Source organism: Dryobates pubescens, chromosome Z (assembly GCF_014839835.1).
Source record: "Dryobates pubescens isolate bDryPub1 chromosome Z, bDryPub1.pri, whole genome shotgun sequence".
NCBI classification, from domain to species: Eukaryota; Metazoa; Chordata; class Aves; order Piciformes; family Picidae; genus Dryobates; species Dryobates pubescens.
Window position 1 is genome coordinate 98,585,262 of NC_071657.1, and position 288,358 is coordinate 98,873,619.

Genomic DNA, 288,358 nt, shown 5'->3' on the forward strand with positions numbered 1-288,358 from the left:
CTGCCCGACGAAAAGACCCTCGCGTGCGGCAGTAAAGCGCGTTTAAATCAGCCGGGGGTGACGTAGCAGTCACAAGCCCCAGCGGCGCGAAGAGCCGATTCCCGCCGACCTCGCGGCGTGTTCAAGGGACGTTCTCAGCTCCGGCGGCCCCAACAGGAGAGAGTCGGACGGTCCCCGGTGGCTGAACTTCATGAGTGATGCAGTTTTATATCAAACTGATAAGACAGAAATATGACAAAATATTAACATGATTTATTAAATATCAACAATTGTTTTTTCCAAGCCAATTTGATTCAGGTTTGTTTGCCCAGTCAGTGATAGGTTCATAGTATCATAGTATCAGTCAGGGTTGGAAGGGACCACAAGGATCATCTAGTTCCAACCCCCCTGCCATAGGCAGGGACACCCCACACTAGATCAGGCTGGCCCAAGCCTCATCCAGCCTGGGCTTAAACACCTCCAGGGATGGGGCCTCAGACACCTCCCTGGACAACCCATTCCAGGGCTTCACCACTCTCATGGGGAAGAACTTCCTCCTCACCTCCAGCCTGAATCTCCCCACCTCCAGCTTCATTCCATTCCCCCTAGTCCACTCCCCAGCCTTCTTGGAGGCCCCCTTCAGATACTGGAAGGCCACAATTAGGTCACCTCAGAGCCTTCTCCAGACTGAACAGCCCCAACTCCTTCAGTCTGTCCTCCTAGGAGAGGTGCTCCAGCCCTCTGCTCATCCTCGTGGCCCTGTATAAAGGTAGAGTAGAACAGTAATAATAGAGTAGAACAGATAATAGAGTAGAACAGTAATAATGGAGTAGAACAGTAGAATAACAGTGTGGAAAAATCAGAACTTGGAATACACGTGAAACAAACAGCACTGCTGCCTTGGGCACCAAGACAGACCGCCTCGAGTTCACAACGGAGCTAACCAACAGGCAAACAAGCTGTGAACCTTAGGCATAACCAGGTCAATTAGCCTAAGTTACTGTGGTGGGTTGAGAGCAGGCCAACTCTCTCCCACAGAGAAAGAAACCACAGCTAAACTCAGTTGGAGTGCCTTCTTGGCCACCTGGGCACACTGCTGACTCATGTTCAGCCAGCTGTCAATCAGCACACCCAGGTCCCTCTCTGTTTGGGAGCCCTCCAGCCACTCTGACCCCAGCCTGTAGCTCTCCATGGGGTTGCCGTGGCCAAAGTGCAGCACCCGCACTTGGACTTGTTAAATGCCATGCCATTAGACTCCGTCCATTTGTCCAGTCAGTCGAGGGCCCTCTGCAGAGCCTTTCTTCCCTCTAACTGACCAACATCTGTTCCCAACTTGGTGTCATCTGCAAACTTGCTGATGACTGACTCAACCCCCTCATCCAGATCATCAATGAAGATGTTAAAGAGGATGGGGCCCAGCACTGATCCCTGGGGGACGCCACTGGTGACTGGCCGCCAGCCAGATGTGGCACCATTCACCACCACTCTCTGGGCTCGGCCCTCCAGCCAGTTCCTAACCCAGCACGAAGTGTTGCTGTCCAAGCCACGAGCTGACAACTTAGCCAGCAGTCTTCTGTGGGAGATGGTATCAAAGGCCTTGCTCAAGTCCAAGTAGACCACATCCACAGGCCTCCCCACGTCCACCAGACGGGTCACCTGATCATAGAAGGAGATCAGGTTGGTCAGGCAGGACCTGCCCTTCCTAAATCCATGTTGGCTGGACCTGAGCCCTTGGCCATCCTTCAGGTGCAGTTATTGCCGCCAGGATAATCTGCTCCATCACTTTCCCTGGCACTGAGGTCAGGCTGACTGGCCTGGAGTTTCCAGGTTCCTCCATCCGACCCTTCTTGTGGATGGGGACCACATTGGCCAGTTTCCAGTCATCTGGGACCTCTCCAGTGAGCCAGGACTGGAGGAAAATGATGGACAGCGGCTTGGCAGCTCATCTGCCAGCTCTCTCAGCACCCTAGGATGGATCCCATCCGGTCCCATGGACTTGTGAGTATCCAAGTGGCTCAGCAGGTCCCGAACTAATTCCTCATGGATTTCCAGGGCATCACACTGCTCCCCGACCCTATTACCCAGCTCAGGAGGCCACTCATCCTGGACTCCTACCTTGCTGTTAGACATTGAGGCAAAGAAGGCGTTCAGGACCTCAGCCTTTTCCTCATCTTCGGTCACCGTGTTCCCCTCCAGGTCCAGTAAGGAGTGCAGGTTCTTCTTGCCCTTCTTTTTAGTGTTGATATATTTGTAACAATGCTTTTTATTGTCTCTCACAGAGGTGTTCAGCTTCAGTTCCAACTGGGCCTTTGCCTCTCTGATTTTATTCCTACATAATCTCACAGCTTCCTTGAACGTACCTGGAGAAGCCTTCCCCTCCTTCCAAAGGTGATACAGCCTCTTTTTTCCCCTTCAATCCTCCAGGAGCTGCTTGCTCCTCCAGGCCCAGAGCCCTCCCCTGGGCTCATCTTTTGGCACATGGGGACCGCCAGTTCCTGTGCCTTCAAGAGCTCCTGTGTGAAGCAGCTCCAACCCTCCTGGACCCCTCGGTTCATGAGGGTTGGTACCCAGGGAACTTTGCCAATAAGTTTCTTAAAGAGGCTGAAGTTTGCCCTCCTGCAGTCCAAGGTGAAGGTTCTGTTGGTGCTCCTCCCTATCTCCCTGCACATTGAAAACTTCTCTATCTCGTGGTCACTGCACCCTAGGCCTCCCACAGCCTCCCACGGTCACATCCCCCACCAGCCCTTCCCTATTGGAGAGCAGCAAGTCAAGCAGAGCCTGTCCCCTGGTAGGCTCACTTAACAGCTGTGTCAGGAAGCAGTCCTCCATTCGCTCCAGGAATCTTCTGGACTGCCTCCTCTCTGCTGAATTAAGTTCCCAGCAGATATCTGGCAGGTTGAAGTCCCCCACAAGGACAAGATCTGATGATCTTGAGACGGCCTCCAGTTGTTTGTAGAATAATTCATCAGCCTCCTCATCCTGGTTGGGTGGTCTGTAACAGACTCCAACCAGGATGTCAGATTTGTTGGGCTGCCCTCTGATTTTAACCCACAGGCTCTCAACTCCCTCATTTTCCACCTCAAGTTCTGTGGCAGAGAGTGACTCCCTAATATACAGAGCCACCCCTCCACCTCTCCTCCCTCGCCTATCCCTCCTAAAGATCCTGTAACCCCCCAGTGCAGCACTCCCATTGTGCGTGTTGTCCCACCATGTTTCTGAGATGGCAACTATATCATAGTCACCCTGGTGGATCAGGACCTCCAGCTCCTCTTGCTTATTGCCCAGGCTGCCTGCATTGGTGTACATGCACTGCAGCTGGGCTCCCGACTTCTCGATTGATCCTAATTTGTGCCCTACTCTTTCCACTGCAGCACTCACCCCCTTCAGACCCAGTTTAAAGCCCTCCTAATGAACCCTGCCAACTCTAGTGTTAGGACTCTCTTACCCTTTCTAGATAACTGCACCCCATCAGGACCCAGCAGGTCAGGTGCAGTAAAAGTTGCCCCATGATCAAAGAAGCCAAAGTTCCTCCGCTGGCACCATGCCCTGAGCCACTTGTTGATGGTGTGGGTTCTCCCGTTCCTCTCAGTGCACACCCCTGCCACTGAGGGAACTGAGCACAACACCACTTGAGCTCCTGCCCCATCAATCAATTGTCCAAGGGCCTTGAATTCTTTTTTAATTGCCCTGGTGCCTTTCTTGTCAATTTCATCACTCCCAGCCTGTATCACCAGCAGAGGGTAGTCAGTGGGCTGGATTAATTTAGGGAGTCTCCTTGCGATGTCCCTAACCCGCGCCCCGGGTAGGGAGCAGACCTCCCTGTGGGATGGGTTGGGATGACATATGGGTCCCTCAGTACCCCCCAGGAGAGAGTCCCCAACAACTGTAACCCTTCTCCTTTTCTGTGTGGAGCTGGTCGTTAGAGCTGGCGGTGGCCACTTGGCCTTAGGCTCCTGTCTGGATGGCTGCTCCTCAGCCCTCTCATCCCCACTGCCTTCGGCCTGCAGGGCCTCATACTTATTATGCAAGGGCAGTGGAGGAGGAGGAGAGGGCCGGGGTGGATTTCTCTTGCCACCCCTGGCAGGGACCTGTGTCCATCCCTCTCCATTTCCAGGGACCCTTCCCTCAGCAGGGGAGATCTGCAGAGCCTTCTCCCACAAATCCAACTCCCTTTCGCTTTCCCTTATTGACCTCAGCCTAGACACCTCCTCCTTCAGCTCGGCCACTTCATCCTTCAGCTCTGCCACCAGGCTGAGGAGAAAGTTCACCTGGTCACACCTGACACAGGTGTTCTCTCCTTCCCCCTCTATTCCAAGTGCCAGGCTGAAGCACTCTCTGCAGCTGGCAGCCTGTACTCCAGCATGCAGATGAAACAACTCTGTCTGGGTATATGCTGTTTTTCTACCCTTTGTCCGAGTGACTACCATAGTTCAAAGTTTGGTTGGGTGGGTTTTTGTGGTTTTTGGTTTGGTTTGGTTTGGTTTTGGGTTTTTTGGGTTTTTTCCTCCCACAACCAGCAGAAAGGCTCCTGAACCAAAATGGCTCCTCGCACACAGCCTGGGCGGGATTTAAACCTCCCGCGGCTGATGTCAGGCTCCCGTTCCTGCGCAGGCTCGCGAGAGCACGATCCTGCCGCACCCCCCCTACCAGGAGTCCTCCCGAGCCACGAAACCCCGAAAGGAAGGCAAAAAGCCGGGCAGAAAACTCACAATTCAAGCGGAGCAGCCCTGAGCACTGGGTCCGATCGGCTCGAGCCAAAATAACTGTTAAATTGGAGACTGAAGCTAGAATTGGCCTAGGGTATATCATAGTAGTACCAAGTGCAAGACGTAACTTACTAGGGAGAGATAGTTCAATTGGACATAAGGGTAGTTCTGGAAGAGGGGCAGATGACAGTCAGAATATTACAGTTAAACATTACGGATGATTAACCCAGAAGTCTGGGCTAGTGAAGATAATAGAGGTGGGTTAGGTGTAGATAACCTGTTGATCTCGGGAGAAGGGGCAATTGGGGTTGGAAGGAGGGGGTATTGTGTCTCTTCAAGTCCCAAGGCAAGGATTGTTGGGATTGTGGATAGTCAGTTGTTGTTTTTCTGAAGAATTGGTGGGTGTGAGGTTTGTGAGTAATAATTCATGTCAGTCAGGCGATGCATAGGATCCAGGCCGTTCGGTGAGTTTTGCCTGGGTAGGGGTCCTGGCTACAGGGTCCCGGAATTTCACTGTGGGTGTGGATTCCAGGATTCTGGGTGGTAGTCAGGTGGTCTTCACAGCGCTGGAATTCGGGCTGTGAGGGGCAGCGTTGTTTCTGCGGTCTAGGGGCTGTGGAGACTGCTCGTCCGTAGGGATCGGGCGACCAGCGCTGCGTCCCAGTGTCCGGTGTCCCGGTGCTGAGGGAGCCGGTTCGGGGGTTTTTGGTATCCTGTGGTCCGGTTTCTAGAGGGGCCTGGGCCGTGGGGGCCCGCGTCGCGGTGGTGGTCGCGGGTTTGACGTCCCGGTTTCCGATGTCCCGGCGGCGGGGGGCCCGGTTCGGGAGTTTTTTGTATCCTGCGGTCGGTTCCTGGGGGAGCTTGAACTGTGGGGGCCCGTGGCGCGGTTAGGCTTGTGGGGTTGACATCCCGGTTTCTAGGGGGGACCTCGGTTTGAGGGACCTGGTTGGGGAGGTTTTGCTGCCGTGGTTTCAGGCTCCCGCAGGAGGGCCGGGACCTGGGCTGCGGCGGGTGAGGGGTTTTTGCGGTTTGACTTTGCAAGGCATCGGCACAGTGAGGGGGGTCGGTCGTTCGCAGGGAGCGGAACCGGCGCTGCGAAAGAACGTAGCGTTTGTATTGTGGTAGCCAGGAGACCCTGGTGGTTTGGTGTCTAGTGGCTCGGAGCCGGCGCTTCCAACTGCCGCCGCTCGGTTTTGATCCCCGGCCAGAGATTAGTGATCAGGAGAATGGGACAGAAGAAAAGCAAGTCATCAGAACTCCCTCCCATTCCCATCCCAGAGAGTGCCTTAGGGATCATATTACAGTACTGGGATGCTGACGAGTTGAGGAAAGGAAAATCGAAGAAAAAAATGGTTTCTCTTTCGATGATTGGATTTGCCAAGCTTTGAACCATCATGTGAATTCTAATAAGTGTTTTAGTAGGGAAGAAGCTGTTGGGATTAGGGCTTCACGCCCTGCCCCTGTTCCCATATTTACATTAACAACTGAGAATAAGGACAAAGACAAGGAAAAGACAGAGAGGCTGGCATGAGAATATGGGAGAGGTAAAATCGGGGGGGCAGCAGGAAATCAGAAGTGGCCTAGTCAAGATCCTCAGTGGGACCATCAACAGCTTCAAGGGAGACAGAACATGGGAGGTAATAGAAGGAATTACAGAAGCTGTGCCCAGAAATTTTGATAAAGCCTCTAGTGAGCATCAGAGGAAGCCTCCTACGGAGTGGATGGTAAGATTAAAGAGAAGCTTGCAGATGTATTCTGGAATAGATCCCAATTCTGCAGCTGGGGTGATACTTCTCAGGATGCTGTTTGTGACAAATCATGGGCAGATATTAGAAAGAAATTGGAAAAGATCGAGGATTGGCAAGACAGAGGTTTAGAGGAATTACTATGTGAAGGTCAGAGGGTGTTTATAAGGAGGGATGAAGAGAAACAAGGCAAAAGCTAGAATGTTGGTAACTGCTGTAAGGGAAGGTCAGAAGTCAGGCAGCTGCTCGGATTTCTGGGGTACTGTTGATTATGGATAGAGGTAAAACAAAAAAAGGGCAAAATTCTTACATGAGAAATTAGCCCTCAATAGTAATATTAAATGGAGTCCAGAAGAGGATGAGTGATTGGATAAATAAAAAGAATGTTGATTGATGCCCTGTTTTAAATTTGCCTGACATGGCAAATCATTTATCTTTTTAACCAAACAGCATATGGGGTGTTGACCCAGGACTGGACTGGAAGTATCACAGTATCACAGTATAACCAAGGTTGGAAGAGACCCCAAGGATCATCAAGTCCAACCTGTCCCAACAGACAGTATAACCAAAGTAAAAGACAGTATAACCAAAGTAAAAATCCTGTAGGGCACTGTTCCAAGTTATTAGACTCTGTAAGTAGGTGAGGGCCGATTTGCTTATCAGCAGCCCTTAGTAGTAGAGGGGGCCCAGAAAGCAACTTTGTATTTTGTTCTGGTCTCAGATCCCACCTTTGGCATTCCTGATATATATAAAAGTAAAGCTGGGGGTAAAGTGTTAATAAAAACTTGGAAAGGAGAGTCACTAACTCCCCCCTGGGAAGGATCTTTTCTTGTTTTTGTTAACAACAGATCCAGCTGTCCATACTGCAGAACAAGGGTGGACTCGTGTTTCGTGAGCAAAAGGACCGCTTCAGGAATGTGCCTCTGAACACCTCAGTCTGAAGGCTCTGGAGCTAGCGCGACAAACCCACCTCTTGAAACACCTGACATTGTGTGACACTGAATCTGCACTGCAAGAAAACATCAAGGAAAGCCCCCGTTTCATTCTGTGTATAAAACATCCTGGGACTTGATGGCATTGGGGGTGGGTAAAGTGTAAATGTTGTAAGAAATGGTATTTGTTATAATCGAGGAGTATTTTATCCTGACTGAACTGGAAGAAGTCCAATCAAAAATCTAAGACCACGTCCCCAGGTGTGGATAAATTCTCCTCCAACATTAGTAATGGCAAACAGGTTGAATTAGTAATTAGGCCTACTAAAACTTAGAAAAGTGGAGGTAAATTTTTCTGCTGCACTATAATGATGTGCTGAGAGTGTGTGTGGTTATAAATGTATGCTGTTGTAGTTATGTAACTCGGTTTCCTGTGGGTTCAAAAACTTTAACTTCTTGATTATCAAATGTAAACTGGCTTGTTGGAACAATTGTAACATTGATCTATGTGGTTATAATTTGAAGTGATTAGGGCAAAGGAATCCAATTACGATCTATTTGGGAACTCCCTTTTGTAGTTTTCTCTCCAGGTTGTTTTATTTATTTATTCATCTATGTTAAAGCACCAAAAACTCTGTTCAGCTAGTGGGACCACAGAGACTGCAATACAGAAACAGAGTTAAAGGACTGGTGGATCCATCCACTGAATGGACTGTGGTACCCCAAATGGAGGACATAAAGATGGTCATGAGATGAGTTCCAGTATCAGAATAGGAGTGGTAATGGTCCTTGCCTGAAAACATCACAAACTAGAAACAGTTGGGGTTCGAAATTGGTACAACCTCCCTGGGCAAGGGAAGGAGACGTGGTCCGAGCAGAGCATTGTTGGGGATTGAAGGAGGCAAGGCCAGGCAGACCTCTGTAATTGCCACGAAGATCTAGAACCATGCCTGTGGGCAGCAACCCCATAGGCCATGTGAGTGGAGTTGCAAGTCAAACCGGACTCCTAATTCCCAGGATTAACCACTCGGAGGGAGAAAGTTGTCACCCAGACGTCGGTGTATATCCCATACCCACTCCCTGTGTATGGTACCTGTTAAAGAGGAAATATTTTCAGGCAAGGAACATCGGTTGTTATTCCATTCCTTTTACCAGGAAGTTGAAATTGGAATCCTTTTGCTTGTCGTAGAATTGTTGCCAAGTTAGGTTATTATGGCTCAAGCCAAATGTAGTAGAAAGAAGGGGAGGGATTGTGAGAAATTGTTTTTAATATTTGGCTTTGGCAAGGGGAATTACTGGGGACCGCGGGGTTCGATCATTGGGCTGATTGGTTGGTGATGGTGTGGGGTATTGGGAGAGAAAGGTGAGATGCCAACAGGTCTGAAGACTAGCCAGGTCAAAAGCGCAGGTTTTGTTTGCCCTGATGGAGGGGTGGGAGCGTGCTGGGGAATATGTATGTTTGAGTATGAATATGTTTGCCGTCTATACAAGTTCAGCTCGTGTTGTTAGGGTGCGCCTCTAGCAAATTCGCTCTGCGCCCAGTGCTGCGTTGCCTTTATTTTGTAATAAACTGGTTACAAATTTCAGCAGTGAGTTCGTTCCTCACCCTTACATGGCTTGGAGAAAATGCTGAGAATGTTTCGACATGGGAGCACGGAGAGATGGCTTTGTTCGGGGAGGCAACAGAAGTAAACAAATTGCTAAGTCTTCCCTTACCACATGGAGACTAATTAAAGATTCCTTAGATCAATTAGCAGAGCATTGTAAAACCGCTACAGCTGTAATCAACACTTCACCAGAACACAGCTCTTCCTCAACATCCACACCCTCCTCCCTCTTCACCACTGTGGCTGCTAAGCCCTCCTGCACCCCTGGAGCTGCAGACACTACCTGTCCAACAGCAACAGCAGCCCGCTACCCCCCCAACATAACTCGTAGAAGTTCTCCAACATATTTTGATTGTGGACAGAAGGAACATTCTAAGTTAAAAGATCAGAACTGAACTTTGGGACTGTGCTAAGAAGGAAAGTAAGTTCGAGGTGCAGTGGTGAGAAGGCAGTGGCTTTTGCTCTACCTTAACAGTCACAGAAGAAAAACAAAAGGCGCCACAGCAGGAGTCTCAAACCGACAATTAAGCTCAAAATCGCTGCTATCACCACCCACTGAAATCTCCCTGCCTTCGAGGACAGCTGCACTTTGGCTGAAAGCTGTTTAAAACAAAAAGGCAGCTGCTGTGAATTCACCGGCGCGCCCCCGTCCCCCTTTCCCTTCCCCTCTTCCTCTCCCCCTTCCGTAGCTACGGTGACTTCGCTGCGTCTGTCAGCTACCCACCCCTTCCGCTCCCCCCCACCCCCCTTACGGTGGCCTTGCTAAGACAGTCAGCTCCTCCCCTCCGCTTCCTCCCCCCCTTCTCTTTCTGGTAAGACTCTAGTCTACAAAAGTCGCGTTCTGATTTAAAGCAACAGTGGTTTTGGTAGTTAAGTTTTACCCCTAAGCATAATGACTAGTAAGTATTTAGTATTTATAAGTATTTAGTATTTAGTGATTATAGTGAGGTACAAGTATTTAGTAATAATAGGCATTTGGTTATTATTATTGTTATTTTATATTTATTATATATTATTAATATTACTATATATTGTTATTATATAATAACTATAATAAATTATACTATTCTAATTAGTATTTATAACAGGCATGATAATAATAAGATATACTTGATAATAATATATAAGTTTAAGTAGAACAAGCTGTTCTACAAGTTCAAATTTTAAGTTTTTCTTTTGGTTTGAACCTTATTTTTGGTGGTTTTGTGTGTGTGTTTTATAGCATTTCAAAGGAGCTTCATGTAATATAGTTAAGAGTTGTAGTAAATAGGTTTTCATTTTTAAAAAGTATTCTTTAGTGAATGAAACTTTTTTTTTTTGCTTCTTTTTAGACATTGATTTGATAATTTAATTTTAACAGTCCAGTCACTGTTTTATATAGGCAGAATACATACATAGAATAAACCAGGTTGGAAGAGACCTTCAAGATCATCGCGTCCAACCCATCAACCAATCCAACAATCATGATTGCTTAACTGTTGTGTGATTAGGGAATATGTTCACATGGATTTATATGTTAACTCACCAGTTTGTTATAATTTTCAATAGTTAAAGGGAAAGTCACATTTAATTGTAGCACAGAAAAAACCGTTTTCATTTTGGGTTATTAAAAAAACCCACCCAAAAAATGGGAGATTCAGGTATAATGTCACAAAAAAGAATGCTTAAAGCACATTATGTTCTCAAATTTTCATTTTATATGGGGTTTCAAATGTGATTTGACAAAATTTATGGAGGATATAAGAATTCTGGAAGTTTTAGTTAGGAGACATTCGAAAGAACAAAGAACATTAGGCCAAAATTGGTATCAATAGGTCTCAGTACCTTTCCTTAGCAAAAACATAGCATCAATAGATTAGTATTATTAGGATGAGTAAGAGTCCATTATAGTGTTATGTTTGATTTTACATTGAGCAGAACCATGAATATTCAGGATATCATCTCTGACCCAGCGAAGGAGCCTTTTCACTCTTGCCGTTTACCTGTAAGTATCTTCTTTATCTGTGGAGCTAGAGCCTGGCCAGATCTGACCTTACAGATCAAGGAGACTCTTGCTGACATTAAACAATTCTATGATTCTTGACTATCTTAGAAAAGAAAAGCAAAGAAGTAACATCCCTTTAAAGCAGATTGTAAAGAAGAGTGCTGAAGATTGGGTTTTCTGTATTTGTAGATCTTTGTATCTTAATCCTTTTGTATAATGTGTTCAGGCTAGAATTGGTATGCTTGATCAAGTCTTCTTTATTAACAAGAAGAGGGAAATGTGAAAATTTGAACTAGTAAGATCTGGGTTCTCCTTTGACAGATCAGGCTGGTAACAAAGACGTAAGTTCTTTGAAGTGAGTGAGTGAGATGAAACTTTCTGTCTGAAAGAAACAACTGTTCTGTTTGTGTTCCGACCTTGTAAGGTAAGTGGACAGGAATGTGTGCTTGTTGCTGAAATGAGCTGGAGGTTTTATCTTTAGCCATATATTATGCCAGTTCTGTTAGAATGTTCTAATTAGCTCAACCTGAGCATTGTGTCTTTTATGGGTTACATCAGTCTGTTAGACACGCTGCATGACACAACTGCTTTTTACTATATAGTTAGTTTTAACTTGCTTGCTTCTAACTATGTAAAGAATTTTAGAAAGGTCAATCAAAAGTGTTGTTGTATTAGAAAACAGAAAGGGGGAGATGTGGGAAGAGGTTGTTTTCAGATGGCTTTGGAAGGCTATAGGGAAGATTTGCCTTGCTCAAATTAGAGAAAGCTATGTTTTGTCTTTGACTCTGAGGAGAGTGTGAACACCTTGTAACTGAAGGAGAGAAACCAGGCAGAATTTGGTTGGATGTGCTAAAATACTGTTTTGTTATTTTGACCTGTTGTATGCCTTAATTACACTCATGCCAGTAGAAAATGCCCAATTAAGATGTGACACATGTGCTTTCTGATAGACTATATAACTTTGCTGTATAACATTAATAAATGTCTTTGCCTGCTTACATCTTGTCCTGGAAGAATTGCTTGAGGTCAATCGATCATCAATATAAAATCTATATTATATCAGATTTAGACTGGAGATTAGGAAAAAATGCTTTACAGTGAGGCTTTTCAGAACCTGGAACAGATTGCCCAAGGAGTCTGTGGTGCCCTCACCCTGGAGATGTTTGAGACCTCGAGCAACCTGGGCCTAGTGGAAGGTGTCCCTGCAGATGGTAGCAGGAGGTTGAGCTAGAGGATGTTGAAGGTCCCTTCCAATCCAAACCACTCCAAGAATCCATCAATCTGTGTAATTCCTGTGTAATCTGGTGTAGGTGATCGTGCTCTGGCAGGAGGGTTGTACTGGATGCTATTTCGAGGTCCCTTCCAGTCCCTGGAATTCTATGATTCTGTAATTCTGTGATCTCAGAACCATGCTTCTCAATAAGCTGTTTTCTATCTTGCATACGTTAGAAGTTTTTGTAACTTTTTCTTACTTCCATTTTGTTGTATACATTGATCACTGCAGCTTTTGCAGGCAAAATTATGTTCTATATTTATGTAAGTATTTAAAGGTTGAGAGGCACTACATTTGATTTATTGAAGATACATTTTTGCTGACAGCTAAAATAAAGAGTTGAAGTAGGATAGCAAAGTCAGTGTATAAAAACCAACCAAAGAAACAAAATGCCCCAAACCAAAAAACAAGCACCCCCTTCCCAAAATCATGCACAAAAATAAAAATAATCAAGGAAATAGAGACAAATAAAATCCATTCTGCTGGCCTCTTTAAGAACAGAAATGAGAGCAGGTGGTGGTTAAGACAGGATAGATTAAAGATGAACCAAAATCATGTCCTAAATAGCTAAAGTATGAAAGTGCAAATCTCCACTAGATTTCTTCCAGCAACTTGCTTTGATGTTTTCTTTCTAGCATCCGTTTTTGATTGAAGCTATTATTAGCATCAGCCACCCTGGGAAGATATGTAGGCCAGTGTGGTACTTTACTCTTCTTGAGCTTAGCTGCACTGCCCATCAGTGGCCAAAGATGTTGAGCCCTTACTGGACGTTGGAGTTTTTTAGCTATGGAAGTCAGTGCCTTGAATAAAGCTCCTCATCACTGCAAAGGAAAATAGCCAGGGGAAAGTATTTGATGAGTAAAAATTAAGCCAGAACTATGACTGAAATCCTGCTGGTAAAACTACCAAATTCACTAGCCAGAAGGGTACTGAACACAGAAAATCTATTTCAATGCAATCAGTAATCCCACAGACTGGACACATGCTAGGGAATTAAACATAAAAAAAAAAAATCTATATGCCCCCCAGTACCATAGTTGATGCTTTTTGCACACCTGCATTATGAGAAAGTTAGGTGTACCAAAGGAGAAGACGAAAACTCAATTCTACAGCCACAAACTGACCCAGCATTTTGACCAGCACAGGAGACATTGTGGAAATTAGCGGGACATTGTAGTACATAGTTCTGTTTAACCTTTAGCTCTACTTCAGATTGATATTTTAAGCAGGTTTGGATTGTGGACTTTTAGTCAGCCTTTAATGTTATATATTCATTAAAATGTGGCAGTTGTTTTTCAAGTTTTGAGAGCAATTACTATTGCCTCAGTTCAAATGTACCAAGTTTATTGTGTAACTAGCACATCTCAGTTTTGTGCTAAAAGTGCATAGTCATAGCTCACATCCAATGCAAAATAGTGCAGAAAGGTAACTCTCAATTGAACTTCCAGCAAGGTAAAAACACCAACACAAGTCTGTGGCTCTGTGATGTCAAGAGAAGCTGTGGTACCTAGCAAAGAGCAATCCTTCAGAAAGGAAGTAAAATAATGCAAATCAAGTTTACTGATAGCTCATCCCACAACATGGATTATTGGACTTTTGAGATGGGGCTGACCTAATTTTAGCTCCTGTTTCAAATTAAGCAGGGCACTTCTTCCAGTAAAAGAGTAGCAGTGACCTTCACAGCAAATGGTGAGGTTCCTCCTTCTGAAATATGCATTTAGCTTTAAAAGCTCCTGTTTCTATTTTGACTTCCAGGAGGGCTGGCATGCTGAAAGACCCATCTCTGCTTTCAGATAGCATCAACCTGAGTAAATAAAAAATATTATCTATTCCTTGTCTGCTTTGAATCTCTAGATTCTCATGGCATGCTGATTTTTTTCTTAAGTAGCTCATTACTGTTAGCCTTAAATGACAAATTTGAGAATTGTGGAATCAGCAGACTTCTGACTGTAAGAGACATAACGGTTTTCAATCATGTGTCAAGTGGTGGCAGGAATGGTTAGGGTTCCAAATAATACCCAATTGTTAAGAAACATATATGAAGGGAAGTCTCCAATACTCACTTAGAATATACATAGAATACATAGAATAAACCAGGTTGGAAGAGACCTTCAAGATCATCGCGTCCAACCCATCAACCAATCCAACACCACCCAAACAACTAACCCACGGCACCAAGCACCCCATCAAGTCTTCTCCTAAAAACCTCCAGTGATGGCGACTCCACCACCTCCCCAGGCAGCCCATTCCAATGTGCAATCACTCTCTCTGTATAGAACTTTTTTCTAACATCCAGCCTGAACCTCCCCTGGCGCAGCCTGAGACTGTGTCCTCTTGTTCTGGTACTGCTTGCCTGGGAGAAGAGACCAACATCCGTCTGTCTACAATCCCCCTTCAGGTAGTTGTAGAGAGCAATAAGGTCACCCCTGAGTCTCCTCTTCTCCAGGCTAAGCAACCCCAGCTCCCTCAGCCTCTCCTCGTAGGGCTTATGTTCCAAACCCTTCACCAACTTTGTTGCTCTTCTCTGGACTCGTTCCAGCAAGTCAACCTCCTTCCTAAACTGAGGGGCCCAGAACTGGACACAGGACTCGAGGTGCGGCCTAACCAGTGCAGTGTACAGGGGCAGAATGACCTCCCTGCTCCTGCTGGCCACACTGTTCCTGATGCAGGCCAGGATGCCATTGGCCCTCCTGGCTGCCTGGGCACACTGCAGGCTCATGTTTAGGCAGGTGTCAACCAGCACCCCCAGGTCCCTCTCAGCCTGACTGCTCTCCAGCCACTCTGACCCCAGCCTGTAGCTCTGCATGGGGTTGCTGTGGCCAATGTGCAGAACCCGGCACTTGGATGTGTTCAATCTCATGCCGTTGGACTCTGCCCATCTGCCCAGCCTGCACTTGCACAATACATACCTACTTTTGACATCGGGAACTTCATTTTCCTGTCCTTTGACTTCTTGGTGGTAGCGTTGCTGGTTAGATAAACAGTGCTTAAGGAAACACTGCTTCTAGAAGAATAGTACTGATGGAGAAGGGCAGAAAGGAGGTGAACTGAGCTTTCAGAAGCCCAGTGATGAGAAACTCTGGTTCCTGCCCTTTCGGTAGTTTGTCAAGCTGTTCACACTTGTATGTGCTTTGCAACAAACAGGAAATGGTCACCTAATTGGAAAACAATGTGGTGAGTACTATTTTGCAACTACCTTTGAAAGAGGTACTGAGATATTAAATATACATGACCATTTGTGGTTGGAACAAGTGTTTCCAAACACACTCCAGTGCTACAGAGAGCACCGCATTACAAAACACACCTAGATCTATCCCAAGATCATTTAAATTGGTCCCCAAAATGTCTTTGTGCAGAAAGAAACAAAGCAGCCAAACTGCTGAACAACACCTCTGAACAATAAGTGCAGATGTCCATGTCTATATATATAAATGACTACAGATTTCGTTAGACCCAGGCTTGCCATGTTTTTCTCACTTGTCAACTCAGTGTATAGGAAATATTTGTCACGTGTCTGCCAGCAGATGGTTTTTTCTCCTACAGAGACCTTCCCATGCCTGATAATGTTTACTAGATACTGAAAGATTTACTTCAGCTTTACAAGCACAGGTCTACTAATTCAGACTCAGAAACTCTTATTTTCTTATATCACTGTTTCTCATTATCACAAGATAGGGAGGGAGGGAGGAAGGAGGGAAGGAAAGGAAGGAAGGAAAGAAATCTGGAATTTACATTGGGCTGATAAACTTTCATTCCTGAGAAGAAGATGAATCAGTCTTTCTGGCAGCTATCAGATCCCCTCAGGCTGAACCCTTTCCAGAATTTATCTGGACTCTTTTCACTTGCATTGACTTTACTTGTTAAATTTACTTCAGGACAACATTTGAGAAGATTCATTTTCAAATGGAGAGAAAGACATTGAGCAGCAGCCTTAGGAAAAAAGCTGAAAACCAACTTTTTGAAACATCAGGAAACAGAATATGTGGAAGGTTACCAAAAAAAAAAGTTTATGGTGAGAGAAAGGGAAAGTAACCAGGTTGTATAACTAACAGAAAGAATAAAACAATGCATTAAATCAAGTCAAGAGACTGTATTAGAAGTTGTTGCTTTGTAAGAAGTTGATGCCAAACACTAAGCTAGATGCACATTATGATTAAAAAACCTGGGATCGCATTGATGTAAGTTGTCTTTTCTGATTATCTCCCTCACTACTCTCTGAGAAGCAACGTATTCAACAGTCCTCCCAAGATACTGTACAAGCAGCATATACCAAATTACAAGTGCTTTTAAAAAGAGTGCTTGCTCCGTGGGCATCATGCCACAGCAATTGCATCCAGGGAACAAAGCAGTGCCTGTGAGGGAGTTGAGGTACTCTTCAAAAAAAACAATTATGAAGATACTCACCCACTGCATATTCTCTCAACAGATTTGAGCCATAGAATAGAAGCATGAGCCATAGAATAAACCAGGTTGGAAGAGACCTTCAAGATCATCGCATCCAACCCCTCAACCAATCCAACACCACCTAAACAACTAAGCCACGGCACCAAGCACCCCATCAAGTCTCCTCCTGAACACCTCCAGTGATGGCGACTCCACCACCTCCCCAGGCAGCCCATTGCAATGTGCAATCACTCTCTCTGGATAGAACTTTTTCCTAACATCCAACCTAAACCTCCCCTGGCGCAGCCTGAGACTGTGTCCTCTTGTTCTGGTACTGGCTGCCTGGGAGAAGAGACCAACATCCGTCTGTCTACAACCTCCCTTCAGGTAGTTGTAGAGAGCAATAAGGTCACCCCTGAGTCTCCTCTTCTCCAGGCTAAGCAACCCCAGCTCCCTCAGCCTCTCCTCGTAGGGCTTGTGTTCCAAACCCCTCACCAACTTTGTTGCCCTTCTCTGGACTCGTTCCAGCAAGTCAACCTCCTTCCTAAACTGAGGGGCCCAGAACTGGACACAGTACTCGAGGTGCAGCCTAACCAGTGCAGTGTACAGGAACCATTTGGTTCATTAATGTTCAAATTAGGTGCAGGGGAGAGAAGATAATAAAATGTATCACCTGCTTTGTGCTCTTACTGAAATTTTTGAGCAGCTCCTTTCTCAGGGATTGCCACAGAACTGTCTTGCAAATTACATTACAAATAGATGTCAAACATGCTTCTGCCAGCCCACCCTCCCCTTGTGCAGCTTATCAGGAAGTGCAGGCACTTCCAGTGTAAAAACATCACAAATTTCTCAATGTTTCCCTTTGAACAAGAAAGGCAGAGTCCATTCTCACTCTCTGGTGCCTGGAAATAGCAAATTAAAGTAAGCAGCTTAAGCAAAGATTATTTTTAACTGCCTGTTTCTGAATTATGGCCCAATGAATCTCCTTGCTGTGAAGGACAGACAAGTGAACAAATTGTCAGTCCAGAACTGGAACAAGGCTTTCTGGCTTCCTCAGAAGGCAAAAGTCTTACTATGGCAGCAGCAGTCCATCAGACTTCAGGTGTAGGGTTAGGGATATTTGAAAAGACTGAACTCAGCACTGTCAGTCTTTAATGTTCTGCTTTGAAAAATCTTTCTGTGGCATGTATCTTCAACCTTCTGAACTCAAACTCATTTCAAGGCATGAATAAATGCCTTGAGTCTGACATTTTCTAACCTCTGCCTCCCAGCATTGCAGTGGAACCTTGCACTAAGCAGAAGAACCCAGTGTGCTCTTCCAACAAGTACATACATCCAGGACGTACTGGTAGGTCTGGGGAGTGAACATACACTTCTATCATTAACAAGTGGGTTGTGCTTATACAATCACAATGCCCACAGGTCAGATACTTCTTTAATTTTAATGCCTCCAATAAACAGAAGTTAATAGGAGTGGTAAGCCCCAGTCCTATTTTGAATATCTGTCTGAGCACATCCAGTGCTCAAATAAATCTCAAACAGCTTAGGCTATACTAGGAAAAGAAATTAAAATGTGATTTAGGTGACCTGACACAACATTTAAATTAAGAACATAGGCATCAAGAAGACACTGCAGAGTTGAAGCACAAAAGGGGAAGAGAAGACACAACAGGAGACTAAAAACAGTGGCAGCTACCTATTTCCAGGTTCCACCTTTCACAGATACTATTAATTACATTTTATAATAGATAAATTACTTTTCTTAAGAGGCTTGGTTCATGAAAGAAATACTTAAAAAGGTAACAAAGAAATGTTCCCATAACTTTGACTAGCAAGATATGCTACAAGCAAAGTAATTTGCAATTCAATTTCAAACTGTGTATCTGCAAGCTATCACTTCCACCTGCTTGTGGAAAAACTCACTGATACTTAGACATATTTCAAGAAGACAGTGCTTAGCAAGAATGGCCCCAGCCAAAGGATTCAACCCACCTCAAGAATCACTAGAGTTTTCTCTGCAAATACCACTCAAGATCCAAGTATGCCCATCTAAAGAGACCACTGGTTGTATAATTTTGAATGATGTATTTGATTCAAAAATATAAAGATAGTGAATGCATTTATTAACCATTAGTCCCAAGTTGTATACATTCTTTTTCCTGTTTTCCCTTTTTAATATTTCTAAATCACAACTAGACTGTTCAAGTATCCTTAAGATGTGCCATTTTTTACAAGTAACAAGTTCCTAGTGTAATGGTTTAGTGCAATGGCTAATCTGCCTGCTCCCCCAACACAAAAGTGAGGGGTAAACACACACAACTCAGGGCTGAGATCAACAGATAAGAGTTTAATATAATGTGAGATAATATATCATGAGATATCATAAGCACAATGTGTAATTGCCTTAGCTAATAATCTAATTAATCTAACAATCTAATAATACAATGCATGATTACCTTAGTTTAGCCTATTTGCAGATGAAGTAGAGTGAGAAACAGGAAAACCCCAGCATAAAACATAAAGCCCAAACCAGCAGCTCTACCCAACTCCCACACACCTCACTGCCATCCCTGCAGAAAAAGAGACCCCACCCAAGAAGGCAGGACCTAGAAGCAGCCACAGGAATAGGAACCCACCCGTGTTGCCATCTGAACTTCAAGCTCCAGTTAGCAATTTCATTTTTGAAGGTGGCATCCCTCCAGCATGCTATGAATAAGAGCAGCAGGTTCAATTCAATCCATGACACCTAGAAAACAAAGCCAGAGATACTTTTGTCTTTCACTGGCATAGAAAGGCAGCCTATCTGCTGGTATCACACTCCTCCAATATACTGACCACAATTTAAAGCAGAACATTAAAAAATGACAGTGTCAAGTTCAGTGTTTTCAAACATCCTTATATCCCTGAAGTCTGCTGGATTGTTGTGACAGAAGTAATTCTAGAAATGCTCAGTAGAACTAAACCAATTACAGTCCCCAAGACAGGCCAAAGTCTACCTGGTGGAAGTCCCAAGTGGCAGTTCTGACCTCCCTCTTTACTTCTCCAACACCTGAGAACTCTACCATTTCATGATTGATGTGCCCAAGACAGCCCCAAGTTTTTACATTACACACAGGTCCCTTTTTGTTCACAAGCAGCAGGTCCAGCAGTGCAACTTCCCTAGCTGGCTGCCTCACCAGCTGCGTCAGGAAGTTACCACCTACACACTCTAGGAACAAAGGCCAGCCATCACAAGAGCTGTGGCAGATGTCTAAAAAATATTTTATCTGTCTCTTCATTCTGGTTGGGTGGTCTACAACAGATTCCTACCAAGACATCGGCCTTGTTGCCCTTCCCCCATATTCCTACCCATGAACACTTAATTCTATCATCACCACCATTAATCTCCATAGAACCAAAACATTCCCTCACCTACAGGGGCATCACACCACCTCTCCTTCCTTGCCTGTCACATCTGACAAGTTTGTAGCCATTGATTGTGGCTGTCAGTCCTATGAGACATCTCACCACATTTCTGTGATAGCCACTACATCATAGTTTTTCTGGTGCACAATGGCTTCTACCTTCTGCTGTTTCCCATGCTGTGTGCATTATTGTGGATGTGCTTCAGCTGGTCTAAAGGTCTTGCCACCAGATTCACAGATTGTATTGGGCTGGAAGGGACCTTCAAAGATCATCCTGTCCAACCCCCCTGCAGTGAGCAGAGACACCTCCAGCTAGATCAGACTGCCCGGGGCCACATCAAGTCTGACCTTGAGTGTCTCCAGGGACAGGGCCTCAATCACATCCCTGGGCAACCTGTTCCAGTATTTTGCCACTCTCATTGTAAAGAACATCCTCCTTATGTCCAGCCTAAATCTACCCTGCTCCAGTTTAAAACCATTGCCCCTTGTCCTATCTCTACAAGCACTTCTAAACAGTTCCTTTCAGATATCAAAATGTAACAACAAGGTCTCCCCACAGCCTTCTTTTCTTCAGGCTGAACAACCCTAATTCTTTCAGCCTGTGTTTATAGGAAAGGTGGCCCAGCCCTCTGATTATCTTTGTGATCATCCTCTGGACCCACTCCAGCATGTCTATGTCTCTTTTTATGAGGGCCCCAGAGCTGGAGAAAATACTCCTGTTTATTGAGTAATTAAACAGTATTCCTGTTTATTGCAGTGGATTATAAATGAGAAAGACATCTGAAGCATAAACATTTGGGTTTGCATACCCAGTTTGGGTGAGATATTGAATCCCATATTTTTCCTTATACAAGCATTACTCAAAGTTGCAATACCCTGATCTCTGTGTGTGTGTTGGTCAAAAAGTGGTGTCATTTTAAAAGACTTCTGCTGATCTCAGCCTGACAGACCCAATTGGAATCCTCTTTTCTCTAGGAGGCTGAGCAGAACAGCCCCTACCTGCCAGGACTTTCTGGAAAGTGCCGCCCCCTTCTTTACCTCCCTATGCACCTGGTGCAGCCAGCATCAGCAGCACAAAGCCAGTCCAGATAGATCACCTCTGTGTGTCAGCGTTGGTGGCAGAAAAGGAAGATAGAAAGAAGAAAAAACATCCTTTGTGTTATTATAAAGCTAAGGCAGAAGTGGTACTATTTTTAGCAGGCAATAATTTGGACACTGACAGGAGACCCTGTTGTTGCAAGAGAAGCAGTAATATGAATAGTACAGTTTGTTCCTTATCAGGCTTCACATTGTTTAATATCTGCATTTAAAAATAACATCTCCCAGCTTGTTTACTCAACTCTTTCCTTCCCAACTTTGTCTATTTTAAATGATAACTCGAAGCAATAAATGCCCAATAGCACAAAGAGTACTTTGGGGCAGCCAGACACCCTTCTGTTAATAGTGTTCACCCTGTATTGCATGGCTGTTGATGATATTCATCAGCCTGCTTTTCTGCACAAATGAAAAATAAAATAGGCTAGGGCAGGCTAATATTTTTTCACTAAAGACTACAGCTTGCCTTATTAAGAATGGAAGAGAAATTTCTTTCTGATGTAATTTGCAGCAAGGAAAGTCACTTTAGAACAAGTTACAGAATTACAGTATATGCAACACAGCTAATCTATATTCTCTGTACAGTGGTCAACTCAAGGAACTTTCTATTCAAACATTAAAGACTTCGAATGCCTGATCAGTTGCCCCAGAACACTGCCTTTAGGAAGCTGCTTGGGCAGATGTCCCTGGACTCACCAGGTTTGCCTGTGTTTCTCTGCTGACTGACTGTTAAAACATGCAAACTTGTCTTTTGAAACTAGAACCTTGACTTTTAATAAAATAATTTTATTCATTTAGGGATAAATACTTCTGTTTAACTACAGAGCAAATAAAAAGTCTGGTAGTGACATATTGTGGTGAAGGCACATTATGCCCAAATATTGAATCTTGTTCCAGCATGTGGGCAAGTTCCCCCTCCTTCAGGAGGAAGACAAAAGCCAAGACATTAGCCAGGCCAGCACGTACTCAGCGCATGCAGTGCTCATGCAAATACCAAGTATGGCATAATTCTAGCTTCACACTTTCTATAGGCTGAAGCCAGTTGTTTATGAGAGTGCCCATTGGTCAAACTCAGCCTTGAGGAATCTATAAGTATTGCCCCAGTTGGTAAACAAGTTGCCCCCTCTCACTTTGTCTCTGTACTTGCTCGAGAGAACAACTCTTGAGCCTTTGCCTTTGAGCTCATTGTTGTTAGCTTCTGTCATACATGCATGCATACGGAAAGCCTCTGCATTGTGAGAAGCAATTGTGAGGATCATCTCCAGAGGGAGGACCTTCACTGAGCCCGAGAAGCCCAGCATCACCACAGCCAGTCGTACTGACCGGGAGAGCCCACCGGGCCACCAGAGGACTGAACCAGCCCGCAGGGGTAAGATCTGCCCAGTTGCTGGGGAGAAAGGACTTGATTGAGACCGAGTCCACATATGCCTAGCCCTGATGTAGCAGGAGAGGAGCCGCCATGTGTGCCGCTCTGAGCCCTGTAAACCTCAGGGAAGACTAAAGCACTGTTCGTGCCTATACTGCTCCAAACCCAGGACCACTCTGAACATCCCACTATTCCTTTAAGGCCAGTAAACGAGAAGCCACCGCTCGACACAGCTGCATTCTCTTCCCGAGGCTGTTTACATCAGCCCCAAGATTCGCCGTAGCTGGGCCAACCCTATAGCCTTTGTCTGCTGTCGTTGTCCGATCAGAAATGTCCGAGCCCGCCTACCAGCAACTGTCGCCCTGCCCTACCATGTGAGCCAACTCCAAGGGCTGATCCCTGTTGTCTGGAGGGAATCGACCGAGTCCTGAAGGGAACCTGCTTCCACACTAAGCCCAGGTTCCATTATTCCCTCTCCACTGCTGCGGAGAGAGGAGACAGTAACCCAATGCTGCCATCCAACTTGACTAGCAACCAGTCCAGTGACAGCAGTCTGCCGGACCTCCACCTTGCTACAAACAACAGCTATGGAGTATCTTCCATGTGCTTTCCATCTGCTAGCATTTAGTTCAAAGTATCCGCGTCTAGCAGAGCAATCGCTGACACATAGAAAGGTTATGATATTGCTGTATATAGATAGAAGCCACCTGCATCGTCATCTAGTGGCCAAGCAGTGGAACCACACCCTTCGTTATACAAATATAGAAATAGTTTGTAGATAGTTCAATTAAGTTCTAATCATAACACTAAGCCACGTATGGAATGTATTTCACAAACATGCACTAGAACGTGTGTATAAGTTAGTGATTTGTCGGTTATTAATCATTTGATAATAAAAATAATATTTTTGTAATTAATATTTCATATTAATAAATTTAATAACCTCTTCATCACACATATCCATCAGAGTGTCTGGTATAACAACTCAATATATGGACTATTAAGAGTAATTTATGCTTGTCAGCACAACTAGTGTTTTTCAGTAAGCACCTTAATAATATCCATGAAAACCAGAGCTGTTGAGCAAGAGGTTCGGTGGTGGTTGTGTTTTCCTCAAGGAAGGGTCATGGGGAGGGTCAAATAACAAAAGAGCTATATTTTTGACTCCTTTAGCAGCATGCTGGTGTGTAGACTCATGTAGCATGAGTTACATATAAGATGGAAACTTTGAAGAAGGAAGGGTGGATTATATTATTTTCATTAGGCAAGTGAAGCTTGGAGAAAAGAAAAAAACAAACATAAAACAATCAAACAAAACAAAACAAAATCAATCAACAAACAAAACCTTCTAGGTAGATAAGATGTAATTACCCAAATGCTAGCCTAAAAATCTCTGAGGTGTTCTATTACTCATAATATCTGTGGCTATTAACTCCTCAGAATTTTTTTGCCTTTTGAAAGTGGAGTTTCTGATAGCCTCAAGGAACAGATGATGTTTGTGTTCACAGTGTTTATGTGTACTGGGCATGAGAATAAACAAAGTAAAGCAAGCCTTCTACTCTTCTGAATACACCAGACATAATGAAGAACACACAAAGATTCATACTGTATTATTCACTGTTTCAGAATAGCTTGGTTGTTTTGACTGTTAAGGCCTAAGTATAATAACGAAGTCATATGGGTTGATTGTTTTAAGGATAACAGTAAGAAAAATCAAAGATATGATGAGATTGTACTAAACACATTTCACAGGGACAGGTATAAGACTTTCCAGCATCTAAGCAAGACTATGAAGATAAGAAAGCAGACTTTTTTTTTTCACAGGAAAGTTTTATGTTTCAAAACTAGATTATGTGCTGCCTTCTTCAAAAGGCTATCAGGAGCCAGAAACTTAGCTAGTAGCCTGAGGAGCAGGATGATACTTGCAGCAACCAGCACTTCACTCCCAAGGATGAACTTAAAGGCTTGAAACGATTTAATCTTATTGCAAGGTGAATGCAAATACGGTTTTGAGTTTACAGTACTGGTCTTATTCTGTCATCAATATTGTCATGTTGGAAATGTTATTGAGAAACTTTCCACAGCATTGCTGAGAGCAACAGAGATAGCATCACTCTTGCATTGGATGATGATGATGCCTAATTTAAGGACAACTTTTTTAATAGTATCTTGTGTTTGGGTAAAGGTGGGTATAGAATCATAAAGACCTTTAAAAGTTATTTAGTCTAACTTTGCTGAAATAATCAGGGAGATCTTCAGCTAGATCAGGTTGCTCAGAGCGCCCCATAAAGCCTGATCTTGAATGACTCCAGGGATGGGACCTCCACCACTTCCTTGGGCAACCCATTCCAGTGTTCCACTTCTTCCTAATGTCCAATCTAAATTTGTGCTTCTCTAGTTTAAAACCGTTGCCCTTGTCTTAGTGCTACATCTCTTGCCATGTTTTAGCCTGCAGATGCTATTATGTCCTGAGCAACCCATGCCTTTTAGTGTATTTAATCTTTTTTAAAAAGAAAGTCAACCAAAACCAACCAGCCAACCAACCAAAACCAAAACAACCAAACAAAACAACAGAACAGCTGAAACAAGCAACCAACACCAAAGACAATGACATTCCATTCATTCTTTCCTCTTTTTGTTTGAAAAGGCAATGCTGAATGTGAGTTGCTTAATCGTGGGAAGAAAGTGTGTAACAAAACTGTAGCATGATTTTTTTATCTCCTAAATGTCAGGATAGTGCTTTGTCTTCATAGTTCTCTTCCTGTGCATTAGACAACTTATATTGTGAATCATTAGTTTCATTCCATTCATTCTATTAATTTATATTGCAGTTGAAGGTAGACAAGAAAGAGATGTGGACATACTAAAAATCTTTCCCTGACATTCCCGATACAAAGACTCTTTCAGGAATTGTCTCTTACTGTAAGTAGACTTACTAAAACCAGTGTCCAAATCAAGCTCTTTCTCCTTCCAATAAATGTATCACAGTATCACAGTATCACAGTATAACTAAGGTTGGAAGAGACCCCAAGGATCATCAAGTCCAACCTGTTTCGATAGACCTCATGACTAGACCATGGCACCAAGTGCTACGTCCAATCTCCCCTTGAACACCTCCAGGGACAGTGACTCCACCACCTCCCTGGGCAGCACATCCCAATGACGAACGACTCGCTCGGTGAAGAACTTTTTCCTCACTTCGAGTCTAAACCCTGGCACAGCTTGAGACTGTGTCCCCTTGTTCTGGTGCTGGTTGCCTGGGAGAAGAGACCAACCCCTTCCTGTCTACAACCACCCTTCAGGTAGTTGTAGAGGGCAATGAGGTCACCCCTGAGCCTTCTCTTCTCCAGGCTAAACAATCCCAGCTCCCTCAGCCTCTCCTCACAGGGCTGTGCTCAAGGCCTCTCCCCAGCCTTGTTGCCCTTCTCTGGACACGTTCAAGTGTCTTGATGTCCTTCTTAAACTGAGGGGCCCAGAACTGGACACAGTACTCACGGTGTGGCCTAACCAATGCAGAGGACAGGGGCACAATGACCTCCCTGCTCCTGCTGGCCACACTATTCCTAATGCAGGCCAGGATGCCATTGGCCCTCTTGGCCACCTGATGTCATATACTGCATAATATTTCAGGCATAACAAAAACATTGTTTCATTGCTGGTTTGTAATCTTAAATCATGATGCTTATGGTGTCTTTGTGAGATAAAAAAGCAGTAGTTAACCTGCAGCTAAATTTTTTTTTTTTTCTGCAAGCCTTAAACAATTAAACAGGGAAGGGCTGGTGGGTGATGTGGTGGTCGGAGGCTGTTTAGGAGCCAGCGACCATGAGATAATTGAATTTTCAGTATTTGGTCAAGTTAAGAGGGGCAGCAAGAAGACCTCCACTCTGGACTTCCGGAGGGCGGACTTCAGGTTGCTCAAGGAACTAACTCAGAAGGTTCCTTGGGAAACAGCCCTTAGAAACAAAGGGGTCCAGGAGAGCTGGGACTGCTTCAAGGAGGAACTCTTGAAGGCACAGGATCAGGCTGTGCCAATGCGCCGGAAGAGGAGCCGCCGGGGCAGACGGCCAGCCTGGATGGGTGATGAGCTTCTAAAAGAACTAAGGGAAAAAAAGAGGGTGTATCATCTTTGGAAGAAAGGGGAGGCAACCCATGAAAGGTTTAAGGATGTTGCTAGGTCTTGTAGGAAGAAAATTAGGGAGGCAAAAGCACATTTGGAGCTTAGACTGGCCTCTGCTGTGAAGGACAACAAAAAGTCCTTCTATAAATACATTAATAGCAAGAGGAAGGGCAGGGACAACCTCCACTCCTTGGTGGACACGGAGGGGAATGTTGTAACAAAGGATGAGGAGAAGGCAGAGTTACTTAATAACTTCTTTGCCTCAATTTTTTCTAGCAGGACAGAATGTCTTCCAGACAGCTGGTCTGCAGAGCTGGCAGAAGGAGTAAGGGAGCAGCACAGTCTTCCTCTGTTCCAGAATGGGGTAGTTGGTGATCTGCTTAGCCACTTGGATCCCCACAGGTCCATGGGACCAGATGGGATCCATCCTAGGGTGCTGAGAGAGCTGGCAGATGAGCTGGCCAAGCCGCTCTCCATCATTTTTCATCAGTCCTGGCTCACTGGAGACATCCCAGACGACTGGAAGCTGGCCAACGTGGTGCCCATCCACAAGAAGGGCTGGTTGGATGAGCCAGGGAATTATAGACCTGTCAGCCTGACCTCAGTGCCAGGAAAGATTATGGAACAGGGCATCTTGAGTGCAGTCACACAGAACTTGGAGGATGGCCAAGGGATCAGGCCCAGCCAGCATGGGTTTAGGAAGGGCAGGTCCTGCCTGACCAACCTGATCTCCTTCTATGCCCAGGTGACTGCCTGGTGGATGTGGGGCAGGCTGTGGATGTAGTCTACCTGGACCTCAGCAAGGCCTTTGACACCGTCCCCCACAGCAAACTCCTGGCCAAGCTGTTAGCCCATGGCTTGGATGGGAGCACACTGCGATGGGTTAGGAACTGGCTGGAGGGCCGAGCCCAGAGAGTGGTGGTGAATGGTGCCACATCCAGCTGGCAGCCAGTCACCAGTGGTGTGCCCCAGGGATCAGTGCTGGGCCCCATGCTCTTTAACATCTTTATTGATGATCTGGATGAGGGCATCGAGTCCATCATCAGTAAATTTGCTGATGTGGTGGGTTTAGAGGCAGACCCCCCCCCACAACAACCATCCTCTGCTACCAAGAATGTGCTGGGTTGAGGCAGCCCCCTCTCTCCCCACCACGGGCAGGAATAAAACACTCAGACAAACGGATTGCAAAAGTGATGAAAGTTTAAATAGAAAGCAGTGAATGTTTACAGAGATGTCTCCTGGCTTTGGGCCTGGCTAGGCCCAAGGCCACGGGGGGATGGGCAGTCTCAGGCCTGGCCAGCTGAGACTAGCCCAGCAGGCGGAGGAGGAAGAAAAGAGAGCGTGCTAGACTCCACACTGGATCTTATAGTGGTGCAAAGAATTATGGTAGGAAATACACAATTTCCTGCGTCCATCCCTCTGGGCTGGACTTCTGGACACAGGAAGTGAACACACCAGGGGGGCACCCAGCTCAAACTGCAACATGCCACCCCTGTATTTCATACCATAATCTCTGCACCTAAACAGATCATCAAATCAGAATCTCCTGATGACATGTCTGGCGAAGTCCACATCTTCATCTGGGCATCCACTCAACCAGTCTCTCATTTTGGCTCAAGTGTCAGTCCATTCCAGTCCTTCTCCTCTCATTTAATGGAGCCTCCCGCGATGCAGAGTTCACTCTTCTGCAGTGCAAGCTCTTCATGGATCCGTTGGACATCCTGGTCACCTGGAAAGAACCTCACAACTTCTCAACCAAACCTTTATTCCCATCTCTATCTACTCAGCGGCATATTTCCACCCCTGGGGCAAGCCAGTCAGAACAATCAGGCTCTGCTGCTTTTCCACCCCTCCAGGAAACAGCACGCTGAGCCTCTCTCAACAGTGCACGGACCTATCCCAAGCCCAGTGCTGACCGCTTCCAGCCGCGGCCCGAGGCTCCACAGACGCATGCCACAGGTACACCGCCCCTCCACTGGGCGTTCGCGTACCGCAGATGTGGCAGCTCCAAGTACACAGCCCCACCCCGGGAGGGGAGGGGCTGCTCCACAACCTGCTGAGAAGGAGGGAGGTGGAGCCAGGTGCTAGGCGCCATTTTCGGAACTCGTCCGAAAACGTCGGGGAAGAGAACAGGGCTGGCCCCGCCGCCGCTCCGAGTGCACGGCCCGAGCCACCGCCGCCGCTCCGAGCGCACGGCTCGGCCCTCAGCCGCCGCAACCCGAGCATACAGCAGGGCTCCAGCCACCTCTATCGCCGCGGTACAGAATCAAAATCGCCTCCACCCCTCGGGCATTCAAACGGCTCCTCCAGCGAAAACCATAAACGCGTCCCCAGGGCCCTTGAGAACAGCTTTCGAACTGAGTTCCCGTTCACCCTTCCTGGGTATCGGGAGCCGGGCTCGCCCGCTCCGCCGCGGCTGGCCCTACCCCGCAGCGAGAACGGACCTGACTTTGATCTGCTCGCCGCTGCCCCCTCCGCCACTTCACCCCCCGCCGCTTCTGCCGCTCCGCAGAGAGTAAAGGTGGAGGAGGGGCAGGTCCCGCATTCTTAAGCGATGCCCCAGTTCCGATGGTTAAGAGCCACCCCTGCTTGAAATAGCAGGAGGGGCTCCGTGCCACCGGCCACGCACCAAGTGTCCCCCGGCAATCCACGAGAACTCGCACAATCGCCCCAACAACAACAACACTTGAGCCCCAACTGCCAGAGAACCAGAACGACGCCCAGAACTAAATTTAAACTCTCTTATCTTTTGCAATCCGATCTGCAGAATGCACAATAACAAACTCCTTCTCCTGCCTGGCTCGCCAAGAATGTGGTGGGTTTAGAGGCAGACCCCCTCCCCACAACAACCATCCTCTGCTACCAAGAATGTGCTGGGTTGAGGCAGCCCCCTCTCTCCCCACCACGGGCAGGAATAAAACACTCAGACAAACGGATTGCAAAAGTGATGAAAGTTTAAATAGAAAGCAGTGAAATGTTACAGAGAACCCAAAGCACAGTGACAAAGAAAGATCCCAAAGCAAACCCAGAGGCATCCCATTCCCACCTGAGGGTACACCCGAGACCCTCAGGGCTCCTTCTTCCCCCTCCCTCTGCTGGGCTAGTCTCAGCTGGCCAGGCCTGAGACTGCCCATCCCCCTGTGGCCTTGGGCCTAGCCAGGCCCAAAGCCAGGAGACATCTCCCCCAGTTACCGGCTGGCGGAGGAGGAAGAAAAGAGAGCGTGCTAGACTCCGCACTGGATCTTATAGTGGTGCAAAGAATTATGGTAGGAAATACACAATTTCCTGCGTCCATCCCTCTGGGCTGGACTTCTGGACACAGGAAGTGAACACACCAGGGGGGCACCCAGCTCAAACTGCAACAGCTGACGACACCAAGCTGGGGGCAGGAGTTGATCTGCTGGAGGGTTGAGAGGCTCTGCAGAGGGACCTCGACAGGCTGGGCAGATGGGCAGAGTCCAACAGCATGAGATTTAACACATCCAAGTGCCGGGTTCTGCACATTGGCCACAGCAACCCCATGCAGAGCTACAGGCTGGGGTCAGAGTGGCTGGAGAGCAGTCAGGCTGAGAGGGACCTGGGGGTGCTGGTTGATGGTAGGCTGAACATGAGCCTGCAGTGCGCCCAGGCAGTCAGGAGGGCCAGTGGCATCCTGGCCTGCATCAGGAACAGTGTGGCCAGCAGGAGCAGGGAGGTCATTCTGCCCCTGTACACTGCACTGGTTAGGCTGCACCTTGAGTCCTGTGTCCAGTTCTGGGCCCCTCAGTTTAGGAAGGAGGTTGACTTGCTGGAGCGTGTCCAGAAAAGGGCAACAAGGTTGGTGAGGGGCTTGGAGCACAAGCCCTATGAGGAGAGATTGAGGGAGCTGGGGTTGCTTAGTCTGGAGAAGAGGAGACTCAGGGGTGACCTTATTGCTCTCTACAACTACCTGAAGGGGGGTTGTAGACAGGCAGAGGTTGGTCTCTTCTCCCAGGCAACCAGTACCAGAACAAGAGGACACAGTCTCAGGCTGCGTCAGGGGAGGTTTAGGCTGGAGGTTAGGAGGAAGTTTTACACAGAGAGAGTGATTGCCCACTGGAATGGGCTGCCTGAGGAGGTGGTGGGGTCGCCGACGCTGGGGGTGTTCAGGGCGAGGCTTGACAGGATGCTTGGTTGCATGGTTTAGTTGATTAGGTGGTGTCGGATGATAGGTTGGACATGATGATCTCGAAGGTCTCTTCCAACCTGGTTAATTCTATTCTATTCTATTCTAATTTAACATTTTGATCACAAACTGGGAGAGGACCCATCACATGCAGCCTTCAAATATTTTCATTAGTGGGAAATCTTGTGCAGAATTGCTCCAAACTATTTTCTTTGCAGAGGTAAGCAGCCACAGGATAGAAAAATAAAACTGTTATTCAGGTAGGGTATGATGCCAGGTCTGTATTCTGAAGTTAGTGAAGTACTATGCCAGACTTCTACAGTAAATAATAATATAGATCTCAGAGCAAGAGATGGCAAAGTATTTTGTCTATAATGCCCTCCCCTTATGGAATAGAAAGTCTTCCAAAACAAAAAACTTTGCTTGGAAAAAGCCAGTCTACTTGAACAGTCTTTACTGGTTATTAATGAAGGCTTCAACATTATAGAATCACAGAACAGTTTGGGTTGGAAGGGACCTAAGAATCCATCTGCTTCCAACTCCCCCTCTCTCCCGCTGGCCAGGTCTGTTAGGACAGGTTGACATGGCACATATTAGAATGTGTTAACAGCATATGATTGGGAAATTGTTCATGTTGGCTCACAGATAGTTTTGAACGCATAGGCGGAACATGCTATGCCTCAGAGCAAGCCCCCTATCTCGTTTTGCTTTGAAATAAGGAACTGACAGGAGGTAGTCTTGGAGGCAAGGCTGATTAGGAAAGCATGCAAGGCTATTTGGGAAACAACAGCTGGGGCTTTGGCAATGACCCCCACCAGTGCCTGCACCCCCCCAGTCATAGGAGATGAATATGCAGGAACCTTCATTCTTATGTAAGTGGAGGTGGTGTTTGACACCTCTCCCCACACTTGCTGGCCACCTGTGTCAGGGGCTGGACCACAGTACAATGAAAGGGGAGACTTCTCCCCAGGGGTTTGGGCAGCTGTGGTACTAAGGGCCATGTTGCCTCCACAGGGATGCCTGTGAAGCATCACTCCTATCAACTCTCCAACCAGTGCAGCTACAATAGGCAAAAGCAGTAACACCTGGATCTTTGCTTCTATGACTGCATTTGGGTCAGTATGTAATTACTGGGAACTAACAAAGGGACCCACTGTATGCTTTCCTTATTAGAGTGTGTGTGTGAGTGCTTTTGTCCATGGGTCTGGTCAGATAGACCCACTTTGGAATCTAACTAGAACACGAGGCCTTGAACACTTCCAGGGACAGGATGTACACAACTGCTCTAGGCAACCTGTTCCAGAGATGCACCACTCTCACAGTGACTGAACACAATTATCTGCTCAAGATACAAGATGCAATGTACTCTAGTCTGTCCCGAAGCGACAAAAAGCCTCAAAAATGCTCTGAACCAGACAATGAGGCAGGAGCTAGTAGGTCTGGTTTTTCAGGCTTGCCTGAACATCACATTATCACAGTATCACAGTATCAACAAGGTTGGAAGAGACCTCAAAGATCATCAAGTCCAACCTGTCACCACAGACCTCATGATTAAACCATGGCACCAAGTGCCATATCCAATCCCCTCTTGAACACCTCCAGGGATGGTGACTCCACCACCTCCCTGGGCAGCACATTCCAATGACAAATGACTCTCTTGGTGAAGAACTTTCTCCTCACCTCGAGCCTAAACTTCCCCTGGTGTAGCTTGAGACTGCGTCCCCTTGTGCTGGTGCTGGTTGCTAGAGAGAAGAGACCAACCCCATCCTGGCTATAACCACCTTTCAGGCACTCCTCTTCTCCAGGCTAAACAATCCCAGCTCCCTCAGCCTCTCCTCATAGTGCTTGTAACATGTTTTGGAGCCCGAGTGAGCCAGGTGGGTGTGCTTTTGGCCACGTTTGGAAAGAAGCCTTTCTATAGGTCACAATATCAGGGTTTTATCCCTTGATCTGTGGTGTCACTGGCCATTATTGTCTTGGGGAATCTATAAGTACCAGCCCAAAGAGCCAGAGCCTTGCCTTGCAATTGTCCATGCTCTGGAAGGAACCACAAGCTTTGCTTGGAAGCCTAACTATGTTTCAGTTTACCCAGACAGGACAGCAAAGACCTCTCACTGTTTTAGCGTTGTAAAGCCTAGGAGCAGACAGACGTGTCCTGCCGAGCTGAGAGGTGAAACCCCAGAGGAGCTGAGTCCCCGGGGCAGTTTCATGTCATTGGAGCAAGGAGTGAGCACTGCTGCAAATGGATTGCAACAGAGGAACCTCTTTTCTACAAAGCTTTCAGCTACAAAGCCTTTGGGAGTAAATCCTGTCTCAGCAATAAGCTATAGACACCAACAGAAAGTGAAACTGTGCTCCTAATGCTTCCATGTGCTTGATGCCATTTTGGTTTTGTTTAAATCCTAATGTACATAGAATATACATAGAATAAACCAGGTTGGAAGAGACCTTCAAGATCATCACGTCCAACCCATCAACCAATCCAACACCACCTAAACAACTAACCCACGGCACCAAGCACCCCATCAGGTATTCTCCTGAACACCTCCAGTGATGGCGACTCCACCACCTCCCCAGGCAGCCCATTCCAATGTGCAATCACTCTTTCTGTATAGAACTTTTTCCTAACATCCAACCTAAACCTCCCCTGGCACAGCCTGAGACTGTGTCCTCTTGTTCTGGTACTGGCTGCCTGGGAGAAGAGACCAACATCCATCTGTCTACAACCTCCCTTCAGGTAGTTGTAGAGAGTAATAAGGTCACCCCTGAGTCTCCTCTTCTCCAGGCTAAGCAACCCCAGCTCCCTCAGCCTCTCCTCGTAGGGCTTGTGTTCCAAACCCCTCACCAACGTTGTTGCTCTTCTCTGTGTGCCACAAGATATCAGGATCAGTGAGTAATTACAACATCTGATTTTTATAAGCATCTATTGAAGGTCTGATGCTCTAGGGAATTCTGGAGTTCCACCCCCCCACTCCCCCCCTGTGGGCAATCACCAGCTTCATTGCTGATGTTCCTTTTTCTTTACAGTTTAAAGTGCTGTTTGTTGTTTCTGAATTTTGTGCACATTGTTCAAATTGTTACTTGTTGCTGCTGGGGAGGTATCTGCTCCACAACCAAACATCTCAAACCTGTAAGTAAGTTTTATTTAATATTTTTTGTGGTATTTTTATTATTAATAAAATAATTAATATTTTTATTGCTCCACTTATTGAATATTAAATATCTTTTTACCGACTATAACATGGTCATGCATTACATTTCATCTAGCAAAATTAGTAAGTTCCTTACTTAAACCTGTACTGCGCACTATAAGCACTATGCAAAAAGATAAGTCATCAGAAAAAGGTTGAGTAGAAGGTTGTGAATCCTGATCTATTTCAAAATACACACTTTCTACTAAAAGAGTCTAAATGGAAAAGTTAACAATAGCCAGTTAACAATTGCATAGTGTTACTGTAGCCATTTCAGATACTGCAGTTCTCCCCAGTGGCCCCCCCACACACTTTTTTTTTTTGACTTGAGACCCTTGAGGCTTCTCCTAAAGCTCTTCAATGGCAGTTAGAGCTTTGTAACCTTTCCTGTGCCTTGGCCAAATACCAGCCTTTTATTGGTATTTTCATGGTGCCAATCCACTTATAAAGGAAAGCTAATCTTTTGCAGTGCCTGGCCATTCATTTACCTCCCCAAAATACCCAGGTGCAATCATCACCAGAAGGACATTGAGACACTTGAAGGTGTCCAGAGAAGGGCAACAAGGCTGGGGAGAGGCCTTGAGCACAAGCCCTATGAGGAGAGGCTGAGGGAGCTGGGATTGTTTAACCTGGAGAAGAGAAGGATCAGGGGTGACCTCATTGCCCTCTACAACTACCTGAAAGGTGGTTGTAGACAGGAGGGGGTTGGTCTCCTCTCCCAGGCAACCAGCACCAGAACAAGGGGACACAGTCTCAAGCTGTGCCAGGGGAGGTTTAGACTCGAAGTGAGGAAAAAGTTCTTCACCGAGCGAGTCGTTCGTCATTGGAATGGGCTGCCCAGGGAGGTGGTGGAGTCACCGTCCCTGGAGGTGTTCAAGGGGAGATTGGACGTGGCACTTGGTGCCACGGTCTAGTAGTGAGATCTGTTGGGACAGGTTGGACTTGATGATCCTTGGCGTGTCTTCCAACCTTAGTTATACTGTGAGACTGTGATACTGTGATCAGCGCTGTCTCTGCTGTTAGTCCCTTTCTAAAGGTGGGAATACATAGAATACATAGAATACATAGAATAAACCAGGTTGGAAGAGACCTTCAAGATCATCGCGTCCAACCCATCAACCAATCCAACACCGCCCAAGCAACTAACCCACGGCACCAAAACTGGCTGGCTTATCTGTCTCTGGCCTTTCTGCTAAAACATGCACAGTGCAAAACCCAGGCCTTCTTTCTAACATTATATCCTCAGGATATACAGGTAGCAGGCTGACCTCCAGTTCTCATGAAGAAAGATTTTTTGGGTTTTGTGTGTTTGTTTTGTTTTGTTCTGTTTTGCTTGTTGGTTGGTTTGTGCTTGTTTTGATTTTTTGCTCCTTAAACAACTTTGCTAATTGTTGTAAATATATATATATATATATATATATATATATATATATGAGCTTTATTTGTAAGGACAAGCTCCCTACAGGGGAAAATCTGATCCCTGAAACATTGGTGGCTTTGCTAATGCAAGATGCCTGGAGAAGAGGAGACTCAGGGGAGACCTTATTGCTCTCTACAACTACCTGAAGGGAGGTTGTAGACTAGAAGGATGTTGGGCTCTTCTCCCAGGCAGCCAGTACCAGAACAAGAGGACACATATCAGGCTGGCCAGGGGAGGTTAGGTTGGATGTGAGGAAAAAGTTCTATACAGAAAGAGTGATTGCCCATTGGAATGGGCTGCCTGGGGAGGTGGTGGAGTCGCCATCATTGGAGGTTTTCAGGAGGAGACTTGATGGGGTGCTTGGTGCCATGGGTTAGTTGTTTAGGTGGTGTTGGATTGGTTGATGGGTTGGACGTGATGATCTTGAAGGTCTCTTCCAACCTGGTTTATTCTGTGTATTCTATGTATTCTATGATGGACTCCTGATGCAGAGCTCAGTGGCTTGCAATAGCTCCGTTGTTTGATCAGAAACAGCTTCCAAGTCTCTAAATAGTTTGAAGTCAGTGGCAGCCGTAATGAAACACAATTAGAGAATGGGAAATATTCAGGTTTTTTACTTTATTTGGTATTGCTTCTGTTACCTGGGAGCTGCAAGAATGATTGCAGTTGCCTGATGCAGATCATGAGCCCTTCACCCTGATCCCGGATTTCTAAGTAAGTTCTAACACCTTGCAGAAGTACTTTTGCAAATAGTAGGCAGGATAAGTTACATTCTTTGGTTTTGCTTGGTAAAATGAGCTTCCATTAATTCATCATGAGCTGAATTTACGTATTTCTCAAGCTTTCCTGCATCTGCCTGTACAGATGGTATGTGTTTGCCACTCTGCTGAAAGATATAAATAGCATTTTTATATCCTCATCTTTATGGAAATGTACAAAGAAATATTGAACAAAAGGTTGTTATTTGCCTTTTTTTTTTTAATATATATATATATATTCTGGACAGAGATTTCAACAGAGTATTTGAACACTGCTCTGATGGTTTTGGCTTTTCTAGCATTTTAAGAAGGTAACAACGTGGCTCTGATTTAAAGTGATGACAAGGACAGATCTGCTTATATTATATATCAAATTGTGATATATAATTTGACCTCCCTTCATCTTGGAGCATGTACTTCATCTATCTGGACTCAACTGTTCTGTTGTGTGGGGGGAAACAAAGTGAGTTTCTTCAAGCTGCAGCAACCTTGACAGTGATAAAGACTCATTTTATTAAGCAGAGCTTTCCAAACTTAAAGATCTGTTCAGTCTGGAGAAGAGAAGGCTCCAAGGTGACCTAATTGTGGCCTTCCAGGATCTGAAGGGGGCCTACAAGAAGGCTGGGGAGGGACTTCTCAGGATATCAGGTAGTGATAGGACTAGGGGGAATGGAATGAAGCTGGAGGTGGGGAGATTCAGGCTGGATTGAGGAGGAAGTTCTTCACCATGGGAGTGGTGAAGCCCTGGAATGGGTTGTCCAGGAAGGGGGTTGAGGCTCCATCCCTGGAGGTGTTTAAGACCAGGCTGGATGAGGTTCTGGCCAGCCTGATCTAGTGTGGGGTGTCCCTGCCCATGGCAGTGGGGTTAGAACTAGATGATCCTTGTGGGTGGAAGGAGGCAAATAGTGCCATTTTTAGTGTGTATGCACTCATGACACCATCTCTAGGGCCCATTTGAAGCTTGTGCATTGTGGCAGAACTGCAGTTGGTAACATTGAAATGAAATCAATTGTAGTGAGAAAATGAATCAATATGACCAAAACTATTCTTTTCAGGTTCCTGTCCATTCTGTTCACAGATATTGCTAATGCTTAGCTACTAGCCTTTCTATTTAGAGTTTTACTCATGGTCAAAAGTTTGCTGCAGGATAAGCCCATCTGGTGAATATAGAGAGGAGTTCTTTACTTACCTCCTATAATTTCAGATATTTGAAGAATATTGTACTCTAGCCTTTTCTTGGTTAAATAAACCAATTTTTTAGTTTTATTTTCAGTCTTTCCTTGCACAGCTTCTAGATCTCTGCCTGTGTTTGCTGCTTGGACTCCTCTGGATACTTTCCAGTTTGCTCAGAAACAGGATCATTGTGTCAGGACTGCAAACAAAGCTTTTCAAGTGTTGTTTGGGAGGCCTATGTGGTACGTCTTCCCAACAGTGCTCTGGATTTCATGGGTATTTTGGTTGGGTTTTTTTGTGTGGTGAGTGTTAATTATTTGATGCTCTTTAAGTTCTGGATATTCTTTCACAGAACTGCATTACAGTTTTCCATTTCACAAGCATATGTTCTTGATTACTATTTTCCATGTGTGGAAATTATTGCTTTCTCTTCATTCATTCCATCATATTATCTTTTAAGTTGATTCAGTCCAGTTTGGTGCTTTTTCTGTCTAGGAGGTGAAACAGAGGGAGGGAAACATCTTGCACAGTTTTCATAGATGATATTTTCAATAGTTTAATTGAAAAAATAAAATCCTCTTTTATAATTTTTCTTCTCACTTTTTGGCAATAAGTGGCAAATTCAGTAGAGAATTCACCACTTGTAGTCCTGAGCAGTATTGAGGACAAGGACAAGGTGCACATACAATTGTCTATGTCTATGGTGGTGTTCCACAGGAAAATACAGAGATCACATCTGTGGTTTAGAAAGGATATTTATACTGCAAAATCTCACCATCACCAGTGAAACATCATGGCCCTCTCTATATGACCTTTTGTGAAGAGACCTGTTCTGTGTCCTTGCTGGAGCTGTGCCTGGGAACAGCCTTGTATGTTCAGGCTCACTGTGTTGGGGAACACACTAATACATGCACTTTTGGGGTGGCTAAATCCTACTCCCGTGCTCAAACCTATGCCCTAACCTAGACAGTTAGGTCTATCACAAAGATGTAGCTGCAGATCCCTCTGATTTCTAGCTTGTTTGCTGATGCACTACTGACTGTTCAACCTCCCTGATAATCATGACTAAGTTGCTGAACAGCTGTAACCCGAATTCTGATTTTGGAAGGATAATGTTCATCTACAGCACAACTTCTTGAAGGTAAAAATGTATTTTATACTGACATATAAAGTCAGTTTGCTACCCTCTGTTAGCTAGGACTGGCAGGGACCTACAACATGATGGCACCAAGTAGCTCTCTGTTTTCATCTCAACTCAATTTAAAGTTTCAATATCATTTGCCTTGAAAGTGGACTATTACAGGACACGCTATTCCTTGCATTTGCAGGTGACAAAATTAGCCCAGAGTGACTTGCTGTAACAGCACATTTAGCAGTCTTCAGCCATTTAAATCCCAGAAACAGTAGAGGGTTATTATATTCCCATCCCTTACAAATAGCTGTCACTCCCACTAAAATTCATGATACTAATTTAATTTCCATAGAAGAGACTTAATTCAGCAGACATGCAGAGAAAACTACCAAAAGTCTCAGCTGAAATGATGAAAGTATCAGCACAAACAGGGCTTTCAGACTGGAAAAACAGCATGTATTAAAATATGTATATACATATGTATCCTTCATGTTTGTACTCTGAACACAGACAGGACAGTGAGTCCTAAATGTATGGACTTACTCATTTAGTCTTATCAAGCACAGTTTGGAACATTTTGCTTGTGATTTTTGTGAAGGAATTGTGAATAAGAGAATTGTACTCAACCCTTCAGGATTTCACATCTTGGCTGCCATAATACCTTATTCATTTGTGCAGCTTATGCTGGTTTGATTAACAATTACTGTATTCAACAAGATTCTTTCTCTTTTTAAAAAGCACAGGCCTGAACCAGCTTGATCTAAAGATTTGACAGAAAAAGGAAGTATTGGTTAAATTTAGCTTGACCTTTTAGCTAAGAATGTTTTGCAACTGGAGGAAAATTTCAAAGAAGGTTAGCCTGAAAGAGCCTGGTGGCTCTGAAGTGGTTATGTTTTTCTTCTTGGTATCAGGGTTTTTTGCACAATTTTTTGGGTGCCTTGACCAACTGCTACCCATGGCATTTGCCAATTAATACCATAATGTGTGAAAGTCTGCATTTGTCTCCCATCATGTCAACAATAATGGCTAGAGATGAGCTCTAATTCTGCCCTTTAATCTACAAGACAGTTACATCAGATACACTCACTTTTGTGTCTTGAGATGATGAATTCTATGGGCTGCCCCAAAGAGAAGAGAATACCATCATCTCTTTATATAACATTGTCTACCCTCCAGTAATGACAGTTCACTTGCCAAAGCCTTTCTTACATAAATACATCTATGGTTTAACAGCTTGTTTTAATTTTAATGTTTCCTAGTACTTTGTGTTCCCTGTTTCCAAGTTTTCCTATTTTCTTCCTACCACTGATCTCATATTTCAGATAAAAGTGGACACTTGAATAATTTGTAGCACAGAAAATGTCATTTAGTCTCTCCTATCTGAAAGACATAAACCAGACAATTTTGCCTAGAATAGAATACATAGAATACATAGAATAAACCAGGTTGGAAGAGACCTTCAAGATCATCACGTCCAACCCATCAACCAATCCAACACCACCTAAACAACTAACCCACGGCACCAAGCACCCCATCAAGTCTCCTCCTGAAAACCTCCAGTGATGGCGACTCCACCACCTCCCCAGGCAGCCCATTCCAATGGGCAATCACTCTTTCTGTATAGAACTTTTTCCTAACATCCAGCCTGAACCTCCCCTGGCGCAGCCTGAGACTGTGTCCTCTTGTTCTGGTACTGCTTGCCTGGGGGAAGAGACCAACATCCGTCTGTCTACAACCTCCCTTCAGGTAGTTGTAGAGAGTAATAAGGTCACCCCTCAGTCTCCTCTTCTCCAGGCTAAGCAATCCCAGCTCTCTCAGTCTCTCGTCGTAGGGCTTATGTTCCAAACCCCTCACCAACTTCATTGCTCTTCTCTGGACTCGTTCCAGCAAGTCAACCTCCTTCCTAAACTGAGGGGCCCAGAACTGGACACAGTACTCGAGGTGCGGCCTAACCAGTGCAGTGTACAGGGGCAGAATGACCTCCCTGCTCCTGCTGGCCACACTGTTCCTGATGCAGGCCAGGATGCCATTGGCCCTCTTAGCTGCCTGGGCACACTGCAGGCTCATGTTCAGTCTACCGTCGACCAGCACCCCCAGGTCCCTCTCAGCCTGACTGCTCTCCAGCCACTCTGACCCCAGCTTGTAGCTCTGCATGGGGTTGTTTCATTCAGTGCTAATCAGCTTTTGCTTGAACTGCTAGGTCTAATTCAATTTAGAAAGTCAACCAGTGTTGATGCTTGTTTTCCACCACTTGAAATTTTTATATCTTGTTTTCTCCTTAAATATGGAAACATTATATTACCTTTAATTAATTTAATTTTGTTATTGTTATATTTTCTTTAACTGTTCAATTGTTCTTTCTGTTAATTTTGCATTATTTCCAGTTTAAGCATTGCTTCAAACTTCTTACATCTGGCTTTTCTCTGCTGTACTGAACTTATGTGCTACCATCAGTTGTCTGTCAGCCACATCTACAGAGTGTAATAATCTCTTACCCTCTCTTATAAGTTAAATCAATTAGGCAACTGTTAGATGTTTGAAAAGAGGAGATTGGATGTGGCACTTGGTGCCGTGGTCTAGTTGTGAGGTCTACCGAGACAGGTTGGACTTGATGATCCTTGGGGTCTCTTCCAACCTTAGTTATACTGTGGTACTGTGAAAAACAGAACAAAACAAACACACCAGAGGGGAAATAATTAAACCAAACTGTTCTGATTGAGATTAAATTAATGGGGTGGGAATTATAAAACTATAATTATCTTTATTTTCCCCAAAACCCCACCCCAAAATTATGTACAAAACTGATTACATTTATTTACAGGTTCTATTAAGTCATGAATTCTACCAGGATGCTTATGGGCAACCTTAGTACAATTCAGAGAATTCAGAAAATGGAAAAAGCTAAGCCATAAAATAGCTTTACCCCACTTATAAAACAGAGGCAAGCCAGGACCCTAGGGAAAGCTGAGAATGCCAGTTTCACCCATGTGGATGGAGCAGGAAGTTGGAGATAGTCCCTTGGACTCTCTTCGATGGCAGGCTCCAGAACTGCAAGTTTATAATCCAATTTGTGGATAACTCAGCACAAATCCAATGGAAATAGGACCCACCAAAATTAAAATGTCCTTAGACACAGCTGCCATGAGGCAAAACTCATGTAGCAGCGCTGTCCGAACAGCACAACGGAGGCTGCCCTGCCAGCCTGTGCCAGCCAACTGCCACAGTTTTTATGGCAGGCAGGCAGAGAGCAGGACCCCAGAGCAGGCAGGTCCAGGGAGAAGCCAGGTCCGAGTGATGATGTTTCCAATTGTGCTGCGAATCCAGAGCGAGAGCAGAGTGAGTCCAAAATGAGCACCAAAACTGATCCAAAATGAGAGCCAAAATGAGAGCCTCAACCAGTTTCTGGTCACTCTTTTTAACATTCTCCTAGACAATGTGTCCAGTACTGGGTGCGAAGAACCCAGAAAATCACAATTAGAATAGAATAGAATAGAATAAACCAGGTTGGAAGAGACCTTCAAGATCATCAAGTCCAACCTATCATCCAACACCACCTAATCAACTAAACCATGCAACCAAGCATCCTGTCAAGCCTTGCCCTGAAGGCAAGGCTTCCCATGGCGACCCCCAGCGACGGCGACCCCACCATCTCCTCAGGCAGCCCATTCCAGTGGGCAATCACTCTCTCTGTGTAAAACTTCCTCCTAACATCCAGCCTAAACCTCCCCTGACGCAGCCTGAGACTGCCCACTTGTTCTGGTACTGGTTGCCTGGGAGAAGAGACCAACCTCTGCCTCATAGAATACATAGAATACATAGAATAAACCAGGTTGGAAGAGACCTTCAAGATCATCACGTCCAACCCATCAACCAATCCAACACCACCTAAACAACTAACCCATGGCACCAAGCACCCCATCAAGTCTCCTCCTGAACACCTCCAGTGACAGCAACTCCACCACCTCCCCAGGCAGCCCATTCCAATGTGCAATCACTCTCTCTGTGTAGAACTTTTTCCTAACATCCAGCCTGAACCTCCCCTGGCACAGCCTGAGACTGTGTCTTCTTGTTCTGGTACTGGCTGCCTGGGAGAAGAGACCAACATCCGTCTGTCTATAACCTCCCTTCAGGTAGTTGTAGAGAGTGATAAGGTCACCCCTGAGTCTCCTCTTCTCCAGGCTAAGCAACCCCAGCTCCCTCAGCCTCTCCTCGTAGGGTTTATGCTCCAAACCCCTCACCAACTTTGTTGCCCTTCTCTGGACACACTCCAGCAAGTCAACCTCCTTCCTAAACTGAGGGGCCCAGAACTGGACACAGTACTCAAGGTGTGGCCTAACCAGTGCAGTGTACAGGGGCAGAATGACCTCCCTGCTCCTGCTGGCCACACTGTTCCTGATGCAGGCCAGGATGCCATTGGCCCTCCTGGCTGCCTGGGCACACTGCAGGCTCATGTTCAGCCTACTATCAACCAGCACCCCCAGGTCCCTTTCCACCTGACTGCTCTCCAGCCACTCTGACCCCAGCCTGTAGTTCTGCATGGGGTTGTTGTGGCCAATGTGCAGAACCCGGCACTTGGATGTGTTCAATCTCATGCCGTTGGACTCTGCCCATCTGCCCAGCCTGTCGAGGTCCCTCTGCAGAGCCTCTACCCTCCAGCAGATCAACTCCTGCCCCCAGCTTGGTGTCGTCAGCAAATTTACTGATGATGGAATCTATGTCCTCATCCAGATCATCAATAAAGATGTTAAGGAGCATGGGGCCCAGTACTGATCCTTGGGGCACACCACTGGTGACTGGCTGCCAGCTGGATGTGGCCCCAAATTCCAAATTCCAAATTCCAGTGCGGGCTTCTGCCATGAGTGAATACATGTGAGGGACATCAGATCCCAGTGGGAAGAATGGGTGCCTTTTTACCTGTGCCCCAGCAGTGGGGGAGCAATTTTGGGCCTTGGAAGGCAATTTTGCACCTCTGTTTACCCCATTCAAACCTCTGCTGCTGGAGGTGGAGGAAGATGTGTCTGGAACACCCCGGAACTCAAACCAAAGCAAAACCCCCCACCAAACAAACAAAAACCCAACAACATTTTTTTTGACATTTCTGAAAATACTTCTAACTCCAATGCAGATAAGGGATATTAGGCACTCAGGAAGACCATGTAAGGGAGACCCATGCATATGAAGTTCTTTGCTGGCCTGAAATGATGTGACAGTCTCTGACCTTCCATATCAGACAGTCACATGTGGGATAGTATCAGCATCCTAAACTGTAATATCCTCCCAGCAAAGGTTTATTTGAACATTAAGACAGTATAAAAGACTATAGGCAAACTGTCACACTAAATTACTGATGTTTACACTTTGAAAGCCTGAGTTTAAAGCTTTTTAAAATATGAGACCAGCAGCCCAACAGCCACTAGAGGTCCTTCCTGTCTAGTGGGATGGCTCAGCCAAGACTCCATATCCATCTGGTTTAATTTAGTGCACCCAGCAGGGAAATATTAAAATGATAAAACACGTAACTGAGAAGCAGCATTCAGAGTGTCTCTGTAGGGTACCTCTGATGGGATTTGATCTCTTCTCAGATGTAGTGTAATTTAAAAAAACACCCTCAGTATTACATTGTTTTGACTTAGGCACATCTTTTCAATCTCTCCTCTTTGCCTCACTTTCTTCAGTCACTTAAACTGAAGCATGGATGCTGATCTTTTATACTGTTCTTATGTTACTGCTCAATGCACATTATCTATAACGCAGAAGGGGACCCTGGGACCCAGGTGGAACAAGCAGCGTAAGGGCAAATAGACAGCATTCCTGTCTGTCCCTTTGTAGTTCAAACAAATTAAACCAGGTTGGATCTGTCAAAAAATGAGGACTCAGACCTGCAAATATTGATTATGAGTGCTTAGGTGGAAGCGTTTTTCAACAGTCCTGGCTCACTGCAGAGGTCCCAGATGACTGAAAATGGACAATATGATGCCCATCCACAAGAAGGGCTGGAAGGAGGAGCCAGGGAACTCCAGGCCTGTCAGCCTGGCCTCAGTGCCAGGCAAGATTATGGAACAGGGCATCTTGAGTGCAATCACACAGCACTTACAGGATGGCCAAGGGATCAGGCCCAGCCAGCATGGGTTTAGGAAGGGCAGGTCCTGCCTGACCAACCTGATCTCCTTCTATGATCAGCTGGATGTGCGGCAGGCTGTGGATGTAGTCTATCTGGACCTCAGCAAGGCCTTTGACACCGCCCCCCACAGCAAACTCCTGGCCAAGCTGTCAGCCTGTGGCTTGGACAGCAGCACTCTGTGCTGGGTTAGGAACTGGTTGGAGGTCTGAGCCCAGAGAGTGGTGGTGAATGGTGCCACATCCAGCTGGCAGCCAGTCACTAGTGGTGTCCCCAGGGATCAGTGCTGGGCCCCATCCTATTCTATATCTTTATTGATGATCTGGATGAGGGGATTGAGTCCATCATCAGTAAGTTTGCAGATGACACCAAGCTGGGGGCAGGTGTTGATCTGTTAGAGGGTAGGAGAGCTCTGCAGAGGGACTTTGACAGGCTGGACAGATGGGCAGAGTCCAAGGGCATGAGATTTAACACATCTAAGTGCCAGGTTCTACACATTGGCCACAACAACCCCATGCAGAGCTACAGGCTGTGGCGGGGATGATGATCCATGTGGCAATAAAGACACAAGAATTGAATGGCTTGTAACTACTGCAGCATCTGAGAACTGTCTGGATGGTTGTCCTTCCAATAAGCTGGCAGGATAATTAGCTCAGCTGAAATGCATCTATACCAATACATACAGATGGGCAACAAGCTGGAGGAACTGAAGATCACTAGGTAATTAGAGGACTAGATACAGCTGCCATCACAGAAATGTGGTAGGATGACTGACATGACTGGAGTGCTACAATTCATGACCAAATTTGCAGAAGAGACAGGTGAGGAAGGCAAGGCAGTGGGCTGACAGTTTATGTGCAGGATGGGTATGAATGTCTACAACTTCATGATGGAGATGAGAGGGATGAATGCTTATGGGTAAAAATCACGAGGAAGGCCAACAAGGCAGGTAATTGTGGTGTGAGCTTGCTACATATCACCCATTTAGGATGGTGAGACTCTATATGTATTGGGAGATGTATTGCAAACATTAGCTCTTGTTCTCCTGGGGGACTTCAACTTTCCATATGTGTGCTGGAGATATAATTCAGCTGAAAGGGCACAATCCCAGAGGTTCTTGGATTGTGTGGAAGGTAGTTTCCTGATGCAGCTGGTGAAGGAGCCAACTAGACAGGTTCCACTCCTTGACCTGCTGCTTATTGATGGACAAGGACTTGTAGGAGATGTAACAATCAAAGGCCATTTTGGGCTCAGTGATCATGAAATAACAGTTTTTGGTACTTGGAGAAGTAAGGAGGGGTGTTAGCAGAGCTCCCATCTTCTGTAGGGGAAGCTTTGGCTTGTTCAGGAGAATAACTGACAGTATCTTTTGGGAGGTCATCCTGAAGGACATAGAAGCTAAGGCTAGGTACTCTTCAAGAAGGAAATCTGAAAAAGTACAGGAAAAGGCCATCACCATGTTGCAAAAGATGGGCCATCAGGGAAAAAGGACAGAATGGCTGGATGGAGAGCTTCAGCCAGAACTCAGGGACAGAAGGAGAGTTTATGGCCTTTGGGAAAGGGGATGGGCCACTCTGGAGTACTACAAAGATGCAGGGAAGCTATTCAGGGAGAAAAGTGGAAGGGCCAAAGCTCATCTAGAACTCAGTCTAGCTATTACTGTAAAAGATAACAAAAATGCTTCTATAAGCATATCTACATTAAGAACAAAAGGAAAACTAGGGAGAATCTTCACCCTTTATTGGATTCAGGGGGAAACACAGGGACTAAGGATGAGGAAAAGGCTGAGGTGATTAATGCCTTCTTTCATAGGATCATAGATCATAGGATCATAGAATGTTAGAGGTTGGAAGGGACCTTCAAAGATCATCAAGTCCAACCGCCCTGCCAGAGCAGGACCATAGAATCCAGCACAGGTCACACAGGAACACATCCAAATGTGTCTTAAAATTCTCCAGAGAAGGAGACTCCACAACCTATGCTCCAGTTGCTCTGTGACCCTCACAGTGAAGAAGTTCCTCCTCATGTTGAGGAACTCATGTACTGGAGTTGATATCGATTGCCCCTTGTCCTATCCCAGGGTGCAACTGAGCAGAGCCTCTCCCCCATCCCTCAGATATTTATAAACATTTATTAAATCCCCTCTCAGTCTTCTCCTCTCCAAACTAAAAAGGGTGCTCAGGACCTCCTCATAGAGCAGTGCTCCAGCCCCTCAATCACCCTGGTGTTGTCTGCTGGTATCCAGGGGAAAAATTCACTGTTGCAGAACTTTTTTGTTTTGTTAAACCTTGTTCTCTTGATCTGCAAAGCACAGGTTTTCCCACCAGGAAAAATGATAATGATGGAAAGATGTCATTGTACTAGCCACCACGGTGCTTCTGTATTCTGATGGGTTTGTTCTTTTTGCATGGAGGCAAAGCAAACCATGAACTGCAGTTGTGCATTATGAAAGATTCATGGAAAATAAACTTATTTTAAACCCCTATCCTTTCACCACCACCTCCCCTTTCTCACCATATCTACCACTTTGCCCCCCCACCTGCCCCATTTCCCCCCTTTTTTCCCTCAAACCCAGAGCACCTGGGCTCTGTTTGAGTCTCCTCCCATCCCAGGTGTGGCCACTTTGCCCTCCCCACCCACTCCCCTTCTTAATCCCCCCCAGGAAAGGCAGAAGCCTCAAGCTGAGCCCATCTGGGCTGAGGATCCTCCTCTCATCACTGGTGAGTGCCCATGGTGCACACTGGGTGATGGTGGTGGTGACAACAAAGGCTGGGGGGCCTGGTGGCCCCCTGGTTGTTAGGGCAATCATTGATGACTACTCCATGACAATATCATCCACGGGTGCTGGCTGGTCCTCCTTACTGGGGTTGAGCTTCTCTGGGTGGTATCTTGGCTGGTTGAGGGTCTTGCCCTTAGCTCTGGGATGGATGGTGGAGCAGGATCTGTTTAGGCAGGGTGGAGGATGGTGTAGAGGGAACAGGAGCTGCTTTGGGAAGGTGAAGCGGGGTGGTGGTGGGGTACAAAGGCCTGGTGGCTCCACAATTAGGTAGAAAGGCTAAAAGAATAGAATAGAACAGAACAGAACAAACCAGGTTGGAAGAGACCTTCAAGATCATCGTGTCCAACCTATCATCCAACACCACCTAATCAACTAAACCATGCAACCAAGCATCCTGTCAAGCCTCGCCCTGAACACCCCCAGCAACGGCGACCCCACCACCTCCTCGGGCAGCCCATTCCAGTGGGCAATCACTCTCTCTGTGTAAAACTTCCTCCTAACATCCAGCCTAAACCTCCCCTGACACAGCCTTAGACTGTGTCCTCTTGTTCTGGTACTGGTTGCCTGGGAGAAGAGACCAACCTCTGCCTGACTACAACCTCCCTTTAGGTAGTTGTAGAGAGCAATAAGGTCACCCCTGAGTCTCCTCTTCTCCAGGCTAAGCAACCCCAGCTCCCTCAGCCTCTCCTCATAGGGCTGTGCTCCAAGCCCCTCACCAACTTTGTTGCCCTTCTCTGGACACGCTCCAGCAAGTCAACCTCCTTCCTAAACTGAGGGGCCCAGAACTGGACACAGTACTCGAGGTGCGGCCTAACCAGTGCAGAGTACAGGGGCAGAATGACCTTCCTGCTCCTGCTGGCCACACTGTTCCTGATGCAGGCCAGGATGCCATTGGCCCTCCTGGCTGCCTGGGCACACTGCTGGCTCATGTTTAGGCAGGTGTCAATCAGCACCCCCAGGTCCCTCTCTGTTTGGGAGCTCTCCAGCCACTCTGACCCCAGCCTGTAGCTCTTCATGGGGTTGCCGTGGCCAATGTGCAGAACCCGGCACTTGGACTTGTTAAATGCCATGCCATTGGACTCTGCCCATCTGTCCAGTCGGTCAAGGTCCCTCTGCAGAGCCTTTCTACCCTCTAACTGACTAACATCTGTTCCCAACTTGGTGTCATCTGCAAATTTGCTGATGACTGACTCAACCCCCTCATCCAGATCATCAATGAAGATGTTAAAGAGGATGGGGCCCAGCACTGATCCCTGGCGGATGCCACTGGTGACTGGCTGCCAGCTGGATGTGGCACCATTCACCACCACTCTCTGGGCTCGGCCCTCCAGCCAGTTCCTAACCCAGCACAGAGTGCTGCCATCCAAGCCACGAGCTGACAGCTTAGACAGTAGTTCACTGTGGGGGACGGTGTCAAAGGCCTTGCTGAAGTCCAGGCAGACCACACCTGATATAGATGAAATGGCATCAAGTTGCACCAGAGGAGGTTTAGGTTAGACATCACAAAAAAATCTATATTGAAAGGATTATCCAAGACTGGAAAAGTCTGCCCAGGGAAATGGTTGGATTACCATCACTGGATGTATTTTAAAGCCATCTAGATGTGGTGCTCAAGGTTATGGTCTAGTATTTGCGCTGGTAGAACTAGAAATGGTTGGAGTTGATGATCTTAAATGTCCTTTCCAACCATGGCATTTGTGTGATTTGTAAATTCTGGTGCAGCTCTCAACTTCAGAGGCCAGGGCTTGGAGTGTACTGAGAAAAGTGGTTGCAAGAAGAAAAATGGTCCTTTTCCATGTAAAAAAAGACTAGTATATTTTCCAAATGTAGTTGCTGAATGTCTGAAACAATGCCTAGCCACCTGTGCCATCTCTTTCACAGCACACAGAAATGATGATGAGCAAAACACAAACTTCTCAGGTGTCACCTGTTTTCTTGAATATTTTTTTTACTGTATATTGTCTCTATGGCATTTAATTATGACTGTTGCAATCTTTAGAGTGGTTATGATATTCATACAGAAACTAAAATAAGATCCCATTTGGAGGCTGAATGACTTTTCAGGATTGTAGTGAAGTGAGAGGAGTTTGGAATTATTATTTCTTTAATTACTCACACCTTGATCAGGACCAAAATTACCCTTTGGAATGGCCCAGCAAAACATTGAAAGGCTGGTAATATCAAAAGATTCTTTGAACTACTCAGGAAACTACTCAGGAAGCAGAAGAGCTATGTGTTTTGGGGAACGTTGAATCATAAGTGGGGTGAAGCCATTCATCACTTGGCTGACACCACCACAAAAGAAAGTAGCTCTGTGTGATGGAAGGACACTAAGTTTCAGCAAGGTGAGAATTACATTACTCAGTAACACTGGAAAGTTGTACTGAGTCAACAATCCAGTTTGAGGTGGACAGACTGTAAGCTGTGAACAGCATGATTAATATGAAGGGCTGATTACCATCTTTAGAGCTCTACAACAACAGAATCAAACTGTTCCATGATGGATGTGTTTTTCTTTAGTCCATATTCCTTCTTTATGCTCGTCAAAAGAGCGTATTTTAATAAGACCTTTTTCTTGTATCTGGCTATTAATGTTACACCAATTAGCAAGGAAGAATGTTTTCTAGAATATTTTCTACTTTTGCAGAACAGAGTGGTAAGAAGAAAATAGAAGCAGTAGAATGGAGTATGACTTGCCCAGAGATACACACTGAGCAGAAAGCAGATTACAAGCGACAAAGCATAACTGGAGGGGGGGGAAGCTGAAAAGAAGTTTGTTCTATTTTAAACTTCCTAGAGGTATATAAAGTTTAAAAAGTGCATGGCAAAAGGGTACCTATGAGCTCTGATTTCACTACAAAATACATTTATGCAGTGTGATTTGCTCATTAACAAAGTGGGAATTATAAAAATACAGTTACCTTTATTTTTCCCTAAAACCTTGCCCCCAAATTATGTATAAAACTTTGTTAAATTATTTGCATGTTCTGTGCAGTTGTGAATTCTACCAGGATGCTTATGGGCAACTTTAGGGCAATTTAGAGGATTCAGAAAATGGAAAAGACTAAGTCACAAAATAGCTTTACCTTGTTTATAATCAGAGGCAAGCCAGGAACCTTGGGAAAGCCAATGAGAATGCCAAGTTGTACTCATGAGGACAGAGCAGGAATTTGGCATTGGTGCCTTTGTCTTTCCCCTCCACTGATGGAGATGGGGGAAGGGGGGATTGGAGCACACGTAACACAGTGTAAGCCTCCCCTAATCTTTCTTTTCCCTTTTCTTTATCCTTCTTTGTTTTACATGCAAGGAGTTGTGAAGGAAGAAGGAAGACACTTGTAAAAATGTTTGAGCTGCTCTCCAAGTTTTCTCTCAGATGAGCATACCTGAAGAAAGGACATGAAAGACTTGAAGGACTTACTAGCATGTCTGCCTCAGCCTTGCCAGATGACATACAGGCCATGGGCAGTGCAGGCACTGTTGCATATCAGTTTTAACAATTAGATATGGTATGACCTCTGTATGAAACATGTTGCAAGCTGAGAAATGTTGGTGCCATGACAGAAGCCAGTGGATTCCCAGGTAGGTCCTGGAATTTGTACTGCAATGAAGACAAGGGCAGCCATGGCCTTCATTCTTCATTTTATCTAGCTGTGACTTTCTGAGGGATATTTTTCTGGAAAAATCAAGTTAATGTGGCCTGATGAAAATTCAAGCCCCCACAGAGGGGACTATTTAATTTTTCCTGTGTCATGATAAAACCTGTCTCTCACTTGTGTTTTTCAGGATCTTCCACTACAGACAGACACCATGCCATGAAAGGATGTAGTTTTCTTCAACCCTTTCCATTAGGTCCTTGCAGCCCTGCATTGAGTGCATCTGTATAAGTCCAGCCTAGGAAGAACAATCACAACTTAAAAGTGTTTGAGGTCTTGACCAAACCTCTTTTTTCCTTTTGGACTCTGCTTTTTCAGCACAAGTGGAGCTATGGACAGAAGTAGGTCAGGGAGACCACACTGAAAAATAGCACCAGGTTTTTCACAAACACCACCGAAGAGACACATCAGTGCTGGGCAGAAGAACTGGGGAACTGGGAAAACTACAGGTCTTGCTCTGACAAGACCTCCTTAGCACAGAAAGCTGACCAATACCTTATGTAAACACTTGAGCAAATAATAGTTACATGACCATCATTATGGACAACAATAACAAAATCTTTACAACATCAAACCAAATGGGAATTGGTACCAGAAAATATTATTACTATGTTGAGTACCCTAAAATGACAAAATTAAGGCTGTCTGTGCAATATAATTCAATCTCCTCATGTGGCTGCATTTATGATAATCTCAATTTCAGATTATGTGTGGGTTTTCCACTGTATCTGCATAGGATAGGCATAGGCAGCACTCCACTAGTGAACATACATTTAATATTCATTGTCCACAAGTCAGAGTCTTCTCTGAAGACAATGCTTTTAATTTTCTCCTACAAATGTAAGATAAAATTAACAGTTCTCATTATGTTACATCTATCTGAGAAACTTTATTAACACATACACACACACACACACAAAAAGACAGAAAACTGTATGTACAGTTTATTGTTCCAGTTGTGTATTGTGTGAAATGGGATATCTCTCAGCTGTAGCTTAAAGAAAAAGAGCAATATTCCATATGCTCAGACTCCTGCTCTAGTGACACCAGACAGTTTCCTCTAGATTCAATGCTGCTGCTGCTAAGCAAGTCCTTTATATTCATGAACATAATGGATTAGATTACATTCAGCTTTAACAAAATCAAGGTGTCACTAGTGGAAAGTTGATATTTAATTACATTTTCAACAGAAAGATGTAACATTGTTTTGAGATACTTTATGCCCATATAAATGGAAAATTTCAGCACAATTTCACAAATACTAGAAGCTGCTGACAACAGTCTTTAAAATGGAGGATGTCCGACCACACTGGGGTCAGCTGTCAGTCCTATTTACTGCAAGCGCAGGACTGGCTGTGAAGCAGAATAAGGATAGCTTCTTCACTTATATCTTTGTTTGGGTGGTTGGTGTTTTTTGTTTGCTTGTTTGTGGTTTTGGGGCTTTCCCCACCTTTATAAAAGACAAAAGAAGAAAAAAGGAAAACAATTTTCAAGTTTCTGATTATAACAAATTGATTACTTTTTTATTAGAATTTTGTCAGAACCTCTCTGGGTAACTTCTGCTTTAGACTTCATGCCTTCTGTGAAATCCATGGCTTTTAGGGAAGATAGGAAATGAAAAGGGAAAGGCTTTTACTTACATTTTCCCAATCTTTATCTCCTGAATGCACTACCTGTGGTAACCATCTTTTAACATATTTATTTTATAGTAAATTTTCATTACTTTGATGTACTTTCCTCCAGTGCTTAAATGTATACAAACCAATTATGCTGTAATATAGATGCTTTATTCTTCCTTGAGCACAGCTTTGAGGACAAGATGTAAGCAGGCAAAGATGTTTATTATGTTATACAGCAAAGTTATAAAGTCTATCAGAAGGCACATGTGTCACATCTTAATTGGGCATTTTCTACTGGCATGCGTGTAATTAAGGCATACAACAGGTCAAAATAACAAAACAGTATTTTAACACATCCAACCAAATTCTGCCTAGTTTTTCTCCTTCAGTTACAAGGTGTTTACATTCCTTTCAGAGTCAAAGCCTAAACATAGCCTTCTCTAATTCGAGCAAAGGAAAATCTCCATAGCCTTCCAAAGCCATCTGAAAACAACCCTTCTCCCACACAATTACTGAGAAAGGCTTGATACACAACTGTATTCCTGCATTCAGTAACAATAACATGATGCCTAATCTTTGCTGTTAAAACTATCATTTTAATCAAACAGTTATGAAACATATCTAATGAACAGTAAAAAAAACCACAGTAGGGCAAAGTCCCTAATGATCAACAAAACCTATCAAGCAAATGAAGTTGTGTTTGCTGTTGCCAGGAAGCAAGCTGTGGGGGGAAAAAAAAAGAGCTTTGAAAAATGCAAAGGAAAAAAGCTGGTTCTAAACTATTTTAGCTCAAATTAACATAGAATCTTTTCAGTATATATTTTAACTGTCTGAGTCTTTTGGCTTGCTGAAATTCATGGTTTTCTTTAGTAAGCAAATTCCCTGTCCTAAGTGAAAAATTCTTGATCTGCGTAAGGAAATAAAAATAAAATAGGAAAAAAAGAGAGAGATTATGTCTAGGAAAGAGAGCTGATCACTTTTACATTTCAAACTTTGTGTGTTTGCTGTTATCACTGCTTAGTGGGAGGACATAATTGCCTTTGAGGGAGTTTAAGCCTGCTGTTATTCAGGCTTTTTAAAAGACTCTCGTTTCCAAATGAAGTAGTAGAGATATCCTTCAGGTTGAAAATCACTGACTAATTGTGTGTTATTGATAAATTGCATTCTAGCTTGAAATTCAGTTATGTCCTGTCATCTAATAGTTGCACTGAACTACTTTTGCTGAGTATTTCTGAGAAAAAGAGGCCCAAGAGGGCCAAAGGCATCCTGGCCTGTATTAGGAATAGTGTGGCCAGCAGGAGCAGGGAGGTCATTGTGCCCCTGTACTCTGCACTGGTTAGGCCACACCGTGAGTACTGTGTCCAGTTCTGGGCCCCTCAGTTTAGGAAGGACATTGAGACACTTGAACGTGTCCAGAGAAGGGCAACAAGGCTGGGGAGAGGCCTTGAGCACAGCCCTGTGAGGAGAAGCTGAGGGAGCTGGGATTGTTTAGCCTGGAGAAGAGAAGGCTCAGGGGTGACCTCATTGCCCTCTACAGCTACCTGAAAGGTGGTTGTAGACAGGAAGGGGTTGGTCTCTTCTCCCGGGCAACCAGCACCAGAACAAGGGGACACAGTCTCAAGCTGTGCCAGGGGAGGTTTAGACTCGAGGTGCGGAAAAAGTTCTTCACTGAGCGAGTCGTTCGTCATTGGAATGGGCTGCCCAGGGAGGTGGTGGAGTCACCGTCCCTGGAGGTGTTCAAGGGGAGATTGGACATGGCACTTGGTGCCATGGTCTAGTCTGTTGGGACAGGTTGGACTTGATGATCCTTGGGGTCTCTTCCAACCTTAGTTATACTGTGAGACTGTGAAAATGACACACATGCAATTTACTGCACAAGCTTGTTGCAAGGAAGATCCACTAGAGAAACTAAGAGCAGGATCTGGGATAACAGTGAGCTGAATTGGATTTGCTGTTCCTTTGAAACCCAGGTGGTTAGCTGCACTTGGGCAACCACCTGTAGTGGGCTAGAATTACAAGTACTGGTGTAAATGAGCACATTTACTGGTGTAAATGAGTGTATGGACACTTTCAAGAAGGACTTTTAGGACTTCTGCTGGTAGAGATACTATGCAAAACCTGAATACTGCAGAACTGGCTGGCTGTTGTAGTGCACAAGAAGAATTTTTCAGTCTTCAGACTTCTTGCTTATGTAATTTAGAGGGCTGGGAAACTGAGGATCGTATCAGGACTTTAAACCAGGCAGCTCTGTCTAGACAGCCACTACTCCCAAACATTGTAAGCACAGATTTGAAAGTCAAGTGCAGTCCTTGAATCTAAAGGAATTATTAGATTCTACTAATTCTGTTACTAATTTTACTATTAGATTATTATATTCTACTAATTCTATCATGAATTCTACTGTTCTATTACCTAAGCAGGAAAGTCCACTTTAGAAAGCGCTAATTGCAAATGGTATCAAATAATTAACTGGCAGATTAGAAAGAATAGCCTGTCCAAGTTGTATGATAGAATAGAATAAACCAGGTTGGAAGAGACCTTCGAGATCATCGTGTCCAACCTATCATCCAACACCACCTAATCAACTAAGCCATGCAACCAAGCATCCTGACAAGCCTCGCCCTGAACACCCCCAGTGACGGCGACCCCACCACCTCCTCAGGCAGCCCATTCCAGTGGGCAATCACTCTCTGTGTGTAAAACTTCCTCCTAACCTCCAGCCTAAACCTCCCCTGATGCAGCCTGAGACTGTGTGCTCTTGTTCTGGTACTGGTTGCCTGGGAGAAGAGACCAACCTCTGCCTCACTACAACCCCCCTTCAGGTAGTTGTAGAGAGCAATAAGGTCACCCCTGAGTCTCCTCCTCTCCAGGCTAAGAATCCTGTTCTTCAGAACATGCAATATCTAATAGTCCCGTGGAACATGCTAGGCATCTACTATATCCACATCTGTATGGTACTGTGGTTGACAGAGCAATTTGCACAAATGAATCTGTCAATTTTGCCTATCCCTCTGAAATGGATTTTCTTGATTTTCTTGCTGTTAGAAATTATTCAGAAGTTTTCCTGCATTTCACACCATTGGACAATGTGGTTAATTCAGTCGCAACTCTGGAGCCTGGGAGGGTTGCAAAGGGCAGAGGGTGGGGCAGAATTAAAGGCTCAAGTCTAAAGCTCAACCCGGAAGGAACTGAATTTGTGTCAGGTCTGTGGCCAGAGGTCTGTTACACTTAACAGCACTAAAAATAATAAATTGCATCAGCATAATAAGAGAAGACGCTGGATGAATGTAGTCAACCCTGAGAAACAGAAGGAGTGATTGCAGTCAATGAAATCTGGACTTTAATAGTTATATGATTCAGTGCCTTACAAAAACTTATCAGAAACCTTGATTAAAAAATACCTCAGAAAAGAGCAGTGTTAAATGAAAAAAAACTGGTCACATGTCTGCAAACAAATCATGGTGATGGGAGGGAGAACTGCCTGGATGAGAGCATGTATGCATACACCAGGGTGTGAAAAGCACTCTCCTCCAAAAGCCTGCTATGCCAAGCTGAACTTTATTAGGTTTATTAGCAATTGATCCAAAAGATCAGTTAATATGTGCAGAAAGGAATAAACTCAGAAAATATTTGCTCATAGAGTAAGGAAAAATCCATCTCCTGACTAAGGATTCAATAGAATAGTAATTACACAAAAAGGAGAAACGAGACACCAGAGTGCCTGCAAGAGGAGAAACAGCATAAAGTTACTTAGGTATCAGGTTGCTGCAAAGCTAGAAACTTAAAGCACATAAAGAAAAGTGGAACCCCAGCCAATGTAGCCTTGGCTAGTATGTAAAAATATTTGCTTAGTTTGGGGTTTCTTATGGTTTAGCACGCAGAACTCAGGGCTGAGATAAAGAGTGGAGTGGAGTGGAATAGAGTGGAGTGGAATAGAGTAGAGTGGAGTGGAGTGGATTGGAGTGGAATGGAATGGAATGGAATGGAATGGAATAGAATAGAATAGAATAGAATAGAATAGAATAGAATAGAATAGAATAGAATAGAATAGAATAGAATTAACCAGGTTGGAAGAGACCTTTGAGATCACCGAGTCCAACCTATCATCCAACACTATCTAATCAACTAAACCATGGCACCAAGCACCCCATCCAGTCTCTTCCTAAACACCTCTAATGATGGTGACTCCACCATCTCCCTGAGCAGCCCATTCCAATGGACAATCACTATTTCTATGAAGAACTTATTCCTAACATCCAGCCTAAACATCCCCTGGTGCAGACAGCAAGAAGGTCTCTGCTGAGCCTCCTCTTCTCCAGGCTAAGCAACCCCAGCTCCCTCAGCCTCTCCTCACAGGGCTGTGCTCCAAACCCCTCACCAGCTTTTTGCCATTCTTTGGACACGCTCCAGCAAGTCAACATCTTTCCAAAACTGAGGGGCCCAGAACTGGACACAGGACTCAAGGTGTGGCCTAACCAGTGCTGAGCACAGGGCACAATGACTTCCCTGCTCCTGCTGGCCACACTGTTCCTGATACAGGCCAGGATGCCATTGACCTTCTTGGCCATCTGGGCACACTGCTGGCCCATGTTCAGCCTACTATCAACCAGTACCCCGGGTCACTTACCGCCTGGCTGTTCTTCAACCACTCTGACCCCAGCCTGTAGCACTGCATGGGCTTGTTGTGGCCAATGTGTAGAACCTAGCACTTAGATGTGTTCAATCTCATGATGTTGGACTCTGCCCATCTGTCCAGCCTGTCGAGGTCCCTCTGCAGAGCTCTCCAACCCTCTAACAGATCAAATCCTGCCCCCAGCTTGGTGTCATCTGCAAATTTACTAATGATGGACCCAATCCCCTCATCCAGATCATCAATAAAGATATAGAATAGGATGGGGCACAGCACTGATCCCTGGGGCACACCACTAGTGCCTGGCTGCCAGCTGGATGTGGCACCATTCACCACCACTCTCTGGGCTCGGCCCTCCAGCCAGTTCCTAACCCAGCACAGAGTGTTGCTGTCCAAGCCACAGGCTGACAGCTTGGCCAGCAGTTTGCTGTGAGGGACAGTGTCAGAGGCCTTGCTGAAGTCCAGGTAGACTACATCCACAGCCTTCCCCACATCCACCAGGCAGTCACCTGATCATAGAAGGAGATCAGGTTGGTCAGGCAGGATCTGCCCTTCCTAAATCCATGCTGGCTGGGCCTGATCCCTTGGCCATCCTGTAAGTGCTGTGTGACTGCACTCAAGATGACCTGTTCCATAATCTTGCCTGGCACTGAGGCCAGGCTGATAGGCCTGGAGTTCCCTGGCTCCTTCTTCCAGCCCTTCTTGTGGATGGCCATCACACTGGCCAGTTTCCAGTCATCTGGGACCTCTGCAGTGAGCCAGGAGTGTTGAAAAATGATGGAGAGTGGCTTGGCCAGCACATCTGCCAGCTCTCTCAGCACCCTAGGATGGATTCCATCCAGTGCCATGGACTTGTGGGGATCCAAGTGGCTAAGCAGGTCTCTAACTAGTTCCTCCTGGATCATAGAGGAACTATACTGCTCCCTGACTCCACCTGCCAGCTCAGGAGGCCACTTTTCTGGAAGACAACCTATCCTGCTATTAAAAATTGAGGCAAAGAAGGTGTTAAGTAGCTCTGCCTTTTCCTCATCTTTTGTTAATATGTTCCCCTCCATGTCCACCAAGGAGTGGAGGTTGTAACATAAGAGGTGATAAGCACAATGCATTATTACCTTAGCTAATATTCTAATTAACCAAATAATACAATACACTATTACCTTAGCTTAGCCTCTTTGCAGAAGCACAGTGAAATACACGAGGGGGAAAATAGCGTAAAACAAAAAACCAGAGACCACACCCAAGAAAACCAGAATCTAGAAGCAGCAACTGGAACATGAAGCTTCCCCTCTGGCAATCTGAACTTCAAGCCACATAATACTTTGCTCCAGTTAGCACTTTAACTTTTAAAGCTGACATGGCAGTATGAATACTGGCAGCAGGCTCAACTCAATCCATAACAGGGTTTAATGTGGTTGTTTTCCCAAACACATGAAATTTCTGTACTGAGATAACTTTCTTGGTCCCTTTAGGCTGCTGTAACATAGCTATGGGAAAGAATAGCTGAAAAGCAGTGATTTGGTCAGAGCACATGGAAATGCACACAAAGCTAAGAACTCTTTAACTCTTAAAATTGCATGGGATCTGAAAGTTGAATTTAATGATCTGGTGGAAACTTATGATGAAGTGAAACATCTACAAATTATAATATCAGGTGAAATGTTAACATGCCAAAGAGGTCAGAAGATGCAAGTGGCACAGATGTCCACCCTTCTCGTCTCTACCTGGTTGTATATCATGAGATAGACGGGGAAGATTTTGCTTAGAGGATAACTGTTGCAAGAAGGAAGCTTAAAAAGTTGCCTGGATATGTATTTAAAATGTGATGTGGTGCCATGATCTTTTGTGGGCTGTGATGTGGGATAATGATCTTTTCACTATCCTGCAAGGAAGAACTCCGAATAACAATAATGAGAAATATTCTGAAATAAATACTGAGGAATATTCTGAAGAAGAAAGTGTCATGAGTACTTGAAAATAAGACAGAGCAACAGGAAGGTGCAAATGGTACAAAGCTACTGCTCTTATTATTTGTCATCAGACTCAAGTACTATGAAGAACATACACTGAGTAGCACCTCTCTGGGCAACCTGTTCTCATATTTCAGCACTACGGAGCTCAGGCAACACAGATTAGTCTTTCTAAACCAGGCATTTCTTCAGTTTGTACAGTCAGAATTCTTTGGGTAGAAAGGTGCAAACAAAGTACAATGCCAAATTCAGATTTGAAAATCAGTTACACAGCACTTAAACACTTGAGTTCAGGATCCTAGAGGAGGAACTACAAATAGGTCACTTACATGTTTATCACCGCGCAATGACTTGAATTTCACCCCAAATGAACACTCCTTTCCTTAAACATCTATAATTATAGTCTTAGACAAAATAATTGCAAAGCATATTAAATACACACTTTATTTGTGTACCCAGTAATTAAACACTGGCTTGCCTTAAATTGAAGTAAACGTAAATTATACATAATTAATGATATTGTCTTTGTTTAATTTATAAAAAAAATCCTGCCAATAAATAAGTAATATCCTATGACCCTTACACACTTATTTGTAAAGATATTGCTGACTTGATGCTTATCATAATTGACACTTTACTCAACTGGTATAAGCATTAATTACCTTGAAACACAGACTTCTTCCATGCTTGATTTCTGTGTGTGCCAGAGATTTTTTTACACTCTTAATAGTTCGATCTTTTTGTCTTCAAGCAGTTGAGATTGTAATGGATATACAAGATACCGATAATACTATCATACAGGAAAATGAACAGCTGTGAACACTTAAATGTTATGAACTCCATTTTTGACTTCCCATTTTGGAATGGATGCTACAATCTACTGCAGAATAAGTACCGCACAGCTATCAGTACGGTATAGTAGCTATCCAGTACTACCTTTTTTTTTAGGAAGGATGTTGAGCCACTGGAGCGTGTCCAGAGAAGGACAATGAAGCTGGTGAGGGGTTTGGAACACAAGCCCTATGAGGAGAGGACACAGTCTCAGGCTGTGCCAGGGGAGGTTTAGGCTGGAGGTTAGGAAGAAGTTCTACACAGAGAGAGTGATTGCCCATTGGAATGGGCTGCCCAGGGAGGTGGTGGATTCGACGTCATTGGAGGTGTTCAGGAGGAGACTTGATAGGGTGCTTGGTTGCATGGTTTAGTTGATTAGGTGCATCAGTGGACTTCACTGACTTGCAGAAGCAACTCTGATAGTCTACTTGAAACCCTTCCCTATGACATCCCTTTCTCTTTTGGTAAATATTCTTGCTGTAAATTAAAGGACTATGCAGCCATTTTCTACTGAAGAATAGGAGCAGGTACCATCTCTGCAACAAATCTTGGCTCTGAAGCCAGGGAAGCCAGTCTATTGAATGCCATTTAGCATGGCTGTACATATGTACAGCATATTGATCAATACATCTGTGTTTCCTCTGTACAGCTGAAGATCTTGCTGGCTTTTGTTTTCAATTCCTGATGTGTTGCTTTTAGGAAGCCACACTGTATTTAGTGTCTGTGTAAAACCAATTGTTCATGCAGTGAAACTATTCCTATTTGTAAGGGACATGCTGCAAAACTCGGTAAGCATCCATGATAGGATACACATATATGCAGGTCTCAAGGGAAATGAATAGGTTCAGTCTTCTCATTATTTGAAGAAGAAATTAAAGGTTTAGATACACGTAAAACAACTAATCTGCTTAGTTACACTACAGCTTTGTCATAGAGTTCCTTACAGTTGACTTCTTAACTCAGTTTGAAGATACTCTTTGTCCTGGCTTCCTGCAAGCTATTAAGTCCAGAAGTGTGATGCCAAAAGATCCATGCATGAAAGATACAGTATATGTTTCTCAGATTAAAGCATTTTTATATCTCTTTACTGATGGCTGACACTCTGGCCACCCTAAAAATATGTATTTGAACAGCAGAGCTCTTGATGTGATGCTTCGCCTACATGTCCTTAAGCAGAGTGTTCATTGCCATTGACTGAACTTGTCATATATTTCAGTAGCTGTCATAGAGCTGTAATGAACTGGGACACTGGGTGAATACAAAGGGGTTGACATCACCACAGTACATATATTTCTACTTTAAAAGTCTGATGGGTGAGTAATTATAAAGGCAATCCTAGTGACAAATGAGATTAACAACCACAAATCTACAATTCATATTCTTGAAACTAGAGCCATATGACCTTGCTTTGTTTCTAAATAGATGAAAATAATAATGAGGAAAAACTGAGGAAGCAGATAAGCTTAAAACACATCCTTTCTTATGAATATACCTATTCCATGAACATAAAGAATGATTCATAAACTAGACGACATTTTAAACACAAACCACCAGACCCTGATAAAAACTAACTGGAATATATCAGTGGATAATTTTGGAACTGTGTATACCAGAGAGACTTTTGTTCTCCTTCTGCTATTCAAAGATAGTACCAAGACTTTGAGAAATATATTTTTAAAGAAGAAAAAAGGGAAAAAAAAAAAAAAAGGGAGTTCTGTTATTATTTTGGTGATGTCATTATTTTCGCAATGAGCAAAAGCAGGAGAAGAAAACACACATTCAGACATGCTCACATGAGACCAAACTCTCCAAATGCTTTTTCCAAACAGATTATGCAACAGTTGGAGATAACAGAAATAGGATGTGATGATTTCTCAGAAACAGTTAAAAAGCTCTACTTTAATGGAAAACGATGGTGACCTAGTGCTGGGGGCTACTGCCAGCTCTCTAGCATGTTAATGTACTGCATGTATAAAAATGAAGATATGTGGAAGCATTTAACTTGGAAATAAGGAGTAAAATGTAGGCAGAAAATATGTCATTAATCATGTATGAAATCTGCCAACCACTCAATGTTTCTGCTCTGTTGAAAAAAAATCAGTGACTCTAAATAATACTTACGAAATCATTTAAGGCCAGATTAAGGTTCCTTCCTTGGTTTTGAATTTCATCCTAAGATCTTAGACTGGAGAGAAAGTGGGTACCTCTAACTCAAAGCTAATGAGATCTACAGGGGATCAGTATCTCACAGAATTATATCCTCACACTTGAGCTCCAGAGACTTATTCTTCATTTTCCTGGTGAAAAAGGACTGATGTCTGAGTAGACCTGGTGACTGGTGTTATAAGTACCTATGCAGAATAGAAAATCAAGTAATGATTCTTTTTCTTCCTGAGTCATGCATAGATAAGGGACCCAAAAATAGATACTAGGTTGTTTCCTGCCACAACAGCCTCTTCTAACACAGCTGCAGAGTCTGCATGGGAAGTACTTGATAAAATCACCATGATATCATTAGCAGCAATTGTGTTTCTATCTTGATATACTTATTAGATGAGAAAAAGCAAGTAAAACTAAATTATATTAGAGCTAAATGTGAATATATTTATTTCCTCATTAATTTTTTACATTTTTGGATGAAAAATATGCATCTGACAACATACTGTTCTTTTAACTTTATGTTTCCACTTTTTGCCTTTCTTTTTTTTTTTTTTTAAATTAAAGTCTATAGTTCCTGCAACATAATCTTTCAAAAGGAAATCTAATGATCAGTGGCAGCATTTGTCACTGCCATTTCCATTAATTTTTGGAAGCTTTATGCTAACAACATCCTGAGATAAGATGGACAAGTCAGATGCAAAATGAATGAACACAAGACCCCTATGTGTCATTGACTGTGTGTATATCAGATAAAATCAGAAAGATTATTTATTTAACCAACTGGCCTTTCACCCAGAGTTGGAAAAAAAAAAAGTAATGAAAAATCCAAAACAACAAAACAGCCTGCTTGGTCTGAGACCCTGAACCCTATTTACGGCTCCTGCTTCTGTTGGCTGCCCTGCAGAACTTAATACAGCTGAATTCATTAATGATATTTGCAGCTATGCTGTTTTAACTATTTTGCAAGTTCACAAGTTATTTAGCAGGGGGAACTGTGTGAAAATTCCTACCAGAAGAGTAGCCCCAGAACCTCTCTCTCTAGGTCACTCAGTTGATCTGAGCTGTTGTCAAGTGCTAAGCCATTAATGTCGTGAAATGACCATCCAGAACTGTGACGTGGTATGCCATAGATCCAACAAAACTCTGTTTTGTTTGTGATGTTTAAAGAATTTCTGTGCTTGATGTATATTAATTCATGCTCTCTTCTACCATGAGAGCTTCCTCTTGTCTAGCATGGATCTTGTGAGTAATGATATAGAAATGTATGGACAGTAAGAGAACCATTTTTCTGATGCACACCACAAACGGAAAGCTTGTTGCAAAATCATTACATGAGCAATACATTTAATCTGAAATTTAAGTAACCTTTTTAGTTTGATAAGGCACAAGCTGCTACTAAACATCTCTACGGATACATATATGCATAATTCCAAGCATGAGTTTTAGTTTCATAATTTCTGTATTTATAACTTAGACATAATGATGAATATACACTGCATTGGTCTTCCTCCTGGAATGATATGTAAAGCTCTTGTTCAGGAAACAGCTGAGGAAGTTTTTTAAAGTCACATTCTGTATCAAAAACTGTCAGAGGACTTGAAAGTACTGCCACATTCAGCTTCAGGTGGCAGTTTGTCCCTTTCCTGCAGAATTCATTGGACATGCAGATGAATAATGGTGTGAGTGCTCAGATAAGGTTGTGACTGAGGTCAAGAGTAAAAGGCTTTTTATATCAGCCCCAGGAAACATAGCAAAGGGAGATGGTTGCAGAGGGAGATGAATGTTTGATCTCCATAGACTTGAGTAAGTATTCTACAGATACAACAGTGTGCTTTGGAACAGAAAATTAAAAATACAGTGCAAGTTTTCCCTTTTTTATATACCAATGAAACCACTGCATGTAGAATATGAGTATGCAGTAAATGTGATGGTGTATCCAGTGCTGTGACCCAGTAGCCATGGCAACAACCGTGCAAAGACAGATTACCCCAGTGTTCATTCCATCAATGGCAGAACTACCTAGTGATTTACACTAGTCATTCACAAAATTAAAACCTGCATTTCATTTCTGTGTTACAGTTCTAGTGGTTGCAAAATTTAACAGGGAAGAGACCAACAGTATCTTCTATTCTGAGAACTAGAAAAAGGGGGGAAAAAAAATCAAGACAGGAACTAGTCACTTGTCTTTCATTATAATGTCGACCTGTCAATTCTCATGTGACGAGTGCCAGACTTGCTCTTTTAGCCACTGCCTTCTCATTCCCCACTGTGGCATCTCTATCTTGTGCATCACCAGTGTACTGTCATGTGGCCTGATGTGTGGGTCTCGTCTCTTAAGTCTCTTAAGGACTTGCAGAATCTGGCAAAGTCACAAAACTGAGAAACTACACAGGGGTAAAGCACCTTCAACTGTTGTCCGTGGTTTACCCCATGAAAATATTCTATGCAGTTTATCTGTCCTCTCATCTGATAAGAAGTCCCCACAGATCTTTTTTTTTAATGTGGGTTGTATGTGAAATCCATGCTTGAAACAGATTTTGTCTTTTTTTTCAGTGCCACATCTGCTATCAACAGAATTTCTAGTTTCATTTTGGACCTGTATTTTATTAGTTTGCATTTGCCTTCTTTAATCATCATTTTTTTATTCTCTACTCTTCCTGTTTACCTAGTCAAATACAGAGATTAAATACCCTATGATTTTTTTCAATTAAAAAGGGACATCTAAAGAAGGCATACCTCAATATTCACAATTTACAAGCATAAACGAGACTTGCAAACATGACAGACTGAGTCAGGGTGAATGACCTTTAATGCTTAGTGAAAGACCCATGACTCTGCTTTCTTTCTTTTCTCTACTTTCAAAGTCCAATCCCAGGATAAATAAAATGGCATGCAGGAATAAAAGAAACACTGTGTTCTAAAAGGTCAGGAGAAAAAAGAAATCTATTCGACATTAAGGAAGAGAAAACAAGATAAAGCATTGTCAAGATGTACAGACATTTTTAAACAGCTGGCATTTTGTACCAGCAAGAACTTTATTTTTTATTTTTTTTTATACCTAGCAAGAACCTTTATTTTCTTAAACCAAAACCTGAAAAGTCTTGTATTTCAATCAATTACAAGACAGCAACAACAATGGTTAATAAGCTTTTTGCCTTATGCATCTCCCTCTTAACTCAGGCTTATTCTACTTCTGAATCTTATTTACTTGTTAATTTCATAGCATAGCCTAAACTTTGAAAGTTTTGAAAGCACAGAAAATATTTGCTCCAAATACATGCATGGAAACAGAGAAATAAGTTCTACTTATATTTATATTCTTTTTACTTGGCAGTCCTCTACTGTGAAATTGATACATAGCTTTGTTTGTGGGTACATCATTCCAGACACCATGCAAAACAGCTCATTTGAATACAAACCAGCTGTCTTCTGATGCCTTTGTTAAATATAGTTTTCTTATATTTAGTACACAGCCCTGAAAGTTATTGTTTACAGGCTATGTACTGTAAAATAGTGTTTTGGGCAAAATCCAGCATAACCATGATGGAAAATGACTTAAATCACACTGTTCTACATCTGCATAAACCAGATTGACTGTACTGGCCATCTCATGGGCAGCGTGCTCATTCTAGGTTACCTTTTCTGACACTGTATGTTGTTTGAATGACTACTTGCCATCACCTAAAGAAAACAAAAATTTATTCTATTTTCTTTAGGCTAAATTACCATACAACTTATGTGTTCTGTACATTCCATGATCTCGTGCTTGTTACACAAAACCCAAAACTGACAATAACAACCAACCAAACAAAAACCCACTCCTATGAGTGTTAGCAAATACAAAGGAGGTAGTATAATCAATATAACTTAAAATCTGAACTGATGTTCATTATTATTTCTGCAGTGTTTCTACTATTCTTGTTTAAAAGAATTAGGTATTTTACTAAGTCAGGTCACAGTAAATATCTACGAAGGAGAGCTTAAGTACGCCATGTTCTGAACATGTTAACATATTGTTATGTAGTGATTAGTACGTAAGAGAAAGTCTTGTCTAATCAAAACTGTAGTCCAGAGACAACAGTATGCAGGAGTATTGTCACAGTATGCTACTTGACTAAAGTGTTTGAGATGCAAAACCTTGGTTATGTCTAGCATTAGACTGTTTCATTCTGGTCCACTTCTTTCCATACCACTTTCAAAAGCCTTTGAAGGAGACAGAAAGTTACTGATGAATAATAAAAAAAGTATCATCTCTGCAACCAACACACAAAGTGTTGTAGTTTGCAAAACCTCAGTGTTACTCCTTGCATTTACTTTCCTTTCAAAAATTGAACAAAAAAGAGAGAAATATATTGTATGATCCCATACTGTAAAGAAGGCCATATAACAATATTAAAAGTAATCCTGCTTAATCCTGCTTTATGCTTTATTGATAGTTGCCTGTATGGAGTTTTTAGGTTAGAGATTTCTTAGAGCTGTCATTGCTGAGATGAATGCCAATATAATAAAATGATATGGAAGAACTTTGTCTTGGTTTAAGCGTGGGAACCTGGCATAATTTAATTCTTCTAATTTCTAATACAGCACCTTCTATCGGCAAATCTACTTTAAAAGTTTAATGGAATAATAAATCCAGAGTATCTTTTTTCTATACTCTACAATCCAAAGCTTCTCTGAGCACTTTAATTCAGTTTCAAATATCTACTCAGCTAAGATTTAAAATGGCATTCCAACTGTGAACTGTTTTATTTAAAGCTACAGATTAACAAATCCATGACTGCCTAATATATAATTTATAATGATTTCTTAAACCCAAAACTTCATAAAACAATACTTTAGTAGGCAGATTTATCTCTCTCATTTTCCCTCATTGGAGTTGTTAAACCAGTATAATGTTCCCTGTTTTCAGAGGGAAATGACTTGTTACTCAGGACTTCTTGGTAGCATTCACCTAAAATCAATAGCAAAAATAAATCACATGCATAAAAAAAAATCCCTCAGCCAAACTCTTAGCATTCTCATGCATGCATACACACATACAGATTGCCTAAAATGCTGAGGGCATTTTGAATGACTATGTGCCCTCACTGGCAGAAACATGAACATCCAGAGTTTCACGCAGGAAAGAATAATCACCGGCAAAAACACATGATGGCATGCATCATAGAATCATAGAATCAATAAGGTTGGAAAAGACCCCAAAGGTCATCCAGTCCAACCTGTCACCCAACACCTCATGACTACTAGACCATGGCACCAAGTGCCACGTCCAATCCCTTCTTGAACACCTCCAGGGATGGTGACTCCATCACCTCCCTGGGCAGCCAATTCCAATGGCTTACAACTCTGTGAAGATCTCCGCACCTCAAGTCTAAACTTCCCCTGATGCAGCTTGAGACTGTGTCCTCTTGTTCTGGTTGCCTGGGAGAAGAGACCAACCCCCTCCTGGCTACAACCTCCCTTCAGGAAGTCGCAGACAGCAATAAGGTCTCCCCTGAGCCTCCTCTTCTCCAGGCTAAACAATCCCAGCTCCTTCAGCCTCTCCTTGTAGGGCTTGTGCTCAAGGCCTCTCACCAGCCTTGTTGCCCTTCTCTGGACACGTATCATGTATTTGATAATGTCCATTCTGATTTTCATGTCATAATGAGTTAGTTTTACATAGCTGTAAATGACATTAAAAACCTGCAGAGCTAGAATGAAATTACTTCTGACATGTTTTAATCCATATTTGTGTCTCAGTTACACAATTTTCCTGTTCTAGCTCCTTTAGGAGATTGACACAATACATAACAAGAGAGTATAGTTCACAGGGAAGGCTGTTTTCATCCTGCCTCAACCATCACCCTCAACCACCCCTCAACCTGCCCTTCCCTCTCTGCCTGGACTATGTACAGCTCTCAAACATTTGGCAGACATCCCCAGAGTGAGTCACCTCTGCTACTTACACCCATTTTCCATCTTCACCCTTTCAGTAGAGAACACAGGAAATGTTATATTTGAATACAATACTGTTTATACTTTGGTGAGTTCTCTACACTTTATTTGGGCCTGAGATAAGTATAGACTATGCAATAAAGGATGAGGTTTGGGGAAAAGTACTGAGACAGACTTTTAAAGCATCTTCTTGTATTATAAAAAACAGCATTGAGAACACACGCATAAGGTGTGGTGCGTTCCTGGTGTTTTACTGTCATTCCCTCATGATGACTTTGACATTGTCATCAAAAGCAAGCATCACTACCCAGAAGCATCAATGCCATGTCCACGCAGGGCCACTGCCACCATACAGCAGCACAGCCCTGCACGTGCCTGATGATGTTTGCCTAAAGCCACAGAAAATCCAAGTGACAAAGGGACATGATGAAGAGGAGGAGAAGCCATGGTGCAAGTAGGGACTGTGACTACACAACACTAAGGGCATTAACCTGCAGTCGCCATGCTGAAGGGTGCTCAACCTTGCCCAGCTCCAGGGCCAGCTGTGAGGAACGCGGCGGGAGGCAGGCATGTGCTCACCATATGGTGGGCTCAGCGAGCACTCCGTGAGTGCGGGACCACACGAGCCACACACTCACCCCTCGGGGGTCCAGCGGCTGCCGGGGGCTCCGCAGCAGACCTCCCAGGGAGCCCAGGCCAGTGCTTCATGGGGGCGGGACCCGTAGTACCGGCTCCCCCTGCCGGCGAGGCCGAGCGAGACCATCCCGGCTGCGGGCACAGGGGTAAAGGGACGCGAAATTGCAGCACTGAGCCGCGCCAGGGTCTGGGAGTGCTGTCTGCCTGCCATACTACGCCGAAAGACTCCCCGCAGCCCACACGAGATCCGCCGCCTTCCGTGCCAGTCACTAATTTCGCCCTTTCGTCCTGGGGCTGCTCCTTCGTGACTGCCGGCACTCAGCTCGGGCCCCTGGTGCCAAGATCCGCTAGCTCCCTCCCTGCACCGCCTCCGTCCGCGCTGCCTAGGCGGCGGCGGGCCGCAATACACAAAGCTTCCCGGGAGTGGTAGTCCTTTCTCCCCGCCCTGGCGGCCATGAGCGCTGGGGAGAGGGACAGGAAGGACTACAACTCCCGGGGGTGCGCTGGAGGGAGGGGTGGTGCCGGGGGAGGAGCGGGGACAGCTCCGGTGCTGATCCCGACGCGGGTTTGTCGGCAGAGCCCGGGGCAGGCGGCGGCGGCGGCTAGTGGTGTGCGCGGGCGAGCGGCAGCGAAGAGACCGGCGGGCCGCGCCCGCCATGAGGCACGAAGCCCCCATGCAGGTCGGTCCCCTGGCCGGAGCTGAGCGAGGGATGAGGGAGGCGGCCGGCGCAGTGTGGCCGAGAGCCCGCGGGACGGGGCGGGAGCCCTCCGCCCTGCAGCGGCATGGCGGGGCTGCCGGGCCGGGCTTTGCCGCTAGTGGCCGGGTGTGTGAGGAGGAAGGGTGTGAGGACGCCCCTTGTGTACGGGGGGCCCGTGGTGCGTGTGGCAGGGCAGTCTCCCTGTGAACAGGGTCCCCGGCGGGCGGTCTCGGCGAGCGGGGGGGCGTCTGCAGCCATACCTTTCGCAGCTCGGCTACCCGGGCCGGGGTCGGCCGGAGCAGGAGGCTGGCAGCACGGCCCTTCGGTGGCTGCCACCCCGCCGCCGTGGCTGCGGTGGGTTTCGGGTCGCCTTCGGACGACCTGAACGGTCTTTTGCGGATAATGCCCTTTGAGTGCTGGTCACTGATCCCCAAGAAGGGAATGGATGTTAAGTTGTTGGGCGATGAGATGTTTAGGAGGTCGGCTTGATATCTCCACCTGTTTGTTCAAGGAGCAGTTACCCATCTGCGACAGTGTGAGATGGCATAGAGCTGGGGGTAGCAAAGAGGCAGACCCTTTTCATGAGTTTTTGTATATGAGAAAATATAACACCCCTTAGCACAGGAGAAACAGATGTTATACAGATATAAGTGGCATTATGCAGAGTTTGTATCAGTTTCTAGGTTGTTGGTTCAAATCAGTTTATGGTGGTGGACAGTACTTAGTTATTAATTATTGCCTATTTTCTAACCTAATGCAGGAGCTTTGGGGGCTGCAGGCTAATCCTAAATTACACTGATACGGAGTTGAATTTGCTTGACTTTGGACAAAGACTGATAATCTCATAAATCGTTTGCAAAGCAATTTCTCAGATGTCATGTGCTGAAACCTTTCGACCAAAGAGGTGCTCTAGAAATAGGCCATTCTTCAGTAAGAATATATTTGTGTTTTCTGATGGAGGAATAGGAATAATTAGAATGTTGTTTAAAATGCCTAGCCCTGCATGCGACGCGCTTGTGTTGGAAATGTTTCTATGGACTTTAACATTTATTTATACATACTTGTAGAGATACTGAAGTCATTTGGCATGTATTTGCTTTGGAGAGCATTTTCATTAGGAGCAAATTTCACTAGTGAAGAATTTCAGCTACAGATGGGTCATTATTGCATTTGTCATTTTTGACAGGTGTTGAATTCACTGACATTAAATTGTTGTGGAAACGAAATAGTGCTATACTTTTAAAATAAAATCTAAAGAAAGGAGAGTCCAGATACATTTAAAAATATGTGCTTGATGTGTATCAGAAAACAGCTTCTTGTTTTTTTCATATGATGGTCAGAACAAATGGCATTCTTGTTAAGTATAATTGAATAAAAGTCATCAGATATCACAGTGCTAGTACAGAAAGACACCAGACACTTTTCCAAGGCTGGTGAGGTGGTCATATAGTGTCTGTTTTAAGTGTATCTCATGCAAAATTATAACTGCATCTGGATTTTTCTAAGATATAAAACTGCAGTCTAGCAGATGAGGTTTGACTCTTGCTTGCAGTTTCTCTATGTTTTGGGTTTTGTGTGTGGTTTTTAAAATTTATTTTATTTTATGTTCTTTCTTTTGCTTACACTATTTCCAGCACACGCTCAGCTTCCACTAAAACTGGATTCTTTTTCCTAAGAGTTCTTTTGTTTTCCAACTTCAGGCTCGTATTGTTGGTCTCCATTCAAATGTGGTTTAGACTGGCTGAACTAATTGCTTGATTTATGTCTTGTAGCTATCTGGTTTGTTACTGCATGAAACAAATGTAGTTACTTCCTTGTGCAAAAGAGATCTATGGTACGCCCTATTACAGAGGTACCATCTCTGAATTTTAGAGCAATAGCAAGAGTGATTTGAGTGTATGTCTTTTGATCATGACAAAACCAACTCAGACAAGAAGGGTCACCAGTTTCTAGAAAGGCATCCTAAACTCTCCTTCCAGAGAAGGAGCTGTCTAGTGTAAAAGTGTACTGTTGTCATCTATTGGATGTAATTGAATCTGAGTCAGAATCTGTGACTACTTTTCATTTTCCAATCCATGTTTTCAAAGAGTGGATAAATCTTATTAATGATTATGGCCATTGAAAGAGCTTTGGTTTAGAGGTCAAAAGCAGTGGAGTCTCTGTTCTGTGGAACATGGAGGACTCTATGAGTTCTGAATTTTTTTTTAAAGAATTGATCTGAATTAGCTGAAATGTCTCTCAAAAGTGAATATTCAGTGAGAATCATCAGTGATTCATACACTGGTGTGATGTCTTTATCTGATTGTAGTATGCAAATTTTTGTCATACCTGCACTTTGCAAAAATGAGAAAGTTGAAATGTAATTTGGACAACTTGGTCTTAGAATTTATCCGAGTGTATGGGTATTAACGGTGGTATGTTCATGGCAATGGCAGTAGTGTGTAGAAAATGCTGTGTCTCTAGAGACCCTCTTTTTCACTTGCCAGGGCATCAGATCATTTCAAAGGTGGCTGAAGCTAGAGAGAATAGAATAGAGTAGACTAGAATAGAATAGACCAGGTTGGAAGAGACCTTCAAGACCATCGCGTCCAACCTATTATCCAACCCACCTAATTAACTCAACCATGGCACCAAGCACCCTATCACGTCTCCTCCTGAACACCTCCAATGATGGTGACTCCACCACCTCCCCGGGCAACCCATTCCAATAGGCAATCACTCACTCTGTGTAGAATTTCTTCATAACCTCCAGCCTAAAGCTCCCCTGGCACAGCTTGAGACTGTGTCCTCTTGTTCTGGTGCTGGTTGCCTGGGAGAAGAGACCAACCTCCACCTGTCCACAACCTCCTTTCAGGTAGTTGTAGAGAGCAATAAGGTCACCCCTGAGTCTCCTCTTCTGCAGGCTAAGCAACCCCAGCTCCCTCAGTCTCTCCTCATAGGGCTTGTGTTCCAAGCCCCTCACCAATTTTGTTGCCCTTCTCTGGACACGCTCCAGGAAGTCAGCTTCCTTCCTAAACTGAGGGGCCCAGAACTGGACACAGGACTCAAGGTGTGGCCTAACCAGTGCAGCAAACAGGGGCAGAATGACCTCCCTGCTCTTGATGGCCACACTGTTCTTGATACACCATCTGTCCAACCTGTCAAGGTCCCTCTGCAGAGCCTCTCTACCCTCCAGCAGATCAACTCCTGCCCCCAGCTTGGTGTCGTCCACAGATTTACTAATGATGGACTCAATGCCCTCATCCAGATCATCAATAAAGATGTTAAAGAGCATGGGGCCCAGCACTGATCCCTGGGGCACACCACTGGTGACTGGCTGCCAGCTAGTTATGGCACCATTCACCACCACTCTCTGGGCTCGGCCCTCCAGCCAGTTCCTAACCCAATGCAGTGTGCTCCCATCCAAGCCATGGGCTGATAGCTTGGCCATGAGTTTGCTGTGGGGGACAGTGTCAAAGGCCTTGCTGAAGTCCAGGTAGACTACATCCACAGCCTGCCCCACATCCACCAGGCAGTCACCTGATCATAGAAGGAGATCAGGTTGGTCAGGCAGGACCTGCCCTTCCTAAATCCATGCTGGCTGGGCCTGATCCCTTGGCCATCCTGTAAGTGCTGTGTGATTGCACTCAGGATGACCTGTTCCATAATCTTGCCTGGCACTGAGGCCAGGCTGACAGGCCTGGAATTCCCTGGCTCCTCCTTCCAGCCCTTCTTGTGGATGGGCATCACACTGGCCATTTTCCAGTCATCTGGGACCTCTGCAGTGAGCCAGGACTGTTGAAAAATGATGGAGAGCGGCTTGGCCAGCTCATCTGCCAGCTCTCTCAGCACTTTGGGATGGATCCCGTCTAGTCCCATGGACTTGTGGGGATCCAAGCGGCTGAGGAGATCTCCAGCTACCTCCTCCTGGAACACAGGGGAACTATACTGCTCCCTGGCTCCATCTGCCAGCTCTGCAGGCCAGCTGTCTGGAAGACATTCTGTCCTGCTATTAAAATTTGAGGTGAAGAAGGTGACAGAATACTAGGAAGTGGGAAATTGTTTGTCAATAATCTACTTTGGCAAGGAGAACATTCTCTCCTTAGCTTTTGAAATCCAGTTGTCACTGGCAATGGTTATGCCCAGACAAAGTAAGTTTTTAACACACACATCCTAACACCATGAAGAAGGGCCAGAGGAAGCAAAAGAGCTGACATTCATGATAAAATTATGATGAACAAACCCCCACCATAATCAAAGCTATTATCACACTAGTTAGCGTGGCAGTTTGTCTCCTATCACTCAGCAGAATTACTCGAAATATCAGTCTTAGTTCAGAATGGAAGCAGTGGCGTAGAAGAGCCTTCCAAGCCACTGGATCCACAGAGCAATCTATATACACCTTTTCTTACTGATGAAGCTGCATCTGAAGTCAGTAGTCCTCTTTCTGTCACTACCTCTTTTGGGAAGTGTACTGTGGAAACTTGCTCCCTTGCTGATTAGATGCTTTCCAATCTCTACCTCAGAGACACTCAGAGCTAGTTTCTGCTCACGTCATGTCATGTGTGCTACATGGGTCTGCTGCATCAGTCTAAAGAGTTCTGATTCCCTAATGCTCACTCCAGATTGCCATCTAGAAACACAAGCTCACTTTTTGCGGCGATTTGTGGTTTGGGATAATTTTATTTTTTTTATTATTTTTAGTGTGGTAAAGGATTTCTCGTATAAGATAAACTTTTCATTCTTTTGATCTCTCTGTTAATATTGTTCTGTACTTTGTGGTTTGAACTCAGTGTTCATAAATGTGCTTGAATAGGATTGTTACTAATAGCATCTTACTGGTGCCTGAGAAGGTGGCATTAGTATTTCACTTTGTCTCTTGGCCTGATGCAGCTGCTCTGGCAATTGAGAAGTTGCAAAGTCTTTGCTAGTCTCATGACCCTGAGTGCTGTACTAAATAAGGCAAATGGCAGAGCTCTGTACACACTGGTACATCCAAATTTATTTCTGCTGCATGACACAGCTTGTATTTTTCCTTCTTCAGAGCTGGTGGTGTTTTGGTGGCTTCTTGACATACTGCATTAGACTAACCCGCTCAGGACTTCCGGTTTTGCCACTGTTTGAAGAAGGGGATTTCGCTGTACTACCTGCAGTGGCAATTGAGAACATATTTCTTAAGCTGCCCACTTTGTGGAGAAGGTGAACTTACGTTAATGAAAGACAAATAAGGGATAATGAACTAGCTCACCACAACTATTGCTAGGGAGTTGCCAGAATATTCTTTGTTGTACCTTGCATTCTGCTATCCTGGGCAGCTGCCAGCACTGTGGCAATGTTCATGCAACTGCTGATATGAAGCAAGTAAAGCTTCTTGTAGACGCCCACCTTTCTGGATCATCCTGATATTCCTCAAATTACCTTTCAATATTCTTCTTATAACAAAAAGTATGCATTTTTTAACTACACCCTTCACACTGGATTAGGGTGTGTTTACACATACTAATGAATCTAACCTGATAATATCTTGAAGAAGATAAGTTGCTTCTGATACTGCCAAATATATTTGTTCACAAGCTGTGCTCTGCAGACGGCTGGCAATCCACAAACTCCAAAAAAATGGCTGGGGTATTGTCCATTGAACTCTGTTAAGTCTTATTAGGTGGCCAGTTCAAAATTAGATGATAAGGATTTGTGGGAATTGGCTGTGGTCAGCATCTGTGAATGTTGCTGTATTCATTGAGAATACACCAAAAGTAAGAGAGGGTTCTCTTGCCTTCTGCATCATATTTTCCAAGGGTATTCATACTGCATCAGACATACAGAGTGGAGTGCATGTGTAAGTGCAAACTGAAGTGGTATGCAGGCTAGGGAGGTCATGTCATACTTCTCTGCGTAAGTGAGAAAGATTTTAAAATTACTTCTGTCAAAGGGTGAGGTCCTTTGAGGCCATAAAGTGTATTGTAGCCAAGTGTTTTGTTATAATCCTGAAGGTGTCAGGTAAACGCATACATTTTAATACATTTGTCCTTAACTCTGCCCTTTGGGATCAAGGGAAAATATGAGTATTGGGCACTTGAGAAACGCCTGGGTCTGATATAATAAATTCTGCGTGAGGATTAAACTTGCCTATCTCCACAATACATAGAATACATAGAATACATAGAATAAACCAGGTTGGAAGAGACCTTCAAGATCATCATGTCCAACCCATCAACCAATCCAACACCGCCCAAGCAACTAACCCATGGCACCAAGCACCCCATCAAGTCTTCTCCTAAAAACCTCCAGTGATGGCGACTCCACCACCTCCCCAGGCAGCCCATTCCAATGTGCAATCACTCTTTCTGTATAGAACTTTTTTCTAACATCCAGCCTGAACCTCCCCTGATGCAGCCTGAGACTGTGTCCTCTTGTTCTGGTACTGGCTGCCTGGGAGAAGAGACCAACATCCGTCTGTCTACAACCTCCCTTCAGGTAGTTGTAGAGAGTAATAAGGTCACCCCTGAGTCTCCTCCTCTCCAGGCTAAGCAACCCCAGCTCCCTCAGCCTCTCCTCGTAGGGCTTATGTTCCAAACCCCTCACCAACTTTGTTGCTCTTCTCTGGACTCGTTCCAGCAAGTCAACCTCCTTCCTAAACTGAGGGGCCCAGAACTGGACACAGTACTCGAGGTGTGGCCTAACCAGTGCAATAAGGAGTTTAAAGATGTGCTGTAAGCAGGGAAGCATGGAAAGCCATCCCTTTTTGGTTTTGGACCACATTCAAGCTGGAGACATACCTTCTCCCAGTTTTGATGAGGAGCCAGCATGTGAAACCTCCTGACTGTAGGTCTTCTCTTTGTCCTAAGCCTAGATTTGTTGGTGAACCCTCAAGTCCATCCTGAGTCCCGTAGGAGGTGGCCTGCAACTACCTTTGATGTTAACATCCTGATGAGAATAGGGATTCTGCAGAAAAAAGAAAGTATTCTGTTTTACTAAATAAAGACAAAATGTTACTGAAAAGGAAACTCAATGTTTTTCACTGAAAGAGGTGCTTGTTTACTGTATTCACATCATTTAAGAAGAGAACTTTGTCAAAATAAAGGTAAAAGGTTTGCTTTCTTGGAAACAGAATGTCGTAACATTAGCCTCTTTTGCAGCTGCAACTGTTACCACAGGTACAAGAATCATAAAAAAGAATTAAACCCCTGTGAGCTTCCTGTTGAGCTAATTTGTATTTGGTATCAAAAACTCCAATAAAATCTAAATGCTTCCTGGTTTTTATGATACAAGAGACAATAAACTTTTTTTCTTTTTTTCTTTCTTTCTTTCTTTCATTACAGATGGCATCTGCTCAAGATTCCAGATATGGCCAGAAAGATACATCTGACCAGAACTTTGATTACATGTTCAAACTGCTGATTATCGGCAACAGCAGTGTGGGGAAAACCTCATTTTTGTTCCGTTATGCTGATGATTCCTTTACATCTGCCTTCGTAAGCACAGTTGGGATTGATTTCAAAGTAAAAACAGTTTTCAAAAATGAAAAAAGAATTAAGCTACAGATTTGGGTAAGCCAAAAATAATAACTCCATGCACTAAGGAAGCTGTAGCAATTTGATATATAGCATTTAAGCTATTTTAGGATTGCACTGAATGTCATAACCTTTATATATATATGGCACAGTAATGAAAAAACACTTTATTTTTTCCTGTCTTGAGTGCAGACAGTATTTTTAAGGTATTGAAGTACAGCAAAGCATTTATTCTGAATTAAATTCTATTAAGATATAATAGAGGTTAACATGTATTGCTATCTGTGCAGTGAAGTATAAACAGCTGTGCAGGCTAATGAAAGTGGTATGTGTAATTAAAAGGTACCTTGAAATATCAGTTAAGATCCAGTTTCTTCTTAATGTTGGAGTATGGTAATGGATGCAAAACAGAAGGTGTAATTTTTTGCTCTGTTAGTCATGGTTGTCTTCTTCATCACCTGTAATATCTTCCTTTTTCTGCTGAGAAAGGGAACCATGGAAATTAAGAGTGTAACAGCTCTGCTGCTCAAGTGTACAAAACCTCTCATCCCTCACTTAAAGCTTAGATGTGGTAGGAATATGCCAACTAGAGAAAACTGTTATGCTCAGGAATAGGTGTTCCTTTCTACAAACTTTACTTAGAAAGAAAGAATAGTGGAAATTTACTTCTGCAGGAGCTGTAGATGCTCACATGTCCTAATTCTTGGATGATAATAATACTTAAAGAAGAGGGAGGATAGCAGAACATTTAACAGTGTGGGACCTGGAGTTACATCTTCAGATCTTTGCCATCTTGACTGAGTCTTTGAAGATTTTGAGCAATGTTTCCTTTTTGAGATATTTGTAATCAAGATTTCATCTTTTGTCACAACAGACTGGAAATTAGGAAATGTGGTGCCAGGGAAGGTCACAGAACAAACAATCTTGAGTGCCCTAACACACTATTTACAGGACAATCAAGCAGTCAGGCCCAGTCAGCACAGGTTCATGAAGGCTAGGTCCTGCTTAATGAATGTCGTCTCTTTCTGTTACAAGATGACCCCATTGGTGGGTGCAGGAAAGGCTGTGCGTGTTGCCTACTTTGGCTTCAATAAACCCTTTGATACTGTTCCCCCCAGCATCCTCATAAAAATACTGGCTGCCCTAGACCTGCACAGACATACACTCTGCTAGATCAAACAGTGGCTGGACAGGTGGGCCCAGAGAGTGGTGGCAAATAGAGTTAAATCCAGCTGGATCAGTGCTGGGGCTGCTCCCATTTAATATCTTTATCAATGGTCTGGATGAGAAGCTTGACCCTCAGTGAGTTTGCAGATGACAAAGTTAGGTGGGAGTGTTGATCTGCTGGAGTGTAGGAAGGCTCAACAGAAAGACCTGGACAGGCTGGATCACTGGGCTGAGGCCAATCGTATGGCTTGGCCAAACATAAGGCCCAGTGCCAGGTCCTGCATGTGGGCCACAACACCACCATGCAGTGCTACAGGCTTGAGCCTGAGCATCTGGAAAAAATGATAAGCAGAAAGGGACCTGGGGGGTGTTGATCAACAGCTGAGTGAATGTTAGCCATCAGTGTGCCTGGGTGGCCAAGAGCATCAGCAACATCCTGACTGGTGTCAGGAATAGTGTGGCCAGCAGGATGAAAGAGGTGATAGTCCCCTTGTAATTAGCACTGGTGAGAACATACTTTGAGTGCTGTGTTCAGTTTCAGATGTTACAGTATAAGAGAGACATCAAGGTGCTGGACAGTGTCCATAAAAGGGCAGTAAATAAGGGTCTTGAATAAGTCTTATGAGGAACAGCTGAGAGAGCTGGTATTATTCAGCCTGAAGAAAAGGAAGCTGAGGGGAGACCTTCTCACTCTCTGCAACTACCTGAAAAGAGGTTGAAAAAAGGTGGGTGTTGATCTCTTCTCGCAAGTTACAGCTTGATAGGACAAGAGGAAATGACATCAAGTTATGCCAGGGGAAGTTTAGGGTAGACATTAGTAAAAACTTCCATATAAAAAGGTAATTGAAGACTGGAATAGGCAGCCCAGGGAGGTGGTTGAATCACCATCCATTGATGTATTTAAAAGCCATCTAGATATGGTGCTCAAGGATGTGGTGTAGTAGTGGCCCAGGAAGAGTTAGATAATGGTTGGACTTGATGATCTTAGAAGTCTTTTCCAACCATAGTGATTTTTTGCATACAAGTAATTAAAAAAATTATTTAATGGTTGGCAACCATTGAATCTCAGGAAACCTTGAACCAAATATTACTAGTTCATCTAATTTGTTTGAACTGTAGATAAATTGAACAGCTTTTTAATATGGCACAAAGGTGAATTTCCCAGTGTTTCCTAGGTTGTGTCTCATTAATGTCTTTTTAGGTACACTTCAGCCCTTAATATTCCAAAACATTTGTTGTTGTGTGCCCTCTAGAAACTGGAACACAGACTCTTTGTCTCTCAACTTCTCTACCTTTTTAAGCTTTGATTCTTGCTATTATGAGTATAACATTGCTGCACGGTAGGTGACTGTATGTCATGGGCATGCTTTCAGTGATTTGCTAGTTCTGTTGTACTTTAATGTTGAAGATCACATGGTAGTTCACACTGACATAACCTTACTTTTTTTTTCTTTTTATAAGGGAGCAGTAATTAAAAATTTAAAATAATTAAAATGAAAATAATTAGAAATTATAGTCTTGTCACAGTTCCTTTGATCACCAAGGATCCTCTGCAATAGATTTTATTGTTCATATCTCTCCTAGCAAAAGCAGCAATATTAGTTTACAGTGTGGTATTAATGTGATTAGTTTGACATCGATATGTTTCTCATCCTGCCTCTCCATGGCAGACTACAAATATGTGCTTGGCTCAAAGCAGTCCACTAATCTAAACGTGTTCTGCGCGATGCATGGCACAGAGAGGATGTAGCAACTGCATTCTTCTTGTCTGGAACAAAATTCCATTTCTAGCAAAATACACATTTTAGTTTTCATTGCATGGCAGTAATATGCAGAGTCTAAATGGACTCATGACAGTCCTTGATGAAAAAACATACGATTGCAATGTGTGAAACAAACACAAGGGCTCAATGTCCTTTAGGGAAAAGGGGAATAGAGACTAGGAGCATGGAAGAGACCCCCTTAAAGTGACCTATCAAGACATAGAGTCAGACACTGCAGAATTAACTGTCCATGCTGTAAAGTTTTTTTACCCTTGTCATCACTGCATCTTAGTTTGTTGTTTGGTAGTGTTGCTTGTTGGTTGTTTTTGTTTGTTTGTTTTTTGTTTTGTTTTTTCTTTATTAAAGTTTGAATGACAATTCTTACAAGTCATTACTGCAGCAGTTTGCTATTGCTGCTTCCACTTTTCAGATGAAGTATTCTGCATTGGAGCCTTGTGTTACAGTTAAGCTTTCTAGTTGACAGTTGCATCTCTGGGACCTAAATAAAGTCAGATTAAGTATCTCAGAAAGATGTTCTAGTGCACAAAGTCTGAAATAGAGCACTATGACCCATCTTGTAAGCTATGTCAACAGCCATATTGTTCTGAATATGCAGTATCTGCATATGTGTCATCTGTCAATATTACATATTATACTTTGTTACTTTTCTTTGATTATGCAAATATTTTTACAAAATTAATAGTACTTCTGCAATATCCATTTCTATTTCAAACTTCATTTATGAAAGACTGATTATATTAGATTAAAATCATGGAGAGGCTAATTTGATGTTAATCCTGAGTGGAAACATCCATGAGGATATAAGACTTCATTAAAAATCACTGACAAAGGAGAAGGTGACATCATGTGACAAATTATGTGCAGCATATGTAATGAAAAATCAAAAAACTCACAGGTTTGAACAGTCAGAAGAAACAGAAACTGCAACTTCAAAATGTATGCTGAATGACGAGGTGAGAACTGAATCCCATGCTACCTACTGCAGTAAAGATGTACTTGGAATGCCACTGCTCTGCTGTCCCTGCCTGGCAATAAGTTGCATAAATGTGTGAATTGTAATGCTGTTAAGTTACAAAAAAATTCCTAGATAGAGATGCAATTAATCCAGTATGTATCCTCTTACAAATTTGTGCCTGTTCTGCTTGGGTAAGCATTTAAACTTCCAGTGTACTTTGTATTCAACTTGTTGGGAACACTAATTTCCTCAGAAAAAGATTCCCATATGCTTACCAGTGAAGGATACAGGTTTGTTTGAAATTCAGCATGTGGGCACTTGAGGAAGCACAGAGAAGGGCAACAAAGTTGGTGAGGGGTTTGGAACACAAGCCCTACGAGGAGAGGCTGAGGGAGCTGGGGTTGCTTAGCCTGGAGGAGACTCAGGGGTGACCTTATTGCTGTCTACAACTACCTGAAGGGAGGTTGTAGACAGACGGATGTTGGTCTCTTCTCCCAGGCAGCCAGTACCAGGACAAGAGGACACAGTCTCAGGCTGCACCAGGGGAGTTTCAGGCTAGATGTTAGGAAAAAGTTCTACACAGAGAGAGTGATTGCCCATTGGAATGGGCTGCCTGGGGAGCTGGTGGAGTCGCCATCACTGGAGGTGCTCAGGAGGAGACTTGATGGGGTGCTTGGTGCCATGGGTTATTTGTTTAGGTGGTGTTGGATTGGTTGATGGGTTGGACGCGGTGATCTTGAAGGTCTCTTCCAACCTGGTTTATTCTATGTATTCTATGTATTCTATGTATTACTTGTAAAATTCACTGTGTGCTTTATCACAGGTGAACTAGCAAAGGTTAACAGGTTAAAGTAGGTGCTGTCTTACATATTGGGATGCACTGCAGGTCTTTTGTTTGTTTGAGGTTTCTTGTTGCTTTGAGGCAATGTCTTATTGGTGGATTCAGAGGACCCAAATTGAATTGTCTTCTCTTGTTGTTCAAGACAGGGATGATGAGGCATTCTCTAGTACTTACTGTTGTATCTTTTTCCTATGGCCAGAAAGAGCCTGCTGGGAACACTGTAACATTTGCCTTTTTTTCTCTCTCTCTTTCTGAGCCTACCACCTTTACATGGTGTTTCATACTGGAATTATCAGAGGTTCAGAGTTTAAGTGCTATATTCATTTATTACAGCATATTACCTTGTCATAAGACCACCAGGTGGCCCTGAAATTTTGTTTCACAGCAAATTACAGATATGACAGCCCAGGTATGGGTATTATGAAAACAGCATATTAGCAGTTGGGTTTTTTTTTAACCTTTTAAAGGAGAGAAATTCATTAAGAAAAAAAAAAAAAAAAAAAAGATGGCATTTTACCAAAACAGGGTATTGATTTCTTCAAAAAAAAATGTAAGAAGTGTTGCAAATGTGTTTTGTCTATGCAGCACATACGTGTAGAGAATAAAAGCCCATCAGAGGGCCTTAAGATGCTTTACAGTGGCAGATGTAAAACAGTAGTACATTTTTTTTTCTCCATTTGGTTTGAGCCATTAGTATTAAAAGGGATGGGACTGCAAAGCGGTAAGATTCTTTCATTTTCAAACTGCTGGAGTTCAAATTATGCTGAATTAAAAAAAATAAAAAAAATAAAAAAATAGAGGCTTGCCAATACTAATTCTGACAAAATTACACACCAAAAATTATGAAAAGCTCAGAGGTGCAAATAAGAAGATAATATTTGAGTTTTACCGTATAAATCTATTGCTGCATTCGCCTTACAGATCACTGCGTTCAGTATACCCTGTAGCTGTGGCGCCGTGTTTACATTACTTTCATAAAAGTCAAAATAAATCATTAGAGGGGGAAATAAAATAAAAAAATAAATTTCAGATATTGATTCCTAGAAAACAAATTGCTACAAAGACAGGCCAACATGTTTATTTAACTGTCAGTTTATTCATACTACATCTCTAGCTTATGTTTAAAATTTGCTTTGTTAGAGTTCTCAGTGATTTATAACTGATTAAAGTACAAATTTTTTGAGGAGTAAACCATTATTTGTTCCTTTTTAGATCTGTTTATTAGACAGAAATGTTCTATGTGCATTCTAACAGCAATATTTCTGATTGCAGCATTTTAGTGCAAATATCAAATAAGAATGCTGCACTTCCTTTTTGCTCTTCAGACAGCTTTTCTGTGGGACTAGGTGTCGTCTTAATGGGGTAGGGACAATGATCATACACAAATAATTAAGATGTTCTCCTAAAGAAGACAGTAAGAGGTGCTTGTGTCAGCATATACCTGCTAGAACTGTGTGTGATAATGTCGTTTGATAAGCAAAACATTTGTTGTCTTTACACCAACTGTTGTCTGCACTTTATCAGGGCTTAGGGTCTAAGTAAGGACTAGGTTTTGTAAACTGAATGAGGAAATCCAGTGTCATAATTCAATAATTAAAACTTATATTAGATATTAAAAAAGAAAGAAAAAAGTTACACACCTGTGTTTTTTGCCATACATGCTTTTTAACATTGCTTCAGTAGTAAAAAGGGTTCATTTAAATTGAGTGTCAGTTTCGGGGTTCTGTTTTGTGTGTGTGTTACAGGGGTCTGTGAAAGTACTAGTATGCTCAAAAATTGCCTTGATATTGGAGTCTTTAAGGGGTATCCTACAGTAACTTGCCATATTACAGAAATATCCTCTAACAGTAACTAAGGCTATAGCATAAGAGCAAGAAGCATTAAATACACTGTTTCAGATGAAAGGCAGTGAAATTTAAAGTAATAAAGGGGAAGATAAAAGTAGCATGTAGAGACAGAGGAGAGCAAATGGACCAAATGTTTCACCACAGGAATTTCAGGGCCTGATTTTGTCACATATGACTCATCTGAGTGTTTTTAGCTTATATGATAGCCACATCAGGGTTTATTTCATGATTGCTTTTGCAGGTGCTGGTTACAAAGTGTATCTGCTGCTTTGAATACACAGCCTTTTTAGATGAGAAGAGTAAATCTAGTACTGATTTTAAGACAGCAGTGTAGAATGCTGAAAACTGCAGGAATCTAGGATTTCTCTGGATTCATCTCTACTAGTAACTTAAACATACCAGGAGAGACAGTCCTTTGGCCCTGAGTTCTGCTGGCACAGAATGGCTTTTATCTATAAGCAGTGTGCCCAGGTGGCTAAGAAGGCCAATGGCAGCCTGGCCTGTATCAGGAACAGTGTGGCCAGCAGGAGCAGGGAGGTCATTCTGCCCCTGTACACTGCACTGGTTAGGCCACACCTCGAGTACTGTGTCCAGTTCTGGGCCCCTCAATTTAAGAAGGATCTTGAGACACTTGAATGTGTCCAGAGAAGGCCAACAAAGCTGGGGAGGGGTTTGGAGCACAAGCCCTATGAGGAGAGGCTGAGGGAGCTGGGGTTGCTTAGCCTGGAGAAGAGGAGGCTCAGAGGAGACCTTATTGCTCTCTACAGCTACCTGAAGGGAGGTTGTAGCTAGGTGGGGATACAGTCTCAAGCTGTGCCAGGGGAGGTTTAGACTGGATGGTAGGAAGAACTTCTTCACAGAAAGAGTTATTTGCCATTGGAATGGGCTGCCCAGGGATGTGGTGGAGTCACCATTACTGGAAGTGTTGAGGAAGAGACTTGATGGGGTGCTTGGTGCCATGGTTTAGTTGATCAGGTAGTGTTGGATGATAGGTTGGACTCAATGATCTCAAACGTCTTTTCCAACCTGGTTAATTCTATTCTATTCTATAACTTTAAACTCTGAAAGAGGATGGACACGTTGAGGTTTTGTATTGGGAAAGGTCTGTATTCTGTGCTAGGCTTGCCCAGGAACTGTTTGGCAGAGTACTACTGGGCCTGGGTTAAAACCATGACAGAAAGCATTCTGCCAGTTTCATTCTACAGACAAATTCCATACACTTGAAATGCTTTCTGGCTCAACTTGATTTGGTTTTAAAGGTGTGACATGAAAGGTCAGCAGTTCCAGCCAGCTGTGGGTTAGGTGAATCTGTCTGTGGTGGTAAGCAATGCAATATGTTCACAAATGTCCTGACAGATGGCTCTAAAAGTACCACTCACGGGAAAAGATGTTTAATAAAAAATGTAGTTGTGATGGCCAGAATACAAATTCCTTCGGTACTTGGACTTAATGTGAAATTCTGGGACCCTTTTGTTTTAGTTTAAGCTTTTCTCCAGTAGGTGTGTGTTGTCCTAATTGTGCTTGAATATTACCAGCATAAAATATTCCTTTTTTAACTAACCTTGTTTATTTCAAAACAATGCATATCTTTGAAGACCCATGAACAGTATTTACCTCAAAGGTTTGGAGTGGGATCCTATTTTCATATTGCTGTGTTATTTTATGCAGCACTTCCTAGATCTATTGAGAGTTCTTCCACTTATGTGCAAGTCATATTTGGTAAAATGTATTTCTTGGAAATATTGTCGTTCTTTATCTTTCATAATTGTTTCCCTCTGCCCCCCATTTTTTTAGCACCTGGAGTTTTTAACAACAAATATTAGAGATTTGCACAACGAAGGGAAAGCCCCGTACAGACTATGCTGCTGTGTTCAGATAAGAGAACTGCTGAAAGTTTTTAGTCTTTGTATTGCTTGGGGATCTTAGTTACTTCCAGAAATTGTATATTTTCCTTAATTCAGGAACTCTTAGTTCTCTCTTTGCCTTACCCTGTTTATTGTGTATTCTGTTTCTTGTACCTGCTCTGTTTATATTAAAGTTTTGGCCTTGGGTCCAATTAATCTCAGGTTTCCATTGTTTTAGGTAAACAGCCAAGAAAAAAATGGTTGAATAGTTCACTTTTAGCCAGTCCAGTGGGAATGAGTAGATGGGAAGGGGAGATAGTTAATGTAGATATTTGGCAGGGAAAAGAAAATTGCCTACCTTAAAAGTAGACAAGACAGCTTGCCTTTTCTCTAAATGTTAGCAGGTGCTAGTACTTTGCACTTAAAAGTTTAAAGGCATCAGAGCAGATGGAAATCTAAGCAGAGACTGAGAAGATGATGTGTGTGCTGCCATTTGAAGTTTTACTACAATTGCCCATACAATGAGGCATTATGTGAGAGAGAGTACCAAAGTCTGAATGGGAATGGGACCAAGAGTTTATGAGACAGGGCATCATAAATGGTGTAAAAACTCATAAATAGGTACAGATACTATGTATGATGCTTTGTATTATTTCCTTGTGCATGCTGTACAATTTGTGATATTGGCCATAGTGGCCAGTGATGGCACTTCTAGAAATTGTAGGCTTTCATGTAGTAGCACTTACTGTTCAAATTGTGATTATGATTGTGATTACAATGTTATTTCTATAAAAAGCACATCTTGAGGGTTTCAAATGCTGATTCTAAACCCAGTTCAGAAAAAGGATGATGCCTATTGCTTCAGCACCCTAGCAGGAGAGACCTGTGGCCTGACCCCATGTGCTTGCTCTTACACTCATATACAGCAAAGTAGTTGAAAATTTGTGGCTTCTGATAGTTAGAGAGGAAACTTGAGGCAAATGTGAGTGCTGAAACTGCAACTAACATTCAAGTCCACTGTTTTTCCCTGTATTCCAATGGATTTCTGAAAGCCTTCTGTAATATTAAATCATGTATTTTGTACATTTATAAATTCTCTGCTTTACAAACTCCTCCATTATCTGCTTCAACATTTTTCTGTATCTCTGTGACAAGCTTAGCACTATATATATACACACACATATGTAATAGCTGGACTTCAAATATTCTCTTGATAAAGAACTCCTGTTGTCAGTAAAATGATTAACCTGTGTTTGAAGGCAAAGTTTAAAAGAGGGAAAAAAGGTAGAATTTGGCATAATTGAAATTATTTTTTTGTTAAACTTTATCTTGCTGTGGAAGTGGAAATATCTGCAGAAATTCTTTAAGAGAAACTAGGATAGTTTAAGAAATTTTCTAGGACACTTTTCTGTAGAGTGTGTCTTAGGCAGATTTCTTCAATGAACTCCAGGGAAAAGACATTATGTTATTGTTTAGGCCAACAAACCGTCATCCTGCAAGACCCAAAGTAATTGCACCGCAAGTGCAAGTATCTTATAGATGCTACCATAGGCTCCTTGGTGATAAGAGAAGGAAAGGAAGATAGGGAAGTCTTTCACACGTGTGCCTGAATACCACGATCTTTGTATTTGCTCAAAGTGAGGAAAAAGGAAATGGAATGACTTTGTTTTGATGCGGGGTCTGAAGCAAGAACAATAACCTTGGGCTAATGTTGGAAAACAACTAATCTATTTTAATTGTTTTGGCTCAATAAAATCCAGAGAAATCTGACAGTATAAAGTGTGAGATGCAACTTAATAAGCTGTCATTTTAAAAATCAAGAATATTTGTTTTTAAAGTGACATTGTTGGCAGCATTCCTTAAAGTGAGATGAACTGTTCTGCCATGTCCTGTGAAACATTTTAGTGGTACATTTGAGACATCTGTGCAGCTGCAGTGAATCTAAAAAGGTAAAAAGCCTCCAACATAGGCTCTTCTCTGCATTTTAATAAGATTCATGTCATAGATTAGAGCAAAACATTGCACTCTTGCTGTGCAGTTGTTGCTTTGAAATCAGAGTACCAGATCCTTGGACGGGAGCCATAATGTAAATTCCATGAAACGGGGAGTGTGGAAACAGTATTTAAAGCTCATTTCTGCCTTTTGCTGCTCACTGGAAGCTGTTTCCCTGTATTGTGTTAGAACAGCTTGAAGTCATTCTGAAACTATGCTGGGTTGACAGGGGCACAAGTGACTGAGGAAGGTTAGAGGTCATACAAAAGCAACTCATTTTTATTTAACACTACCCAATTTGCAATATACACTGGAAGTGATCATAAGTACATTTTGTAAGAAAGAAGAGCCATAAGGGGCTCTGTGTCATGGCAGGATAATGTTGGTAGTAGCTAACACATTATGGGCAATGTACCTAACTTCTGCATGTGAGATGATGACATCAAGCAAAACAGCATCCCTGGAGGATTTACATTGGTTTTTTTGGTCAGATAAGAAAAATCAGTTAGAGTATTGGTTGCATATTTTCCCTTATAGAAAAGCTTGGTTTTTCTACTTTTTCTTTTAGGGTAGTTGAAGGCTAATCTCCTTCAGTCTCCCCTGAATAAATACATTGTTCTTCTGTAATCACCTAGGTATTTTCTGGTTTAACCCTGATTTATTTTTTTTAATTGCTCATTGCTCATAAACAAATTATTTCCAGAGTTTTTATATTTTGAGAAATACAGGAAATTCTTCCTCAATTAATTCAGTCAGCAACTCAGGTGAAAGTTTTCAATGGTTTAATTTATCCAACTTGTTTACTCTAAAATTAGAGTGGTGCAGAGAGTTCTTGATTTTCTGACCATCAGGTTATTATTTAGATGTTTTTTATGAAATGAAAAAATCATTCAGGTCTTTCTTGGAAAATCAATTGTTCTGTTCTCACACTGAGAATTATACTTTGATGGACATTTTTGGGACATAGAGGACACAGTCTCAGGCTGCGCCAGGGGAGGTTCAGGTTGGATGTTAGGAAGAAGTTCTATCCAGAGAGAGTGATTGCCCATTGGAATGGGCTGCCTGGGGAGGTGGTGGAGTCTCTGTCATTGGAGGTTTTCAGGAGAAGACTTGATGGGGTGCTTGGTGCCGTGGGTTAGTTGTTTAGGTGGTGTTGGATTGGTTGATGGGTTGGACGTGATGATCTTGAAGGTCTCTTCCAACCTGGTTTATTCTATTCTATTCTACTCTATATAGAGGGTATACTGTTGACTTTGCCTTATTTGGAAATAAAGCCAGCCCTGCAGAAATAAATAGGAGATAACCCATTGTAGGAGTTTCTGGTTTTCTTTTCTAGATGGTTTCATCTGTCACACTGACTAGCAAGGCATGTATTTGTTTAGCCTAATGAGTCAATCTAGAATGGTCTGAGAGCAAAAAAAATCCTGACAGTGTAATATTTTACAATTCTGTATTCACCTACAATTAACTTGTATTTTCTGCTGTGCCCTGAAATTTTCTGGGACTGCTTATTTCTGACCTCATCTGCAAAAGATGTTCAAATTTTTGTCATCATGCAAGACTTCTGAACAGCAGTAAGTCTACTAAGTTTACTTCAACTGTAATTTCTTTGGATAAGTTTCTTCCATAATTAAGGTTTTTAGATTTTAGTGGATATAATCACACATGAGATGGTTTCTCCTATGCTAAGTGTGACTAAAACACAGGAGTGAAGTATGGAAGCATCCCAGTTGGCTGCATATGAATCATACTTTAATTCTATAAATAAAAAGAATCAAGGACATTTCCTGGAGAAGGTAGAGTTTAGTAATGAGAAGAAGGGCAGGTAAGGGACTATTGTCAATCTGCCTTGAAAGAGCTGACATCAGACATAGAATGAATGCATTATGGAAAGGTTTTAGGAATCAAGTAGTAAACTCAGTAGGTATGTGCTAATGGGAAGTTGTGAAGTGTTACCAGGCTACAAAGGATCAGTGTAGCATACAACAAAACCAAACCAAACCAAACCAATCCAAAATAACAAGTGACTTCCAAGTGTCAAACAGTAAAAATTTAATATGATGGTATCAAAATGGGCACTTTGAGAACAGCAATAACACAGTATTTTATAAACTGAAAGTTACTCAGTTCACAGCCACTAAAGAAAGGTGCAGCCTGAATATACAGGGAAGAGCCTTACCAACTATTCTATTAAAAATTACTAATGTGCTTCTTTCACATGTGCTTGTGAAGTATTTCCAGAGGAAATGTGACTGTTCCATTATCTACTGCACAGGAGATACTTCATGTGGAGAGAGGAACTCAGACAGAAAACAGATGCAGAAAAACCTCACTGTAATCAGTAAAGAAACAAAAAGGAAATAGAAGGAAACAAAAAGGGTAGCTTTTTCACTCTAGAAAACAAGAGTAAGACTAGTGCTTTGGTTGTTTTTGTTGGTGAAGGCTGTTACTTATTTATTTAGTCCCCTCAATAGGTACACTTAATTTTGTGCAAAATCATAGAATCATAGAATCAGTAAGATTGGAAAATACCACAGAGATCATCAAGTCCAACCTATCACCCAGCACCTCATGACTAACTAAACCATGGCTTCAGGTGCTACGTCAAATCCCCTCCCCTGGAGTTACCTCCAGGGATGGTGACTCCACCACCTCCCCGGGCAGCACATTCCAATGGCCAGTAACTCCTTCTGTGAAGAACTTTCTCCTCACCTCAAGCCTAAACTTCCCCTGGTGCAGCTTGAGACTGTGTCCTCTTGTTCTGGTGCTGGTTGCCTGGGAAAACAGACCAACTGCCACCTGGCTACAACCTCCCTTCAGGTAGTTGTAGACAGCAAGAAGGTCTCCCCTCAGCCTCCTCCTGGCTAAGCAGCCCCAGCTCCCTCAGCCTCTCATAGGGCTCATGCTCCAAACCCCTCTCCAGCTTTTTTGGCCTTCTCTGGACACATTCAAGTGTCTCAAGATCCTTCTTAAACTGAGGGGCCCAGAACTGGACACAGTACTCAAGGTGTGGCCTAACCAGTGCTGAGTACAGGGGCACAATGACTTCCCTGCTCCTGCTGGCCTTCTTGGCTGCTTGGGCACACTGCTGGCTCATGTTCCCCCAGCTGCCAACCAGTACCCCCAGGTCCCTTTCTACCACTCAAACCCCAGCCTGTAGCACTGCATGGGGTTGTTGTGACCAAAGTGCAGCACCCGGCACTTGGACTTGTTGAATGCCATCAATGCCATGTTGGACTCTGCCCATCAAAACACACAGTTTTCCTCTCCAAACATACACTGGAAATTAATGCTTGTATGGTATTTTGAATATGGCAGTGGTCTAACTTCCAGTACCTGAAGGACTGAAGTATTTGCACTGCTTCGTGTTTGTGAGTCACCATCCTTCTCCCTCTTCTTATTTAGGCTAAATTGCTTCTGGAAAGTCCATCCATGCAGGTCCTAAGAATGTGTTTTGGGTTTTTTTGTTTGTTTGTTTTTTTGTTTTCACAGCACTCTCCTTCAGACAGGTTATTGAAATGAGCAGGGTTTGAACAGTGTTCTTAGCCAGGTGCATCACATAAGAAAGGGCTGGTGGCAGGTAGGAAGAATCCTAGCAGAAACATTATTCAAGGGTGATCAGTAGGAAATCAATCAGGTCATTGTATATGATGAGCCTGATAGACAAAGTCACTAAACAGCATCCGAGTGTTAACATGTCTGTTTCTGTGTGGCAGAGAACATAAAAACTATCAAGGCAGAAAGGCATTTGAAAGATTGCAGTCCCTCTCCAGTCTTTCTGTAGGTACCCTTGAGATACTGAAATGTAGTTATAAGGTCTCCTCAGAGCCTTCTCCTCTCCAGGCCCCAATTCTTTCATCCTGTCCTCATAGGAAAGGTGCTCCAGGTCTCTGATCATATTTGTGGGTGTCCTCTGGATCTACTGTAGCAGGTTCATGTCTCTAGGGTTTTTTGAGTGTCCCAGAGCTGGACACATTGCTTATTGATGGTAATTGAGTTTACTGAGTAATTAAACAGTAATCCTGTTTATTGCAGTGGATTATTGATGTGATTTGCCTCCTGGGCTGCAAGTGCACATTGTTGACTCATGTCCTGCTTCTTATCCATCAATACCCCCAAGTCCTTTCCTGCAGGGCTGCTTTCAATTTCATCAACCCCTAGCCTTTACAGATACCAAGGATTGCCCTGACCTAGGCACAGGACCTTGCACTCTGTGTTGTTGAACCACGTGAGATTCTCCTCAGCCCATCTCAGTTAAAAAGAACCATCGTGTATATCCACCATACTGTTACAGTTTTCTTTAAGCATTAAATCATCAACACTGTTCCAAAGGATACTCGCGAGACACATTTTTAATCTGACCTGGCAGATGTTTATTTGCCTTCTAACAGGAAAAGTTTGCCTGCTTTTTATGAAACTATATTAGCTAGCTGGAAAAGTGCAAGAAAATTCAGTCAGCCAGTTTAATGCTCAGGCCTGTGTCGTATTTGAATGATCCTGCATACTCAGAAAAAGCCAGGACCTGGGGAAACAGATATTTTTTATTTTTTTTTTTACAGAATCATGGAATCAATGAGGTCTTTTCCAACCTTATTGATTCTATGATTTTACCTTCCTATCCCTTACAACAAGGCTTTCTGAGAGCTGTTGTGTACAGCAGTAATTACAGAAGAGGTTGGAAGTGAGGCATGGCAGGACTGAAATCATCTTTTTTTGTCAGGGTGAAGGATGCAGGGTCAAGAACTGGGTGGGTATCAGGAAGTCTTGTGGCACTACTTGTGCTTTGGATCTCTTTGTTTGAAAGATTGCTAAGAGGCCAAATTTGGTATAATTATCCTGCAGTTTTGACCCACTTATTATCTTTCTTTTGCTAAATTATGTTTTGGGGTTTTTTTCTTGTTTTTACTCCTCAGTATCACAGTCTATTTCCTTCTGAATTCCCCCGCCACAGTAATTCTTAGCTATTTATATCTGGAGCCATGGTGGCTTGTAGGACAGCTAGACATGATCTATGAAATGACTGCAGGTTAAAAAACAGCCAAAAACATTGATACACATGTATCAAAGGAACAAAATGAGGGAAAATTAGTAGTTTACATTATTAGTCCAACCTATATTTGGCTAGAAATAAAAACTCTTATGAGGCATCTGTGAAAAAGAAGTTGAGTAACCTTGAATTAGAAGGCCCTATTTTCTCCTCTAAAAACACAGGAATATAACTGTCTCCCACCTGATTTGCAAAAATAATTTTCTCTCGAGTCTCAGTTGCTTTTTCCTTCTTTTTCTTCCTTTATATAAACTATGGAGTGCACTCTGATCACAGCACAGCCCTGGGAACTTGGGTATTTTCCATTTTGTGTTGCCAGCTAGGAAGTGAAATAGAATTGTGTGACTGCTCTTGGTGTATAAAAGAATAAGTAACTATGTACCTTTCCTTTTTAGGCATGGGAGAAGATTTCAGGGAACAGTGGCTTAGGTTTGCATAAGGAATTTTCTGTATTTGAAACATGTTTTGAAGACATGTTAGAGGCTGTCTTTGTTAGCAATAATGGACACACATATAGAATAGAAATTAGAATAGAATAGAATAGAATAGAATAGAATAGAATAGAATAGAATAGAATAGAATAGAATAGAATAAACCAGGTTGGAAGAGACCTTCAAGATCATCGCGTCCAACCCATCAACCAATCCAACACCACCTAAACAACTAACCCATGGCACTAAGCACCCCATCAGGTCTCCTCCTGAACACCTTCAATGATGGTGACTCCACCACCTCCCCAGGCAGCCCATTCCAATGGGCAATCACTCTCTCTGGATAGAACTTCTTCCTAACACCCAGCCTAAACCTCCCCTGGCGCAGCCTGAGACTGTCCTCTTGTTCTGGTACTGCTTGCCTGGGAGAAGAGACCAACATCCTTCTGTCTACAACCTCCCTTCAGGTAGTTGTAGAGAGCAATAAGGTCACCCCTGAGTCTCCTCTCCAGGCTAAGCAAACCCAGCTCCCTCAGCCTCTCCTCGTAGGGCTTGTGTTCCAATCCCCTCACCAACCTTGTTGCCCTTCTCTGGACACATTCCAGCAAGTCAACATCCTTCCTGAACTGAGGGGCCCAGAACTGGACACAGGACTCGAGGTGCGGCCTAACCAGTGCAGTGTACAGGGGCAGAATGACCTCCCTGCTCCTGCTGGCCACACTGTTCCTGATGCAGGCCAGGATGCCATTGGCTTTCTTGGCCACCTGGGCACACTGCTGGCTCATGTTTAGACAGCTGTCAGTCAGCTTGGACTTGATGATCTTTGAGGTCTCTTCCACCCTTGGTGATACTGTGATACTGTGATCTATTGTCTTAGTGCAATCATTGTCCAAAGCAAATTTTCCAACTCCATTTGTGCTACCATACAAAGGGTCTCAAACAGAAATTTGTAAATGGTAATTGAAAAATCTGCTCATAAGAGTTGTCTTATTTCTCCAAAATCTTCTACAAATGGGGATGTTTTCATGTTTGGAATAGGATCTCAGAGACTTATCCAATGGGATGTGGGACAGGCAGCCAAAGGATTTGTAGGACTATAAAACCAAGGTCAATGAAGAACTTTAAAATGACCTGTCAAGAAATTCTTTATTTTGTCATGCTGTCTGTGGAGTGAGCAGGAACCTGTACTTCATAACCATAGCTTAGGAAAAAGATCACAGTATCACAGGACTGTGTCCTCTTGCTCTGGTGCTGGTTGCTAGAGAGAAGAGACCAACCCCTTCCTGGCTACAACCAGGGAGTTGTAGAGAGCAATGAGGTCTCCCCTGAGCCTCATCCTCTCCAGGCTAAACAATCCCAGCTCCCTCAGCCTTCCCTCATAGGGCTGTGCTCAAGGCCTCTCACCAGCCTCGTTGCCCTTCTCTGGACATGTTCAAGAGTCTCAATATCCTTCTTAAATTGAGGGGCCCAGAACTGGACACAGGACTCAAGGCGTGGCATAACCAGTGCTGTGTACAGGGGCACAATGACCTCCCAGCTCCTGCCGGCCACACTATTCCTGATGCAGGCCCCCTAATTAATTCTCTCAGTGGTGAGCTCTGCTAACCAATCTGTTTTCTTATTTGTTTATATTTGACAGATAACACCATGTAATGCCTGCTGCTATTCTTACTGTTAATTATCTGTACCATAATTTAATTGCCCCTTACATTGTTCTGCATCAGAAATCTAAAATAATTTTTTTGCTCAAAAGCCAGGCATTTCCCTTGAGTGCAAGCCAAGATTTTGCAGTGTATGTCCAAAGTAAATGAGCTACATGTGATACTAGTAAGTCCATGTTTCTCTTTTTCAATCTGTAATGGGCTTTGGCACAAATCTGCACATTCCTATGTCTTTTCAAAATCATTTCTGGGACTTTTCAAAGGGGAGAGTTATAAATAATTTCTATGATTTGGCCTTCATGCCAGTAATCTTCATACTTGCATGAAAATAACATGACTGCCTTTGCCATCCGTGACTACATGTTCAAGACAGGCTGTGTTATTTGTGTCTGAACTCCCTCCTGCTGTCAGGAGCTTCCAGAACTGACATCACTTGCAAGAGGAATACGTAACTGTCAGTCATAGCTCTCAGTTGTGCAGCCTCTTTGTGAGCAATTCTGAGTCATATGATATAGGGTACTGCAAATAAAGAAGTTACTCAGGCAAGTAAATACTAAAAGACCAGGTCCATATTAACTATTCCTCAGAGGGCTGCATTTGCAGTCATTCAGCTTCAAATTTTACTTATCTCATTTGAGTCATGGCTAAACATATTTGTACCTAGTAATGATTAATTCCTGGTTGCAGCTGCCTGTTCTCAAATCATATTATGTACTCACGTGTCTGTAACACATGTAGTTAATTATGACAGAGGATCTTGAAATGTTACTAGAGTCCAACCACTTTCAGACTCTCATTAATTGCATACAGGGCTATCTGTGCTTGGTTACATTGACCACTTAGTATGGCAAATGCAAACATTAATAAAAATATTAGCAACTTTTTATTACTATGAAAAATTGCCCAAAATGTATTAAGTAGGTTTGATGTACAGTTAGAATATATATTTACAATGGGAATTGTAAATATATATATTATATATACATACACATTAAAAATATATATATACATAGAATACATACATAGAATAAACCAGGTTGGAAGAGACCTTCAAGATCATCGTGTCCAACCCATCAACCAATCCAACACCACCTAAACAACTAACCCATGGCACCCAGCACCCCATCAAGTCTTCTCCTGAAAACCTCCAGTGATGGCCACTCCACCACCTCCCCAGGCAGCCCATTCCAATGGGCAATCACTCTCTCTGGATAGAACTTCTTCCTAACATCTAGCCTGAACCTCCCCTGGTGCAGCCTGAGACTGTGTCCTCTTGTTCTGGTACTGGCTGCCTGGGAGAAGAGACCAACCTCTGCCTGTCTACAACCTCCCTTCAGGTAGTTGTAGAGAGTAATAAGGTCACCCCTGAGTCTCCTCTTCTCCAGGCTATATATATACATATATATATAATTATGTATAAATATGTGTGTATATATATATACACACACATATATATAATTGTATATAATATATATATACTATATATATATACATATATACATATACATATATACACACTATATATATATACACAATTATATATATATAATTGTATATAATATATATAGTTGTACTTAGGCAACTATAAAAAATTTAACAATTTTATGCAAACTGGTAGGAATATCAGAAAATGAGAATCCCTGGAATTGAAATGGCTCTTGACCACACGGGGGGAGGCTCAGCAAGAACCATTATACCAATGAGGCAATGAATTAATTTCGCACAGGTGATTCCATCCATGTGGGGAGCGCTGCTGCTGTTCATTAGCTGCTGAAGCTTTGGGGTGCTGTCATGCTCCAGGCACGGCAGGTTGCCAGCAGGAAGGCCACATTGTCTTGGGGCTGGTCTGGCTTCAGTGGATGGCAGGCTGGTTACAATGCTTATCGTGATGGGCTCTTGCTTTGTCCTGGGGAAACTGAGGCATGGCAAAATTCTAGTTCCAAGAGGAAGCAAGACTTGTCTCTGGCTCCAAGGCTTGTGGCTTCTCTAGCTTGCAGTCTATAGGGTCGTGACTTTATCCCAGGCTCTGGACCAGGCAACTCAAGGTGATGCAACTCAAAGCAGCTTCAGGCCAGACAGGTTCAAGTAGGTTCAAACATGGCAAGGCTTAAGCAAGGCAAGGCAACTAGAAATTGGCCTGTATATATATCTTGCCCGAGATCCAACTGGGCCAACAGGGCAACTGAAGCCAGCACAGAGTTACCCAATGAAAAGAGGTTCTGCCAGGCTGTGGCCGTAAAAGGCAGAAACATAGGCCTGGTCAGGCAGGAGCAGTGGCCAGTACATGTGCTCTTACCCCAGAAGCAAGGCTGTTTACCAGACATGCCTGGTCCTGTCCCTTTTTTTCCTTTTCCTGCATTACCCCGAGGTAAGGAGGGGACACAGGGGGCCATGTCTGGACATATCTGGGTCTGTCTGGGTTTGCACTGGGGCTGTTTGACCCTACCATGACAGTCTGCACAGAGAAAAGTCATAACTACTGATGTGGAGAAAGAAAGCATCTACTTTCTATTCTCTGAAGAAGAATAATGCCTACTGATCTTTGGGTTCCAGACTGAGTTCTGGAGAAAGGAAAGAAAATGAATGGTACTAGCTGAGGGGTTCAATTACAGACACAAGAAATCTTTTCACAGCAAACTGTGACATCTTTAGGACATGTCAGTCTTCTAACATAGAGAAGGCCTAGAGTGGGACTTTTTTTTTTCTCCTTTCTTTCTTTCTTCTTTTTTTTTTTTTTTTTGGTATGGAAAGCCAGAATAGCAACTAGGTATGGTAAAATAAGAGACAATGAAAGACAATAAGGAGCAGAAATATTAATGAACCTTTGGAATATCTTTCTATTTGCTGAGAACCAGCTTTTGGCAGAAGGTGAATAGGGGCTCTTTTGTCACAACTTTGGCAAAGGAACTGAGCCACAGAACGTTGTCACAGCTTGCCCAGGATTACAGAGCAACGTTGTCATTCCTCTGCTTTCCTCTTGCTCTTTGATGCTGTTTCCACCCATTGCCATTAATTTCTCAGAACATTTTTGAAGCAAGCAGCCTGTGATCTTTCTGTGTGATTGTTAGTGATCTTATTAAAGGCTACAGCACACATTACCTGCAAGGTCTGTGACTTAATAACTTTGCAGTGTTATACTCTAGTGTTTGGAAGTAGAGAATTCAGGATCTGGGAGTACTTAGGTTGTCAGAGGAGTTTGATAACTTTTACTTAAAGCACCATTTTTCCCCAGGCCTTGGCCATTGAGAACATGTTAGATGACAATCACAGTATCACAGTATAACCAAGGTTGGAAGACACCCCAAGGATCATCAAGTCCAACCTGTCAAAAAAGAAACTGCAGGAACAAGGGACAGTAAAGCAATGGATCCCATAAAAGTTAGGCGTACCTAAACAGTGTGCATATGGGTCTATTTAAATGTTAGAGAAGAATTTCTGGCTAAATTCCCAAAGATTTCCTGTAGAATAGCAAAAGTCACTGAACTATTTTCATGCTAAAAAACACCACAAACCAAAATAATCAACAGTAATTTAGAAAAAGGGAAGCAAGGAAATTGGAAAATATTGTTCTTACTTCAGAAAATAATACTTCTGCATTCATAAGTTCTGCTTTGTTTTCCTGTGTTTCCTTCCCTGTTGCCTTCAGGATTTCTTAGTGAGTGATTCAGTCTAGTTTGGTGTGTTTGTTGCAAACTAAATGTGATGTTGGTTCCTTTTGTTCTTTCATCTTAAAGGTTGATCTCCCCAATGATAGGAATTAAGTGGAGCTAACAGCACTAATGATTCCTCTTGTATGGATACTGGCAGTAACTGATTTAGTCTGCTCCTTTTTCAGTAATTAGCTCATTAGGTTGCTCCTGTCATTGTTTTGGTCTTCATTGGATGTCTGTGTTTGCAGCAATTAGATTTTAAATAGAGAACCTAGCACAGGTAAAAGGTCACAACTGTTCATTTTAAAATTACCTCAGTTTTTAAGTGCATCTTTCTTTGGTCTTACTATAAAGCCTCTGCATCACTGGGATAAGTAGAGGTGGTTTGTGAGAACTTTGAATTGCTCCGGTACATTTTAGTGTGTGTTTTCTTCAAGGGGTCAGCAGCTGAAACAAGCCTAGTGTGCAGATGCTTCAGTGAAACTGGTGCCTCAGGACACGTTTATGGCACTCCTGAGCCTGTGACTGCAATGTGCAGAGATTAGTGCAAAGCTGCTGACAGCTGGGAAAGATATATTTGTCATCTGATATAAACAAATATCCCTTTTCTATATGATAGGTAAGAGACATACTGAAGTCCCTGTGGCATCATGGATCAGTTACAAACTTTGGGATTGTCAGTGTATCATTGGTATCACTGTTTATTCTTTCAAAGTGATTACCCATTTATTATCCACACAGAGCTACAACTGGTTTGGGATTGCAACCCTGTCTCAGTCCAGAGAGTAAAAGAGACTCAGTTCTTTTGAATATTCCCATGTTATGAAATTAGAGGCACAAACGAGGCCAAAATATCAATAGCTAGGCTATTTATTAACAGAATAAAGTGCATGGATCAGAAGGGGAGAGAGAGAAAACAGAGAGTGAGAGAGAGAAGAGGGAGAGAGAAGAGGAAAGGATATTACTACACCTCTCACCCCCTCAAAAAAGTTTGGATCTGTGGAGGAAGGGTGCTGCAGCTTTGGCATCCTTGTTGGCTGTGCTGTTCTCTGAGCAGCCTCTTCAGCTCCATGAGTTGCAGCAGGCAGAATTTAGGACATGGAGAGAGGGTTTCTCATAGAATAGAATAGAATAGAATAGAATAGAATAGAATAGAATAGAATAGAATAGAATAGAATAGAATAGAATAGAATAGAATAGACCAGGTTGGAAGAGACTTTCAAGATCATCGTGTCCAACCTGTCATCCAACACCACCTAATCAACTAAACCATGCAACCAAGCATCCTGTCAAGCCTTGCCCTGAACACCCCCAGCGACGGCGACCCCACCACCTCCTCAGGCAGCCCATTCCAGTGGGCAATCACTCTCTGTGTGTAAAACTTCCTCCTAACCTCCAGCCTAAACCTCCCCTGACGCAGCCTGAGACTGTGTCCTCTTGTTCTGGTACTGGCTGCCTGGGAGAAGAGACCAACCTCTGCCTGACTACAACCCCTCTTCAGGTAGTTGTAGAGAGCAATAAGGTCACTCCTGAGTCTCCTCTTCTCCAGGCTAAGCAACTCCAGCTCCCTCAGTCGCTCCTCACAGGGCTTGTGTTCCAAGCCCCTCACCAACCTTGTTGCCCTTTTCTGGACACGCTCCAGCAAGTCAACTGCCTTCCTAAACTGAGGGGCCCACAACTGGACACAGTACTCGAGGTTCAGCCTAACTAGTGCAGTGTACAGGGGCAGAATGACCTCCCTGCTCCTGCTGGCCACACTGTTCCTGATGCAGGCCAGGATGCCATTGGCCCTCCTGGCTGCCTAGGCACACTGCAGGCTCATGTTCAGCCTACCATCAACCAGCACCCCCAGCTCCCTCTCCACCTGGCTGCTCTCCAGCCACTCTGACCCCAGCCTGTAGCTCTGCATGGGGTTGCTGTGGCCAATGTGCAGAACCCGGCACTTGGATGTGTCTTTTTCCAGGCTCGTGTTTTCCTTCTCAGTGGCATTGTCCTGGTCTTTGCCTTCTCCCGTGTTTTCCTTCTCCTGTGTTTTCCTTCTACCGAGCCAGTAGCTGCTCAGATGTTTTATACAGTTTTCTAGGTATGTATCCAGAGAATACCACTAGCAGTGCCCTCTGCCCATTATTTCCAGGGCAGCTGCAGTCTGGTGAGCAACCTTTATCTATGCACCTTCCACAGAGTCATTCCAGTGGCATCTGCCCAATACACATCAGCTATTGTTTGGGTGAGCAGCAAAGGTGATTTTATCTTTGTTGAGTCACATCAAGAGAGACAAGATTTAGTCTCTCACAAACCCACGTACTACAAAGTCTGTCCAGCCTTGCTCTTTTTAGTCTTTTTCAAGGCATTTTGGTTACAGCTTCATTATTTTTTTTTTTTCTTGGTGTTTCCAAATTCTTCATCAGTTGTCCAAATGTGAGGTGAACTAGGAATGCTTTTTGATTTTATGCAACATACAGTTTTAATGTAGTTCGTTGAATGAACAGCTGCAATAAATCTGTTTTGCACCTTTGTTCTTTTTGGAACTATCCTGATGTAAATGAGCATAGGGTCTAAGCCAGTAACAATTAACACATCATTTAGTATGCTTGAAAACAATCTTCCTTGTTCTTCATTACCTCTGAGTAATTCCAAAAACTGTGAACATTAAATTTGATGCTTCTGTCTGAAGGAGCAATGTGTTATTTATGCAGGTAGCAGCGTCAGCTCCAGGTAGACTTTCTGAAAGGCCAGTTTATGTTACACATAATTATTAGATTGAAGAAAAAGCCACACAATTCTCATGAGAAGAAGAAATTGCTCACTAGTTCAAATTATCAGAACAAGGACAAGGTAAATTTGTCATATTAATAACATACCAAAATATCCAACTTCTTACATAGATTTAAATCACTCTATTTTGTGGGATGTTTTAGCACTTGTTTCTGTGTGGCTGACAAACCCTGCAGTCTCAGATTCTTTGTGCTGACAGCCTCGAGACCACAATGATGACAGTACTCAACAGAATTACTGGTGTGTTTATTGTGGTGATCAGGTATACATTACCATGGACATCAAGTTGGTTTGCACTGTAACACAGGTCCTACCCCAAGAGTGGGCTAATATTGAAAGGTAAGATTGAGTTTTGTCTCGTCTGTGCACTGACATTGCTCTTAGACCCTGTTTCATTGAAATTTTCTCCTGTTAAACTGTTGTAGGTGGCCTTAAAATACTTCTGTCATTTGCTAGAATCAGAGTGACTTGTTGAAAGTGATGTATTTTCTTTCCATGTTAAATGTGAAACATTCAGACTTTAGTTTTGCCAGTTGCTACAGGGATGGACCTGTGCTGATCAAAGAGAGGTGTACCCAGGTAATAATGGAGAGCAACCATTTCTACTAATTGCATAGTGCTGAGGATTAATGTTGATGGCCAGACTGGAGTAGGTTAAAAAATAAAAAAGGAGATAAGAATGAAAGTCAAACCAATCCACAACTAGAGCACATTAGAGGGTATTTGTGTCACTCTCATATGGAATGCAGAGGGTGAAGAGAGCAAACTCAAGGGATAATGTTGTTAAGTACACTGATGAATGAACCCCCTCTAGTCTGGGTTGTCTTCTAAAGATGCCAGGGAAGTCCTTCAGGGTTCAAGAGAAACTGGGTTGCTCAGTCATCTTGAAGCTGCTATGCCTTTTAACATCTGAAAATAATTGTAACAGTTAACTCAAATATACACAGTTCCCATGTATACACATACATGTTGTGTGTTCTTAAATAATGCACACAAACAGAAATTCACCCTTGGGGCTTCTGGCAAATTTGCAAAATAATTCTGTAACAGTAGGGATTCTGTTAACTGGAGCATACTTCTCGTTATACTGCATCCATAATACTGTATAGAGTTCTCCCCACTTTCCTCACTTTCTCTAACAAGAGTGGTACCAACATACTGGAGCAAGTTCATCAGAGGGTCACCTAGATGCCAAGGAGCTGGAGCTTTTTGCTCTGTGAGGAGAAACTGAGGGCATGCTCAGCTTGGAGAAGAGAAAGTTTCAGAGGGGCTTGGAGCAGCCTTTCTATTTCTATAAGGCAGTATCAGGTTTGATCTAAGGAAAAGTGGGTTTTGCCACAACAACAGTAAAGTGGTGAAACAAGTTGTCCTGAGAGCTTGTCCAGTATCAGTTCTTGAAGTTTTCAGGATCCAGCTGGATGCAGCTCTAAGCATCCTTGTCCAGTCTTACAGCTGACCTGCTGCATGGAACTGGGAGCTGGATTAGATGACCTTCCAAAATCCCTTCCAGTCTGAAATGTTGTATGGCACTACAGTTAACCATGAGAGAGAACTGCATAACTGATCAGTCTGCAGCCATGATTTACTGCAAAATATTTGCTGCAGTGGGATTTAAATTTTTATGGTGCTTAGAATTTTGCAATAAATTTGTGTAAAAGTGTAATTGCAGTTATGCTCTTGTTTTACTCTTGACTACAACTTATAAAACTTTGCTGGTGTGCTTCAGTTGCCTGAGGATGTAACTATTCATCATCATGCTCTTAGCTGACATCAGTGTCCTTGTCTTGGATATAGCTGTGCTGTATGGGGAGTATTCCTTTGGATAAGATAGAGGTTCCGCAGCAGATAAGCCCCTTGGTTTCTTAAGAGCAGTGTCCATGTAAAGGAGTTTGGACATGGTATTTTCCTACTGTGAAGTATTAGTAGTCCTTTGGTGTAGTGGAGAAAAGTGACTAAGGATATATGCTTACTGTGCTAGGTTAAGAGCTAGGATGCATTTGTCAGTTGTAGCACTGGAGAACAATTGTACTTCTGTGTCTATGCTCATACATACGCTCTTTCTTGATGATGGCGCTACAAAAAATTTTGTCTGGGGACAGAAGGTGAATCCCCAGTATTATTCCAGTGCTTCACATACTGATTGCTTCCAAGAACATTAGGAACACAGACCTTATCTTTCAAAAAGTATGCTTTGTATCTGTTTATCTGAGCCAGAAATAGATCCTACACAAGCCCCATTGTCGTGGGTTTAAGTTTCCCATTCACATTAACTAAGCACAACTGACTCAGTTGGAAGCAAATGGAAGCTGTATTTGCAAGCAATAACTACACTCTACAATGGAATGCAATGAACAAGAGGACACAGTCTCAGGCTGCACCAGGGGAGGTTCAGGCTGGATGTTAGGAAAAAGTTCTACACAGAACCTGGGGAGGTGGTGGAGTCGCCATCATTGGAGGTGTTCAGGAGGAGACTTGATGGGGTGCTTGGTGCCATGGGTTAGTTGTTTAGGTGGTGTTGGGTTGGTTGATGGGTTGGATGCGATGATCTTGCAGGTCTCTTCCAACCTGGTTTATTCTATGTATTCTAAAATATACAGTATTTACAATATTATACAGGTATTTGCAATCAGAAAATAGCACAGAACCCCCCTGGTCAAGACGACCAGGGAAGCTGCTTAACTGCCCCCCAAAAAACCTCCCAGACCTCCCTGTACCATGAGAGAGAGAGAAACTGGGAGAGAACCAGTGTTAGTCTTATCTCAAGGTCAGCCAGAAGCATTATCTTCCCAGCAGAATGCCAGACCAGAGAAGAAATGAAGGAATGGGAATGGAAGTGAAGTGTGTAAGATGTTTATAGAACAACTACTTCTATACCAGATATTCTGTCCAATGAAGTTAATTTAGAATAATTGTTTTCCTTTTTACACCCAATAGTGAATTATTTATATTTTTCTAATTTTTTGCAGCTTAATTTTAAAGACATAGCCTAAAACTGCCATACCCATTCTTAAATACATCAAAAGCATTCTGGATAATTAGTGCAATTGATGTTCTTAATTCACTATGAGTGGAAACATGCTGTGGGCTACAGTAAACCTCATTTTTTGATTTATGCTGTCCACTTTATGAACAGTTTAGGTTTATCCTCAGTGACCTTCACTTTCTGTTTGGCAAACATCATCCCATTACGCACCAGTGCTGAAAAATCAACTGCAAAGTGGATTTGAATTCTTAGGTAACTGCTCACCTGGTTCTGGGCTTTGCTCATAGCATCATAGAATCATTTAGGTTAGAAAAGACCCTGACTGTAGATCAAGCACTGCTAAGTCCACCTCTAAATCATGTCCTAAAGTGCCACATCTACACATCTTTTAAATACCGCCAAGGATGGTGACTCCACCACCTCCCTGGGCACCCTGTTCCAGTACTTTACAACTCTTTCAGTGAAGAAACTTTTCCCAGTATCCAATCTAAATCTCCCATGGTGCATCTTGAAGCTGTTTTGTCTTCTCATATCACTTGTTAACTGGGAGAAGAGACTGGCTTCCACTTCATACAAACTCCTTTCAAGTAGCTGTAGAGAACAATAAGGTCTCCCCTCACCTGTCTTTTCTCCAGGCTAAGCAACCCTGGTTCCCTGAGCTAATCCTCATAAGACTTGTGTAGACCCTTCATCAGTTCTGTTGCCATTTAAATATGACTCAGCACTTCAATGTCTTCCTTTTAAAGGGAGCCCCAAAACTTAATACAGTGTTCAGCATGTCATCTCACCACCACTGAGTACAGGAGGATGATCACTTCCCTAGCCCTACTAGTCCTACTTCCCTAAGTAGTCATACTGCTTCTGATAGAAGCCAGGGTGCTGTTGATGTTCTTGGCCACCTGGGCACACTACTGACTCATATTCAGCTGTCAGTTGACCAACACACCTAGGTCCCTTTCTGTCAGGCATCTTTCCAGCCACTCATCCCCAATCCTGAAGCATGGCATGGAGTTGCTTTGTCACAAGCGCAGGTCCTGGCTTGTTGAATCTTGGTCAATTGGTCAATTGGTCTTGGTTGATTGATTCAGTCTGTCAAAATCAATGCTTGAAATCAGTAGTTCTGTGTACATCTTCTCTCCTTCAGAGTTAGGGTTTGATTATTTTTTTTTTCCCAGAGGTGCTGGTAAAGTTCTGCAGTTCCCAAATGGTTGTTTTGCAATGAGAACATGTCTGAATGCACAAAGCTACCTGAGCCAGCAGGTTTTTACATGAGTGTGCTATCCTCACACATATTCATAGGATACCGCGTTGAATTCATAGCAATGACATTTCTTTACCAAGAAAAAATTGTCGATGGGCATTTGTGGAATAGGCAGTACAATGAGAACAGAAGCTTTTGCATTCCCACTGGATTCAATTTAACTTTTTGTGAATAGCTATTGTCCTATATCTGCTCCTCATTAGCAACTGAGGAAAGTCTTAATCTTTAACATATTAATATATTAGTGAATGTTAACTCTGCATGTGCTGATGGCCATGTCTCCTGGCAAATGGTATGGTTTCAATAGAAAAACATGTCATACCTCTACTGGAGCATGAATATCTCTGTGGACAATGAGCTTACAGGCTATAGTTATCTGTTCTGTAGTAAAACTCATTTCATGTCCTGTGAGTGTCTGAGATTAATAGGAAGTTGCAGATCCTGAAACTTCTTATATCTAAGAATGACAGTCTCAGACTGACTGACGTTTTTACTAGCCTTAGTTTGAAAACCCACAAAGCTGACAAAAGCTGGGGCTTGGATTTCCTAACAGTGACTAGGTGTGTAACCCAATGTTTCTTGTCCTCCTGATATTTTTTAATGAGGACTTTACCAGTCATTTGCCACGTGACAGTAAAGCTATGCTCTGTGAGGGCTGTGGGGGGAACAACAGTTGAAGGGAAAGAGCTAAGAATCACAAACCAGATGGATTACAGCTAGGAAGTTAAGGAGGACAATATTTTGAGCAAGTAACATCACTCTTCTTCTAAGATAGCAAATCTGATTGAGACCACAGAGAAACCACTAGGTTTAATGAATCATTTCTATCAGAACTTCCATATTCTGTTTGGCTCTCCTGTATTCCTGCCAGACCTATGAGGTAGAATACATAGAATACATAGAATAAACCAGTTTGGAAGAGACCTTCAAGATCATCGCGTCCAACCCATCAACCAATCCAACTCCGCCCAAGCAACTAACCCACAGCACCAAGTACCCCGTCAAGTCTTCTCCTAAAAACCTCCAGTGATGGTGACTCCACCACCTCCCCAGGCAGCCCATTCCAATGTGCAATCACTCTTTCTGTATAGAACTTTTTTCTAACATCCAGCCTGTATCTCCCCTGGTGCAGCCTGAGACTGTGTCCTCTTGTTCTGGTACTGCTTGCCTGGGAGAAGAGACCAACATCCGTCTGTCTACAACCTCCCTTCAGGTAGTTGTAGAGAGTAATAAGGTCACCCCTGAGTCTCCTCTTCTCCAGGCTAAGCAACCCCAGCTCCCTCAGCCTCTCCTCCTGCTTTGCCTTACTAAAGAACACTCCAGTTGATTCTTTAATCCCATGTCTGTGTTAATGTTCAGTTTCTTTTCTGTAGAGTATATGAAGGAGTATGATTGCACTGATTACTGCATGCTCTGCACATACTGCCTCAAACAGTTTTCTGACATTGGGACTGGCTTGAACATACTTTATATGCAAAAATGCTTATAGTTGTAAAGGTTAAATAATGCAGACACAGGAAGGCTCTTACAATTACACAATCCTGAAATAAGTCCTCTGATAACACATGCAAAATAAGGAGGACTGGTTTATTTGTGCAGCATGAGAAGTGAACAGTTATTTTTCTAAAGAATTACTGTATACAAGTACAAGATTTATCTGCAGATCTTCTGGAACCTAGCTAATTATCAAACTGACTGTAACTGATAACATAACTAAAACCAAACACTGATAACATAACTAAAGCACCTGATCAGTGGTTGTACTCACCATGGTGATTGGCTTCTTGTGGTCCTACAGAACACTTGAGAAACACTTTTTACTTCTATACCACAATAATTTCAGAAATTTAATACTCCCTTTCCCCAGTGGTACAGAAAGCAACATAGTGCATAATTCTCAAAATTAACTGTATTTAGTAGCTGGTGCCTGAACACCACTAGCAAACTCATCTAGCTACGAGGAATCATGTATGAGTTGTCGCAGTTTTGTCTTGCTCTCCCTAATGAACTCTTCAGTTACTTGGTAATTTTTCATATTATGAACTAAAATATTGTATGCTACTACTGTCTGTCATGACTTTTAATGTACTGTGCACTCATCAGGTACATCAGTCTGTACTACCACTAGAATTTCAGGAAGTTCTTATGTGGCACTCTGGAGGAAAGTTATTCACATTAAATATTTACACTTCATTAAATATTTGCAGAAAAAACAATCATAATCCTGCAATGTTATAGGGCCTGATCCATCTTATATATGTAAAACTAGTAGGAGAGATGCACAAGTTGTTATTTGATCCAACAGTAAAAGCCAATACTATTTAAACATTTCTTGTCCACCTATTTTGCAATGACATCATGGCACACAAGTGTGTTTATTGCCAAGATGTAAGCTTTGATGTCAGTGGAATCTTTGCCTTTATTTCTATGGAGACAGAGTTTGTCTGCCGAGTCCCTGCTGCCAGCTGTCACCAGGAATCACGAGCTTCCTTTCCCTTAACTTTTGCATACAACAGTCCAATGCTCCTTTTGAATGTGTAATTAGTGTGGGGTATTAATTTCCTGTAAGGAGATCAGTGTATGGGATTTAGAATACATATACATAGAATAGAATACATAGAATAAACCAGGTTGGAAGAGACCTTCAAGATCATCGTGTCCAACCCATCAACCAATCCAACACCACCCAAACAACTAACCCACAGCACCAAGCACCCCATCAAGTCTTCTCCTGAAAACCTCCAGTGATGGCGACTCCACCACCTCCCCAGGCAGCCCATTCCAATGTGCAATCACTCTCTCTGGATAGAACTTTCTCCTAACATCTAGCCTGAACCTCCCCTGGCGCAGCCTGAGACTGTGTCCTCTTGTTCGTTATTCTTTGAAGTAAATTTATTAATGGGATATGATACCTTGTTTATAAAGGTCTCAGAAGAACTCTGTGACACTTTATGGAACATGAAAGTTGCGTGCCATGTAACAAGTGTCTCTGTCAGGCTTTAACTCCGCTATCGGCCTTTCATCTAGCTTCAGTTAGTATCCGTAGCAGCTGGCAGCCTAGCAAATCCTTGCCACCTGAAGACTGGCCTATACACCTGACATCTCCCTGCTAACATGTACGGGCACTTCAATAGTTTCCCATTGCTATTCAGCCAGTTTATGAATTATAGTGTCTTCAGATGTTATTTTATCATCTTTGTCTTTTTCTCTGTCATGATCTGTACATCAACTTTGGCACTGTATTCTTCCAACCCACTTAGTTGTTCTTCTTGTTCCTTATCTTGTTTCGTCTCAGTGATGATGGTGATATTCTAACTAACTTTCTTAGCCTTTCTTCTGGTATGCTTGTGGACCCTGCATTACTCTGTAGTTGGCATTCCTCGCCTTTTACCTGCCTCCAGACTATGTCTAACCTTGCAGCATGTCTACATGTCTACACATCTAGCATGTCTACACATCTCTTAGTATAGCTTAGTATAGCTTAGTATCTAATAACTATTTCGCTAGACCTTTTATCTTTCCTTTCTGAATTGCCCACACTTTTATTCCAGCTCCTTCTGTAGGTCTTATATTCAAGTTGGAGCACACTTACACTCATTTTCCCAACCCCAAGTGCTAGTTTAATTTGTGATGTCAGTTAGCCTTCAAGTCCCAACTCCAACAGTAACTGAGGATGACACTCAGAAGACTGAAAAGACTTCAAAAGAAGTTGACCATATTTTTGTGAAGGACTGTTTATAGGCATCTGTCTGAATTGACTAGTTATTCTCCAGATCTGTTTCATATCTTTTCTGTTTTCATAGCATTTAGCCCATAATTATTCTCAATATTTTTTTCTAATTTTTTTTTCAGACCCAATGGGACCTGTACAAGACAGACTTTTAACATGAACAAACTCTCAGCATTTTCTGTCCACTTCAGAGCTTATTTTTGATCAACATTAAGTGCAAAGTCCGATTACGCTAAAGTGGGAAAAGATGATAAAATATGATGATAAGAGATGATAAAATTATCAGATTCCATTCTTTTCTCAGGATAAACTGTAGTTTTCTGAGAAAACAATGCCAGATGTAGAGCACTGAGTGCTGAATCATGGTTTCATCACACTGTTGTGTACAGAAACCACTGATCTTGCATATGCTTTTGTAGGATCAAATCCAGTTGACAAATGTTTGTAATCCCATTGCGTGAGACAGCTTTATGTAATATTTACCTGAGTCACTCTAACCTTACATCAAGTCAGTAATGTCTGTCATTGTTCAAACTATATACAATCATGATGTCAATTCATGAAGGAGTGCATTCTGGTAATTCAGTAAAAATGTGCCAGACTGCCTGTTCTGGATCTAGATCAAATTTATACTTCTTTAGCATTTATATGTCTCCATATAAATGTAATTATCAAATAACTCAGAAGTTCATAAACCATAGTTTAAAAAGGCAACATTTCTCACAGAGTCCAGTTCTTGTGATAACTGCATGTATAAGTCTCAGTGAAATAGAATTTATATAAACATTTATCTTTAATATGCCAGAAGACTGCCTTTGTAGTCTTAAGATCATTGAAGAAAGCAATGGAAAGACACTGATTTGTAATTATCCTAGGGACATGGACAGATGTGGAGAAGATGAATATTTTTCATATTGCAGTGTAATGCTATTAACAAGTTCATCAGTTTTCTTTAAAACACCAACTAACCAAATGAAAACTTCAAGTGCATATTATTGCCTTCATTTTTTAAAGATATTTAATTCATAAATGGAAACATGGAACTTCAGTATTTCAGTGGAGTAGCCTTAACATTTAGCTGAGAGTAATGTTGATGTGTTTTGCAGGAAACTGAGACACGTTTTAGATTTTACAGAAAAGCTTTTCTGGAGGTACTAAATTTGAATAAATCACCCACATTTAATAGAGACTGTCTAGAAGATTTCCTTTCCCTGAATAGGAAGCTATATTGCAGACTGAAGAAATCAGTCTTTCACCCTAAAAAGTTATTTGTGCAAATTCAGGAATATCTGTCTTACAAGAATTACTGTTGTAATGTAAACTGCCTCATATGAAGAAAATTTTGATCCTCTACTAAAATTTGCATTCATTTGATATGTTCTTTGAGGAAATAAGAAAACAAACTTATAAAAGAAAAAATTGCAAAGGAGTTGGTATTGCTTTGATTTGGCAGGATTAAAATCATTCTAAAGGTGCTGTAAGCCTAATTCTGCAGACTTTTATAAACTGACTCATCTATTTCATCAGGCTTGAAGATAAGTCTTGCTAGAAATTCAAGCCTTGCAGTACCTCATGAGAAGAAGCAAACAGAAGAGGTACAAAGGGAAAAACTTTAAATACTATAGATCAGCCTAGCTGTACTATGTACTATGTACTACAGGCTGGGGTCAGAGTGGCTGGAGAGCTGCCAAGCAGAGAGGGACGTGGGGGTGCTGATTGACACCCGCCTAAACATGAGCCAGCAGTGTGCCCAGGTGGCCAAGAGGGCCAATGGCATCCTGGCCTGCATTAGGAATAGTGTGGCCAGCAGGAGCAGGGAGGTCATTGTGCCCCTGTCCTCTGCATTGGTTAGGCCACACCTTGAGTCCTGTGTCCAGTTCTGGGCCCCTCAGTTTAAGAAGGACATTGAGACACTTGAACGTGTCCAGAGAAAGGCAACAAGGCTGGGGAGAGGCCTTGAGCACAGCCCTATGAGGAGAGGCTGAGGGAGCTGGGATTGTTTAGCCTGGAGAAGAGAAGGATCAGAGGTGACCTCATTGCCCTCTACAACTACCTGAAGGGTGATTGTAGCCAGGAAGGGGTTGGTCTCTTCTCCCAGACAACCAGCACCAGAACAAGGGGACACAGTCTCAAGCTGCGCCAGGGGAGGTTTAGACTCGAGGTGAGGAGAAAGTTCTTCACTGAGCGAGTCGTTCGTCGTTGGAATGTGCTGCCCAGGGAGGTGGTGGAGTCACCGTCCCTGGAGGTGTTCAAGAGGAGATTGGACGTGGCACTTGGTGCCATGGTCTAGTCATGAGGTCTGTTGAGACAGGTTGGACTTGATGATCCCTGGGGTCTCTTCCAACCTTAGTTATACTGTGAGACTGTGATGTTTACAAGCATAAAAGAACAATTTTAAAGCAAACAATCAAAAAGTTCCAAAAAGAATGCCCGAGCCTTCACAGGAAGGCCTTTTGAATGACAGAATAACATGAGTTAAACCACTCAAAGAACAGATCCATATTTACCTTAAGAAAGACTGATAATGATCAAGTGTAATACACCTGGTGACAGTGTATCTATGAATCAGCCACTCTGTCTTTAAAAGTAAGAGTCCATTTTTTGGATCCAGCACTGTAGTAAAACTATAAATCCAGATTAATCATGGAGTTTGTTATGGGCTTTATGTAATACATACATGTTTAAATTCCTGGGTTTTGCAACTTAATTCTGTTGTTCCCATTTGTCATATAATACATTATTTTAAGACAACATATTGTACTTAAGAGGAAGCTGCAACTGCTTTGTAGAGAGCTTAACTTTCAGTAACAAGAGAGGCATGGTCCATGGCTGTCCCTCAGTCTGAGAAATGCTGTTTTGCCGGCACAGTATTTAATTTGTTTACACTTGGCCGTGCAAAGCTAATAATGAATGAGGATGGAAGGGATGATTTAGCAACTAATGGCCCTAGGAACCAGCACTTCCTGACCTTACAGCAGCAATATAAGTTGCAGACCTGCCAACGGCATACGAGAAAGGTTGGGGGACTGTGAATGATATCAGAGTTCTGTACAAAGCTTTTCCTAGTAAGAGTATGTGCATTTCCTGTGGCTGGGTTCATGTGGAAATAATGTGCACACACATCTGTATTGTCACTAGTCTCTCCTTCATTTTCTGTTTTGATTCTTGATATTTAAAGTGCTTTAAGTAATATTTTCTGAATAGCATTTTATTTTGTCTTTTTTTTTCTTTTCTTTAAGAGATAGCACGATGTTTAGCAAAAGTTTATCACAGAAATGTGTGGATGATTGCTCACTTCAATCACTAGAATTACAAATCTAATAGGGTTTTTATGAGCTATTCATATTCCTCCAATTTGCAGTGAGGTTCACCTCTGAAATTTAGTCTATGTAAAGGATAAACTGTGACCTTCCATACTTGCCCAGAACAAGCAAATCAAATGTCTAGTTAAAAAGTGGGAGTTCTAGGTCTGGTAGTTATGTCTTAGTAAACTCTTAAAATCTTGATCTCCTTTTAAATGCTTTTTTTTGTTGTTGTTGTTGTTGTTATAAGTCAATACCACTGTCAAAAAAATCAAGCTGTAGTATGCTTTTTTCCTGATGAAATTAGACTCATTCTACTTTTAATCTGAATTTAAATAATCATGGTCTATTGGAGTGTGTCAGATATAGGAAAAGTGTTGCCAGTGTCATATAGTGGTTATGAAAGAAGTCTGTTTGCAGCTCCATGTCTATTCTCCTGCATATAGATGATACCACATGCTATGTGGATTTACAGAAAAGAGGTGTATCATTACTTTGTTTAATATTTGTATTTATATGAATTTATTTCACACTTTTTTTTTTTACTTGTTTGTCTGTGGCACAGATGTGCAGCCTTTGTAGCCTGGAGGTTATGCTCTGTCATTTTCCTAGTCATGGCTTGGGTGGGAGCACACTGCGATGGGTTAGGAACTGGCTGGAGGGCTGAGCCCAGAGAGTGGTGGTGAATGGTGCCACATCCAGCTGGCAGCCAGGCACCAGTGGTGTGCCCCAGGGATCAGTGCTGGGCCCCATGCTCTTTAACATCTTTATTGATGATCTGGACAAGGGCATTGAGTCCATCAGTAAATTTGCTGACGACACCAAGCTGGGGGCAGGAGTTGATCTGCTGGAGGGTAGAGAGGCTCTGCAGAGGGACCTCGACAGGCTGGACAGATGGGCAGAATCCAACGGCATGAGATTGAACACATCCAAGTGCCGGGTTCTGCACATTGGCCACAGCAACCCCATGCAGAGCTACAGGCTGGGATCAGAGTGGCTGGAGAGCAGTCAGGCAGAGAGGGACCTGGGGATGCTGTTAGATGGTAGACTGAACATGAGCCTGCAGTGTGCCCAGGCAGCTAAGAGGGCCTGTACACTGCACTGGTTAGGCCGCACCTCGAGTCCTGTGTCCAGTTCTGGGCCCCTCAGTTTAGGAAAGATGTTGACTTGCTGGAGCGTGTCCAGAGAAGAGCAACAAAGTTGGTGAGGGGTTTGGAACACAAGCCCTACGAGGAGAGGCTGAGGGAGCTGGGGTTGCTTAGCCTGGAGAAGAGGAGACTCAGGGGTGACCTTATTGCTCTCTACAACTACCTGAAGGGAGGTTGTAGACAGGCGGATGTTGGTCTCTTCTCCCAGGCAGCCAGTACCAGGACAAGAGGACACAGTCTCAGGCTGCGCCAGGGGAGGTTCAGGCTGGATGTTAGGAAAAAGTTCTATACAGAGAGAGTGATTGCCCATTGGAATGGGCTGCCGGGGAGGTGGTGGAGTCACCATCACTGGAGGTTTTCAGGAGAAGACTTAATGGGGTGCTTGGTGCCATGGGTTAGATGTTTAGGTGGTGTTGGATTGGTTGATGGGTTGGACGCGATGATCTTGAAGGTCTCTTCCAACCTGGTTTATTCTGTGTATTCTATTCTATGTATTGGAAGTGATTTAGATGTGCCAAGACCTTTTCTGGAGGCATGATCCCCAGACAGACTAGAAGTCATGTGATCTAGAAATCTAAATTAGGAAACTGCATTTCTGTGCATACACATAGATGAACACTTAGGATCAGAACTTAAAACAGATGGATGGTGCCTAAAGTGAAAGGCTTGTATTTGTAAAACAGCAGTAGGAAGCATGGCAAATGACAGCTCTGCAGTGTTGTGATCCTTAATTAGTCACATTCGTATCAGAATTCACAGCATAGAGGAACAGAAACAGAACAGCCAGGTTGGAAGTGACCTCCGAAGATCATCTGGTCAAAGCCTTTATGGAAAAAGAAAGCTATATTTGGTAAAAAACAGAACAAAACAAAACAACCCCCCCAAAAAAAAAAGTTTAAAAAATTGAGTGATTCGAGACGCAAAGCAATTTTTAATTATTGTTGTTATTTTTCAGTTTTCCCCAGATTGTGTCCTAGCATTCTCTATATGATGTATGAAATAGCATGGTTCATAGATTTTTAAACTGGGAGAGTCAGGTACAGGTAGCATTTTTGTAGAAAAACAAATGTCAAAAAAGTCTGACTCAGGAGTTCCTTCTCCTAACCCAATAAAATGCATGAAAATGTTTTCTGGATTTATGTGTCTCCTCTATTCTTTCATTGTATGTGGACTAACCAATTTACTCGTTATTTTTGGGGGGCCTCAGTGGTGATTAAATAATTTATCTAGGGTGGGAGAATTCAGTGCTCATTGACACCAGGAGTCAATCACAATTCTTAAGTCCAACCTGCAGGCTATAAAGATAAGTCTTTGCCCTCCTTGAGGAGGGAGACACAAGTCTTGTCTTCTTCTCTATCTGTCTGCCTTACTGAAGGAGCACTGTGAGACCAGATATGAGAGGGCATTTCTACATGAGGGAAGTCAAGACTCAAGTCTCTTTTGTGTTCAGCTACGCAGAAGTGTAGTTGTCTGTTGACTGTGTAGTTCAAAGGACTTTACCTTCATGTAGTTTACAGACTGCGTTTAGAGACTGGATGGGGTGCTTGGTGCCATGGTTAAGTTGATTAGATAGTGTTGGGTGATAGGTTGGACTTGGTGATCTCAAAGGTCTTTTCCAACCTGGTTAATTATTTTCTTTTCTTTTCCTTTTTCTTTTCTTTTCCTTTTTCTTTTCTTTTCCTTTTTCTTTTCTTTTCCTTTTTCTTTTCTTTTCCTTTTTCTTTTCTTTTTCTTTTCTTTTCTTTTTTCTTTTCTTTTCTTTTCTTTTCTTTTCTTTTCTTTTCTTTTCTTTTCTTTTCTTTTCTTTTCTTTTCTTTTCATTTCTTTTCTTTTCTTTTCTTTTCTTTTCTTTTCTTTTCTTTTCTTTTCTTTTCTTTTCTTTTCTTTTCTTTTCTTTTCTTTTCTTTTCTTTTCTTTATTCTATTCTATTTTATTTTATTCTACTCTATTCATTCTGAGAACACTCTACAGGGCCTGGGAACACTACGCAATTTACACTTGGATTAGTTTCAGAGCACCACTTTGTATTACCCATGGCACACACCTTTGTGTGGAAAATCTCTGAATCATATCAATGATACTGCTCTTTATTTGCAGCAGTGCCCACATTGTCATTCCTGTTTTCTGGAGCCTTGTCCATCTTTTGCTCTAAACAGCTCAGTGTAGTACTGAGCAGAGGTGTAACAGGGAGCCGTTTGCAGTAGTTGATTGCAAGTGGCTCACTGTAAGCAATATAGCAGAAGACTATAGCAGAGGATTTACATGGCATAGGTCTAATGATCATGGAGCTGAGCTAAAGATGTTGCCCCATGCACAGTGGAAGCAGACAGGAGAGAATCAGATGAAAATACTGTAATCTGAATGAAGAGATTAACTGCCATACCTGGTAAGCAGAATCTGGTGGTGCCCTGGTGGTGTGCAATCCACAGCTTTTGCCCCCTTAGTGCAGCAGCATGTGGTGTATAATCAGAGTTGCAGTATCTAACTGACTGTACCCAAACTGATAAATACTAGATTGTCATATGTGAGCTGTGGCTGCCAGCTTGGACAACAGATACTGAATCTGAACTGGTGAACTTCCTCCAGAGCTGCAAGCCCGAGATGTTGTACTGTGGCTCTCTAACTCTTCCTTTTCATTTTCTGTGCTATGTGCATTAGTACAGAGGCATTTAAGTTGCCCCCTGTTGAAACTGATTTACTAATTGAAATTCCATTTGCATGTACTTCAAATGATCTGCTACTGGTCTATGATCCTTCTTCATGTGCAAGCGAAGGAGTCATCCATGGAACTTCATGGGAGGAAGGATGAAGACCTCTCTAAGAATTTATGAGTCAGGGTTAAAGGGAAGGCAGGGGCAGGTTATATCATATTGGGAGGCTGCTACAGACCACCTGGTCAGAAAGGCCAAGTGGATGAGGCCCTCTATAGACAGGAACTTCAATTGTGTCCTCATGGGGGACTTCAACCACCCTGACATCTATTGGAGGACCAACACAAGAGTGCATCAGCAGTCCAGAAAGTTCCTTGAATGCATTGATAAATATTCTATGATTAGTCAGGACCCATGCTGCATTTATTGTCACTGGTGTCTCATGACCTGCACCCTTGTCCATACTTCATATCATGCTTCACTCCAATTCAAACTTCACTAGCCCTAATCATACTACATGGATCCTGTAGGGATGGTGAGAGCAGATAAATATTTTCCTGGACCTCACAGGCTGAAACTATACCACCTGCCTTGACACTATGTTTCTCACCTATCTCCCTTTTTGGTAAAGTTTAGCCTAAATTACCCTACATAAGAATGGAATTGACAGCTTTACATTTGAACCTGTGTTTATTTTAAAATACATTTGTTTCTCTGGAGTTTCCTACTAAACATTATTGAAATGGTTAATAGCTTCTTTTCAGCAGTTTTTCCAAAGACCTGTTAATTTACAGCATGTTCTGAAAAACTACAGGGTGACTGACATGCCAGTTTTTCTATTTTAGATAAGCATATGGTAAGTCTAATAAAAGATTTGAGATCAGAGAATCATTTTTGTGGTTAGTAATTTTGCTCTAAGATCAGTTAAATTGTGCTGAAGGATTTAATATCTTTCTTGGGTGTATGAAATGAGGAAACTGAGTGTATTTTTCTTAGATTTGTGATTCAAAAGCATTAACTACTCATAGATTGAATCTGCTATTTTCCCATATAACATTGTCAGCTACACGTCATGCTCACTTATGAAATATCCACTTAGGAACCACTTGACCTTTTACTACACAGTATCTGGTGATGAGTTTGTTTAACTTTTCCATAAGTACTTGAGTTGATGTATCTGCTCTGGAAATGTTCTAACAACAAAATAGCCTTTTAAAAATAAACCAAACCCCAAACCCACATAATTTTTCTTTAGAAAATGGTGGTGGTTTAAGCCTTAACTGGGAGTTAAGAGCTCAGATGGGGGCAAGGCTGAGGATCTCTCCCCCACTCCCCCCTTCTCCCTCCCAACAGAGAGGGGGAAAAAAAAAAAAAGGAAGGAGCAAATCTACCAAACAGTAGTTTGGAGTTGGCTTGGAAGTAGAGAGGTAAAGAGTTTTCTTTAAACAATATATATATAAGAATAACAGGTAAGGTTCACAAGGGCAAGAAACAAGGATGGATGGGAGGAGGATAAAGAAGAAGAATACAAAACCAGTCTCTCTCTGAAGAGGTGTGGGGGCAGCAGGGAGAAGGATCAGGCCTGACCACATGGCAGAGGAGAAGGAAAACAGCCACAGTAGCTCTCATCCAGGAGAGGCAGGAGCCAAAAGGGGATCTAATAGCTGCAATGCCCTGCTTTTTATACCCTAGCTGGGCAGGGAGGGGGAAGTGGAACAGACTCAGCTTCCCAGGGGGAAAACACCCTGCAGGGAGGGCAAAGCACTCGCAAGCCCTCCACCCTTTGTTTTCAGAATGGGCGTTAACCCACAACAGAAGTACTTAGAAGTTAATATAACATACAAACAGATAAATACATCAAAAGATTATATTAAAAAGTAAATGTTATGGTGAAAACAACATGGTAGGATTAAATTACCCCAAATTTCAATTCTGTCACTTGGGAAGTTTACTCTTCATATTGGTTTACATCAGTCTGGATTCACTGAGTTATATGTGCTTGTTTAGTTTATGTAACTAAGGACACAATTGAACCTTCTTCCTTTTAAATTTCAAATCCTATTAATCACTGCTATTTCTTCAGTACCAGCTGTATCCACAGCCTTCTCAAACACCTAATGCTGTGCTGTGGAGGTGTCCCTATTCACAGTTTTAAAGACATGGTACCTGAAGTACTCAGAAACTCCTGTACAGGTGCAGAATAGAAGAGAAGTTTGATTTTTCTTAAGTTTGGATAACATGTGACTTTGTGCAATATCCAAGAACTTTTGCACTTGCAGTAGAAAACAAAGGATTGTAGTATATCCATCTTCTGAATTGTGCATCATATAGATCACATTCCCATCATACTGAAGATTAAAGCAAAAAAAAAAAAAAAGAGTAGAAAAAGTGCTTGTTCCCCACATTTGCTTGTTGTCTCTGCTCATCAGTAAAAGCAACTTTGAAAGCCAAAGCTCATTTCAGTGCTTCTAGAACTGACTATAATTTCCAGGTTTAAGTGGTGAGTTGTGACATCTTTTAAAGCTGCTGTTTGTGATGGCAGATGTTTGCACAGGGGCTGTTTCCTCTGTCTCCTCAGCCTCAGTTAGATTTCTCAAAATCTTTTGTGCTGTGGTCTGAAACACATCCCCCTGGGAGCCTATGAGGAGCTGACTAAAGAATAGCTCTAACAAACAATTGTCCTCTTTCTTACTTTCTTGAAGCATCACCTTTGAACATGCTTACATGTGAAATTATCAGAATTCCAGTGTTGTTTGGGTTTTTTTATGTTTGTTTTTGTGTGGTGGTGTTTGTTTTGTGGGGTTTTGTTTGGTTGGTTGTTTTGTTTTGGTTTTTTTTCCCCACAATAATTATCCTCCTTCCAGGGCTGGAAGAGCAGCCATGTGAAGAAAGACAGAGAACTGAGTTTGTTCAGCCTTGGAAAGAGAAGGCTTAGGAGAGACCTTATTATCCATTTACAGTACAAAAAGGGTGGCTGCCAAGAGGACGGAGACTCCATTATTAAAAGGAGTCAGATGGAAAAGACAAAGGGTAATGGGTACAAGTTACTCCTGGGGAGATTCTGATTGGAATCCAGGAAAAAAAAAAGATAAATTCACAATGAGAACAGTTAGACATTGGAATAATCTGCCAAGCAGCAGCTTCCCTGGTCAGTTGGGAATTGTCCAATGTCAATTGGACATTGGTAAATTTTAAGACTAGCTTGACAGGGTGCTGGGCCATCTCATTTAACCTACACTGTGAGCTAGAAAGGTTGGACCACATGATCCTTGGATTGCTCCAGCCTGGCATTCTGTGATTCTGTGGTTCTACATTAGAAAGTATATCTGAAAGAAAACATCTTTCTTTATTCAAGTCTCCTCTTTGGCAGTCTGTCTCGCCCATCACACTAACATTTTGTCAGTTGATGGATGCTAATTCAGTTACATCTGCACAGTGAAAGAACAAGTCACACAATTTAATCATATCAGAGTTGAAATAATATTCCATTTTTATCTAGGATCATAAACCACATGGTTGAATGTGTAATAATGTGATTTGGGGTTAATATGCTGGCCAGTGTTAACATTCACTGAAAAGATTACTGGGGTTTCCGTTCACATTGCAGCATTCAAAGTCAGAGATCTCATGCAGGAGAAAGACATGTCCACCCTGGAAGGTGTCTTTTGCAGAAAGAGGCCTGATGAGGCATAGTTATGGAACATGAGTTGTGTTAACTCTCTTTGTACGGCTACTCTATCAAGGGATTTCTTATCTTGGCTTTTGAAATTAAATTACTCTAATCTGTAATTGAGAAAGATTAATTTGACAGTCTGTCATTTGCATTTAACTTTGTATTTGATTTTCTTTGGTAAATAACATATGAATCTGAAATAATTGCAAAGTCTTAGTATGCTTGCATTTCTGATTCATAGCCCTGAGTTTTAAGTCTTCTGTAGGGTAACTCTGCTTGTTTATAATTGATAACATTAAAAATGTAAATGAGACCAATTATGAATAGGTGTATTTTCTTCTACTCAGGCTTTGATAAGGTCAGTCACAATTCTGACTGTAGGCACAAATTTGCTTTCTTCATTCCTGGCATATATACATAATAATTTTGACAAGTTTGGGAAAAAAGTCTTCATATTACAATAGGAATAATGGAATATCTATTTTTTATGTTGGATACATGTGGTCATATTATGTATAAACATACATATAAATACAGAAACATGCACATATGTGACTACATTACTTACCTATTAAGGACTTATACTGCTGCTATAACACAGGTATGTGACAGGAGTCTGGGAAGGAATGGATTAGAGCTATAGTAGAATGTGATGGCTTTCAGGAAGCTGTGTCTTGGTTTTAGTGATTTTTTTAAATTAGCAAAGAAATAGTGGAGTGTGGCACTGCTTCAGTGTAGTCAGTGCTGCACTGTAGGCAGTGAAGCCCATAGAAAGTTATTTATGCTCAATTTATTTTTAGATGAATCTTTGACTGTGGATGAGCCCAGCGTCTGGTCTTGTAGTAGCTGGAGTTTTAATGTAGCTCTGATTATAATTATACTTGCTACAGAATTCACAGCTGGTCATTTTTCTGCTTCCTGTAATTTCCTCTTCCCTTATATTGCATTAAGACAGAATAACTATGATAACTGGAAATATACCTTTAGTTTGAAAATCACAGCTGAAGTATAATAATAATTATAGTACATCTTCGGTGATCTAAGTCTTACCTTCAGAAAATATTTGTAACAACATGTTTTATTTTATTGAAAATTTTGCATTCGAACCTTGCTCAAATAACCTCTTGCAATCATTCTGGCTGGTAACACATGTAAGTATTATGGAATGTCTTTGGAAAGAAAGGTGCATTTCAATCAGGTCTTCTACCTTAACATGTCAAAATATTTTAATTCCATTTTTCTTTGGTACTTGGTTTTACCTCTTGTGATGACATTGCAGTTTCAGGACTGATAGAATTATCCTTTATTACTTGATCAGCATAAATGGGTTTGAATCTTCCTATTAGTTATTCAGTGTAAGTTTTCTGTCTTTAAACGTATGTGAAAGAAAAGTATTGGATATGATGTAACTATTACGCCTCAACATAAGGAGACACTTTATAGCGAGGGTGATGGAACACTGGAACAGGCTGCCCAAAGAGGTCATGGATTCTCATTCTCCGGAGAATTTCAAACCTCTGCCTTAGTAGTTTTGGACTTGATGATCTCTAGAGGTCCATTCCAAGCCCTAACATTCTGTGATTCTGTGAACTGTTGTGACTACATAACCAACATTTTTTTTCTTTAAGTGCACTCTTCTTTAAAAATTCATATTATTTGATCTGATTATTTGCTATTTCACTTGCCTAAAAAGTAAGCCAAAGGGAAATAACATCAGCAGTGTAAAAGTAGAAAATTTATGAGTTCCTCAGAAAACTGAAGAATCTTACCTGCTTGAATCTGTTGCATTTGGGTGACATAAGTGAACCTTCATAATAATTGCATGAATCATCAGATATAAAGGGATATGGCATTTCTTGTGCCTTTGTGTCTGATTTGCTCTATGGGCATGTCAATGTGAGCTGGAAAACAGCCTGTGGTAATCAGGCCTAACATATCTAACAGACTCTTTCAAACAGTATTCTGTTACTCCATGAAAGTCTACAACTTATGACCTACCTGCTGTTTCTACTGGGAGATATTTTATGGTTTTGGCCAGTGATTTGTGGATCAACTGGATTTGATCCAATTACCTTCTGTAATGAAATTATTCACATTAATATCAGCAAATATTCATTTGGAGAACTCAGCATTTTCTAGTAAAATAGCATTACACCCAAAACACAAAGTGGCAGTTCTTCAACTAATTTAGCACTGAAATAATGATTATTTTAGTGAACAAGTATTTTACTCTATTTTTTTTCACATAGGCTCACATTATTTGCTGCCAGTGAGGAGTCAACAAACTGTTATTCATATGTAACATGAAAATGGTCATCAGTTCTAAATTATAGTTTTGGCAGTTTCACATTTATTTTCTGAATTTCTAAACACGAAGTGTGGGTTGTACAAAATATGTTAACCCTCATCTCTCTTTCTTAACCTAGAGCTGAAAAACTAGATTTCTATAAAAGTCCAAGAAATAAAGTTTGTTTATCTAAGATTTGATCCCAGAATGAGATTACCGTTCTAGTCCTCATCCAGCAAAGCATCTGAAAGCTTGAATTCCATTCAGAAGTTACTTCTCTGTGAGGGGCACTTCCAGATATTTTCTTCAAAGTGCACCACCCTTTGGGCAATCCCCTTAATAACATGCTTTCACCTTTGGCTACTTCAGCACTGAAGTGGTCAAGCAGTTAGACTTGATGATCATTGTAGGTCCCTTCCCACTGGTGTCAATTCTGTTCTAATAGATCTAACAATTATGCTTTCTGGTGAGACTGTGAGACTGTTTTTCTCAAAAGTTTGAGTAAAATAGCAAGGAGGTCATTGGAATTGCTAAATATGATTTTTTATCTCTCTCTCTCTATATATATAGATATATACACTAATCACATAGCTCTTAACCATTTGAGCTAAGGAGACCAGAGACTGATGCAATGTAGCTGAAATTGATTATGCCATTTTGCTCCAGAATTCCCCAAGAAGAGAATGCAAGGTTAAAGGCACTGTGATTGAATTCAAGATTAATTAAACCTGACATATTTAACTTCTTGGTGCAACTCTTCCTTTAATAATTTACAGTCTCAAAGTAGAACAATGTAAAGGTCATGATTGGTTGATATGCATTAAGCTGCATCAGCTACTGAGACATTTTCAGAGTAAATGCTCTCTTTAATTATATTTCTCTCATCCAGTACATGAGAGAGCTGTTTTAGGTAAAAACTTTTGAAATGCAGCCATAGTGCAGAGGTATCACAGTACATTGGAGGTTGGAAGGGACCTCAAGAGATCGTCAAGTCCAGTCCCCCTGCAAAGCAGGATCACTTAGGGTAGTCTGCACTGGAATGCATCCAGGTGGGGTTTTAAAGTCTCCAGAAAAGGAGACTCCACAACCTCTCTGGGCAGCCTGTTCCTGTGCTCTGTCACCCTCACTGTAAAGAAGCTTCTCATGTTGACGTGAAATCTTCTATGTTCAAGCTTGAACCCATTGTTTCTTGTCTTATTACTACGCACAGCCAAAAAGAGCTTGGCCCCATCCACTTGAAACCCACCCCTCAGATATTTGTACATATTGACGGGATCCCCTATCAGTCTTCTCTTCTTAAGATTAAAGAGCCCCAGGGATCTCAGTCTCTCTTTGCAGAGGAGATGCTCAAGTCCCCTCATCATCCTTGTGGCTCTTCGTTGGATTCTCTCCAGCAGTTCTCTGCCTTTCTTGAACTGGGGAGCTCAAAACTGGACACAGTATTCCAGGTGCTGCCTCACCAGGGCAGAGTAGGTATTTAGTGACCAGCAAGAGAGTAGAGAGGCCTTCAGTTTAAAAAATGTATTTTCCAGATGAAAGCCCACCCCAAATCATATAGTGCATTATACTGTTGTTTGTTTGGCATCTTTTACCTTTCTTTCCTTTATGAAGATTTTAACAGTGCTTGTTTTGATGAGACTTTTTTCTTTGTGGATTCAGTGCAATTTAAAGATTACATAGAATACATAGAATATATAGAATAAACCAGGTTGGAAGAGACCTTCAAGATCACCGCGTCCAACCCATCAACCAATCAAACACCACCCAAACAACTAACCCATGGCACCAAGCACCCCATCAAGTCTCCTCCTGAAAACCTCCAGTGACGGTGACTCCACCACCTCCCCAGGCAGCCCATTCCAATGTGCAATTACCCAAATTAATAAACACATCCTGTTGAGGTGGAGATAATTCTAGCATCATGTTGAAAACAATGGTATCTTTTTGTTACAAAGGACATGTCCTCTTAATTTTTTTTCATGGGGAAACACAAAAATCTCAAACTCTAAAAGTCTTAGATACAGATCCTTGTTTTTTCATGAATCACCTTCGTGTCACAAGCTGTCTGGATGCAACAGTGGACTCTCATTCTTCAAAAAACACCTTCCAGCCTGTGAAAGATGACACAATCCTACCTGTGCCACCTATCCTTTCTCCATCTTTCCCTTTTGCACAGAAACAATTTGAACAGGTTCATCTGAATGTGTTGGGGGAAAAAACAAAACAAAACCAAAAATAAAGAACCAATCTGGAACAGGATGTTCAGTTAACCGTAGTGTAAGATGAGGAGGAATTCAACAATCTTATAGTCACATATTAAGGGAGTGTTTGGTGATAGCAGGCTGTTGCAGGGAAAAGTACTTAAAAGTGGAAGAAACGGTAGTTTAGTGCAAACTGTCCTGCAAATACAAATACAGCTCACAATAGTTCTGTGTCAGATGAGGGGTCATCTCTCTGAAAGGCATGAAGGGGCTGTGTTGCTAGTGCAGAAAATGTGGTAGTGTTCTGTGCTTTTGATACATCGCTGATAATATCCTCCACGAATAACCAGGTGCTTTGTCAGCTAAACTGTAGAATCTTAAGATAGCTGCCTAATGTGTACAAACAGCTGCCAGAATTTCTTCAGATATCTTTGATGTCTGCCCCAAAAGACAGTACCTGCCACAGTCATAGACAGAGGGTGCAGATATTACTTACAGATCTTGGTACAAGAACTCTTCCAGACAGGTCTAAAGCAGCATTATGTTGCCAACGCAGAAGGGAACTGTTTTAGCATGGACCGCACTGTAGTCTAGTACTTTTGTTCTGCACGTTTTCTAAAGCACTAAGCTGTGCCTTTTACCAGCCCTCATGGGAGTTCTGAATGGGTTTGAATTTAAGCCATGGATGAATCCTTCCAGAAATATTGCATTTAAAGTCTCTGCTTACAATAGGTAAAATGTGTCTTGTTCTGTGTTGTAGAGATTTAAAACATTTTAACGTGAACAGCATATGTTGATAGTAATTCTAATGAGCCTTTAAACATGTTTTTTAAACTTAATATTCTGCATAGAAAGAAAAAGCTTGGAAGGTTATTGATATTTAATAGAAACATTCCTGTAAATTGTTTCAAATTAAGAAATTTCTGTGCAGATTTAACAGAGGGTAACAAGGTAAAGCGGAGGTGACAAGAGAATTTCAGGCAAGAGTGTTTGGTTTATGGCTTTAACGAGTCCTTTTTACCACTGGTTTTTCTCTTTAGAGATGGAGAGTTGCAAAACTGTACTTTGAAGAAGGACCTGTAACAAAAATGTGCTAAGATTGGTGTTCACAGATGTTCACAGATCTCAATAGCTAAGAGGTACTGTTAGCTAATAAGTGGACAAGGGTTTGCATAATAGTGTTGAATTATGCAGATTTGTTCAATGCAGAGAGCCATCAAGCTCTTATCAAAAGGGCTGTAGAAACTTTTCTCTAACGATGGATCTCACCTCATCCTGAATAATAAGTGCAAATTAAATATAAGTAATGAATATTAATGGAGAAAGCTATCTTCAAGATTCACAATACAACAGAATGACAAGGGAAAGAGAAAGCTGAAAGCTTATTATTCTTATTTTCTGAAAAGCAAGTTCTAGAGAAAAATAGTTAATCCCAAAGATTTTGATTTATGTAATCAAAGTGTCTTTCTGGGCTCCAAGTGTACATTGCTGGCTCATACCCAGTTTTTCATCCACCGACATGCCCAGATCCTTCCCTGGGAGCCTGGGCTGCTCTCAAGTCACATATCACTGAGCCTGTATTTACACTTTGGATTGCCCTGACCCCTGGGTGGGACCTTGCACTTGACCTTGTTGAACTTCATGAGGTTAGCAGGGGCCCATTTCTCTAGGGGCCTACCTGTGAAGGTCCCACTGGATGGCACTCCTTTCCTCCAGCATGTCAACGTACCACATAGTTTGATGGTGTCAGCAAACTTGCTGAATACATAGAATACATAGAATACATAGAATAAACCAGGTTGGAAGAGACCTTCAAGATCATCGCGTCCAACCCATCAACCAATCCAACACCGCCCAAGCAACTAACCCACAGCACCAAGTACCCCATCAAGTCTTCTCCTAAAAACCTCCAGTGATGGCGACTCCACCACCTCCCCAGGCAGCCCATTCCAATGTGCAATCACTCTTTCTGTATAGAACTTTTTTCTAACATCCAGCCTGAACCTCCCCTGGCGCAGCCTGAGACTGTGTCCTCTTGTTCTGGTACTGCTCGCCTGGGAGAAGAGACCAACATCCGTCTGTCTACAACCTCCTTTCAGGTAGTTGTAGAGAGTAATAAGGTCACCCCTGAGTCTCCTCTTCTCCAGGCTAAGCAACCCCAGCTCCCTCAGCCTCTCCTCGTAGGGCTTATGTTCCAAACCCCTCACCAACTTTGTTGCTCTTCTCTGGACTCGTTCCAGCAAGTCAACCTCCTTCCTAAACTGAGGGGCCCAGAACTGGACACAGTACTCGAGGTGCGGCCTAACCAGTGCAGTGTACAGGGGCAGAATGACCTCCCTGCTCCTGCTGGCCACACTGTTCCTGATGCAGGCCAGGATGCCATTGGCCCTCTTAGCTGCCTGGGCACACTGCAGGCTCATGTTCAGTCTACCGTCGACCAGCACCCCCAGGTCCCTCTCAGCCTGACTGCTCTCCAGCCACTCTGACCCCAGCCTGTAGCTCTGCATGGGGTTGCTGTGGCCAATGTGCAGAACCCGGCACTTGGATGTGTTAAATCTCATGCCGTTGGACTCTGCCCATCTGCCCAGCCTGTCGAGGTCCCTCTGCAGAGCCTCTCTACCCTCCAGCAGATCAACTCCTGCGCCCAGCTTGGTGTCGTCAGCAAATTTACTGATGATGGACTCGATGCCCTCGTCCAGATCATCAATAAAGATGTTAAAGAGCATGGGGCCCAGCACTGATCCCTGGGGCACACCACTGGTGACTGGCTGCCAGCTGGATGTGGCACCATTCACCACCACTCTCTGGGCTCGGCCCTCCAGCCAGTTCCTAACCCATCTCAGTGTGCTCCCATCCAAGCCATGGGCTGACAGCTTGGCCAGGAGTTTGCTATGGGGAACGGTGTCAAAGGCCTTGCTAAGGTCCAGGTAGACTACATCCACAGGCCTCCCCACATCCACCAGGCGGGTCACCTGATCATAGAAGGAGATCAGGTTGGTCAGGCAGGACCTGCCCTTCCTAAACCCATGCTGGCTGGGCCTGATCCCTTGGCCATCCTCTAAGTGTTGTGTGATTGCACTCAGGATGACCTGCTCCATAATCTTTCCTGGCACTGAGGTCAGGCTGACAGGCCTGGAATTCCCTGGCTCATCCAACCGGCCCTTCTTGTGGATGGGTACCACGTTGGCCAGCTTCCAGTCATCTGGGATCTCTCCAGTGAGCCAGGACTGATGAAAAATAATGGAGAGTGGCTTGGCCAGCTCATCTGCCAGCTCTCTCAGCACCCTAGGATGGATCCCATCTGGTCCCATGGACTTGTGGGGGTCCAAGCTGCTGAGGAGAGCTCCTATCACTTGCTCATGGAACACAGGGAAACTATGCAGCTCCCTGGCTCCCTCTGCCAGCTCTGCAGGCCAGCTGTCTGGTAGACGTTCTTTCCAGCTAGTAAAAACTGAGGTAAAGAAGGTGTTAAGTACCTCTGCCTTTTCCTCATCCTGTGTTACAACATTTCCTTCCATGTCAACCAAGGAGTGGAGGTTGTCCCTGCCCTTCCTCTTGCTATTAATATATTTATAGATGCACTCCATCTCTGTCCACATCTTTGACAAGCATATTAAAAGCACTGATCTCAATATCAACTCCTAAGGAATGCCCCTTGGACATTGAGATGTTGGCTGTATGTCTTTAAATCACAGAATCACAAAATCACAGAATTGTTGAGGCTAGAATAGACCTCTGAGATCATCAAGTCCAGCCTATGACCTAACACCACCACGCTGACTAGACCATGGCTGTAAGTGCCCCATCCAGTCTTTCCTTAAACACTTCCAGGGATGGTGACTCCACTACCTCCCTGTGCAGTCTACTCCAGTGTCTAATTACCTTTTCCATGAGGAAGTGCTTCCTAATATCCAATCTAAACCTCCCCTGGCACACCTTCAGACCATGCCCTCTTGTCACAAGTTGCCTGGGAGAGGAGCCCAATCCCCACCTTACTACAACCTCCCTTCAGGTAGTTGTAGAGTGTATTATGAGGTCCCCCCTGAATCTCCTCCAAGCAAAACAACCCCATCTCCCTCAGCGTCTCTTCATAAGACTTTCCCTCCAGTCCCTTCACCAGTCTCATTGCTCTCCTCTGGACCCTCTCCAGCACCTCAAGATCTTTCTTGAAGTGAGGGGCCCCAAACTGCACACAGTACTTGAGGTGAGGTCTCACCAGAGCCAAGTACAGGGGCAGAATTACAGAATACAGAATTAACCAGGTTGGAAAAGACATTTGAGATCATTGAGTGTCTCACCACCCTGATAGACAAGAACTTCTTCCTAATGTCCAAACTAAATCTACTTTTCTGTAATTTAAAACTATTGCCCCTTATTCTATCACCAAATGCCTTTATAAATACACCTTCTATCTTCCTGTAGGCCCCCTTCAGGTACTGCAAGGCCCCTATAATTCCTTCATTACAGGCTTATTAAAAGTTCTTACTGTAAAATGCAGTTTGCTTTCACCTTCAAAACTGTCTGCAATAATAATGGTCACCTCCACTCAGAAATATTGTTCCTGGTCTAGGGGAGGGTGAGCAAATGTTGCATGATGTTCAGCTGCCAGCCAGTTTTAAACCATGACACATTACTAAAGGGTTATTTCAAGGGAGAAACACAGGACAGAACCTGGTTCTTCTGGTTGCTGTAAAAATAAGTAACATATGCTCACTTAAAGTCTTAAACACTTAAACCAGGGTCTGGATGAGGCAGTGTAGGTTGAGGGCGGCTTTGACTGCAGTGACTGTGAGATGGTAGAGTTCAGGATCTTGTGTGGTAGGAACCAAGTACCAAGTAAGATCACAGCACTGGATTTCAGCAGGGCCAACTTTGGCCTTTTCAAGCAATTGCTAGAGGAAATCTCATGGGACAGGGTACTAGAAGGCAGAGGGGTTCAAGACAGTTGGTTAGTATTCCAGGACCTCTTCTTTCAAGCTCAAGATCAGAGTAGCCAAAGGGTAGGAAGTCGAGAAAGGGAGCCAGGAGACCCACATGGTTAAGTAGGGAACTGCTAGCCAAACCCAGAGGGGAGGAGAGAGTCTACAGATTATGGAAGGAGGGGCTGACCACTTGGGAGGAGTATGGGACTGTTGTTAGAGGATGTAGGTAGGCAACTGGGAAGGCTAAGGCCTCATTGGAATTCAACCTTGCAAGGGAGGTCAGGGACAACTGAAAGGACTTCTCCAAGTATGTTGCAAGAAAAGGTAACACTAGAGGCAGTGTAGGCCCACTGCTGAGTGAGATGGGTGCCTTGGTGATGGAGGACACAGAGAATGCCTTCTCTGTCTGTTCTGCTGGAGACTGTCTTCAGGAGCCCCAAGTCCCTGAAGCCACAGAGGGGGATCAGAAAAAGGTGTATTTTCCATGGTTGATGAGGACTGGGTTAGGGAACAGTTAAGTCATCTAGACATCCATCTGAGGGAACTGGCAGAGGTTATTGCCAGACCACTCTCCATCATCTTGAGTGGGTGATGGCAGACAGGAGAGGTGCCTGGGGACTGGCAGAAGGCAAATGTCATTCCAGTCTTCAGAAAGGGTAAGAGGGAGGACCCAGGTAACTATAGACCAGTCAGCCTCACCTCCATCCCCAGAAAGGTGACAGAGCAACTTATCCTTGGTGCTGTCCATAAGCATACCAAGGTCCAGAAGGTCATTAGGACATGGCTTTACCAAAGGGAAGTCATGTTTGACCAACTTGATAGCCTTTTATGAGAACATAGCAGGTGGATAGATGATGGTAGAACAGTGGATGTAGTCTGTCTTGATTTCAGTAAGGCATTTGTCACTGTCTCCCACAGCATCCTTGCAATTAAACTGAGGCAGTGAGCCCTCTCCAAGCCAAGGAAAAGCTCCAGACTAGGAACTGGGCAAGAGAAAAGAGAGGCCTCTTAGCCCTCTCCAAGCCAAGAGCAGCTTGAATTATAGTTACAGTGTCTGGGAAGGCACCAGACAAAGGAAGCAAACCGGGAGTACCTGGCTAATTTGCTGCAGAATCCCGCTGGTGGAAAACCACACATTGCAGCACCTTCATTTCCAATTTGAATCGCTCTGTGGGAAATTCCCAGATTTGTGCTTGAATCATTTAACCGTCTTCACATGTGAAATGTATTGCTCACAACCTGTAAATACACTTTGTGAATGAGTTGTGGCAGTGTTTGAGGATACCTCTGCCAAATATATTAAACAGTAAAATATATAAAGTAGTAAAATATATAAATATATATGTTTTATTACATTTGGTTTAAAAAGACAGTCTTCTTCCTCAGGCATGTTTTCATAGAATGATAGAATCAACAAAGTTGGAAAAGACCTCAGAGATCATCAAGTCAAACCTATTACCTAATACCTAATACCTCATGACTAAACCATGGCTTCAAGAGCCATGTCCAATCCTTTTTTGAACACCTCCAGGGACAGTGACTCCACCACCTCCCTGGGCAGCCCATTCCAATGGCCAAAAGCTCTCTTTGTGAAGAACTTTCTCCTCATCTCAAGCCTAAACTTCCTGTGGTGCAGCTTGAGAGTGTGTCCTCTTGTTCTGGTGCTGGTTGCCTGGGAGAAGAGACTATCCCCCACCTGTCTATAACCTCTTTTCAGGTAGTTGCAGAGAGCAATAAGGTCTCTCCTGAGCCCAATCTTCACCAGGCTAAACATCCCCAACTCCCTCAGCCTCTCCTCGTAGGGCTTGTACTTGAGACTTCTGTGCTGGGTTGAGGCAGCCCCCTCTCCCCACCACATGCAAAATAACAACTCAGACAAACGGATTGCAAAAGTGATGGAAAGTTTAAATAGAAAGCAGTGAATGTTTACAGAAAACCACAAGTGCAGTGACAAAGAAAGATCCCAAAACAGACCCAGAAGCATCCCATCCCCACCTGAGGGTACACCCAAGACCCCCAGGGCTCCTTCTTCGCCCCCAATGCTAGGCTAGTCTCAGCTGGCCCCATCCTCTTTAACATCTTCATTGACGATATGGATGAGGGGGTTGAGTCAGTCATCAGCAAGTTTGCAGATGACACCAAGTTGGGAACAGATGTTGGTCAGTTAGAGGGTGGAAAGGCTCTGCAGGGGGACCTCGACCGACTGGACAGATGGGCAGAGTCCAATGGGATGGCATTTAACAAGTCCAAGTGCCCGGTGCTGCACTTTGGCCACGGCAACCCCATGCAGAGCTACAGGCTGGGGTCAGAGTGGCTGGAGAGCTGCCAAACAGAGAGGGACCTGGGGGTGCTGATTGACACCCGCCTAAACATGAGCCAGCAGTGTGCCCAGGTGGCCAAGAGGGCCAATGGCATCCTGGCCTGTATTAGGAATAGTGTGGCCAGCAGGAGCAGGGAGGTCATTGTGCCCCTCTACTCTGCATTGGTTAGGCCACACCTTGAGTACTGAGTCCAGTTCTGGGCCCCTCAGTTTAAGAAGGACATCGAGACACTTGAACGTGTCCAGAGAAGGGCAACAAGGCTGGGGAGAGGCCTTGAGCACAGCCCTGTGAGGAGAGGCTGAGGGAGCTGGGATTGTTTAGCCTGGAGAAGAGAAGGCTCAGTGGTGACCTCATTGCCCTCTACAACTGCCTGAAGGGTGGTTGTAGACAGGAAGGGGTTGGTCTCTTCTCCCAGGCAACCAGCACCAGAACAAGGGGACACAGTCTCAAGCTGTGCCAGGGGAGGTTTAGACTTGAAGTGAGGAAAAAGTTCTTCACTGAGCGAGTCGTTCATCATTGGAATGTGCTGCCCAGGGAGGTGGTGGAGTCACCATCCCTGGAGGTGTTCAAGGGGAGATTGGATGTGGCACTTGGTGCCATGGTCTAGTCGTGAGGTCTGTTTTGTCAGGTTGAACTTGATGATCCTTGGGGTCTCTTCCAACCTTAGTTATACTGTGAGACTGTGATACTGTGATCTGAGACTGCCCATCCCCCCGTGGCCTTGGGCCTAGCCAGGCCCAAAGCCAGGAGACATGTCCCCCAGTTACCAGCTGAAGGAGGAGGAAGAAAGAGGAAGTGGCAGACCCCACACTGGATCTTATAGTGGTGCGAAGAATTGTGGTAAGAAATACCTAATTTCCTGTGTCCACCCCTCTGGGCTGGACTTCTGGACACAGGAAGTAAACACAGCAGGGGGCACCCAGCTCAAACTGCAACAACCTCTCACCAGCCTTGTTGCCCTACTCTGGACACATTCAAGTATCTCAATGTCCTTCAATCATCACTCAATGCAAAATACAGATATTACATTTTAAAAACCTAAAAAGATGATCATCACATTAATTTCACGGTCTTGCAAAAAAGTTGTAAGAAAACATAGCAGCATCTGTTACAAACACTAACTGTACCTGGACTGCAAACAGATTTCTTCAAGTACAAGTATGAAACAGCACATGTGGATAAAATCGTAGTGATTTACATGAATAAACATGATCAAATATGGAAATTATTTTCTGCTCAGTTCTTCCATAAGAATAAAATCTGATAAACCAAGAGAAAGGCTTCCTGCTGCTGTCAGAGGTTTTTTCTGTTTGAAATAAATTCCTTCTTTGTAATATATAATAATGCAGAGCTACAGGCTGGGGTCAGAGTGTCTGGAGAGCAGCCAGGTGGAGAGGGACCTGGGGGTGCTGGTTGATGGTAAGCTGAACATGAGCCTGCAGTGTGCCCAGGCAGCCAGGAGGGCCAATGGCTTCCTGGCCTGCATCAGGAACAGTGTGGCCAGCAGGAGCAGGGAGGTCATTCTGCCCCTGTACACTGCACTGGTTAGGCCGCACCTCGAGTCCTGTGTCCAGTTCTGGGCTCCTCAGTTTAGGAAGGAGGTTGACTTGCTGGAACAAGACCAGGGAAGGGCAACAAAGCTGGTGAGGGGCTTGGAGCACAAGCCCTATGAGGAGAGACTGAGGGAGCTGGGGTTGCTTAGCCTGGAGAAGAGGAGACTCAGGGGTGACCTTATTGCTCTCTACAACTACCTGAAGGGAGGTTGTAGTCAGGCCGAGGTTAGTCTCTTCTCCCAGGCAACCAGTACCAGAACAAGAGGACACAGTCTCAGGCTGTGCCAGGGGAGGTTTAGGCTGGAGGTTAGGAGGAAGTTTTACACAGAGAGAGTGATTGCCCACTGGAATGGGCTGCCCGAGGAGGTGGTGGGGTCGCCGTCGCTGGGGGTGTTCAGGAGGAGGCTTGACAGGATGCTTGGTTGCATGGTTTAGTTGATTGGGTGGTGTTGGATGATAGGTTGGACACGATGATCTTGAAGGTCTCTTCCAACCTGGTTTATTCTATTCTATTCTATTCTATTTTATTCTATTCTACTCTACTCTACTCTACTCTACTCTACTCTACTCTACTCTACTCTACTCTCATTCTATTCTATTCTATTCTATTCTATTCTATTCTATTCTATTCTATTCTATTCTATTCTATTCTAATATTATATAATATTAAATGTTTGACATTTTTAATGTCCTGTTCCTCCTAACAAATTATATTTGAGTTACTTTGTCATACAAAAGGAGCTGTGTTTAAGACATTTGTGAATATATTCTAGTCAGCATACAAAGGAGATGCATATGAATGTGTGGAACACAGAAGTTCTGACAACATTGATTACTGATGTTTGGGTTCATTTCCTACATGGTCATAAACATGCCTCTACATAATTTATACATTAGGCCAATTAAAATTTCAGTTGCTTCCTTAGAGCTAATGAATAGAAAATAATACTGAAAGGAATGTAAATACTGATGTTGGAAACCAACTATGCTTACACTGACACACCTGTTTAGACAACCTTCTCTTTTATCATCATATTAACACACAAGTAGCTTCACACACATATTTGATGCTTGTATTGATAACAATCCCAAATACTTGCTTCCTCCCCAGACTGACCCAAATGAAATCATAGAATCATAGAATAGAATCAGGCACCATTTCAGTAAACACACCAAATAAAACATCATTTATCACTGGTAATTCTTCTCTGTCTATGGGAAGACACATTAAATAAATTTCTCTATATTGTAAATTAAACTATTTCTTATCCACCCCCCCAAAAAAAAAAAAGGTGAATTAATGAAATTCAGTTTCCAAGTTTGCTAAAACTGAAAAGGCTAAACATAGCCTTCCAAAGCTATCCGAAAACAGCCCTTGTCCTACAAGCCTCCACCTCTGGAACATTCAAGGGTAGGTTTGATGATGAGCAACCTGATCTAATTGGGGATGTCTCATCATAACTGCATGGGATGAATTTAAGGTCCCTTCCAACCCAAACAATGCTATGATTCCTGTCTTGTCTTGAATCAGTGAATGGCTCAGAATACATGACCTGACAGGCCCAAGTCTTTCTGCTTCCTTCCACTCTCACCTTACGACAGAATGGATATGTCTCTCCTGTTGTGATCTGCTCTTCCTGTTATTCTGTTTTCTTCCCCTTAATTAGTTTCATGAGTAGGTTTGCAGTAGGTTGTACAGTAACTGTTGTCTGAGTTTTCTTTTTATTAAAATAACACCAATAATCTGTTCAATTTATTTGCAAAATGTAAAAATTTTGTTTGTTATTGTTTTAGGACACAGCAGGTCAAGAGAGGTACAGAACAATTACTACAGCTTACTACCGCGGTGCAATGGGCTTCATTTTAATGTATGACATCACAAATGAAGAATCTTTCAATGCTGTGCAGGATTGGTAAGTAAAACTTGGAATTCATATTAATTAGCACAAAGATTATTTGATACTACTCACCTGTTGTGACTGTAGATTATTTTGGAAAACTTATTTCTAAATGCAATGCCCAAGCATTCCTGCACTGAAGCATATGGTGGAGTTTTTTCTCAAAAGAGACTGAATACTTGTTTTGCATGTAATTTATTGCATCCACTGTGTTTTCTATGATTTCCACTAAGGCAATTTATACTACTGAAAACCAGCAACATGCTAGTGTGGCGGCTGAGAGCTGAGATACCAGAAAGTGCTTCCATATTTCATGGGGGAAAAAAAAGAGATACCGTGTACGTGGGATACCTTTTAATTTATTTTTTCATCATGTTGTTTTTAACTGTAGTTGGTTATGCATTATACTCTCGATCTTGTGACTCAAATGTAAAAGTGATGAGCAAACTTAATAAGAATAGCAGAACCTAAAATAGTTGGCACCTTGTATTTTGTGAATGTCAAAATGCCTCCATATAAGTATGTCATTTTTATCAGGCATTGATTAGTCAGAAGCCAAACAATCTAAGACATTTCAAGTAGAACTGACTGAAAAGGAAGGCTAGAGTTAATCTGCGTGATAGCTTTACGTTTTGAATCCGAGAGCCTCCTAGTGCTCTGAGTGATTTGAAGAGCATTTGCCATGTGCCTGGGCTCTTCTGCATGCTGTTCCCATAGGAGAACTGTGTTTGAAAGAGGATTTTGTTCAGAGTTTGTGTGATTTTATTAGTGGCTTTTAAAAAAATTATTTTAAGGTATTTTTTTTTACAGTCTGTGACTTACTGTTGTTGTAGAAAGTGTCACTGGGCATCTTCCTTCTTTATACCTGGGTGTACACCTTGGTCTGTGTATGCTATGCATGTTCATTCACTGCCCTAAAAATGAGACGTGAGAATCTTATCTTGAGTCTGCTCTACAAGAAACAGGATCTTGTGTGGCCTAATATTTCCTGCATAAACTCTAGTAGTCTGGTCACTGGCACTCCTCCATGCTCATAAAGGGGCAGCTCCAGGGGGTGTTCTCTCCATCAATTAGCTGTATGACTCCACACAGAATTGCTCTTAAAGCATCTTTTTGCATTTGCCAGAGAATCAGTAAGATAATATGACTAGTAAAGAAGAGATAACTAGCTCTTGGAGAGTGGCATGTATCTGAGAGGAGTCTCTGCTTGATACGCGAAGAGGAGGACATGTTCGCACACACCATGCTGAGTGCTTGCTGTTGCACATTTGTGAGTACGGCTCTATTCAACAGCATGATGCAGAATCTTCTGCCTAACAAGATGCTGCTGAAAGTGTTATTCATAGGTGCTGCTGTGAAAAGTCAGAAAAATCAGTGAATTATAGTACACCCAACCTTCTGTCTGAACCCGAAGTTGTGGCTGCCAGCATCACTGCCTGCCGAAGCACTTTCTTTCCCTCTGCTGTTCTTTGTCCATATTTGGATTCTGTTTAACAACTGGGTAACTAGGTGGTAATAGCTACCTAGGACCAGCTGTAATCTGCAAATGTCATTGCCCTATCTGATTGCAAACCAGATGGCATACCATCTATTACCTAGCTTCCTTGGACAAACTGCTTCTTTATAGCAAGTGTAAACATGAGTACTTATTAATTTTCCCACCTGTTTGTTTTCTAGCCTTCTAGTTCTGGTATGATTGGTACTCTGTCTTCCGGGTGAAAAGCAACTAGACTATGTGTTAACTAAGAAAAAGTCCCCTGTAAAATGAAACAAGAAAATATTTAAAAGCTGGAGTTCTTAAATGGTTTGTGAAATACAGCATTTTTCCATCATTTTTATCCAGAAGCTATACAAATAGTCGGTATGTGCTACAGAAATTTAGTGGACAGGAGGGAGTGTATGACTGTCACAAGTGCATCTGCATGATGAAAAGGATGACAGAGGCAGAGTGCCTCACTTGTCAGGATGAAATGTAGATTTGCTTATTTTTATTTTGAATTTCATGAGCCCATTTGCTGCCTCATTGTTCTTCCTCTGTTTTATTCCTCCCATCTCACAGCTGATAATTGATTTTCAATAGCCCATGCCCCAGTTTTGGCAACAATTACAAAACTGCAGCTTGCTTCAGAGTGGGAGAAATTAAAGAAAACTCACAATTTCCAATAGTGCAGAAAAAGCGAGCATGGCTATGTGCATGTGTCTGCATTTATAAAGGCATAGGGGGGAAGGAAGGGAGGCTTTTAAGCCTCCCTGGGGCTTAAAATGCCTTTTACCTTTGATAAATACACCTCTGAAGGCAGTGGTGCCTTTTCATATGCGTGCACAATGGGCCAAATCCAAGCTTGAATCACATCAGTTTCAAAGCTTTATCCTGTCTGCAGACAGGACAATAGATCTACAGGTGCCTTTTGGGTTTGGTTTAAAATGTGTGTTTGGATGGTTCTTTAAAAGCAGTTAGTTCAAAGCAGCTGTACTCAAATTGAAAGCTGCCTTTTCAGTCTGAAGTGTGGCTGACATTTTTCCTTTATAATAACTGATAGTCATAATTTAGACTCCATGCCTAGCTTAGCATGAATCTGTTCAGATATGAGAAACTCTATATCTAATTTTACAGTTGACACTTTACATTGAAAAAAAAAAAATTATCAGCTGTAATGTTTTCTAGCACCGAGGTGACCTTATTGTGGCCTTCCAGTATCTGAAGGGGGCCTACAAGAAGACTGGGGAGGGACTTCTCAGGATCTCAGGTAGTGATAGGACTAGGGGGAATGGAATGAAGCAGGAGGTGGGGAGACTCAATAGTTTGTATGCAAGATGACCAGAGTCCAAGAATAAAACCTATTTCTAAATGATTCCTGTAGCTGTTCCTGAAATACATAGAATACATAGAATACATAGAATAAACCAGGTTGGAAGAGACCTTCAAGATCATCGCGTCCAACCCATCAACCAATCAAACACCACCCAAACAACTAACCCACGGCACCAAGCACCCCATCAAGTCTCCTCCTGAAAACCTCCAGAGATGGTGACTCCACCACCTCCCCAGGCAGCCCATTCCAATGGGCAATCACTCTCTCTGGATAGAACTTTTTTCTAACATCCAGCCTGAACCTCCCCTGGCGCAGCCTGAGACTGTGTCCTCTTGTTCTGGTACTGCTTGCCTGGGAGAAGAGACCAACATCCATCTGTCCACAACCTCCCTTCAGGTAGTTGTAGAGAGTAATAAGGTCACCCCTGAGTCTCCTCTTCTCCAGGCTAAGCAACCCCAGCTCCCTCAGCCTCTCCTCGTAGGGCTTGTGTTCCAAACCCCTCACCAACCTTGTTGCCCTTCTCTGGACTCGTTCCAGCAAGTCAACCTCCTTCCTGAACTGAGGGGCCCAGAACTGGACACAGGACTCGAGGTGCAGCCTAACCAGTGCAGTGTACAGGGGCAGAATGACCTCCCTGCTCCTGCTGGCCACACTGTTCCTGATGCAGGCCAGGATGCCATTGGCCCTCCTGGCTGCCTGGGCACACTGCAGGCTCATGTTCAGTCTACCGTCGACCAGCACCCCCAGGTCCCTCTCAGCCTGGCTGCTCTCCAGCCACTCTGACCCCAGCCTGTAGCTCTGCATGGGGTTGTTGTGGCCGATGTGCAGAACCCGGCACTTGGATGTGTTCAATCTCATGCCGTTGGACTCTGCCCATCTGCCCAGCCTGTCGAGGTCCCTCTGCAGAGCCTCTCTACCCTCCAGCAGATCAACTCCTGCCCCCAGCTTGGTGTCGTCAGCAAATTTACTGATGATGGACTCGATGTCCTCGTCCAGATCATCAATAAAGATGTTAAAGAGCATGGGGCCCAGCACTGATCCCTGGGGCACACCACTAGTGACTGGCTGCCAGCTGGATGTGGCACCATTCACCACCACTCTCTGGGCTCGGCCCTCCAGCCAGTTCCTAACCCATCGCAGTGTGCTCCCATCCAAGCCATGGGCTGACAGCTTGGCCAGGAGTTTGCTGTGGGGGACAGAGTCAAAGGCCTTGCTGAGGTCCAGGTAGACTACATCCACAGGCCTCCCCACATCCACCAGGCAGTCACCTGATCATAGAAGGAGATCAGGTTGGTCAGGCAGGACCTGCCCTTCCTAAACCCATGCTGGCTGGGCCTGATCCCTTGGCCATCCTCTAAGTGTTGTGTGATTGCACTCAAGATGACCTGTTCCACAATCTTTCCTGGCACTGAGGTCAGGCTGACAGGCCTGGAATTCCCTGGCTCATCCAACCGGCCCTTCTTGTGGATGGGTACCACGCTGGCCAGCTTCCAGTCAGCTGGGATCTCTCCAGTGAGCCAGGACTGATGAAAAATAATGGAGAGTGGCTTGGCCAGCTCATCTGCCAGCTCTCTCAGCACCCTAGGATGGATCCCATCTGGTCCCATGGACTTGTGGGGGTCTAAGCTGCTGAGGAGAGCTCCTATCACTTGCTCATGGAACACAGGGAAACTATGCAGCTCCCTGGCTCCCTCTGCCAGCTCTGCAGGCCAGCTGTCTGGTAGACGTTCTTTCCTGCTAGTAAAAACTGAGGTAAAGAAGGTGTTCAGTACCTCTGCCTTTTCCTCATCCTGTGATACAACATTTCCCTCCATGTCAACCAAGGAGGTTGACATGGCACTTGGTGCCATGGTCCAGTCACGAGGTCTGTGGAGACAGGTTGGACTCAATGATCTTTGAGGTCTCTTCCAGCCTTGGTGATACTGTGATACTGTGTGATACAGTGTGTTTAAGACCAGGCTGGATGAGGCTCTGGCCAGCCTGATCTAGTGTGAGGTGTCCCTGCTCATGGCAGGGGGGTTGGAACTAGGTGATCCTTGTGGTCGCTTCCAAACCTGACTGTGACTCTATAATATATGTGACTCTATAATATATGCAACAATACAGTAACTAAGCATACAGCTCTGTGAGACTGAGAAAGGGTTTTGGCTAAAAGCTTAGACACAAACTTGAAAGCCCAAGAAACTTCAACTATACTGCAGGCACAGTATCACAGTATCACAGTATAACCAAGGTTGGAAGAGACCCCAAGGATCATCAAGTCCAACGTGTCCCAACAGACCTCACAACTAGACCATGGCACCAAGTGCCACGTCCAGTCTCCCCTTGAACACCCCCAGGGACGGTGACTCCACCACCTCCCTGGGCAGCACATTCCAATGACGAACGACTCGCTCAGTGAAGAACTTTTTCCTCACCTCGAGTCTAAACCTCCCCTGGCACAGCTTGAGACTGTGTCCCCTTGTTCTGGTGCTGGTTGCCTGGGAGAAGAGACCAACCCCCTCCTGTCTACAACCACCTTTCAGGTAGTTGTAGAGGGCAATGAGGTCACCCCTGAGCCTTCTCCAGGCTAAACAACCCCAGCTCCCTCAGCCTCTCCTCATAGGGCTGTGCTCAAGGCCTCTCCCCAGCCTTGTTGCCCTTCTCTGGACACGTTCAAGTGTCTCAATGTCCTTCTTAAACTGAGGGGCCCAGAACTGGACACAGTACTCAAGGTGTGGCCTAACCAATGCAGAGGACAGGGGCACAATGACCTCCCTGCTCCTGCTGGCCACACTATTCCTAATACAGGCCAGGATGCCATTGGCCCTCTTGGCCACCTGGGCACACTGCTGGCTCATGTTTAGGCAGGTGTCAATCAGCACCCCCAGGTCCCTCTCTGTTTGGCAGCTCTCCAGCCACTCTGACCCCAGCCTGTAGCTCTTCATGGGGTTGCTGTGGCCAAAGTGCAGCACCTGGCACTTGGGCTTGTTAAATGCCATCCCATTGGACTCTGCCCATCTGTCCAGTCGGTCAAGGTCCCTCTGCAGAGCCTTTCTACCTTCTAACTGACCAACATCTGCTCCCAACTTGGTGTCATCTGCAAACTTGCTGATGACTGACTCAATCCCCTCATCCATATCGTCAATGAAGATGTTAAAGAGGATGGGGCCCAGCACTGATCCCTGGGGGACGCCACTGGTGACTGGCTGCCAGCTGGATGTGGCACCATTCGCCCCCACTCTCTGGGCTCAGCCTCCAGCCAGTTCCTTACCCAGCACAGAGTGTTGCTGTCCAAGCCATGAGCTGACAGCTTAGCCAGCAGTTTGCTGTGGGGGACAGTGTCAAAGGCCTTGCTGAAGTCCAGGTAGACTACATCCACAGCCTGCCCCACATCCACCAGACGGGTCACCTGATCATAGAAGGAGATCAGGTTGGAGAGGCAGGACCTGCCCTTCCTAAATCCATGTTGGCTGGGCCTGAGCCCATGGCCATCCTTCAGGTGCACAGTTATTGCTGCCAGGATAATCTGCTCCATCACTTTCCCTGGCACTGAGGTCAGGCTGACTGGTCTGTAGTTTCCAGGTTCCTCCATCCGTCCCTTCTTGTGGATGGGGACCACATTGGCCAGTTTCCAGTCATCTGGGACCTCTCCAGTGAGCCAGGACTGGAGGAAAATGATGGAGAGCGGCTTGGCAGCTCATCTGCCAGCTCTCTCAGCACCCCAGGATGGATCCCATCCGGTCCCATGGACTTGTGAGTGTCCAAGTGGCTCAGCAGGCCCCGAACTTATTCCTCATGGATTTCCAGGGCATCACACTGCTCCCCGACCCTATTACCCAGCTCAGGAGGCCACTCATCCTGGACTCCTGCCTTGATGTTAAACATTGAGGCAAAGAAGGCGTTCAGGACCTCAGCCTTTTCCTCGTCTTCGGTCACCATGTTCCCCTCCAGGTCCAGTAAGGAGTGCAGGTTCTTCTTGCCCCTCTTTTTAGCGTTGATATATTTGTAACAATGCTTTTTATTGTCTCTCACAGAGGTGTTCAGCTTCAGTTCCAACTGGGCCTTTGCCTCTCTGATTTTATTCCTACATAATCTAACCACTTCCTTGAACATACCTGGAGAAGCCTTCCCCTCCTTCCAAAGGTGATACAGCCTCTTTTTTCCCCTTCATTCCTCCAGGAGCTGCTTGCTCCTCCAGGCCCAGAGCCTTCCCCTGGGCTCATCTTTCGGCACATGGGGACCGCCAGTTCCTGTGCCTTCAAGAGCTCCTGTTTGAAGCAGCTCCAACCCTCCTGAACCCCTCGGTTCATGAGGGTTGGTACCCAGGGAACTTTACAAATAAGTTTCTTAAAGAGGCTGAAGTTTGCCCTCCTGCAGTCCAAGGTGAAGGTTCTGTTGGTGCTCCTCCCTCTCTCCCTGCAGATTGAAAACTTCACTATCTCGTGGTCACTGCACCCTAGGCAGCCTCCCACGGTCACATCTCCCACTAGCCCTTCCCTATTGGAGAGCAGCAGGTCAAGCAGAGCCTGTCCCCTGGTAGGCTCGCTTAACAGCTGCATCAGGAAGCTGTCCTCCATTCGCTCCAGGAATCTTCTGGACTGCCTCCTCTCTGCTGAATTAAGTTCCCAGCAGATATCTGGCAGGTTGAAGTCCCCCACGAGGACAAGATCTGATGATCTTGAAACAGCCTCCAGTTGTTTGTAGAATAATTCATCAACCTCCTCATCCTGGTTGGGTGGTCTGTAACAGACTCCAACCAGGATGTCAGATTTGTTGGGCTGCCCTCTGATTTTAACCCACAGGCTCTCAATTCCCTCATCTTCCACCTCAAGTTCTGAGGCAGAAAGTGTCTCCCTAATATACAAAGCCACCCCTCCACCTCTTCTCCCTCGCCTATCCCTCCTAAAGAGCCTGTAAACCCCCAGTGTAGCACTCCAATCGTGCCTGTTGTCCCACCATGTTTCTGAGATGGCAACTATATCATAGTTGCCCTGTTGAATTAGGACCTCCAGCTCCTCTTGCTTATTGCCCAGGCTGCGTGCGTTGGTGTACATGCACTGCAGCTGGGCTCCCGACCTCTCAACTGACCCTACCTTGTGCCCTACTCTTACCTCTGCAGAGGGACCGATGTCTTCACCCACCCCCTTCAGACCTAGTTTAAAGCCCTCCTAATGAGCCCTGCCAACTCTAGTGCTAGGACTCTCTTGCCCCTTCTAGATAAATGCACCCCATCAGGACCCAGCAGGTCAGGTGCTGTAAAAGTTGCCCCATGATCAAAGAAGCCAAAGTTCCTCCGCTGGCACCATGCCCTGAGCCACTTGTTGATGGTGTGGGTTCTCCCATTCCTCTCAGTGTCCTCCCCTGCCACTGAGGGAACTGAGCAGAACACCACTTGAGCTCCTGCCCCATCAATCAATTGTCCAAGGGCCCTGAACTCCTTCTTAATTACCCTGGTGCCCTTCCTGTCGATCTCATCACTCCCAGCCTGTATTACCAGCAGAGGGTAATAGTCAGAGGGACTGATGAGCTCGGGGATTGCCCTTGCAATGTCCCTAACCCACGCCCCGGGTAGAGAGCAGACCACCCTGTGGGATGGGTCGGGACGACATATGGGTCCCTCAGTACCCCCCAGAAGAGAGTCCCCAACAACTATAACCCTTCTCCTTTTCTTTGTGGAGCTGGTCGTTACAGCTGGTGGGAACTGCGTGGCCTTAGGCTTGGCCTTAGGCTGCTCCCTGGAGCTGGTTGTTACAGCTGGCAGGGACCGCTTGGCCTTGATTTCCCCTCTGGATGGCTGCTCCTCAGCCCTCTCATCCCCACCGCCCTCAGCCTGCAGGGCCTCATACTTATTATGCAAGGGCAGCAGAGGAGGAGGAGAGGGCCGGGGTGGATTTCTCTTGCCACCCTTGGCAGGGACCTGTGTCCATTCCTCTCCGTTTTCAGGGGCCTGTCCCTCAGCAGGGGAGATCTGCAGAGCCTTCTCCCACAAGTCTAACTCCCTTTCGCTTTCCTTTATTGACCTCAGCCTAGACACCTCCTCCTTCAGCTCGGCCACTTCATCCTTCAGCTCAGCCACTAGGCTGAGGAGAAAGTTCACCTGCTCACACCTGACACAGGTGTCCTCTTCCTCTCCCGCTATTCCAACTGCCAGGCTGAAGCACTCTCTGCAGCTGGCAGCCTGGACTCCAGCATGCTGGAGAAACAACTCTGTCTGGGTAGATGCTGTTTTTCTACCCTTGGTCCGAGTAATGACCATGGTGCAGTGTATGAGTGAAAACAAAAGCAAACAAGCAGCCGAAAGGCTCTGGAGCCAAACTGGTGCCGCGCTCACAGCCCAGCTGGGATTTAAATCTCCCGCGGCTGATGTCAGGCACTCGCTCCCGTGCACGCTCGCGAGAGCACGAGCCCGCCTCAATCCCTGCCCCCCAGGAGTCCTCCCGACCCGCTAAACCCCGAAAGCAAGGGCAAAAGGCGAGCAGAAACTCACAAAGCGAGCGGTGCTGTCCCGAGGCAGCGGTTCTGACCGGCTAGCGAGCCAAACTGGCCCTTTAGAAAATATTCATAACTTACCCTCCTTAATTAAAACAAAAACCCTTAAAAATTGCAAATATGATAACACCAGAAGTTGTAAGCTAAATAGAAATTTATTGTGAAATTCAAAGATTTTTGGCATAAGGAATCCTGAGAAATGCTTTCTTCTACAGTACATTCAACTGACCTGTGTTTTCTGAATAGCTGTGTCCCAGTATGGTTTCATATGTGCTGCAATTGGTGCTGTTTAGATGAGCCTAGCTTGCAGACAGTTCAGACTCTCTCACAATATTGACAGACCTTTAATTTTTTTTTTTACCATTTGGACATTTTTCATATAATCTATTGTGGTGGGTTGAAGGGCCGATCCTTCCTTCCCTCCCACCATGGGCAGGAAAAAGTGAGACTCAAACAAATGGATTGCAGAAGTGGTGGAAAGTTTAAATGGAAAAACAGTGAAGATTTTACAGGAAACCACAAGCACAGTGACAAAAGAGATCCCAAAGCATATCCAATAGCATCCCAACGCTTCCCTCTCCCCACCTGAAGGTACACCCAAACCCCCCCAGGACTCTTTCTTCCCCCTCTCTTCCACTGTTAGGTTGATCTCATCTGGCCACATCTGAGATTGCCCTTCCTCCTTCTCTTCCAGGCATTAGGCCTGGCCAGGCCCCAAGAGGCCTCAAGATGACTCCCCCTCCATTACCAGACAGGGTATCTCCATAGGAGTGAAGAGGGAAGAAAGAGGAAGTGCAGGACTTCACAGGTGGTTTTTGTAGGGAGCGGGATGTTATGGGATGAAATACACAGCTTCCTGTGTCCACCTACCGGGCTGGACCCTTGAGACACCAGAGGTGTGTCTTACGTGGCAGCAGCAGGGGGGCACCCAGCCTGACCCACCACATCTATAGACTTTATTAGCTGTTAGTCTAAATGTTAAAAAAAAAAATAAAAAATTGAAGGGTATTTCTTTTCTATTTGATGTCAGGTTCTGAATGTGTTGCTGCTGTCAAAGATGCCAGCTGCAGTAGTCACATGACTGAACAGTACTCTCCTTTATAGATACAGATTTTCAGAAGTTCACAAGAACCAACAGATTCTGTTTTTATTCAAGGAGAGTGAATGTGTGCTGAAAATCTGTCTGCTGACAGAAACAGCAAATCAAACATGCCTTGACTCAGCAGTTCTCCTTATGGAGCTCTGCTCAGATTTTGAAGCTGCCTTTTCCAGGGAGCTTTTTCCTTCAGAAATGCAGCTGATGCCTCAAGTTCAAGATGAGTACCTTGCAGTAGCTTAGTGCATATTGGCCATCTGAAAAAGTGCAGATTTGGGGAACAGATTTGTTTTGTATAAATAAGAACCACTTGTAAGGCATTGTTTTTTGCCTGGCCAAGATCTAAATTAGAAACAAGGAATAACCAAAACCATCTTTTGCTGGATTGTTTAGCCAGCATCCACACATTTCAAGTACTTGGCCTACTGTAATCTGTTTTTCTTTTAAAATTCATTCTTATTAGATATGAAGGGAAAATACATGAATGTTGAGTGTGGCTCAATACCACTTCAATGCATGCTTGTCTTAGTTCCATTACAATGCCACGGTGGTTTCATTAATTTCTCTTTTATACGACCAGCTGTAGCACTTACATGTATCAGCCTTTTCCATCATTACATTTCAGTAGGAGCTGTTATGTCCCCTTTCCTTCTAGAGGTTCAGTCCACATAAATTGTTAGTTTTATGGCAGTGATACCTTCTGGTATGTATGAAGGCTTTGCACTATCTTTGCAAATGCTAGCAACGTTAGGCTGCACCTCGAGTACTGTGTCCAGTTCCAGTTTAGGAAGGAGGATGACTTGCTGGAACAAGTCCAGAGAAGAGCAACAAAACTGGTGAGGGGTTTGGAACACAAGCCCATTAAGGAGAGGCTGAGGGAGCTGGGGTTGCTTAGCCTGGAGAAGAGGAGACTCAGGGGTAACCTTATTACTCTCTACAACTACCTGAAGGGAGGTTGTAGACAGGCAGATCTTGGTCTCTTCTCCCAGGCAGCCAGTACTAGAACAAGAGGACACAGTCTCAGGCCGCACCAGGGGAGGTTCAGGTTGGATGTTAGGAAAAAGTTCTATACAGACAGAGTGATTGCCCATTGGAATGGGCTGCCTGGGGAGGTGGTGGAGTCGCCATCATTGGAGGTTTTCAGGAGAAGGCTTGACGGGGTGCTTGGTGCCGTGGGTTAGTTGTTTAGGTGGTGTTGGATTGGTTGATGGGTTGGACACAATGATCTTGAAGGTCTCTTCCAACCTGGTTTATTCTATGTATTCTATGTACTCTATAGAAGTACCAGGAAAACAAATACGTCTGAGTTGAAGTTAAACCTGATTTTATAAATACAACTTTTCTAGACTTACAATGACTTAATTGGAGTTGAAGTCCATTTGCTAAGCCAAGATGCTAGACAGGGACAGAAAGCATGTTGTGTATAGTTGTCAACATTCAATTTCTGCACCTGAAAACACAGTCCCAACTTAAAAGTGCTTGCCAGGATATGTCTTTGTCATTGTCTGGTGACTCCTGAAGGCACTGCATGGGAATTAAAAAATTGGCAATTCCACATTGCACAAGTCTCTGCTTTAATGATGTTTACTTGGGAATCACACAAGGCTGAAGGAGCCTAGGAGGCTTTGAACCATTGAGGTCTTCAGACATTTTGTGCTTCCAGGCATGTCAAGGTCTACAGAATTGGTTCTTGCTTTTTTGGCATGGAAGACAGCATTCTAGGCAAAAACTTTGATTGCCTTCATGTTTTAAAACAAAAAAGTATTTACAGAAAATTTTAAGATGGATTATGAGTATACATTTTCTTAAGAAATTCAGAGTGTCTTGCCTTTTCACCTGGTGTCATTTAAACAGCTCCCCCTTATCAGTCTGCTCAGATTTATCAAGTTTGAGAAGAAATCAGCTGACAGAAGGTACATAACCTACTTAATTTGTGAAGGAGGCAGAGGCTTAGGACACAATAGGCAATTTGTGACTTTAACTACTACGTTGTGCTGTGTTTGCTTCTGTATTTCTGTAGGAACTATTTGCAGAATTTAGTACTGACTAATATACACTTGGGACAGATGAAAATTAAATCAATTTCAAACTGTGTGTCCTTTATCTGTGCCCATAACACATGGGAAATGGTTATTAGGAGTTGAGTCTGGGCAAAGACAAGAGAAATGAAACAGTCGTCATCAGAAGACCAGTGTAGATCCTGAGCTGTGCAACGTGAGTTCAGCCATTACCAGAAATGTGAGATTTTTTTCCCCTGTAATATACATGACTTGAATTAAATTTGTCAAGGTGTCATTTGAGATTGTTTTAAAGTGGAATTGTAAAGAGTGACTATATTCAATCAATTGGAAATGGTTACAAACTGCACCAGGGGAGATTTAGGCTGGATATTAGGAAGCACTTCTTCACCGAAATTGCAATCAAACACTGGAATGGTCTGCCCAGGGCAGTAGTGGAGTCACTATCCCTGGAGGTGTTCAAGTGATGTGTAGACCTGGGACTTAGGGACATACTTTAGTGTTGGCACTTCAGTGCTGGGTTAAGGGTTGGTCTAGATGATCTTTGAAGTCTCTTCCAACTTGTAGACAGACGGATGTTGGTCTCTTCTCCCAGGCAGCCAGTACCAGAACAAGAGGACACAGTCTCAGGCTGCGCCAGGGGAGGTTTAGGTTGGCTGTTAGGAAGAAGTTCTATCCAGAGAGAGTGATTGCCCATTGGAATGGGCTGCCTGGGGAGGTGGCGGAGTCGCCATCACTGGAGGTTTTCAGGAGAAGACTTGATGGGGTGCTTGGTGCCGTGGGTTAGTTGTTTAGGTGGTGTTGGATTGGTTGATGGGTTGGACGCGATGATCTTGAAGTTCTCTTCCAACCTGGTTTATTCTATGTATTCTATGATATATTCTGTGATTCTGTAATTCAAGATAATATTCAGAATTGAAACTTTAAAAATATAACAATTCACTACAACGTGTATTTTGTGGCTGGATTTACTGGGTATGCCAGCACTTTTTGTCATTCTGAACAATGCTGTGAAATCAAAACTGTTTTGTTTCTTTAAACTATCAGTTTTTTCTTTCTTTTTAGCACCTCAAACAAACTGTAAGTTAGAAGCTACAGCTGTAGTGCTCTAGAGATTGTATTTTCTGTCTTCTATCACATCTCTTGTAATAAAGGACATGATGGCATTTCTTGAATTGTTATTAAGAGAAAAAAAATTGAAAATGCATTAATATGTTAATGGGCAAATCTAAAAAGTCCTCAAAGCAAATTAAGCCCATTAAGTTAATGTCATCACTGTTACGTGCACTCCTAAAGGGCATATGTTCTAAATAGTACCTTCTTTTTACTTGCACCTCTACAATTTCTGCCTAATATTGATGTTCAGCGCATGCTTGCTCTAGAGACAGGCTATTTTTGTATTACCTCTCAATACTAAACATAGTTCTATCATTTAAGAGAAATCCATTATTTGCTGTGTGTCAGGGAACAAATTTAGAAAGTGCTTTGAGGCAAATTTAGCCTCCACCTCTCTTTGCCAAAATGTACAACCTGACATGCAGCACAATTTGTGCAGTTCTGTGGAAGAGTGCATCCACAAGCCATGAACATCATTTGTAGCATGCGCCCTCAGGAGCTCTGACCAGACACAAGCTGCATTGTGTCCGCAGGTGACGCATGCACGGGGAGTCTGCCAAGCAGCTAATAGCAACCTCCACACAGCAATGAAGCTTAGTGCTGACTGGAAAAACATTCTAATGGAGCATGCCAATATTAAATTTATGAAGTTGGGCTAGATACATGTTGGGGCCTGGTCTGTCTTGAAGCATTAGCATAAGCAGCTAATTTAGAATGACATAAGCAGCTAATTTAGAATGTGCACTATGATAGCTTTGTTCAGAATATGTATTATGACAACCTTGTAAAAGAACATAAACTGCTGTCCTGATGAACAACCTTTGGGAAAGTTAGCAATATGAAGACAGTGTAACACAACAGGGGATGTGAATCTGGGATTGTGATTCAGTTTGTGCAAATGTCAACAACCAACCAGATCGATCAAAAGGGCACGTGGACAGCTCGTGAAGATGCAGAGCAGCCTATCATGTTGGAGAACAGTGCGAGTATACCATACAAAAGTAGAGCTGATAGTTAATAAAATGGAATGACTTATGCATCATATTTGGCGTTGTGTCATTCCTGTTCCTGCATGGATTTTAAAAGGTCCTGGCAGATACAGAAAGAGATTTAAGTAGCTTCATTGTGTTTTTGACATACAGTTTCAGGCATGTAGATGCAAGAAGTTGACTATTCATGGATAGTTTCATGTCATTGAGGTTCAACAAGAGCAAGTGCAGGGTTCCACACCTGTGCCAGAACAATCACCACTATCAGTACAGACTAAGGGATGAGGTGATAGAAAGCAGCCCTGAGGAAAAGGATGTGGGGATGCTGATGGATGAGAAGCTGGACATGAGCAGTGATGTAGTTTTCATCAAATTTATAAGCTGGAAATATCATAAAATATGAATTTGGTTTATTAAATATCAACAGTTGTTTTTTCCAAGCCAATTTGATTCAGGTTTGTTTGCCCGGTCAGTGATAGGTTAATTACACATGATAGGATGCTAATAAACAGTAGAATGACAGTCTAGAAAAATCAGAACTTGGAATACAGAGGAACAAACTGGAAACTTCTTATACACGTGAAACAAACAGCACTGCTGCCTCGGGCGGCGACACAGACCGCCTCAAGTTCACAACGGAGCTAACCAACAGGCCAACAAGCTGTGAACCTCAGACATAACCAGGTCAATTAGCCTAAGTTACTCACGAACCGCTGAGCTGTTAACTACCAAAACCTTTGTGGGATGAAGTGATGCTATGAGTTTGTAGTTGTAATCCAAAGGGCAGAAATAATCCAAAGGTAGTACCCAAAATTAGAGGAAGTGAGAGAGAGGGAGTGGTGAAGATCTAGGCACTGCGCTGCTGGGACAGAAGAAGCTAATTGCCCTGGAGCAAGGAGCAAGACAGGAGCAAGGAGGTGCTTGTTGCCACCTGGACTCCCATTAACGAACGGGGCAGGGGCGGGAGCTTTGTTGGGGGGATGGGGGAAGGGGAGGAAGAAGATGAGAGATAAGAGAGAGAGAGAGAAACGTGGGCTCTGAAATCTTCCCCTATAAATTCCCTTTTTGAAAACTGAATGGCCCAATGGCACATTAGCTATTCAGATCCCACCAATCCATTCAAAATGTTGTCTGGTCGGCAAAACTGCACACGCCTCCTCTCATAGCCTCTGACACATGCAGTTAGTTGCCTCTCTAAAACGTGAGGCTCGGGGTCCAGCTTCCACCCCCTCCAGGCAGCCTTAATGGTGCCTGCCTATTGGCTCCTTGACCTCAAACCCAGACCCTGCAAAATGAGGAGGGGGGATAAAGGGCAGTGGCTCAAACATGTTTAGCTGGCCTGTTAGTGCCTCTTCCAAGACTAGCAGACAGTGTGCACTTGCAGCTCAGAAGGCCAATTGCATCCTGGGCTGCATCAAAAGATGTGTTGTCAGCAGATCCTGAAAGGTGATACTGCCACTTTACTCTGCTCTAGTGACACCTCACCTGGAGTACTGCATCCAGGTCTGGAGCTCTCAGTATAAGAAAGACATGGACCTGATGGAGTGGGTCCAGAGGAGGGCCACAATCAAGATCAGGGGCTTGGAGCACCTCTGCTGCCAAGACAGGCTGAGGGAGCTGAGGTTGTTCAGCCTGGAAAAGAGGAGGCTCCAGTGAGACCTAATACCTGAAGGGGGCCTACAAGAAGGATGGAAAGAGACTGTTTACAAAGGCCTGTGGTGACAGGACAAGGGGCAATGGCTTCAAACTAGAGAGGAATAGATTTAAACTGGATGTTAGGAACAGGTTCTTATATCCTATGATGGTGGTGGAATATTGGAACAGGTTGCCTGGGGAGGTGGTTGGGGCCCCATCCCTGGAGATATTTAAAGTGGGGGTTGACAAGGCTCTGGGCTGCCTGATCTAGTTGAGGATGCCCCTGCTTACTGCAGAGGGTGTTGGACTAGATGACCATTAGAAGTCCCTTCCAGCCTGGACAATTCTATTACTCTCCTATTTAAAACAAAGTGTAGATATTGTTCAAATTATGTTCTGTGAAAAGAACAGAGTAAAACTGAATGATGAATATTTCAAAAGAATCACACTGTTGGTTTTTTTTTTGTTGCTTTGGGTTTTTTTCATGTGCATCTGTCTTCTGCACAGTGGGTAATCATAAGGGGAAAAGGAACTGGTATTCCTTACAAACAAAACCAGAAAAAAATACATTTTAGCATTTAAAATGTTTTGGTTTTAATTTCATGACTTGTACAGTTTCCCTCTTCATGTTAATTTTTGGAAATGGACATTTGCTCTACACAAAATGTCAGTAAAATTCTTCTCACTTTTTCTCATCCTTTCACTTTTTATTCCCATAAGTCCTAAGGGATTTGTCAGTGACAAAAATGAACATTTGTGAAGAAAAAAAATCTCACTCAAGGCAGTGTCAAGAAATGTAGCAAAAAGTGGAACAAATTTGTTTTAAAATATTTAAACAGAACTCTCTATCCCAAGTCAGTTTGTTTATCTGTTTTTCAGCTGTGATTTGGTATGAAACTCCTGAGGTAGTAAATTGCCTGCAGAAAACTTAATTCTCTGAAATGACATCTTGTATTTTGTCTGAAAAGTCTATCATCAAATTTCGGTTCACAAATGCTAAACTGATGCTGTCTCAAACCACTTACATGGTTTCTAATTTCACAAACCCACTCCAGAGTCTTCCACCATATTTGTCCCAGCATGGCCAAAACAGAGTATCTCCATATTTCAAACTCAAGAGCAGGCCATATCACAGAACCAGCAAATCACAGAATATGTGGTTTGGAAGGGACCTCTGAAGATCATCTAATCCAATGCCCCTGCTAATGCAGGCACACATAGATGAAGTTGCACAGCAACTTGTCCAGCCAAGTTTTGAATCTTTTCAGAGAAAGAGACTCCACAGCCTCTCTGGGCAGCCTGTTCCAGTGCTCCATCACCCTCGAAGTAAAAAAATTCTTCCTTATGTTTAAATGAAACTTCCTGGATTCTAGTTTATGCTAAAGCCCCCTATCCTGTTACTGGCAACTACTGAAAAGAGTGTGGTTCCATCATATTCACCCCTACCTTTGATATATTTATAAGCACTAATAGAATCCCTCTCAGTCTTCTCCCAGCTAAGCAGCCCCAGGTGTCTCATAGTTCCTTAACAGAGAAATGCTTCAGTCCCCTTTTCATCTTTGTAGCCCTTTGTTGGATTGTTTCCAGTAGTTCCCAGTCTCTCTTGAAGTGGGGGGCCCAGAACTGGATGCAATACTTCAGGTATGGTCTCATCAGGGCAGACTAGAGTGAAGTGAGAACATCCTTCAGCATGCTGGATATGCTCTTCTGTATACACCCCAGGATTCCGTTGGCTTTCTTGACTGCAAAAGCACCCTGTTGGCTCATGGTTGACTTCTTCACCAGGACTTCCAGGTCAAGGCATGCTCTCAGATATATCCCTAGAGATTGAAGGATATACTGCAAATGAGTCTTACAAAAAACCCCAAACAAATGAAACAAACAAACAAACAAAAGCATACAACAAAACAACAAAAAACCAGCACCAGAAAAACCCCACCCACAAAAACCACGTAACCAAAAAAACCAAGCTAAAACCTACCCAAATTATCTGTGGTGGCAGGAAAGTGTTGCAAATAGGTAGTTCTATGTTTTTCAATACAGATTTCTGTATTTTTCAGCAGATTGCTCATGACAGACCAACGGAAAATATCCAATGTCACCTAAACTATTTATTTGTTGCTCTAAGTTTTGGATGTAACAGAAGATAACATACTAGTCTCTCATCACTGATATTACCAAATACATGTTTTGTCTGGAAAACCCTCCCTGACCAAAAATGAGCACATATCTGGGTTTGTTTGTTTTTTTAAATCCCATTCCTGGTAACAAACCTGATATTAGGCTTGAACTCCAGGCCAGTCAGCCTGACCTTAGTGCCAGGTAAAGTGATGGAGCAGAATATCCTGGCGGCAATAACTGCGCACCTGAAGCATGGCCATGGGCTCAGGTCCAGCCAACATGGATTTAGGAAGGGCAGGTCCTGCCTCTCCAACCTGATCTCCTTCTATGATCAGCTGACCCGTCTGGTGGATGTGGGGAGGCCTGTGGATGTGGTGTACCTGGACTTCAGCAAGGCCTTTGACACCGTCCCCCACAGTAAACTGCTGGCTAAGCTGTCAGCTTGTGGCTTGGACAGCAACACTGTGCTGGGTTAGGAACTGGCTGGAGGGCCGAGCCCACAGAGTGGTGGTGATTGGTGCCACATCCAGCTGGCAGCCAGTCACCAGTGGTGTCCCCCAGGGATCAGTGCTGGGCCCTGTCCTCTTTAACATCTTCATTGATGATCTGGATGAGGGGGTTGAGTCAGTCATCTGCAAGTTTGCAGATGACACCAAGTTAGGAACAGATGATGGTCAGTTAGAGGGTAGAGAGGCTCTGCAGAGGGACCTCGACCAACTGGACAGATGGGCAGAGTCCAATGGGATGGCATTTAACAAGACCAAGTGCCAGGTGCTGCACTTTGGCCACCGCAACCCCATGCAGAGCTGCAGGCTGGGGTCAGAGTGGCTGCCAAACAGAGAGGAACCTGGGGGTGCTGATTGACACCCGCCTAAACATGAGCCAGCAGTGTGCCCAGGTGGCCAAGAGGGCCAATGGCATCCTGGCCTGTATTAGGAATAGTGTGGCCAGCAGGAGCAGTGAGGTCATTGTGCCCCTGTCCTCTGCATTGATTAGGCCACACCTTGCGTCCTGTGTCCAGTTCTGGGCCCCTGAGTTTAAGAAGGACATTGAGACACGAGCGTGTCCAGAGAAGGGCAACAAGGCTGGGGAGAGGCCTTGAGCACAGCCCTATGAGGAGAGGCTGAGGGAGCTGGGATTGTTTAGCCTGGAGAAGAGAAGGATCAGGGGTGACCTCATTGCCCTCGACAACTACCTGAAAGGTGGTTGTAGACAGGAGGGGATTGGTCTCTTCTCCCAGGCAACCAGCACCAGAACAAGGGGACACAGTCTCAAGTTGTGCCAGGGGAGGTTTAGACTCGAGGTGCCATGGTCTAGTCGTGAGGTCTATCGAGACAGGTTGGACTTGATGATCCTTGGGGTCTCTTCCAACCTTAGTGATACTGTGAGACTGTGATACTGTGAAACAGCACACTAGCCTTTGATGAAGCTAGCACACTAGCACACACATTTCTTTGATGAAGATATTTTCTTACCTTTTCCTTTCTGCTAAACATTGAATTTAAATATGCATATTACACATGGAAATTTATGCAAATCTTATCTAAGTGGGTTTTATCTTTAAAATAATAAACCTTTGATTTAAAAGTTCAAACCACATCATAACTTTACTGTTCAAAAAATAAAAGTTTTGTGCATTGTAGCCGTTAATCAGAAAAGATGGCTGTTAAGTTTTCATGACCTTTTTCATTCTTTCCTGTGTTCTCAAACCATAGTAAGAAACACAGCTGCCGAACTGAAATTACCCACATGCAGTTCTCACTCCTATTATTGACCCTACTCCCTTGTGCACCTTTCAGTCATTTTGCTGTGGGACACCAAGCACTTCTGCAGAAGGTTCTACACTTCCTTTGAACTTCCTTCTGTGCTATTTTCTTAGATACTTGGCAGCCATCTGTCATCAGGGTGTTCATTCAGCTGTCCTCAGTGACATCAAACCATATTAATGCTGCCAGTGGGGAGTCTAATAAGGAAAGGAAATAAACATTGCTGGATATAATTCTGTCAGGCTGTCTTTGTTTTCTTTCAAATATGAGACTGGACAGCACAATCATGAAGCTGTTAACAGCAATCACTCACCCAGATCCTGTCCAGTCACTGGCAGCTGAGTGGAGCTCTTCGGTGTTACTTATCTCAGAAATATACTTCAGAAATTCACCAGCAAGATTAAGTCACCATTGACTTCCACTGGACTTAGCCATCCTATTAAGCCACTGAGTGTCTTAAATAGCTTCCTGTACTTTTAATTTCTTTTTTTAAAAATTATTTTTTAAATTTTTTTATTTATTTTTCTAATTTCAGCTAATATGAGAGTTGATCAGTACTTGTCTTTGCCATAACTAGACATGACTTATTGCAGCATCATGGATTGATGCTGTTGGTACCATCTGCAGACAATATCATGGCTTGCTCTACAGCCTCCACCCCTGTAGATTAGAGCTGCAGTTCTAGAAATTAATTTCTTCACTGCATCACTCCTTTCCTAGACACTTTTAATCTCACTCATAAAAATGTGGCAGTCTTGTCTGATAGAAAAAAAGGCCAAAATCTTTTATTTGAGAAAACATGAGAAACTAAGAGATCGTGCCTGGCTCCTATCTATATCTAACAAGAAGAGTGGTCTGTCTCAGCTGTCAACATACTTCAGTTCTAATTCCCAGGAGCATGTGTAGCAGAATTATCCTCTAGGTCCTGAGTTTCAATGGATTGTTCTTTGTGGTCATGCAGCAAGGAACAGAACATTCCTATTTTGTTGCCTGCAATTGCTCAGGTAGTAACTGAACAGAACATCAATAATTAATAGTAGTGCAGATGTGACAACGTAAACTTAAACTTGTTGTGATGTACTGGAAATTTCATAGTGGAGTTTCATTGCATATCTGATGAGGCAATATAGATACCCAGCCATACAGATAGCTGTTGTTAAGGACGTGTCTTTTGTTCTGTACTAGATCCTCCTCTTTATTCAGATACGGTCACTAAGGGTAACACTGAAGTAGATGAAAGCAAACCAGATGATCAGATTAACATCCTAATGCTGCCATGTCAAACTGCTACCCATTAATTAGACTGTACTAAGATGTTCTTAATGAGATTTTCAGTTTTGCCTGTTTTTCCTATGATAATGCTTATATTTTTCAAAAGGTTAAAGTGGAAAATGCCTCTGAGGGGCCAGTGGTGAGCTGCTGCAGTTTACCAGGGAGATAAGCACACTGAAGAACAGTAATACGACTGTGTGCTAAAAGATATGAGTGATTTCAATGTTTAGTTTCATCTGTCTCTGTATTTTACAGAGAGACAAGTCAGCCACAAAAGAAACAAAACATATCATGTTGTTATCAACACAATATTTATCATATGGCAATCATAGTTTTATTTGCTGCACGGTAATTAATATACTCTTTTTATCTTCCTGTAACTGTGCCTGTCACTGAGTGTTTCCAAATGAAAGGTCTGCTGCCAGCCAACAACATGTGAGTCTTTATCAGTGGCTCAGTAATATCCCTAATATATCCCTAAACAGTTCCCATTCCCAGTAAGCTAGGGTCAGAGGCCAAACCAGCAGCCCAGCTGAGGTGCATGTACACTAATGCACGAAGCATGGGAAACAAACAAGAGGAGCTGGAAGCCTTGTTGCAGCAGGAAAGTTATGACGTAGTTGCCATCACGGAGACGTGGTGGGATAGCTCACATGACTGGAGTGCTGCAATTGATGGCTACAGGCTTTTCAGGAGAGATAGACAAGGAAGAAGGGGTGGAGGGGTGGCCATGTACATCAGGGAGGCACTAGATGCCATTGAACTAGAGATTAGGGATGATCAGGTTGAATGCTTGTGGGCAAGAATTAGAGGGAAGACCGGTAGGGCAGACATCCTGGTTGGAGTCTGTTATAGACCACCCAACCAGGAGGATGATGTCGACGAAGCATTCTATAGACAGCTTAAGGCTGTCTCAAGATCTCCTGACCTTGTCCTTATGGGCGACTTCAACCTGCCTGACATCTGCTGGGATCTCAACACAGCAGAGAGGGGACAGTCTAGGAGGTTCTTAGACTGCATGGAGGACAGCTTCTTATCCCAGGTGCTGCGTGAGCCTACCAGGGGCAAGGCTATGCTTGACCTCCTCTTCACCAGCAGGGAAGGGCTGGTGGGTGATGTGGTGGTCGGAGGCTGTTTAGGGGCCAGCGACCATGAAATAATAGAATTTTCGGTATTTGGTCAAACTAAGAGGGGCAGCAAGAAGACCTCCACTCTGGACTGCCGGAGGGCGGACTTCAGGTTGCTCAAGGAAATAATTCAGAGGGTTCCTTGGGAGAAAGCCCTTAAAAATAAAGGGGTCCAGGAGGGCTGGAACTACTTCAAGAAAGAACTGATGAAGGCTCAGGAGCAGGCTGTGCCAGTGTGCCGGAAGAGGAGCCGCCGGGGCAGATGGCCAGCCTGGCTGTGTAATGAACTTTTAACAGAACTAAGGGAAAAAAAGAGGGTGTGTCATCTTTGGAAGAAAGGTGAGGCAACCCATGGGATGTTGCTAGGGCATGTAGGAGGAAAATTAGAGAGGCAAAAGCACATTTGGAGCTTAAACTGGCCTCTGATGTGAAGGACAACAAAAAGTCCTTCTATAAATATATTAATAGCAAGAGGAAGGGCAGGGACAACCTCCACTCCTTGGTTGACATGGAAGGAAATGTTGTAACACAGGATGAGGAAAAGGCAGAGGTACTTAACACCTTCTTTGCCTCAATTTTTACTAGCGGGAAAGAACGTCTACCAGACAGCTGGCCTGCAGAGCTGGCAGAAGGAGTCAGGGAGTTGCATAGTTTCCCTGTGTTCCAAGAGCAAGTGATAGGAGCTCTCCTCAGCAGCTTAGACCCCCACAAGTCCATGGGACCAGATGGGATCCATCCCAGGGTGCTGAGAGAGCTGGCAGATGAGCTGGCCAAGCCGCTCTCCATCATTTTTCAGCAGTCCTGGCTCACTGGAGACATCCCAGAGGACTGGAAGCTGGCCAACGTGGTACCCATCCACAAGAAGGGCCGGTTGGATGAGCCAGGGAATTACAGGCCTGTCAGCCTGACCTCAGTGCCAGGAAAGATTATGGAACAGGTCATCCTGAGTGCAATCACACAACAAGGGCCAAGGGATCATGCCCAGCCAGCATGGGTTTAGGAAGGGCAGGTCCTGCCTGACCAACCTGATCTCCTTCTATGATCAGGTGACCCACCTGGTGGATGTGGGGAGGCCTGTGGATGTAGTCTACCTGGATCTCAGCAAGGCCTTTGACACCGTTCCCCATAGCAAACTCCTGGCCAAGCTGTCAGCCCATGGCTTGGATGGGAGCACACTGCGATGGGTTAGGAACTGGCTGGAGGGCCGAGCCCAGAGAGTGGTGGTGAATGGTGCCACATCCAGCTGGCAGCCAGTCACCAGTGGTGTGCCCCAGGGATCAGTGCTGGGCCCCATGCTCTTTAACATCTTTATTGATGATCTGGATGAGGACATTGAGTCCATCATCAGTAAATTTGCTGACGACACCAAGCTGGGGGCAGGAGTTGATCTGCTGGAGGGTAGAGAGGCTCTGCAGAGGGACCTGGACAGGCTGGGCAGATGGGCAGAGTCCAACGGCATGAGATTGAACACATCCAAGTGCCGGGTTCTGCACATCGGCCACAACAACCCCATGCAGAGCTACAGGCTGGGGTCAGAGTGGCTGGAGAGCAGTCAGGCTGAGAGGGACCTAGGGGTGCTGGTTGACGGTAGACTGAACATGAGCCTGCAGTGTGCCCAGGCAGCTAAGAGGGCCAATGGCATCCTGGCCTGCATCAGGAACAGTGTGGCCAGCAGGAGCAGGGAGGTCATTCTGCCCCTGTACACTGCACTGGTTAGGCCGCACCTCGAGTCCTGTGTCCAGTTCTGGGCCCCTCAGTTTAGGAAGGAGGTTGACTTGCTGGAACGAGTCCAGAGAAGAGCAACAAAGTTGGTGAGGGGTTTGGAACACAAGCCCTACGAGGAGAGGCTGAGGGAGCTGGGGTTGCTTAGCCTGGAGAAGAGGAGACTCAGGGGTGACCTTATTGCTCTCTACAACTACCTGAAGGGAGGTTGTAGACAGACGGATGTTGGTCTCTTCTCCCAGGCAGCCAGTACCAGAACAAGAGGACACAGTCTCAGGCTGCGCCAGGGGAGGTTCAGGCTAGATGTTAGGAAAAAGTTCTATACAGAGAGAGTGATTGCACATTGGAATGGGCTGCCTGGGGTGGTGGTGGAGTTGCCATCACTGGAGGTTTTCAGGAGGAGACTTGATGGGGTGCTTGGTGCCATGGGTTAGTTGTTTGGGTGGTGTTGGATTGGTTGATGGGTTGGACGCGGTGATCTTGAAGGTCTCTTCCAACCTGGTTTATTCTATGTATTCTATGTATTCTAACCTCAGGTTGCAGAAGACTTACTTTTCTCTGTACTCTAAACTGATACTCTTCAGGGGAATGTGATGACACGTGCACCAAACTCAAACCTTGAACTTTTCTGAAGGATCAGTTCCTTTGGGGGATTTCAGATCTGCAGTTATCTTCTGTGGATTGTGATGTATTCGGCAGCACTAAAGGTTCATTCATGCCGCCTGAGGGTTATTTGTTCAGCAAGCCAACAGAACTGAGAATATGGAAGACTGCAGCAGAGCAGTGCACAGCCTTGTGGACACTCTGAAGAGTTTTAACAAGAGTTCCCTCTTGCTTGAAAATGGCTTAGGTTGGAAGGGGACCTTAGAGATCATCTACTCCAAACCCCCTGCTGTAGGCAGAGACGCCTCTCAACTAGACCAGATTGCTCAAGGCCTCATCCAACCTGGCCTCAGACACCTCCAGGGAGGGAGCATCCACAGCCTCCCTGAACAACATATTCCAGTCTCTCACACTTCGTGTAATGAAGAACTTCTTCCTAAGATCCAGCCTAATCCTGCTTCTCCTCAGCTTAAAACCATTGCTCCATGTCCTATAGCTAGAAACCCTTAGGAAAACTCTCCAGTTTTCCTGTAGGATCCCTTCAGGTACTGGAACACAGCTATAAGGTTCCCCCGTAGCCTTCTCTTTTCCAAGCTGAACAACCCCAGCTCCCTCAGCCTGTCCTCACAGCAGAGGACCTTCCTTGCCTCTACTCTGCCTGGGAAGGTGGTGGAGTCGCTGTCATTGGAGGTTTTCAGGAGAAGACTTGATGGGGTGCTTGGTGCCATGGGTTAGTTGTTTAGGTGGTGTTGGATTGGTTGATGGGTTGGACGCGATGATCTTGAAGGTCTCTTCCAACCTGGTTTATTCTATGTATTCTGTGTATTCTATGTATACTCCCCTTGGGCCACTCCCTTTCTCCTTTTGGCTCCTCTGCTTTTAATTCCTCTTTTCCTCTGCATCTGATTTCAGCATTGCTTGCTTAGAGTGTCAAGCACTGTTAGTTTTAAATGGCCATAGTTATGAGAGAAACAGTCTGTATGTAGGTAAGTACAACAAATTTTTCTGGAATTAAATCCTCTGAGCAATTAGGGAAAACTGCTGTCAATGTTTTATATTTAAACCCAAACTGCAAAGTAACCTACCAATTGTGGTTATTTTCAAAGCATAACTAAGTGCTGTTTAGGTGTGGCATGCAACCCCATGTGATGGAGAGGTTATTCATTATGAAGTATGAAATGTGAAATAGGAAAATTAAGTTTTATTAATACTAAAAATTACTAATAAGCAATCACTATTTTATATACAGATTCTAGTGCATGATTGTGGGATATATCCCATAACTAGTCTCATGTAACAATTTTGAGCCCAATTATTTACAGAATTAATTTCAATTAAAGAATGAAGGGTGCAATTCTGCCACTTGCCCCCCAGATGGCAAGTCGACAAGATGCTTGGGGTGCTTTAACTATATGCAAAAAAGAGTTACAATGTCAGAGGCTTAAGCTAGGAACTGTCACACAAGCTAGGCGTGGGAGGCTGAGGCTGTGACTGAAAGCTGCTGGCAGACCTGTGGTGGGACTTCCCTCTGGATGGTGACGGGGGGGCAGCCTTCTCCTTCTGCAGCAGAGGGGGAGAGGTACATAGACTTCTGTCAGTCAGCAGTCCCCTTAGCAGGGATTGGGCTCGAAGGGCCAGTGCTGGCTCCCTGGGGAACAGCCCTGGTGGGGTCAGTCCGGCGGGGTGGGGCTATGATTCCCTGTAGGCAGCCTTGGATATCTCCAATCCTGTGATGTGGCAGGCAGGGCCAGACCCTCTGGGGTTGGGCTGGTGGCGGTGGGCCCTTCTGGGGTCAGCTGACACTGTAGGGGACAAGCTGCAGAGCAGTGGTTCCCTTCAGCTCAGCTCAAATGGAGTGAGCAATGCCTGTTCTTCTCAGCAACTGCTTTCATGTTTCTACGGTTACAAGGCAGTCATTTGTAGAGGACACTCATAGGTAGGCCCAACTTTGAGTTACCCTGGCATTAAGGGCTGCGCAGTGGGCACCAGTGGCTACTCATTTCTTTTCTCCCATGAATAGCAGAGCCACATGCGAATGGGCACAGTTCCTGTTTCACAAGCTAGTACACACACTGTTGTGGCTTGTCAGACTGCTGCTTTAAGGCTGTGGCAGATGTTTGGACTGCCAAGATTTGGGCTAGTCCTGTCTCCCTGTCAACTAGACAGTCTTACCCTCAGGGGTGCTAAGACATGGCAGGCTCTCTTACTGTCCAGTGCAGCACCAATATGGTGCTGGCTGCCTGTAGCTTCAGCAACAGAACCTACTTTGCAAATTTCCAGGTCTGAGGCTTGGCAGCCCTTCCCAGTTGCTGACTTCCCTCCATTCTGCAGAGGCCAGTAGTTTGCTTGCATGTGAAATGAGAAGACTTACTAGCAATAAGCTTAATAGTAAAACAATGAGTTTACAAGCTTGGGCAAAAGGAGCAGAGAGAGTGACTTGTTTACAAGTTGGGGTAATACCAGTTTCTCGAGGCTGGATTTAGCCTATGGGCAATCTTGTCCACAGACAGCTTTAGCCTATAGAATGTGTGAAGCTAGAATTATGCCCTTACTTGGCAGGAGCAAGAGCATCCCATGTGATGGCATTTGTTTACCCCTTAGTAGTCAGGTTGGAGTTGTTTGTGCAGTCTGGCTGGTACCCTGGGCCTTTGTCCCCCTCAGCTCTGGGCTGAGTGCCCACTCCAAAAAGGATGGTGGAAGAGGTGGATGTGGCCAAACATGTTGGGACAAGTTTTACAGTACTTGGGGCATAATTCTGGGCATATGGTTCCTTCATCACATGCCTCCCTCATGGTCTCAACATTCATGGGCACCAGGCCCATCTTCCTCACTGGGTTTGAAAGTCCCAAAACAGAGAAGCATAACAGCACCCAAAATAAAGTCTGTAAAATTGACTGGTTACAGGCCCCAGATGGGGAACCTGGATAGGCGATGCTGCTCTGGTGGCTAGAGACACCTCCACCATCAGGTGCATCTCCTGAGGACTGCGGGACTTTTCTTCTTTGATATGATTCTTGAGTCTAGATTATGATAGTTATATTGGTACAGCAAATCATGTATTAAGACCTGATCCAGTCTGCAGAATGCCTGAGTGTTTAGAAATCGTGCATTAACTTAAGGTCTAAGTGGTTAGAAATCTTAGGGTGTAATATAAATGCTGTAGTATGTTATTACAGTGGTTCTAGATTGTACTACATTTATTCTGTTTGTAGAAATCCTGTGCCATTCTAATTACAAACTCCTTGCTATACTATTCATAAAATTCTGTAGGGACAATAAAGCTTTAATTGCAGCTATGGTTTAGAGGCATCAGCATTCTGCCAAAGGGCCTGGAAAGAATTTGTCTGTTCCTTTAAGTGTTCAGTGAAAGCATGTTAAAATCAAATAAACACTTCTGAACTTCTAGATTTATAAATATGGAGTTATTATAAAATAACTACCTGAAGGGAGGTTGTAGACAGACGAATGTTGGTCTCTTCTCCCAGGCAGCCAGTACCAGAACAAGAGGACACAGTCTCAGGCTGCGCCAGGGGAGGTTCAGGCTAGATGTTAGGAAAAAGTTCTATACAGAGAGAGTGATTGCCCATTGGAATGGGCTGCCTGGGGAGGTGGTGGAGTCACCATCACTGGAGGTCTTCAGGAGGAGACTTGATGGGGTGCTTGGTGCCGTGGGTTAGTTGTTTAGGTGGTGTTGGATTGGCTGATGGGTTGGACGCGATGATCTTGAAGGTCTCTTCCAACCTGGTTTATTCTGTGTATTCTATGTATTCTAAGGGAAAATATCTTATTAATTAAAAGTAGAGATTCTGTTTTTCCTTAGTGCTCAGTGAGGTGGATTGTGAACTGGTTTAAGGGAAGAAGTCAAAGAGTTATGGTCGATGGGATGGAGTCTAGTTGGAGGCCTGTGTCTAGTAGAGTCCCTCAGGGGTCAGTACTGGGACCAGTACTATTCAGTATATTCATCAGTGACCTGGATGAGGGCACTGCCATCAAGTTTTCTGATGATGCAAAACTGGGTGGAAGGGCTGACACACTGGAAGGTTGTGCTGCCATTCAGCGATACTTAGGCTGGGAAGATGGACAGGGAGAAATGTCATGAAGTTCAAGAAGTGCTAGTGTAGAATCTTGCACCTGGGAAAGAACCCCATGTATCAGTATAGGTTGGGGACTGACCTGCTGGAGAGCAGTGAAGGGGGAAAGGACCTGGGGTCCTGGTGGGTGGAAGGTGTCCAAGAAGGCCAATGGTATCCTGGGTCGTATTAGAAGGGGTGTGGTCAGTAGGTCAAAAGAGGTTCTCCTCCCCCTCTACTCTGACCTGATGATGCTGCATCTGGAATATTGTGTCCAGTTCTGGGCCCTTCATCTCAAAAAGGACAGGGAACTGCTTGAAAGAATCCAGTGCAGAGCCACACAAATGATTATGGAGTGGAACAGCTTCCTTATGAGGAAAGACTGAGGGAGCTGGGGCTCTTTAGTTTGGAGAGGAGGAGACTGAGGGGTGACCTCATTGATGTTTGTAAGTATGTAAAGGGTGAATGCCAAGAGAATGGAGTCAGGCTTTTCTTAGTGATATCCAATGACAGGACAAGGGACAATGAGTGGAAGTTGAGACATAAAAAGGTCCATGTAAACATGAGGAACATTTTTTTAAACTGTGAGGGTACCAGAACACTGGAATAGGCTGCCCAGGGGGGTTTTGGAGTCTCCCTCTCTGGAGATACTCAAAAGCTGCCTGGATGCATTTCTGTGTGTATGTGATCCTGCTCTGGCAGGGCCGTTAGTCTGGATGATCTTTTGAGGTCCCTTCCAGCCCCTAACATTCCGTGATTCTGTGATTCACTCATGTCTCGCATAATCAGGAGGCACTAGGACCTTCTCAGGAGAGTAAGTAGGACAGGAAAGTCTGTCTTCTATATGGGCCAAGGTTTTGTGTGTTTATTTAACAGTCTTGAGCAGAAAATACACTTTGACATCACCTAATTTCTCCAGACACTGTCTGATACTCTTGCAGAAGTAGCAGTGAAAACAATGAGTTTTTGGAGGTCACAAGCTACTTATAAAACTCCCCAGAAGGGCCAGAGAAGGAACTACCTTTCTGCTATAATCCTTCCCTATTCTGGCCACCAAAACATTGAGGATCATCTCAGTTGCTGTTGCCTTTACTGTATAATGCAATCTGCACATAAAGATGCACCCTTACTGAAATGCCCCAGCGACATTCTGGTTTAATGCTATGCAGAGCTTAGTTCACGTAGTACAGACTTCAAATACGTATTGTTCCTGAAAAGTCATTTTAGTTTTCCTTGTGACAAACCCAGTACACATAGCCTCAGAAATTCAGGTATTTTCTTTTAAGTAGTCAGGCAGTGACAACTGCCGCACCTCGAGTACAGTGTCCAGTTCTGGGCCCCTCAGTTTAGGAAGGAGGTTGACTTGCTGGAACGAGTCCAGAGAAGAGCAACAAAGTTGGTGAGGGGTTTGGAACACAAGCCCTACGAGGAGAGGCTGAGGGAGCTGGGGTTGCTTAGCCTGGAGAAGAGGAGACTCAGGGGTGACCTTATTACTCTCTACAACTACCTGAAGGGAGGTTGTAGACAGACAGATGTTGGTCTCTTCTCCCAGGCAACCAGTACCAGAACAAGAGGACACAGTCTCAGGCTGCACCAGGGGAGGTTTAGGTTGGATGTTAGGAAAAAGTTCTATACAGAAAGAGTGATTGCACATTGGAATGGGCTGCCTGGGGAGGTGGTGGAGTCGCCATCACTGGAGGTTTTCAGGAGAAGACTTGATGGGGTGCTTGATGCCATGGGTTAGTTGTTTAGGTGGTGTTGGATCAGTTGATGGGTTGGACGTGATGATCTTGAAGGTCTCTTCCAACCTGGTTTATTCTATGTATGTATTCTATGTATGTATTCTAACTCAGTGATAAAATGACAAGTGTTTCATCTGTATGTTAATACCTCAACAGTAGCTTGTGAACTGTGGTTTCAGTGAAGTTGGAGAAACAGAATTAAAATGCACTAGGTGTGTGCATAACTCTTGGAAACATTGAGCAAAGCATGTAAAAGCAGTTGTTGCTGCCTCTCAGATCAGCACTAACTCTGCAAGGGTTAAACAGGGACCTCACTCCATCCTTTCCACTTTCTTGTTGCAATTGGGATTTTGAAAAAAAGGCAGCTAAAAGTTGATTCCCACAGGAAATAATCGGAAGAGTTATAGCTGTCCAATATTCACAGTAGGGAAGGTTTTAGACTCATGGAATAGACTCATGGAATCAATGAGGTTGGAAAAGACCTCAGAGATCATCCAGTCCAACCTGTCACCCAACACCTCATGACTACTAAATCATGGCTCCAAGTGCCACAGCCAATCCCCTTCTTGAACACCTCCAGGGATGGGGACTCCACCACCTCCCTGGGCAGCACATCCCAATGGCAAATCTCTCTTGCTGGGAAGAACTTCCTCTTCACCTCCAGCCTGAACCTCCCCTGGCACAGCTTGAGACTGTGTCCTCTTGTTCTGGTGCTGCTTGCCTGGGAGAAGAGACCAACCCCCACCTGGCTGCAACCTCCCTTCAGGAAGTTGTAGACAGCAAGAAGGTCTCACAGGGCTGTGCTCCAGACCCCTCCCCAGCTTTGTTGCCCTTCTCTGGACACCTTCCAGCAGCTCAACATCTTTTCTAAACTGAGGAGCCCAGAACTGGACACAGGACTCCAGGTGTGGCCTCAGCAGTGCTGAGCACAGGGCACAATGACTTCCCTGCTCCTGCTGGCCACACTGTTCCTGATGCAGGCCAGGATGCCCTTGGCCTTCTTGGCCCCCTGGGCACACTGCTGCCTCATGTTCAGCTGGCTGCACTGAAAGCTGTCTTTGGCTGATCATCTCCTGTAATGATCTCCACACATTACTTCTCTGACAGCAAGCACTCCAACAAGCCTTTCGAGGACAATTCCCATGGTAGCCATGCTTTAATATCTCTGCTCAAGTCTTGCAGAAGTCAAGGATGGAGTTTTCATCAGCTCTCTCCTCCCCTCTGTTTGTAGCAAACAAGGTCTGCCATGGGTTCATACCATAAAAGGACCGTACTCCGAAGAGAAGAACAAATCAATGTATTTTCTCATGAACAGCCTCCTGTCATTTGGAATATAATCTCTACAGTGTTTTGCTTACAGCAAGTGAAAAGTGTTATATCAAAAAAAAAAAAAAAAGAGGGAATGGCTCCCTTGTAAAACTATAATGCTAGAAAACTGATTTCAGGCCCATTTTGACAGAGACAGATCTGCAGCAGATCCCCAGTTTTTCTGTATCTCCATTTTAAACTCTCACTTTCAGACATGCACTAAGCAACAAAACTAGCATCTGTCATGTGAGATGTTTTTTTTCCTGGTTTTCCTAGAGGGCAAAACTTTGTAGAAAACCCATATTAATTAAACACGTAAAATTTGCACTTAGCTATGTGCATACATTGGAAAAAGCAAAGCGTACTAAAGAAAGCAAAAATAAAGACAAGAAATCAAATAAATTGTGTTTTGAAACAGAAGGGAGAACAGGACTCTGGCAGGTTCTGCTGTTAGTCAGGGTAGCTTGCATATTACATACATACATAGAATACATGCATAGAATAAACCAGGTTGGAAGAGACCTTCAAGGTCGTCGCATCCAACCCATCAACCAATCCAACACCACCTAAACAACTAACCCATGGCACCAAGCACCCCATCAAGTCTTCTCCTGAAAACCTCCAGTGATGGCGACTCCACCACCTCCCCAGGCAGCCCATTCCAATGGGCAATCACTCTCTCTGTATAAAACTTCTTCCTAACATCCAACCTGAACCTCCCCTGGCGCAGCCTGAGACTGTGTCCTCTTGTCCTGGTACTGGCTGCCTGGGAGAAGAGACCAACATCCGTCTGTCTACAACCTCCCTTCAGGTAGCTGTAGAGAGAAAAATGACATTATTACAGCTCTCTTGCTACAAACAAGCAGATAATAACTGAATGTTATGACCTCTGAGAGAAAACAAAATATGAACCAGACAGAAAGGATGAAAACCTTCCTTTGTTGTAATATTTAGTAACAGTCTCTTCAGTTTGACTTGCTGAAAGAGAACTGGCATACACGTTATTAAGACTCACTGATAAATTACCCACCAGAAACCAGCAGCTGCAATGGTATTGAAAAAAAATTAAACAAACAAATAAACAAACCAACAAAAACAAACAAACCAGAAAACCATAGATAAAAACTCCATGTGTGGAAGATGTGGAAAAGTTGGGAGAAATTATAAATGTCACATTTGTGTTTATATTTTTAGGTGCACAAATTGAAATTAACCTCTCTGTTTAGTACAGCCTTTGTAATTTACATTTTGCCAGAGCTTTTAAAATAAAAATGCTCACGACTTTGCATAGCACTTCAGATTATATTTCTAAGCAAACTTAAAGACATTTCCTTCACAGATCATGGAAGATATTGATAGTTCATCTAAATACAAACATGAATTAATTTCTTATAACCTCCACAGATTTTTGCTGTCTATGTGCATATTTAAGTGACTGGACAGAAATATAAATTTCATAAAGTAACAGAGAATGAAGAGGAAATGTTGCCTTTTGACTGAAAATTCATACAATACCTGTTAAGAGAGACTTATATTCTGAAAGGTATGGGTGTTCTAAATACCTTTTCTGTCTCCATGGAGACTCTTGGCTAGGTTAGTTACTGCAGTCAAAGCTTAGATAAACAAAAGCGTGGGTACAATGGCTGGAGGGGAAGTTTGGGTTTATCCAAGGCTGTTAAAGAGCTTTTCATGCTGTCTACCACCGCAAAAGTCTTCTGGATGCGTTGTGTTACTAAGAAAACAAAACATTTTTTTTTGGTGTTAATATTTAAGTAAAGGTTTTAAAATTTAAATTGGTATTTGAATGTCTTCAATTTTTTGCTTTCCCAAAGGAGAGAAATTCCAGGGTTCCTATTTTCAAGAAATTTGGGACATATTGCAAGTTCTTTTATAACAACTATCTCAACTGCAAGCCTTGAGCTAAAGCTTAATTTAATTCTAATTCTATACATAAATACTCTTTCCTAAGAGTGATACAATGAAAATCCAGTCAGAGCTTACTAGAGCTGTCCTACCAGCTTAATGTGAAATGTCCCAGGAATCAGAAAGGAAATGTGCAAGGAGGGTTACAGAAGTGTGTCTCTTTTCAAGAGACCAGAAGTGCTGTCCTACACAGCAAACAGGGAGTGCAAGAAGAGAGAGCAAATAATCTGAGGCCCTGTTTCCATTTTGGAGAGGATGGTGAAATACTGAATTGACAGAAAGGTTTTAACAGAAGGGATCTGAAAAAAGAAGCAGGCCCTCTAAATCAGCCAAGCAGCAGCAAATGTGTCTGTTTGGGCGGTGTTGGATTGGTTGATGGGTTGGACGCGATGATCTTGAAGGTCTCTTCCAACCTGGTTTATTCTATGTATTCTATGTATTCTATGTTTAGAGTGGTAGTTATGTTGTAAAGCAGATATATTTCTGCTAGAGAATGACTGGAAGGTAATTGGACATCCTTCAGAGCTTTCCTCATCAGATTCTTCACCAGGTGAAGGGCAATGGCTCTTGCTGAGGAGCATAGTCCTCGCAGTGGGAATGGAGGACACAGGGTTGTGGGAGGCACTGCAGGGATCTTTGGGAACCAGCACATGCCACTAATTAGAGGGAACTGAGTGAGGGCTGGGGAATGAGACAGTGTGGATAGGCCCCACAGCGTGAACAACTGTCTTCAAACTGTGACTGCATGGAGCAGGAAGGCTCAGACACCAAACTCACTGGGGAACTGCTGCTGGAAGTTTGTCTTTATTTAGTATTTCTGGTGCTGATCTTCATTTACCTCGTGCTGAGTTCTCTCCCTAGTCTCCACTGCAGCTCTATAAAACTAATTTCTCACTGCTCTCTGTACCCTTTATCCAATTATTTTAATTTCCATTGATGCTGATAGGTTTTCTTCAATGCCAGCATCTTTTTGAGATTCCTTTTCCAAAAACAGGGTTTACATTCTCTTCCCTAAACTGGTGAAAGATTTCATGGAAAGGGATTAAAATGAGGAAGGAAAAAGGATTTTGCTAGAAAGGAGGAGAATGCTGCAGACTGAGAGCACTTCATAAAAAAGAATGAGGTTTGTAAAATACATTGTTAAGTCTTGGAATGGTTTTACTTTCACTTAGGGTCTTCCAGAGCCCTAAGTGAAATGTTCAGTGTGTATGTGAACACATACAAATTGCTGGAAATTCTCTGAAAATTCTCTTCTGCATTTCAGTCTCATTATATGTAATAAACTCCTGAAGATGACTTTTTAACAGTGAAGGTTATCTTGAGAACTGTGTGGTAAAAGACCAAACAAATGTTTCAGTATTGATTTGGTATATTCATGGACAAAACTGAAGCTGGTAATGACAGGCCTTTCTCCACAGAATAACTGTTTGAGCACTAAGGACTAGAATGCATTTTGGAAACATGATCATCTTTAAACATCAAAGAACAGTGTTATTCAAGAAGTGCTGGGATGGCTTGGAGATGCAGTTATCCCCAGTGGTTTGCGCAGCACCCTGCTATAAGAACACAGTCATCTCTTCTACCTGAGATCCCCTAGGATCCCATTGGCCTTCTTGGCCACAAGACCACAGGAGTCCCAGGTCCTTCTGCACAGGTCTGCTCTGTAGCAGATCACCTCCTAACATGTACTGGTGCGGTTTATTTTTCCTTCCCAGGTGCAGGAGTCTGCACTTACCCTTGTTGATCCTCATTAGGTTCCTCTCTGCCCAGCTCTCCAGTCTGTCCAAGTCTCACTGAATGGCCGCACAGCCTTCAGATGTATCAGCCAAGCCTCTCAGTTTGGTATCATCAGCAACCTTGCTGAGCAGACACTCTGTCCCCTCATCACTGTGATTGATGAAGATATTGAACAGGATGAGACCCAGCACAGAACCCAGGGGAATCAGATACATTATATGTAGGTGGGTTTTGCCTTTTTCAAGGCAAAGGTCTTCTGGTGTGCACCAAAATACAGGATATTCAAACCAATTCTTGCATTTTGTTTTCTTTAATAAAGGTGTTGGAGAAAATTAATAAAAAATAATCTTCAAAAACTTATTTGTTGAGGCAAATTATAATGGAAGCTCATTCTTATTTCATAGAATATGTGACTCATCAGCTGTCTGTCCTGGTTTGAGTTAGAATCCCCCATCTTGCTCAACATCTTTGTGGGTGCCATGGACAGTGGCATTGAGTGCACCCTCAGCAAGTTTGCTGATGACACCAAGCTGTGTGGTGCAGCAGACACACTGGAGGGAAGGGATGCCATCCAGAGGGACCTTGGCAGGCTGGAGAGGTGGGCACAAGCCAACCTCATGAGGTTCAACAAGACCAAGTGCAGGGTCCTGCATCTGAATCAAGGCAATTCCAGGCACAAATCCAGGCTGGGCAGGGACTGACTGGAAAGCAGCCCTGAGGAGAGAGTCTTGGGGGTGCTGGTGGACGAGAAGCTCAACAGGAGCTCTCAATTTGCACTTGCAGCCCAGAATGCCAATCATAGCCTGGGCTGCATCAAGAGAAGTGTAGCCAGTAGGTCAAGGGAGGTGATTCTCCCCCTCTCCTCAGCTCTGGTGAGACCCCACCTGGAGTACTGTGTCCAGTTCTGGAGCCCCTATTACAAGAGGGATATGGGGGTGCTGGAACGTGTCCGGAGAAGGGCCACGAGGATGATCAGAGGGCTGGAGCACCTCTCCTGTGAGGACAGACTGAAGGAGTTGGGGCTGTTCAGTCTGGAGTAGAGAAGGCTCTGAGGTGACCTAATTGTGGCCTTCCAGTATCTGAAGGGGGCCTACAAGAAGGCTGGGAGGGACTTCTCAGGCTCTCAGGTAGTGATAGGACTAGGGGGAATGGAATGAAGCTGGAGGTGGGGAGATTCAGGCTGGAGGTGAGGAGGAAGTTCTTCCCCATGAGAGTGGTGAAGCCCTGGGATGGGTTGTCCAGGGAGGGGGTTGATGCCCATCCCTGACATTGTTTTAAACCCAGGCTGGATGAGGCTCTGGCCAGGCTGATCTAGTGTGGGGTGTCCCTGCCCATTGCAGGGGGGTTGGAACTAGATGATCCTTCTGGTCCCTTCCAACCCTGACTGATACTATGATAGTTTTGTTCAGTGATTTTACTTTTCAGCTCAGTCTCTCCTAAGTAACTGCACTTTCTGAAGTTAGCAGCGTGTTTTCACAGACAATGTCTGCTTCTGGAAGTGAAAACACTCTGTGTTTATAGTTACTGCTGAGGACAGGAGTGCATAAAGGTTTCTGCTTATACTTACTCCTATGGAGACTAAGTTCCCCACATTAGACGTGCAGGAAGTAAAAGGCTTCACCTTCAAGGAGGAGCATACAGTAAAGGTGAACCTATTTTGACCAGCTGGGTATTTCATTCCTTATACTTCACACTTGATCAAAAGCTGAAAGATCACAGTGGTCAAGCTGTCTTCCTCAGTGGATGGAATCTAAGAAGGACTCTGTCCATTTTGTCTTGTATCCCAATCTGTGTGTTCCTGAATCCAGTTGCATAATCCATCTCCTAAGTCTGGTTCCCATTGGTCACTGACTCCAGTCTTGGGCTTCCCCAGCGCAGTGGTGACAGTGTATTAATTGCAGGAGGGTTGGGTTCAATATTGGGTTTGTATATATTTTTGTATATACTTCATTGTTATTATTACAGAATCACAGAGTTAACCAGGTTGGAAAAGACCTTTGAGATCATCAAATCCAACCTATCACTCAACACCATCTAATCAACTAAACCATGGAACTAAGTGCCTCATCCAGTCTCTTTTTAACCACTTCCAGGGACAGTGACTCCACCACCTCCCTGGGCATCCCATTCCAATGCCCAATTCCAATGGTTGTTGTAGCCAATGTGTAGAACCTGGCACTTGGATGTGTTCAATCTCATGCCCTTGAACTCTGCCCATCTGTCCAGCCTGTCAAGGTCCCTCTGCAGAGCTCTTCTACTCTCTAACAGACCAACACCTGCCCCCAGCTTGGTGTCATCTGCAAATTTACTGATGATGGACTCAATCCCCTCATCCAGATCATCAATAAAGATATTGAACAGGATGGGGCCCAGCACTGATCCCTGGGGCACACCACTAGTGCCTGGCCTCCAACTGGATGTGGCACCATTCACCACCACTCTCTGGTCTCGGCCCTCCAGCCAGTTCCTAACCCATCGCAGTGTGCTCCCATCCAAGCCATGGGCTGACAGCTTGGCCAGCAGTTTGCTGTGGGGGACAGTGTCAAAGGCCTTGCTGAAGTCCAGGTAGACTACATCTATAGCCTGGCCCACATCCACCAGGTGGGTCACCTGATCATAGAAGGAGATCAGGTTGGTCAGGCAGGACCTGCCCTTCCTAAATCCATGCTGGCTGGGCCTGATCCCTTGGCCATCCTGTAAGTGCTGTGTGACTGCACTCAGGATGTTCCATAATCTTGCCTGGCACTGAGGCCAGGCTGACAGGCCTGGAATTCCCTGGTTCCTCCTTCCAGCCCTTTTGGTGGATGGACATCACGTTGGCTAGCTTCCAGTTATCTGGGACCTCTCCAGTGAGCCAGGACTGGAAGGGCTGGTGGAAGATGTGGAAAAGTGATGGAACAGATTATCCTGGCGGCAATAACTGCGCACCTGAAGCATGGCCAAGGGCTCAGGTCCAGCCAACATGGATTTAGGAAGGGCAGGTCCTGCCTCTCCAACCTGATCTCCTTCTATGCTCAGGTGACCCATCTGGTGGACGTGGGGAGGCCTGTGGATGTAGTCTATCTGGACTTCAGCAAGGCCTTTGACACCGTCCCCCACAGTAAACTGCTGGCTAAGCTGTCAGCTCGTGGCTTGGACAGCAACACTGTGCTGGGTTAGGAACTGGCTGGAGGGCCGAGCCCAGAGAGTGGTGGTGAATGGTGCCACATCCGGCTGGCGGCCAGGCACCAGTGGTGTGCCCCAGGGATCAGTGCTGGGCCCCATCCTCTTTAACATCATCATTGATGATATGGATGAGGGGGTTGAGTCAGTCATCAGCAAGTTTGCAGATGACACCAAGTTGGGAACAGATGTTGGTCAGTTAGAGGGTAGAAAGGCTCTGCAGAGGGACCTTGACCGACTGGACAGATGGGCAGAGTCCAATGGGATGGCATTTATCAAGCCCAAGTGCTGGGTGCTGCACTTTGGCCACGGCAACCCCATGAAGAGCTACAGGCTGGGGTCAGTGTGGCTGGAGAGCTCCCAAACAGAGAGGGACTTGGGGGTGCTGATTGACACCTGCCTAAACATGAGCCAGCAGTGTGCCCAGGTGGCCAAGAGGGCCAATGGCATCCTGGCCTGTATTAGGAATAGTGTGGCCAGCAGGAGCAGGGAGGTCATTGTGCCCCTGTACTCTGCATTGGTTAGGCCACACCTTGAGTCCTGTGTCCAGTTCTGGGCCCCTCAGTTTAAGAAGGACATCGAGACACTTGAACGTGTCCAGAGAAGGGCAACAAGGCTGGGGAGAGGCCTTGAGCACAGCCCTGTGAGGAGAGGCTGAGGGAGCTGGGATTGTTTAGCCTGGAGAAGAGAAGGATCAGAGATGACCTCATTGCCCTCTACAACTACCTGAAAGGTGGTTGTAGACAGGAGGGGGTTGGTCTCTTCTCCCAGGCAACCAGCACCAGAACAAGGGGACACAGTCTCAAGCTGTGCCAGGGGAGGTTTAGACTCGAGGTGAGGAGAAAGTTCTTCACTGAGTGAGTCGTTCGTCATTGGGATGTGCTGCCCAGGGAGGTGGTGGAGTCACCGTCCCTGGAGGTGTTCAAGGGGAGATTGGACGTGGCACTTGGTGCCATGGTCTAGTCGTGAGGTCTGTTGGAACAGGTTGGACTTGATGATCCTTGGGGTCTCTTCCAACCTTAGTTACTGTGATACTGTGATACTGTGATACTGTGATCTGAGGCTGCCTGGGGACCAGTGGCCATGAACAGGACAGGTGCAATCTGCACTGGGTTAGGAACTTGCTGGAGGGGCGAGCACAGAGAGTGGTGGTGAATGGTGGCACTTCCAGTTGTTCCAGCCAGTCACTAGTGGTGTCCACTAGAGATTAGTGACAGGCCCAATCCCTTTTATTATCTTTATCAATGATCTGGATGAGGGCATTGAGTCCATCATCTGTAAATTTGCAGATGACACCAAGCTGGGGGCAGGAGTTGATCTGTTAGAGGGTTGGAGAGCTCTGCAGAGGGACCTTGACAGGCTGGGCAGATGGGCAGAGTCCAACATCATGAGATTGAACACATCTAAGTGCCAGGTTCTACACATTGGCCTCAACAACCCCATGCAGAGCTACAGGCTGGGGTCAGAGTGGCTGGAGAGCGGCCAGGCTGAGAGGGACCTGGGGCTACTGGTCGATGGTAGGCTGAAAATGAGCCTGCAGTGTACCCAGGCAGCCAAGAGGGCCAATGGCATCCTGGCCTGCATCAGGAACAGTGTGGCCAGCAGGAGCAGGGAGGTCATTCTGCCCCTGTACACTGCACTGGTTAGGCCGCACCTAGAGTACTGTGTCCAGTTCTGGGCCCCTCAGTTTAGGAAGGAGGTTGAGTTGCTGGAGTGAGTCCAGACAAAGGCAACGAAGGTGGTGAGGGGTTTGGAACACAGCCCTGTGAGGAGAGGCTGAGGGAGCTGGGGTTGCTTAGCCTGGAGAAGAGGAGGCTCAGGAGAGACCTTATTGCTGTCTACGACTACCTGAAGGGAGGCTGTAGCCAGGTGGGGGTTGGTCTCTTCTCCCAGGAAACCAGCACCAGAACAAGAGGACAGAGTCTCAACTGTGCCAGGGTAGGTTTAGGTTGGATGTTAGGAAGAATTTCTTCACAGAAAGAGTGACTGGCCATTGAAATATGTTGCCCAGGAAGGTGGTGGAGTCACCATCACTGGAGGTGCCATGGTTTAGTTGATTAGGTGGTGTTGGGTGATAGGTTGGACTCGATGATCTCAAAGGTCTTTTCCAACCTGGTTAATTCTATTCTATTCTATTCTATTCTTTTCTATTCTATTTGCAACAAGTAGGTTGAGCCGAGCCTCTCCCCTGGTAGGCTCACACAGCAGCTGTGACACATAGCTGTCCTCCATACGCTCCAAGAACCTTCTAGACTGGCGCCTCTCTGCTGTTTTGAGTTCCCAGCAGATATCTGTCAGTTTAAAGTCACCCATAAGAAAAAGGTCTGGTGATCTTGAGACAGCCTCCAGCTGCTTATAGATAATTCATCAACCTCTTCCTCCTTCTTGGGTGGTCTATAGCAGACTCCAACCAGGATGTCAGCCTTGTTGGCCTTCCCTCTAATTCTCACCCACAGGCATTCAACCCAATCATCCTTAATCTCTAGTTCAGTTGTGTCTAGAGCGTCCCTAATGTACAGGGCCACTCCTCCACCCCTTTTCCCTTGCCTGTCTCTCCTGAAGAGCCTGTAGCCATCAATTACTGCACTCCAGTTATGTGAGTCATCCCCTCCATGTTTCATATCATAGTGTTGCTGCTGCACCAAGGTTTCTGGCTCCTCTTGTTTGTTACCCATACTGCATGCATTAGTGTACATGCACTTCGGCTGGGCTGCTGGTTTCACCCCTGACTCCAGCTTACCACCCTCAGTCTCCTATCTGCAGAGACTGGTTTCGTCACCTTTTCCCTTCAAGTCTGGTTTAAAGCCCTGTCAATGAGCCCTGCCAACTCCGTTCCTAAAACTCTTTTCCCTCTGTGGGATAGCCTGTTCCCTTCAATTGCCAACAGGCCTGGCTTCTTGTAAATTCAGCCATGGTCAAAATCTCCAAACCTCTTCCAGTGACACCAGGCTCAGAGATAGGTATTAAACTGCTGGCATGTCCTGCCTAATCCCTCATCATTCCTCACCACTGGAGGGATGCAGAAGAACAGTAAGTGTACTCGCAATCCCTTGACCAGACGTCCCAGGGCTCTGAAGTCCTTCTTCATTGTGCTTGGAGGAGTTCTTCCTCGTTCGTCACTGCCTACTTGGAACAATGAGAGGGCATAATAATCTGAGGGCCTTAATAGGGACAGGAGCTTCTCCCCAGGCACCTGGGAGGCAGCAGACCTCCCTGTGTAGCAGGTCTAGTCTGCATATTGACCTTCTGCTCCTTTAAGCAGTGAGTCACTGTGGTGGGTGGAAAATTCCCCCCAACATTAAATTTTGCCAGACAAGGTCAGTTGGAAGCAAATGAAGGCTGTATTTGCAAGCAAACCTACATTCTACAGTGAAGTGCAATGAATATGTACAAAATATAGAGTACTACAATATTTACAGATATGTACAATAAATAAACAGCACAAGAACCCCCCTGGCCAAGGACCAGGGGAAGCTACTAGGTTCTCCCTCCCTGCCTACCCCTTAATCACCTGTACAAATGGGACAAGAGACAGAAGCAGAGAAGTTAATACCAGTCACAACAAAAGCCCTGCAGTGAAGGCCAAGCTGGAGCAAGTTAGTGAGAAGAGAGAAGTTGTTTACATTACTAGTTTGAGTCTGTTTAGAACTATTGTTTAGAACTATAATTATTTTTCTATATTGTTTAGAACTATAATTATTTTCACGCCCAATAGTGATTTGTTTACATTTTACTACTTTCTGTTCGAGATCTGTGAAAAAAACTTAAAGGCATAGCCTAAATCTACCACAGTCAACAATGACAATTACCTGTCTTACTCCTTACAGAGGAGGTTTTAATGCAGGGGGCAGTTTGACTAGACTTCAGTGACTCCTCTAAGCAGGAAAAACTATCATCCTTGCCATTGTCCAGTTCCCCTTGCAGAGCACTGCACCTGTCCTTATCTCTATCTTCATTCTCCTGGCTATCGAGTCCCAAAGCCCCATACCTGTTGTGCAATGGCAGCCGGGTAAGTGAGGGGGGGCTAAGGAGGTTCTCACTTTTAGCTTCTGTTTTAGTTCCTTTTCCAGCCCATAAGTCTCTCTCCCTTATTCCCATTGTCTTCCACTTTGGTGGTGGTGAGAGAAGGCCCAGCTCTCCCTCCCCCACAAAGAAAGAAACCACAGCTAGCTCAGTCGGAGAAGCAAAGGGGTAGAGCTGTATTCACAAGCAATATGGAATGCAGGTTGTATATACACAATATACACAGTATTTACAATATATACAAAATATACATCAAAGAATAATACAGGAACAAAACTCCCTCCTCCGGACAGAGGAGGGTTCCCCGCCCTGCACCCCCTCTCTCCCCCCACCTCCCTTTTTTTCCTAAAAGGGTTAGAGAGAGAGAAAGGCAGTTACTAAGGAAGAGAATTCTTATTAGGCCTCCAAGCGCATGCAGGGATTAGTTTTGCTTATCTGTTACTCAAGGTCATTCTGGCTAGTTGCTCAGAAGCAGACAGGCTGGAAAGGGAGAACAGACTGGAACTGACAAAGATTCCAACTGCACTAAAACTTAAAGTTGCATTCTACCAATCTACCAATGAAATTCATTTAGAATGTCTGAATGTTTTCAAAATACTCAGCCAGAGTGTTCCAGCACAGTCCCTTTCTTAAAGGCACAGCCTCAAATGGTCACAGGAAAGGAGAAGGGTTAATAGAAGGTATCTGTCACTAGTCTAATGGCCAGGCCAGCCCTAACCCTTGACAGTGTCTTATTCCATGATGTATGAATACATGCAAAATGTTTCCACATTTCCTATGATTCTTCATCCTGTTAATAGTGCTTTCTTGTAGAGTCAGTGCTGATCTCTCTTTGGCTTGGACTGACTTGGGCTATATGTCTTGATTTCAATTTTCAAGAAAAATGCTTCTCCTTATAGTAAAAGTCACACGGAGGTGAATAACATCACATGTAACTATTTTGATATTGGTTTTATGTAACATCACTGAGACGACTAATAATTAAAAAGGCCAGGAAATGCAGCACTTCTTTCTTAGGTGGCAACAATTGAAAGAATAAACAAACTCAATACATTCTGCATGAGAGTCCTAGGGAGAGAAACACTGATGAACACAAGTGTTTGGATTAATTTTTAAGCATTATTAAATCAATCAGTTAATATGGATTTCATTACCTTCATTTTTACTGTATTGCTTTGTGGAATTCTTTGTTTATGCTGAAGACATTGTCACACTTTCTTAGGTATACTTTCTGAAAACTATTGATTCTATTGGTTGGTCTAACTGGGTTTTTTTTTCCCCATTTTTACAGCCATGGCCACTTTCATGCACATTATAACCTGATGCAGAGAGCTGTAGTCCTCCAGATTATTAAAATCATGGTTTAAGTGTATTTTGCTTTCTCATTTTCATCTATAGCTAATGCCATCAAGGATGCAATCAACCAATTGTTCCTAATTAAGTGCCTGAAAAATATGAATGCTTCAAGTATTGCTTAATTAATGCTTAGCAGTTAATCAGCATTTTTAGCATTTCATTTGATTGCCATTTCCTGGTTTATTGTTCAGGGTTTTGTGTGTAGTTTTGTGGTTGTTTTTTTGTTTGGTTGGGTTTTGCTTTTTTTTGTTTGCTTGTTTCATTATTGTTGTTTTGTTTGCTTGTTTGGGATTTTTTTGTTGGTTTGTTTAAAACTTAATTCTGCATTCATTAAAAAGGAAAAAAAAAAAAAAAAAGAGGAAAGTAGGAGTGGAAAGAGAGAATTTCCACAGTAGTGTATACATACCTTACCATGGAGTACATTGTTTCCTTCTGAGCCTTAGCAATTAAGTCCGCTGGGAATGTCTCTCAGTTTCGCTTAGGATTTAGATGGGGGAGAAGGAAGAAAAATACATGAAGGAAATTAGATTAAATCTCTTTTGCTAAATCAGGTGATCATTTATTTTGTTGTACTTGTTCTCTGCACATAGAGCTTAAATTAGGATATTTGGAAGGGGGTGGACATTATTATTTTGGGGGAGATGTGACTTCTGGGGAAATGACTGTATAGTAAAGCAGAAACAAGCATGAGTGCAAAATAAAATGCCAAAATTAAATGTCTGTAAGAACACATAGGCTTAAGAGTCTGAATAGTGAAACTGTGTTTAAGAATGATAAGGATAGTTTAAAAAAAAAAAAGTGAGATGCATGTCACTTATTTTGAAGAAAGATAATTGAGAAATAAAGTGGGTTTGATGGTCTTTCATGAGGTCAGCAGCATCAGCTCTACTCATTCCAGCCATTTTCCATTTTGTGAAAATCCCCATGTCTTCACTGATGTCTTAACAAGCCACAAACATTTTGTGGTAGCTCACCATGACACAAAGGAGCAATATTGCTCCGCCTCCAGGCTAGGGGCCATTTAAAGCCAGGCAAACTATTTCATTCAGAAGCAGCAGGAATCTCTTCATCTCATCCAGGACTCTGTGGTAGTAAGAAGAGTTCACTTCTCCTCACACACACAAACCACAGCTAACTCAGTCAGAGAAGCAGATGGAAAGGCTATATTTTTACAAGCAAAATGAAATGAAATGAATATATACACAATATGTAGTATTTACAGTAGATACAAAAATATAAAGGACAGAACGTAACACAGAAAACTCCCTCCAGATGGAGGAGGGTTCACCCCTAAACCCTCTTTTCAGCTTTCCTCCTTTTTACCCAAAAAGGATTAGAGAGAAAATGGATATTAAGGGAAATTTTGTTAGTTCAAAGAAGCTGTTAAGGGAAGGAAAAAAAGTTAGTTTCTTATCTCATTAGTCCACAGTCAGTACTGCAACTCAAACTAAAAGTCCCTAAAGTTACATTCCTACTAATCTACCAATGAAATTCGTTTAGAATTATCTTTGTTTTCCTTTTTACACCAAAACATTCAGCTAGAGTGTTCAGTAGCTGTCTTTTCCTTAAAGGCACAGCCTAAAACTGTCACAGACACACTGCAGGGCTGGCTAAGCTTCCTGGACCACCATCATCTTTGACATAGTCAGCACAGCTTTAGACCTCTGTGAGATGGGGTGCAAGAATATAAGCCTGTCCAGTTTTAAACAAATTCCAGACAGATTCTAAGACAAAATGTCATGTTCACAGACAAAATGTGAAAATGTATGCCACCTGACACATGTAACTGTGGAAATGAAAAAACAAAAGGACAAGAAAACCCCCCCAAACAAAACCAAAATGCTGAAAATGAGCTTATTTCTTTTTCCAGACATGTGTTGCTTTACTTTGTTATTAATTAATTGCATCTGCTAATGACATAATCAAAGATTTGTCAGGGTTGGAAGGGACCTTGAGGATCTTCTAGTTCTAATCCCTCTGCCATGGGCAGGGATCAGGTTCCATCAGATCAGGTTGCTCAGAGCCGCAGCCAGCCTGGCCTTCACAATATCCAGGGATGGGGCTTCCACCACCTCCCTAGGCAAGTGCATAGTACCTAGTTATTTAAACACAATACTACATAATCATGTATCTGTAGCTTAGTGAGAAGTTAGCAAATATACTGTAAACTAGAAACAACGAACACAAAGCGCATCCAATGCTCGATGTCTTGCACATACTGAGCAAGATGAGAGACTTGGTTTTAAAGTATGTGAAAGGTCTTAAACCAGGGTGTTGGTTCTCATTGTGATTAAAAGGACACTGCCACTGTATTCCTTGAGAAAATTAAGACTTAAAGTAAGTAATTTACAGACCAGCATTAATGTTGTTTAAATATTTTGGCTATACCTCACGTGATTATACATCCAGAGTCATTATTGTCATTTTCAAAAGTGTAGTACTGTTAAGGGACTACCTAGAAGATCTACCAGTAGAATTCAAATTTTCAGTATTCAGAGTTTAAAAAATAGTTGAGTTTCAGGTTTATTAGCTTTATCAACTGCACTGTTGATGAGCAAGCCTGTCCAATGTCAGTTTTACTACATGTATTTCAACCGGATCTGTACCAAGCTATGACCCAAAACCCATGAAAATACTAGCTTGTAAAAGATTTTTGCTTTAGGTAACATGAGATCTATGATGATGCACCAATGACAGATGCCTTTGTGAGAAGGTGTTAATCTTCAACTAGACAGAGTTGGTTAGAATAATGAAAGGATATGAGATTGAAGTCTATGAAATATGTTACTTAATTTGTATGTCAATACATAACAGGAAAAGCAGACAGTTGGACATTATGAACTGCAAAGATATTATAGAGTAATTGCAACATTTTATCCATATGAATTATTTTTATGACAAAATTTTAAATTGTATTGTAACAGTGTCAATAATTATCTGATCTGAACACATTATGCCCAGAGGAAGGACCTAGAATTAAATGGTCTGGCAATATTTGAAGTTCTGAGGTATCTTTACACCTTTTCTTTTTTGGGGGGGGTGTGTTTTAAAAGTTTTTGTACCAAGGACCATAAGGCCCAATAATATCTCTTGGGTTGGTTTAGTTGATAGGTTGGACGTGATGATCTTGAAGGTCTCTTCCAACCTGGTTTATTCTAGTCTAGTCTAGTCTAGTCTAGTCTTTTAAAAAAATATGCATGTAATATGACAATCTCAAGAGCTGGTATTTCAAAGAAAATGCCCGAGTTCTATGAGAAATTAGAGAAACATCTTGACATTTAGAATAGCAAGACTTTACTTGCAAGAAACATATTCTGCGACAAACAAACATGTCAGTTCTCTATGGAAATTGCTTTAAAATGGATGGCTTCAGAAAAGATGATATATACATAGAATAAACCAGGTTGGAAGAGACCTCCAAGATCATCACGTCCAACCCATCAACCAATCCAACACCACCCAAACAACTAACCCATGGCACCAAGCACCCCATCAAGTCTTCTCCTGAAAACCTCCAGTGATGGCGACTCCACCTCCTCCCCAGGCAGCCCATTCCAATGTGCAATCACTCTTTCTGTATAGAACTTTTTTCTAACATCCAGCCTGAACCTCCCCTGGCGCAGCCTGAGACTGTGTCCTCTTGTTCTGGTACTGCTTGCCTGGGAGAAGAGACCAACATCCGTCTGTCTACAACCTCCCTTCAGGTAGTTGTAGAGAGTAATAAGGTCACCCCTGAGTCTCCTCTTCTCCAGGCTAAGCAACCCCAGCTCCCTCAGTCTCTCCTTGTAGGGCTGTGTTCCAAGCCCCTCACCAACTTTGTTGCTCTTCTCTGGACTCGTTCCAGCAAGTCAACCTCCTTCCTAAACTGAGGGGCCCAGAACTGGACACAGGACTCGAGGTGCAGCCTAACCAGTGCAGTGTACAGGGGCAGAATGACCTTAAGAATGGATTTTAAAATCACAGCTGAATTTCAGTTGGTGAGATTTTTGCTTTCCTCTCTTTCTGCTCATTCCCCAGCCTGGGCTTACTATAATGCCAAGGAACAGAGAGAAAATTCACCCAATTTCACCAAATAGATGATAACTGGTATATACACCAAGCAGGCAGCTGACAGCTTCTGGTATTTGTCACATCTTCACACAATGCTGTGTGGCATTTTATCACTTAGACACATGGGGGGTATCCCTAGATTAGTAAGACATGGTGCTGTGTACATGCTCTTCATCTATATTTACGTGTGTATATAATGATCCTTTCTGTTTTCACTTTCCTGGACCCTGATGTTTAATAGGATATGATATGAAAGGTAGATTTATTTAGTCACAGTTACCCTTCTATTGTTAATGTACTGCATCAGGGTTCCTATCAGAATTGAGTGAAAGTTGCAGTAGGGTTTATGAAAAAATGCCATGTAAAATGTCAGTTCATGCAAAAATAAAACAAACCTTTGGAAGTGAGGTAAAAAATTAAATATTGATAAATACATAGTGGAACTTTACCTCAGGTTTGTCTATTCTGTAATGGGATGAGAAGTGGCTTGTTTCCATAAACAATTGTTTACCCATATTCGTTATTCTCTATTATAGTGAAGGTAGTAAACTGAATAAAACTCTATTAGTGTTCAAAAATACCTTAAAAAGATGGAAACAAGTTCTCATCAAGATTTTTCACATCCTTCTACACTTTTCATAATATAGAATCATAGTGTCAGTCAGGGTTGGAAGGGACCAGAAGGATCATCCAATTCCAATCCCCCTGCCATGGGCAGGGACACCTCACACTAGATCAGTCTGGCCAGAGCGTCATCCAGCCTGGGCTTAAACACCTCCAGGGACAAGGCCTCAACCACCTCCCTGGACAACCCATTCCAGGGCTTCATTACTCTCATGGGGAAGAACTTCCTCCTCACCTCCAGCCCGAATCTCCCCACCTCCAGCTTCATTCCATTCCCCCTAGTCCTATCACTACCTGATATCCTGAGCAGTCCCTCCCAGCCTTCTTGTAGGCCCCCTTCAGATACTGGAATGCCACAATTAGGTCACCTCAGAGCCTTCTCTACTCCAGACTGAACAGCCCCAACTCCTTCAGTCTGTCCTCATAGGAGAGGTGCTCCAGCCCTCTGATCATCTTCTTGGCCCTTCTCTGGAGATGTTCCAGCACCTCCATATCCCTCTTGTAATAGGGGCTCCAGAACTGGACGCAGTACTCCAGGTGGGGTCTCACCAGAGCTGAGGAGAGGGGGAGAATCACCTCCCTTGACCTGCTGGCCACACTTCTCTTGATGCAGCCCAGGATCTGATTTGCTTTCTGGGCTGCAAGTGCACATTGAGAGCTCGTTGAGCTTCTCGTCCACCAGCACCCCCAAGTCTCTCTCCTCAGGGCTGCTTTCCAGTCAGTCCATGCCCAGCCTGGATTTGTGCCTGGGATTGCCTTGATTCAGATGCAGGACCCTGCACTTGGTCTTGTTGAACCTCATGAGGTTGGCTTGTGCCCACCTCTCCAGCCTGCCAAGGTCCCTCTGGATGGCATCCCTTCCCTCCAGCTGTCTGCTGCACCACACAGCTTGGTGTTATCAGCAAACCTGCTGAGGGTGCACTCAATGCCACTGTCCATGGCATCCACAAAGATGTTGAACAAGCCTGGTCCCAGGACTGATCCCTGAGGGACTCTGCTTGTCCCTGGCCTCCACTGGGACATGGACCCATTGACAGCCACTCCTTTGGTACGGCCATCAAGCCAGTTCTTTACCCATCTAGTGGTCCCCCCATCAAACCCATGTGTCAGCAGTTTGGAGACCAGGATGTGGTGTGGGACAGTGTCAAAGGCTTTGCTCAGGTCCAGGTAAACGACATCAGTTGCTCACCCCTCATCTATTAATGTTGTCTCCTCTTCATAGAAGGCCACCAGGTTTGTCAGGCAGGATTTGCCCTTGGTGAATCCATGCTGACTGTTCCCAGTCACCTCTTCACTATTCTTCTGAGTCAGTAGTGCCTCCAGGAGGATCTGCTCCATGATCTTTCCGGGCACAGACGTGAGACTGACTGGTCTGGAGTTCCCTGGTTCTTCTTTCTCACCCTTTTTGAAGATGAGAGCAATGTTTCCCCTTTTCCAGTCTGTGGGGACTGCCCCAGACTGCCATGACTTTTGGAATATAATAGAGAGGGGTTTAGCAACCTCCTCTGCCAGTTCTCTCAGTACCTGTGGGTGTATCCCATCAGGTCCCATGGACTTGAACACTTTCAGGTTCTTCAGGTGATCACCAACCTGATCTTCACTTACCATGGGCAGTTCTTCCTCCCTGTCCCTGCCATTGTCTTCCATGATACCAGGGGTGTAGCTCGAGGCCCTTGCAGTGAAGACTGAGGTAAAGAAGTTATTGAGAACCTCAGCCTTTTCCTCATCACTTGTGACCATGTCACCAGTTTCCTTTCTGAGGGGGCCCACACCTTCCCTAGTCTTCTTCCTGCCATTAGTGTACCTGTAGAAATTCTTAGTGTTCCCTTTAACCTCCCTGGCTTTTTTGGCTTTTCCCTCCCTGCTCCCTGGCTTTTCCCTCCCTGCTTTTCTGTTCCCAACAATCTATCTCATTTTAAAGTCTTAGAAGCGCAGAGGAAAAAATAGTAATGCATGTAAGCAGTACACAAATAGAGTTGATAGGAAAACATTTTTATATAAATTTTGCAAAAAAGTTCCATCTTAAATCCATAAATGGAAGATGGAAATAGGTCAGCACTGAGCATATTATTGTTTGATGAAAGAATTCAGACCTGTTTCCACGGTAACCAATCCCACCCTCTATAAATCTTCTGCGTGCTTCCACCTGTTTTGTGAAGCAGAATGCTTTTTTCATTTCCTTAGATACAGTTTGAACTTTAACACACACACACACAAACATATACACCACATGCTACCTTCTTTCCACTGTGACAAAGGAGACAATTAAAGTAAATAGGAGGTGGTTAATATTTAAACCTGTTAATGCAGGTGTCTCAGTAGCACATTTTTAGAGGTATTGTAGATGATGCCAAGCAGCACTTGAACAAATAGCTCTTACAGGAAAGGCAGATTAATTTTGGATGGGTACCTGGACAGCAGGTCAGTGTAGTCTCATCTGTTCTCTGCTCTCTACACAGGCTAGGAAGGATACTGTTATTTTAGAGGAGTAATGAGAATGTGTCACTAGAGGAAAATTATATTCAGTAATGCTGTTTAATGCATAAATTGCCGTCTTTGCTATTGGTTTAGGTCGTTGTTCCACACCTGATAATAGCATGTAAAGGCAGAACACTTCTACACACAATGAAATATTTTCTGTAAAAGATATAAAAGTTCATTCTCTTTTTTTCTTAAATTATTTTGGTTTGGGGGCGGGGGGGATGGTTTGTACACAAAATGAAGGGCAGGAGAGCACGGAAGAGTACAAAGTTGGGGGAATCAATGGAATAAAAACCCTTACAAAACTATTTTATTTTATCTGGAAGAGAAAACATTGCCATTAAGGGCATGCTTACTATCCTTAAGGACATTCTGAATGTCACCAATGTTTTATAGGAAGCATGTCCAATTAGAATTTATTTTTGTTTTGGTTTATTTAAATATTGACCATACAGGCAATTTAGTATTTTCTGAATGGGTCTCTGAGGAAAATAAACCAAAGCAATTTCTGCTATAGCTCACTTTTAATAGAAGACTTTCTAATGCAATGCAATATGATCTTCAGTATAATGCTCTAGATCTGCTAATTTATTAACCATATGAACTAGTGTTGATCAAAGAAGGCCTTAAGTAATTCTGAATATACTTGCTTAATGTCTGAAGCATACTTTCAGTTTAGTGTTGGACAATTTGATTTGTTATCTGAAAAGTGAACAGTTGTATGAGATGAATCAGCTTAATTAAAGATGCTACCTGTGACAGGTATTTTCAAATAAAATAAAAAGATGATTCAGCAAATGAAATTATTTCAAGGCCTCTTCAAATATATATGAGTGAATACATTGTCATTTAGATATCCCTGGACTGCATTTAATTTGCTGTGCCAAGGATCATATTAAACTTTAGTTTGAGAGAGCACCGTAATTAGTCTTCTATTGGCAAAACTAGAAGAAAGCCACTGCCATGGTAAACTTCAAGGCTTGCAATTGCTTTGGGTAACTCAAGTAAAGATTACTTTTAGAAGTAATTCTCTCTTAATGATCTTTCTTTATACTTCTAATGCAAAGCTATTTTTTTTTTCTATTTCTTTATGCATGATATCTTCAACCTCTTAAAAGTCTGTTTACTTTCTATATGCATTGCATATTAATCAATGGTCTTTGACCCTTCGGGTCTGTGTAAATACAAAAGCAATATGCTCATTTAGTTTTAACAGAATCTAATAAATTATAACAGAATTTCTCTGACCATCACTGAGGCTCTATTTATAATTAAAAAAAAAAAAGAAATAAGAATTTGTGAGGAGAAATTTGGCTGTGAAACCTTAATTATACAGTGGAATGAACTCCCCTCTGCCAGATCCTGTGGCTTTGCTTTGACTATGGTATGAGCCAGAGCAACTTAAGAGTGGATGCCTAGTCTTTCAGAGGCTGAAAAGTGCTGAATCCTAGTCTTGCTATACTTTGTGTTTGGACTTCAGATTGCTCACTGTGATGGTTTTAGGCTATGCCTTTAAAATTTAGCTGCACATTTTTAGGAGACAAGTGGGAAACTGTAAAGAAATCACTATTGGGTGTAAAAAGGAAAACAAAAGATTATTCTAAACAAATTGATTGGGTAAATGTCTGGAATAAGAGGAGCTGTACCATTCCCATTCATTTTCTCTTCTCTTTTGATCTCAGCTGTTTTGCTTTGCTTGGGAGAGACAATGTGATTCTGGCTGGCCTTGGATAAGTCTAACCCACTGCTTTTCTCTGCTCCTCTCTCTCTCTGGGACAGGGGGGCTTGGGGGAGCAGGGGAGCAGTGGAGCAGCTCTCCTTGGTTTTGTTTGACTGGTGCAGGGGGGTGTGTGTTTGCTAGTTGTAAATATCTGCATAATATTGTAAATGCTGTATATTTTGTACATATTCATTGCATTCCATTGTAGAGTGTAGATTTTACTTGTAAACACAGCTTCATTTGCTTCTAACAGAGTTAGTCTGGCTGAAGTTAATGCTGGGGGAAACTTTAAGTAACCACACTGTTCCATGAAGAAATCCTGTAAAAATACCTTGGATGTTCATGATTGAAATGTCAAGACATGGTATTTAACTAGCTAGCTAAACAAGTATTTATTTAAAAGCTGTTCATGGATAAAGATATTTTGAATGGATTTGGGAGCACAGGGATGTTTCACTCACTTTAACACATAATTCCATTGTTGGAGTGTGGACCCTCAATTTGTGTCAAATATCTTGATTTTATCTTTTGCTAGAATTTTATAAGAAACAGATTCTGACAGTTTGGGAGATAAGAGACCCATTGTGCTTTCAAATGTGAAACTGTGAAGTATGTAAAGGATTTTTCTCTAGAATAAAGTGTACAGAGCACATCTGCAAAGCACAAAGAGAAATGCTGATGTATGCCTCGGTGATTTTAATAAGAAGTGCAGCGTACTGATTTGCCATTGGAAAGGATATTCAAAGCCATAGTAAGCCAAGCTTGTCAGCTACATCGCTAATAAAGATATGGCACGAAGTCCAAATGCTCTCTGCCAGTGGGAACTGTGGGAGCGTTAGACTAGTGTTTAGTTCATTGCTCTGTGGTAGACATTCCCCATGTGCCGCTTTCCATGCTCAGTTTCTCATGGCCAATCCAACATGTCTCCAACTGAGATTAATAATTTATTTTTCTTTGTATCTGTTGTTTTGTTGGTTTGGTTGTTGGTTTGTTGGGGGTTTTTTTAAGTGTTAAGAGTTATGTCATTTCTTCTAAATTAAAATTATAATCCTTTAATATTTACTTACAATCTGTCTTGTTTCTCTGTAATTCTCCTGATTTGTCTTAAAGTGTAGCAAAACAGAGCAAAAGTCCTGCAGATGCTGAGTAAAGTAAATAACCATTGCTCTTTACAACACCTCTGTGTCACCTGTACTCAGCTTTTGGTCATTGCAGCGCCAAATTCCTTTTCTTTAGAAACACCTTCTAGTCAGCTGTTTCACAACTTGTACGTAGGCGTGTCTCTTCTTCCAAAAGGTAGCACTTTCCACTTGTCTGTATTAAATTTCATCTCATTGATTCTGGATTGCCCCATTAGTCTATCAATACCATCTAATCTCATTATCTGAAGCACCTGCAAATACTTCCCTCCAGCTTGCTGTCTTCAGATTTGATCAGTGTCCTTTATACTGTCATCCAAGTCATTACTGCTGCAGCAAGTAGAAATGCACTGGCAGTCCATGTTCAGAGTGCCTTTCTAGCTTGACAGTGAATCTTTCATAACTAGTCTGAGAGCAGATTTTGATTTTGTTCAGTTTCTCTCCTGCATATTTCTGTTGCTGCTGTACAGAAAATTCGTGCTGCGTGTCAATCTTACTAAAATCAAGAGCAGTCTCATTTGCTTTCTCCCCTGTACCTGCCAGGCTAGTTGGCCTGTCAATAAAAGCAACCAAATTGGTCTGACAGTCTTTGTAATTGATGTAGCAACGTCAGTAACGCGTCTATGTGGCTGTGTTTTAGGAAACTGCTATTGCTAAGAATCCAGGAAACTGTTCTAGTGTTTAGTATTTCCAGGTATTAATTGAGTCTATAATTCCTCAGCTTCTGCTTTGAACACCTTTTGTTTTTTTTGGGGGGGTGGTGGACCTACTCCACGCATACACAAATTGCCAACAGTATAGAGATTACTTCATTTCCTTAATGCCTTAGGATACGTCATGCTCTGCTGACTGAAGTCTGTCTAGATTGTCCAAACATTCATTAATATCTTTGCTACTTTGGCATGCATTTCTCTCCTGTTATTAAATTTGCATTATGCATGAAAAATAAACTTCATTTTAAAGACTGAATATAGTATCAAATGCAGGATATTGAACACTTGGACTTCATCAAGCTATCATAACTCCCATACATCAGCATATACAGAAAATTTCAATTGAATTTTCTTTTTTCACAAATTTTGTGGAACATAACTCTTCCTCCTTGTTAGAATGAGATTCCTACCAAACCAGAAGGATTCAAGTAGGCAGCCATAGCTTTGTTCCATGCAAAACACGTTTTTGCTTATCACCGATTGCTTGAAGGCATTTCTGCAAATGCAGGGTTTTTTGGTACTCTGAAAAGAATGTTGGGGACCCTGGCATTTTTATTAAGCTGCACTTGAATCCCCATTTTTAGATTCCTATCCTCCTCAAATGAAGCAACTTTCAAAACCATTCCTTAGTCAAGTTATGTTAGGATTGAATACAGTATCACAGTATCACCAAGGTTGGAAGAGACCTCAAAGATCGAGTCCAACCTGTCTCCACAGACCTCGTGACTAGACCATGGCACCAAGTGCCACATCCAATCTCCTCTTGAACACCTCCAGGGATGGTGACTCCACCACCTCCCTGGGCAGCACATCCCAATGATGAACGACTCTCTCCATGAAGAACTTTCTCCTCACCTTGAGCCTAAACTTCCCCTGGCACAGCTTGAGACTGTGTCCCCTTGTTCTGGTGCTGGTTGCCTGGGAGAAGAGACCAACCCCTTCCTGGCTACAACCACCTTTCAGGTAGTTGTAGAGAGCAATGAGGTTACCCCTGAGCCTCCTCTTCTCCAGGATAAACAATCCCAGCTCACACAGCTTTTATCAGACCAAATAATACAGCTGGAATAAAAAAACAAGTCTATAGGCTTTTCCCCTGATGACTTAAAGAAGGGTAAATGTGGCTTAAAGATTTTCTGTTTTCTTAGCTCTGTCACTTGGCCTAACAAAATATATTACCTCCTTGGGCAGCCTCCCTGTGTGTGCTGACATTCTGTAGACACTTTCCTTCTACAACTGGTCAGGATTTTTTTTCACCTAGATTTTACTCCTCAAGGACAAAATGTGTCTGGCCACACTTTCTGATGCAGGTCAGCATGCCATTGGCCTTCTTGTCTACCTGGGCATACTGCTGGCTCATGTTCAGCCAGCTGTCAACCTGTACCCGAGGTCCCTTTCTATTTGGCTGCTCTCCAGCCACTCCAACCCCAGCCTCTAGCTCTGCATGGGGTTGTTGTGGCCAGTGTGCAGCACCCAGCACTTGGACTTGTTGAATGTCATCATGTTGGACTCTGCCGATCTGTCTAGCCTCTCAAGGTCCCTCTGGAGAGCCCTTCTACCCTCTGACAGATCAACACCTGCCCCCAGCTTGGTGTCATCTGCAAATTTACTGATGATGGACTCAATCCCCTTGTCCAGATCATCAGTAAAGATATTGAACAAGATGGTGCCCATCACTGATCCCTGGGGCACACCACTAGTGACTGGCTGCCAGCTGGATATGGCACCATTCACCACCACTCTCTGGGCTCGGCCCTCCAGCCAGTTCCTAACCCAGCACAGAGTGTTGCTGTCCAAGCCACGAGCTGACAGCTTGGCCTCGAGTTTGCTGTGGGGAAGAAGGCTTTGCCTTGCCTCAGATCACTCTAAAGTCAGTCCACAGCGAGGCAGGATACAAATAAATATGTTCAAAATGCACAGCATTGTTTAAAAATATTTAACAGGATGTGTTGGCAGGCTGAAAAAAATAATTAAAAAAACCAAACCACAAACTGTACTTTCTCTATGTAGATGTTCAATCCAAAGGACCTTCTCCCACAATGTAATTTATTTTCTGTAAACCGTCCTAAAATTATTCTGGTACTGAAAAAGTCCCTGCAGGATGTATTTTTGTGGTGCTTCTCTTACTCCCATAGATATCTAAATGAGACAGATAGAGGCAGCACCGACCAACTTCATGCTCTTTAATCATGACAAGCTGTTCAAGCTCTCCTGTCTAACATATTCAGAGAACATGAGGTTTCTGCTGTGTATGGATTCAAAGATTTTTAAACAGCCCAGTCTGTAATCTACAATTATTTGCAAACTTGTCCTTTCCCTGCCTTACTTTTTTGTAACACCTCATGGCTATGGGAGAGTTAAAAGCATCCCTACTATCTGTACGTATCAGAAGGCCTTGATTTACTTAATGCTGTGCCCAAGGAGACATCTCCACTTTGTGTATGGTAATTACTGGAGGTAATGGGAGAATCAGATGTTGAGCATGAAGAATAGAATTAATTTCATGTAGAAGGCTGAGGTCTGCAAAAAATACATTTAAGCACTATGTTATTGAGGCCTTCAGTTTTATTTTATAGCCAGTGTCCCAGTATTGTCCCTTTTCTTAAAGGCACAGCCTCAAACGGTCACAGGTCTTTTCAGAGAAAATCAGTGTTGTTTGGCTTCATATTAAATAAAGATTAAATTTTTTTAAATTATTTTGTTTCATGTATCAGTTAAAGCAAACTGGATGATAATTTCCTGCTTCCTGCATTTGTGTGTCCTAAATTAGTTGTAGCTCTGGCTTGCATCTAAGGTCCTATACCTGGATCAGGGCAATCCCAAGCACAAATATAGACTGGCTGAGGAGTGGCTCAAGAGCAGTCTTGAGAAGGACTTGGGGGTATCTGTCGACAAAAAATGCAACATGAGTGACAAAGTGTGCTTGCAGCCTGGAAGGCTAACCATACCTTGGGCTGCATCAAAAGAAGTGTGATCAGCAGGGACAGGAGGTGATTCTCCCACTCTGCTCTGCTCTTGTGAAACCCCACCTGGAGTACTGCATCCAGTTCTGGTGCCTCCAGCATGAGACGGACACCAAACTCCTGCAGTGGGTCCAGAGGAGGACCACAAAGATGATCAAAGGTCTGGAGAACCACCCCTGTGGGGACAGGCTACAAGAATTGGGGCTGTTCAGGCTGGATGAAACAAAGCTTCAGAAAGACTTTAAAGCCCTGAAGGCAGCCTGCAAGAAAGCCAAGAAGGGACTTCATACAAGGGCTGGTAGTGATAGGACAAGAGGTAGAATAGAATAGAATAGAATAGAATAGAATAGAATAGAATAGAATAGAATAGAATAGAATAGAATAGACCAGGTTGGAAGAGACCTTCAAGATCATTGCATCCAACCATCAACCAATCCAACCCACCTAAACAACTAAACCATGGCACCAAGCACCCCATCAAGTCTCCTCCTGAACACCTCCAGTGATGGTGACTCCACCACCTCCCTGGGCAGCCCATTCCAATGGGCAATCACTCTCTCTGTATAGAACTTTCTCCTCACCTCGAGCCTAAACTTCCCCTGGTCCAGCTTGAGACTGTGTCCATTCTAACAACTCCACATCTCTTTTGTAGTGAGGTGCCCAAAACTGGACACAATACTCAAGGTGTGGCCTCACCAGAGCTGTCCTGTTAGGTAATGGATAGAAGGTTGAGGAGGATAGACTTTGCTCTGTGTGACTAAGTGGAAAATGAATCAGCAAGCTGAGTTTTGATTATGTTAAGGATTTATAGCCCTTGTCTTTAGACATTTCTTTCTGTTTAATACTGGTTATTCATTATATTTCTCTTCAAGCAGCCATTGCTTAGAATCAAATGAGGGCTTTCCAATGCTATATAAAAATTTTAGAAAAGCCCTCAAGGCAAAATTGAGGAGAAGGAGGAGAGATTTTCTAATACAGTAGCAATATTATATTAACAAAAATATAGCATATTTGTTCTTGGCTTTAGTAAGATTAGAGTGATTTGTTTTTTCTCTCTCTCACTCATGCATGATATATCAATGCACAATAGCAATTTAAAACAAATAAATAGAAGCCTTTGTGTCACTTTCAGTGATCTCTAGTTTTATTTTTTGTTCTAAATTGCTTAAACACACCCCTCAGAGATCATGCATACCCTACTTTACCAGTTAGGACTGATTTCAGATAACTCGTAATTTCTTTCTCAGTCACATTCTCTCTTCCATTCAAAGTCCTTACCCTGACAGATGCCCAGCGGGCAGAAGTTAATTTCTTTTAATGAGATGACTAAGCTGTTCAGCACTGATGTGACAAATGGGGAGAAAGAGTATAGATTCAAGCCTTTTTGTCCATGTTGTCTTCTTGACTTCTGTGTGGAGGACTGAAGCTGTTGATGGTCACCTGGAGTTCATGGGATTGCCATGGAAAGCACTAGGTCCATAAGACAAAGTCTATCTCTCTGGATGGTCTCCGCATGTTCCCCAAGGACTCAGCTGCCCTCAAGAAAAGAGCAGTTCAGTTGCACTGCAGCTCATTCTGCTCCCCTTCCCAAACCTCCCACATCTGTGCTTCAGGTTGACCTTTGGCTGAATGTGTTACTTTCTGTGGATTATGTGAGAGGTAGTCATGATGTTATGTCTTTGAACAAGCCCTGATGACACTGAATCACCTGCTTGCAATTTCCTTTTTTGATTTATTCTTTTTATGTTATTAATAGAATACCATTGACATCTTTTTACCATTTGATGGCTCCCACTAGCAGTTCTCCAGTCTGCAAGTCCACAATCCATAGTACAAAAGCATACTTACAGAGGACAATTCCTGTCTGTGAGCAAGGCTATTAATAAGTTCTCGTGGTAGATAACAATCTGGAGATAACATTTTAGCCAGCCACTAAACAATAAAAGACATTATTAACCCCAGCCCTTCCAAAAGTGGAACACAAAGGGAATAAGGGAGAGAGATTTATGGACTGGAAAATAAAACTGAAACAGCTTTAATTAAAATAATAACAATAAACTGAAATATATACAAGCATATACACACTGATGTGGTGTGTGGGCAGTGGGAAATTCTCACACTGTACTCAGAAGCAGGCAGGAACTAGATTCAGGAGCTGGATTATGGAACTGGATTCAGGAACACGTAGCCTGCAATTAAAGGCAGGATGGATAGAGTCCTTCTCAGATGCTGGCCATGGCAGAGCTTGACTCTTGTGATCCCTCAGCATTATACTGAATATGGCTTATGTGCAATGAAATACCTCGTTGGTCTGTTTGGTCTATTTAGAGTTATCTGTCCTGTCCACTCCTCACCAGAGGTGTGGACGTTTACTCTGCACCCCCCAACACAGTACACAAGATTTAGCAGGGAACTTGCCATGCATACCGTGGTCCTAACTGGTACTAATGAATGCTGAGCTTCTGCGTAGCAAATTGAATCTTCAGAGCCAAGAAGCAGAGTCACTGCATCTTGACCAGTGATCACAGACAGCTGAAATAAACACAAGGGAAGAAACAGGGTTTCTAACCTCAGTATTTTGTTTCTTTTTCTCTAGGTTGCTTTGTGATAGTTGGGTTAGTTCTCTGCTTTGCAAAAAGAAAAAAAAAGAAGAGAGCTTGCCTTCTCTTTGAATACATGTAATTACATTTGAGTGGGTTTACTGCTTATTTTACAGCTCATTCTGGACATAGTTAAGTGGTTTGTACAGAGCTAATTGCTGCAGTATTTAGGATTCTCACCAGGAATTCTTGCTGATTGTAAGTGATCCACAGAATCTCATTTTTCTTAATTAGGTCTGAGTCCTTACCCACACCTGGTCCATGTAAAGTGTAATTCTCTGCACCCACTGTGATGTCTCCAAGCTGGCGTTTCTACTGTCTTTAATAACGAGGAAAATGCAACTTGGTCAAGGTGCAAGATGATATCCACAGCATTTCCACATAACAAAAAGAGCCTCACATTGGCATTCCCTGTCTGCTCAGCCTAAGAAACATGGATGCTTGGTTTAGTCTGAAAATGTATGAAGGAATGGGAGAATAATAATACTTCCCTGTCCACCTCAGAAATGCAGAACATTTCCTCTTCTCCTGAGAGAGAGATCATATGGTGGAGACTGTAAAGGAAAGGGGAAAAAGAAGAGGGATAGCAGGAGATGGTACTGTCTTGCTTCAGACTGTAACCCTTCTGTAGCTCTGTAATACACACAAGCAGGACAGTTTATTACATTCCTGGGCAAAATACAGTTTTTGTTAATATACTTACAAGTACATTGGAAACACTTTCTGGTACTCCATGCCTTATAAAAACTTGCTGTCCAACTGGTTGGACACTTACTTGTTTGCAGTCCTTTCTGGGACAGCGCATAGGATATGTTTTATTCTCTTGTTTTTTCAAATAGAATAGAATAGAATTAACCAGGTTGGAAAAGACCTTTGAGATCGAGTCCAAATTCTATGTATTCTATGTATTCTATGTAAACCATGGCACCAAGCACCCCATCAAATCTCTTCCTAAACACCTCCAGTGATGGTGACTCCACCATCTCCCACAGCAGCCCATTCCAATGGCCAATCACTCTTTATAGGAAGAACTTTTTCCTAACATCCAGCCTAAACCTCCCCTGGTGCAACTTGGGACTATGTCCTCTTATTCTGGTGCTGGTTGCCTGGGAGAGGAGACCAACCCCCACCTGGCTACAACCTCCCTTCAGGTTTACTTGCTCGGACGGTGAGTCAGCAAGACAATCCTGCCTTGCAGTGCCAGGCAGGAGACATTGAAATAGCTTTTGCTGTTGTCTCTGGCTCCTTGCAGCCCTCACAAAATGAATTTTTACCAGTTTCTGGTATCTGTGGAAAAAAAGAAAAGCCTATGTGTTCAGACCAAAACCAGGCCACGCGTTCTAACGCAGAATTTCAGACTTGAGATCTCTTGTGTGTGCAAGCGAACATCCACCCAGGGAAAATACTTCCAAAGACATACTGGTGCAAGAACAAAACGGTGGAATCATATTTTTATGCCTATGGTTCAAGTATACTCTGAATGTTTTGTTTGAGCTGCTTCCAGATGATAATCAATACCTTTAAAGACAAAACATTGATAGGATTTATAGCAGTTCTGTTACTGTTACAGAAGTGAGCGGCTAATAGGTAACCCCAAAGTGCAAGAAAGTTTCTTTGGCAGAGTAGATCAGTCCAGAGTGTTGCTCACACAGTGAAGAGGAAAGTACTAGATATAAGCATGTAGGACAGAAGGGACTTGTTCAGCATCAGTATTGCTTGCTTGCTTAAAGAAAATGAGTACCTAAAGCACATCACTGTGAGTAAGAGGATAGCAAATGTAATGACACACGTATATATTATACATGTAATGGACTAGATGGTCTCCAGAGGTCCTTTCCAGCCCCTGCCATTCTGTCATTTATGAATACAAAATGACAAATTGTTCATTTACTTAGAAGTGTAATACACTCAAACAGATACTTTAGTAAATGACTTCAGAACTCCCTTGTTTGCCAGTTTTCAAATACCAGAGTTAGGATCAGCTGTACTGATTAGCATCATTACTAGAGTTCCAATGACAGTCTGTACAATCAGCATAAATTGGTGATAAACAGGATCATTTATTTGGAAGCATCTGGAACATGGAACCGTGGGGATGGTCAAAAGATGTGCAAGTACAGACTGTATTTTGCCTTTCATTGTTTCTGTGAATATTGTTTTCCCTTAAATACTTTTTTCCATCTCCTTTCAAACTCTGTTTTGTCATGATTGTATGTGCTATGCATGTGTATTAGTAGCTTTGAAGGATGATAATCTAATGGTGAGTTTCTCTGTGGGGAGAAAATGAAAGTGTACAGCCTTTTGTCTGTGTGGTGAACTGCTAAATCACTTCCTACAGTATGACACAGCTTGCAGCATTATACATGACATAAAAACTCTTCATTAACATAGGTCATTACTGCGCCTCACTGTGAAGAATGTCTTGCATTAGTTGGTCTGCTCATAAGTAAACCTTGTTGTAGGAGAGCATTTTGTACTCCTGTGAATAAGAATTAAATATTGAAAGGGACTTTATATAGTCTTATCGTAACACAAAATACAAGGAAGTAGGTTGAAAGTTCTCTCTGCCCTTAATGCCTTACACAGAATTTGTTGTCTCTTCTCCAAAGTCTGCATTAACATCTGTTCAAGTTTTCTAAACAAAAAGCTTTGAAAATAAGTGTATACTACACATTAGAAAAGGAAAGGAGTAGGTCTGACTTTGACAGGGAATTAATTATCTTTTACTTATTATGCATGCCTTCAGCCAAAGTCCCTCTTGCCAAGGATTAGGTAGAAGGTTGCATCCAAGTACTCTTTCATCAGCCTCCGTGACAAAAATGCCTCCAGAGTGACAGTGTGTGTTGGGACCCTACTCTGCATAAGGCTGCTCTTAGGCTTATTTCCACCTGTTTCAGTGCCCGCTGTGCTGCGCTGGCTGTGCAGGTACATGAATATACTCACCTGGTGAGCTTTTCTTCTAAAGACATGGACATTGGGGGCCAGGCACAGGAAGTACTGGGGAGAAGGGATGCAGTGTGTAGTGCTAACTTACTTTAACAAAAAAAAAAAAAAGGAAAGTTTTAATTGCATCGTTGAGTTCCTGCCACACGGGTATGGAAAGTAGTTTCAAGGTGTATTTGACAGCTGGGAAGAAAGCAGGATTCTGAAATGGTGCCAAAGATGTAAAAATTGAGGTCATCTGCAAGCTGATTAATATGGACTAAGTATACCCTGCAGCCTTCTGGTCCATCGTTGTAACTCCAAGTAGAAGGACACATGTTAAAATTACAGTTTGAACATGAGTGTCCTCTGCCTGCAATGTATTAACTTGGTACTGTATACTGCTACCCAGTGAGTTTGCACTGTAGTGTCAGAAAATAATCTTCTAAACAACTGACACTTAGTACTATTATTTGAAACAACATTATACAGAAAAGGCACCAAAGCTAATTCATGGACTGTTAAGAAAATCATGTGTATATTACAATAAAAATGGAATGTAACTCAATCAAGTACTCAGCAGAGGGATTCTGTATGACAAAATACTTTGCATGCAAGGTAAGAGCAGATGGAAATTGTTGGTTAGCAAGAAAGAAAATTCAGATTGATAAATCTCTAGGATGTCTACCTCCTATCTTAGGTATCACACAGAGCTCTGCAGTTATCAATGCCATGTTGGTTCTTATTGCATTGTGTTAAATGCAGTCCCAGGGCACACAAGAAGGCACACAAGAGGGGACATTATTGAGCAAACATATGCTTCTGCATTAGAGTTATGGTAATGGATTATGACTGAGATAAATACATAAGAATAAATGTCAGAGTATCAGCTCTTACATATCTGATTATTCTCTCCTTGTTCTCCTTTTTTCTTTTTTATTTTAATTAAACTCTGAGCAAAATTGTATGTCATATTTCCTTGCATAATGTTATAAAAAATGTATATATTAAAGAGCACCTCAATTTTGCCCTCCAAAAAAACTGGATTCATTTTGGTTTTCTTTACAGCCTCTCAAAACTGAAATATAGAGCATGATTTTCTGAAATTAGGGCCTCAGAAACTTGTAGTGGAGTCTTCTGTTAAGGTAGCTCTCATGTTTTGTTCACTGGCAAAGGCAAATTTATTTTCTTTAAAGTAGATGCAGTTCCTCCTAGAACAATGAAAATCTGCTTTTGATAATGTGGGTTTTGACTAGCCTTCTGGCTGAAAATGAACCAGAAATTTGTTAGTGTCACACCTGTCATGCAGCTTCTGCATCGCTGATTTATCTTCCTCCAAGGGAGGGTTAAACATGTACCCTTTCGTTGCATGATGTGCACTCTTTTGCTCTGCACAACAAAGATAAAGCCTGCCAGAAGGAAATGGTGAGTCACTGGTATTCTATCTTTTTCAATGTCAGCTTATTTCAAAATCATAAGGCATTTTTTCCATTCATTTGCCCTTCAATCTGGATACAAAACATAATATTGTATAAACAATAACTAACATATCAGTAACAGTCAGTCCTGGCCAATATTCACATATTCCAGTTTGTTGGAAAAGGGAAGTGGTTAGTATATCTCATTTTTGCTTTTACATCCACTGCTGCCTTGATCCTTTCCCCTTGCTGCTTTGTGATACTGAAGATAGAAGAAATTAATTTTGTTCGTTTTTTCCCCTTCTTTACCTCCCCACATTCATATGTTAATATGCCCATACAATCTACAGATGCTGGTGCCATCACTGAAAATAAGCATCACAAATTCGATATAATTCATCTGTTCTAATAGGAGTAGAGAGGCTAGGATATCCACTAGATTTAAATCCTTGAAGAGAAGGATCAAGGTGCAATTTTCCCATTCCTGTCACAGATTCGTCTATCTCTGCTTTCTATTTTGATAATTATTTCACTAAGTGGTTTTCACTAATTGCTTCAGTAATTATAATGGGATTCATGAATGCAGAAGTTAAAAGAATTTGTATTAGCCATAGTCCTTGAGCTTCTGTGGCCCTCAGCTGGAGCATGCCAGAATAATGAAATGAATAGTAATGGTTTGAGTTTAAAATCTTGAAATATCCGGATCTTACTCATCAGCAGTGGAGGAAAGGTACGGATCTGTTTCTCAAAGCTCAAATCTGTTTCTTGGGACTTTGTATGCCCCCAAATTACCATCAGTTCAACTAAAATCTGGAAAATGTTAGGATCCTCTTTTTATTATTACTGATGTTATTACTGATTTTGTTACACTCCTACTACACCACTATGGCCACACACACACACAAAAAATCTAGTATTTAGGTCCTCCTGGGTTCTTCTGTCTTGTTTTTGCTCAAAGTACTTACAATTTTTAACCTTGGCATTATCTTAAAAACTCCTGTGAGAAAGTTGAGGTTTCTGGTTAGTAGTGTTACACATTTTGAATGGCTTGTCTTCCACTAACAGTGGGTTATTTACTGGAGAACAGATGAAAAGCCTCAGGCCACCTCTCTCTCTGCTCTCCCTGTGGCAGGGTCTGAGTGCCAACTGCGGAGCAGCTGGTCCAGAGCCAGCTTCCAAATGGCCATCAAGATTGAGCACTGCAATCACTTAACTTTAGTAATCCTATATAGGACCCCCCTTCATCATATACCATGGTGAGCGGGGTAGAGAGGGGAAACAAGAAAACTGCAAGGTACAGGGACACTACCTATTAGGACTGCTGTGACTAGTAAGAGTTTAAAAGTAATAAAAGACATCGTGGGGAATGGAATGGAGTCCATGGTACACACTGAAGTACAGAAGACACTTGTTAGTATGAGCCCATTGGAATGGGCTGCCCGAGGAGGTGGTGGGGTCGCCGTCACTGGGGGTGTTCAGGGCGAGGCTTGACAGGATGCTTGGTTGCATGGTTTAGTTGATTAGGTGGTGTTGGATGATAGGTTGGACATGATGATCTTGAAGGTCTCTTCCAACCTGGTTTATTCTATTCTATTCTATTCTATTCTATTCTATTCTATTCTATTCTATTCTATTCTATTCTATTCTATTCTACTCTATTCTATTCTACTCTATTCTACTCTATTCTATGAGGGAGACCTCATACTCACCCTGTGGAAAAGACAGCTTGAAGGGAGAGAGTGCCAGAGCTCTTCACAGAGAACAAGGGTGGAAAAGGGCTCCTGACATTATCTCTTTCCCTGGAAAGATGGGAATGGCAGAGCCTCCCTTTGTCATCCCAGTCTGTGTGTTAAGGGTTGGAGAGGTCTGTTCCATAAAATCCCACATCGTCAGATGGAGGCAATGAATGCCTTTGGACACACCTCCAATTTCATACCTGCTTCTCTGACACTCCCCCTCACTTAAAATACTTAAATGAACTGGGGAAGTTTTAAAAGAGATAACCTAGCCTCCACATTAGATCCTGTCATTACACCATAACCCCTAACAGTTCAGCTAATGGGCTTCAAAGACATCATTCTATACACAGAGATGTAAGAACTTTGAGGATCAGTAAGTGTACTCAACATAGCAATAACCTCCAGAAAGAAAAATGCTGTAGTAGAGGTTTTGTTAATTTTGTTATGTGTTGTGCTGTTTGTTTCTTTTCTCTATTTCGCTTGCTAGTTTTAGAGGGGCTTGGGGGTTTTGTTGTTTGTGGTGTGTGTTTGGTTGGTTTTGGTTGTTGTTGTATGTTTTTTTGTTTGGTTGGGTTTGGGTGTGGTTTTTAATTTGTTTATCTTCCTGGCAAGATGATGCACTCCAGTTAATTGCATATTCTTTCTGAAGCCACATCAGAAACAGGGCATGTTCTCTGAATTTGCTGGAATAAATATTATCCATGGCCCCCTCTCAAGCTTTGCATTAGAGTGCTCCTCTGCTCACAGTTCATATGACTGCATAATTGATCTAAAAAGCTCATAGAAACCAGCCCCTCTAGGGGTAACAGGCATCCTGGGGGGGGCTCTAGGTCCAAACGGTGCATAGATTGAGATTGTCTCTAAAAGTTCGTATTCCTGATGTATTTACTATACGGGCATGTCTGTCTCTGGGTGAGAATATCATGGAGACTGTTCTAGGATATATTGTTTGTTCTAGATGTATGTGAGTGTGGTGGTTCAGGCTGAGTGCCCCCCTGCTGTGGACGCATGAGACACACCTCCAGTGTCCCGAAGGGTCCAGCCCAGTGGGTGGACACAGGAAGCTGCATATTTCATCCCATAACGTCCTGCTCCCTACAAAAGCCACCTGTGGGGTCCTGCACTTCCTCCTTCTTCCCTCACCTCTACCTGGTAATGGGGTGAGCCATCTCGTGGCCTCTTGGGCCTGGCTAGGCCCAAGGCATGGGGAGAGTGGGGGTAGAAAGAGCCCTGGGGGTTTTAGGTGTAACCTCAGGCGGGGATGAGATGCCTTTGGGTATGCTTTGGGATCTCTCTCTTTTGTCACTGTGCTTGTCATTCTCTGTAAAATTTTTCACTGCTTTTCCATTTAAACATTCGCCACTTTTGCAATCTGTTTGTCTGAGTCTTTTCTTTTGCCCATGGTGGGAGAATCAGCCTTTCAACCTAACACAGTCAGTTATTAAAAAGTGATTTTGTGGATAGATATTCAAAGGGAACTCTAAGCTATGCCAGCCAGTGGGTGCAACCTGAAATGCATTGAGTACAAATGGAAGGTTTGCCTTCTGTAGAAGTTCCTTCGGGATTTAATGCAGTGTTACCCAGGAATACCCAAATTAAGTCTGAATTCTTAGAGGAAAATGTGTCACACTGTATCTGCCACCCTGAGAGAGGCTAAGCTTCTGCTGGACCATGCCCCAGGTCAAACCAAGATGTGTGCTGCAGCAGACACGCTGGAAGGAAGGGATGCCATCCAGAGGGACCTTGACAAGCTGGACAGGTGGACACAAGCCAACCTCATGAGGTTCAACAAGACCAAGTGCAGGGTCCTCCATCTGGGTCGAGGCAATCCCAGGCACAAATACAGGCTGGGCAGTGACTGGAATAGAATAGAATAGAATAGAATAGAATAGAATAGAATAGAATAGAATAGAATAGAATAGAATAGAATAGAATTAACCAGGTTGGAAAAGAACTTTGAGATCATTGAGTCCAACCTATCACCCAACACCATCTAATCAATTAAACCATGGCACCAAGTGCCTCATCCAGTCTCTTCTTAAACACTTCAATGATGGTGACTCCACTGCCTCCCTGGGCAGCACATTCCAATGGCAAATCACTCTTTCTGTGAAGAACTTCTTCCTAATATCCAGCCTAAACCTCCCCTGGTGCAGCTTCAGACTGTGTCCTGTTGTTCTTTTGGTGGTTGCCTGGGAGAAGAGACCAACCCCCACCTTACTTCAGGTAGTTCTAGAGAGCAATAAGGTCTCCTCTGAGCCTCCTCTTCTCCAGGCTAAGCAACCCCAGCTCCCTCAGCCTCTCCTCATAGGGCTTGTGCTCCAGATCCCTCCCCAGCTTTGTTGCCCTTCTCTGGACTCACTGCAGCAAGTCAACATCCTTCTTAAACTGAGGGGCCCAGAACTGGACACAGGACTCAAGGTGTGGCCTAACCAGTGCTGAGCACAGGGGCAGAATGACTTCCTTGCTCCTGCTGGCACCACTGTTCCTGATGCAGTCCAGGATGTGTTGGCCTTCTTGGCGACCTGGGCACACTGCTGACGCATGTTCAGCCTACTATCCACCAGTACCCCCAGGTCCCTTTCTGCCTGGCCGCTCTCCGACCACTCTGACCCCAGCCTGTAGCTCTGCATGGGGTTGTTGTGGCCAATGTGCAGAACCCGGCACTTGGATGTGTTAAATCTCATGTCCTTGGACTCTGCCCATCTGTCCAGCCTGTCGAGGTCCCTCTGCAGAGCTCTCCTGCCCTCTAACAGATCAAAGCTTCTCTTCACCACCAGGGAAGGGCTGGTGGGGATGTGGTGGTCGGAGGCTGTTTAGGGGCCAGCGACCAGGAGACAATTGAATTCTCAGTATTTGGTCAAGCTAAGAGGGGCAGCAAGAAGATCTCCACGCTCGACTTCCAGAGGGCAGACTTCAGGTTGCTCAAGGAACTAATTCAGAGAGTTCCTTGGGATAAAGCCCTTAAAAATAAGGGGGTCCAGGAGGGCTGGACCTGCTTCAAGGAAGAACTGATGAAGGCGCAGGATCAGGCTGTGACAATGCGCCGGAAGAGGAGCCGCCGGGGCAGACGGCCAGCCTGGATGGGTGATGAGCTTCTAAAAGAACTAAGGGGAAAAAAGAGGGTGTATCATCTTTGGAAGAAAGGGGAGGCAACCCATGAAAAGTTTAAGGATGTTGCTAGGTCTTGTAGGAAGAAAATTAGAGAGGCAAAAGCACATTTGGAGCTTAGACTGGCCTCTGCTGTGAAGGACAACAAAAAGTCCTTCTATAAATACATTAATAGCAAGAGGAAGGGCAGGGACAACCTCCTCTCCTTGGTGGACACGGAGGGGAACGTTGTAACAAAGGATGAGGAGAAGGCAGAGGTACTTAACACCTTCTTTGCCTCAATTTTTTCTAGCAGGACAGAATGTCTTCCAGACAGCTGGCCTGCAGAGCTGGCAGAAGGAGTCAGGGAGCAGCATAGTCTTCCTCTGTTCCACAATGGGGTAGTTGGTGATCTGCTTAGCCACTTGGATCCCCACAGGTCCATGGGACCAGATGGGATCCATCCCAGGGTGCTGAGAGAGCTGGCAGATGAGCTGGCCAAGCCACTCTCCATCATTTTTCAGCAGTCCTGGCTCACTGGAGACATCCCAGAGGACTGGAAGCTGGCCAGTGTGGTGCCCATCCACAAGAAGGGCCGGTTGGATGAGCCAGGGAATTACAGACCTGTCAGCCTGACCTCAGTGCCAGGCAAGATTATGGAACAGGTCATCTTGAGTGCAGTCACACAGCACTTCCAGGATGGGCAAGGGCTCAGGCCCAGCCAGCATGGGTTTAGGAAGGGCAGGTCCTGCCTGACCAACCTGATCTCCTTCTATGATCAGGTGACTGCCTGGTGGATGTGGGGCAGGCTGTGGATGTAGTCTACCTGGACCTCAGCAAGGCCTTTGACACCGTTCCCCACAGCAAACTCCTGGCCAGGCTGTCAGCCCATGGCTTGGATGGGAGCACACTGCGATGGGTTAGGAACTGGCTGGAGGGCCGAGCCCAGAGAGTGGTGGTGAATGGTGCCACATCCAGCTGGCAGCCAGTCACCAGTGGTGTGCCCCAGGGATCAGTGCTGGGCCCCATGCTCTTTAACATCTTTATTGATGATCTGGATGAGGGCATTGAGTCCATCATCAGTAAATTTGCTGACGACACCAAGCTGGGGGCAGGAGTTGATCTGCTGGAGGGTAGAGAGGCTCTGCAGAGGGACCTCGACAGGCTGGGCAGATGGGCAGAGTCCAACGGCATGAGATTTAACACATCCAAGTGCCGGGTTCTGCACATTGGCCACAACAACCCCATGCAGAGCTACAGGCTGGGGTCAGAGTGGCTGGAGAGCAGTCAGGTAGAGAGGGACCTGGGGGTGCTGGTCAATGGTAGACTGAACATGAGTCAGCAGTGTGCCCAGGCAGCCAAGAGCCCAATAGCATCCTGGCCTGCATCAGGAACAGTGTGGCCAGCAGGAGCAGGGAGGTCATTCTGCCCCTGTACACTGCTCTGGTTAGGCCGCACCTCGAGTCCTGTGTCCAGTTCTGGGCCCCTCAGTTTAGGAAGGAGGTTGACTTGCTGGAACGAGTCCAGAGAAGAGCAACAAAGTTGGTGAGGGGTTTGGCACACAAGCCCTATGAGGAGAGGCTGAGGGAGCTGGGGGTGCTTAGCCTGGAGAGGAGGAGACTCAGGGGTAACCTTATCACTCTCTACAACTAACTGAAGGGAGGTTGTAGACAGACGGATGTTGGTCTCTTCTCCCAGGCAGCCAGTACCAGAACAAGAGGACACAGTCTCAGGCTGCGCCAGGGGAGGTTTAGGTTGGATGTGAGGAAGAAGTTCTATCCAGAGAGAGTGATTGCACATTGGAATGGGCTGCCTGAGGAGGTGGTGGAGTCGCCATCACTGGAGGTTTTGAGGAGAAGACTTGATGGGGTGCTTGGTGCCATGGGTTAGTTGTTTAGGTGGTGCTGGATTGGTTGATGGGTTGGACGTGATGATCTTGAAGGTCTCTTCCAACCTGGTTTACTCTATGTATTCTATGTATTCTAACACCTGCCCCCAGCATGGTGTCATCTGCAGACTTACTGATGATGGACTCCATGCCCTTGTCCAGATGATCAGTGAAGATATTGAACAGGATGGGGCCCAGCACTCCTCCCTGGGGGACACCACTAATGACTGGCTGCCAGCTGGATGTGGCACCACTCTCTGGGCTGGGCCCTCCAGCCAATTCCTAACCCAGCACAGTGCTTCCCCCACAGCTTCTGACAACTCTTGCGCTGATCACCGAAAGGCATGAATCATTGACTTCCTGCATTAATCTGCCACTCTGACATCTATGCAATATAAAAACTGAAGCATGTTTCAGAATTTGAAAGATTTACAAAGTTAGTATTGACTTGTACCAGGTCACTGAGACTAAACAAGAATTGCTCTGTCCAGCTTACTACAAACATGAGTTCTGCCTTTTGATGTCTAGACGTTCTGAGGCTAAAGTTCTTTGCAAGGACAACAGATTGTGGGTTTGATTAATCAGAAGCCTCAGTCATATGAAAGTCATGTATTCAAAGAACAGCAAAATCTGTTTTCTAAACTACCTGTGTGTCGGCTTTCGTGGAGAATTATGGGAATCAAAATCTGTAGAAGCCGTTATTGGAAATATATGTCTGAAAGAAACATAACAACTGGATAAGCCTATTATATTGTTTTAATCCAAGCTCCTTCTGATATGAGGTTGCATGGGGATATGTCTGATTTTCACAGTCAGTCAGTTGTATTTTTGCACTATCAAGTCTTTTGTAAAACATAAGGCTTTGGAATTGTTATCAAGAACAAGATCTCTTGTTGCTTAAAAAATTCTTTATAACTGGAAGCTGAGACATAGAACAAACCAGATGAAAAAGTCTATGAATAAAATCAGTCTCTTTGGTAGTGAGAGGCATTTGAATGCACAGGTTCATAGTTCATAGAATGAAAAATCATGTCTGGCTACAGTAGAATGAATAGACTAGTAGAACTCATGTAAGGCTCTAGAGCCAATGGATGCCAAATAAGGCCAAATTAAGTCTTTTTACACTGATGGGATGATATTTTTCCAGGTTGTGTTTCTTCATTACCAATTTCTTATATTTCACCTTTTCAGTACATGCAGACATTATTCTATATTTCTTAATATTCTTAATGTATATTTTGCTTTGAGACATCTTCATTTTCCTGCTGACAAAAGAGGAACAAATTACCCCAAACTCATAACTGTTCAAAGCTATGCTCTTTTAAATCCTTAAAGGTCTAATGTCCTCTGATGTTTGAGCTACTCTTATTTGAAAAGTTGCTATGGTGACAAATACATTCTGGCTAAAATTTTCTCTTTTCCTTAGCTACAAATTCCAGAAGAACTTAGCATGGTTCTAAAAGAACATTTCTACCAAAATGAATGCATGTTGTCCTTTTCTTTCTGAGCAATTGTAGCTTTACTAATATGTAAGTGTACAGAGAAATTTGAGCTCTGCTTTGCTCACAGTACCTTGCAATCACCTACTCCAATGACTGTTCAATGTTAGACCCAAAGGAAATGTTAGACCCAAAGGACCAATCTGTAGCACAAAATGCCTGGGTCTTGTTTCAACTTCTTTTTGGTTATGATGATGAAGCAGAATAACCCTAAAAGCAGTGTGATCCTTCCCATTAAATTCCTCTGCAAACCCATCACACATGGCTTAAAGGTGCTTTGGCTTATGTCTAGATCTGTGGGCAATGGCATTGGACCCAGGCTTCCAACAATAGCTGTAGCACTTTTTTCCCATGTCCATGCTCTGGTCTTGCAATAAGCAAAGCCAGCTGGAGATATTTGATCCATTTTCTGTCTTTCATTAGAAGTGGTTGTCAAACTGCATTATGATCTTTTTTTTTTTTTTTTTGCACAATGGAACATTTTTCAGCAGGAATCTGAATATGTAGAGGTAACAGATGTGTTATGAGAAGGGGTCACTAGTGGACATATCACCTAAGTGGATCAGCTTCCAAAACACTAAGACACCTTTTTAAAGCTGTTTCATCTTTCATTTCAGAGACTTAGGGTCCTGGTAGACAACGGGATTCCCTTCCAGAGTGTCCTGTCCTAAGTGTCTAGTTAAGCAGCTGAGTTTCTGTTCCAGTGCAGTTTTCCTAATCATCCTGTATTAATTAGGAAGGAAGGGAAGGTGGGAAAGAGAGAGTGAGAGAGATGGTCTACATCTTTTTCTCTCTCTATTATCATATGGGGACAGAATAAGTATAAATATCCTCCCAAGCACTTGCCTCAGAACCTAAAGCCAGATATAGTCACAAGTCCAAGGCAAAGGCTAAGCACTTAGAGTAAGTTTCCCGCACCCTTCACTACCTTCAAAGGCAGGTACTGCTCTCAGTTAGAAGATGGTAGCCAGTAACATCAGTCCTGGCTGAGCCTGAAGCTGTGATGTGAGGCTTTCCTCAGACCAGGTCGAGTATAGCAGAATGGTGATGGTCAGCAGCTGAGAGCTGCTATGAAATAGTCCCAAGTTGCCCATTATCTGTATCACATTCAAGTTGCAGAAGAGAGCTTTGGAGGGTAAGCTGTTTCAAAACCAGCACTCAAGATTGCATCGTGTTTCAAAGCTTTAGGTATTACAGTTAAACTGCAGTCATGGACAGGGGTTATATAACTTAAATGGAAAGTAAATCAGAGCTCAAATTCAGCCCCTGTCCATGCCTTAACGCATGATACAAATCATCCTAGTAAGTGAAAGACCTATGGTGGAATGTGCTGGAGAGAAACAACAGATGGGAGACAGAATGATAAATTTATATCCTAATTTAAAGGGTTAAAGATAAGAAATGAATAAGCTGTTCATTTTGTTTCAAACCTCTTGTTTTAGATTATGAAGTTTATATGCAAATACGTTTCAATTGTGTGGGGGACAGTGTCACCACTTCTTTCAAAAAGTACAGGAGGAATATTGCTAGCAGGAGAAAACGTTAAAAGACTGTCTTTAAAAAAAAACAAAACCAAAATTAAAACCTGTATTGATATGATTTCTATAATAATTCCTGATGGGTAATGCTTAAACAGAATCATGTTATCCTAGATGTCAAAATCACTACTGTCTGTCATGTCTTGCTATAGTTCTTCTTTAAATTGATTCAAGGGGAATTTGCTTTGCTTTGACTTCTCTCTCTCTCTCTTTTTAAGGTCAACTCAAATCAAAACATACTCTTGGGATAATGCCCAGGTTATTTTGGTCGGTAACAAATGTGACATGGAAGATGAACGAGTGATCTTCACAGAGAGAGGCAAACATTTAGCAGAGCAACTTGGTAAGAAAAGAAATGACAAAATCTTCATGATTGTTTGTGAGAAAGCACAAAGAAATATCAACAATTGCTGCAGTGGTAGTACTAACATTGTTCATGATACATTTACTGCAAAGGAGTAGTCATACAGCAACTCCCTTTTGTTTCTGCAGGCTGAGATTTGAACTCTTCTGTGTCAGTAGTGTGTGTCCAGGCATGAGCTTACACGGAACTGTGACATGGCTGTCAGCTTAAAATGCTCACAAGACCAGTGCTGGAAAGCGTATCTGACAAAACATTCATTATGCTCCTTCTTAGATAGGAATTACATATGACCTTTGCAACAAGCAGCAGTGTGTCTCTATTATTAAGCACAATTGGAGCTTAGACTGGCCTCTGCTGTGAAGGACAACAAAAAGTCCTTCTATAAATACATTAATAGCAAGAGGAAGGGCAGGGACAACCTCCACTCCTTGGTTGACATGGAGGGAAATGTTGTATCAAAGGATGAGGAGAAGGCAGAGTTACTTAACACCTTCTTTGCCTCAGTTTTTACTAGCAGGACAGAATGTCTTCCAGACAGCTGGCCTGCAGAGCTGGCAGAAGGAACCAAGGAGCAGAATAGTCTTCCTCTGTTCCAGAATGGGGTAGTTGGTGATCTGCTTAGCCACTTGGATCCCCACAAGTCCATGGGACCAGATGGGATCCATCCCAGGGTGCTGAGAGAGCTGGCACACGAGCTGGCCAAGCCGCTCTCCATCATTTTTCAGCAGTCCTGGCTCACTGGAGAGATCCCAGAAGACTGGAAGCTGGCCAACATGGTGCCCATCCACAAGAAGGGCCGGTTGGATGAGCCAGGGAATTACAGACCTGTCAGCCTGACCTCAGTGCCAGGCAAGATTATGGAACAGGTCATCTTGAGTGCAATCACACAGCACTTAGAGGATGGCCAAGGGATCAGGCCCAGCCAGCATGGGTTTAGGAAGGGCAGGTCCTGCCTGACCAACCTGATCTCCTTCTATGATCAGGTGACTGCCTGGTGGATGTGGGGCAGGCTGTGGATGTAGTCGACCTGGACCTCAGCAAGGCCTTTGACACCGTTCCCCATAGCAAACTCCTGGCCAAGCTGTCAGCCCATGGCTTGGATGGGAGCACACTGCGATGGGTTAGGAACTGGCTGGAGGGCCGAGCCCAGAGAGTGGTGGTGAATGGTGCCACATCCAGCTGGCAGCCAGTCACCAGTGGTGTGCCCCAGGGATCAGTACTGGGCCCCATGCTCTTTAACATCTTTATTGATGATCTGGACGAGGGCATCGAGTCCATCATCAGTAAATTTGCTGACGACACCAAGCTGGGCGCAGGAGTTGATCTGCTGGAGGGTAGAGAGGCTCTGCAGAGGGACCTCGACAGGCTGGGCAGATGGGCAGAGTCCAACGGCATGAGATTGAACACATCCAAGTGCCGGGTTCTGCACATTGGCCACAGCAACCCCATGCAGAGCTACAGGCTGGGGTCAGAGTGGCTGGAGAGCAGCCAGGTGGAGAGGGACCTGGGGGTGCTGGTTGACGGTAGACTGAACATGAGCCAGCAGTGTGCCCAGGCAGCCAAGAGGGCCAATGGCATCCTGGCCTGCATCAGGAACAGTGTGGCCAGCAGGAGCAGGGAGGTCATTCTGCCCCTGTACACTGCACTGGTTAGGCCGCACCTCGAGTCCTGTGTCCAGTTCTGGGCCCCTCAGTTTAGGAAGGAGGTTGAGTTGCTGGAACGAGTCCAGAGAAGAGCAACAAAGTTGGTGAGGGGTTTGGAGCATAAGCCCTATGAGGAGAGACTGAGGGAGCTGGGGTTGCTTAGCCTGGAGAAGAGGAGACTCAGGGGTGACCTTATTACTCTCTACAACTACCTGAAGGGAGGTTGTAGACAGACGGATGTTGGTCTCTTCTCCCAGGCAACCAGTACCAGAACAGGAGGACACAGTCTCAGGCTGCACCAGGGGAGGTTTAGGTTGGATGTGAGGAAGAAGTTCTATCCAGAGAGAGTGATTGCACATTGGAATGGGCTGCCTGGGGAGGTGGTGGAGTTGCCATCATTGGAGGTTTTCAGGAGAAGACTTGATGGGGTGCTTGGTGCCGTGGGTTAGTTGTTTAGGTGGTGTTGGATTGGTTGATGGGTTGGATGCAATGATCTTGAAGGTCTCTTCCAACCTGGTCTATTCTATTCTATTCTATTCTATTCTATTCTATTCTATTCTATTCTATTCTATGTTTAGATAGTTACAGGCAGCTACACCGTAGATGGGGAAAAATTAGAACCAAACAGCAAAGGAAACAAGAGAAGGGGACAGATTAAAGAAGTTTTTACTCAAGATGTGAATTAGACTTATTTTCAAGTTGAGAGTATTTGAGTTATGATTTCCAATATCAATAATCAAAGCCAGAAAGACACCAAATACAACTCTCACTGCTAACATTGCACATATTGCACATTCACACAGGTGTGAATAATATGAGCCTGTTTCATAAAGTCTCCTTCTGGGCAGCAAATGTTATCTACACAGAAAATTAAGGAGCACTTCAGTGTTCTTTCTTCTTCTGTCCACCAGTAATATCCTTTCATACCATGCTTTTGAGGTGACACTGGCCAAACTAATGGAAAATCTCCCAGAGCATGATTATAATACTCCTACCTAGCCTGGGTGGGTTTTTTGGTTGGTTGTTTTTTGTTTGTTTGTTTGTTTCAGTTGATTGGTTGGTTGTGTGGGTTTTGTTGTTGTTGTTGTTTGGTTTTCCTTTGAATTTGATGATTTCTGGAGACAATGCTCAGGAGCTATTGGAAATCAAACCCTGGCATCTGTAGGGGTCAATTTTTGTGCTGTACCAACTGTGGTTAAGGCTCAGTCTGGTGAACTTGTATGTAACTAAGAACTCCTTGTTGTTATTCCTATATAACTGCTCAGGAAACAGAGAAAGATGGTGGCACTTCACAGTATATCACCAGCACTGGGTCTCATCCCATGCTGGTGCTTCTGAACTTGCCTGCATTCATATCTCACTGATCTTGTTTTTAAGAATAATTTCCCTACCTGTGCAATTGCTTGTGTTGGTAGGTAGTTCCATCAGAACGGCGTATCTTCTGATCACATCTGCCTAAATAAGCATTCTATGTCTATAAATTCACACCTCAAAAGTATACATTAAAAAAAGACCATAAATTAGCCCTTGAAATTTGACAGATTATGTCCAGAAAATTTGCCAACATTTGTGAGGAACTGAGTTTGTAAAACAGTTTGCAACAAAACCAAAATGGTTACCATTGTACCTTCTATAATAGAGGAAATGTTTGCAGAAATACCATTCACCTTATATATATATGTCCTAAAATCTGTTCTTCCTTGTAAACATTCCTAATACTCATTCCTTTTGCTAAGAGCTAGGGAAGTGTATTCAATGGAAAAAGAGATCAAAGCAATGTAACTATATGTTGGCCTCGAATTTAATCCAGGCACTAAAACATCTGGCAATGAGCATAAATTTGCACTGTAGAGTTTGAAGATAATTTTTAAACTCAGTATGGCTGTGATCTATGAAAAATTAATAAGGCCAGTATTACACTAATAAAAATATTAATTATTATTTATTAACATGAAAAGTGGCCAAAAACTTACTACTGGATTTGGTGTATGTATGGCTGGAATATATATTTGTAATGGGAATGTACAATGTTGAGGCAGTATTTAACAATTTAAACAGTTTTGAGCAAACTGGAAAAATCCCTGGGAAGCAGAATCTCCAACTCAGTATGGGGCTTGAGCACTAGGGGAGACTCCTCAGGAACTTTGCCAAAACGTTGAGTCAGACAGAGAACTGTTAAAGAGGCAAGATAAAGATAAACCAATTACTCACAATACTATCACCAGGATTCCCTCTGGGGCTGCAACATAGTCCAGATTACACTGAGAGACAGGAGTTCCACCCAAGTAGAGGGCTGCTGCTGCTGCTGCATGTTAGCTGTTAGGCTTTTGGGGTGCTCTCGGGTGCCTTGCATGGCAAGAAGCTGGTGCTGGTTGCGGGCAGGGAGGCCATGCTGGCTGGGCTGGCCTCAGCACAACAGTGGCAGCTCTTTAAGCTTCTTCCCAGGATTTCCAGGCTCTCCTGGGGTTTCAGGCTCTTGGACAAATAGCCTGTTTTGATGTCTTCTCAACGAGGTCTGGTTTTGCAAAGCAGGTGCCTAGGCTGGAAGCCACTTACTGCTGCAGGGCACGATGCTCAGGGGCTTGGCTCACCCTGGCTTTGTCCCTTCTGCCTGGCAAGACACTTGTTTGCTTCTGGGCTTTTATGACACGTTACTGCGACGGGCACTTGTGTCTCTATGGGTAAACGGCACAGAGTCTGTGTTGCAAGACAAAGCAAGGCTTGGCTTCTCTGAGTTACAGGCAAGGCTTGGCTTCTCAGGCTTGCAAGGTAAGGCTCATGGCTTGTTTCCCAGATCTTAGACAAGGGAAGGCAAGGCAAACTGAATACAATTTGGCCTGTATTTAGCACTTGCCTGCGATTCAATTTGGCCAATAGGGCAACTGAAGCAAGCAGAAGAGTTAACCAATGAAATGGGATTCTGCCAGGCCATGACTGTAAAAGGCAAAGACATAGGCCTAGTCTAGGAGAAGCATGGCCAGTGCACATGCTCTTTCACCATAAAGGGAGAACACATCCCTTGTTTACTAGACCTTCTGGTGCCTGGGTTCTTTTGTCTTTTCCCTGCATTTCCCTGGACCCCTGCAGGGGGGAGGGGAAGAGGGGTGTCTTGTCTGGACATGCCAGGACTTGTTCTGGGTTTGTATTGGGCCCATTTTGCCCCATAACCACACTCATGTAACTAATTTTACTTTCTTTCTATTCCTTACACTATTTTCCTACAGAAAAATTTATTCAGTGAGTTGACAAGGAATCCCCAAGGTCATGATTTTATCAAGACTAGAATCATGGAATCATAGAATCACAGAATCATAGAATTGTAGAATGGTTCAGGTTGGAAGTTACCTTTAAAGGTTATCTTGTCTAACCTCACTGCAATGAGCAGGCTAATCTTCAAGAAGATCAGGATGCTAAGAGCCTTATCAAGCCTGACCTTGAGTGTCCAAGGGATGAGCCGTTCACCACCTCCCTGGGTAACCTGTTCCAGTGTTCCACCAACTTCTTGGGCAAAAACTTCTTCCTAGTGTCCAATCTAAATCTGCCCTTCTCTGGTTTAAAACCATTGCCCGTTCTTCTACTGCTACAAGCCCTTGTAAACCGTCCTTCTCCAGCTTTCTTGTAGGCCCCCTTCAGGTACTGGAAGGTTTCCTTATACCCTTCTCTTCTCCAAGCTCAACAACCCTCTCTCAGCCTGTCTCTGTAGGAGAGCTGTTCCTTCCCTCTGATCATTTTTGTGGCCCTGACCCCCAGGACCTGCTTCATCAGGTCCATGTCACTCTTGTGTTATGGGTCCCAGAACTGGACACAGTACTCCAGGTAAAGTCTTACCAGAGCAGAGTGGCAGAATCACTGCTCTCGATCTGCTGGCCACACTGCTTTTGATGCAGGCCAAGATGTGATTTGCCTTCTAGTATGCAAGTGCACTCTGTTGGGTCATGTCCAGCTTTTTGCCCACCAGTATGCCCAAGCCTTTTTCCCTTTTTCTCTCTGTCACATCATTCCTCCAGCTTGTATTGAGAGGAGTGTCCTGACCCAGGTGGAGAACCTTGCTCTTGGCTTTGTTAAATTCCAGCTTGTTCAGGGCTTTCTCGATGACAACCCATCCGTTTGCCATATCAACTGTGCCACTCAGCTTGGCATCATCTGCAGACTTGCCGAGGATGCACTCAATCTCACTATCTGTATCACTGAGAAAATACTAAGAAACACTGTTCCCAGTAGAGACCCCTGAGGGACACCACTTGTCACCTGTCTCTCTCTGGACATTGAGCCGTTGACCACTACGCTCTGGTTGCACCAGCTGAGTGAATTCCTTACCCACTGAACAGTCCACCCATTGAAACCATATCTCAACAACTTAGAGAGAAGGATGTTGTGGGGAACTATGTCAAAGGTTTTGGAGAAATCCAGATAGATGGCATCCATTGCCCTTCCCTTATCCACTGATGTTATCACTCCACTGTAGAAGGCCACTAGGTTGGTCAGGCAGGATTTGCCCTTAGTAAAGCCACAACAGCTCTCTCGAATCACCTTCCCATGTGCATTATCAGAGCTTCCAAGAGGATCTGTTTCATGATCTTCCCAGGAATAGAGGTGAGGATGACAGATTGGCAGTTCCCAGGGTCCTCCTTTCTACCCTTTTTAAAAATGGGTGCCATGTTTCCCTTCTTCAAGTCACCAGGGATTTCTTCTTACTGCCAGGACATTTCAAATATCATGGCAACTACATCAGCCAATCTCCTCAGGACTCAAATAAATCTTCTCAAATCACATAGACCTATGTATGTTCAGGTTCCTCAGGTGGTCACAAACCTTGTCTCCACTTACAGTGGGAGGGACTTTGTCCCCTTGGTCTCTGTCTTGTGGTCTTTTAACTTGGGAGGTGTGAGAAGTGAACACTGAAGCAAAAAAAAGTTGTTGAGAATCTCAGCCTTCTCCTTGTTTGTTGTTACAAGCTTGCCATTCTTGTTTTATCAGGTTGGGTATATTTTCTTTACCTTTCATTTTCTGGTTGATATACCTGAAGAATCCATTTGTTATTCTTCACATCCCTTGCTAACTTCAGCTCCAGCTGCCCCCTGGAACTTCACACGTTGTACAGTCAAGAATCAACTGTAATAACCAATGCTTGCAAAAAATACGGTAGTGAGATAATTATCAAAACTCATGTTTCAGGTTTTAAAGCAAACTCCAACTCCTGGGATTTAGAATTCAGTCTTTGTGGAAGCAGATTATCCTCTGTATCCATATTGCCTGCTCTGGTGGTTCCCCTTGTCAGGCTTAGGTTCTGTGGCTATCTCAACAGCAGGTCATTTTATTGGAAAATTGTGACTCTGAGCCAGTGTGTAATTCACTGCACTCAGACTGCAAACACAAATAAATGTTTATATGCTTCCTATACAGCTGCAATCATTTGTTAAATGGCCTCAGAGATTGTGGGACAAGTCTTGTGGACAAGTCTTTAACAATTTTTGTGTCTAGCAAGATATTTTCAGACTGTGCATCCTTTGAATGCCATGGTCTGCAACACTGATTGCAGCATAAGTGTTGTAGAAAGAACATGTTGTGAAACACTCTGTTCTGACGTGTGGTGTTGTTACCATCCCTGGTTCATTTGAAGTCACTGAGAAAATGAATACAAAAGGTCAAAAAGAGCACTGTGCATTTAACCCTCCAGGGAACACACTGTCCTGCTGAGAACATCATTATGAGAAAATTGTGCCTGCTCTGTGTCTGCTGACCTCTTTGAAAACTGTGGCCCTCAATTTTGTTAAACTTGTCATCAATCATTTATTCAAATCTCAGTGTTGTTTCTCAAGTGTAATGCAAACAAATAGTTTAGCTCAACCAGCAATAAGGCCTCAAATTATATTCTTGTAAGCCAAAGAGAGTGTCTTGATATTCAGTAGCCCTTTCACAATTTATTTTCCTATGGAGTTGTCTATGATGTCTTTGTAACCATATAAAATCTTACAATCTGTAACACCCTTTAAATATGCACAGTTTGTCTGAGCTATCTACTTCTGTTTTGAATCAACTTCCTGCTAGTTTTATTTGATGCTTCTTCACTGTTATATTCTGAGAAACAGTGAACAGCTATTAGCTGTTACTTGCTCTGTTACACCATTGGTTTCAGAGACCTCTATCATACTGTTTCTGAAATTCCCAGACTTTCTCATTATTGCAGACACAAAGGCCATCTCACACCTTAGCTCTTCCTTGGCACCTATTCAGTACTTTTTGTAAGTGGTGCAGCCTTTCTTCAGGAGTTAGCTCACGGTTGTTTAACACAATAGTATCATTAAAAGAGTAATAAAGGAGGTGAAAACAGGCAGGTTTGAGTAAATGGGGTTGATCCATGTAGAGAGAACTGATTAATGTAATGTTAATATCGACACAAGAATTACAGCAAACAGATTTTAGCAAATTTATTTACTAATAAATAGCATCCAAAACAAAGGGTGTGGAACATACTGTTTGTGCTGTTTTGTCTGTTTATGAATGTGTGTCATGACTGCTGCATGCATTGACTGTGGAGTGAAACCCTAACATATTTAGCACTTGCATGCTTCAAAGCATTTTAGTGAAAAATGCCTGGAACTTCTAGGAGGCAAGATACATGCACACTTGACAGTTGCATTACTCATGCAAATGTTCTGACGTATCCATCTCATGCATCTCTGCTGAGTTCAAAGCTTCTTGCATACATGAAAGTTTGGTGTCCCTTGTCACAATAGAAATGAAAAGAATGACTCGTTGATGGCATGGATTTCTTGGTTGCTTTTATTCATGGTCTGTACAATGTACTGTGATATACATTCTAGCAAAGAATTAGAGGAAAAGGTGTGCACAGAGCTTTGAACAGACCGAGTAATTACACATGCAAATGAGCAGCTTCTATGTAGTATAGCACACAGTTTCTTCATGTACTTACGAAGTTTTGCTGTGCATGCAAATTAGTAACATAATTTTATGTATGTTCTTTGGTTGTTACAATTCCTACTTGCTATGTGTGTGTGCTACAAATTATTTCAATACTCAAGAATTTTGAGAGCAATGAAGAAAGTTTTCAGAGTCCCGGGACAAATGGTGGCGGGGTGAGGAGCACAAGTATTATTGCTTCTGTCCCCCCATTAGCTATGCCTGATGATGGCATAAACTTGAAAATCCAGCAGATTAATGCCTGGCTATGGGACTGCTGCAAACGGCAGGATTTTGGGTTCTTTGATCACAAGACCCTAGGCCCGCTGCCTATAGGTAGGAAATGCTTGTCTCAAAGAGGAAAAAGAATGCTGGGACAAGAACAGGAAGGGCTGGGTGCTAGGTATTTAAACTAATTTTGAAGGGGGAAGAGAGAAAGGCCAGGCTCATTGAAGACGTTCCTGGGACAATTGTGAATCAGAATACCAGCTCCACTGCTGTCCCAGGGGCTGTAGGGGATGGTGGATTATGTGGCACCCACAATGGTAGCAGATACTCCTCTGCTACGTCTCTGAAGTATCTGTACACAAATGCAAGAAGCATAGGAAATACGCAGGATGAACTAGAGATCTGGGTGCAGTGACAGGGCTATGATCTCATCGTGATTGCAGAGCCATGGTGGGACAGCTCCCATGGCTGGAATGCAGTAAGGGACGACTGAGTACTTTTCAGGAAGTACTGACAAGGTGAGGCAGCAGAGCTGCTCTCCATGGGAATAAGCAACTAGAATGGATTCAGCTTAACCCGGGGGAGATGATGAAAGTGTTGAAAGCTTACAGGTAAAAGTGAAGGGACATGCAAACATAAGTGATATGGTTGTGGTTTACTACAGGCCATCAGACTAGGAAGAAACTACTGACAAGGCCTTCTACAGGCAGCTGGAAGTAGCCTCAAGATCATCAAGTGCCCTGGTGCTCCTGGGTGTCTTCAAACACTCTGATATTAGTTGGAAACATCACACAGCCAAGCATAAACAGTCCAAAAGGTTCCAGCAGTGCACTGATGACAACTTTCTCCTGCAGGTAGTTGAAGACCCAACAAGGAGAAATATGATGCTGGACCTGGTATTAAACAAAGAAAGAAAGACTGGTTATGGATGTTAGTTATGGATGTTAAGGTTGAGGGTAATCTTGGTTGCAGTGATCATGACATGTTAGAGTTTAATATCAACAGACAAAGAATCAGGGTGGTAAGTAAAATTTCAGCCCTGGTCTTTAAGAGGGCTATCTTTGCCCTCCTCAAAACTCTGCTTATAAATATCCAGTGGGCTAGGGCTCTACAACGAATGGGGGCCCAAGAGAGATGGTTAATATTCAAACATTACCTCGTCCAAGCTCAAGAAAAATGTATTTCCTTGGAAAATAAAAATCAAGTAAGGGAGACAGAAAACCTGCATGGATAAGTAAGGAGCTCTTAGAAAACATCAAAAACAAAAAGGAGGTTTACAATAAATAGGAAAAATGTCTGGTCAGTTGGGAGGATTATAGAAATACTGCCAGAGAATATAGAGATGCAACAAGGACCTGAGTCTTGCCAGGGGGGTGAAAGAGTTTTTTCAAATACATCAATGCTAAAAGGAGGAGCAGGGTAAAGGTAGGCCCAGTGCTGAGTGATGTGGGAGATACGGTAACTGATGATGCAGAGATATCACAGTTACTGAATGCCTTCTGTGTCTCAGTCTTTACTGGCCCTCAGGAACTTCAGTCTCTGGAAGCAAGGGAGCAGAGCGGGAGAGGACACTGCACTGGTCAGTCAGGACCAGGTTAGATATCTCTTATACCAACTAAAGACACAAACCCATGAGCCCAAATGGGGTGCATCCATGAGTGCTAAGAGAGCTGCTGACTCTTGGTCAGTTAGAGGGTGGAAAGGCTCTGCAGAGGGACCTCGACCGACTGGACAGATGGGCAGAGTCTAATGGCATGGCATTCAACAAGTCCAAGTGCCGGGTGCTGCACTTTGGCCACGGCAACCCCATGCAGAGCTACAGGCTGGGGTCAGAGTGGCTGGAGAGCTGCCAAACAGAGAGGGACCTGGGGGTGCTGATTGACCACTACCTAAACATGAGCCAGCAGTGTGCCCAGGTGGCCAAGAGGGCCAATGGCATCCTGGCCTGTATTAGGAATAGTGTGGCCAGCAGGAGCAGTGAGGTCATTGTGCCCCTGTCCTCTGCATTGGTTAGGCCACACCTTGAGTCCTGTGTCCAGTTCTGGGCCCCTCAGTTTAGGAAGGACATTGAGACACTTGAATGTGTCCAGAGAAGGGCAACAAGGCTGGGGAGAGGCCTTGAGCACAGCACTGTGAGGAGAGTGTGGTAGGTTGAGAGAGGGCTTAGCTCTCCCTCCTCCACAGAGTAAGAAACCACAGCTAACTCAGTCGAAGAGCAAAAGCTATATATTTACAAGCATATATGGAAAGCAGGTTATATATAACACAATATATACAGGTATTTACAATATATACACAGAAATACACAGCAAAGACAAATAACACAACAAAAATCCCTCCCTCAGGGAGGGATCCCCTCTTTGGAACCCCCTCTCTCTCCCCCTTACCTCCCTTTTTCCCCAAAAAGGGGTTAGAGAGAGAGAAAGGCAAGTTACTAAGGAAAAGAGTTGTTAGCAAGCTTCAAAAGCCCATGCAGGATTAGTGTTTGCTTATCTGAAGGCCAAGTCCAGCAGTTCGCAGAAGAAGCAGGCAGGGAGAACAGGCTGAAACACCAAACTCCCCCAACTCCCAAACCGAACTGAACTGAGGAAAAAAAAATTTCCAACCGCTTCACAATCTAAAGCTGAATTTTTGTTTATCAACCAATGAAATTCGTTTAGAATATCAGAATGTTTTGGTTCTAGTACCAAAAACATTAGCCAGTGTGTTCCAGCAGTGTTTGTTCTTAAAGGCACAGCCTCAAACGACCACAGTCCACCCCTTTCTAAACAATTTCATTGGCTGTTCGTACTGTCCATCCAATCCAGAACAATATTTACAGTTCGTAAGTTAAGTTCATCGTCCATTCCGGCTATACTCAGATGTAGATGATTCAGAAGTCCAAGAAAATCCAAAATCAAGAAAATGGAAAGCAGTTTGTCTCTCTGCAGACGAAGCGAAGAAAAAGGGAAACAGGGACTCAGGGACTCTCAGTTGACTCAGGGCTCTCAGGGTTCTCAGGGTTCGTGCACCGTAGATTCCTCAGGGACTCTTTCCTTTGGACGCGCTGTAGCTGTACAACATTCTGAAATTAAACTCTCTCAGCTAAAGTTAAATCTCTTTGTGGAATACACTGAATTTCACCATTCTCTTGCATTACCCAATAAGTGTGACCCGGACCTTCTGCTGAAACCACCCCTCGGACAGGTTTAGCCTCTCCTGAGGGCGAAAATACCCAAACAGTTTTACCTAACAGGTTCTTTTCTCTAACAACAGGAACTCTATCACCTTCTACTCTCCGTAGCAGATCTGAATGTGCCGGTCCAGCTCGGTTCACTGAACCTCTACTATTCACCAGCCAGGTTGCTTGTGCTAAATGTTTCTCCCAGTTTTTCAAAGATCCACCTCCCATGGCTTTGAGAGTGGTCTTCAACAAACCATTGTAGCGTTCAATCTTCCCTGCAGCTGGTGCATAGTAAGGAATGTGGAAAATCCACTCAATGCCGTGCTCTTTTGCCCAGCTCTTTACAAGGTTGTTCTTGAAATGAGTTCCGTTGTCTGACTCAATCCTCTCTGGAGTTCCGTGTCTCCACAGGATCTGTCTCTCCAGACCGAGAATGGTGTTGCGTGCAGTTGCATGTGGAACTGCATAAGTTTCCAGCCATCCAGTGTTTGCCTCTACCATAGTAAGCACGTATTGCTTACCAGAACGAGAACGTGGTAGAGTGATGTAGTCAATCTGCCAAGCTTCACCATACCTGTACTTGGACCATCTGTCACCATACCACAAGGGCTTAATTCTCTTTGCCTGCTTAATAGCAGCACAAATGTCACAGTCATGGATGACTTGTGTGATGGCATCCATGGAAATGTCTATGGATCTGTCACGAGCCCATTGGTATGTTGCATCTCTGCCTTGATGTCCTGACGAATCGTGAGCCCACCGAGCTAAGAATATCTCACCTCGGTGTTTCCAGTCGAGATCAAGTTCAGAGTCCTTGTCTACTTGAGAAACTCTTGCAGCTAGATCTGCCTGATGGTTGTGCTGCTGTTCCTCAGTAGCTTTGCTCTTGGGAATGTGAGCATCAATGTGTCTCACTTTCACTGGAATTCTCTCGATTCGATCAGCAATGTCTTGCCACAGTTCAGCTGCCCAGATGGGCTTTCCTTTCCTCTGCCAGCCATTCTTTTTCCAGTTCTTTAGCCAACCCCATAGAGCATTGGCTACCATCCATGAGTCGGTGTAGAGATAAAGCTTTGGCCATCTCTCACGTTCAGCTACGTCGAGAGCTAGCTGGACAGCTTTTACCTCTGCAAACTGACTGGATTCTCCTTCTCCATCCTTCGCCTCTGCAACTCGGCGTGTTGGACTCCACACGGCAGACTTCCACCTTCGCTTGTTCCCGACGAGACGACAGGAACCGTCTGTGAACAAAACATATTTCTTTTCATCATCAGAAAGGTCATTGTAAGGAGGAGCTTCCTCAGCACGAGTTACTCTCTCCTCTGGAGGTTTAGCACAGTTGGTATCTTCAGGCCAACTTGAGATCACCTCCACCAGACCAGGTCTTTCAAGATTTCCCATTCGAGCTCTCTGTGTTATCAGGGCCATCCACTTAGACCAGGTGGAATCTGTGGCATGATGTGGTGTGGAACCTTTGCCTTTGAACATCCAATTCAAAACTGGCAATCTGGGAGCTAAGAGAAGTTGTGACTCAGTTCCAATTACTTCAGAAGCTGCTTTCACTCCTTCATAGGCAGCTAGAATCTCTTTCTCTGTTGGAGTGTAATTAGCCTCTGAACCTCTGTAACCTCGACTCCAGAAACCAAGAGGTCGTCCACGTGTCTCACCTGGAGCTTTTTGCCACAAGCACCAGGTTGGACCATTGTCACCTGCAGCCGTGTACAAAATGTTCTTAATGTCTGGACCATCTCGCACAGGTCCCAGACCCACTGCTTGGACTACTTCTTGCTTTATCTGGTCAAAGGCTGCTTGTTGTTCAGGTCCCCAGTGGAAACTGTTCCTCTTTCGAGTCACATCATACAGAGGTTTCACAATCTGACTGTATCCAGGAATGTGTAGTCTCCAAAATCCCACTATCCCCAAGAAACGTAGAGTTTCTTGCCTGTTCGTGGGATTTGCCATGGTAGAGACTCTATTTACCACATCCACTGGAATGTGTCGGCGTCCATCCTGCCACTGCACTCCCAGAAACTGGATCTCTGTGGTAGGACCTTTCACTTTGTCTCTCTTGATGGCAAAACCTGCATTCAGGAGAATGTCCATGATTTTGTTACCTTTCTCGAAGACTTCCTCAGCAGTTTTACCCCAGACGATGATATCATCGATGAACTGGATGTGTTCTGGAGCACCACCTTCCTCCAGAGCATCATGGATTACTGCATGACAGATGCTGGAGCTGTGGATCCAGCCCATTGGCAGTCTGTTGAAAGTGTACTGGATTCCTCTCCAGGTGAAAGCAAACTGAGGCCTGCATTCCTCTGCTATGGGAATAGAGAAGAAGGCATTAGCAATGTCTATGGTAGCATACCATTTGGCCTCTTTGGATTCCAGCTCATACTGGAGTTCCATCATGTCTGGTACTGCTGCACTCATAGGCGGAGTTACTTCATTCAGGGCTCGGTAGTCCACTGTCAGACGCCAGTCTCCATTCGGCTTTCGCACAGGCCACACTGGACTGTTGAAAGGTGAATGAGTTTTGCTGATGACTTTCTGACTCTCCAACTGACGAATCAGATTCTGAATGGGCAACAAAGAGTCACGGTTGGTTCTGTATTGTCTGTGATGCACAGTCCGAGAAGCAACCGGCAACTTAATGTCCTGAATCTTGTGTTGTCCCACAACTGCAGATTCATCAGAAAGCTCAGGTCTAGCAGACAGCTTCAGTTTTTGTCCATCAATTTCTACAGAAGCTACTCCAAAAGCCCATTTGTAACCTTTAGGGTCTTTGAAACGCCCTTCTCTCAGAAAATCAATTCCCAAAATACAAGGTGCATCAGGTCCGGTCACAACTGTATGCTTTCTCCATTGTTTACCAGTTAAGCTTATATTAACCTCCACTTTACTTAACTCTTGAGATCCACCAGTGACTCCCAGAATAGTTATGGACTCTGATCCCTGATAATTTGATGGCAATATGGTGCACTGAGCTCCTGTGTCAACCAAGGCCCTGTACTTCTGAAAGTGTGAAGTGCCAGGCCACTGGACGTACACATCCCAATAGATTCTGTTATCTGTATTACCCCTCTCCTCCCCCTGGCGGGAGGCAGGGCACCCCTAGTTATGGGGAACATGTCCACAGGTGCAACGAGCACACTGTGCAGTGTTAGAACTGGAGCCACTGTTGGAGCTACTAGAGTTGTCCTGGGGAACTGTAGAAGTAACAGCTACCCTTCTGGTATTGCTACCTCGGGTTCTGCCACTTTGCAGTTCTCTCAGTCTCCTGAAAAGATTAGAAGTTGGTTGACCATCCCACCTGTTCATGTTCTCACCAAACTGATCACGCAGGGTAATCCAAATAGTCCTACGTGACTGCCTTGGTGGTCTGTTTTGGTTTGATCTGTTTTGGAATGACCTCCTTGGAGGATGTCTATTCCTCACAGATGAAACCTGTACCCACCTGGAGGAAGAATTGGAATCATCTCTTTGTGCCAATTGGGAGATGGTGTTTTTAAATTCATCCTTCAGCTCTTTCATGCAATTCTCCAGTTTTCCAGACAGAGTTTCAATGGCTGAAACCAAAGAAACACGTGTCATGCTATCATCCAATTGTCTCAATTGATCAGTGAATTGGCCAACCGTAAGAGGAGCTCCACCATAATTTCTTGCTACAATTCTGCTTGCCAGAATATTTGCATAATTAGAAGGAGCAAGCTTGATGAGCTTTTTAGTAAGACCATTTCCTACAGGAACATCATCAGGATTCAGAGATTCATGTTCACCATAGAGTACCTCTCTAACAGCAAATTCTCTCAGACGCTTGATTCCCTCATCTATGGTAGTCCAGGGCTTAGGATTCCATGGAAGATCATCTCGGGAAGGGTATCTCATGAGAACCGCCATCAGAAGGCGTATCCACAGATTAACCTTACCGAGAGCCTTGCCTAGATGTCTATCTATTCCATTATCCTTTGAGAGAGTTCCTAGCTGAGCTGCTGACTTGTCTCCAACCATTAGAGCTGGAGCACCTGTATCATAGCATCTACCAAGCCAAGCGAGAACTGGCTCCTTATCTGCTCTGAGATAGTCCTTTCTTACATTTCTAAGCTCCTCCCGGGGTGAAGAGCAGTCGGTTATGTCATCTTGTTCTGGCTCCTCTGCCTCCTGTTCCTCAACTTGTGGTCCCAGCAACCTCTCAAGGATCCCTTTAAGCTGAGAAGCACCACCACTAGCTGCTGTCCTACCAAGAGATGCATCTCGATCCTCTGATGATCTCAATAACTCAGCTATATTTTTAAGACAGATTTTCTCTTCCTCCCCAGCAGAAGAACCTTGCTGTGCATCCCCGTCAGCTCCTGAATCAGCTTTAGTCTTACCCTTCCTTGTTGTTAAAACTGCTACTTGCTTTACTGGAGCTGTGTTTGGGTTTCCAGCTGCCTTATTATCAGAAGCTGATAAGCTTTGAGACAGATTAGTTGCTTTGGAGGACGCTTCCGCTCCTGCCATGGAAGAAGGAGGAAATGACTTTGCCTCGTTAATGGTGGCTGCCTGGGACACAGGAGCCGCCATGTTTGGGGCTACTGTAGCCCCTGGCTGCTTGCCAGAATCATCACCATTGCTATTCAGAGCTGCCTTGCCGATTGACTTTTTAGCTTTATCTTTAACTGACACAGATTCTCCATTATCATCCTCACTGGATGTTCCTGAAACAGAGCTAGGGTGGCGTTTTCGTCTCTTAACCCTCCGTTTTATAACAAAACATGCCTTGGACACTTTTTTCTCCCGGTACAGTGCTACCAACAAATACACATTAATTATCATCATCAGCAGGACTACACACATCAAGAAAATCAGCTTTGGATCCCAGCCATCACTTAAAATTACCCTTTCACCGAGCGGAATCTTAAACTCTTTTATCTCAATAGGGAGTGTGCTAGATGTAACATTCCTGTACTTTTTAACATAAAAGAATTCCAGGCACTGATCATACAGAAGCCGAATCTTGTACTTAAACCACAAATATAATTTTTGCATTATATATTTACCTATCTTATCGATAATCATACCCAAGCAATACTTGTAGATCAATACACTGAAGACCGAGAAGAGCAGACGCTCAAAAAGCCAAAACACCTTCATGTTTGCTCATTCGACTTAAGCAAGCAATAAATCAAACTAATTTGTCAGCAAGCCCCGAGTTGGGCAGCCAATAAATGTGGTAGGTTGAGAGAGGGCTTAGCTCTCCCTCCTCCACAGAGTAAGAAACCACAGCTAACTCAGTCGAAGAGCAAAAGCTATATATTTACAAGCATATATGGAAAGCAGGTTATATATAACACAATATATACAGGTATTTACAATATATACACAGAAATACACAGCAAAGACAAATAACACAACAAAAATCCCTCCCTCAGGGAGGGATCCCCTCTTTGGAACCCCCTCTCTCCCCCCCTTACCTCCCTTTTTCCCCAAAAAGGGGTTAGAGAGAGAGAAAGGCAAGTTACTAAGGAAAAGAGTTGTTAGCAAGCTTCAAAAGCCCATGCAGGATTAGTGTTTGCTTATCTGAAGGCCAAGTCCAGCAGTTCGCAGAAGAAGCAGGCAGGGAGAACAGGCTGAAACACCAAACTCCCCCAACTCCCAAACCGAACTGAACTGAGGAAAAAAAAATTTCCAACCGCTTCACAATCTAAAGCTGAATTTTTGTTTATCAACCAATGAAATTCGTTTAGAATATCAGAATGTTTTGGTTCTAGTACCAAAAACATTAGCCAGTGTGTTCCAGCAGTGTTTGTTCTTAAAGGCACAGCCTCAAACGACCACAGGAGAGGCTGGGGGAGCCGGGATTGTTTAGCCTGGAGAAGAGAAGGATCAGGGGTGACCTCATTGCCCTCTACAACTACCTGAAAGGTGGTTGCAGCCAGGAAGGGGTTGGTCTCTTCTCCCAGGCAACCAGCACCAGAACAAGGGGACACAGTCTCAAGCTGTGCCAGGGGAGGTTTAGGCTCGAGGTGAGGAGAAAGTTCTTCACCGAGCGAGTATTCGTCATTGGAATGTGCTGCCCAGGGAGGTGGTGGAGTCACCGTCCCTGGAGGTGTTCAAGAGGAGATTGGACATGGCACTCGTTGCCATGGTCTAGTCGTGAGGTCTATCGAGACAGGTTGGACTTGATGGTCCTTGGGGTCTCTTCCAACCTTAGTTATACTGTGATACTGTAACTGTTGCTGAGCCTCTCTCCATCATCTTTGAAAAGTCATGGAGAACAGGTCATGAGGACTGGCTACGAGACCTGGGGCTGTTTAGTCTGGAGAAGACCGAGAACAGATCTCCTCAATGCATATAAATATCTAAAAGGTTGTTGGGTTCGGTCCAGCACGGAGAGAAAACAGACAGGTACCCAAGAGCTTCTGCATCAACTGCTCCTAGCACTTTAATGAATACAGGCCATGGCTTAAGTAGGGCAGAGTCCAAGGGCATGAGATTGAACACATCCAAGTGCTGGGTTCTGCACATTGGCCACAGCAACCCCATGCAGCTACAGGCTGGGGTCAGAGTGGCTGGAGAGCAGCCAGGTCGAGAGGGACCTGGGGGTGCTGGTCGATGGTAAGCTGAACATGAGCCTGCAGTGTGCCCAGGCAGCCAGGAGGGCCAATGGCATCCTGGCCTGCATCAGGAACAGTGTGGCCAGCAGGAGCAGGGAGGTCATTCTGCCCCTGTACACTGCACTGGTTAGGCCGCACCTCGAGTCCTGTGTCCAGTTCTGGGCCGCTCAGTTTAGGAAGGAGGTTGACTTGCTGGAACGAGTCCAGAGAAGGGCAACAAGGTTGGTGAGGGGTTTGGAACACAAGCCCTATGAGGAGAGGCTGAGGGAGCTGGGGTTGCTTAGCCTGGAGAAGAGGAGACTCAGGGGAGACCTTACCACTCTCTACAACTACCTGAAGGGAGGTTGTAGACAGACGGATGTTGGTCTCTTCTCCCAGGCAGCCAGTACCAGAACAGGAGGACACAGTCTCAGGCTGTGCCAGGGGAGGTTTAGGTTGGATGTGAGGAAAAAGTTCTACACAGAGAGAGTGATTGCCCATTGGAATGGGCTGCCTGGGGAGGTGGTGGAGTCGCCATCCTTGGAGGTTTTCAGGAGGAGACTTGATGGGGTGCTTGGTGCCATGGGTTAGTTGTTTAGGTGGTTTGGATTGGTTGATGGGTTGGACGTGATGATCTTGAAGTTTCTTCCAACCTGGTTTATTCTATGTATGTATGATAAACTAAGTACCTTCTGTCTCTGCCTTCACAGCTCTTTCCTATCATACTTTCCCAGAGCCCACAATAGCCCCTATATTGTCTTATCTTCACAGCTGCTCTTTCCCCTGGGGCTATTTACCTTTCAAGTCAAGGGGAGGATACCAGACTTTGCTCAAGACCAAGATGGCTTATTAACACTTTGGGCTGCTTGCAGCCTGTATGTAATTCACAAAAGGTGGTAGTCAGGAGTATGGGGCTGGACTCTTTTCAGTAGTACCGGTAATAGGACAAGGGATAGCAGGCACAAACAGGCACACAGGAGGTTTCACTTCAACATAAAGAAGAACTTCTTTGAGAATGACAGAGCACTGAAACAGGGTTTCCATAGATGTTGTGGAGTCTCTTTCTCTGGAGACTTTCAAAATTTGCCTGGATGTGTTCCTGCACAACCCAATCTAGGTAAACCTGGTTCAGCAGTGGGGTTCACCTAGATGATCTCTGAAGTCTCTTCAAACCTGTACTATTCTGATTCTGTGTAATGTCTGGTCACCTTTTCTGTAAGGTCCTGTTTGTCCTATCCCACCTTTTTGACTTTGGTTGTTTAAAGCTCTGAGAAACAGAGCTGTTTTATCATAGAAATGTTGTCTGGAAAGGGCTTCCGGTGATCATCTAGTGTGATGTCCCACACACAATTCTGTCCAGCAGTTTTCAGGGCAATGTTCTTCCCATTGGATTTTCTGTGCCTCCATATTTCTTATCCTCTGCCATCTAGGGTCGTGTTGCTGGGTGCACCAAGCACATCAGAACATGCCTTAGGCTGTGCACTCCTTCGCTTTCTAAATGTATCCTGGCACAGTGTCTCCCCCAGAGGCCACAAACAAATATCAGAAAACAAAATTAAGCAGACTGTTTCTGGGTGAGCTCTCACATTGCCTTCTGCAAAGGCGGGCAGAAGTCAGTGCTCATGCTCTGTTCAGCACAGCTGCTAGGGGCTTTGAATGCTGCGTTACCCCAGTGTCAACTCTGCCTACAGCTTCAGTGCATCCCCACAGCTTGTCAATCAGAATGGTAGTCATTTTACCTCTCAGATTTCAACACATACCTTATTTTGCACACACATACCCTCACCATCCTTTTTCTTCTTATCTCTTTTGGGAGATTTCTTCCTTACAGTTTTAATTTTCAGCTTCTTGGTTTCTTTCCTTTCCTTGATTTACAGTGCTTTGAAAACAAATTCCACCAAATATGAGAAGGAAGTTTCATATTTCAAACCAAAATCAGCTTGCTTTGTCTATTTTGTTTTAATTTTGTTCTTGGCTCAAGGCATGTATGAACATAATGATTGTGCTGGGGAGGTGACAGAGTCCCAATTCAGACCCCAGCAATCTGGAAAGCAGAGCATTCATCAGTGTAGTGTGCGTACAGAGGGTGCATTTCAGCATCCTGCACTTCTGTGTGATCTGACCAAGCCTAAAAGACCAGGCCTGCTGCTGAGGTGGGGCCTGAACACAACTGGATGCTGGTTCCTACCCAGGCTGGGGCAAAAGACAGCAGCTCCCCAGCACCGGGACTGGAGTGCATCTTCACTTGCCTCGGTGTGTGAACCCTTTGGGGTAATGTGAATATTAGACATCTTTGAATATACTGGAGGTATTAGGCATCTGTGAGTTTAAGCATTTTTTAGGCTGCAATCTGTCATCTAATTGGATCAGGAATAAGCACATAGTTTGCTAGAACAGTAAGTTCTGTTTTGCCTCCATGACTGGCCAGAGGCCATGGTGCAGAAGGCAGGGTCACCAGCAGCTGTGGGAGCACGGACATATGGTTGCATCTATCTTTACATTAAAAATTAAACAAACATGTCTGTTCATAGTTCCATCCCTTACTATGGTTTAGGTCTTTTTAAAGAGCAAATGTTAATGCAAGAGCAAAGAGACAAACTTACAGAACAACCAACACCAGTCTTCTATTTAGTTGCAAGAAACACGGGGATTGGCAGAGCAATTAAAGGCTCCTGTCTCCAAGATATTTTTGACAGGAGGGAATGCCAGCCTGACATTACTTTCATGCACTTGGAACGGAGTTACAGGAAAGTCAATAATGACAATGAGAAGCAAGGAAATGTTTTTGCTCAAGAAATGTCTCATGTAAACAAACAAATAGAATAGAATAGAATACATAGAATACATAGAATAAACCAGGTTGGAAGAGACCTTCAAGATCACCGCGTCCAACCCATCAACCAATCCAACACCACCCAAACAACTAACCCATGGCACCAAGCACCCCATCAAGTCTCCTCCTGAAAACCTCCAGTGATGGCGACTCCACCACCTCCCCAGGCAGCCCATTTGTTGTCAGGAATCTAATTTATTGCCCAAATACATTAATTTAAAAGGTATCTAAATGCCTCAGTCAGAGTCCTTACAACTGGAATTTATATGGAAATCACCTGTTTTGAAATACTGGAAAAGAAGGCATTTGCTAGAGCATCACCAGTAACTGCCTCTCAGGCCTGTATGTTCTGTCACAGATGGAAGTCCTTTTTCACATTTGGTTGGAATTTTTTTTACATAAATTGGACCATTCCAAAGGTTGAGAAAATATCTTAGCATTTCCACTAACAATCTTTACACTAGCTCTATCCAGTGCTAAAACACCCCTCTTCACTGAGGTAATATTAGCAAAGCCCTATTGTGGTGCCTAATTTTCTTTTCTTTTCTTAACATAGTCCAGCCCTCAGTCTCTTTGGAGTGCAGACATCCCATCCAGCTAGTCTACAGAGTATGGTTACCAGGTCCATTTTAACTGCAGGAGGTGCTTTGAAGAATAGCAATAGTGACCAGCTACTTTCAGCACAGTTTTCTAGAAGAGATGACCTTTTACACATCCTTGCTTTTTACACATTGCTCTGTTGCAAAAGGAGCAGCCTCTTGCAGACCCTTCTTACTCTGACTTTTCAGTAACCTACTGCTTCTCAAAATACTGTGCTGAACAGGGCACTGGCAGGAGCAACACTAAGAATCACAATTCAAGATCATCTCAGTGATAGTTATTGTGGGAGCACACTCTTGTATGTTATATATCAGGGGTGGTAAATAAAATTATCTTGGTTGTGGACAAACAATCTGAAAACAGAAGGTCTTCCTGATCATTTCCTGGAACATATCTCTTGTCTTTATTGTTCTTGGCATTGTGCTTAAAACCTGCTAGCTCATGTGTTTTCTTGATGTCACATTTTGTCATGAAGATTGGAGGGAGCAGAATATTTTTCCCTTTCCATATGGCTCTCTGGTGGTTATTTTATTTCTTATTTGTCAAAAGTACACATAAACAAGTATTAATGAGCATTGATGAAGGAGCCTTTGTACAACCAGTTCAAGTGTGAGGCAGAGAGGGAACAAAGTCAGTAATTCAGGCTGTTTATGTCTTTCAAGACAGCTGTCTAAACTGCTCTGTGTGCATTATAGGTCACCAGGCAAACAGCACCATGCCTATGTCCTGACTGGCCCCTGCTGTTGCAGTGTTCTAGGGGGAGTTGCTGCTGAGAGCTTACCAGCATTTCTTTTTTCTTGTTTGACTGAAGGAAACTGCAGACCAGTTGGCCTGACTTCAGCACCAGGGAAGGTCATGAAAGAGGTCTGTGCCATTATGCATGTCCAGGGCATCATCCAGCCCAACCAGTGTGGGTTCCTAAAGGGCAGGTCCTGTTTGACAAACTTGATCTCCTTCTATGACAGGGTACCTGGTAGTGGATGAGGGAAAGGCTGTAGATATTGTTTACCTGGACTTTAGTAAATCTTTTGACACTGTGTCTCACAGCATCCTCCTGGAGAAAGTGGCTGCTCCTGGCTTGGATAGATGGATCCTTCACTGGGTTAAAATTGCCTGTATGGCCAGGCCCAAGACTGGTGGTGAATGGAGCCAAGTCCAACTGGTGAACAGTCATAAGCAGTGCTCTCCAGGATTCAGTTTTGGGGCCAGTCTTGTTTAATATCCTTATCAATGACCTGGATGAGGGGATTGAGTGCATCCCAGTAAGTGTGCAGATGACATGAAACCAGGAAGGAGTGTTGATGTGCTTGAGAGTAGGAAGGCTCTGCAGAGGGAACTGGATGGGTTGGGTTGATGAGCTGTCAGTTGTATGAGTTTTAACAAGGCCACATGTTAGGTCTTGTGCTTGAGTCACAACAACCCTGTGCAATGCTTGAAGCTTGGGGGAGAGTGGCTGGAAAGCTGCCCAGCAGAAAGGGGGCTGAGGGTGCTGGTTGACAACTGGCTAAACATGAGCCAGCATTGTGCTCAGGTGGCCAAGAAGGCCAACAGCATCCTGGCCTGTATTAGGAATAGTGTGGCCAGCAGGAGCAGGGAAGTAATTGTGCTCCTGTACTCAGCACTGGTGAGGCCACACCTTGAGTACTGTGTTCAGTTTTAGCCCCCTTACTATGAAAATGAGATTGAGTTGCTGGAGTGTGTCCATAGAAGAGCAGCAAAGCTGGTGAAGGACCTGGAGGACAAATATGAGGAGTGGCTGAGGGAACTGGGGTTGTTTAGTCTGGAGAAGAGGAAGGTGAGGGAAGACCTCTTTGCTCTCTACTACTATCTGAAAGGAGGTTGTAGTGAGCTGGATGTTGGTCTCTTCTCGGTATCAGGTGATAAAATAAGACAAAATACCCTCAAATTATGCCAAGGGACGTTTAGATTGGATATTAAGAAAAACTTCTTTATTGAAAGAGTGCTCAGGCATTGGAACAGGCTGCCCAGAGAAATGGTGGAGTCATCATCCTGGAGGTGTTAAAAAAACCCATGTAGACCTAGCACTTTGGTACCATGGCAATGGTGGTGTTACATTGACAATTGGACTTGATGATCTCAGAGGTCTTTTTGGAACTGATTCAATTCTAGCCCTACGAGGAGAGGCTGAGGGAGCTGGGGTTGCTTAGCCTGGAGAAGAGGAGACTCAGGGGTGACCTTATTACTCTCTACAACTACCTGAAGGGAGGTTGTAGACAGGCAGATGTTGGTCTCTTCTCCCAGGCGGCCAGTACCAGAACAAGAGGACACAGTCTCAGGCTGCGCCAGGGGAGTTCAAGTTGGATGTTAGGAAAAAGTTCTATCCAGAGAGAGTGATTGCACATTGGAATGGGCTGCCTGGGGAGGTGGTGGAGTCGCCATCACTGGAGGTTTTCAGGAGAAGACTTGATGGGGTGCTTGGTGCCGTGGGTTAGTTGTTTGGGCGGTGTTGGATTGGTTGATGGGTTGGACGCGATGATCTTGAAGGTCTCTTCCAACCTGGTTTATTCTATGTATTCTATGTATTCTATGTATTCTATGTATTCTTTGAGTCAATACTATTGGGAAGAAGGTAAATGGGGGAAAGAAACAATGTAGGACAGCAAAGGGAAAACTGAAATAAACACAATAAAGACATTTAAATTAGAAGATTCTCATGTGCATGTTCCACACATATTGTTCAAAGTGCAGGGTCCTGCACCTAGGTTGGGGCACTCCTTGATATCAGTACAGGCTGGGGGATAATGAAATTGAGAGCAGCCCTGAAGAAGAGGACTTTGAGGTAGCGGTAGATGAGAAGCCAGGGACATGAGCCAACAACGTGCACTTGCAGCCGAGAAGGCAAATCACATCATGAGCTGCCTCAAAAGAAGAGTTGCCAGCAGATAAAGAGAACTGATTCTGCCACTCTAATCTGCTCTGGTGAGATCTCACCTGGAGTACTGTGCCCAGCTCTGTGGCCCCAGATACAAGAGAGACATGGACGTCCTGGAGTGGGTCCAGAGGAGGCCCACAAAGATGATCAGAGGGCTGGTGCACCTCTCCTATAAAGACAGGCTGAAAGAATTGGAGCTGTTCAGCTTGGAGAAGGCTCCTGGGAGACCTCATAACTACATTTAAACATCCAAAGGGGAATTATGGAAGGCTGGGGGATGACTCTTTAGAAGAGCTTGTAGTGATAGGACAAGGTGCAATGGTTTTTAACTGGATCAGGGTAGATTCAGGTTGGACACAAGGAGGAATTTCTTTACAATAAGTGTGGTAAAACACTGGAACAGGTTGCCCAGGGATGTGGTTGAGGTCCTGACCCTGGAAACATTCAAGATCAGACTTGATGTGGCCCTGTGCAGCCTGATATAGTTGGAGATGACCTTTGAGTGTCTCTTCCAAACCAATGCAATCTGTGAATCTGTGAATCTATGTTCAGGCAGCACTTTGATATTTTTGATTTATCCATTTAATCTCTGTTCTGCCTTACCTACACACTTTTCTCTTGGGCTTTGTCATACCTTTGAAGTAATCTGCTTTGCCCAGTCTAATCCATATCAGCAGCATAGATCATCACAGGTGGTGGGAACATCCCACCACAGGTATCAGCAGATAATTGCCTCATTTCAGGCTTATACTCATGTTGAAAATCTTTTCTCTCCATTAGTAATGAGTAATAGGGGTAAAAACATGAAGTAAGTATTAAAAGGCATACATGACACAAGTGATTGGCATTTTCGTGCTGGAATTTTTCTCATAATAAAGCACAGTGGTAGTTGCACGTTGTTATTCAGATTTGATCTGAAGGAGTCAAAATAGTGTGCAAAGGCTAAGCCATTTCTGTAAAACTGCTAGTGGATTAAATGTTTCGTAAACTGTGTTAATATTGAAGCCTTAGGTAGTGGAAAAACAGGAGAAAGTTTTGAATTACCAGTGAATTCTCAGGTGAGCAGTGTGGTAACTGGGAAAAGATGGAGCATTGAGGAAGACGCTTAGAAAACAAACAAAAAAGGACTAATGTTTTGCAGAGGTAAGAACATGAGAAAACCCAACACTAGCAGAAAGCTGCTGGACTGGAGGCTGACCATCAGGTTGCAAATGTGGTCCAGAGGAAGGAGGCAGAGATGGGGATGTGAGATATGGGGCAAATAGTGATAGAGAAGATTGCTTAGGAAAGCTGGCTCTGCTGCATAAAGGCTTCTGCTGTCCATTCTGAGTTAAGCATAGCTCTGATTTTTACCTTTGGGTAGTCACTGAGAATGGATGGTTAGACTGGACATTAGGGAAAATTGTTTCACAGCAAGAGTGGTCAGGCATTGGAATGTGCTGCCCAGGAGGTGGTTGAGTCACCAACGCTGGATGTGTTAAAAGGTTGTTTGGATGTGATGCTTGGGGATCTGTTTTAGGGGTGAACCTTGTAGAGCAGGGTTTTTGGTTGGACTTGGTGATCCTGAGGATCTTTTCCAACCTGAATGTTTCTGTGATTCTACAGCACAGCTAAAGGCTCATTTTATTCCTTGAATATTAACTCTCATTCATTAGTGCTGAATTTCAGCTTCTTTTCCAGACCTTTTAGAAACATGTTGACCAGCATACGTGCAGCAAGATTCTCCTTGTGGCCTCTCCATTAGAAAGCAGTCAATTTATTCCTTCAGTTCTTATTTTTTGGCAGTTAATTCAAGATTGGACATCCAGGTTCATTTCATGACAGCTTAGATACTGTAAAAGTCTTGAATATATGCATCAGCAAAAAGATTTGGTAATTGGAATACATTCTATTAACTGGGTCACTGCTATATCTGGCCTGGATCAGGAATAGTGTGGCCAGCAGGAGCAGGGAGGTCATTGTGCCCCTGTACTCAGCACTGGTTAGGCCACACCTTGAGTCCTGTGTCCAGTTCTGGGACCCTCAGTTTAGGAAAGATGTTGACTTGCTGGAACGAGTCCAGAGAAGGGCAACAAAGCTGGGGAGGGGTTTGGAACACAGCCCTATGAGGAGAGGCTGAGGGAGCTGGGGTTGCTTAGCCTGGAGAAGAGGAGGCTCAGGGGAGACCTTATTGCTCTCTACAACTACCTGAAGGGAGGTTGCAGCCAGGTGGGGGTTGGTCTCTTCTCCCAGGCAACCAGCACCAGAACAAGAGGACACAGTCTCAAGCTGTGCCAGGGGAGTTGTAGGCTAGATGTTAGGAAGAAGTTCTTCACAGAGAGAGTGATTGCCCATTGGAATATGCTGCCCAGGGAGGTGGTGGAATCACCATCACTGGAGGTGTTTAGGAAGAGACTGGATGGGGTGCTTGGTGCCACGGTTTAGTTGATTAGATGGTGCTGGGTGATAGGTTGGACTTGATGATCTCAAAGGTCTTTTCCAACCTGGTCTATTCTATTCTATTCTATTCTATTCTATTCTATTCTATTCTATTCTATTCTATTCTATTCTATTCTATTCTATTCTATTCTATTCTATTCTATAAAAGTCCTATATAGATTAATCAAGAAAGTTTTCTTCCTTATGTCTGTTTTATTTTTTAAATTGTTTGGTTTGTGGGGTTGGGAGCCCCTTGGGCCTCACACATTCGTCTCTGACTTTTGTGGATATCAGATTGCAGAAATCTCTCATTTTCTTGTTCGGTTTTTAACCTGGTTACTTCTAAACACGTTTGTCTGCTTTGGCACCAGGATAATGATGCAATGGAAGTGTCTGCTCCCAGATAAATAATGCTCAGGGGAGCATGATAGAGATGGAGCTGTAGATTATTGCTTCCCAATGGATAGATATATAGGGCATTTTTACAATAATAGTACTCTCAAACTGGTGTCAGCTTTTTAGATTTAGACTGTTATAAAGTAGAATTTGCCTAAGGGAATGTCCTGATTTTGTCTGGCATGGTATAAAGCAAATAGCAGTAGTGTACTTACTTTGATTGTGTTACAATTTAACTTCTCTTTAGTACTACTCTTTTGTGTTTGTGCTCCCATGATTGTTTTCTGAATATCTCTTTGTCTTTCTTGCCCAAGAAAAGTTCGTATATTTATTCAAGGTTCTGAAATTTGCATCAAACATAAACATGTTGTTTGTTTTCTTAGGATTTGAATTTTTTGAAACAAGTGCAAAGGACAACATTAATGTCAAGCAGACGTTTGAACGCCTCGTGGATATCATCTGTGACAAAATGTCAGAGAGCCTGGACGTGGATCCCACCATTGCTGCCAGCACGCAGAACACACGGCTAAAGGACACCCCTCCTCCACAGCAGCCCAACTGTGGCTGTTAGTGCAGCTACCAGTGAAGGCAGCTCCAGTGTGTTCTGTTGCCAACAGCATCTTTATTAATGGTCTATATGCCTTTATTTATATTGTCTTATTAATTTATTTAGTAGAAAAGTATTTTCTTGACCAGCAGCTGGTCAAGTATGCATATGGGGATGGAAAACTTTTTAATTTGAAAGAATGATCCATTTTTTAGCATCTGGATTTTGCATGCAGGATAGCAATTAGTTTCTCTTTTCGTTTTACTGTTTTGTGTTATATTTACTTCAGCTGGTGCCATGTCCTCAGACCACATTTCCCTGGAATTGACCCTTGCTTCACCAGTTTAAACTTACACAATTGAATCCTTAGGGTAGTGGCCAGGGTGTTTTAGATTATGTTTCCTGGTAACATTTATATTTTCTCCTGACCAAAAATCAAATTAGAAATATTCCTCTAGTGAGACAATCCCTCTTTTTTGTCCAGATCATTTGTACAAAGACACTTTCTGGAGCCTGGAGCCTTGGCATATCTATACTCATTATATTACACGTATGGCTGACCGGAAACTGCGGAACTTAGAAAGAAGTTAGTTCCTGCACCCAAAGCCACCAAAATTCCCTGTGAATTTCCAACTGGATATGGGTATTCAGTACAGACCCTCAGACATATTAAGCACTTCAGCCTTTTTGGACAGCTAGTATGTTTACCTTTCCATGGGAGCACCATATGTATCTAATACCTTTCTGAAACTGGAATTAATTTGTCATTCCATCTTTATGGAGATCCCAGCATTACCTGCCCCAGTAGTGGAAAGCTGACTAACTCTTTCCTTTTTTTCCTGCTTGAGGTATTAAGCACATAGTTCTGTATTACCCTTGACAGAATGAAATTCATGATGCTCAATTATTCATAGCCAAAAACTGTCCTGTCATGTTGCTGTCAAATCTGCATAGTTGAGTTTTCAGAAATACCATCTCCCATACAGTCACTGAGACAATCACCATCACCACACTGACTACAAACAGCAATATTTTACGCAGATCTATTGTGGAAGTGCTGCTAGTGTCTGTGAAATGAAGTTTGACCTCATTTTTACTTCGATGGGGATATTTATTTCAACAAGAAGATCAGAATTTTACAGAAATTTAATAAACTTTAGGATTAATAAAGAGTTGTGAACATTTCTGATGTTAGGTTGAATACACTTGTAAGACTGTGAAGACACCAGAATAAAGTACACAAATTCTTGTTTTAGTAAAAGTGTTTAGAAAAAAAGAGTCACATTTGACAGGTTTTAAAAGTACTTCTCTAGTCACTGGTGTCAGATTCTTACATCTGTGCTCTGGAGTACTTTGTACAACTACTTTACTTAGCATCACAGTGACGTTTTTTAACTAGATAGTATAATTGGAGAAATATTAAGTATTATATTACTTAGTAAGCATTTAGTACTAGGCTGATGTTTCTTGAACTGTTTGCAATAGGAAAAAATCAGAAGATAAATACAAAAAAGAAATAACACAAAGTACTGCAAAACTGCTCACCACTGCAAAGAAATCACTTATTTGTCAAGGTAATTTCTGTAACTCCTGAAACACACTAAGATGGTCAGTTTTATTTTACTGCTAAAGTAACCTAGATACACTTTGATACAATAAAAATTACTGGCAAACAAGCTATATAGACACGTGTAAAGTGGATATGCCATCAGCGCACTACACTGGTTGCCTAACTTAAAATGTAGGGATCCTGAAGGGATCCTACAGGAAGGCTGGAGAGGGACCTTTTATAAGGGTGTCTAGGGATAGGACAAGGGAGAGTAGGTTTAGACTGGATCTTAGGAAGAAGTTCTTTGTTAGGAATGTGGTGAGACTCTGGAATAGGTTATACAAGGGATGCTGTGGTTGCCTCCTCCCTTGGGGTGTTCAAGACTAGGTGGGATGAGGCCTTCAGCAGCTGAGTCTAGTTGTGAGCCATCCCTGTCCATGGCTGCGAGGTAGGGGCAGATGACCTCTAAGGTCCCTTCCAGCCTAAGCCATTCTATTATTCTATGAATACATGTTCTTTCTTCAGCTGGGGTCTTGAACCATGTCCATCCTGTTAGCTAGTTTACTTAAGCACTTGTATTCCTAGTAGAGATGGAGACTGGACTTCACTTGTTTACTCCCATGAAGAGAAAGTTCTGTACTTTTTGGGACTGATGAGCTCCCAGGTGGAAGAAACATGTGTGGTTCCAGACGTAACCCTGCATCCCTCCAGGGATGCTGCCTTTCTCTCCCCTAAGGAGATAACTGTGCTTAGAGACTTTCATGAATACCTCTTCACCCACTAGGCACCAACTGCTGTGGAAAGATAAGTGACAAGAGGCTGTGGAAGATTTCTGGAAGGTAGTGAACAGTTTTCCAGCCTTTTCTTGTTATGTGCATTTATTATCGATAGAATTATTATTAATAGTATTGTCTATAGTATCATCAATCTGAGCCATCTCAGACAAGGCAAGCAGAAAGGAGGACGTAGTCACATCTTATGTGAGCTTGGGCATATCCTGGATCATGCAGTATGGCTACAAGAGCAACTAATCTTCCAGCTTTACTTTGGGGTGTTTACTGCAAAATGGTCATCTCCTGTAACAAGGAATAAAGATTCCTAGATGCCCCTTGCTACCACACACACAGTGGTACTACATTGTAATGAATTCCACACTGTCCCTGTCTCTTTACAACCATGTAGACTCTAATCAGTGGTGGCAAGACATTATTAGCATATGTCTTTTTAAACAAATCAAGTGACAGATAAATAATTCTTAAATAGGATTAATTGTTTTTAGTTTTGCATCAGCGGTCTAGATAGAAGAGTAACAGCAAAATCAAAGAGAGAGAATCTCGCCTTCACATTTCTGAGATAACTAACCTCCCAGACATCCAAAGTGCCTGACCTCCTGCATGGGATGTGGAGGATGGGGGAAACTGCTGTCAGAGTACTGTTGTTCATTAGCCTGCCAGTCACATGCTATAAAAGCTCATCTGAAGTGCAGCTGCAAAATAAGTTATTTTTATAACTCCTGGAACCTTTTCATTGACACTTAGACTTTGTCATAGGTTTCAGAATTAATCAGATAAACTTTTATTGTGTTCACATCAAATCCTTGGAGGTTTTGAAGCCCAGACGGGCACAGCCCAGACTGGCTTAGCTGACATCGGTCTGAGCAGGAGGTTGGGATTGATGATCTGGTGTTGCTGTCCCATCTAATCAAATTTATCCCTATCATCCCATGGTCTGAAATTGAAAATGTGTAGAAGTTCAAGCAGACTTTCTTAACAATTGGGGTATCTACTATTGGAAAAGAAGGGTTGATTTTCCATCACAGATTGAATTTAGTTTCACAGCAACGTGAAATTTTCTGCTGTAAGGTTTGATCACATTTAGATCAGGAGTATCATCATCTCTCTCAGCTGGAATGTGGATATTGTAGACAAACAAGACAGAGAGGCTCTTGGAAAGTAACTTACTATCCCTTTCCCAAATATACTAAAAACTCAGTTTGAATTCTGATGGAATTAGCAGGATTGTTATTTTCTGTTTGGTGGTGGGTTGAAAATTCCCCCCAACATTAAATTTGCCAGAGCAGCTCAGTTGGAAGCAAATGAAGCTGTATTTACAAGCAAAACTACAATCTACAATGAAATGCAATGAATATGTACAAAATACACAGTACTTACAATATTTACAGGTAATTACAATTAGTGAACAGCCAAAGGACCCCTTAGTCAAAGACCAGGGGAGCTGCTAATGCCTTCTCACCCCACTTGCCTCCCCCTTACTCCCCTGTACATAAAAGGGACAAGAGAAAGGAGCAGAGAGACGTTAGACTTCGCCAAAACAATGCAGCCAAGGTCAAGCAGAAGCAAGTTAGTATCTCCTAGACTGAAGAGGCGAGAAAAGATGTCGTTTTGGTACAACTAGTTTAAGTCCCTTATTTCTCCAATGGGGATTGTTTAGAACTATCATTATTTTCCTTTTTACACCCAATAGTGATTTGTTTACATTTCACCACTCTCTGTTCAAGATCTGAGAACAATTTTTAAAGGCATAGCCTAAAACTACCACATACTTAAAATAATGCTTTGGTCTATTCATAGAGTAGGGTATCCAAAAGCAGATGTGTCAATCTAGTTAGGCTACTGTGATGGAGCCACAGTTTTCTTAACTGCAAGTAGAATTAGGCTAAACACTTTCAGAAATCCCATACAAACCAGATCAAGAAATAAAATGTAAACAATCAATGTCTTATTCTTCACACATATTCAACAGTCATTGATATGAGTTGCTGAAGGATATAAGCAGGATTTACTTTGATCTACCCACTGATGCAGGACAGTTCTGCCAAGAGAAAGTACCAGCTAAAAGAATTCTATTTTAACGATGGAAAAGGGCTGGATCATTCAACTGAAACCTGGGATAAGAGATCCCAAAATGTTTTCAGCCTCATTGCAATTCTTGGTGAATAAGTACTCATGCACTTTGTACTAATTTGTTGTCACTCTCAACGCAGAACTAGGACTGAATGCCACGGAGCCTTTGTTGGTTCCAGATATCCACAGATAATCCCCTCATTTGAGATTTAGGCCACTTGATGAGATACGGCAACTGAAACACAAAACATGTTAAATTTCTGAGAGAGTAGAGCAGAAGGTTCTGAACTCCATAGTACCAGCTGAAATAATACTGCACAACCCATTTTCCGAGTTGTGATCTAGACTAAAACTTTCAGCAGCAGGCTAATCTTGTGCATGGGTAATGCACCCGCCCTATCATGCTCTGACAGTGTCTTGATTGCTGCATGCTCAAACTAATGCTCAGAAAATGCCTTGGAAAACACACAAGAGCATGAGATGCGACTGGTTCCTTCAGTGCCTCCTGGCACTGTCCTGCTGAACAGCTACCAAACCTTGCTGGATTGAACCTTCAGATGCATGTTTTTCAGTTCACAAGCATTCCAATCCTTACATTGTGACTATCTTAGTACTGTATCTTTTTGTCATTGTTGTTGGTTTATTTAGATCTGTTTGTTTGGTGTTTGAAATACGTACGAGCTAGCCTGATTTTATGTCTCTCTCTCTGAGCAGCTGTGTACATGACTGTTACCTGGAACTGTTTGTTCCTTTGTCCTTAAAGTAATTCCTAGAGATTCTGCCTGAGCAACTACATCTATGTGGCCTTTCCAGAGAACCAGTCTGGAAAAGTTTTCTTCCCAGACTGCTTAACTTTATTTACTAACCTACACCTTCTATATTTTAGGAATGAAGTGCTACTTAAGGGTGCACAAAAGCTGCTGGAGTTTGATTGTGACTTAGAGAATGCTATGAGTTTGTACTTTTTAGGGAAAAAATAGTTGTACAAATTCTATATCTGATGACTATGCCTTCGTTGCCTCAACAGCAGATGACTGATGTTGCATATGCATTCCAAAAGAAGCTACTCTCTCAAATTCTACCCCTCCCTGACTACTTTTCTGTATTTGTTTGTAAGAGGCAAATTTTATTACTTAGAATTTCAAGGGCATCAACTAAATTACTCCTCTACTCATGGACAGACTCCTTCTTGGTCTGTTTCATACAGACAGACACATGGTGTATGAGCCTATAAGATGAAAGATTTAGCAATGTGAGACCAGAAGTATGTAAATCCTCAGGGAGTGTAAAGCAACACAGCTTTGATTATGCCAACAGGGCACTAAGTAGTGTTCATTTACACCATTTAATCCATACATATAATCTCACTGTCCATCCACGCTGACTCCAGATTCCCCACCATTCATCATTTCTCCTCTCATTTTAAGACACAACTTGTTTCAATTATTTTAATTTTCTTTATTAATGGGTAAGTGTAGTTCCCCCTTGCCATGTATTTGTTTTTCCTCATCCAGCTGGCAGCCAGTCACCAGTGGTGTGCCCCAGGGATCAGTACTGGGCCCCTTGCTCTTTAACATCTTTATTGATGATCTGGACGAGGGCATCGAGTCCATCATCAGTAAATTTGCTGACGACACCAAGCTGGGGGCAGGAGTTGATCTGCTGGAGGGTAGAGAGGCTCTGCAGAGGGACCTCGACAGGCTGGGCAGATGGGCAGAGTCCAACGGCATGAGATTTAACACATCCAAGTGCCGGGTTCTGCACATTGGCCACAGCAATCCCATGCAGAGCTACAGGCTGGGGTCAGAGTGGCTGGAGAGCAGTCAGGCTGAGAGGGACCTGGGGGTGCTGGTCGACGGTAGACTGAACATGAGCCTGCAGTGTGCCCAGGCAGCTAAGAGGGCCAATGGCATCCTGGCCTGCATCAGGAACAGTGTGGCCAGCAGGAGCAGGGAGGTCATTCTGCCCCTGTACACTGCACTGGTTAGGCCGCACCTCGAGTACTGTGTCCAGTTCTGGGCCCCTCAGTTTAGGAAGGATGTTGACTTGCTGGAACGAGTCCAGAGAAGAGCAACAAAGTTGGTGAGGGGTTTGGAACATAAGCCCTACGAGGAGAGGCTGAGGGAGCTGGGGTTGCTTAGCCTGGAGAAGAGGAGACTGAGGGGTGACCTTATTACTCTCTACAACTACCTGAAGGGAGGTTGTAGACAGACGGATGTTGGTCTCTTCTCCCAGGCAAGCAGTACCAGAACAAGAGGACACAGTCTCAGGCTGCGCCAGGGGAGATACAGGCTGGATGTTAGAAAAAAGTTCTATACAGAAAGAGTGATTGCACATTGGAATGGGCTGCCTGGGGAGGTGGTGGAGTCACCATCACTGGAGGTTTTTAGGAGAAGACTTGATGGGGTGCTTGGTGCTGTGGGTTAGTTGCTTGGGCGGAGTTGGATTGGTTGATGGGTTGGACGCGATGATCTTGAAGGTCTCTTCCAACCTGGTTTATTCTATGTATTCTATGTATTCTATTCCTCTCTCTCATTTTTTGTTTTTCCCCACTTTGCTTATTTTTGGATGTTCATTGAAGCAGAATTTGTGACTACCATATGCATGGTGTCGTACATGCATGTACACAGTAGTACATCTTTGACACTCATTCAGTTCCCCCAGTTACTTGTTCATCTTCATGTCCATGCAGCTTTCTCTAAATGCCACAGTGTAATTTATCCATAAATTCTGATTAGCACCAGAAATCAGCTGGGTTACATTTGCAGACCATGGGTGCAGCGTCCGGGATGATAGCTTGTAATTTATAGAATAAGATACTCAATAACTGATTTAGGAGGGAAGCAAAAGTCCTAATCTTCCAGTAACTTCAGGATCATAACATGCAGAAATAAAAGGCAGAGATTGCTTACGACTTCCGGTGATAGACTTCCTTGAGTAATTCTGACATGTACCTGCAACTAGTGTTAAATTAAATGTTTGTGCTTTAAGTCTTGTCTAATATTTTGTCCGTAATGTCGTGGCTCAGTTGGACTGTCAGAATGTGTGTCAGAATCAATATGCCGGTGTTTGTGGAGTTCAAATGTCTTAAATGTTGCATGAAAATATGTTACAAAAAAATAGATATGTTTCTATTTTTTAATACCTCACAATTGAGGAATCATGGGCCAATAAGTGCAATATTTAATTATTTACTCAGTGTATATAAACTTGTGTGAAAGGGAGAAGTGTCACGTGTGTGTGGTAAGATGTTGACGATGCCTGCGTGGCTTAAGATTTCCAGTAGGTGTATGTGTCTTTTAGTGAAATTTATATAGCAAACACTTTAACGGTGTAGTGTAAGAATATTCTTGAGTCATTTAAACTATTTTTCATATTTGAGACTGGTAAAAGATATTTATATGTTTACTGCAAGTACATGTCAATTTTACTTTTAGAGTTGTGAGTGACCTTTTGAAAATGACCATGTTACATCAACACTAACGGGACAGCATTTTCAATTAGAAGATGCTTGTAAGCATTTCTGAATTATCTGCCTATATTTTCAAAGCATGTTCTCCAGAGGCATTAAAAGAGCTTCCTAGAGCACAGCAGTTATGGTGAGTTACCTAAAGAATCAATTACATGCTGTCTGCCTGTATTGCATAATATCATGTGGGCATGTTTTCTGTAATCTAATACAATTAACTCATAATACTTACCTAAAAGTATTGAGTAGGAGTAGCCAATACTCTTGCAAATGACTCAGCAAACTTCCTCTGGTGCCTTAACATTTTTGGTGATGACTTCAAGGTCACAGTCATAATGGTGCAGCGTGGTAGATGGTGACCTTAATTAGTCATTTCTGCCAATAATGTTTCTTAACTTCTAGATCCTAAAGATGGAAGATACATCCTTAAATACATTGACCCAGACTCTTCACTCCTTTGTTACATGCCTTGCAGTTGCAGAATCATTAAATGATAATAAAATGGTAGGGCCCAGAAGGGACCTCTGGAGATCCAACCGCCTGCTAATGCAGGTACACCTAGATCAGGTTGCACAGGAACACATCCAGGTGGATGAGAAGGAGACTCCAAAACCTATCCGGGCAGCCTGTTCCAGTGCTTGGTCATCCAATGTTAAAAAATTCTACCATTGTTACTCTAGAGTAAAGATGATGTTGTAGTATAAATTGAAATGAAATGCAGCTCACAATCTAACCATGAAATTAAAATTAGGCATCCAATAATTTGTTTTTCTTTTCCTGTTATTCGTGCATATTTCTAACAGTTCTCTAAGCACGTGAGCAAGACCGTCATTACTTAGCAAAACTCTCAGGTACATTTGGGACTTCAAACCCCAAATAGCTGCTCTGCCACTGGTTCCCAGCTATACCCACAGACTCTGCAAAAGAGAAGCTCGTTCTGTTAATTCTTCATCACCTCTGGTTTCAAAGGAATGTGTCATCCAATTTGGCAATTTGCTACACAGAGACAGACCACTGAGTCTGGGCCAAGGGGAGTAACTGGGTTTGCTGAACAATTTAAAAAAACTAAATTAATTAATTTTAGTTTGATCTGATGCATTTTTTGGCAATGTAAAAGGCTTGATCAGTACGAGTATGAAACTATATGGCCTACTGGAAACCAGTATGACAGAGTTCCCTTCCTACATCATCAAACAGTTTCTCTGAGAAAGCAAAGTAGCCAGATTTCATTAAGTAGCGCAGGACAGCATTTGCAGTAATCTGAGCAGCCTTTAAATTCTCTGGTTTTATACTTTCTGCCATGAAAACGTCTGCAAAATTATACAGATCAGAGTGCAATTAACATGCATGTGGAGAGAAATTTGGGATTGCATAATATAAAAAGGAAATTCTTGATTTCTTTGTAGCTGAGCAGCAGACAAGGTAACAGTCATGAGATACCACTTAAATACAGATATACAGACTACTCAGGACTGAAGGTTCTTTATATTGAGAAGTGACCTGATTGTTTAAGGGCTGGCAGATGATTTTATTTAGTGTTTTTATTATTCTTCATAGACAGGTGATTGCATACACAAAGGTAAATGCTTACCCTGAAAATATGTAGCTGTTCTGGCTCCCTCAAGCTAACTTGCTTGCTGAACTGTTCTTGAAGAAAAGTTGAAGTACTTGCTTAGGATACATTTGTGAGGGGGCGGACTCAGTGTCTCTCCTCCCTGACTTTTTCCCTGACTTTTACTGCGATATACTGTGGTTTACTGTGGTTCTTAAAATATATGTTCATTTAAAATGTTGCTGGTTGACAAATTCTGTGTATCTTCTGCATACATCCATGGGAGCTCTTGTCTGAATGTGAAGTACAAGTTTTATCCATGTGCAGAGTTTTAGTTCTATGTGGATGTAGAGACCATGTGTATTACATTGGATATTCTGTATGTGACTTCTGTATACCGAGTGGATTTCAGTTGTGTCATTTTTCTTTGCAAGTTTTTTTTTTCCTTTTGCAGTTACAATAAATATTTGAGAGACTATATTCATGAATATCTCCCTCCTCTCCCTGTTTATTTCCTTTATAAAACTGAGAGTTACTTTGGTTTTGACGAAATAATGGATAATGATACTGCATATGTAGTAACTAATTTCATCAATATCCACTCAATAGCACCGGTGAGCTGCAGTTCTCTGAATTCCACAGAATTCACAGCAGATGTTTTTCTAGGAGTCTGCAGGAGAGAGGGTTTAGAAAAAGCACACTTGGCTCAGTGTATATGCTGACTTAGGGGACGCAGTCTCAAGCTGCGCCAGGGGAGGTTTAGACTCGAGGTGAGGAGAAAGTTCTTCACCGAGCGAGTCGTTCGTCATTGGGATGTGCTGCCCAGGGAGGTGGTGGAGTCGCCGTCCCTAGAGGTGTTCAAGGGGAGATTGGACGTGGCACTTGGTGCCATGGTCTAGTCGTGAGGTCTGTTGGGACAGGTTGGACTTGATGATCCTTGGGGTCTCTTCCAACCTTAGTTACACTGTGATACTGTGATACTGTGACTTTTAGGACTGGGCAAAGCTTTTTCTTTTGATGTTTCACTGTAAACAGTAAAATAGTATCTGCTTTCTGGATGCTGTTATTAGTTGGCCATGTAATCTTAGTTCAAGTAACCCATCTCAATTTTGCCAGTGTGCTATTTCACACAACTTGTCATACATCTATGTACTGGGACTGCTTTTTTTTTCTATACATGCATACACACACCTACCCCTTGTCTGAGTTTGAATTAGGGGACACAGTCTCAAGCTGCACCAGGGGAGGTTTAGACTCGAGGTGAGGAGAAAGTTCTTCACTGAGCGAGTCGTTCGCCATTGGGATGTGCTGCCCAGGGAGGTGGTGGAGTCACCGTCCCTGGAGGTGTTCAAGAGGGGATTGGACGTGGCACTTGGTGCCATGGTCTAGTCGTGAGGTCTACCGAGACAGGCTGGACTTGATGATCCTTGGGGCCTCTTCCAACCTCAGTTACACTGTGATACTGTGACACTGTGAATTCTACTGTGCTTCCTGAATTTATATTTCCTCCACATAAGTCCTAATCTCAACCAAGCTGTTGAGCAGGTTGCACTGCTCCCTGTGCCACTCAGCTTCTCCTCATAGAATTCCACCTGCAAACTCCTTTGGCACATGTTCCCTCTCATTGTTCAGCTGTGTTTAAATTATGTGCCTTTTTTTTTTTTCTGGCATATTTGTAGAACATAGAACATAGAATAAACCAGGTTGGAAGAGACCTTTGAGATCATCGCGTCCAACCCATCAACCAATCCAACACCGCCCAAACAACTAACCCACGGCACCAAGCACCCCGTCAAGTCTTCTCCTGAAAACCTCCAGTGATGGCGACTCCACCACCTCCCCAGGCAGCCCATTCCAATGGGCAATCACTCTTTCTGTATAGAACTTTTTCCTAACATCCAGCCTGAACCTCCCCTGGCGCAGCCTGAGACTGTGTCCTCTTGTTCTGGTACTGCTTGCCTGGGAGAAGAGACCAACATCCGTCTGTCCACAACCTCCCTTCAGGTAGTTGTAGAGAGTAATAAGGTCACCCCTGAGTCTCCTCTTCTCCAGGCTAAGCAACCCCAGCTCCCTCAGCCTCTCCTCGTAGGGCTTATGTTCCAAACCCCTCACCAACTTTGTTGCTCTTCTCTGGACTCGTTCCAGCAAGTCAACCTCCTTCCTAAACTGAGGGGCCCAGAACTGGACGCAGTACTCGAGGTGTGGCCTAACCAGTGCAGTGTACAGGGGCAGAATGACCTCCCTGCTCCTGCTGGCCACACTGTTCCTGATGCAGGCCAGGATGCCATTGGCCCTCTTAGCTGCCTGGGCACACTGCAGGCTCATGTTCAGTCTACCATCGACCAGCACCCCCAGGTCCCTCTCAGCCTGACTGCTCTCCAGCCACTCTGACCCCACCCTGTATGTCCTCTGCAGAGGACAATTGCCTGAATAATGCCTAGTTTTCACTCACCAGCAAATACTTCCTAGCTTATTGCTTGGAATCCTGTATCTCTAGGTAGGTTTCTGCTGAGGGGGTCTATCCATGCAGTACCCTCACTAATAGAGCTTTTACATCTGTCCATGGAGTCTGGCTATTGAATCACCTCCCTCATTCCTCTGAGCTACCAGTAAAGCAGTGTCTTTTCAATCCACCTTTCATATATCATTGCTCTGTGAGATAAGGATTTAATGCACTTGCTCTGATTACTGGGGTGAAAAGAAGAGAGGAGGAGGAACAGATAACTTCTGAAGGACACTTCAGAACAATTTTTTTAAAAATTGCTCTTATTTTGAATGTTTGGGTTTCTAACATACAGAAATAGACTACAGAAAATCACAGATGGGTAGATGAGAATGATGGTTGGATGTTAGGGAAAAGTTCTATCCAGAGAGAGTGATTGCCCATTGGAATGGGCTGCCTGGGGAGGTGGTGGAGTCGCCATCACTGGAGGTTTTCAGGAGGAGACTTGATGGGGTGCTTGGTGCCGTGGGTTAGTTGTTTAGGTGGTGTTGGATTGGTTGATGGGTTGGATGCGATGATCTTGAAGGTCTTTTCCAACCTGGTTTATTCTATGTATTCTATTCTATGATCTACTAGCATAAAATCCATATCAACAACCTGTGTTTCTTGCTCAATAAAAGCCATTTTTGTCTTATTTCCAGCCAGAAGACTGGAGATGGATGCAGAAATTTCCTTACAGAAATACAGAAGAAAAAATGCCAGAAAAGATGATTGAAAGAGGATATGTAAAGCAGCAAGGAAAAGATGCCTGAGTTTGAGTAAGAGAGGGCAAACAGGCAGAGTGGCCCAGTGAAGTGAGAGTAGATGACTTTGCAATGTGATCCACTGAAATGAAGGAAAGCAAACTGGACTTATACCTGATTGAAAGGACTCTGCAGGTTAATGCAAAAATTGGGAGCAGTTAAGTGCAAACAAGTTTAGTTGGTTGGTTTTGGTTTGGGTTTTTTTAACAGATCTCTGCAATTCTTGATCTGTAAAGCAAAAGCAAAGATACCTTCAAAAATCTTATGAAGTGCCTTGGTATATTTGTGTTTGCACTCATGCAAGATCCTGAAGAGTAAACTGTGAGCCAGAAGATTTACAGCTTAACTGGCTTACATCAAGAAAGCTGTGCTTTAAGCTGTGGTGAACTCGGGTCACCAGCGGCAGCCACAGGCGATGGGAATTGGATGCGAGGTCCTGTCATCTGTGATATCATAGCCAGAAGGTCTGTCTAGGATCTAGTCCCAGTCCTCTGCTGGGGCTCAAGAAGCTGGAGGAGTTGCAGAATGCCCAGCCCAGGGAGGGACCAAGTTTGATACATCATACAGCTCTGCAACTCACCAGGGTGGGATGGAAAATGGACCCAAGACAATTCCAACCAAAGAAAAAAAGATGTGAAAGAGTCAAAACCCTCTCATAACCTGTGCTAGGAAGATGAAAACCACCTCCTTGGAGAGTTAGTAACTCTAGCATTACACTACTTCCTAACAGCAGCCCCAAGGGAATGTCTGGGGCCTCTGCTAAGCAGTAACATGCCTTTTCCTCATGTGCAGGAACATGCAAAGGATGACATTGGGCAGGCAAATTATCACCCATAATAACACAATGCAGCTAGCCCAGTATGACTTGGTCAAGTATAGACATGTGCATACTCATTGCAGAGAGACTCAACCATACTTTGTGATCCATGCTGGGTTTTCTGAGGCTCCATGAAGTATACACTTGTTTCAGACCAAGGACTGTGATTAGAAAATGAGTTGATGAATAGCTGTAGAACAGCCACACAGAGTGTCTGCCTCACGACAGCCTCTTTAACTTTTAAGGCTTAAATAAACATTTTTTATAACCCTGACCTGCTTTTCCTTTAGGCAGGTGTACTCAAAGAGTACAACTGGAAGCAGCGTGTTTTCATTTTTCCTGTTACTACTTCACAAAGCAGAAGACAGATCAGTCTGGACACCTCTACTTGCCAAACCCTTTGTAGGTCAGCCACACAGAACACACAGACTGCTCTGCACACCACCCAGCTGGCCTTGCCCAGAAGCAGTGAGGGTCACCATCAGCTCAGATAACATCTGGTGTGTGTCTCAGGTAGAACTTGCCTTTGGGCCATCCCTTTTATTTCTGTAGAGGACCAGCATCACAAAATGTGTAGAGAATAAAGCCCATGTCAAATTACAGTTTCTCCGTGCAGTAATTAATAATGGGAAGATGAGTTTTCTGATGTCTTCACTGCATGAGGGCACAAAACTGTCCACATGCCACCTGGCCAAGCAGAAAAACACTTCCATGTCACTGTACAGATAAAGTCAGTGCAACAAGTGTTACTTTGTGTCTCTGCAGGATAAAAACATCTGCACTAGCATTACTGACAAGCTGGTTAAACAACCTCCTTTCACCTCACTGGGAGCAGGGACCAAGTACCAGGTACTTGGGGGTCATTTCAAAGCTACAGGAGGTCCCTTAGCCCAGGGCATGCACAAGATTTCAGACACAGCCCTTCATGTCATGATTCCTGTGCTTTTTGTCAATAGGCTGGTCACAGAGCTCAGTTAATGGTTTCATCTTACAGTGTAAGAAGGTGTGGGGAAAGGGAAAGCGGAGGGCAGGTCTATGTGAGGTGCAAAGGATCTTGGTGTAAAAGTAATTCCCTTCAGGAATAGGAGTAAAATTGGTAAATCAGGAATGTGCAACTGACAAAGCTTGCCATTGATCTTAACTCCCTGGACTACACCATCTCTGGTACAGAGATCACACGTGGTGGTCACTAGGACTTGCTGTTGCAGCTGCTGTGTTCAATATGGCCAGGCCTCAGCTAGGTTATTTCAGCATCATACTGAACTGCCTGGTGCTGAGGGGCTCAGCAAGAATCCTTTCTCCTTTCTGCCTCTGTGCTTTTCTGTGCACCAAAATGAAAATCAGGTGCCAGAAATGTCTTTTAACTGATTAGTGAGTCTAGTCTCACAGCAAGAACCAACCTTTTTTGTGACCCAACACCATAACCCAAGCACTACAGGCTCAAATCTTTCAGCTCCCTCCCAGTCTCTTTTTCACCAGACCTTTCAGGGAGGAGTTGCAAGGGCCTTTCTGCTGTGCCTTTCTGCTGTATACTTGTATTAGATAGCCCTCTAATGTGTGTGCGCTGCAAACGCACCTCACCGTGCACCACAGCCATCTAGTTATGCTTGACAGGGCCCCAGCCCGGGACCTGTCCTCTGCCAGAAAGCAAAGGGAGATGCAGGCACACAAGTGAAAATATAAATTAGGATTTTTGTATTAAATTGCCCACAAGAAAGCAGCTGAGAGGAATCTGGATCAGAATTGGCTTTCCTGACTGAGCCTGAGGTGTCACCACTGTCTTTTTCCTGCACTCTGGAGAGATCTGGTTGTCAAAGAGGTAGATGCTATTTATTACTTTTGTCTCTGTTACAGGTATTATTACCACCTCCTCTGTGTCCAGGAGCTATGTATACCAAAAAAGAGAAAAGCAGGGAAGAATGCTAGGAGGCCTGCCTGGATGAGCAAGGAGCTACTGGACACACTGTCACTTAAAAGGAAACTCTACAGGAAGTGGAGGGAAGGACAGCTAGAACAGGGGGGATATAAGGAAGCTGCCTGAGCAGCAAGAGACCTGGTTAGGAAAGCCAAAGCAGAGTTTGAATTGAATTTAGCCAGGGAGGCTAAAGGGAACACTAAAAATTTCTACAGGTGTATTAATGGGAAGAAGAAGACTAGGGAAGGTGTGGGCCCCCTCAGAAAGGAAACTGGCAAAGTGGTCACAAGTGATGAGGAAAAGGCTGAGGTTCTCAATAACTTCTTTACCTCAGTCTTTACTGCAAGGGCCTCGAGCTACACCCCTGGTGTCATGGAAGACAATGCCAGGGACAGGGAGGAAGAACTGCCCATGGTAAGTGAAGATCATGTTGGTGATCACCTGAAGAACCTGAAAGTGTTCAAGTCCATGGGACCCGACGGGATACACCCACGGGTACTGAGAGATCTGGCAGAGGAGGTTGCTAAACCCCTCTCTATTATATTCCAAAAGTCATGGCAGTCTGGGGCAGTCCCCACAGACTGGAAAAGGGGAAACATTGCTCTCATCTTCAAAAAGGGTAAGAAGGAAGAACCAGGGAACTCCAGGCCAGTCAGTCTCACCTCTGTGCCTGGAAAGATCATGGAGCAGATCCTACTGGAGGCACTACTGACTCAGAAGAATAGTGAAGAGGTGACTGGGAACAGTCAGCATGGATTCACCAAGGGCAAATCCTGCCTGACCAACCTGGTGGCCTTCTATGAAGAGGTGACAACATCAATAGATGAGGGGTGAGCAACTGATGTCATTTACCTGGACCTGAGCAAAGTCTTTGACACTGTCCCACACCACATCCTGGTCTCCAAACTGGTGACACATGGGTTTGATGGGGGGACCACTAGATGGATAGAGAACTGGCTTGATGGCCGCACCCAAGGAGTGGCTGTCAATGGGTCCATGACCCAGTGGAGGCCAGGGACAAGCAGAGTCCCTCAGGGATCAGTCCTGGGACCAGGCTTGTTCAACATCTTTGTGGGTGCCATGGACAGTGGCATTGAGTGCACCCTCAGCAGGTTTGCTGATAACACCAAGCTGTGTGGTGCAGCAGACACACTGGAGGGAAGGGATCCATCCAGAGGGACCTGGACAGGCTGGAGAGGTGGGCACAAGCCAACCTCATGAGGTTCAACAAGACCAAGTGCAGGGTCCTGCAGCTGGGTCAAGGCAATCCCAGGCACAAATACAGGCTGGGCAGTGATTAGAATAGAATAGAATAGAATAGAACAGACCAGGTTGGAGGAGACCTTCAAGATCATCGTGTCCAACCTGTTATCCAACACCACCTAATCAACTAAACCATTTAACCAAGCACCCTATCAAGTCTCCTCCTACACACCTCCAATGATGGTGACTCCACCACCTCCCTGGGCAGCCCATTCCAATGGGCACTCTCTGTGTAGAATTTCTTCCTAACTTCCAGCCTAAAGCTCCCCTGGCACAGCTTGAGACTGTGTCCTCTTGTTCTGGTGCTGGTTGCCTGGGAGAAGAGACCAACTTCCACCTGTCCACAACCTCCCTTCAGGTAGTTGTAGAGAACAATAAGGTCTCCCCTGAGTCTCCTCCTCTCCAGGCTAAGCAACCCCAGCTCCCTCAGCCTCTCCTCACAGGGCTTGTGTTCCAAGACCTTTACCAGCTTTGTTGCCTTTCTCTGGACTCGTTCCAGCAAGTCAACCTCCTTCCTAAACTGAAGGGCCCAGAACTGGACACAGTACTTGAGGTATGGCCTAACCAGTGCAGTGTACAGGGGCAGAATGACCTCCCTGCTCCTGCTGGCCACACTGTTCCTGATGCAGGCCAGGATGCCATTGGCCCTGAGGAGAGAGACTTGGGGGTGCTGGTGGAAGAGAAGCTCAACAGGAGCTCTCAATGTGCACTTGCAGCCCAGAAAGCAAATCAGATCCTGGGCTGCAGCAAGAGAAGTGTGGCCAGCAGGTCAAGGGAGGTGAGCTCTGGTGAGACCCTACCTGGAGTACTGTGTCCAGTTCTGGAGCCCCTATTACAAGAGGGATATGGGGGTGCTGGAACGTGTCCGGAGAAGGGCCACGAGGATGAGCAGAGGGCTGGAGCACCTCTCCTGTGAGGACAGACTGAAGGAGTTGGGGTTGTTCAGTCTGGAGAAGAGAAGGCTCTGAGGTGACCTAATTGTGGCCTTCCAGTATCTGAAGGGGGCTACAAGAAGGCTGGGGAGGGACTGCTCAGGATCTCAGGTAGTGTAGGACTAGGGGGAATGGAATGAAGCTGGAGGTGGGGAGATTCAGACTGGAGGTGAGGAGGAAGTTCTTCCCCATGAGAGTGGTGAAGCCCTGCAATGGGTTGTCCAGGGAGGTGGTTGAGGCCCTGTGCCTGGAGATGTTTAAGGCCAGGCTGGATGAGGCTCTGGCCAGCCTGATCTAGTGTGGGGTGTCCCTGCCCATGGCAGGGGGGTTGGAACTACATAATGAAACTAGATGGAACATGATGGAACTAGATGATCCTTGTGGTCCCTTCTAACCCTGACTGATACTATGATAGTGTGACATCTTTCACTGGATCAGGTTGTTCTGACTGCTGTCCAGCCTGACCTTGTCTTTTGCCAGGGATGGATGGGGTTTCTACTACATGTCTGAGCAACCTGCTTCAGTGTTTCACCATCCTCGCTGTAAAAAAAAAATAAAACAAAAATTCTTCTTTGTATCTAGTTTAGATCTCCCCCTTTTTAGCTTAAAACCGTCACCCCTTATCCTTTCGCTTCAAGCGCTGCTAGAATGCGCGTTCCCATCCTGACGCAGTGACACCTACCCCTTCCTAGCGCTTTCAGTTTCGCTGCCGCAGGCCCGGGGGAGGCTCGCGCCGGGCACCTCTCCGGGCAGCGCTGGCAGCCGAGGCGGGCGGCAGAGGGAGCGCCAGCGCCGCCGGGGCCCAGAGGAGCGCCGTACGGGGCACAGCCTGGCCCGGCCGCTGCCGCCGCTGCCGCCCCTGCCGCTGCCGCTGCCGCCGCTGCCGCCCCTGCCGCTGCCGCCGCCGTCGGATGCCGCCGCCGGCGTTTGTCTCGGGACGCATGCGGACTTGCTGTGCACCTTTGATACTCTGCTAATGCCGTTGTGGATAACTCTCGCAGCTTACCTCGACGCCCGGCGCACAGCTCGCACCCAGTGTTCCAGTTTCAGGAGAGGCAGAAGAGCTGTGTTCTCCACCAAAAAAAATGGGTGGCCTCTCTTGGCCACGATGTGGCGACAAGGCTTTATGTTAGGTCGGTGCCGTCTGCTAAATCCTTTGCAGATATTCGTACCTGCTACATTTTACCCGCTGGGATCCAAGCGTGGGAAAGATCCACTCCGGTCCCCATCCTGCCTCGACCACAGCACACATTTTGGCGGCAGCTGCTGACGTGTTTTAGCTCTGTCTTTAATTACAGATCTCTACATTGCCATACTTCTACTAATCTCCCAAACCATGAATCTGACTCCAGGAAAGCTGTGATAGGGGTTCCTAACAACAATCTAATATATTGGCTTAATCCTTTCTATTGTCTGCTGTGTAGAGTTTTTTGTCTGTAATCCAAGTGTGCCTCAGATGTGTGCTTAGAGTCACTGCTTAGGTGAATCAAAGAACAAGAAGAATTACTTCATGGTGTCAACCCTTCTGCATATATAAAATGATTAAAGATGCTGTCCAGTCATCCCTCGTGGGAAACACTATCTCTGCCTGCTATCAAGCTCAGCACTGCAGTGCACCATCTGCCCCTCACACTTCCCATGTTTGCCAAGCCTTGCCCTGAGCACCAACAGCCAGAAAGTCCTTGGAGAGTTAGTGCCAAGAAGCTATTTTCCTACCAGCTTTAAGACACTACGTTGTTCATAGCTATTGTGCTATAGCCAGAAACACATCAAATTTGACAAGTTTGGAGGCTTACCCAAACATGTTTTGTTGGGTTTTTTTTCAGTCAGTAAGGTTTATAGTACAATTGCCAGCACTTTCAGGTCTGTTCACAGGGCTAATCAAACAGGCTATTCTGTACAGTGTCCTGCAACCTAGCCAGAAGCAGGAGGTGCTGCTGCACAGAATCAGCAGTGGTGGTCTGTACAGGGGACTGGCAGACAGAGGGAGCTTCCCACCCACAGCAGCTGTGGAGAAAGGGAAGCACAGCTTCAGCGTGGGCCTGTGATGCACAGTGTGCTGTTTGCGTGAGCAGAAATTTCATGCCTGTCCTCCCCCATTTCTTGTCCCCTCTCTGACCCCATGTATAGGAGTGGGGCAGAGCTGTTTCAAGTGGGGAGATATGAAACACCCTTCCTCCTTTCCTTGTAGCCTAGTTCATCCCACTCTTCCTGACATCCCATGGTAAGGGATTCTGCCAAGGCAGCAAAGCAAGGAAACTTTACATAGTGTATAGGAAATGTCTGTTAGCACACTACAGATAATCCCTTGCTACCTTTCTTTGCTACATGACAAGCTTGTGGTGCATGAGGCTGCAGTTTGCAAAAACAGTGTATCCCACTGCTAATTTCAGTTCTCTTCATCCTGCTCTCTGCCCCAGAGATGGGTGCTATGAGGTTTGGAGGCCTTTGGAAGCCAGCATTTACATTAACTGGAAGTTTAAAGCTTTGCAAAAGCAAACAGAGCTGGCTACAAATGCTTAGCTGACCTCCTCCAAAAATACCAGGGGAGCCTACCTCATTCCTGTATGGGAGAAGAAGCTGCTCCTCTCCTACTATCCCCCACATCTAAAACATTACAAACAACTATCCAGGCAGACAGCAGAGTGAGAAGATGTTCAGTTCAGATAGCCAATGCTTCATGCTCCTACCCTCACCAAGGAACTATGCCTTTTCCCCAGTCCCAGTCTCATGGCATCAGCAGGGCAGGAGGCCAGGAGCACAAAGGGTGCCTTCATGCCATGCCTGGTGTTGTCCCCTCTCAACCTCTGTTGCACACAACACAGAAATCTTTCTTGACAGGGACACACGCAGGGCATGAATCCCAGTGCTGCCTTATGACTCCAGGAAGGATGCTGACCTAATTTCTGAAGGGTTTTAGGGGAATAACACTTGCTTTTGCCTCTGGCTGGGAGAGAAGGCTGAAGGAAAGGGCACTGTCAGTGCTGCTACCCAAAAGTGTGCAGGAGGGTAAATCTACTAACATTATGGGTTTCTCTCTCCTGGACTTCCCCACCACCTCTCACTTAGAGATGTGACACCTTATGTATTCCTCTTCCCATGAAGGGAAATAAGCCTTGACCAGCCCACAGACAGCTCTGCTAATGTCTGGCTCTGCTGGGATTGTGCTCACAGATCTCAGCATCCTGCCTTAATATGCCCACAGTAAGTAACCAGGATAAATAGTCCAGCTCTTAATTTCTTTTAGAAATGGCAGTGATCATTTCCCTCAAGAGCATGAAGCATTAAATACAAGAAAGGTAAAACCCAGGAATGATGGCAAGGCACAGCAACTCACATCGGGTATGAGTCTCTCATGCAGTGGCTTTTCCTGGGGAGCACTGCTGTGACCAGCCAAAGGACTTGCTATGTCCTCTTTATGTGCCCCTGCTTTATCTTGGCCATCTGTTGTATTCAGTCAAGGCTCTCTCTGTGAACAATGTTTCTGGAGGAGAAAGCTGTGTTGTAAAAGCCTTGCTTCCCTGACAGGCTAAGAATGGCCTGGAAGAGCTCATCTTTGCTACCAGCACCATCCTGGTTCTGCCTCCCCTGCCATTTCTCAGCTTAAACCAAGGCTGCCTGGTAAGGCCCAAGAAAGCAGAGTAGGTTCTCACTGCAGAGCAGAGTGCAGGAGGTCCCAAGTGTCCAACAGAGTGAGTATTTGCAGGTGCAAGTAAGAGGCAGCATGCCAGAAGTTGCAAATTTGGACCTTACTGGGCGATGTGACAGTGAACAGAGCCATTTGTGAAGTGTTTGGGTGAAGGAAATAGTATGTGAGAATTAGGGAGTATCATGTGCAGAGAGGTTGCTGAAAATTAGCAGATATTGAGTGAAAAGTGCAAACAGTAAGAAAAGTTGAAACAGTTGAAGTTTCAGGCCAAGAAAGCATCTTATTTTTTGTACTCTGTAGTTGCACCTTGTTTTTTGTTTTGAACAAAAGAAGATGCTTCCCTGCTTCCATTCTGCAATGAGAAACAGAGCATTTTGAGGACAGGGAGGCAAGGTGATAGAGGTTGTACACTGTGTTACCATTGGTCATTCAGAAGAAGGGCTGGATGGAGGCACCTGCAAACTATAGAGCTGTCAGCCTGACCTCAGTGCCAGGCAAGATTATGGAACAGGTCATCTTGAGTGCAATCACACAGCACTTACAGGATGGCCAAGGGCTCAGGCCCAGCCAGCATGGATTTAGGAAGGGCAGGTCCTGCCTAACCAACCTGATCTCCTTCTATGATCAGGTGACTGCCTGGTGGATGTGGGGCAGGAGCTGCCAGGCCTGGAGAGTGGTGGTGAATGGTGCCACATCCAGCTGGCAGCCAGTCACTAGTGAATAGAATAGAATAGAATAGAATAGAATAGAATAGAATAGAATAGAATAGAATAGAATAGAATAGAATAGAATAGATGTAATGGTTGGGGCAGACCCCCTCCCCACCACAGGCAGAAATAACGACTCAGACAAACTGATTGCAAAAAGTAGTGGAGAGTTTAAATAGAGAACAGTGAGTGTGCACAAAAGGAAACATGGTGACAAGAAAGGAACCAAAGTAAACCCAGGAAGACCCCAAACCCCACCTGAGGGTGCATCCAAAACCCCCAGGGCTCCTTCTTCCCCCTCCCTCTGCTGGGCTAGACTCAGCTGGCCAGGCCTGAGCCTGCCCATCCCCCTGTGGCCTTGGGCCCAATCAGGCCCATGGCCAGGAGATCTCTCCCCCAGTTACCAAGTCTCGGAGAGGGAAGGAAAGAGGAAGTGCCAGACCCCACCACAAAATTTATAGTGGTGCAAGGGATTGTTGTAGAAACACCTAATTTCCTGAGTCCACCCACTGGGATGGACTTCTGGACACAGGAAACACCCCTGTAGCAGAGGGCACCCAGCCCAAACTATGACAATAGAATAGAATAGAATAGAATAGAATAGAATAGAATAGAATAGAATAGAATAGAATTAGCCAGGTTGGAAAAGACCTTTGAGATCACCAAGTCCAACCTGTCACCCAACACCATCTAATCAACTAAACCATGGCACCAAGTGCCTCATCCAGTCTCCTCCTAAACACCTCCTGTGATGGTGACTCCACCACCTCCTCAGGCAGCCCATTCCAATGGCCAGACACTCTTTCTATGCAGAACTTCATCCTAACATACAGCCTAAACCTCCTTTGGGGCAGTTTGAGACTCTGCCCTCTTGTTCTGTTGGTGGTTGCCTGGAAGAAGAGACCAACCCCCACCTGTCTACAACCTCCCTTCAGGTAGTTGTAAACAGCAAGAAGGTCTCCTCTGAGCCTCCTCTTCTCCAAGTTAAGCAACCCCAGCTCCCTCAGCCTCTCCTCCCAGAGCTTGTGCTCCAAACCCCTCACCACCTTTGTTGCCCTTCTCTGGACATGTTCCAGAAACTCAACATCTTTCCTAAACTGAGGGGCCCAGAACTGGACACAAGACTCAAGGTGTGGCCTAACCAGTGCTGAGGACACGGGCACAATGACTTCCCTGCTCCTGCTGGCCACACTATTCCTGATACAGGCCAGGATGCCATTGGCCTTCTTGGCCACCTGGGCACACTGCTGGCTCATGTTCAGGCTACTGTCAACCAGTACCCCCAGGTCCCTCTCTGCCTGGCCACTCTCCAGCCACTCTGACCCCAGCCTGTAGCACTGTAGGGGGTTATTGTGGCCAATGTGTAAAACCCGGCACTTGGACTTGTTAAATGCCATCATGTTGGACTCTGCCCATCTGTCCAGCCTGTCAAGGTCCCTCTGGAGAGCCCTCCTATCCTCTAACAGATCAACACCTGCCCCCAGGTTGGTGTCATCTGCAAATTTACTGATGATGGACTCAGTCAACTCATCTGGATCATCAATAAAGATATTGAATAAGATTGCCCCAACACCGATCCCTGGGGCACACCACTAGTGACTGGCTGCCAGCTGGATGTGGCACCATTCACCACTATCTCTGGGCTTGGTCCTCCAGCCAGTTCCTAACCCACACAGAGTGTTGCTGTCTGAGCCATGAGCTGACAGCTTGGCCAGGAGTTTGCTGTGGGGGATGGTGTCAAAGGCCTTGCAGAAGTCCAGGTAGACTACATCCACAGCCTGCCCCACATCCACCAGGCAGTCACCTGATCATAGAAGGAGATCAAGTTGGTCAGGCAGGACCTGCCCTTCCTAAACCCATGCTGGCTGGGCCTGATCCCTTGGCCATCCTGTAAGTGATGTGAGATTGCACTCAGGATGACCTGTTCCATAATCTTGCCTGGCACTGAGGTCAGGCTGACAGGCCTGGAATTCCCTGGTTCCTCCTTCTGGCTCTTCTTGTGAATGGGCATCACGTTGGCCAGCTTCCAGTCATCTGGGACCTCTCCAGTGAGCCAGGAGTGTTGAAAAATGATGGAGAGTGGCTTGGCCAGCTCATCTGCCAGCTCTCTCAGGATGGATCCCATCTGGTCCCATGGACTTGTAGGGATTCAAGTGGCTGAAGCACGTCTCTGACTACTTCCTCCTCTATCACTGCTCCCTGCCTCCATCTGCCAGCTCAGGAGGCCACTTGGCTGGAAGATAACCTATCTTGCTAGTAAAAATTGAGGCAAAGAATGTGTTAAGTACCTCTGCCTTTTCCTCATCTTTAGTTACAATATTCCCCTCCATGTCCACCAAGGAGTGGAGGTTGTCCTTGTCCCTCCTCTTGCTATTAGTGTATTTGTAGAAGGATTTTTTGTTGTCCTTCACAGCAGAGGCCAGTCTAAGCTCTAAATGGGCTTTTGCCTCTCTAATTTTTTTCCTACATGACCTAGCAACATCCTTAAACATGCCAGGGATTACCTCTCCTTCCTTTCAAAGATGATACACCCTCTTTTTCCCCCCTTAATTCACCCAGAAGTGCATTGCCCATCCAGGCTGTCTGTCTGCCCCAGCGGCTCATCTTCCAGCACACTGGCACAGCCTGTTCCTGAGCCTTCAAGAGTTCTTTCTTGAAGTAGGTCCAGCCCTCCTGGACCCCTTTGTTTTTAAGCACTGTGTTATGAATATCCTGGTGATTCTGTGATTTGTGTTAAAGGTAGAGAATTCAGAGTGCACTGGGACTGGGGGTCAGGAGCTTGCAGGAGCCTGTTTTGAGGACAAAGGGGGAGCTGCATATTTTACAGACTTAAACAGAGACAGTGTGTTTGGCTAACTGGAGACACCAAGGCTGAGGAGAAGAGCTGAGAATTTGTTTTCTTTAGATAAGAAGCCTGGACGACTGAGCATGCGTGCAAGGGGATGCTTTGACCCTTACCACACAGAGTGCACGGGAGCAGGGATCTGCCCGCCTATTCTAAGACTCATTGTCATATGCCTGCCTTCTATTTAGCATAAGTTTGTTTATGTAGATGATGTAACTATATAAGATGAAGAAAGCTATTGTAAAGCTGCTGTGGAGGTGGAGTTTTGTCCCCTCCCAAGCCCAGCGCGCTGCTTTGCTTGCCTTTTATTGCCTTTTATCACCATTTTAAGATCTTTTAGTGCCAATAAAACTGTTACCAAAAACTTTTACCTGGAGTCATCTACAACAGGCTGTTTCCCAAGATACCTTCTGAGTTAGTTCCTTGAGTAACCTGAAATCCACCCTCAGGAAGTCCAGAGTGGAGGTTTTGTTGCTGCCCCTCTTAGCTTGACTGTATATTGAAGACTCAATTATCTCATGGTCACTGGGCCCCAGACAGCCTCCAACCACCACATCTCCCACCAGCCCTTCTCTGTTTGTAAACAGAAGGTCAAGCAAAGCCTTACCCCCGTAAGCTCACACAGCATCTGGGATAAGAAGCTATCCTCCATACAGTCTAAGAACCTTCTAGACTGCCTCCTCTCTGCTGTGTTAAGTTCCCAGCAGATATCTGGCAGGTTAAAGTCACCCATAAGAACAAGACAACAAGGTCTGGCAATCTTGAGACAGCCTCTAGCTGCCTATAGATTAATCAATCTCTTCCTCCTGGTTGGGTGGTCCATAACAGACTCCAACCAGGGTGTCAGCCTTGTTGGCCTTCCCTCTAATTCTCACCCACAAGCATGCAACTTGATCATCCTTGATCTCGAGTTCCATGGTGTTTAGAACCTCTCTGATGTACAGGGCCACCCCTCCACCCCTTCTCCCTTGCCTGTCTCCCCTGAAGAGCCTGTAGCCATCAATTACAGTGCTCCAGCCATGTGAGTCATTCCACCACATTTCTGTGATGGCAACTACATCATAACTCTCATGCTGTAACAAGGCTTCCAGCTCCTCTTGTTTGTTACCCATACTGCATGCATTAGTGTACAGCACTTCAGCTGGGCTGTTGGTTTCACCCCTGACTCCAGCTTACCACCCTCAGACTCCTGTCTGGGGGGACTGGTTTCAGCCCCTTCCCCCTTCAAATCTAGTTTAAAGCCCTGTCAATGAGACCTGCCAACTCCCTTCCTAGAACCCTTTTCCCTCTGTAGGATAGGTTGTTCTCATGTGCTGGGATTTTTCTCCCCCTCTGGGATGGATGTACTCCAGCTCTTGCTAGCTGACCTGGTGCCATAGACAGTTGCCCATGATCAAAACCCCTAAATTCTGTTGGTGACACCAGCCTCTGAGCCACTTGTTAATTACAGCTGCTGTCCTGTTCCTTTCAGTATTCCTTCCTGCATCTAAGGGTATTGGTGAAAAAACTACCTGCACCCCTGACCCCTCAACCAGTTTTCCCAGAGCCTTGAAGTCCTTACTGATTACCTTGGGACCTCTGGTTTCAACATCGTCGCTCCCTACCTGCACAACTATCATGGGATATTAATCAGAAGACTGTACCAGACTAGGTAGTCTTCTGGTAACATCTCTGACCCAGGTCCCAGGAAGGCAGCAGACTTCCCTGTGGGAAGGATCCAGCCAACATATGAGGCCCTCTGTTCCCCTCAGGATGGAATCGCCAATAACCATTACCCTGCTCTTTTTTTAAGGGAAGAAGTACTGATGCGGGGGGCAGGCTGTTTGGCTTTAGGAAGCACCTCAGATGGTGTCTTTTCTGTCTTCTCATTCACCCTCAACTTCCAGTGCCCCATAGTTGTTTTGCAGGGGCAGCTGGGAAAGTGAGAGGAGCTGTGAGGGTTTTACTTTGCCTCTCCTAACAGGGACCTGTATCCATTTCCTGCTGCATCTTGGGTCTCCTGCCTCTGCTTGAGGAGTCTGCAGAGCCTGGTTCCTCAAATCCAACTCCCTTTCACATTCCCTTACAGTCCTAAGTCTAGCAACTTCTTCCTTCAGTTCTACCACTGGATTAAGCAGATAATCAAACTGCTCACACCTGATGCAGGTGTTATCTCCATTGCCCTCCATTTCAGGTGCCAGGCTCCAGCACTCTCTGCAGCCAGTTGCCTGAGACCTGCCTGCTTAAGTGCGACCTCAGTCTGGGTCAACACAGATCTTTTGAAAACAGCTTTGTGGTGAGTTACCACCATCCCTATCCCTGGCCACTGACCAGCTGGAGAACAATTCAGGAACGAGCCCACGTGGCTCAGCACCTCCCTCCCCATTGTGAAAACACCGCTGCTGCAGCAGTCTCCGGCCACGCTGCGCCTGCCTCTCGGGAGAGCAAACCTGGCTCGGAGGGACATGGGGGAGATGCTGTTCTGCAGGGGCTTGTGTCTGGGGTCCTGCCTCGGTGTGCTGCAGTTGTAATTTCTAAACAAATCTTCAAAGGTTACCTGTTCACAGTGTTATATTTCAAAAAAGGGGCGGTTTAGAGCTCATGCACCAGTACAAAGTCTGGAGTGTGCTGTCCAGTATGTGTACCACTTGCTTTAGGATACAGTCATGATGTAATGAATAACTACAAATTCCTTATTTAAATCCTCAAGGTTACTTAGGTGTTCAAGAGGGGATTGGATGTGGCACTTGGTGCCATGGTCTAGTCATGAGGTCAGTGGTGACAGGTTGGACTTGATGATCTTTGAGGTCTCTTCCAACCTTAGTGATACTATGATACTGTGATACTCTCACCTCTCTATTTATGTATGGGGATCTGTGGGTGTGCATCTTTGTTCAAGACTTTGTTCAAGATTTTGTTCACTCTACAACTACCTGAGGGGTGGTTGTAGCCAGGAAGGGGTTGGTCTCTTCTCCCAGGCAACCAGAACCAGAACAAGGGGACACAGTCTCAAGCTGTGCCAGGGGAGGTTTAAACTTGAAGTGAGGAGAAAGTTCTTCACTAAGGGAGCCATTCGTCATTGGAATGTGCTGCCCAAGGAGGTGGTGGAGTCACCGTCCCTGGAGGAGTTCAAGAGGAGATTGGACATGGCACTTGGTGCCATGGTCTAGTCATGAGGTCTGTGGAGACAGGTTGGACTTGATGATCCTTGGGGTCTCTTCCAACCTTAGTGATACTGTGATACTGTGAAGACTTAGGAAACTAGATGCAAACAGGAAAGAGGAAAGGGGATCAAAAGCAGAGCTATAAGGAAGAAATGCTGCCAAAGCTTATATTAAAGAATAGAATAGAACAGAATAAACCAGGTTGGAAGAGACCTTCAAGATCATTGTGTTCAACCTATCATCCAACACCACCTAATCAACTAAACCATGGAACCAAGCATCCTGTCAAGCCTCGCCCTGAACACCCCCAGCGACGGCGACCCCACCACCTCCTCAGGCAGCCCATTCCAGTGGGCAATCACTCTCTCCGTGTAAAACTTCCTCCTAACCTCCAGCCTAAACCTCCCCTGGTGCAGCCTGAGACTGTGTCCTCTTGTTCTGGTACTGGTTGCCTGGGAGAAGAGACCAACCTCTGCCTGACTACAACCTCCCTTCAGGTAGTTGTAGAGAGTAATAAGGTCACCCTTGAGTCCCCTCCTCTCCAGGCTAAGCAACCCCAGCTCCTTCAGTCTCTCCTCACAGGGCTGTGCTCCAAACCCCTCACCAACCTTGTTGCCCTTCTCTGGACTCATTCCAGCAAGTCAACCTCCTTCCTAAACTGAGGGGCCCAGAACTGGACACAGTACTCGAGGTGCGGCCTAACCAGTGCAGTGTACAGGGGCAGAATGACCTCCCTGCTCCTGCTGGCCACACTGTTCCTGATGCAGGCCAGGATGCCATTGGCCCTCTTGGCCACCTGGGCACACTGCAGGCTCATGTTCAGCCTACCATCGACCAGCACCCCCAGGTCCCTCTCCACCTGGCTGCTCTCCAGCCAGTCTGACCCCAGCCTGTAGCTCTGCATGGGGTTGCTGTGGCCAATGTGCAGAACCCGGCACTTGGATGTGTTCAATCTCATGCCGTTGGACTCTGCCCATCTGCCCAGCCTGTCGAGGTCCCTCTGCAGAGCCTCTCAACCCTCCAGCAGATCAACTCCTGCCCCCAGCTTGGTGTCGTCAGCAAATTTACTGATGATCGACTCAATGCCCTCATCCAGATCATCAATAAAGATGTTAAAGAGCATGGGGCCCAGTACTGATCCCTGGGGCACACCACTAGTGACTGGCTGCCAGCTGGATGTGGCACCATTCACCACCACTCTCTGGGCTCGGCCCTCCAGCCAGTTCCTAACCCATCGCAGTGTGCTCCCATCCAAGCCATGGGCTGACAGCTTGGCCAGGAGTTTGCTGTGGGGGACAGAGTCAAAGGCCTTGCTGAGGTCCAGGTAGACTACATCCACATCCTCCCCACATCCACCAGGTGGGTCACCTGATCATAGAAGCAGATCAGGTTGGTCAGGCAGGACCTGCCCTTCCTAAACCCATGCTGGCTGGGCCTGATCTCTTGGCCATCCTCTAAGTGCTGTGTGATTGCACTCAGGATGACCTGTTCCATAATCTTGCCTGGCACTGAGGCCAGGCTGACAGGTCTGGAATTCCCTGGCTCATCCAACCGGCCCTTCTTGTGGATGGGCACCACGTTGGCAGCTTCCAGTCATCTGGGATGTCTCCAGTGAGCCAGGACTGCTGAAAAATGATGGAGAGCGGCTTGGCCAGCACATCTGCCAGCTCTCTCAGCACCCTGGGATGGATCCCATCTGGTCCCATGGACTTGTGGGGATCCAAGTGGCTAAGCAGATCACCAACTACCCCAATCTGGAACAGAGGAAAACTATGCTGCTCCCTGACTCCTTCTGCCAGCTCTGCAGGCCAGCTGTCTGGAAGACATTCTGTCCTGCTAGTAAAAATTGAGGCAAAGAAGGTGTTAAGTAACTCTGCCTTCTCCTCATCCTTTGTTACAACATTCCCCTCCGTGTCCACCAAGGAGTGGAGGTTGTCCCTGCCCTTTCTCTTGCTATTAATGTATTTATAGAAGGACTTTTTGTTGTCCTTCACAGCAGAGGCCAGTCTAAGCTCCAAATGTGCTTTTGCCTCCCTAATTTTCTTCCTACAAGACCTAGCAACATCCTTAAACTTTTCATGGGTTGCCTCCCCTTTCTTCCAAAGATGATACACCCTCTTTTTTTCCCCTTAGTTCTTTTAGAAGCTCATCACCCATCCAGGCTGGCCGTCTGCCCCGGCGGCTCCTCTTCCGGCGTATTGGCACAGCCTGATCCTGTGCCTTCAAGAGTTCCTCCTTGAAGTAGTCCCAGCTCTCCTGGACCCCTTTGTTTCTAAGGGCTGTTTCCCAAGGAACCTTCTGAGTTAGTTCCTTGAGCAACCTGAAGTCTGCCCTCTGGCAGTCCAGAGTGGAGGTCTTCTTGCTGCCCCTCTTAGCTTGACCAAATACTGACAATTCAATTCTCTCCTGGTCGCTGGCCCCTAAACAGCCTCCGACCACCACATCCCCACCAGCCCTTCCCTGCTGGTGAAGAGGAGGTCAAGCATAGCCTTACCCCTGGGAGGCTCATGCAGCACCTGGGATAAGAAGCTGTCCTCCATGCACTCCAAGAACCTCCTGGACTGCCTCCTCTCTGCTGTGTTGAGATCCCAGCAGATGTCAGGCAGGTTGAAGTCGCCCATGTGAACAAGGTCAGGCGATCTTGAGACAGCCTCTAGCTGCCTATAGAATGCTTCATCAACTTCTTCCTCCTGGTTGGGTGGTCTATAACAGACTCCAACCAGGATGTCAGCCCTGTTGGCCTTCCCTCTAGTTCTCACCCACAGGCACTCAACCTGATGATCCCTGATCTCCAGCTCAATGGCATCTAGAGCCTCCCTGATGTACAGGGCCACCCCTCCACCCCTTCTTCCTTGCCTGTCTCTCCTGCAGAGCCTGTAGCCATGAATTCCAGCGCTCCAGTCATGTGAGTTGTCCCACCACGTCTCTGTGATGGCAACTACAGCATAACTTTCCTGCTGCAGCAAGGCTTCCAGCTCCTCTTGTTTGTTGCCCATGCTTTGTGCATTAGTGTACATGCATCTCCGCTGGGCTGCTGGTTTCACCTCTGGCTCAAGCTTATCACCCCCAGACTCCTGCCTGGGGGTACTGGTTTCAGCCCCTTCCCCCTTCGAATCTAGTTTAAAGCCCTATCTATGAGACCTGCCAACTGCCTTCCTAGAATCTTTTTCCCTTTGAGGGACAGGCCATTTTCATACACTCTGATCTTTCCCCTCCTCTGGGACAGATGTGCTTCATCTGTTGCCAGCTGACCTGGTGCATTAGACAGTTTTTCAATATCGAAAAACCCAAAATTCTTTTGACTACACCAGCCTCTAAGCCACTTGTTGACTATGGCTGCTGTCCTGTTCCTTATGGTATTCCCTCCTGTAACTAAGGGTATAGATGAGAAAATTATTTGAGCACCTGACCCCTCAATGAGATCCCCCAGGGCCCTGAAGTCGTTCTTGATAGCCCTGGAAGTTCTGGTAGCAACATCATCATTCCCTAACTGCATAACTAGTAATGGGTAGTAGTCAGAGGGCTGCACCAAACTGGGCATCCTTCTGGTAACATCCTTGACCATAGCTCCCGGGAGGCAACAGACTTCCCTGTGTGTAGGGTCTGGCCAACATATGGGGCCTTCTGTTCCCCTCAGGAGGGAATCACCAATGACAATTACCATCCTCTTTTTTTTAAGGGAGCAGGTCCTGATGCCAGGGGAAGGCTGTTTAACCTTAGGCTGCTTTGCCTTAGGCTGTTTTGCCTCAGGGAAAACCCCAGATGGTGTGTCCTCCATCAGAATCACCTCACCCTCGACCTCCAATGCCCTGTACTTGTTTTCCAAGGGCAGTGGGGAAGGTGATGGGAGGCAAGGAGGTTTAACTTTACTTCTTTTGAGAGGAACTTGTGTCCATTCCCCTCTGCTTTTTGGATAACCAGCCTCTGCCTGGGAGGCCTGCAGAGCCTGGTTACTCAGGTCCGTCACCCTTCTACAATCTCTTACATCTCTAAGTCTAGCAACCTCGTCCTTCAGGCTGGCCACTAGGTTAAGCAGATAGTCAACCTGCTCACATGTTATGCAGGAGTTGTCCCCACTACCCTGCATCTCAAGCGCCAGGCTCCAGCACTGTCTGCAGCCAGATGCCTGGACACCTACCTCTTCCTTATGACACTTACCTACCTGCATATGGAGGGATGGAGAGCATGACCAGTGGAGGTGAGTCTGATGTAATCAGGTTCAATTTCTCTAGGTCTGAAGGGGAAGGGCAATAGTCAGGAATCACTGAAAGAATGAATCTTCTCACTCCTGTACCTGTTTAGGACCTTCAGCTGCTCCTGTCTTGCCAGAGACATTGGTGTCACATCTACAGTTGCCAAGACAGGTGTCCATGCACTGTAACTCAAAAATGACTGAAGCTATTGGTGCTCTGGTGTTGTCTCTCTGGTCAGTCAGAGGCAGTCACATTGGTATTATTTTCAAGGGCCAGCTTGTTATATCAGCTCTCCTCTGTCACATAATGTAGGAACAGGTGTCTGCACTGTCTTCTTCCTTTCCCAAGACCATTTGCTCCAAAGTATTACCTGAATACATTTTGCAGTGCCCTTCCTGAGCTCCAGTGAGGAACTCACGTTGTCACTGTGCTGTTGCTTATGTTACAGTCCTTAAAGCCACCTCTGTTTTTCCCACAGAAATGCTTTCCCTGATCAAGGGAGAGGGTTTACCTTGTTCATATACTCTTTATACAAATAAACCCTGCTCTAATCACAGACTGCTAGTAGCACTGCAACAGCTGTACAGAGCAGTTCCTCACTCAGTATGGAATCCTGGACATGTAGAGACTTCAGGTGCAACTTCCTACTCTCAGCAGCATCCTTGTGGCCTTGCTTAGAGACCTAGGGACTTCCTTGTCTTGCCAGCTCAGATGGAATTTGTACATATAAGTTAATTTCACTTTTGAAGATGATGACTATTAAGAGAATGAACATGAACATAGCTGGGAAGCTTGTAAGTCCATCTCTGACAAAAAAACATTGCCCTCTAGAGAAAGAGGTCTCTTGAGAAGAGACATTTTCTCCTGAAGAAAGATACAGCCCTTGGGCACAGCAGGGTAAAAGAAGTCTTCCAGCTACTTCAATACCATACTGGAAGATACCTTTTTTTGAGTCGAACACCATTCAGTGTAACTAGGTGTGATTCTGAGAGCTGAAATGGTTGGGTTATATAGTCTAATGACTCAGCAATCCTCAAAGCCTGCTTGTGGGCAAGTAAATGAGAAAGGAACTGGGATTTTGGCTTTTTCTCTGATGAATGACTCCAAAGCCAAAACCACAAAGAATTCCTGTTTCCACTGGTATCTGTAGTGTTTCCATTGCCAGGAGTGACCTTTTCTTCCCCACCAGATCATGGCTTTCACCAGAGGATTCACACTTAGTGTCTGGTTTGTAAGTCACACTATCTGCAAAACAGGCATTTATGAGTCACCTGCCATTCAGCTATGCTTTGAGAAAGCACACTTTGAAGACATAAGAAAAGGGCACGAAGAAGCATTCTTAACCCCCCTGAATCATCTACACTGACACTGTCATTGTCAAGCAGTTTGAAAATGCTGAAGCAGTGAAGCCTGGTTTAAACTCAGTGAGCACATCTGACCATAGCTCAGGGCTATTTTATTTTTCTTCAGAAGACAACTTTGACCAGCACACCTGAAAGTACAAGTCAGTTTTTAGGGTAATGTGCCCAGATCCCACTACTGTGTGCTGGGTTGGAAAGACCCACATGGTTTCCTACTGCAGAAGCTGATAAAAGCTGGACCTACCTGGGAGGAGGATAATGGCGGGGGGAGAAGAAAAACAAAACCCATGTCTGTAACTGTGCAATTTTATTCCACCATTCTGTGAAATACTTCTGGCATTCAGCTTGTTTTCAGATGGTGACATGTTAAAGCATACATTTTCAGTACTCAGAGAAAAAAAAACCTCTTGAATGAATTTACTTGCTGTCAGCTTCCCAGAGCAAGCTGTAATTGGTTTTCCATGGCAGGTGTTTAAAACTCTCCGGGTTTCTAATGAGGCTTACGTAGCTTCAGATGGAATTAAAAATATCCTTCAGGTACATAACTGATTCTACCCATCACCCTTGGGGTCTGCATAGCAAGATTTTTACTTTAAATTGATTGAATTAGGTAATAATGAGGTGGTGGTGCCATGCCTTAATGCAACATGATGCTGGTTGTGTTGGAGGTGATTCAATAGAGACAATGAGCTAACGTTGTAACACTTACTCTCTAGTTCCTGTTGTTTTCATTTATGATTCTAGTTACAAGAAAGCTAAATTAAATTTGCCCTTGCATGGCGATCCAGGAAGACCAGTGCTCCACTTAAATCCCACTTCTAAGCAGTTTTTTGAACTGCTTAGTAGTTTGTATTGATTTGGGGGAAGAATCAAACCCATCTTTGAAGCCACTGCACATATGGTGGTTTGCAATGTCCTCCCAGGTCACAGCATGGATTCAGCTCTAACTGTGGCCTCCTTGGGAATACGGTAAAGACATCAGCTTCAGCTTCCCATTCTGTTCCAAACATTCTAAATGTATTAGGCAGGGTACAAGGTGCAGGCCAGGCTGAAGCCAGAGCTGAAAATGAAGCTAGAGAGCTGAAGCTTTTGCAGATAATTGAGGAAAATTAACACATCAAGCCAAAACAACTGCTTGCTTATCCTTGTTCATGGCATAGAACCATGCAGAGTAGGGGCTTACAGCTCTGTGTTATCCTCATCTCTCTGCATCTTTCCCCTCCTCTCAAAATTTTCAAGTGCTGTAAGAGTAAACTGTAAACAGGACAGCCCCTTACATTATTTTGGCTTTCATACCAGGATGTCCTCTGTAACTGAATGAAATCCTGGGTCAGGATGCAACATGTCTATAGGGAAGTGAAGTGTGAGACCGCTGTGGAAAAAAGGTTTGTGAAGCTGGGCAAGAGATGTCAATCCAGAAAGCTAATACCTTGGGAACAAGCTTTTCTCCACAGCATGAGGGAACTGGGTCTGACCAGCACTGAATAGCCTGGACATGAGCAAACCAGGGTTGGGTTGGGTTTGCTGGTCCAACTGGTCAGACCATGGTCAGACTGATAGCTCTGTGCTGCAGAAAAATGGAGCAAGGGGATAATTCTGCCTTGGCAGGCTGTAATGGCTCCTGCTGCTTTAGTGGGTATTGCACACACTCATCTGAAATCCTGTTTCAAAGAGGATATTTGATCATCATTACATTTGCTCATCATATTCATGGCTCTGGGACTGGTGTCATCAACAGGGGTTTGGATTTTCTGATCACAGCTCAGTTCACAGGGCACCAGAGCTGCAGGCAACCAATGGGATGCACCTGTCCCAGAGGGGCAAAAGGATTCTAGGGCAGGAGCTGGCAGGGCTCATTGATAGGTCTCTAAACTAGATTCAAGGGGGTAAGGGGTTGTTAATCTCATGCTTGCCTGTGACAAATATTGGGGCAGCTCACCAGATGCAGAGGGATGGATGCTAGCAAGGGCTCTCCACTTGATGCCCTGCGGCAAGCCAAGGACAAAAAACTGGGACACACCAAGGGATTCAAGGGGGAATCACCTAAGAGGGTGGCATGGCCAGCCCAGTTGAAGTGCCTCTATACAAATGCACACAGCTTGGGCAACAAACAAGATGAATTAAGAGCCACTGAGCTGCTGGAATGCCATGACATAATGGCTATTACTGAAACTTGGTGGGATGATTTCCACAACTGGAATGTAGGGATCATAGAATCATAGAATCAGTCAGGGTTGGAAGGGACCACAAGGATCATCTAGTTCCAACACCCCCTGCAATGGGCAGGGACACCTCACACTAGATCAGGCTGGCCAGAGCCTCATCCAGCCTGGCCTTAAACACCTCCAGGGAAGGGGCATCAACCCCCTCCCTGGACAACCCATTCCAGGGCTTCACCACTCTCATGGGGAAGAACTTCCTCCTCACACCAAGCCTGAATCTCCCCACCTCCAGCTTCATTCCATTCCCCCTAGTCCTATCACTACCTGAAAGCCTGAGAAGTCCCTCCCCAGCCTTCTTGTAGGCCCCCTTCAGATACTGGAAGGCCACAATTAGGTCACCTTAGAGCCTTCTCTTCTCCAGACTGAACAGCCCCAACTCCTTCAGTCTGTCCTCACAGGAGAGGTGCTCCAGCCCTCTGATCATCCTCGTGGCCCTTCTCTGGACACCTTCCAGCATGTCCATATCCCTCTTGTAATAGGGGCTCCAGAACTGGACACAGTACTCCAGGTGGGGTCTCACCAGAGCTGAGGAGAGGGGGAGAATCACCTCCCTTGACCTGCTGGCCACACTTCTCTTGATGCAGCCCAGGATCTGATTTGCTTTCTGGGCTGCAAGTGCACATTGAGAGCTCATCTTGAGCTTCTCATCCACAGCACCCCCAAGTCTCTCCCCTCAGGGCTGCTTTCCAGTCAGTCCCTGCCCAGCCTGGATTTGTGCCTGGGATTGCCTCGACCCTGCCCTTGGTCTTCTTGAACCTCATGAGGTTGGCTTGTGCCCCCCTCTCCAGTCTGTCCAGGTCCCTCTGGATGGATCCCTTCCCTCCAGCCTGTCTGCTGCACCACACAGCTTGGTGTCATCAGCAAACTTGCTGAGGGTGCACTCAATGCCACTGCCCAAGTCACCCACAAAAATGTTGAACAAGACTGGTCCCAGGACTGATCCCTGAGGGACTCTGCTTGTCCCTGGCCTCCACTGGGACATGGACCCATTGACAGCCACTCTTTGGGTGCAGCCATCAAGCCAGGTCTTTGCTCCTTGTACTGTTGGACCACAGCTGCTTGTACAATGAACAGCAGAGCAGCTGTGAGCACACCCTCTGAGCTGTTCTGCTCCATGCCATACAGACATGTGGACAGTGTCAGTGTGAATGCAGCTATGCCTACCTGGTGGGTAGAAGTATGGCAATGGCAGCATGCTATAGAATGCCTTGGTTTAAAAGGAAAGGATGCAGGTCTGCAGCAAAATCACAAGGATATGAGGAGCTGCTCAGAGGGAAGGTATGAGAAGTGATAACAAAATGTGGTGAATATGATGAGCTGTATTTGAGACACAGTTGACAAGTTGGTTAGTTATGCAGACCTGTGAGAGAAGTGGGATTGGAGCAAGGGCAGACTGAGGGTGAAGCCCCTCAGGCTCTGTAAACTCTTCCAGCCCTTTGCCCCCTCCCAGAGGCTAAGTAGCTGCTTTGGGGAATAGCCGCATGGCTACTGGATGGGGGGGTGATATTTAGTCTCTTTCTCAGTGCCTGACAGAAAAAGGGGTGAAGACTGGAGGCAACATGTGTAGAGGGTGAGGGTGTGGAAGACAGGAAAATGAATATACTGCTAACACAGCCACAATGACAGCACTTCTGCACTTTGCCCACAGAATAGGGCTGGTGATACAAAACCCCCACCCACCCAACCAAAAAAACCAACACCAAAGCCCAAACACCACCACAACAAAACCACACACACACCCCTTTTATTAAAATTGCTCCAGCTAACATGCATTACTTGAGATGAAGGGGATCAGATTAGGCAAGGCTTTGAGCAGCAGTGTTGGCAGTGACTCTCATGAGAAGGATAGTAGAGGGCTGTCAGTCCCTTTAACACAGCTGCTACAGCATGCTCCAAGTTTGCATGGTATTCCCATGGTCATCCAAGAAATTTACTGCCCGTTGCATGTGAACATGGGATTAACCAATCTTCATCTTTTGACTAGTCCAGAATTTTTACTACGGTCAAAGTTTACTGCCAATTACTTTGTCATGAACCAAAACCAGACATAAACAAGAGTTTTGCGATTTAGTTGTTTTTGTCAGACATCCTGCTGTACCCCCTCTCCATTTACATTGCAAAATAAAAATAAAATAGAAGGAAAAAAAGGTGAGAAAAAAGGAAGGGAAGGGAAGGGAAGGGAAGGGAAGGGAAGGGAAGGGAAGGGAAGGGAAGGGAAGGGAAGGGAAGGGAAGGGAAGGGAAGGGAAGGGAAGGGAAGGGAAGGGAAGGGAAGGGAAGGGAAGGGAAGGGAAGGGAAGGGAAGGGAAGGGAAGGGAAGGGAAGGGAAGGGAAGGGAAGGGAAGGGAAGGGAAGGGAAGGGAAGGGAAGGGAAGGGAAGGGAAGGGAAGGGAAGGGAAGGGAAGGGAAGGGAAGGGAAGGGAAGGGAAGGGAAGGGAAGGGAAGGGAAGGGAAGGGAAGAAGAAAAAAAGAAAAGAAAAAGATGATGCAGTATTTTACCACTCACTCTAGTCTGCACAGCCAGTCTCAGTGATTCCCTGGCCTTCTCACTTCTCTTCTAGCTAGGGAGCTTGCTCCACTCATCTCAACAATAAATTAAAAGTTTATTTTAATCATTAAAATGCTCTCACCTGTTTGATCCTTGAGACTTTCCAAACTACCATGATATGGACTATATGAAGTAACTTTTTAAGTTTAGGCAGAGTTATTTCTGTTCCCTGATTTCCCCTTAGCTTTGTTATTGTGAGCCATTTTAAGGAATGTCTGAACTGTGGTCCTTAGATATAACAATGAAACATCTTAGTTTTTATGGGCATGTGTGTGGGTACGTTTATGATTACTTGTCTTTAGCTACTTAATCAAGTCTTGTTTCTAAGGTGCGTGCATTGTGCTGCTTGAGTCCAAAGCAAGGGGAATGGTAGCTCGGAAATGCCTTCATGCCTTACCTGTCTGCAGCTTTGCACCAGAGCTGGAGGAGTGAGTCCAGACAGTGCATAGTCCCCCACTGTAGCTTGCACAGCTGGCAGAGGTGATTTTAGTCAAAGCCTAAAGTCTTGCATTGAAGCTGTCTATGTTCATATGTTCCTTCTTGTTGACACTTTTGCAAGGAAGTGTTATGCTCATAATGAGGTTATTAATATTCAATAGTCAGAACAATTAATAAAAATATTAATAACTTTCTTATTGTAAAAAAAAACCTACAGAAAATATTAATAAAACCTATTTACTGGTTTGGAATACTTGGTTGTGGAACAGATCCCTCACCAGCAGGAACATGCAACAATTTAAACAATATGAACAAAAATCCAGAAACAACAAACAGCAATTTAAACTGTCAAGAAAAAAATAGAACATTGGCAACAGAGATGGAGATTGCCCACATGGGGGGAACTCTAGAATTCTCTAGGGCAACAGACCTTTGACAGATGCTTATAAAAATCAGATTTCATAATCTCTCACTGGTTGTGGTACCATGCAGCACATGTGGGGATTTAAACAAAACCAAAATGGCATCGACCACGTGAGAGCTGCAGGAACAGGGTTTCACTTTCTGTTGCCTTCTGCAGCTTGTTGCTGTAGCACTACAGGGTTTATCTCTGGAGGCTTTGTAGCTGAAAGGTTTGTAGGAAAGAGGTTGCTGCCAAAGCTTGCAGGGCTTGTTGGGTTTGTAGCTTTGCCTATTTGGAGAGGTTCTTCAGCTGCAATCTTCACAGCAGTGCTTGTTGCTTCTTCCAATAAAACTAAACTGTCCTGGGGACTCTCAGCTCCTCCTGGGTTTTGTCTCTTGGCCCTGCGAGATGCTCTGTCTGCTCCTGGGCTTTACAACACTACAGTCTTGTGTGGGTAAGCTGAACCAGCTCAGATTCCAAGCAAGGCTTGTGACTTCTCCCAGAGCTTGGACAATTGCAAGGCAAGGCACTGGCTTTTTGGGCTGATATAGATTTCCTGAGACAATAATGGCCAGTGACAACACAGATTGTGAGATAAAAACCTGACAGTATAACCTATAGAATGAGTTTTCTCCAAACGTGGCCACAGGCACACACACCTGGCCCACTTGGACTCCAGGGCATGTTCAGACAAGCCTGGGCAATGTGGGCATTTTCCTGAAACACCAGACCTGCTGGCTCCTGCCCCATTGTCTGGTTCAGAGCATTTTTGAGGCTTTTTGTCCTTCAGGACAGGAATGTCCTCTGTTATCAGACAGCCTGACTTGATAGTCAGTCCTGGTAACTGCTTGAGTTGCTCCAGGTGGATTTGCTAGCCTGGGAACTAATCGGATGTGTGGAGCAGCTGCGTAGTGCAACTACTCTGTAAGAGTAACATATTCACCCATGCAGAGCTTCCCCCTCTCAACAAGTTAAAAAAGGGATGTGTATAGCACATTTATATGCTTTTTCACACCAAGCACAGATTAGATTATTTCATGCCTTTCAGTAATAGAAACATAATCAGCTTTCCTACAGTACTAGATTCAAAAACTCACCAAGCAATACTGATTTCTGTGCTGCTTTTCCCAAAAGCTTAACTCATGTTAAACATGTACAACAAACTCCATGCTGAACTAAATAAAGCTTGTTAGCTGGTGTCAAACACCAACCCACCACTGTAACATCAACAACTGCTCAAAGTTAGCAGACATTAACTTCTGTCTGTATGGGAGGAAGATGTGACTTTATTCTTGATGAGACATGTTGATAAAACAAGTTGTAGAGGGACTAAAATAGGATCCCACTCTGCCATTCTGTTCACCACTGCCATTTGTCAGAGTCTGACTTACTCTACACAGGCTGTGCTGTAGATGTTCCTCCAAGGACTTTTTTCCCCTCCATTTTCTGGGACTATGACAGCAGGAGGCTCCCCACCTTGCCCTGTGAGCAACATGTGGCCCCTCTGTCTCAACACTTCCTGGACATAAAGCTTTACCTCTACCTTAGGGGTGCCACCAGCATTCCAGAATTCACCATCACCCTCTGTTCTCTAATTCCTCAGCTAGGATTATGTCCCCTTGCATTGCTCTGCCCCATCCATCAGCCCTTCGTGAGACATTCCCAGGTAGGAGGTTAAACAGTGGAGTCAGGCATCTTTGCAAAAATGTGTGGGAGTTCATAGGAGACCAGGGCTTGTCCAGTCCATCTTGCTGTGGCCTGCCTTGTGAACAAACTCAGGCTTTTTTAGCTTTTAATTCAGGGATCCTCAGAGTCCCTGTGCGTCACTCTCCTCTAACAATCATGGTTATGTGTAGAAGAGTTGTTTTCAGATAGCTTTGGGACAGCTATGTTTTGCCCTTGAGTTAGGAATGCACGCTTTGTCAGTAACTGAGAGAAAGAACAGGGGAAATGTAGGGGGAGATTTGCCCTTGCTTGAGTTAGAGAAGGCCATGTTTAATCTTTGACTTAGAAAAGAATGTAAACATCTTGTAACTGAAGAGAAAGACTTGGCAGAATTTGTTTGGATGAGTTAAAAAGTTGATTTGTTATTTTAACCTATTGTATGCCTTATTTACATGTATGTCAATAGAAAATAACCAATTAAGATGTGACAAATATGCTTTCTAAAAGAGCATATAACCTTGCTGTGCAACATAATAAACATCTTCACCTGGTAACATCTTGGCTTGGAAGCTGTGTTTGTACTGACTCTAGAATAGAATAGAATAGAATAGAATAGAATAGAATAAACCAGGTTAGAAGAGACCTTCAAGATCATCGTGTCCAACCTATCATCCAACACCACCTAATCAACTAAACCATGCAACCAAGCATCCTGTCAAGCCTCGCCCTGAACACCCCCAGCGACGGTGACCCCACCACCTCCTCAGGCAGCCCATTCCAGTGGGCAATCACTCTCTCTGTGTAAAACTTCCTCCTAACCTCCAGCCTAAACCTCCCCAGGCGCAGCCTGAGACTGTGTCCTCTTGTTCTGGTACTGCTTGCCTGGGAGGAGAGACCAACCTCTGCCTCACTACAACCCCCCTTCAGGTAGTTGTAGAGAGTAATAAGGTCACCCCTGAGTCTCCTCCTCTCCAGGCTAAGCAACCCCAGATCCTTCAGTCTCTCCTCATAGGGCTTGTACTCCAAGCCCCTCACCAACTTTGTTGCTCTTCTCTGGACTCGTTCCAGCAAGTCAACCTCCTTCCTAAACTGAGGGGCCCAGAACTGGACACAGTACTCGAGGTGTGGCCTAACCAGTGCAGTGTACAGGGGCAGAATGACCTCCCTGCTCCTGCTGGCCACACTGTTCCTGATGCAGGCCAGGATGCCATTGGCCCTCCTGGCTGCCTGGGCACACTGCTGGCTCATGTTCAGCCTGCCATCAACCAGCACCCCCAGGTACCTCTCAGCCTGACTGCTCTCCAGCCACTCTGACCCCAGCCTGTAGCTCTGCATGGGGTTGTTGTGGCCAATGTGCAGAACGCGGCACTTGGATGTGTTCAATCTCATGCCATTGGACTCTGCCCATCTGCCCAGCCTGTCGAGGTCCCTCTGCAGAGCCTCTCTACCCTCCAGCAGATCAACTCCTGCCCCCAGCTTGGTGTCATCAGCAAATTTACTGATGATGGACTCGATGCCCTCGTCCAGATCATCAATAAAGATGTTAAAGAGCATGGGGCCCAGCACTGATCCCTGGGGCACACCACTGGTGCCTGGCTGCCAGCTGGATGTGGCACCATTCACCACCACTCTCTGGGCTCGGCCCTCCAGCCAGTTCCTAACCCATCGCAGTGTGCTCCCATCCAAGCCATGGGCTGACAGCTTAGCCAGGAGTTTGCTATGGGGAACGGTGTCAAAGTCCAGGTAGACTACATCCACAGCCTCCCCACATCCACCAGGCAGCCACCTGATCATAGAAGGAGATCAGGTTAGTCAGGCAGGACTTGCCCTTCCTAAACCCATGCTGGCTGGGCCTGATCCCTTGGCCATCCTGTAAGTGCTGTGTGACTGCACTCAAGATGACCTGTTCCATAATCTTTCCTGGCACTGAGGTCAGGCTGACAAGTCTGTAATCCCCTGGCTCATCCAACCGGCCCTTCTTGTGGATGAGCACCACGCTGGCAGCTTCCAGTCCTCTGGGACCTCTCCAGTGAGCCAGGACTGCTGAAAAATGATGGAGAGCGGCTTGGCAGCTCATCTGCCAGCTCTCTCAGCACCCTGGGATGGATCCCATCTGGTCCCATGGACTTGTGGGGATCCAAGTGGCTAAGCAGATCACCAACTACCCCAATCTGGAACAGAGGAAGACTATGCTGCTCCCTGGCTCCTTCTGCCAGCTCTGCAGGCCAGCTGTCTGGAAGACATTCTGTCCTGCTAGTAAAAATTGAGGCAAAGAAGGTGTTAAGTAACTCTGCCTTCTCCTCATCCTTTGTTACAACGTTCCCCTCTGTGTCCACCAAGGAGTGGAGGTTGTCCCTGCCCTTCCTCTTGCTATTAATGTATTTATAGAAGGACTTTTTGTTGTCCTTCACAGCAGAGGCCAGGCTAAGCTCCAAATGTGCTTTTGCCTCCCTAATTTTCTTCCTACAAGACCTAGCAACATCCTTAAACCTTTCATGGGTTGCCTCCCCTTTCTTCCAAAGATGATACACCCTCTTTTTTTCCCTTAGTTCTTTTAGAAGCTCATCACCCATCCAGGCTGGCCGTCTGCCCCGGCGGCTTCTCTTCCGGCGCATTGGCACAGCCTGATCCTGTGCCTTCAAGAGTTCCTCCTTGAAGTAGTCCCAGCTCTCCTGGACCACTTTGTTTCTAAGGGCTGTTTCCCAAGGAATCTTCTGAGTTAGTTCCTTGAGCAACCTGAAGTCTGCCCTCTGGCAGTCCAGAGTGGAGGTCTTCTTGCTGCCCCTCTTAGCTTGACCAAATACTGACAATTCAATTCTCTCCTGGTCGCTGGCCCCTAAACAGCCTCTGACCACCACATCCCCACCAGCCCTGCCCTGCTGGTGAAGAGAAGGTCAAGCATAGCCTTACCCCCGGTAGTCTCACGCAGCACCTGGGATAAGAAGCTGTCCTCCATGCACTCTAAGAACCTCCTAGACTGTCTCCTCTCTGCTGTGTTGAGATCCCAGCAGATGTCAGGCAGGTTGAAGTCCCCTGTGAGGACAAGGTCAGGAGATCTTGAGACAGCCTAAGCTGCCTGTAGAATGCTTCATCAACTTCTTCTTCCTGGTTGGGTGGTCTACAACAGACTGCAACCAGGATGTCAGCCCTGTTGGCCTTCCCTCTAATTCTCACCCATAGGCACTCAACCTGATGGTCCCTGATCTCCAGCTCACTGGCATCTAGTGCCTCTCTGATGTACAGGGCCACCCCTCCACCCCTTCTTCCTTGCCTGTCTCTCCTGCAGAGCCTGTAGCCATCAATTGCAGTGCTCCAGTCATGTGAGTCGTCCCTCCACATCTCTGTGATGGCAACTACAGCATAACTTTCCTGCTCCTCAAGGCTTCCAGCTCCTCTTGTTTGTTGCCCATGCTTCGTGCATTGGTGTACATGCACCTCTAGGGTGATGGAACACTAACCCCATATTACTAGAAATGGTGACCAGGACATGCACCCTGAGCAACTACAGATAATGACTCCGGCTTGCAGCCAGAGCAACTGCAGAGCATAACCAACAACAGCTACCTGGCTTCACCCTGCTTGTGGAGACAGTGCTCACCGACATCATTAAATGGTTACCTCGAAGCTGTGGGCCCCTATGGGACTTGCTAGAGGCTCTTTTCTACTGGGAGGAGTGGCCAGTGGCCAACTATATCCCCTGACTTAGCTTAAATGTAGGTGCAGAAAGCGTGAACATCCAGACATAAAAATAAAGAAGAAATAAACAAAAATTAAAGGCACCTTGGGGAAAAAGGAAGACAAGAAAAGACAGAAAGAAGTGCCATGGGCTGTGGGCCAGAGGTGAGCAGTTGGGATAATTATAGGGGGGTTGGTGCCTCTCTTTTTGACAAGCACATAATGGGGAATCAGATGCCAAAGGAAGAGAGAGAGAGGTAGTCAGAGTCTTTACTCAGATCTTGAAAAAGAGAGCTGTAACTCTCTTCAGCATGTTTTAATTGCAGAGAAAAGGACATTTTAAGTGAAAAGTATGACTTGGGAGGAGATAACTGTCCTAGAAGCCTTTGAGAAACTCTTTAGGCAACATGAGAAGTCTATCAGTACCTCTGCTTTTCAGCAGATGCTCTTTTCAGTTGCTGGGTTGATTAGATGGTGTTGGGTTATGGGTTGGACTTGATGATCTTGAAGGTCTTTTCTAACCTAGTTAATTCTATTCTATTCTAAAAGAACAGTGGTATGATCCAGGGGTCTGGGATAAGACAAGAACTGAGTTTTGGGACTTTGCTAAGAAGGAGAGTAAGATCAGAGAAATTAAAGAAATGCCTGACATCGAGCCTACCTTGGAGAAGCAAGAAACTTGTGTGCCTTAAGAAATCCTGCTCTAAGTGATGTGCTAACAGCTTGCACACATCAACATCCAGAAATTTTGGCAACAGAGGCTGTTGCAGCCTCTCCCCCAGCCTTTGATGTTTTGAACAACGTGGACAGCAGTATGAAGAGAGAGAGAGAAGCAAGGGCTTGTGCCCTGGCCATCTCAAGCTTCAGGGTGATAGTGCCAGCATTTTGGATAGGAAGCTTGTTTCAAAAGGTGGGGTGTTTTTCTTAGGTAGCTATCTGTTTATCACAATAGCGTGCTGGTCTATACTGAAATGTGCAGAGGTGAGCAGGGGCCCAAAGCAGCATTCCTATCTGCCACAAGCATACAAAATACCGCTGTGGCAATTGGTGACCAGCCTAGTAGCATGTTCAGGTGGTGCAGGTTGTGGTGGAGCTGGCAGCACCCCTGCAGCAAGGTTCCCTGCAGGTGCATGAGCTGCATGTCCCCAGAAAACAGTGGGAGCCCACTACCTGCTACTGGGTAGCTACTGGGAGGTGGAATGGGAAGCACTGGCATTTCGTCTTCATTCTCTCTTAATTCAGCATGGGAGAGGAAAGCTTGGGTACCACTACAAGGATACCTTTACCTGTGTTAACTGATGTTAGTCAAACCTTAATATCTCTTCCCCAAGAGAAGAAAAAAAAAAAGGCATTAGTGATTCGGGGGAGGGCTATGACAACAAGGGGAGCTTCAGGATGGAAAATTGTCCAAACATAGCTGAAAATAAGACTCCAGGCTTTTAAGGTTTGCTGGAGGTAAAGCAAGAATACAGGTAGCCCAAAACCTCACCTTGCTCACCATGCCATCCTCCCACTTGTCCCTATAAAACATCAGTTGTGATTTTCACTGCTCACGAAGCATGGAGCCTGGAGGATTTTACCAACCTATCAACCTGCCAGAGAAACATCTTGCATCACGACCCACACTTCCCACTGCCTGGCAGCTTGTGCAAACAGCCCATCTGGAGCAGATGAACTCCAGCACTGCTGTCACAGCCATCCCATGGGAGAAAAGTACTGAGGCCCCAGCACCATCACCAACTGGTTGAGTGCTGGGGCAGGCAAACTCAGCAAAGCAAAAAGTTTGAAGCCAAAGGGCTGAATCAATCTGCAACAACGCATTTTCAAAGGGCATCCCTTGTAGTTTGTGTGGACAGTTGATAGTTGTGGGCCAGTAAGAAGCACTGGCAGGTATTAATATTTATAAAGGTGAGGCCTGTAGTGAATTTCAGTGGGGGAAAAAAGGGGCAATACTATCAAATACTTGAATAAAGCGTGAGTTTGGGAGCTGCTTTGCCAGCCTACATGGATAAAAAAAGCAAACTATGATGAGTTCTGCTATAAGCCATGCTGCTAAAGGGTTTATCCATTTGGACAGGCTAATGGATAAATTGTTTGAATATGAATGGTGTTCATAATGCTAATTACTGACTGTCAAGAAGGACAGGAGAGCACCAGGGCCTTATGGCTCCCGTGGGATGGCTTCTGTGGCCCTGCTGGGGACACGGCCTGGCACCATCTGCCCTCATCTTGCAGTGCCACTGTGTCACAGAGGCTGCACTTCAATATACACTGTACACCTTCACTGTTCACTGTAGACCTTGGTCTTATGTGTGACTTTAACCTGCCAGATATCTGCTGGGGACTTAACACAGCACAGAGGAGGCAGTCTCTCTGGAGGATGGCTTCTTATCCCAGCTTCTGAGTGAGCTTACCAGGGGTAAGGCTTTGCTTGACCTTCTTTTTACAGAGAAGGGATGGTGGGAGAAGAGGTGGTTGGAGGCTGCCTGGGGCCCAGTGACCATGAAATAATTGAGTTTTCAATATGCAGTCAAGCTAAGAGGGGCAGCAACAAAACCTCCACTCTGGACTTCAAGAGGGTGGACTTCAAGTTACTCAAGGAACTAACTGAGAAGGTACCTTGGGAAACAGCCCTTAAAAACAAAGGGGTCCAGGAGGGCTGGACCTACTTCAAGAAAGTAATCTTGAAGGCACAGGAACAGGCTGTGCCAGTGTGCCAGAAGATGAGCTGCTGGGGCAGACGGCCAGCCTGGATGGGTGATGAAATTCTGGGTGAATGAAGGGGAAAAAAGAGGTTGTATCATCTTTGGAAGGAAGGAGAGGTAACCCATGGAATGTTTAAGGATGTTGCTAGGTCATGTAGGAAAAAAAATTAGAGAGGCAAAAGCCCATTTAGAGCTTAGACTGGCCTCTGCTGTGAAGGACAACAAACACTCTCCATCATTTTTCAACAGTCCTGGCTCACTGGAGAGGTCCCAGAAGACTGGAAGCTGGCCAACATGATGCTCATCCACAAGAGCCAGAAGGAGAACCCAGGGAATTCCAGGCCTGTCAGCTTGACCTCAGTGCCAGGCAAGATTATGGAACAGGTCATCTTGAGTGCAATCACACAGCACTTACAGGATGGCCAAGGGCTCAGGCCCAGCCAGCATGGGTTTAGGAAGGGCAGGTCCTGCCTGACTAACCTGATCTCCTTCTATGATCAGGTGTCTGCCTGGTGGATGTGGGGAGGCTGTGGATGTAGTCTACCTGGACCTCAGCAAGGCCTTTGACACCGTTCCCCACAGCAAACTCCTGGCCAAGCTGTCAGCCCATGGCTTGGATGGGAGCACACTGCGATGGGTTAGGAACTGGCTGGAGGTCTGAGCCCAGAGAGTGGTGGTGAATGGTGCCACATCCAGCTGGCAGCCAGTCACCAGTGGTGTGCCCCAGGGATCAGTGCTGGGCCCCATCCTGTTCAATATCTTTATTGATGATCTAGATGAGGGGATTGTGTCTATCATCAGTAAATTTGCAGATAACACCAAGCTGGGGGCAGGTGTTGATCTGTTAGAGGATAGGAGAGCTCTGCAGAGGGACCTTGACAGGTTGGACAGATGGGCAGAGTCCAAGGGCATGAGATTGACCACATCCAAGTGCCGGGTTCTGCACATCGGCCACCGCCAACCCCATGCAGAGATACAGGCTGGGGTCAGAGTGGCTGGAGAGCAGTCAGGCTGAGAGGGACCTGGGGGTACTGGTTTACAGTAGCCTGAACATGAGCCAGTAGTGTGCCCAGGTGGCCAAGAAGGCCAATGGCAACCTGGCCTGTATCAAGAACAGTGTGGCCAGCAGGAGCAGGGAAGTCATTGTGCCCCTGTACTCAGCACTGGTTAGGCCACACCTTGAGTCCTTCGTCCAGTTCTGGGCCCCTCAGTTTAGGAAAGATGTTGAGTTGCTGGAATGTGTCCAGAGAAGGGCAGCAAAGTTGGTGAGGGGTTTGGAGCACAAGCCCTAGGAGGAGAGGCTGAGGGAGCTGGGGTTGCTTAGCCTGGCGAGGAGAAGGCTCAGCGGAGACCTTCTTGCTGTCCACAACTACCTGAAGGGAGGTTGTAGACAGGTGGGGGTTGGTCTCTTCTCCCAGACAACCACCCACAGGAGGACAGAATCTCAAGCTGCACCAGGGGAGGTTTAGGCTGGATGTTAGGATGAAGTTCTTCATAGAAAGAGTGATTGGCCATTGGCCTGGGTTGCCCAGGGAGGTGGTGGAGTCACTGTCACTGGAGGTGTTTAAGAGGAGACTGGATGGGGCGCTTGGTGCTGTGGTTTAATTGGTAAGATAGTGTTGGGTGATAGGTTGGATTCAATGATCTCAAAGGTCTTTTCCAACCTTGTTAATTCCATTAAAGCACAGCACCCCAATCCCCTTTTGGGAAGCAGGATTTTAAAGGATTTAAATAGCCTTTAAATTTATAGCCCACTCCATCTGGTGCTGGCCAGGGCAGTGGCCAGCAAACACAAATTTTTGTGTTAGATACTATTTTCAGTTAAAAACCAACCAACCTCCAAAACAACAAACCCTCACTATGATCAAGGAGAGGTGCATGAATATGACTTCAAGATCTGGACCTGCTTTAATAGCACGTTTCTTCGTCAAGCCAACTGCTGCCATTGATCAATTTTATTGGGGGGCAAAAAGTCAACCAACCATTTCTTTTGATCACTCATTTATAGCCATGACTTTCTGGTGAATATTTAACTATGGTATTATTTTTCCTTTTTTCTCCTTTGTGTATTCCAGTGTATTGCTCCTCCATGCAAGCTGTAGTTTTCCAGTTTCTTTAAAGCTGAGGGTTTATTTCCTGGGACAGGTTGCTTTTGCCACTGAAACCAGTGATGAAATTTCCTGAAGACTGAAACTGGGCACCTTTCCCTGCAACAGTGTAGCACCTCTGTGGATTAGACTTCTTTATGAAATACCACATTTGACTTTTCTGATTTGCCCCCACGTTTATTTTGTTATTATCTATGCAAAACAGTATGACAAAAGTACAGTAATCAAATTATTCTGGAAATATGTTTTAAGATGTCACAACCATGGGATGTATGTAAAAAAATTTAACTTGCAAAAGAAAATCAAATACAGTAACTAGGCAGAATCAACCCATGCTTTTATTTCCATTGCATATAAAATTTCATATGAAGGTATTGATGTACAGTACTATCCCATAGGCTGTAAGAGAGGCTAAGAAACCAGTGAAAGAATAGTCATGTGCAATGTTCACACAAGTTGCCACTCTCAAGACATACCCAAAGGAAAAATCAAATTAAAACAGTAACAAAAAATTGCTCAGGATTTCTGTTGTTAGAGTGTCCCTTTTATACCATTTGAAATAAAGCAATTGACTTCCTTTGGGCCAGGGCTGCTAAAATCTACAGTTTGTGTCAAAAAAAAAGAGGCTCTGTTTTTCCTTGAAAAAGAATCTCTCCTTTCACAAAGAAGTTGCATGCTACAAGGGCTGGGCATCACTGGAATGGAGGAGAGGTATTTATTTACCTCCCTCTGGCAAATTCATTGATATCCCCTCTAAGTAGTCTGGAGCACCGTGACAAGTTAAACAGCAAAAAAGGAGATGCTCAGTCCAACCTGCAAAACTAATACTAGTGTTAGTAAAAGACCTAAAGGTTTACTGATTTACTGGAGACAAAGTGCATTATGCTATACACATCTGTACAAAGCCTCAGATACAGCTACATATAACAAAACTTTGGCTGCTTGTAACACTAATATTGGTGTTGGAAAGCATTTCTAAGATTAGAGTGGTCTTTTGTTCTACTTGATGGATTCCACTTCGATGGTGATAATTTTTGCTACTAATTAAAGCATTTTATAGACAATAGTAAAAGTGAGCTATACCTTTCAAATTCTGATTATTCCAATATTATTCTGGTTTCCCAATATGCATTCAAGTCAAATGCTTATTAGAGATGCTTTCCAAAGCTGTTTCATTCAGTGCAACTCAGTGCTGACATACAGCATC

General features: G+C 44.3%; 1 protein-coding gene across 1 annotated transcript; it reads left to right on the top strand.

Annotated features, from left to right (window-relative positions):
• The first annotated feature begins 69,290 nt into the window (after positions 1-69,290).
• On the top strand, positions 69,291-238,404 carry RAB3C (RAB3C, member RAS oncogene family). The gene is made up of 5 exons (XM_054178488.1): positions 69,291-69,416; positions 76,733-76,960; positions 134,745-134,863; positions 209,518-209,642; positions 237,720-238,404. The coding sequence occupies exons 1-5, from the start codon at positions 69,393-69,395 to the stop codon at positions 237,905-237,907; spliced, it is 684 nt and encodes a 227-aa protein (XP_054034463.1). The 5' UTR covers positions 69,291-69,392; the 3' UTR covers positions 237,908-238,404.
• Positions 238,405-288,358: the final 49,954 nt, after the last annotated feature.

What these genes read in the sequence shown, in the direction of transcription:
- RAB3C (XM_054178488.1), top strand. Translation starts at nt 69,393, where the DNA reads ATGAGGCACGAAGCCCCCATGCAG. An exon ending in TTCAATGCTGTGCAGGATTG is followed by an intron (nt 134,864 to 209,517) that starts GTAAGTAAAACT and finishes TCTCTTTTTAAG; the next exon opens with GTCAACTCAAATCAAAACAT. An exon ending in ACATTTAGCAGAGCAACTTG is followed by an intron (nt 209,643 to 237,719) that starts GTAAGAAAAGAA and finishes TTGTTTTCTTAG; the next exon opens with GATTTGAATTTTTTGAAACA.